Here is a 284,271-nt window from a genome sequence, read left to right on the forward strand (position 1 = left end):
CATACATTTTCCTTTTCCTTTGCTTTCTGTGCCCCACAAGTTTAAGAAAACCCTGTTAAAATATTAGCTAAATCACTAAGCTAACAAAACACAGACTTCAGTGATCACATGAGACAAAACATACAGAGATCACCAAATTACTTTCCCAAGTCACTGAATGGAAGCAACCCACACTAGCAGCAGCAGCAGCAAGCCTTGGGGGTGAGGAAAATCTGACAGAATATTAAAAATTTCTACTTTTCCATAGAAATTATTGAGCTTGCAAAGAAAGAAGAAAGTATGGTGCCACAGTCTGGCTGGGCACAAATGCCGCAGTCTGGCTGGGCACACAATCACGAGCCACCACACAGCTTGTAGATTCAAACAGCAACTCTTTATTCCCGAACTCACACCAGCCGTCTACAATCACGTTCTGGGGAAATCCACGTTCTCTGCCCAAATCCACGTTCTCTGCCCAAATCCACGTTCTCTGCCCAAATCCACGTTCTCTGCCCAAATTCACCTCCACTGGGCTTCTATCTCCAAAATATACTGTCTGAATCCCGTGAGAACTCAAGGGGAACTCAGGCAGCAGGATACACCCTATTCCCAGGAGGAATAATCTTAAACCTTAAACCTGGAACCTAAACTGGGAACGCCCTAAACACGATTATCTTAAAACCGGGAACACCCTAATCTGCCTTGGTCCTTGAGCAAGGTCACCTACATTCAATGTCGCTGCAACATGTCAGCAACATGGGGTACGCTGGCAAGGAAATTGTCATACCTACTTGGCTAATGGCTCCCAGCAGTATGGCCAGAAATTAATAAAGAAAGAAATTAATTGAAAACATTCCTGAAGAATCCTGGGCATCGAACTTAGCGGACAAAGGCTTTAAACCACTATTTGCAAAATGTTCAAAGAGCTGAATGAAATCATGGGCAAAGGACCCAAGAACCAGGAGGACCACATGTCGCCAGGTATAAAATGTCACTGGAGAGACAGGAGCAAACAGACATTTCAGAGTCAAAAAGTAAAATGAAAAGCTTCCTGGGAAATTGCCACAGCAGATCTGAGCAGAAAGAAGAAAAGACCAGGGCACAGGCATGCCAGTCTGAGGAGCTGAAGGAGAAGGGGAGGGATAAAGTGAACAGGTCCAGGAGACCCTGTCTCCACTGAGCTGAGGGTGCATAGTGGGAGTCCCCCAGGGAGAGGAGAAGAGCATGGGACAGAGTGTCCCAAATTGGAAGAAAGACATGAATCCACATGAACAAGGAGCTCAGCGGGCTCTCCTTAGGAAGAGTTCAGATAAACCCACAGCCACACGTCGCAGTCTGACCGCCAAAGGCCAAGGCTGCCTCAGCACCTTCCTTCCCCCCAGCGTCCATGAGTGCTCTCCACACACCTGTTAATGGCTTTGTAAACTATCAGAGCCATCCCAGTGGACATGAAGTGTACCTAATTTTTTTATCTGCCTTCCTTTAATGACTAATGATGTTGAGCACTTTTTATGTATTTATTAAGAAAATGTCATAAACAGATGATTGGGGCAAAGCACCTCATCCTCTGATGGGGCCACTGTGAAAACACCCAAGTGGATGTACGGGGAGTGGGGGGGGACGGTCCCGTTAGCCCCACACCTTCTCTGCACACACAGGAGCTGGGACCCTCTTCTCCTGCGGGCACAGTGGGTGGAGGAAGCTGAGTGGGAGCCCAAGAGGAAATCCCACGGGGGCTCCCGGGGGTGCTGAGCTCCCAGGGTTTACTGTCAAACCAGAGGGCGCTCCAGAAGCAGGTCTGCCTCTCCAGGAAGACAGGAGGAGGCCAGGATATCGCAAAGTCAGGATGGGGAACTGGAATCTGAGAAGCAGTTCGCACAATAAGGTGAAGAACATGCAGAAAGTTGATAGAGATTTCAACATTACCAGAATTAGAATCTTCATTTGAGGCAATTAAAAGGGGCGGGGGGGAAGCAGCCATAAATGGCACTACAGGAAATTGGCAGGAGGACAAGAAACAGGGAACGTCTCCTTGAATTAACTGAAGGTGACGAAAAGTGAAGGTTGGGCTCATCTATGGAGAGTGGGGGAGAGACGGAGGCCCGTGGGAAAGTGAGCGGGCAGCTGAGAGAGGCCACAGACCTGTGAGAGGCAGTGGGGGGCTCAGCTGGACTCCAGGCCTCCCTGCCTCCTTGAGCATGTGGCTTTGGGGTTGCTACCCTCCTGGTGACCCTCTGGTCTATGATGGTCACACAGAGGACACTCCTTCTGACCAGCTTTTAATTCCTCCTCAGCCATTTGCTGAGCATTCGGTATTCACAAATGATTTTGGCCGATGTTACCCAAAGGGCACCACCTCTGTGACTCTGCATTTGGAAATCTCACTCCCTGACTTCTCCCTGCCTGGCCCTAGTGCCCTCCCCCAATGCACAGCGAGCTGTCTTCCCCCCATCAAGCCTCCTCTCCCTCCCCAAGTTCTCCCTGTCCTTCCTGGGGCTGTAATCCAGCCTCAACCATTGCAGTCCACTCCCAGCTTCCCTAAACGTTTGGACATTTGCCTGGTGGCTCCTAAACATCCCACCCTTCATCAGCTGCATTTCTGTGCCCATGCAACAAAAGAGAAGAAAAGGCAGAACCTGCTGACCAGACTTGCTTTGAAGTCCTGGTGCAGAGCTGGGTGCCCACTGGCTGCCAGGCCGGCCCGTGGTACAGCTTCCTTCTCCGATCTTCAGTGGATCTGATAGTGACCGTGGCCTGAGTTGTCCTGATGGAGTGATTCACTGAAACCTTCAGTGGTAAAATAGTTGTAAACCCTTCCAAAGAGTACTGGTGTGAAAGTGAGTGGATAGTTGGGGTGTTGTAGGAGCCTACTGCCCACATGCCCCTGGGCAATGGAAATGGGGCTCCCCTCTGGTGGGGTGGGCTGGCTGAGAAATAAAACCTAGGAGAAACAGCATGGCAAAATAACCACAGAACACAGAAAGTGTTCCAAAGCCGGTGGGGGTGGGGCAGGACGGGCAAGCTGACCAGGCGGGTCCAGCTTCTAACACACAAAGGAGCCCTTCTTTGCTTTATTTATATTGGAGAACATCAAAGGCTTTCCATAGAAGGTTCTTCACCAAAATAGGATAAAGGTGGGGCAGGTAGGCTGCTCAGTTCCTAACTGGCTACACCCATCTCCCATGCTACTGTGCTGGACCTTCCTAACGCAGCACAGGGGAAGGTGACATGCATTAGGTGGTCTGTCTCCCTGGGGGAGCCACTGGAATTTCCCAGTGCCACACCTGTCAGATTGCTAAATCCAAGGGCCAATTCTAGACGCACTGCGTGCCCCTGTGGGTACCGAGGCTGGGGCACACCTGCCCTGAAGCCTCCTGCTGGACTCCTGTCTGCTTTTTTCACCTTCTGAGCAGATGCTTCTTCACCCCGTGTCCCTTCTTCCCAGTCACCCGGCCTCTGAAGAGCACCATGTGCCACCCACCCAACTTTTCCAGGTGTCTTCCACATGGCTGTGCGTCCCATCCCTGGGTGCCAACCTGCACCTCGAATCTCCCAAACTGATGTGCTAGCAGTGTCCACTCCAAGTCCACATTTCCCACCTCTTCCTCATGTCCATGGGTTGCCCAAGTTTATGTTTTGAGAAGATCCTTCTGTTAACATCATGGATTAAAAGAGGAATAAGAGCAGATTCAAAAAAGTCATTACAAAGCTAAGAGAATCCCATGAAACCAGGAGAAAGAACATGTGATTCCAGAGAAAGTGGTCGGAGTCATCATTAGTTTTTGAAAAGGTCATATTAGATCTCACTTCACTATAGAGCAAAATAAATCCTAAATACATTTGATAATAAAATAGAAAATAAAACCATCAGGAGCTGGGGTTATAGCTCAGTTGGTAGAGAGTTTGCCTTGCATGTGTGAGGCTCTGGTTTCGAGCCTCAGCAGGAAATAAAAACAAATAAATAAAGGGATATAGATATAGATATAGATAGATAGATATGACATTATAAAGAAAATGATCAAAACTCACATTTAGGAGTAGGCTGCATTCAAAAATACAATTTTATATTCATTTAAGAATTATTTTTTCCAGAGAATATTTAATAGCACAGAAAGATAATATTAAATTAATTGAAACTAAAAGATGCAAACTTGTATGTTGCACTTTTGTATTCAATATTTTAATTTGTTTCTAAAAAAATACACCAAAATGTATAAATATTTCTAGGTAAGTTGGGTTTTTAAATTTTTTTTTCTATTTCTCTGAAGTATTTTATATTTTTAATCCATGTTCACTTTACAACTGAAAATTCACATTATTTCCTAAGAGGGTAAATGACTTCTTATAGTATAAGGAATGATTACGCCAGGTAAGTATAAATTTTATTGATGAGCGTATCCTCGCATTATCTAGCCAGGCTAATGTACAGGTGATTGCTTCTGTTTTAAAGGAGACTAAGATAAGTTGAGGCCAACTCCTGTGATGGACACTTAGCGGAGATTCATCAGGATTCAGATGAATGGAGAGCCCTGGATCAGGTGTCTGTTAGCTTTAGGATTTGGGGTACAGTGGCAGAGTCCCCAACAACAATTCTGTGGTCAAGGGTCGTGAACTAAGGAATGCTGTGGGGAAGTGGAAGTTCCCCACCTTTGAGAAACTCGGGTCTCAATCCAATCCCAGTCTGCACTCGGAACACAGGCTGCTACTCATCATGGTGTGGATTCATCCGTAGTAAAGACAGAATAAGATTGTTGCTTAGAATAAGATCATAAGGAAAATTCTACCAATAAGGAGATTGAATGTGGCTTTTCAAGGGCTTAGGTGGAGAGAATACTAACAGGTTTATTTTAGGTTACTCATATCTGAAAGAATAATTCCTCCTTGGAGCTGGGTCTGGGGCTCAGTGGTAGAGTGCTTGCCTAGCATGTTGGGGCACCGGGTTCGATCCTTAGCACCATGTATAAATAAGCAAAATAAAGGTCCATTAACAACTAAAAAAATGTTTAAAAAAGAGAATAATTCCTCCTTAAAGTGAACTCTTCAGAGCCCACTGCCTTTCCCAAGTCCTGGGCAATAGGGAGCACGTGGACAGGTAAGGCAATCAGGAGGCTTTGGGATGGCCAGATAATAGCAGGCCAATTGTATGTTCTTCCTGATGGGACCAGCAACAGACAGCCATCGAAAACCAATAACAGGCCCCTTCCCCACCTGCAGAACCTCTGCTGAGTAGCTTAGAGATTCCTAGCCCACTGTGTCTGATGTCACCTCTTTCCTCCTGAGGAGAACACTGGCTCTGGGTCACTCTCCCAGGTCTAGCCTATTGCCCTGCCACAGATTATGTTCTGATGGATGTTAATGCCTGTTTACAGATCTGATCACCATGGCAACAGGGCCTTGGAAGTGAAAGGACGTGATGCCTTTACATCCCAGTCCTCAGTAGTCCAGCATTCCTCCCTTCCACACTTGTCCCATGATGCACCCTGACGACTAACCACCCAGGCTGCTCAGCACCTGTTGACCAGGTCAGTCGGACAAGTTAAAAAGCTTTCCAAGGCCAGGAATTCTGATTTTTCAAAGCACAACTGCAACAGGAACTCTAGAAATAGAATTTAGGTAACTTGAAACTGCCAAGTACAGCATATTACCTAAAGTATGGTGTGGCCACTATCACTTAAATGTGCTCCAGGTGGATGTATGTGTGTGTGTACATACATATGTATTTATATATTTTACTTTTATATATACTCACATATGTGTATCTATTTAGATAGATAGATAGATAGATAGATAGATACATACTTTATCATGGACTTCAGGATAACTTTAGATCAAGATCTTTGATCAAGAAAAGACCGGGCAATATGCACACATAATAGAATTCTCTAAAATTATTTATTTAAAAACAGCTACAACAAAAAGAAATCTGTGGTTGGTTTGTTTATTTAATGGAAACTCAAATTCCAGGAGCATGAAAAACTTTAAGCCAAAACAAAAATCAATAAATTTAAAAAATGAAAGCAAACAAAAATTTTGGAAGTACAGACTTGGCTTCCCGAGGTGCTGCCCTGACCTAACTCACATCCTGTGACTCACTCCCCAATTACTGTGTCGGTCTTTCTGGTCCAAATTGCTGGGAGGAAGGGAAATGCCGAACAGACTTCCGAAGCAATTAAAGAAGAGAGTGTACAGAATCTTGTAAAAGACGTGCTTTAAGAAAGATGTGGTGTTCCTCATCTCTCTGTTCCTGTTTCACATCTGTGATCCCTTCTTGGAAAGAAGGTACATTTTTTTCTCTAGTGGAAAAAAAGATCTAAGCTACAATAACCGACCACGTGGAGGACGCCTGGTTGTCTTCCTGAGGCACTGAAGGCCGCAGTGGTCCCTGTGGAGATTGCTCGGCATTAACCCCTCTGGAGCCAGAGAGAACAGCTGGCTGCTCTCCTGGGCAGGAGACTCAGCCAGTGCACCCAGCATCCTTTCCTGAGGCCCCTCCCAGCTGGCCTCCAGGGAAGGCAGTCTGGAGACTGTGGAATGCAGCACAGCACCCACATCCATGAAAATACTTTTTGTAAAATAAGATAGGAAATTCTGAGGTGAAAGTTCAGATAAATTTTTCTCACTCATCTCCAATTTTAAATAGCCTCCTTATAATCCCTCAATTGATAGATTCCAGATATTATCACATGGGTTTTCCTCCAGATTTTCTTTCGTTGTATCATAGGTATGCCTTGTTTTAAAAGATCCTGAGAGGACCTCAGAAAATGCCGGAAACACTGACAGCAAGGAACATCCTTTTTTAGATAAAATATTTTCACATAGCTCTTTAAATAGAAATTATGAGTTTGCTCAACTTTTTTTTTATTAGTTGCTCATGACAATACGATGATCTTGACATATCATACATTTGATTCAAATGGGGTATGAATTCTCATTTTTCCACATGTACAGATTGCAGGATCACATTGGTTATACAGCCACGTATATACATTCAGCAAATTTTGGAAGTTCAAGAGTTCCCTTAGATGCTGCTGTTTAACAAGGTACCTCCTGCCCGGCTCATGGCAAACCTTAATTCTTTAAACTAGATCTCCTCCGTGCCTGTAGCTGGTGCTTGGACATCTTAAAGTGACATTTTCAACATAACACATTTGGTATTTTTTTCAAAGCAGCTCTTCTATTACTAGAAAACTTAACTATCCTCTTCTAAACAGCATTTCAAATATTCAGTTCTTTCTGGCCGATTTCCTTACACAGCACCCCACAGATCCAGGGAAGAGACAGACATGATCAGGGACCAGCGGCTCCTGTGCTCAAGTCCTGCAGGGTCAGGTGGACTAGAGACAGAGCCTGTTTGGTCATGACCATGGCTGGCCGTGATCAAGGATCTGATCTCCTTTTTTACTTCTTAGCAGGTATAAGTGCAACAAATCATAAATCAGGTTGAGTTTACTAAAAAGCCCTGAAGACACATACTTGCACTCTTTTGGACAGTGTGGTTTCCTTGCAGACCCGGGAATTCCAAACTGTTGGTAAGGCTTTCCATGAGCGATTTTTAAGGAGGAACCACACAGGATTCTGCGGGATCTGTGTGGCTCTGCAGATGGCTTCTGCCTTTGGATTTGGAGCCAGGCGGCCCCAGCCCTGCAGGCCACCCCCGTCAACAGAAGCGTCTGGGGCCTGGCCATGTGCATCTCCCAGCACCTGTCCCCGTCCAGCAGAGCTGAGCAGCTACCAGGAAGGCCGGCCGTGGGGGGGCCTGGCACACAGCAGACTTGCCTCCCGAAGGTGCAGAAGGTGGTCCCAGAAGACCAAAGCCCTGAGAGCCTCCCCCCCAGTACAGGGTGCTCAGCGTCCCGGCCCTGCCCGCCCACCTGCCTGCAGGAGCACAGCTCTGTCTCCCCTCTCTGGCGGGTTTCTTTCCCCTGTTACCACCCTAAATCACCGCGTGGCACAGCTTGTTCAGGGCCCCGGGCTTGTAGGTAGGTACTTTATAAATTAGAAGACTGTTGTCTGTCCAGAGAAGCGTGTCCAAAAAGATACTCCAGGGAGATCAGACTGTTTATTAACTGTCGGCTCCTATGATGTTCATCGCTCCATGACTCCAGACCTAAAAAATATGCATTTTTAATAGACCATTTCCTACTAATGATCATGTCCATCTTAGAGGAAACACTCTGTACTTTAAAATGATATATGGTGAATCTTATGAATCCCTCAAAGAAACCGTGGTCCCTGTCCTCTGGATCATAATAGAGTTTGGGCATCAGCAGAATGATAGCTGACACTGTGGACTAACATGATGCACCAGGCTCTCTCCCAGGGGCCTTATTTCTACTCGTTGATTTAATCGGCCCTTATCAGAAGGTGGAGAGCGCTGTACAGTTGAGGTCTGCAGTTTAGGAAAGGGAAGGACAGAAAGCTTCTTGCCCAAGTTCACATGGCTAGTTCTAAGTGGCAAAGCCCTGAATGAAATCCGTATCCACAGCTCGATCATATTAACAACCTCTTAACATATCAGTTTCTTAGGAGTACAACCATTCCAATTTAGATTTCACTAAAATATTGGATTGTGTGTTGCAACAGGGGAAAGACCATGGTGTTTGTAATAATAACTATAACGAAATAACACATATCTTGTGTTAGACACTTTATAACTGTTTGTACATGGTAACTAATTGATTCTCCTCAATAACCGTATGAGGTAGGTTCTATTGAAGAACAGGTAGGTTCTTCTCTGTGCCTTTTGTCCAATGAAGACATGAGGCTCAGAGAAATTAAGTAACTTGCACAAAGCTTCACAGCTGATAAGTGATGGGTGTGGAACTTGAGTCAGACAACCTGGTTGTTTTGACCACTTTATTTTCAGTGTTTCTTGAAAACAAAAAGGGTCTACTTCCTCAGTTTAAGTTAGGGTTTTTTTGTTTCAGATCCTGTGCTTTAATTCCATTAGCATTTTTGTTAATCTAATGCATGTCTTTATTTGTACATCCGTTAAGCAATCAATAAATATCTAAGTGAATGACATCTGTGATGTGAGATTGTCATTTATGTCAAGGAATGTCACTGGAGAGCTAGTGGGTCTTTTGTTCAATGAGCCATTTCCTGTCAGCAGCGCCCCTCCTCACTGCATCTGGGTTTTGTACCCCCCTGGGAAGGAAGGGTCCTGGAAGCCCTCTGCTCTTGGGAGTCTGACTCAAGCACACATTCAGAACACAAGCAGCGCCCCCTGCAGGAGCAAGATGGGCAGGAAGGACGCCCTCCTCCCTGGGCTGTTTGCTTTCTTGATAAATACCTCTTCACTTCCTTTTGAGAGATGACTTTAAAAACAGAAATTTGGAAATGTCACAAGATTCATTAGATAAGCTCTCTTCCTAACAAATCACTTTAGACTCCAGGCAGCAGGAAAGCTTTAGTGAGACCAGCTTTCAAGACTGGAGACTTCAAGATGGTTTAGATAAGGCCTGAGCGAGCAGCCAAATGTCATGAACCGGAATTCCAAAGCCCTGAGTAATGATAATATTATTTAGCTCTGAGATGATTCCTTGCAGGCAGTAACCATGAATCACTGCGATCCTGCTGTGTGAGACGCAAATTTCAAGATTATCAGTTTATAGAGGCGAATGCTGAAGTCAGAGGCAAAGGGCACTTTCAGGGTCACAGCTGGGTTGGCCCACGCCAGAGTTTTGCATGTAGTTTTTCTGACTCTGTCCCTATCATATTCCACAAGACATCACCTTATTTTTGTGCCAAGTTTTTTTTTAATGTAACCATCTGAATACACAAAGTCAGTCAAATGCTGCTTTGCAAATTCTCAGGCTGTTTATAGAAGACAGTGTGGACAGGAGTTAGAAGACAGGCGGATTCCTTAAACATGAACTGTTTACCCTCGGGGCTGGAGTCCCTTAGGGAAGAACAGAGAGGGGAGAGCTCAGGGGGAAAGCCCTGGGGTGCTGCCACCTGCCCAGGAGAAGGGATCCAGCAAGGAGAGGGCAAGAGAGTGGCTGGAGGAGGAGGGCACCTTAGCAATTGCCTTTGGGCCCCTGGGTAAGACGAATGGAGCTTGACCGTGTGATTAGTCAATGTGGTGGCCTCAAGAAGGTCACTGTGCAGGCATGTGCTTAGTCCAGTGACCCTAAAAAGAGGTGTTCTTTTAAAAAAATAAGCATTTACTTAGCTTATGGGTTTACAGGTCCACACAGTAGGTAGGGTGGGGCTGGCAGTCCCCTGGCTGCCTGGCTTGCTCGTCTGCGGACTCCCAGCTGGGCAGCAGGGTGGGCAGCTACGTGCAAACAGAGGTCCAGGCAGCTGTGAGGACACAGCCTGGAGTCCCCATCTCAGCCTTCATCCTAGCTGCTGTCCCTCCTCCCCTCTGCAGTCACAGTTACTTTTGCAAAGCACCAATCTGATCATTTTCTCTGACTTAAGAATTCCAGTGCCTTTCTGTCTCTTTGAGGGTATTTTGTGAAGCCTTAACCCATCCTCTGACCTTGGGCTCTACAGCACTCAGCCACATCCCTGCCTGCAGCGTTTCAGAGGGAGCTGGACATTGCTGTTGCTTGTGCAGTGAGCAAGGGTCTCCCTTGATTGGCTCTACGCTCCGTGAGGACAAGAACTCAGCACTACTTTGCTTCACAGTTGTGTCCCCAGCACTGAGGCCCCAGCACACAGCAGGTGCTCCTAAAACATCTGTTTAGGTGAGAAAATGCAACCCCAGCTGTGATTCTTATTTTATCTGAGAACTATACATTTTTTTTTTTTTAGGCTCTTGGGGGAAACGGCTCTTTGTAGGACTACTAAGTGTGTTCTGTTACTGGCTATCATGCTGTATATTATAATGTTTCTGGCACAAGTAAAAGTATCACAGAGGACGACAGAAGCGCTCAGTCCTTCCTTCCTTCCAGGTACAAGGTAAACTGTTGGAAAGCTCGAGGAGAGGCATGAGGACACTCAGTGTCTACCTGACCACAGATGATGTGCTCGACAGGCTGACCTCCACAGACAGCTGCAGCGACCAGGAAGCGAGGGCAGGGGTGCCTCTGGGAAGCCTCCCGGGGAGCAGCTCTCGCCAACAAACACACCTTCCATTTAGGAGAAGGGAAATGTGAAGCGTGTCGGCAGCACACCTGTTAACACATTGCATCAGGCTAATGTAGCCCTTTCTTCATGAAGCCTCCCGAATGCTCACAGTGTCCTATTAGGAGGGTGACAGCAAAACCAAGTAATAAGAACATGCAGATGGCTGTCTAGAGCTGCTTCTCTGCTTCTGTCATTGTGACAAAATTCCTGAGATAACCGACTTAGAAGGAGAAAAGGTTTATTTTAGCTCCTGGTTGTTTGGCCCCTGCTGCTTTGGGCTGGTGGCAGCATAGTATGAAAGGGCAGGAGCACTCAGTGGAGGAAGCCTGCTCACCTCATGGTGGCCAGGAAGCCGAGAGAGAGGACGAGGAGGGGCCAGGGCCCCAACATTCCCGTCCAGGGCACGCTCCCCCCACCCCACAGTGGCCTCACCTCCTACCGCAAGCCCCACCTCTGCCACATTTCATCACTTCCCAGTAGCACCCTGGACTGGGGAATGAGCCTCTTCACCATGTGGGCCTTTGAGGAACATTCCAGATACAAACTGTAGCAGGCAATGAGTACACGTGAGGCCTGTTCCCTAGCAGACGAACACGTACGATGTGCATGTGCTCCCACCCCTCTGCTTAGGAGGGCAGAGCACCCAACTGCAGAATGCGGAAGAAGCAGAGTCAAAACACCAAATGGTCTTTCAGAGTTAAACAGACGCTTAAAATACCAAGTTTGTTTAGTCTTCTCAGTTAATCCATCATCCATCTAATTCGAATTCACTGTTTCTGTTAATAAACATCATGTCCAGTGGGGGCTGGGGCCAAGAGAAAAGGCCTTCAGGTACAGGAGGACAGACGTCTTCAGAGAATGTTCCAAGAGAAACCCCACACTCCAGGCTCTGCAGACGGAGGTATTTTGCAGTGAATATGCTACAAAAGAATTTGTTAAAGTAATCGCCTTTACTAGTCGGTGGTTTCCACAGCAGCTGCACAGCAACTCACGTGCATAATGGGGCTCTAATGAAGGGGACAGCCAACTGTGCCAGAGGATACTCTATCCCAATCTTCTCCGCATGTGGGTGAAGCCAGCTATTGTCTACAACTATGTTCTGTGAACTCTCTAATATGCATGTCACATTATTCTGTCCTGTCCCCAGACTGGCCACTATTACCTCCGTTATATGCGTCTGGGGTGGGTGAGAGTTGAAGTAACTTGACCAGGCTCACACCATAAGTTCAAGTTTGGATTCCACATCTGTGCAACTCATCCACATTTAATTCCTCCAGTACTTCATGCTGATAAAAAAAAAAAAAAAGCTCCTCTGCAAAGTTGTTTCTGATCATTTTAGTCTAAATTCCACATTTTTCAGGCTATAATGGAAGCAGATCTTATTTTACAAAGCAGGATCCAAGCCCTACAGGACTGGAGGTCTCCTTAGGCCTCTCATCATCCTGAGGGGTCGCCCAGGCAACAGCCTGTGGAAGCTGAGTCCCCACACCTGGCTGTGTCTGTCCCTGAACAGAGGCTCCAGCCAACTGAGGCCCAGGAGCCAGAGCGCCTCGGGGCTCTGTGTCCTGCCTGGGGCCCACCTCAGTCCAGGAGAGGCCGTTTTTTTTTTGGAATTGCTCTGCTAAGACAGGGCACTTTCTGGCAAGGTTTCCCAGGTCGCCCTTGCCTAGGTCACATGGGACCTGGAGGCATGCTGGCTGCAGGGGAGTAAAGGCCCCCACCTGCATATTTGCACCCTCACGGGCAGGGAGTGCTGTGTGGAAGCCACCCATGCCAGCAGGCATGCCAGCAGGGATGCCAGGCCAGAGGGAGTGAGCCCCGAGGGAAGGGGGCGGGGCAGAGCCCTGGGCAGCCAAGTGTGAGGAGTGCGGGCATCCAAGGCCACTGTGAACAAACCCACCATATTTAAGGAAGCCAAACTGTGGATCCTGATATTCCATAGAGTTCTATTATGTTCTCAATGTTTTATAATGAGAAACAACAAAATTTACTTCAGACCTCACTTTATGTACCTGCATTGCTTCCAAGGGACCATTAACGTTAAAATTAAATTGATTAAGGATTTGGTGGAAACATTTTATATGGAATCATGCTAAATGGAAAAAATCCTAATACAGAAAATTAGAGTGTAAGGGTAAAAGAAATTGAAGTTAAAGCGTAAAAGTTAAAGGGTAAAAGACCGGGTGTTGTAAAGTTTCTAAGCTGCAAGGTCTGAGTTAAAATGTAAAAGATTAGGTATTGTTAGGTTTCTATGCTACCTGCAAAACTTGAAATTTCTGTAGCTATTAGGACAATACTGGAATTGCCCAGTAAATATTCCCACTGACTCCCTGGTTGTCTAATAACCTGGGACTCTGTGTAACTTGTCACGTAGTCATTTAGGCCCTAAAACCAATCAGTTTGAATGTGTACCCCGTTTAGAAATGACCTATCACTCCAGCCTGACCTGTTCCCGCCAATGAATGAACTAATCATGTTTAGGAGTTGTTGTTCAATTTTCCCGCGCCTATTGATGATTTGTTCTGATGTATACAAAGCCCTCCGCCCTCCCCAAAAAGTGTACTTAAGCAGTGCTCAGCCCCTGCTTGGGGCTCTGGGCTGCTTTCCCTTCTTGAGTGGGCACGGAGCCCCAGCATGCTGGTTCAATAAATCCCCTTCTGCCAATTGCATGAGTGGTCACTTGGTGGTCTCTTTCTTCGACGCTTCGCCTGACCCTTACAAGAGGATGCTCTGAGACAAAGACACCCTGAGGATAATGAATCTGGTGTTTTTCCTGTTGTTGATGCCTTTAAGTTTGTTAAAAAATAAATACAGTGTGATACAAAATATAAAATTTGATTTGCAATTTTATCATATTTTTAGAAATTACCAGAACTGCTTGTTTTGATTAAGTGCTCATGATTGATTTGTTTGGAAGCTTTATCACTATGTCTTCAGTTGGTTAGAAAACAGTAGGAGAAACGAGGATTTAGGAAGATGAAATCCAAGACTGTGAACCATGAGTTAGTGGCTTCTTCAAAATGCACATCTATTTTAACTGCCAGATGAGCAAGTCTTGGTTTTCTTGAGTTGGGCAGTAAAGCTGTTCTGGAGAGGAAACCATTCCTTCTGGTGAATCATTCCTTTAATGTGCTCTCACCGCCTTGGCCCATCATCTTGGAAAAAATCAGGACCTCAGCCTTGGTGGAACTGGCTCCCGGTCCCAGCCCTCGTGGTAGTCTCTGGCCTGTGTTCATTTTTCTGAGCTCTGAGAGTACGCCATTGAAGGTTTACAGGTAACTGAACTCAGGCTTGTGGCACCAGAGGTCCTGCGTCACGAAGCAAACATGCAAACAGAACGTGACGTGGAGGTCAGGGCCTTCAGATGCTTGTGACAGGCACTCCCCACCCGTCTCCAAAGCTCTGACCAAACAGACGGACGGACGCTGGGCTTTTCCACATCAGCTGTCTTTGAGTGATTTTCAGAACTCTGAGCTATGGCTAAACGTCTATGGAAAGAAATTAAGCAGAGAAAACTTGGACAGACTTTCAAGAAAAGTTTCCTAATTGTGAAAAGTTTTAAAATGTGCAATGTATGTCCTCTTGGGGGAGGACAGATGCCAGGCTTGGGGGCTTTAAAAATAGGGCCGGGCCAACTCTGAGAAAGGAGGGATGGGGGCGAGGAAGCCAGCGGCGTGACAGTGGCCTTCCCCTGCTCACAGGGAGCCCTGTGTGTCTCCCTGTTGGTGGGAAGGCAGGTTCTAGGGCAGAGACTCAACTATGGAGAAGGCCGGGCTTCAGCGAGGTCACCCGCGGAGTCAGGCGGGCACAGAGGCCAGCGCTGACCGGGTGTGGGCCTCACTTTTGAACTCCACCGTGGAGACACCTGGCGGCCCCAGTGCATTTCCCAGCAGCCCTTACTGAGCTTCGCCTCCATCTCACTCAGTTTGAGTTTCTGCTTCTCATGACATAAAACATGTTCCTGAGCTCCTGCCGGCTGCCCGGCCTCCTGCTGCTCGGCCTCCTGCTGCTCGGTGTGCACATCTGAAGCCTGACTTGCTGGGCAGAGACACCCAGAGCAGCTCTCCAGCTGGAGGCAGGTGACAGAGGACAGTGGGCAGATGGGAACTGCCACCACCAAGCAGTCAGCAGAGGCGGCTTTCCTGGGTACAAATGGCCTCCTTTGCCGAGGAGGATTCCTTGCTCTCACCAGGTGCTTAGTGAGGGGAGGCGTGAGGGTTCCCCAGGGGCCTTCTGGGAGGTGGTGGAACCTGTAGAGGGTGGGACCAGGTGGGAGGAGCTTAGGTCACTAGCTGTGTGCCCTTGAAGGGGATTCTAGGACCCCAGCTCCTTCCTGGCTCTGTTTTTGCTTTCTGGTCACCGTGAGTTGATCAGGCCTCCTCTGCCATGTGCTCTTGCCATGAGGAGCTGCGCTGCCATGGACCCAAAGCCAAAGGATCAAGTGACTGTGAACTGAAACCAGGAGCCAAAAGAAACCTTTTTCTTGATAAGTTTATTTTCTCAGATGTTTGTCACAGAGACGGAAAGCTAACACAGCCTGCATGAATACATGCACCTAGGTTAGGAAATTAAAGGTCACGTTAAAGCACAGGTGTCCAGTATTCTGTTGGTAATTTCCAAACGTACCGGTTCCTTCCGTGGGCAGCACCAGCTGCATCAAAGCCCAAGTATATGTTCAAGTCCAGTTAATTTCCTGAGGTGCTGCAACAGCACCAGCCCACAGGATGAGGACAAAATGCTCTGAGTGATTGGTCCCTTCGGAGAGGAAGGGGTCTGTTTCTCAGGGTCAGCTGTTTCGAGAGGCTGAGTCACATGCATATATAGACATAAGCTTGGTGACAGGATGTAATCACGTGGTGGCCGTGGCTCTGTGGGGTCTTCCTCAGCTTGGCTCCGATTCCGATTTTAACGTGCCCACAGATGAAGGTAGGCTTCTCCGAGGTGAGACTGACACCTGCTCTAGGGACACTGAGGTAGGTTTGTCACAGTCCCTGTACAACTCAGCTCGACACTCCTCTAAACTCTCTGGCCTCTTTTCTGCAGTAGAAGCATTGCCCAGTGGGAAGACAGACGAGGTGACTCTTGCATGCTGTCCTGCGGACTCCTGGACATGTGGGCTCTTGTCTGTGACACAGTTTGTTGAGTCTTCTTCTTTCATGCCGTATCTTATTTTGTGAGCTGCTTCCCAGATCGTGGAACAAAAGCTCTGGGGGACCTGACAACGGGGCTGGGCAGTGAAATGTGGAGTTTGCTTCTCAATCCTCAAGTGCTCCTCTTCCTCTCAACCATCAGATGCGCTTCAGTTGAGGAAAGCCAACTTGGGTACTTCCACGTTCCTATCTTCACTGAATCCCATTCCAGATTGCTCTTCTCACCTTCAAATGTTGCTTCTTTGGTTTCCTGGTAGCTTCACTCTTTCTTGACTTGCTGAAGATTCCTTTTATGGGATCTCCTAATCTGTTTGCTTTAAAATGTACGGCTCCCTACGGGCCATGCTTCTTCCTGGTCACATCATACAAAAAAATTGGAAGTTGCTCATTAAATACATTTTAGGAACCCAAAATTATGGGTTAAGTTACGCTATTATAGCCAGATACAGTTTGCACACCTGTGATCCCAGCAGCTGAGGAGGCTGAGGCAGGAGGATCATGAATTCAAAGCCAGCCTCAGCAAAGGTAAGGCGCTAAGCAACTCAGTAAGACCCTGTCTCTAAATTAAAAAAGGGGATGTGGCTCAGTGGTTGAATGCCCCTGAATTCAATCCCTGATCCCCCACCCCCCAAAAAAAGATAATGTCATGTCTTCAAAGTGCAAGGCCCTCCTAATTGCAGAATATTTGCCATGTGGCTGGTAAGAAAGCAATTCTACTTCCACCTTGGCAGTGGCCACAGAGCATCAAAGCCATTCCCTTGCTACAGAATGAAAGCCCCTGTCACACTTTCAGACCAGAACACACCACAGTGACTCCAGTTCCTTCTTCAGTTTTAAATGTCACTCCATCTTGCAATGAAAATTCATAAAATCTTCTTCCAAAAATACCCACCCAGGATCAAGTCATTCGGTTCATTTCCACCAGTGGAATTCTGCTAGCTTCCTGCAGCATTGGCATTTGCTCTGCAGAAGATAGAGGGTGTTGTTTAATCAAGAAGCCTCCATGGCAGAGCGTGTCACCATACACACACTGAGCGCAGTAATCGCTTGACTTCAGCCTGCTTATAAGGGATCAATAGACCTGCCCAGTGGAGACCCAAGAAACAATTCTCTCTCATTCCTTATTTTCTAGTTAAAAGTTACACTGTGAACACAAAGGATTTCTCTGAGATCAATACAAGATCCAAAGGGAAATTGTTGACATTGGAAACACTTTTTTTTCTTTTTTAACCACACCATACACCATTTTACACAATCTTTTCATTATTCAACTTGCAACATATCAAAAATATTACATTTCCGTTTAATTCCAAACCAACCATTTTGCTCTTCAGGGACACCAGACATGTGAAAGGTTTAGCTGGGTTTTATTTATGCAATCATTTATTTGGTTAAAAAAAAATGAGAAGGAACTTCTGAGTTCTCCTTTCACAGCTGTGATTAGAGAAAACCAAAACTCTGAAGCAATGAAATTTATAGAACTGTAAATCACATTCCATTTTCAGAGCCTGAAAACCTTGGAGATGAAGGAGCTTGATAGAGATGATCATTCTGGTTCACGTGGGTGCACCTTGGTCTACTTACACTCTCATGGAGCTGCTGTGGGGCCCTGTGGGTCCTCGGGTGACTGCATGCACACATATCACTTTGGGAGAGCAAAGGCTAAAGACAGGAAGTTACTGATGTGAGACCCGGAGGGGGCCAAAAAATACAGTCTCATTGCTTTAGAAATCTTTGGCTTCTGAAAAACAAACCAAAAAAAAAAAAAAAAAAGTAAAAAGCAGCCCCTGAATGGCTCTGTGCTCCAGTGGGATTTTGTTTTAGAACTGCTTATGTTACTAAGATTTATGGGAGTTGCTTCCCATGAAAAAACAGCATCTCCTTCAGCTCTCAGTGTGGACTTAATGGAAATAGCGTGCGTTATGGAATAAGCCCTCTCTGAAGCTCTGCCTAAGGCAGTTTCAAAGCAGTGTCCACACAGTGTCTGGAAAATTACTAGCAGACAAAAGTCCAAAAAGGAGCAAATCTGGTTTCTCACTCTTCTTTCAGAAACTTCCTATGCAACCTTCTCACTGGGATTTTAATTCCAGCCGAGCTGGAGAATAGCACAACGTGAGTTTTAGAAAGCTGTCCTTCGTGTTATTTATAACCCACATGTCTGTTCAGTTATGTGTTCAACAGCTGCCTTCCACCTGACCATTTAAGGAACTGCGAAAAAGCCAATCTTTTTACAGATAAAGAAGCACGTACCTGCAGTCATACCCAAGGCAAGACCCAAGGGGCTGGCGCTCTCCCACAGTGCATGGCCCTGACCAGTTGGCATGAGCTTAGTCGCGTTCCCAGCACATCCGAGGAGGGACATCAAGCCTCCAGGTCCCTCAGGGTGGCATGGCCTACATCACGCCACACCTCATATAACCCAGAGTGCTCCCTGAGCTTTGGTTCATTATCCTTAGGGACAAAATACTTGCTGAGGATTATTATTAATCCAAACTAACTTCTGTTAATCTAGTCTCATCTATTGAACAAGGTTTCTAGAATTTTGGACTTGTCACCATCTCCCTAACAAATGCCCCAGGGCTGCCAGCCACCTCTGCCTTTCCAGGACTAGAAGTGCCCCAGCTTGCTCACCTGGCCATCACACAGGCTAGGCATGCGGTGGGAGGCACAGACATACTAACTTTTCATCCTAGAATAAATACCAATAACTAGTTCAACTAGGTATATATTTACTTTATATATTCTAGTGATCTGTATTTTGTTATTTATGTAACAGCATAGGACATGTTTAAGATTAAATAAATCCTCACAGTTATTTAATACAAAACTTACATAATCAAAACTTAGAGATATATTTGCCTCTCCTTTTCTTTAACTTTATGAGACATGATCACTATGCCATGTAGAGGGCAATTCCACATAAACTTGCTATGTCAATATTCTGTGTGACGAATTATTGGTCTCCAGTTTATTTACAAAACCAGAAGTTTGTTTTGGATATTACTTTTTGGATTTCATCTTACTCTCTATTTTACAAAACAAAAGAAGTAGGGCTTTTTTTTTTGCCTCAGAAGCCCTCTCTCTTCATCTTCTGACTCTCTGTTCCAGCACAAGATGACCTTCATTTATTTTGTTTTATCGAGTAGATTCAAGAACACTTTTTCTCAACTAAAAGTAATGACCACCACCAAGTGCTTTCTCTGTGTTAGTGCCTGTGATGTGCTAGGAATCCAGATGACCGCCCAGGGAAGCAGAGAGTTCCCTGACCGAGATGAGGGAAATACGTTGTTCCCAACTTAGAACTCCTTTTTAGGTTTAAATTATTGAGGGAAATGGAAAGGAAGACGTAGTTAAATGGTAACATAGCTTAGTATCCCAAACTCACTTTACCACGATCATTTCATCTATTAACATACTTGGGGGAAATAGTTGCCTAATCGTCTACTTTCAGAGCATGAGCCATAGGAAAAGGGTACATATTTAGGTGAAAAATTCACTTTAATTGAAAGTTCTGCTGAAAGTGCGCGTGAGGTTTAAAATGATCGTTTCTCTACGGGTTGTGTGCTGGTGTTCCACACCCACGTGGAAACTATGAACACGTCACTTGATTGGGAAAAGGTGTCTTTGCAGATGTAATTAAGTTAAGGATCGTGACACGAAGAAATCATCCTGGATCATCCAGGTAGGCCCCAACCCAAGGACAAGTGTTCTTAGAAGAGAAAAGCAGGAGCGCACCGAGGCCAGGGGAGAGGGAAAGCACAGCCAAGCTGAAACAGAGGAGGCGGGAAGAGCTGTGGCCACCCCGGGGCAGCGCTGCCCACGCCAGGAGCCGCGGAGTCAGAAGAGGTTCTCCCCGGGCCCCGGGGGAGCTGTGCACCTGGGAGCTGTGCACCTGGCGGACCTTGACCTGGACTTCTGCGGCCAGACCTGTGAGAGTGAAGGTCCTGTTGTTAGCTGCCCACTTGAATGGCTGGCGGAGCCACAGAGCGCGTCACCAGGGGGACCTCAGAGTCCCTGAGGCAAGCGGCTCCTGGGCACAGCGGCCTGGTGGTGGGCAGACAGGCGCGGGTGTGAGCGCAGGAAGGCTGCCCCCGTGCCCCTGCCCCTGCGCGAGGGGACACATCAGCCAGACTGAAGTCAGGTCGTTCACTGTAGCATCGTGTCCACAGCAAGACCCGAGCGAGAAAGTGCAGGTTTGCCTTCTCTCATGCTCTAGAGAGCAAAAGAAAAAAGCGACCTCGGGATGACAAAAGGGAGACCCCTGGGACAGAGCCAGGGCGTGGGGGAGGGAGGAGGGCAGGGGAAGGGGAGAGGCGGGTTGAAAGGATCCATCCCGTGGGTGCCTGCAGGAATGTGCATGCCTCATCCTTAAGCCCCGACACCAACTTTAATTCTGTCTCTATCAGGCTCGTTGTGCATTTTTACTGAAAAATAAACATAATTACACCAAAGCTTATCATGTGAACTCTCCAGAATTACATTTTCCTTCATTGATTACCTATGTAGCCACCTTGTATAAATACACTTGAAAATATTAATTTAAAAAAGATGTCTTGGCCATGCACCAGGGGACCTGCTCTCTGTGGAAATCAAGACTCCCTGCCCTATGCCTGTTGCTTCCTTTGCCCCACCTGCTAGGTCACATCCTAGGCACTGATCTGCATCTCCTAGCCCCTACAGAGAAGTTTCTCCAGGAACACTGGGTGACTGTGCATATTCTGAAATTTAAATAAATTCTGTGTCCTGCAGTTCCTCTTGTTGTCCCGGTGAGATGGAGACCCGATCCGTTCTCACAGGTGATTTCCTTTTTGGTTGTCTGTTGTTGAGGCGATTTTGTCCAAGTGGTTGCCAGGAATAAGACAATGGATTGACACCTACTAGAGAGATTTGGGGACATAGAAGAGTGGGACATATACAATAAGCAACAGTTTTCCTCTCTTTTATCTTTTCCCTCATGTGCCAGATTCACAATCGTCTTCCCATCCTCAAGATTCAAACCAGTGGAGCATTTCTCAATCTAGAGAAGCCACATAGCCATTTCTCATTTGTCTCCCCACTGACTATAGCAGTGTCATTGATTTAGTCAGCTTTGTGTTGCTGTCCCCAAAAAACTCAGCAAGAAAAACTTAAAGGAAGATGATTTGGAGTACACAGAGAGGGAGCCCTACCCACCAGGGACAAAATACAAACCCCAAAGCCATTCTCCAGTGACCTACCTCCTCTAGGCACGCACTACCTGCCTCTGGTTACTACCCCATTAACTCATATCGGTGGATTGATCCACCGATTAGGTTAAAGTTTTTGTATTCAAATCATTTCATCTCTAAACTTTCTTGCACCTGTCTCACATGTGAGCTTTCTGGAGACACCTCATATCTAAACCATAACATTTTGACCCTGCCCCACAAAAGCTCATACCATCTCACAATGCAAAATACATTTACTCTATTTTTAAGATTCTACATAGTCTTAACAACAAAGGTCCAGTCAAGTCCAAAATCTCCTCAAAGAATCAAGACAAGCTCTTAAATATCTCCCCTGTAAAGATACAAAGCCAGTTACATATATTGAATATATAAAGGCACAAATTTTTAAACACTTCCATTACAAAAGGGAGAAATAGGGGCTCCAAGGAAGTGTTTTGACCAAAGCAAGACTGAAATACAGCAGGGCAAACAGGTCCTGTAGCTCCACATCCAGCATCTGGGGCACATGAAATCATGATGTGCTCTCCAAGGGCTTGTGTAGTTGGGTGCCTGTGGCCTTGCTGTTTGCAGCCCACATGGCCTCTCTCTGGGCTTGTCTCTGCTCAATCCCTGCAGCTTTCCAAGGCAGATATTCCATGGTACCAACATCTCTTAATCTCAAGGGTCTTCATAATAGCTTCAACTTCCTTCTCACATCTTCATGCATCACCCTCTCAGGGACTGCCTGCAGGGATTCTGACCTACTGTACTTTGCCTGGTCTCTCAGGCCTTCCTGTGAAATCTTGGTATGAGTCTTATGAACCCATAACTTTAGCATCTTACATTTAGCATCTTATCTTATACTAGAACCACATGGTTGATGCCAAGGTCTACCACCATATTGAGCAGTAGCCAAGGTCCAGGGACCCTGGCTACTGCAGCCTCTAAATGCCTGAGTGACTGAGTACAGTGAAAAACTTCCTAGGACCCCTGTGCAAGAAGAGTACCTGTTAAGGGACATAGTCTTATCAATTCCCAAGATGCCCTCACAGTATCTTTCCTACTGTTGCTGAGTTAAGTACCTAGCATCTCTACAGTGGCTGTAATCTCTTTAACAATTATACTTCCCTTAGCACCAGTTTTACTTACATTTTTCTGACCAAATTGCAAGTTTTTCAAATCTCTGCTTTGTTTTCTGCTCCTGATTTTCATACTAAATTTGGCTAAAAGCTGCCAACGATATGCATGCCACCTCCTGAATGCTGTGGTGCCTTAAAATTTCTTGCACCAGATTAATTAGTTCATCACCTTTAAATTCAGTCTCACAGAAAGTCTCAGGATACTGGCAAAATACACACAGCTTCTTAGCCAGAACATAACACAAATGGCTTCTTGTTCAATTTCCAATACAGTCCTTCTCTGAAACCTCATGATCCCAGTATTTACTGTCTGCAGTCCTATTGTCATTCTGGTCTTCTGAGATTCCACCAGAATCACTCATTAAGCTCTGCACTTGAATCTCTAAACTTTTCAAAATTGTGCCCCCTGCAAACCAGCTCCAAAGGTTTCTGGACCACATGGTCAGGTTAATCACAGCAACAACTTCATTCCTGGTAACAATTTTGTTCTAGCTAACTTTGCATTGCCATGACCAAAAGACTCAACAAGACCAACTTGAAGGAGAAAAAGTTCATTTTGACTCATGGTTCCAGAGGTCTTAGTTCATAACTGACTCCACTGATCTGGGCCTGAAGTGAGACAGGACGCCATGGCATCAGGGCATGGCAGAGGAAAGCAGCTCAGAACATAGCAACCAGGAAGCAGAGAGGGACCTGCACTCACCAGAGACAAACTGTAAACCCCAAAGGTGCCCCTAGTGAGCGACTTTCTCTAGGCACTTACCACCTGCCTTATCTTACATACAGCCCAGTTAATCCATATCAGTGGATTAATCCACTGATTCAGTTAAAGCTCTCCTAATCTAATCATTTCAGTTGAGCACTCTTGCATTAGCTCCCACCTGAGCTTTTGGGGGCAGGGGCACTTCATTATCTAAACTATAACAACCACTATCTGTATAAATTCTGCTTTTGTTTAGGAGATTTTTAAAAAAGAACATGCGTGAAAGTTTTAATACATGGTAGTTTCTAAAACCTTCTGATAAACCTGAATAACTCCGTATAACACAGTCCCTGGTTCCTGATCAGGCAAATAGAGCCAAAGAAGGTTTTGAGCACCAAGGAAACAAGAGAAAGGGGGGCGGAGCTGCTGGGCAGGAGGCCCCCCTGATGGGGAAGATGAATTGGCAAGAATTCTAACACGTTATGATGGCCACTCACTCAAGAGACCTGAGGGAGACTAACTTTATACACACTCTCAGCTGCACATGACAGTCCTAAATATGTGGAAGTTTCATTAATAAGTTCTCTGGATGGATTCACTTTATATGGAAAAGTTCAGAAAAGAAGGAATCTCAACTTCTCCAGCCAGGATTCCTCAAAGTGAATAAAAAGTCATAAATAAATGTGAATGCAGGTGGAACATTAGAGCCCTGTACTCAGGCTAGCAAGGGTTACAACAAAGCATGCACTTTTCTTTCTGGGTATGACGTGGAGTCACTAAGCACATATCAAGAATGGTAGTGCTCAGGGCACGGCCTTGAATCCTGTGATTTATTCCTTTTATAGATCTATTTTTTCAGGAGTTTTCCTGTGTGCAATCAGCATACTTGCCACTTTTCAAATATATTAAGACAGTGTCCTTGTCTGATTTCAGCAGTCTGTCCCACACAATTTGTAGTAATTATTATTTTCCATTATAAAGCTATTGATTACTTTTCCACATCAGCCTCTAACTGAACTAGACACTGAAAATGGATTCTCACTGAGTCTTACATGGCAACTTTATGGTTATTTTGCTACAAAGCATTGGTGATGTTGACCTTATTTATTGCTCAACCACCTTAATGTAAATTCAATCCAGTCAGTTTCATAAAAATCAGGGCACAGACAGGCCCCTTGATCCACTCCCTACCATGAGAAATGGACACGAGTTTTCAATTCCAACTCAGCATTTAACATCTGCGTGTTAGGGCCTTTCCAAGAACCTGACAGAAATGTCATCAATGAAACTGAGAAGAAAATATTTTTGACAGACTTTTTCCTTTGGCTTTCCTGGTATTCCCCTTGCCAAATTCAAAAGCAGGGGGAAATGCTCTCCTGCATTTTCCAGATATTTACTTTTAATTTTTAAAACTGAGGAAATCTGGGATCAGTGAATTGCAAAAGGAGCTACAGTAATAATCAGAACTAAGGAATGACATATAGCCTTGGCCACCACTATTGCCCAGGGTCCTGAGTGGCTCTGAAGTAACAGGAGAAGCAACGTGAAGGGTCTTTAACAATGTCTACAGTATGTATGCCTTACTGCTTGACCCGTATATGTTTTTCAGAGTGAAAATTTAAGTAACAAAGATATATTTTTTAAAATTCAGGATATAGCATTGGAAGACTGCTCTTCATCTTCAGGACTTAGAGCCCTTTATAAAAAGGAAACCCGGATTTCCTGTTATGTAACATGGGTGGCCCTTAGGGTGAAAGATGCTTATTAGTATAACAACATGACCATGAGCTTTACTACCCCAGGAAGCCTGCCATCAAGCTTTTGCATTTCAGAGGTGGAATGTATTGAATCCAAGTCTTAACTCTATTGTGATCTGAAGGAGAAGGTGACATCCAATTCCTCAAGTGCAATACAAGATGACAGTTACATTCCCCAGCCACAGCCCCTCTTCCATTTTTGTGGGCTCCTTACAATCCATTCCTTATATGGTACCCAAGACCAGGCTTGAAAATAGACACATCAAATAATCTCACTCTTCTTTTTCACAGTAAATATTTTATTTTGTAATTCTGTTTATTTTTGTGATTATTTACTCTAAAAATTTCAACCACATCCCAAATTAAACTATTATATAAGAAATATCCTGTTGCAGTTTTCAACTCACAATCTTTTTATTTATTTATTTTTAATTAGATTTTTTATTTGTTTTAATTAGTTATACATGACAGTACAATGCATTTATGTATATATCATACATAGATGGGATATAATTACTCATTTTTATGAGTGTACATGTTGCAGAATCATACTGGTCATGCAGTCACATATATACATATAATAATGTCTGTTTCAATCTACTATCTTTCCTATCCCACCTCCCCTCCCCTCTCCTCCCATCACTTACCTCTATTTAATCTAAGGTAATGTTATTCTTCCCTAGTGCCCCCTGCCTTATTGTGAATTAGCATCCACATATTATAGAAAACATTCCGTCTTTGGTTTTGTGGGATTGGCTTATTTCATTAGCATGATATTCTCCAATTTCATCTATTTACTGGCAAATACCATAATTTCTCTCTTCTTTAAAGCTGAGCAGTATTCCATTGAGCATATATACCACATTTTCTTTATCCATTCATCTATTGAGGGACACCTAGGTTGGTTCCATAGTTTAGCTATTGTGAATTGAGCTGCTATAAACATTGATGTGGCTGCATTATTATAGTATGCTGATTTTAAGTGTTTTGTGTATAAATTGAGGAGTGGAATAGCTGGGTCAAATGGTGGTTCCATTTCAAGTTTTCTGAGGAATCTCCATACTTCTTTCCATAGTGGTTACACCAATTTGCAGTCCCACCACCAATGTATGAGTGTGCCTTTTTCCCTCACATCCTCACCAACATTTATTGTTGCCTGCATTCTTTTTTTGTAGAAGTAGTTGAACACAGTACCTTTATTTTGTTTATTTTTATGTGGTGCTGAGGACTGAACCCAAGGCCTCACACATGCTAGATGAGGGCTTTGCTGCTGAACCACAACCCCAGCCCCGTGGCCTGCATTCTTGGTGATTACCATTCTGACTGGCGCGAGGTAAAATCTTAAGAGTAGTTTTGATTTGCATTTCTCTAATTGCTACAGATGTTGAACACTTTTTCATATATTTTTTTGATTGATTGTACTTCTTTTTCTGTGAAGTATCTGTTCAATTCCTTGGCCCATTTATTGATTGAGTTATTTGGTTTTTTTTTTTTTTTTGATGTCAAGTTTTTAGAGTTCTTTATATATCCTAGAGATTACTGCTTTATCAGAGGTGATGTAGTAAAGATTTTCTCCCAATCTGTAGGTTCTCTCCTCATGTTATTAATTGTTTCCTTTGCTGAGAAGAAGCTTGTAATTTGAATCCATGCTGTTTATTGATTCTTGATTTTACTTCTTGCACTTTAGGAGTCTTGTTAAGGAAGTCAGACTCTCAGCCAACATGGTGAAGACTTGGGCCTATTTTTTCTATTACGCAGGGTCTCTGTTCTAGTGCCTAAGTCTTTGATCCACTTGAGTTGATTTTTGTGCAGGGTGAGAGATAGAGGGGACTCCCAACTCCAGAGGGGAGACCCTCTCAGCTAAGTATCTGGAGGCCCTCCCTCCACACCCAGGGTAGAGGGACCCCCTCAGGGGGGACACCACTCTAGCCTGGGTGTCGGGGGAGCTCGGATCCATTGCACCCAGGGTAGAGGAGAGTCGCCCCTCCAGAGTGACCCCTGGGACAGGGCGCCTTATGAGAAACAGAGTCCTGCCCCTCGCCTGGGCCCCTTGCTCTCTCCCTGGGCCCTGGGTCCTGCACTCAGATCCCTGACACCTGGCGCTGGCCCTGGGCCTCGAGCCCGCCTGTCCCCTGTGGGATCCCCTGCCTTCCCTCCCCAGGCCTCCCACTGTCCTGAGCCCCGTGCCCCAGCCCTGGCCCTGGGCTCTCCACTCCCTGGCCTGGCTCTGAGCTGGAGCCTCCCCGGTGCCCCTTCTCGCTCCCTGGTCCCTGGGCCTTCACTGCTGGCCCCTCACTTGGGCCGCTTCCCTGATCCCCTTGGCTTCCCTGCACAGCAGCACCCTGGTGCCACCCGCCCCCCCCACCCCGGCCCGCCACGCCCTGCTCTCCCCTAGCATGGGCCCTCCTCTAGGTCCCAAACCTGGGCTCCTTGCTGGGCTCCGGGCCCCCACCCCACCAACGCCCGTCCTCGGGCCCTTCACGCTGTGCCCTCCTTTGGCCCTCCTGTCCTTCCTGTCCCTGCGGGGCCCCTTTTCCTGATCCCCCTTCCCCAGGACGCTGACCCGGCCCGGGGACTGGACCTGGGCCTCATGGCCCTGCGCACTCCCTTTGGGAGAAGCTATCCCTGCCCCTTGCCTGGGCATTTAGGCCTCCCTCAGCCCTGGCCCTGCTCCCCAACCCTGACATCCTGCACTGGACCTGGGCCTTGAGCCCCCCTCCCCTGGGCCAGGAGCTCACCCCCTCCCCTCCCTCCCCTCCCCAGCCCTGTCTGTTTTTCAGGGTCTCTTCTTTTGGAAAAAGCATGTAGAGTCACACTGGTTGTGTAATTGTATATGCACCTAGGGTAATAATGTCTGATTCATTCTACCACCCTTCCTACTTCCATACCCCTCTCCTTCCTTCACACTCCTCTGTCTAACCCCAAGTTCATCTGTTCTTCCCTAGCCCCCACCCCCTTATTGTGAATTAGCATCCACATATCAGAGAAAACATTTGGCCTTTGGTTTTTTGGAACTGGCTTATTTCCCTTAGCATGATAGTCTACAGAGCCATCCATTTACTGGAAAATGCCATGATTTCATTCTTCTTGAAGGCTGAGTAATATTCTAGTAATTAGAGAAATTCAAATCAAACTACTCTAATATTTCATCTCACTCCAGTCAGAATGGCAGTTATCAAGAATTCAGACAACAATAAGTGTTGGCAAGGATGTGGGGAAAAAGGTACACTCATAAGTTGCTGGTAGGACTGCAAATTGGTGCAACTGAATCTGAAAAGCAGTATGGAGATTCCTTGGAAAATGTGGAATGGAACCACCATTTGACCCAGCTATCCCTCTCCTCAGTCTATACTCAAAGGACTTAAAAACAGCATACTACAGGGACATAGCCACATCAATGTTTATAGCAGCACAATTCACAATAGCTAAACTATGGAACCAACCTAGATGCCCTCAGTAGATAAATGGATAAAGAAAATGTGGTATATAAACATAATGGAATATTATTCAGCAATAAAAGAGAATAAAATCATGGCATTTGCAGGTAAATGGATGGAGTTGTAGAATTATCATGCTAAATGAAGTAAGTCAATCCCAAAAAATCAAAGGCCAAATGTTTTCTCTGATAAGTGAATACTGATCCATAATGGGGGCATCATGGGAGGAATGGATGTGCCACAGTCCAGCTGCAGCAAAATAACCGGGGGGTGACGAGCAACTTGTGTAGATTGATACAGCAGGACTGGGAGCCCTGTATTGTAGGACAGGAGGGGTATATATACCTTAAACACAGCTTATCTTAATTAACATAAACTCGATACAGCAGTCAACCAATAAGGAATCTCCACACTTAATGGCTCGCTGGCGTTACTTCACAAACCACTCCCCCTGGCAAAATGCCAGGCGCCATCCTGACTTGTTTACAGATCCTAACATGGATGAACTTTGGATAGGGCAAAAAGGAGTGAGAGGAAGGGAGGGGTCATGGGAGTAGGAAAGATGGTGGAATGAGATGGACATCATTACCCAGGTACATGTATGATGACATGAATAGTGTGACTCTACTTTGTGCACAACCAGAGACATGAAAATTTGTGCTCCATTTGTGTACAACAATATATAAGAATCAAAATGCATTCTGCTCTCATGTATAACTAATTAGAACAAATAAATAAATTAATTTAAAAAAACTACACTCTGAAATGAACATGGGAAGCCAACAATATAGATAAGCAAACTATGAGTTCTTCCTCTGATTACTGTTGAATTAGGATTTCTACAATGGTGCCCAGTGCCAAATAGGTTTTTTGTTTTGTTTTTTTAAACTGGAGATTGAAATCAGGGGCACTGTGCTCCTGAGCCATATCCCCTGACCTATTTTTTTTCTTAAGTTGCTGAGGGCCTTGCTAATTTGTTGAGGCTAACCTCGATCTTGCCATCCTCCTGCCTCAGCCTCCTGAGTCCCTGGAATTACAGGTGTGTGCCACCACTCCTGGCTTAGTTTTCCTAACACATTTTTGTTTAGCTGGGACTCTGGTAAGCCACAGCTGTGGTACTCTTGACCAGATCCTTTTCTATATAACAAACAGCTAAGAACACCTACTATGTTGCAGTCACTGTTGTAGTCACTGAGATCATGAAGTGAACACAACGGCAAATTTGTCCTCATGGAGTGTGTTTTCATTTTAGATGGAGCCATCCTCTGTCCTTTTTTATCCATGTCTCTCTTTCATAGTTGTAGTCCCTTCAGTGGGTAAAATGTAGCCAGTTGCATGGGATGAGGTAGCAATGAGAGTGTTATGGCAAAACCAGCCCAGTTCTCTGACTGTGGAATGGCACCAGAGATACAAGATGAGAGCCTGGGGTGAGACCCCGGGGGATCGTACATGTCAACTTTTTTTGTATGTGTGTGTGGCTGGGCAGGGATTTAACCCAGGGGTGCTTAAGAGCCACATTCCAACCCTTTCCTTTTTCTGTAGCTGTAGATGGACAGCATCCCTTCACCTTATCTGTCTATTTTCATGTGGTGCTAAGGATCAAACCCAGCGCCTCACACATGCTAGACGAGCGCTCTGCCACTGAGCCCCAGCCCCAGCCCTCTCTTCATGTTGTGCTTTGAGACAGGGTCTTGCTAAGTTGCTTACTGCCTCACTTTAGTTCCTGAGGCTGGTTTTGAAATTGTGATTCTCCTGCCTCAGCCTCCTGAATTGCAAGGATCACAGGCGTGCACCACCATACCTGGCTACCGTTAGGTGATTCTGAGGATGAGAAGGTTTAAAGGAATGTGTGAGCTGCCCATATATCTGTGTTAAGACTTACTGATTGAAGGCCTGGGGTTGTAGCTCAGTGGTAGAGCACTTGCTTGGCACGTGTGAGGCACTGGGTTTGATCCTCAGCACCACATAAAAATAAATAAATAAAATAAAGGTATCATGTCCATCATAACTAAAAAAATAAATAGCACCTTAAGATTGAGATCATAGTTTGGAAATAAGGGAAGCAACTTGACTTTTTCCTTCCCCCAGAGGAGTCACAAGTCTGGGTGTAGCAGGAGATGCCTGAGTGGGAACCAGTGTGTTCCAGAACTATCTGTGAGTATGAAAAGTCAGGAAAGAAGAGACCGCACATTTGACCGCAGTCTAAGTCACTAAAATGCCTCCCTAAACCCACTGGGAAAAAAAGTTAGGATTCACTACTTTAGTACCAAATAGCTTCACTGCTTTAAACAGAGAATTTTTGAAACCAATTTTCTGTTTATCTCTGATAACTCTCCACTGAGAGGAAATGACAGAAATCTTGAAATTTAGGTTTTTATTACTGGCTTCTTCAAAAGTCATGAAATTTTAAACAAATCTCTTTGTTTTCTACAAAAGTGGGTGCATCCCGCTTTGCGTTGGCTCTAACTCATGATCGGAGGGATTGTTAGCATTTCGTAACGCCACCATGACTACGTGACCAGGAGCAGAGTGAAGAAAGCGCGGTTGACATGCTTTGCTGGCCTTTGTTGCTCCTAGAACTACCTCTTCTGGTCTGTGCTCCCCCTAGTTATTTGTGGTTGTTATTTTCTGTGGATTGTAGGGGAGAGGATGCACTAGTGTGGGAGAGGGAACAAATGTGATCATGGGTGGAGACAGCCTGATGCAGTGTCTTCTCTGAATGTCTCATCAGCCAGGCTGGGCTCTGGGTTGGTTTTCCCAGGGCCTGGGGAGCCTTTATGCGAAGTCAACAGGAAGAAATGGATCTAAAACCTTGTACTGGAGGTTGGATTGGCGCTTCCTGGCCTGTAGAGAGAAGCAGCAGCCTCAGACAAAGACTATGGCAGATGACTAGGAAACCCGTAGCATTCCGTCCTCTGTAATCAGTGAGCAAAATCATAGATACGGGTTGGATACTAACTGTCCCCCAAAAGCCCATTTTTTGAAGGCTTGGTCTCCAGCTGGTGGCCCCGTTGGGAGGTGGGGCCTACGTGGAGAAAGTCGGTCACTGGGGCCTTCCCTTGGGGGGTGACTGTGGCTCCCTGCAGTGCCCTCACTTTAAACCACTCCTATTGGGCCACTTCTAATGTGAAGGTTGGCAGCCCCTCTGGAAACCCATGTCCCGTTGTTAGGCACACTCTTGACTGTGTTGGTGATGAAGTCAAAGCCCTGGGATTTCCATTTCTTTATATCCCAGTTACTCTCCCGAAGACAGTCTTCCTTAGGGAAGGGGACAAAGAAGTGGCAAGACACAGGCAGGAAGCAGCCCAGCACCTGACCAAGGCCAGGAGAAGAGTGACTCCCAACACCCACATGGTCTTCGCCGCAGGCCAGGGCAGGCAGATGACACACAGCCAGGAATTCTCCCAGATCTTAAACTATTGTTTGTTTGTTGTTTTGATTTCTTACTTTTCTGGAAGGAAGTATGAGATTTCTGAAAGTCTCAGAGTCCACACTGCCCGCCCTCGGGGGCCCCAGAGCACTTGCCTTTGGGAATCCTGCCACCTGCTGGATTTGTGAAATATGACATGCCGCGTTTCAAAATTTTCATTTGTGGGATCCAGGGAGTGAAAATACCTCAACTGTTGTTTCAGAGACTTTTTTTTTCCCCCTTGGGGGGTGGGGGTGGGCTGTGGTTGTGGGATCAGGGGTGTGAGATGATTTCCCCGAGATTCTTGTATTTTTCTAGTATAAATCTTTCAGTGGATTTTAAAAGCACACCTGTCAAAGCCTAAAAAAAAAACAAAAATGTGTTAACGACCCAAAGTAATATAAAATAAATAAAAGTAATAATAAAATAAATCAGCAATAATGGTAAACATTACATTCAGTGCTTCCTATGTGCCAGGACCGTGCAGAGGACCTGTGAACATTGCGTTTTGCCACACTCCCCACCACCTTATTGCTGGAGACAGGCAGATGTGAATGGTGGGAACTCGAGAAAAGGGAACAATTCTATAAAATGGGCCCACTGTGGTACCTCCGTGTGTTTCCATTCTTGAAAATCAATTTACTTTCAGCCCTTCTTGGCTTAAGTGGTTTAATGTTATATTCCATTCATTTATTTAGAGATGGAGGTCCCACTGTGTCGCTCAGGCTGGCCCTGAACTCCTGGGCTCAAGCAATTCTCCTGCTTCAGCCTCCCAAGAAGCTAGGTCTATGGGCCCTCACCACTGCACAAGAATGCTTTCAAATGTCCCAAAGAACTTTATTGATGCAGAAAGCTGAGACACATTAAGTAGTAGGAATGAAAAAATTCTTTTAATCTTGAACATTTTGACCATAGGATTGTAGTCTTTTGAGATTAGGTGATGCTTTGTCAATCTATCAAGGTATTGTAAATGATGTTCTTAATTGCTCTGTTGGCCTCCATTTAGAAAATTGTTTCAGACTTTTTACAGAATGATCAAGTTCTCCCAAGTCACATCGTGAATATTTTCTGTGGAAAATGTGCTTTGAGCAAAGTGTGGTTGAATACAGGAAAACCCCCGGACAATGCTTCCTTCCAAGAGTGCATGGGGCTCAATGTTCCTAGCAGCTCAATTCACAATAGCCGAAGCATGGAACCAACCTAGACGCCCTTCCACAGAAGGATGAGTTGGCTTCGTACAGGGTGAGACATAGGGATTTAATTTCATTTTGCTACATATGGATTTCCATTTTTCCCAGCATTGTTTGTTGAAGAGACTATCTTTTCTCCACAAATGTTTCTGGTGACTGTGTCTAGTATGAAATAACTGTGCTCATGTAGGTTTGTTCTGTGTCTCCTATTCTGTACCATTGACCTACATGTCTGTTATGGTGCCATGCTGTCTTTGTTACTATGGCTCTGTAGTACAGTTGAAGGTCTGATATTGTGATGCCTCCTGCTTCACTCTTCTTGCTAAGGATTGCTTTGGCTATGATGGGTTCCTTACTTTTCCAAATGAATTTCATGATTGCTTTTTCTACTTCTATGAAGAATATTATTGGTATTTTAATAGGAATTGCATTAAATCTGTGTAACACTTTTGTAGTATGGCCATTTTGACTATACTAATTCTGTTATCCAAGAATGGGAGATCTTTTCATCTTCTGAGGTTTTCTTCAATTTCTTTCTTTAGTGTTCTGTAGTTTTCATTGTAGAATTCTTTCACCTCTTTTGTTAGATTGATTCCCAAGTATTTTATTTTATTTTTGTGAGGCTATTGCGAATGGGGTAGTCTTCCTAATTTCTCATTTAATGGATTCATCACTGATGTATAGAAACACAATTGATTTATGGTGTTAATTTTTGTCACAGTCTGGCTGGGTACAAATCACGAGCCACTGAAGCAGCAACAAACTTTATTTCTGAACTCCACCAGCACACTCCACACATGCTCCTGGGAATTCCCCAGAATGCCACCCGGCTCCTCCAGGAACCACCAACCTGAAATCCCTCTTCCGGCACTTCCCCAACCAATGGGAACTCTCTGGGAATCCCCGGGAGAACTCCAAAGTAGCAGGAGGAGGCGGACAGCAGGGGTCTAATATACACAGCTTAACATAACCATTATCATCTCAATGGCTTGCTGGCGGCACCTCTCAACCACTCCTTCTGGCAAAAATGCCATGCGTCATTCGGACTGGGCTATGGCTCTCAGCAAATTTTATATCCTCTTACTTTGCTGAATTAGTTTATGAGTCCTACAAATTTTCTGTGGAATTTTTGGGGTCCTCTAAATATAGAATCATGTCATTGTCAATCAGGGATCGTGAGTTCTTCTTTTCCTTTTCTTATCCCTTTGATTTCTTTCCTCTGATTGCTCTGGCTAGTTTCCAGGACTGTGTTGAATAGAAGTGGTGGAAAGGGCATTCTTGTCTTGTTCCAGTTTCTATTTTTAAATATTTTTTAAAGGTTGTGGTTGGACAGAATACCTTTATTTTATCTATTTATTTTTATGTGGTGCTGAGGATTGAACCCAGCGCCTCACACACATGCTAGGCTAGTGCTCCGACACTGAGCCACAACCCCAGACCCTTGTTCTGGTTTTTAGAGGAAATGTTTTCAATTTTTCTCCGTTTAGAATGATGTAGGTCTTGAGTTGTTGAAGTATGTTCCAATTATCTCTAGTTTTTCTAGTGTTTTGAACATGAAGGGTGCTGTATTTTGTCAAATGCTTTTTCTGTATCTATTGAGATGATCATGATTCTTGCCTTTAAGTCTGTTGATGGGATGAATTACATTTATTGATTTATGTATGTTGAACCAACCTTGAATCCCTGGGATGAACCCCTCTTGATTGTGATGCACTATCTTTTTAATGTTTTTGTATGCAATTTTCCAGAATTTTTGTATCTATGTTCATTAGTGATATTGGACAGACGTTCTCTTTCCTTGATGTATCTTTGTCTGGTTTTGGTATAGGGTGATACTAGCCTCATAAAATGAGTTTGGAGGGGCTCCCTCTTTTTCTATTTCATGGAATAATTTGAGGAATATTGGTGTTGATTCTCTTTTGAAAGTCAGCTGAGAATCCATCTGACCCTGGGATTTTCTTGGTTGGTAGGCTTTTTTCTAATATTTATTTTTTAATTTTAGGTGGACACAATATCTTTATTTTATTTTTATGTGGTGTTGAGGATCGAACCAAGCATCCTGCACATGCCAGGCAAGTGCACTACCACTTGAGCCACATCCCCAGTCCAAGTTGGTAGGCTGTTGATGGCATATTTTATTTCATTGCTTGAAGTTGATCTGTTTAAATTGGGCATGTCCTCCTGATTCAATTTGAGAAGGTCATATGTCTCTAGAAATTTATTGATGTCTTCAAAATTTTCTATTTATTTATTTATTTTCTATTTCTATTAGACCCTGCACCTACTAGAAGAAAAAGTAGGCCCAAATCTTCACCATGTTGGCTTAGGAACTGAATTCCTTAACAAGACTTCTAAAGTGTTAAGAAGTAAAATAAAATTAAGAATTAATAAATGTGATGGATTCAAACTAAAAAGCTTCTTCTCAGCAACAGAAACAATCAATAACATGAAGAGAGAGCCTACAGAATAGGAGAAAATCTTTACAACATACACCTCAGATAGAACATTAATCACCAGGATATATGAAGAACCCAAAAAACTTAGCATCAAAAAACACACAAATAACCCAATCAACAAATGGGCTAAGGAAAAGAACCAGACACTTCACAGAAGAAGAAATACAATCTATCATATCAGATATATGAAAAAGTGTTCAACATCTCTAGCAGTTAGAGAAATGCAAATCAAAACTGATTTCATCTCACTCCAGTTAGAATGGCAATTATTATAAATATAAGCAATAATAAATGATGGCGAGGATGTAGGGGGAAAGGTACACTCATACATTGCTGGTGGGGATGCAAATTGGTGCAACCATAATGCAAAGCAGTATGGAGATTTCTCAGAAAACTTGAAATGGAACCACCACTTGACCCAGCTATCCTACTCCTCAGTATATATCCAAAGTACTTAAAATCAGCATGCTACAGTGATACAGCCACATCAATGTTTATAACAGCTCAATTCACAATAGCCAAACTAAGGAACCAAACTAGATGCCCTTTAACAGATGGATAGATAGAGAAAATGTGGTGTATATACACAATAGAATATTACTCAGCCTTCAAGAAGAATGAAATTATGGCATTTTCCAGTAAATGGATGGCTCTGTAGACTATCATGCTAAGGGAAATAAGCCAGTTCCAAAAAAACCAAAGGCCAATGTTTTCTCTGATATGTGGATGCTAATTCACAATAAGGGGGTGGGGGCTAAGGAAGAACAGATGTACTTGGGGTTAGACAGAGGAGAGTGAAGGGAGGAGAGGGGGTATGGAAGTAGGAAGGGTGGTAGAATTAATCAGACAGTGTTACCCTAGGTGCATATACAATTAACAACCAGTGTGACTCTACATCGTGTACAACCAGAAGAGGGAGAGGTTGTACTCCATTAATGTGTGATGTGTCAAAATGTGTTCTACTGTCATGTATAACTGATTAGAACAAATAAAATAAAAACAGATGGATGAATAAAGGGAATGTGGTACATATACACAATGTAATATTACTCAGCCACAAAGAAGAATGGAATTATGGCATTTGCCAGTAAATGGATGGCTCTGCAGACTATCATGCTAAGTGAAATAAGTAAATTCCAAAAGCCAAAGGCCAAATGTTGTCCTTTGGGGGAAAGAGAGGAGGAATGGGAGTGGGAAAGACAGTAGAATGAATTGGACATGACTTTTCCTACGTTCACATATGAACACACGACCAGTGTAACTCCACATCATGTACAATCACAGAATGGAAAGTTAAACTCCACATATGTTTAATATGTCAAAATGCATTCTACTGACATGTATAACTAAAAAGAACAAGTAAAAAATAAAGAGGTCAAAAATTTAAAAAAAACAAAAGTGCACGTGGCCACACATGGCTGACTGACTTCTAATGCAAGTTCCTCTAGGCAGAGACCACGTCTACTCTGTCCTTTTGTATCTGCAGTAGTTGGCAAGTGTGTGGCACACAGTAGGTTATCAATATTTTTTGAAGAATAAACAAGATGCCATGAATATCCAGATGCCGTGGCACACACCTGTAATCCCAATGGCTCAGGAGGCTGAGGCAGGAGGATTGTGAGTTCAAAGCCAGCCTCAGCAACTTAGTGAGGCCCTAAGTAACTCAGCGAGACCCTGTCTCTAAATAAATATTAAGAAAGGGCTGGGGATGTGGTTCAATCGTTAAGCACCCTGGGTTTAATTCCTGGTACCAAAAAAAAAAAAAAAGAATTTAACGAATTAATAAATTAGTGAAGTGGTTATATTGGCCATTTCCCATGTTTGCCAACTTTAATGAAGAACGATTTTTCTTCACCAAATGGTGATTCCAAACATGAATTTATAGAATAAAAATTCCCTTGATTTCAAAGGATGGAGGTTACTCTAACAGCCCTTATTCAGAAGCCTGACTTAGGAATTGCAATTCAACTTATTCACACATTTTTCAACCTTGTTGGAACACAGAGTGTTATAGGGTGACAAGGGGCACTGTTTGATCTGAAGATTGTGTTGAGTCACCTGAGTTATGCTGCAGGGAGATTAATAGTACCTGAACGTTAAACACAGCACACTTAAAAGTTAGTGTAGGAATTGTGATAGGCTGGTATCAAGGAATAATCAGAGGATGACATTTCATTTTATGGGATTCTTTCAGCAACAAATTGTAAAATGTCAACACTTTCTTTTTTTGGTATTGGAAAACACCAGATGTCAGATTAATAAAGATTTTATTCATTTACCAAGAAAAATCTTAGATTTGAGTCACAAATAATAGATAATACATTTGTTTTGTACAACTCAGTCCTCTTTAATAACAAAGAAATGGGCAACATAATTCCAGAATTCAAATTCCACTGTAAGTAGCTGAATCATGTATATTCCTGATATATTTGTTGGAGACATTTTCATTTCACATAGGCTTAATTATGGCAGTGCACAGCGCCAGATCAATTGAGCACTCACATCTGGCCTCAAGATCTAGATAATGTCAGAAAAACACGGTAATCAGAGACCCAATACTTCTTATTTAGTACATTATATGACTATAGAATTTAATTCAAATATGAGTGAATGATCTCTACCCTTTATTAACTTGTTCGTGTAGTTTTCCAAATGCTCTCAATTTTTTTCACCCTTGGTTATTTATTTTATTTGGTTTAGCCTGACATGGTTTTATGGGATCTTGATAACTGGGTATCATAGGTAAAAATAATCCAGGTGGTCTTGGACACATTTTGTAGTCACCTGTGCTCTAAATGGACAGGTGAATGGACAGGAGGGGTCCTTCTCAGCATGAGCTGTCACATCCCTCTTTCCTCTTCTTAACAGCATTTTTTTTTCTAACAGAGGGATATGGTGACCCAACGGAGTAAGGACTTGTTGAAGTGAACCATCAAAACTAGCAGAGTTTGAGGGCTGGGGTTGTGGCTCAGTGGCAGAGCACTTGCCTCCACATGTGAGGCACAGGGTTCCATCCTCAGCACCACATAGAAATAAATAAATACAATAAAGATACTGTGTCCATGTATAACTAAAAATATATTTTTAAAAAACTATCAGAGTTTGTTTTTCAATAGCTCTTAGAATGCGCTTTTAATTTATCCATGTAAAAGGCTGTATAGATTAACTGAACATCATTTTCAAACAGAGAAAAAAGGAAATGACTCCATGTGACAAATTTACCTTCATTTTTTCTTACTGTGATTGATTAGACTTCATCAGTATTTCCTTTCAATGAAATTGGAAGCTCCAAGACTTCTACAGACAATAAATTCTATTGAAATAACATGTATCTTGGGATGCGCTTGGTCATTTTAAAAATTCTAAAATCTCCTTATATACCTGTTCTTTGTCAAAAGGATAAAGTAGGGCTGGAGATGCAACTCAGTGGTAGCGTGCTTCCTAGCATGTGCCAGGCCATAGTTCATCCTGAGTATGGAAAAAAATAAAATAAGGTAGATTTGATGGAAAGGTACAGTTTTTTAAAAGTCAGATTCTATGGGCCTGGGGATATAGCACAGTTGGTAGAATGCCTGCCTCAAATGCATAAGGCCCTGGGTTCAATTCCCAGCACCCCCAGCACCACCAAAAAAAAAAAAAAGAAGAAGAAGAAGAAGCAAAACTTGCTATGAATGTAAACATCATCAATTAAAACAAAAAGCAGGACTGGGCTGGAGCTGTGGCTCAGTGGTAGAGCACTTGCTTAGAATGTGTGAGGCACTGGGTTGGATTCTTATCACCACATATAAGATAAAATAAATAAAATAAAGTTTCACCAGCAACTAAAAAATACATTAAAAAATTTTTAAAGAGGAATTTGCTTAAAAAAAACCATATTCTACATAATTTTTTAAAGAACACAGTCAAGATCTACCAGATCACTCTTCCAGGCCATAGCAGACCTGGCCCTGTAGGAATCTGAAAGTTAACAATCCAATCAGTTGCCATTACTCACTCAATAAATACTCAGCAAATGTGCACAGAGTTTCGATATGTTGTGAGGTAGACAAATATGAGTCATAATTTTAAAAATAATTTTTTATAGTTATAGATGGACAGCATGCCTTTATTTTATTTATTTTTATGTGGTGCTGAGGATGGAACCCAGTGCCTCACACAGGCAAGTTCTCCGCCGCTGAGCCCCAGCCCCAGCCGGAGTAATAAATTTTTGACTGTCAAGAAACTTAATCTTTATAGTAGCTGAGGCCCAACATAAACAACCAAAATTACCCTAAAGGCAAAGTGACACAGGCAAAGCACAAAAGGGATGCTGTGGGAGATAGAGGGAGAAGTCAGATGACGGTTGGCAAGACACAGTCACAAAATAAGAGGAGGAGAATGGGAAGACAGCCCATTCACCCTTGGCACCGGGATTTCAGCACCACACTCACACCAAGGTCAGGGCTCAGAGCTGAGAGCTACGTTCTGTCTTCCACTTAAATCATCTGCCACCTCCATCCTCAGGCTCTTGAAGAGTTTTAGGGGTAAATGAATTAAGACAAGCCATACACTTGCTGATGTCAGGTATCGTGAGTTTATAAGGAAATACTTTTACCTGTGGTCATTAAATCAATGCATTTTATATCTCATCATTTCAGCCAGTATGCCTAATAGTATGCCCAGGGTACCCTGAGCAGCTGGTGGAGGACAAGCACACAGTTGTGAGGTATGGGAGACTAGCATAGGAGCCATACAGCCTGGCCACCAATTTGGGGGAAGCAGAAAAATAAACTTTTTCCTTCTAGGGAATCCATCTATTTTAAGCTGTTTAGGTGCCCAGGGGACCAAGAGAAAGAAGCAACAACAATGACAGACAGTAGCTATGCCTGTTGATAAGGCATGGATCTCATCCAGAGTACATGCAGGGGTCAGTGTTAGTAGCACACTCTTTGTTCTCTCCCCTGTTTACCCAAGTGTTTTAAATGAGATAAATCTTTTTCTGCTCAATTTCAGACACTGCTACAAAATTTCCTCTATCCTTGGAATGTAATTGTATGGTCAAAAGGAAGATGCAGCTGGGCACGGTGGGGCGATCCTGTAATCCCAGTGGCTCAGGAGGCTGAGGAAGGAGGATTGCAAGTTCAAAGCCAGCCTCAGCAAAAGTGAGGCACTAAGGAATTCAGTGAGACTCTGTTTCTAAATAAAATACAAAATAGGGCTGGGGATAGACCAAGTGCCCCTAAATTCAATCCCTCCCCCTCCCAAAAGGAAAATGCAAATGGAATTGATAATTACCAAAATCATTAAAGCTCAATGGGTCAAGATGACTGATGTTCTCTTACATAGAAGCAGCAGCCGGGATTAGCAAATCAGTATATCAGAAAATCAACTATGTTAAAAGAACAGAGAATCTCCTTTTGTCTCATTCCATGCTTGCATTATTGCTCATTCTACTTTCCTTAACAGGCTCAAGAACTCTTATCATTTTTCCAATGGTGTGTGCATTCTGTAGACCTTTATTTTATTTATTTATATGCGGTGCTGAGAAATGAACCCAGTGCCTCACACATGCCAGGTAAGTGTACTACCACTGAGCCACAGCCACAGCCCCTGAGATCATTTATTATATGTGTAATACTAAGTAGAATTTCAACTGCAGCAGTTTATTAAAGGCTAAGTTTTCTGTTCCAAAGTACAAAATTAAATTCAACAACATGCACAAAGCAGCAGCTAAGGTTTGTGAATTCAGGACCCCTCAGAGTTTTTCCCACTTCCCAAGCACAGACAATTCATTCTCCTTAGCAAGCAGGCTGATCTCTTCCCCAAGCTAGTAAGAAAGTGGGATATTTGTATTCATCTGTAGGTAACTCATTTGCAACAAAGGTAGGCCATCCATTTCTATTGCAGCTTAACTCGCCACTAAAATTGTCACAGACACACCATTCTTTACAAAGCGCTGCTTCCTTGGAAGGCTGTTAGACCATTAAACTGTTTCCTCCCTGAATTGCATTATAATTTCATCAATGAGTTCAATGATTATTTTTGAAATAACAGTTGGGGGTTTTAATTTTTAAATTTATTTTATTGATTTATTTTTTGCAATGCTGGGGATTGAACCTAGGGCCTTGAGCATGCTAGGCAAGCACTATACCACTGAGCTATATCCACATCCCTATTTTAAAATTTTTTGACTTTTAAAATGCTCTTGCATTCCTCAGAAAACTTGGAATGGAACCACCATTTGGCTGTGTTATCCCACTTCACAGTACATACCCAAAGGACTTAAAATCAGCATTATACAATGACACAGCCACATCAATGTTTATAGCAGCTCAATTTATAACAGCTAAGCTATGGAACCAACCTATCCTTCAACAGATGAATGGATAAAGGAAATGTGGTGTACATACACAATGGAATATTCTCAGAAGAATGAAATCATGGTAAATGGATGGCTCTGTAGACTATCATGCTAAGTAAAATAAGCCAATCCCCAAAAACTGAAAGTCAAATGTTCTCTCTGATGTGCAGATCTAACAGAATGGGGGCAGCCACGGAGTTCAGTGGATTAGACAAAGGAGAATGAAAGGAAGGGGGATAAGAATAGAAAAGACAGTAGAATGAATTGGGCATGACTTTCCTATGTGCATGTATGAACACTTGACCAGTGAGACTCCAAATCACGTACAACCACAGAATGGGATCCTGATTGGTATGAGTTTTACTCCATGTACGTATAATATGTCAAAATACACTCTACCATTGCTTGTATAATTTTTCCAAGGGCTTCTTGCATGGAGCCATCAATTGGCTTGGTATTGTGGCATTTTGTATCCTCCCCTTCTGCTTGTAGCAGATTATTTATGGTGTTTGTGTAAAAACCACTATGGTCGTTATTTAAATTAAACAAAAGGGGGAAATGTTAGAGTCTGTAAACAAGTCAAGATGGCGCCTGGCATTTTGGCAGAGGGAGTGGTTTGTGAAGTAATGCCAGGGAGCCATTAAGTGTGGAGATTCCTTATTGGTTGACTGCTGTATCTAGTTTATGTTAATTAAGATAAGCTGTGTGGAATGTATATATACCCCTCCTGTCCTAGAGGGGTATAGATACAGAGCAACCACCAATCAGTGTAAGAAAATTTTCTCCCAGGTGGATGGTGAAGATTTTCTTATGGCTGGAATAGCCATCCTGGAGTTTCTAGCCCCAGCCTTTATCAAACAGTTTCGCAGGAAAATATGTTGGACATACAACACTTGAGACAGTTCTGAGTCAACATTTCTATGATCCCCAGCTCACAAGCATCACCTGGATGATCTGCAAACAATATGAGGTTTGTGCTCACAACAATTCTTGTCAGGGGCTAGAGCTCCCACCAAGAATCCAAACTATAGGAGGAGCACCTTTTGAAGACTTGGAAGTAAACTTCACTGGACTACCAAGCTCATGGGGCTATAAATAACTTTTGGTTTTTGTGTGTTCCCACTCTGACTGGGTGGAAGCCTTTCCCACCTGCACTGAAAAGGCTAGAGAGATACTAGGATGCTTCTCTGTGAAATTATTCCCAGATTTGGTGTCCCAATAATTATTGGCTCAGACAATGGGCCAGCTTTTGGGCAGAAGTGATATAATTACTGACCAAGAGTTTAAATATCAGATGAAAGTTACCTACTGCCTATAGACTGCAGAGTTCTGGTAAAGTTCAAAGGATGAACAGGACTTTAAGGCTCAATAGGGTAAGCTGTGTCAGGAGACTCACTTACATTGTGATGAACTTCTCCCTATTACACTGTTGTGGATTAGATCCACTCCCACTAGGAGGACTGGATTCTTTTCTTTTGAGATAATATATGGGAGGTCCCCCTGTCAGATCAGGCGGGGCAGGCAGCGACCAAGGGAGGCAGATTTAAAAGGGCCACTGAACAGGCTTTATTGAGATATCACTCCCGGGCGGAACTCCATCAGACCCACAGAGGGGACAGGGGAACGGTCTGAGGAGAAACCACGTGGAAGCTCGATGGGACTGGACTTTTATGGGACTTATAGCAGGAAGGGAAGGGCTTGGGACAGGAAAAGGTGTTTCTAGGGTCCCTTGCCCCCTTGGAGTTGGTCAGGGGAGTTGGCTGAACTCCAGGATTGGCCAGGGGGTCCTGCTGATTGACAGGCATTAGTCAGGAGATCTGGCTGATTGACAGGCATTTCCACCAGCATCTGGTTGATGTTCTTTTCCAGCGCCAGCTGCTTTGTTCTAAGTTGCCACTAATTCTCCACCAAGTCGCTGCCACGGACCTAACACCCCCCTCTTATTAGGGGACTACAGGGAGACTTAAGAGAGATAGGAAAATTAACCCTGAGACGACAGCTTCAGGTCTTAGGGAAAACTTTACAGGTTCTCAACCAATGGGTTAGAGAAAGATTGCCAGTAAGTTTGACCCAGGTGCACACTCCTTCAAGCCTGGAGGTTGAGTCTGGGTCAAAGAATAAAATATTCAACCCCTGAACTTCTTTGGAAGGGCCCTTTCACTGTTATTTTATCCACCTCAACTGCAGTAAAGTTTGCAGAGATAGGTCCCTGGATTCACTACACCAGACTCACGCCTGCAGCTGCCGACTGGGAGTGCTCTCCAGATGCTGCTATGCCCTTGAAGCTGACCATCCTGAAGAAAAAGGAGCACCGGAGAAGCTTGAGGATCAGAAGGACAACAGCCCTGCTCCAGTCACTCCGGAAGCTGACTGGTCTATGCACGGCCCAAGCTTGAGGAGACTATGGCCCTGATTCAGCCACACAGGAGGGACTGGCTGATCGATACACAGTGAAGGATAAACCTCCCACGAAGAGTAATGGACTCTTTCAACCTCTAAGATAGTCCCTATACTGTAATGGATTGCCACCCCTTGCTTCTGGATATGTGCACAGTTCTCTGTTTGCAACTGCTTTGATAACACTAACTCTTACTGACTGGACTCTGGGTAACAAAATTTCACTTATAGTTTCTTTTTATCTTGCTTATATAAGTTTTCTAGGATTTGTTTGGTGTTATTAGTTTGGCTTTGTTAATTTATGCTGTTTAACCTATGCTAACCAAAACATTAGCCTATTATTTAGTTTGGTTTCCTTTGACAACCTTCAGGGATTCTGCCCTACTCCTATTCCAACCATGGAAATTATGTGAACCATGTGTCAAGACAATCCACTATAACTAAGAGGTGGTAAAACATATATTTACGACCTGTTCCCCAGAGGAATGCTATAGATGGATGACTGTTTGGAAAGGAAAAAGAGGTCCATTGGAAAGAAACTTGATTTAGGAAGTCACCAATCTTGGGGTGAAGGTACCTGGCCACCCCAGAGGATTATTACCACTTATGGTCTCGCTACCTGGGCACAAAATGGCAGTTGGAGCTACAGAACTCCTATTTACATGATAAACAGAATTATTCACTTACAAGCTGTACTAGAAATTATTATTAATCAGACTGCCACAGCCTTTGACTGCCTAGCCACAAAAGAGACCAGATGCTAGTGGCTAACTATCAAAACCGCTTGGCATTAGATGACCTATTGGCTGCGGAAAAAGAAATATGTGGAGAGTTCAACAGCTCAGATTGTTGCATCCAAATGGATGACAATAGACAAACAGTTAAGGATACAGCCAACAACACAAGAGAACTAGCACATGTGCTCGTACATACCTAGAAGGGCATTAAAGTGTGGGTTCCAAACATGCTTTGGGGAGATGGTTTTCAACTCTTGGTAGATTTAAAGCTTAACTGGTGTAATGGGTATTCTGCTGTGAACCTGTTCATTGCTCCCATGTTTGGCTCCACTGTGCATTAAAACTATTGGGTCCACTATAGAAGCTGCTGTTGAAAGGATAACAACAACTAAGGTTTTGGCATTATATATGGCCTTAAGCCAAGATAATGGTAATGATGCTCCTAAATTTAAAGTATTAAATTAAAGGGAGCATCATTAAAGGGGGGAATTGAAATGGCACCCCCTTTCTCCACAGAAAGGTCCTCTTCACAGTGGCTGATTTTAGGACTGTCAGCAAAAGAGTCCATTGTAGATAAACTTCCTATTTTCATGTCGCCCTGTTTACTTGGCCACTGGCTGAGAAGATACCAGCACTCCAGGTGCTGGACACCCCCTTACTGGTTTTCACAAACGTAATCAGTGTAGTACTTTGAAGAAATGTGCAAACAAGGCCTCTGGCCTTGAGCTGGGCTTCACAGAGATGTCTACATTTTTAAGATAAGTTACAAATGGGCCCATGGTAACAGCTGGCAGCGGAGGAAAGAAAGGGGAGAAGAAGCTCTCCCCCTCTCAGGTGTGGTCCTTGAAGGGTTAACTTGCCCAGAACAGTGAAAGAAAAAGCTGCTTTTATGTGAACTTCTGCAGACTGTGAACTTCTGAGCCCCTCCCCTTACATGCTGGGTATAAAACTCTGAAACACCCTGAACTCGGGGTTCAGGGGATTGATTGATTACAGCAAAGGCTGTACCCCCTGAACCTGGCTGCAGCCAAATAAAACTGTTTCCTGCTGTCTTAGGTGCCTTGCCTCTTTTGTCCCTACAACAGGTTAGAAAACATTTTTTTTTAATCCTCTTTTGGTGTCCTGCTGTATTTACACATTAGAGGCAGCACCTAGGCCAAACCAGAGTAGGGGCAGAAGCTGTAGAGGGGACAAGAGTGAAGGGGGTCACCACCACAGGGTTCATTGGCCCAGGGGCTGAAGCCTTGTGGGGACTGAGAGAAGGGGGTCGTCACCCGCTACTTCCCTAGTCCCAGGCTTTGCCTGTAGAGGGTCTTGGTGGCCTGTCCAGGGCTTTTGTGAGCTCTGCTGAGGAGCTGAGAACCAAGACCAGAGAGTGACTTACAAGGGGAAGGGCTGACCCAGGTGAGAGGTCTGGGGGCAGGCCCATAGAGCCACTAGGCAACAGCTGGGAGGGGCAGACAGAAGCCTAGAACCCAAGGACAAGAGGATCCACTCCCAATAAGAGTGCTCAGCAATGGAGGAAGATATGGTGATCATCTGGGCCCCCAGGCCAAGGTCCTGAAGCAGCTCAAATCCCCAGAGGGGAGAGCAAGACCGACGGGAGGGCCTGGGCCTGGGTACCAACTAAGGAAATATGGACTGATCACACAGTACCTGGGGTGAGCAGAAGGAGGGGGTGCAGGGGGATAAGTAGGTCTAAGGGATCTAAGGAATCCTTTTGGAAGAGGTCTTGAATGACAGGTGTAAGCCTAGGAGTTTTTGTTGGGAGAGCAGGTATCGTGAGTAGGCCAGAAAATGGAGGGGTCCATCCAGATTAGTGTACTGTGACAAAGCCTGGGTCAGGGGTCTCACAATGCTGACGGGTTTCATTCTTAACTTGGGTGACTTCCTGGAGCTTTTCATAATTGATAGCCTTATGGGCCGCCTTTCTAAGTCCTGCCATGAGGCAAGTAATGAGTTGGTTTCTACTAGTTACTCCTCCAGGTGAATCATAATCCCATTCGGGGTCCTGATCAGGGACCATTTCAGTGCCCATCGAATGGGCAGGGGAGGGCTGATGTACCTCATCAGCATGATTTCTATCTTGCTCCCAAACTCACCTGCTCTCCTCGGGCAGGAGGGTGTTAGGCAAGGTCATATGGGCATCATGGGAGGTTAAATCATATGATTGGGTCAGATATTGGAACTCTTTGATATATGTGGTGGGGCTTGAAGTATAGGACCCAGACCCCTCTTCTATCTGTGAAAGAGCTGACAAAGAGAAAGGCACATGAACCTGCTTACACCGTCTACCCCAGCACCGCGTGGAGAGGACCCAGAGATGCAGTACAGTTGGGCTCTTTTCAGCCCCTGCTGGCTTCCAATCCACTTGGGCTCTCTCTCTTGGCCCCTGTTGGCTCCTGGCACATTTGGGCTTTCTGGTCTCTGCCGGCTTCTAGTATACTGGGCTTTCCTGGCTCCGGCCAGCCTCCAGCACATCTAAGTCACAAGGTTGTGCAGGAACAATAACATGTAGCACGTGGGCCCCATGTACCACATCAGCTACTGGCACCTTTAAATCTCACTAGCACAAGAACAAATTGGCCAGGGTCTCTTGGACTCTGTCCACATTATTTCCCAAGTCCACCAACTCCAACTCTGATTTACTTGCTGGTGGAACATGGTGAACTTGGTCACTGGGCCGGCCCAGCTGGCAGCTGCCCGCTGGAACTATCAGCTTGCTGCTTCGTTTTCTCCATTCCCACTGGCTGGGCTTGCAGGTGCTAGCCTTCCTCCTCCTCCTGGGACTCCATCAGCACTATGGGGAGGCTGAGGGGTGTTTTCAAGGTGTGGAGCTCCTCATCCAGCAACCGTACATACTCCTGCTCTCAAGGCCTCTTCCTTATCTTGTAACCCCTCCATCTTGGCTGTCTCTGGTAAAGCTGCATCAGTGTTTGCTCCTAGAGCTGTAAGAACATTTATCCCATGGCCCCAGCAGCTGTGCACGTGGCTCCTCAGGCTGTTTCTCTGTCTCACTGGCACCACCACTGCCATGTTGGTCCTTGCCGGAGTCCAGCTGGCTGCAGCAAAATAACAGGGGGGGTGACGAACAACTTGTGTATGTTGATACAGCAGGAGTGGGAGCCCTTTATTGCAGGACAGGAGGGGTATTTATACATTCCACACAGCTTATCTAATTAGCATAAACTAGATACAGCAGTCAACCAATAAGGAATCTCCACACTTAATGGCTCGCTTTTGTTACTTCTCAAACCACTCCCTCTGGCATTTTGCCAGGCACCATCCAGACTTGTTTAGGAACTCTAACATTCCCCTGGCAAAATGCCAGGTGTTATTTTGACTTGTTTACAGACTCTAACAGGTCCTTGGCTATAGGCTGGCCCCTGGGCTCCGCTGCTCAGTTTACAGTGGGCTCTGGCGGGCCCATTTTCACTACGGGAAAATCAGAAGTGCTCTATGCTCACAAGGGACCCATTCACCATACCCCATCGCTACTCAGGAATTCATGCTAATAGGACCTCAGCAACTGAGTGCTACAAGCTGCTCATTGGCCACGGGTCCCTCCCGCCCACCAGGGTTAAGGCACCTCCCACTGGTGGAACATTCTGCCAGCTACGTTGATTGCCCTGTGGGGCCTCTAACCCAGGAAACAGATTTGGCAGGTGGAAGAAGATGTTGGAAATATAGGTCATCCTTTATTTAGAGGCAGCCATAGCCAGTGCCCAGCTTCAGCTTCCGCCTCTAGCCAGTTTAATCCCTCCTCACACCCTTTTTATACGCAGTCCAAACAAAGAAGGCACACAGCCAACAGGTTACAAGGGAGGGTGGGGGCGCATGCTCACAAGGTCATGTTTATGATCTTGAGTCTATAAAGACTGCTTCCTGGGTCAGCACCAGGGCACAGCTAACAACGTGACTGTCTGCAGCTTCATCACTAGCTGGTGAAGTGTCTGTGGTGACAGGGCAGGAAGGAGTGTGGTCCGAACTGACTATGAGATTAGATACTGATGTTTTAATTTTGTCTCTTTAAAGTTAACCGGAGATTCCTGTACCTAAAGTACAGGTATGGGAGTGACCTTTATAGAAATATTTTATATACTCCCCCCACACATACTTACTTGATTAGTTTGATAATGAAGATCAGTAATTCCCACCCATCCTCACTGACCTAAGCATAATAATGACATGGAAAAATCCTCATTGGTCCCGGACAAGGAAGATCTGATTCTGTTTGGCAAATGTCACTAAACCATTTATCACTGGTCACCATTTTTGGATTCCAGAATTTATCTCTGGGTCCTAACAAATTGTGGGTGTTTAGCTGCTAGAAGTTAAGGATATATTCCACAGTTCAGTAAAGTTCTGGGAAAGCTTACCACTTTGGAGTTTATTTACCATGAGAAATACACTTATACGTAGAAACTTAGTTTTCCATTATTATGCTAGTACTAACTGATCACACAGCCACAGGAAAAACTGAGAGCAGAGGCATCACACAAGAAAAAAAAGAAAGAAGGGACTGATTGTGTGTTTGTGCGCATGCATGCACACACACATGCATGTGCACACACTCAGAGGTGTGACTCAGTGCCTGCCTATTGTGTGAGAGGCTCTAGGTTCAATCCCCAGCACCAAGGGGGAAAAAAGTGAGTGGTGAACAAAACACCTGTGTACTGAGCACAGCCAGGGTGTTCCCAACACAGTGAGTGTTCAGTATATGCTGCTGAATTAAAAAATCATAAAGTGCAAAAGAAAAGCAATTATTTATACATAGATTGCTTGAGTGGTATTGGACTCACGGAGCTTGTGAGCTCAAAAAAAGTCGTGAGAAGCAGGATATGGTGGTCCACACACGGGTAGTCCCAGGTACTTGGGAGGTTGAGGCGGGAGGTTGAGGCAGGAGGATCACTTGAGTCTAGGAGTTATAGATCAGCTTGAGCAACACACAGAGATCCTCTACAAGGAGATTAAGGGAAAAAAGGTTCATGTGACACATCGGAGATGTGTGATTGTACCTTGGTCCCACCTCCTTTCAGCGGGGACCATGTGAACGTCTGTGATCAGCATGGCCACAGCCACTCTTCCCTCGACCCTTTCCTTCAGAGCACATGCTCACCTTCATAATCCTTAGCCCAGCTACCCAGATTACTCTGGCCAGTTGGTGAAAATGTCATGTATGATGAACCCTTAAATCCCCTGGGAAAGAATCAGAGAGCTGGGACACAGGAGGATGCCATCTTCAACCTGGGTCTGCTGATATTTTTCATCTTTATTGCCAAAATGTAGATAAAAATCTTCAAGAAATCCTTTAAAGGAAAAATAGAGAGCAACATTATCCATTAAACAAATATTAAGGAAACACTGTGTCCCAGACATGGTGCTAGGCTCATTTCACTATAACACTGAGTTGCATTTAAGGATGTGATTCTCTCTCTCTCTCTCTCTCTCTCTCTCTCTCTCTCTCTCTCTCTCTCTCTCTCTCTCTCTGTCTCTCTCTCTCAGAAATGGAAAAAATACTGGGAGAAAGTTGTATCATTTGATTTGGTCCTGCACCCCCGCCACCCCAGGTTACCAAGTAATAAGATCCTGGTAAGTGTCTCTTAATCCTTGGAGACTCATGTTAGTGCTCTCTAGAATAGGCAGGGATTTTTTTTTTTCTTTTAATGAAAATTTATCTGACCCTACTTAACAGAGTAAGGAAGACTTTATTGAGGACTACTGTGATAGGTCAATGTGTTAAGACTATCGCAGTATGGAAGGTTTTTGTTTTTGTTTTTGGCATGGAGTACAAGGATAGCCAAGGAGCAGGTTGGTGGTATTGGTGGATGGAAAATTACTACAGCACATCAAGGGTAGGGGGGATTCCTACTAGAATTACTAAGTAGGATTCCTGCTGAAGGCAGGCCAGGGTGATGAGACATCAGGGTGAGGAGTGTGAAGAATTTGATCAAATACTGAGAGTGATGAAAAAGCCAGGGTAGGGAGACTCTGTCTAAACTGGGGTATGGAAATTGAGGCTCAGTTGAGAAAAGTGTTCAGAGGGACAAGATTAAAGTTGATCAAGAAGAGTCTTTGTTAAACTCAGATGTATAGATAGCATTGAAACAGACCCCCTTTGAAATGAAGAGCAATGTTCTGATAACTGATTTCTGCACCCCCCACCTCTTCACGTTCAGAGGGCAAACATGGCCAAGGTGCTCCAAGGAAGTGAAAAGTGATGTTCTCTGGCTACATGGCCAAGCTGAATCTGTACGTGTGTGTCTCCTGTCTTTTGTTTCTATAAATTGTAACCAGTTTCTTTAGGGCCTGGAGAGAAACAATCCAGCTGCTTCTCCCCAGTTTGGTCAACAGGCATAAGATTCCTATTTCCCTGCTTCCTTAGTTCTTAGACATTGGGGCAGCTGACTCTTGCCAGGCAGGTTCCCTGGCTGACTGCCAGTCACAGCATCAACACCTAAAGTCAAAGCAGAATCCAGCTGGGCCCTGTGGTCTCTGACCCTAGTTACTCTGGAGGCTGAGACAGTGGGATCAGGAACTTCAAGGCCATCCTGGGCAACCTGGCAAGACCCTGGCTTAAAAGAAGAAAAAAAGGGTGGGTAGGTGTAGCTCAGAGATAGAGCATTTGCCCAGCAGTATAGGGCCTGGGTGGAATCCCAGTACACCTCCCCCCCCCACAACACACCCCAAAAAACAAAACCCCCGAATCTGGCTCACTTAATTGGTCTGTGGTTCTCTGAACTGTCCTGCTCTGCCCAAAGTCTGTGTAAGGAATTCTTGCCTGCCTTGGAGAAGGGAAGGCAATAACCAAAATTTGGAAGTGCAACATGCACTTCCTTTCCCAAAGGTTTTCAGCTGGTGTGCCCCCAGCCACCCCCACCCTCTGGTGGAACTCAGGACATCCCCCATGCTGGGCAAGCACCCTATCTCTGCATTATACCCCAGCCCTAGTTTTCACCTGTTAATTGTCAGGGTTGCCTGAATTGTCCTTGAATCTTAGGGTCTCGGCAGCCCCTCCACATTACTGAACCCCTTGTTGAGTCTCCTGTTGTTCTGCCATTAAGAAGCACCAGGCCCCACTTCATAATCTGCCACACCCATTGGTCCTCTTGACCTTTAGGCCTATTAACACGTAAAATTCTCTCCTACTTAATAGGCTTGAGATTTCCCCGCTGAGTACAGGGATTTCTGAAGACAGTGTAGGCAGCTCTGAGAGGGTGAATAAGCAAGAAACTAATCCAAACTCTTACCAAGGAAACCCTGGGCAGGAAGTTTCCAGAGCTATTTCTGCCTCTACCCTGCTGGCTTCCGCATCTGACTGTGCGGTCCCCCCCCCCTCCGTCCCCACCCAAAAAAAGTGCCTTTATATTCTCCAAAGAAGTAGCCTAAGGGATGAGATGGCTAAGCATCTTTTCTACCTGGTTTTTGGACACGTTATTATTGTTGATAAAGATATCTGCTTCCCTAAGCAACTTAGTGAGACCATGTCTCAAAATAAAAAAAAAAAAGATGGGGATGTGGCTCAGTGGTTAAGTGCCCCTGGGTTCAATTTCTCATACCAATAAATAAATAAGTAAAATAAGAATAAAAATTAAAAAGTAGCTGCCCTCAGGGCCAACTTTTTTTTTTCTGGTGGGGATTTAAGGGTTGAACCCAGAGACTCTCTGCCACTGAGCTAAATCCCAAGCCCTTTTTACTTTTATTTTAAGACAGTGTCTCCCTCAGGTGCCAAGGCTGGCTTCAAGCTTTGGTTTCTCCTTCCTCATTTTGCAGACTTGCTAGGATTAAAGGAGTGGACCTCTGTAACCAGCTGGACGTTCAGTGTGTGTGTGTGTGTGTGTGTGTGTGTGTGTGTGTGTTTGATACTGGGGATTGAACCCAGGGGAGCTTACCACTGAGCCACATCCTCAGCCAGTTTTTTGTTTTGTTTTGTTTATGTATTTAGAGACAGGGTCTCACTGAGTTGCTTAAGCCTTCACTAAATTGATGAGGTTGATTTTGAATTTGTGCTCCTCCCGCCTCAGGGCCTCCCAAGCTCTGCTGGGATTATACCTGTGTGCCACTCTGCCCAACCTGCCCTTTCTTTGTGAACTGCTTTCTGGTTCTTTTTTTTTTTTTTGACAGTACTAGGAATTGGACCATATGAGTGGTATGATTTTTCCCAACCTTTCACCTTCAGCCTGTGTATGTCTTCTCCTATCATATGAGTCTCCTGAAGGCAGCGTATGGTTGGATCTGTTTTTTTAATCCAAGTTACTAGCCTATGTCGCTTGATTGGTGAGTTTAAGCCGTTAACGTTTAGGGTTACTATTGACATATGGTTTGTACTTCCAGTCATGTTTATTTATTTATTTTAATTTGGCTTGTTTCTCCTCTTTGGTTATCCCCCCCCCCCTTTACTGGTTACCTCCCACTGTTAGTTTTGGGTGCTGTTTTTCATTTCCTCTTCTTGTAGTGTTTTGCTCAAAATGCTTTGCAGTGCTGGTTTTCTGGCTGCAAATTCTTTTAATTTTTATCATGAAATATTTTAATTTCATTGTCAAACCTGAAGCTTAATTTTGCTGGATACAGTATTCTTGGTTGGAATCCTCTGTAACCACTGGACAATTATTCTGTTGTGTGTGTGTGTGTGTGTGAGAGAGAGAGAGAGAGAGAGAGAGAGAGAGAGAGAGAGAGAGACTCTTTGATACTGGGGATTGAACCCAGGGGAGCTACAGCCATTGCAGTTTTTTTTTCTTGTACTGGGGATTGAACCCCAGGGGTGCTTAAACACTGAGCCACATCCCCAACCGTTTTAAAATATTATGTTTAGAGATCGAGACCGAGTCACAAGGAGTTGCTTAGTGACTTGCTAAGTTGCCAAGGCTGGCTTTGAACTTGAAATCCTCCTGCCTCACCTCCTGAGCCTCTGGGTTGCAGGTGTGCACCACATCACCTGGCTTAGCCACGGTGGCTTTTATTGCTTCTGTTGCTTATTTTGGCACAAGGTCTGAATTCCCAGGTTGCGCTCTAACTTTTGTTTCTCCTGCATTAATGCCTTAGTCGGCCTCTTAGCCACTTAGGGATTACTGAGGGGATCACACTCTGCCTGGCTCTTGTGCTTTTTAATTAAGACTTTCCTTTCAAGTGTTCTGATCATCAGTGGTGATCTTAAGTATAGTGAGTTGTGTTGGTGATTGGGGCAGGTGGTAATGTTCCCGCAGGACCGTCACGACTCTACATCATCTTTTGTCTGTTTGCTTTTGGTACTGGAGGCTGTCCTGTTGTTTGTGAACTGCTGTACGGCTTTTTTTTTTTTTTTTTTTTTTTTGCTTCAACTCGGAACTGGACCTATGGGAAATCTACCACTGAGCTTTATCCCTGGCCCTTTGTATTTCTTATGTAGACGCAGGGCAGTCTGGACCTTTTCATCCTCTGGCCTCACCTGCTGAACAGAGTTGTGTCATATTTGTTGTTGTTGTTTGTTTTCTTTCTTTCTTTTTTTCTGGGAGAAGGTCTTCCTGCGTTGTCCAGGCTAGCCTTAAAGTTTGGGACTCAAGTTGTCCTGTCTCAGCTTCCTGAGAGGCTGGTATCTTCTGTTTCCGGGTTTAGGCTTTTGTCTTTTAAATATTTTCCTTATGATTTTCATCCACATAGAGGTTTGACTCCAGTTGGGTGAAGTTTTTCATCATTTAAAAAAAGTTATCAGGAAAGTTTTGCAGTTTTATAACTGTAGAGCTTGCATGTGAGTTTATTCCTAGGGGTTATATATTTTTAACAATTGCTGTTATCTTTGCAGAGGGTACAGGGTGACTGCTGAGCATGCGTGGGGCCCTGGGTTTAATGTCTAGCATGCACACTCCCCCACCCCCACCCCTGCATCTATTTCTAATGAGTTTTTCCCCATTATGTGCTAATGGTTATTATTTATAAAGATATTTGTTTTCTAGCATTTTTATGACTTTCATAATTTAATGAATGATAATATACCTACTCTATTTTTACTGGTACTGGGGAATTGAATTCAGAGCTGCTCTCATGGGCCAACATCATTTTTTTTCCTGGTGGGGACTTAGGGTTGAACCCAGAGATTCTCTGCCACTGAGTTACATTCAACCTCTTTTTGCTTTTATTTTAAGACAGTATCTCCCTCAGTTGCCGAAGCTGGCTTCAAACTTTGGTTCCCCCTTCCTCAGTTTGCAGAGTTGCTATAATTGAAGGTGTGGACCTCTGTAACCAGCTGGACATTCATTCTAGTGGGTGTGTATGTTTGATACTAGGGATTGAATCCAGGGGAGTTTTAACACTGAGCTACAGCCATTGCAGGTTTTTTGTAGCTGTTATTATTATTATTATTATTATTATTATTATTATTATTATCATTATTATTATTATTACTTTAAACAGATCCACCCAACCTAACCATGGCATTTTCCTCTGTCCTTGAACTTTATTTCATGTAGGAAATGACTACCTGTGGGTTAAATTTGGTCTGTCACAGTTTTTCTAAGTAAGGTTTTATTGGAACACGATCATGATCACTTGTTCACCGATAGAGTATGGCTGCTTTCTTGGCACAGGAGGACAGCTGAGTAGTGGCCACAGACTGGATGACCCTCGAGGCTGAACTATTTACTGGTTGGCTCTTCAAGAAGGCACTTTCCAGTCCACATTTTCTGGTATCCTTTGCCTCCTCTAGGCCAGACTTGTACACGACAAGAACAACTTAGGGACTAAAAATTTATTTTGTGTCATACTTTCAGAGGTTCAGTCCACAGCGGGCTAACTCCATTGCTTTGGGCCCCAGATAAGGCAGAATATCAGGCGGAAGGGCGAGGTGGAGAAGTGTTGTTGTTGGCCAGGAAACAGAGAGGGGGAAGGGGAAGCGGCTACAGGGAACATGGACCATTGAGGATAGGTACCTTCAGTCATAGCTCACCTGCTTACGATTACCACCCAATTATTCTATTCAAAGTCAGATGAACTGATTTAGGTCACAGCTCTAAGTCTAGTCATTTCACCTCTGAATATTCCTGCATTAACAGTTTTTCAGGACAGTTTATTTCCAAATCATAACATGATCCTTTTCAATCTAGACTGTAGGGCCCTTGCTTCAGTAGTTTCCTTACCAGGCCAAATGCATGCCCTGAACAGGGTTTATGCTCTAGTCGGGGAGTGATGGACAAGAGGAAATAAATTAGTAGATGGTGGGGTAAGTTGCAAAGTGGTTGAGAAGAGGGTTGAGAGGACTCAGTGGGACAGTACAATGAGCACTGAGGTTGTTCCCAAGCCTGGCATCAATAGGTGGGCAGCAGGAGAGCCAGCCTGCCCGCCATCATGCTGTGCAGCCTGTCGGCCAGCGTCCCTGCTCCCGGCCCCACGGCCCCTCTGCCCGGGTCCTCCCAAGCCCTGGCACCGGATCCCAGCTCCTCCTCCACCGCGCAACCCCATGCTGGCTCCAGGACCCCTGGCCTGACCCGTGACACCGCCAGGGGATGGAGGGAAGTGGTCCGGAGGATGGCCACCTGTCTGGCGAGGCTGTGCTGCTGCGTGCAGGCCCCCAGGACTGGCTCCGGACGCTCCAACAGAGTGGCTCCCGCAGCTGGAGGGCCCGCGCCACCACCACCACCAGCACCCAGGGACCCCCCGGGACCTGCCCCCACCAGAGGTCAGGCCCTCAGAAGATTCTTCAAAAACAGAGTGGCTCCCTGGCCAGCGCCCAGCTGAGACGCCCACGGAGCCAAGTAGGTGGAGCGGTGCTGCCTTGGGTCTCACGTGTGCCTTGATGAGTGTCATCTCCAAAGGATGAATGGACACCCTCTGCCCTTGGGGGGTGCCACCAGGGTTAGGTCCACCTGGGCACCACAGGGTGGGCGACTCGGACTCCTAGCCCCTCTCATTGTCCACAGACAGGTGGCCCGGGTTCTACCTCACGAGGGCCAGCTGCTGGAGCGAGAAGTGCAACCTGCCCTGGCCGCCGCCTCCCGGACCCCTCAGGCAGGAGGACACCCGAAGACACCCGGACACCAGTGGGCCCCTGCGCCCCACCCGGATCCCACCTCAGGGACTTCTCCTTGGACACGTGCCCCGCCCTACTCTCCTCTGCTCTCTCTCCCACCCTCTGGGGCAGAGATGCTTCCCAATAAGCTCCTCATCCATTCGCGTGTCCCACGGATCTTGGAATAAATTGGGTGCTCCGTGGGGATCAGCTCTTGCGTTCCTTGGCCGCCTCCTGGCAACAGTGGGAGAGTGGGTGGTGGTGTCACAGTGGGGATGGTGTAAGGGAGCAGTGACAGGGAGCCCTCCGGAGGTCCCCAAGGGCAACACGTGACCCAGAGTGGTCCCAGGGGAGGAGGCTGGGTGGGGGGCAGAAAGGCAGACCTTGTGCCTGGCCTGACACTAATGGTGCCCGGTCACCACTTTCAGAAGGGAACCCTGGACAGAGGAGCCACAAGCCCAAGCCCATCCTGGGGGGACATCCAGAGTGGCACGAGGAGGTACCGTGTCGCAGGCCCCGGGGGCAGTCAGGGTAGAGCTGTGGGTGCCTCCCCCAGAGTGGCTTGGGGGCTGCCCTTGCTCCGTCCTCTGAATGTCCCTGCCAGGGGCTCGCTCTTGCCCTGGTGAAGCTTTAACCTCTCTAGATCTTCGGCTGCGCAGGACCATCCCTGTGAGCGTCCTGACCCGGGGACGGGCCCTTCAGCCTGCCACCCTGAGCTCCCCAGGGCTGCTGAGCAGGGAGCAGGACCACCTATGGGTGGGGGAACTGGGGCGCAGGTGTGGGCAGGGAAGGGTGTGTGGCCAGAGCCCCCAGCCCCCAGGAGTGGAGGGCTGGCTGGGAGGAGCCGTTTTCCGGGTCTAGTGTTTGGAGTGAACCTTTCAATTCCCATCCCTTCGACTCGGGGTGTGGGCTCTGTCCCCCTTTCTTTGTGATCTCCGCAGGGTTTCCATTTGACGTGGGTCAGAGATCCCAGTCTGAAGTGAATGGAGGGCAGCCTCACTTCCTTCCTGTACTAGATGCAGACCCCACCCCCTCCCCCTGGGTCTCTGATGTCACAGAGCCACCTGTGTGTTCCTGGTGGGTTTGGTACTGCAGACCCTCCACTGAGTGTTTTCTTCTGAATTGGTCCCTTCCCTGTGGACAAGAAAAGTGAGGCCACCTTTTGTACTTGCCAGGAACCGGCCTTTCCAGAAACCCCTGTGTCTTCACCCATCTCTGATTCCCTGCCTAAGGTCGTTCAGTCCACCACCAGGGACTCCTGTCCTGAAGGGCAGGTGCAGGGGAGACCGAGTCCTTTGCCTTTGGTTTCCAAGGGCCGAGGTTGGAGGAGTGTGTTTCTCCAAAAGTGCTGATGAAACTCCCCTCCCTTTGAGGGTGTGGTGTTGTGGTCCTTCAGGAGGGTGAGGCCCTGGGGCCCTGGCTTCCCAAGGGGATGTGCGCCTCAGGGCTGGACCTCCTCTGGCCAGCAACTAGGCCCTGGTTCTACCCTCTGCACCACACATGGTCGCGCTTGGTCTCAGGTGTGCTCATGCACACACACAGACACACACACACACACACACACACAGGAACACACAGAGACAGACACAGACACAGAGACATGTCACGGTTGGCAAGGTGGTGACTGCCTTTCTACTTGTGGGTTGGGGAGGCCGAGTAGGGGCATTGGCAATTCAAGACCTGCCTAGGCAAGTGTGTGAGATCCTTCATCAAAGACAGTAGAAAGGGCTGGGAAAGTGGCTCAGGAGTCAAGCGCTGGCCCCTGGGGGTTGGGCTGCCAGGTGGGGCGGCAGATGCGTGGGCAGCCACAGGTGGGGCCTTGTCCGTCCCTGTCCGTCCCCTCCAGCTTGGCTCTGGGCCCAAGGTGGGGCGTCAACACGCCCGCCATTCACTCCTGGCCCCTCTCGGCCTGTGAGCAGCAGCAGCAGCATCAGCCTGAGGAGCACAAGCCTTCAGGGCAGGTCTCCATAACTATGACCAAGGAGGAAAGAAGGGAAGAGAGCAGGAAAGGGATTGAAGGGGTGAGCCCAGTCCTCGGCCTTTCAGCCATGTGGTGTGGGACACGGCAACAAGGTCCCTCGCTGGAAGGATAGAGCGAGACCTCCCTAGACACCCGGCCTCCTGGTGCCTGACACGTGGACGCCTCAGGTCCCAGAGGGGGGAGCGGTCAGTCTAGGAGGTTCCAAAGGAGCCAGCCCAGGCTCTATGGACAGGGCAGCGGAAGGGCCCCGGGCATCAGGGACGCCTCCATCTCTCTGCACCCCAGGAAGGGCACCTGCTGGCCCTAGGGTTCTTGGCTGGCAGGATCGGCCTTCATCCCTGGAAGGCGACCCACCCTCTCTCTCTCCTGTGGGCTGCAGGCAGGGTTCTGGCGAGTGACCTGATAGGACCTTGTGGGGCGCCTGCCCTGGCCCCCACACCCCACCAAGGTCGGGTATGTGGCCCTGGAGCTCAGGGGTTGGAGCGTCTTGCACCAGCGTCCTGGCGTGAGGGGACTGCTACCACGCTCTGGACACCAGTCTGTCCGAGTTGGAGGAGACGGGCGCTGAATGGCTCCAGAGGACCTGGGGTGGGGTCTTCACGGGGCGAAAGCCACGACACAGTTGTGTACTGGCGAGGCACGGGCCCCGGGGCCTGGTCCAGCTCCTCCTTTCTCAGCAAGGAGAGGTCGGGGTCCCGAACACACGGGAGCACCGAGGTTCCACAGACCCTCCTTGTTCTGACCAGGAAGGTGGCCAAGGTCCCGGAGGCCCAAGTGGGAGATGCCACCGTGGGCCACCCCCAGGTGTGAGTGGGCCACTCCTGGCTGTGACCTCACAGGGGCCAGCATTGTGAGGCCCTTGAGCCAGCGGGGATATAAGGCCGGGACGAGGCTGGCACCTTGTCCACAAGCACAGGAAGCTCTAGGCAGTGACCTGTGGGACTCCCATAGTTAGCGCGTTTGGTGGTTGGTGGTTTGGTGGTTCTGGTTGCGGTCTCGGGTTGGTTCTTTGATTTGGGGCTTTCTGTTGGGCTTTGTTGTGTTAGTTTTGCTTGTGTTCTTTGCTTTGTTTGTTGTGTTTGTTTTTAGCTAGCGGGCTTAGTGGGCGTGGGGCGGAGGATGTCTAGAGAGAGCAGTGAGCGTAGTGTGGTGCGGAGGGTGTGTCGGGACCTCGCGGCCAGCTCCTCCTTGGAGGAAGCCCTCACGGGCCGCTATGAGCCCCTGGGGGTCGTCGGGCAGGGCAGCTTTGCCAAGGTCTTCCTGGCCCGACACATCCTGACGGGGACGAAGGTGGCCGTGAAAGTCCTGCGAAAGGGGACGGGGGCCACCTTGTCCTGGGTCTTGTCGGAGCTGGACATCATGAAGGGCTTGGAGCACCCGCACGTGGTGCAGCTGCTGGAGATCGTGGAGACCCCCGGCACTGCCTACGTGGTGATGGAGGACATGGCTGGGGGCCAGCTGGGCCAGCACATCCCGGAGGTCGTGGGCCTGTGGGAGGACGAGGCCCGCATGCTGTTCGGGCAGGTGGCCAGCGCCGTGGGCTACTGCCACGCGCAGGGCATCGCGCACCGGGACGTGAAGGCGGACAACGTGCTGCTGGATGCCGCGGGCCGCGCCAAGCTGTGCGACTTCGGCCTGGCCTGCAGGTTCAGGGCCGGAGAGAAGCTGGGCCTGCTCTGCGGCACCGTGGCCTACTGGGCCCCGGAGCTGCACCGGCGAGAGCCCTACGACGGCCCCGCGGTGGACGTCTGGAGCCTGGGTGTCCTCCTGATCCTCATGCTCACGGGCAGCGTCCCGTTCACCGGGGCCAGCTATGAGCAGGCCAAGGAGCAGGTGCTGCAGGCCAGGTACCACCTCCCGTTCCACCTGTCCGACGAGGCGCAGAGCCTGGTGTCCTGGATGCTGACCCTGGAGCCCGCGCACAGGCCCACGCTCCAGCAGATCCTGGGGCACCCGTGGCTGAGCCAGGATGGGGAACGCTGCCCGAGTCCTCCCGCCGAGCTGCTCCCCAAGCGCCCGGACACCTCCATCCTGCTGGCCATGCTGGACCTGGGCTACGGGCTGCAGGAGACCTGGGTGTCGGTGGCGACGCGCCAGTTCAACCAGGCCATGGCCACCTACCTCCTGCTGGGCCACCAGAAAACCCGGGGGGCGGGCTGCCAGGTGCGGCTGCAGATGCCTGGGCGGCCACAGGTGGGGCCTTGCCCGTCCCTGTCCATCCCCTCCAGCTTGACTCTGGGCCCAAGGTGGGGCGTCAGCAGGCCGGCCATGCGCTCCTGGCCCCTCTCGGCCTGTGAGCAGCAGCAGCAGCAGCAGCAGCAGCAGCAGCAGCAGCCTGAGGAGCTCAAGCCTTCAGGGCAGGTGGGCAGCAGGAGAGCCAGCCTGCCCGCCATCATGCTGTGCAGCCTGTCGGCCAGCGTCCCTGCTCCCGGCCCCACGGCCCCTCTGCCGGGGTCCTCCCAGGCCCTGGCACCGGATCCCAGCTCCTCCTCCACCGCGCAACCCCATGCTGGCTCCAGGACCCCTGGCCTGACCCGTGACACAGCCAGGGGATGGAGGGAAGTGGTCCGGAGGATGGCCACCTGTCTGGCGAGGCTGTGCTGCTGCGTGCAGGCCCCCAGGACTGGCTCCGGACGCTCCAACAGAGTGGCTCCCGCAGCTGGAGGGCCCGCGCCACCACCAGCACCAGCACCCAGGGACCCCCCGGGACCTGCCCCCACCAGAGGTCAGGCCCTCAGAAGATTCTTCAAAAACAGAGTGGCTCCCTGGCCAGCGCCCAGCTGAGACGCCCACGGAGCCAAGTAGGTGGAGCGGTGCTGCCTTGGGTCTCACGTGTGCCTTGATGAGTGTCATCTCCAAAGGATGAATGGACACCCTCTGCCCTTGGGGGGTGCCACCAGGGTTAGGTCCACCTGGGCACCACAGGGTGGGCGACTCGGACTCCTAGCCCCTCTCATTGTCCACAGACAGGTGGCCCGGGTTCTACCTCACGAGGGCCAGCTGCTGGAGCGAGAAGTGCAACCTGCCCTGGCCGCCGCCTCCCGGACCCCTCAGGCAGGAGGACACCCGAAGACACCCGGACACCAGTGGGCCCCTGCGCCCCACCCGGATCCCACCTCAGGGACTTCTCCTTGGACACGTGCCCCGCCCTGCTCTCCTCTGCTCTCTCTCCCACCCTCTGGGGCAGAGATGCTTCCCAATAAGCTCCTCATCCATTCGCGTGTCCCACGGATCTTGGAATAAATTGGGTGCTCCGTGGGGATCAGCTGTTGCGTTCCTTGGCCGCCTCCTGGCAACAGTGGGAGAGTGGGTGGTGGTGTCACAGTGGGGATGGTGTAAGGGAGCAGTGACAGGGAGCCCTCCGGAGGTCCCCAAGGGCAACACGTGACCCAGAGTGGTCCCAGGGGAGGAGGCTGGGTGGGGGGCAGAAAGGCAGACCTTGTGCCTGGCCTGACACTAATGGTGCCCGGTCACCACTTTCAGAAGGGAACCCTGGACAGAGGAGCCACAAGCCCAAGCCCATCCTGGGGGGACATCCAGAGTGGCACGAGGAGGTACCGTGTTGCAGGCCCCGGGGGCAGTCAGGGTAGAGCTGTGGGTGCCTCCCCCAGAGTGGCTTGGGGGCTGCCCTTGCTCCGTCCTCTGAATGTCCCTGCCAGGGGCTCGCTCTTGCCCTGGTGAAGCTTTAACCTCTCTAGATCTTCGGCTGCGCAGGACCGTCCCTGTGAGCATCCTGACCCGGGGACGGGCCCTTCAGCCTGCCACCCTGAGCTCCCCAGGGCTGCTGAGCAGGGAGCAGGACCACCTATGGGTGGGGGAGCTGGGGCGCAGGTGTGGGCAGGGGAGGGTGTGTGGCCAGAGCCCCCAGCCCCCAGGAGTGCAGGGCTGGCTGGGAGGAGCCGTTTTCCGGGTCTAGTGTTTGGAGTGAACCTTTCAATTCCCATCCCTTCGACTCGGGGTGTGGGCTCTGTCCCCCTTTCTTTGTGATCTCCGCAGGGTTTCCATTTGACGTGGGTCAGAGATCCCAGTCTGAAGTGAATGGAGGGCAGCCTCACTTCCATCCTGTACTAGATGCGAACCCCACCCCCTCCCCTGGGTCTCTAATGTCACAGAGCCACCCGTGTGTTCCTGGTGGGTTTGGTACCACAGACCCTCCACTGAGTCGTCTGAATTGGTCTCTTCCCCATGGACAAGAAAAGTGAGGCCAGCTTTTGTACTTGCCAGGAACTGGCCTTTCCAGAGACCCCTTGATAGACCCAACCTGATCTTTTCTTAAAATTGGGCATCTCGCCACAAACCCCTGAAAAGATAATTTCGGCTTTACTATAAATTACTGCAAATTCTGAACCTACTTGGAATGCCTGCCCATGCCCTGAACTCACCCATGTCCGGTTTTCCCTGACCAGATAACAACCCTTTCCTAAACCTTAGTAACGCCTCATAAATTCTGGCCTTCCCTGGCTGGATAATGACCCTTTCTGAGTCTCTAAGATCTCCATAAATACTGATGCCAGGGCCAGCAAAAATGTAAACTTGTGTTATGCTCCTCAGAGTGTTGTTATCTGTGACCCCCCTTTGTGTAACTTTTTGGGCTATAAACTGGGCCGCAAAGAAGCCTCGCCGCTGTCCTTGGCTCCCACGATTTTGATGGACAAGGTTGCCCAGCCGGTCGTAATAATAAGCTTGCTTTAATTTGATTTTAATTGGAGTCAGTGGTCTTTTCTTGTGTCCTGGTCTAACACCCTGTGTCTTCACCCATCTCTGAGTCCCTGCCTAAGGTCGTTCAGTCCACCACCAGGGACTCCTCTCGTGAAGGGCAGGTGCAGGGGAGACCGAGTCCCTTGGTTTCCCAGGGCCGTGGTTTCAGGAGTGTGTTTCTCCAAAAGTGCTGCTGAAACTCCCCTCCCTTTGAGGGTATGGCGTTTCGAGCCTTCAGGAGGGTGAGTGCTGCAGTCCGGCTGCAGCAAAATAACCGGGAGGTGACAAGCAACTTGTGTACATTGATACAGCAGGAGTGGGAGCCGTTTATTGTAGGACAGGAGGGGTATATATACATAACTAATTCCACACAGCTTATCTTAATTAACAAACTAGATATAGCAGTCAACCAATAAGGAATCATCATCTTAATGATTACACACAGCTTAACATAATTGACATAATCTAGACACAGCAGTCAGTCATTAAGGAATCTCTATCATCTTAATGGCTCGCTGGTGTTGCTTCTCAAACCACTCCCTCTGGCAAGATGCCAGGTGCCATCTTGAGTTGTTTATGGACCCTATCAGGTGAGGCCCTGGGGCCCTGGCTCCCCGAGGGGATGTGTGCCTCAGGGCTGGACCTCGTCTTCATCTAGGGGTGGGCCTTCAGCTACCCTGAATTCCAAGGGGTGCAGAGCACAGAGCCACACATCCTGAGTGTCCTGGGGACAGGAGGCATCAGGGATGATGTATGGCCTGAGACACAGCGTGGAGGGGTGGGGGAGGGCAGGAGCTGCTCTCCAGGCCTGTTCCAGGTCCCCAGGTCCCAGGGTGCCTTCTTAGGCCCTGCATATGTGGACTGAGAACCCATCGGGCAGCTGGCACCTGGTTCTGATGAGCCTGAGGAGTGTCTAATGGCTAAGCAATGGCAGGCCTTGCCTGGGGTGGGGAGCAGCTGCCCTTCTCCTCCTCCTTGGTCCAAGCTCAGTTCAGATCTGAGGAGCAGGGGACCTCTGGAGGACCCAGCTGGGAACCAGGGGATCGACTTGAGTTGCAGAGATGGTTAAAGGTGCCCAGTGGGCTCTGGGATGGACAGTGACACCATCCCCAGGAGGAGGAAGTCCCCAGAGCCATCCCTGAGACAGGAGACCTACTGCAGACTAGACTGTGAGCAGCAGAGGCAGGGAGGGGGGGGAGTGGAGAGGGAGGGCCAGGGAGAGAGGCAGGAGCAGGGGGGAGGAGGGGGGAGGGGGAGGGCTGAGAAGGGCAGGAGACAGGGGAGTGAAGGGCAGGAGAGGAAGGAAGGAGAGGGAAGAGGGATGGGTAGAGGGGAGGGGCAGAGTGCAGGGTCCTCCTGGAGAGCAGGGGGGACAAAGGAAGGAGGGCAGAGGGCGGGTGGCCAGGGAGGAGGAGGAAAGGCTGGGTGCAGGGGGTGGAGGAGGGTGGGGCAGGTAGGAGGGGTGGCCCAGAGCAGGGGCTGGAATTCAGCCCCTGCAGGAGAGCCAGAGGGAGCAGCTGGCTCAGGAGCAGGCAGAGCGTGGGGAGCACTGCCCTGTGGACAGCCCTGGCTCCTTGAGCAGGAGATGCTGGGCGGAGAGGCTGGGAGAGGGTCCTGGGGAGCCCCTGGTCCTGGGAAGCCTGCTAGGCCTCAGCAGAGGGCTCCATGGTTTTCAGCACCTGGACTCCTTCCCGCAGGTGCCCTGATGCAGCCTGAGATTTGTGGCAGACGTGTTCCCCTTCCCTGGGCATTCAAGTTGCTTTCTACTGGGGCCCTTGTAAGCAGGGGTGCAAGGAACCCCTGGTCCAGCCTGTCTGTGGGCATCTCCGATTATCTTGTTTTACCTCCCCAGAGGCACAACTACTGGGTGAAAGCCATGTACACTTTTCATGGCCTTAATATCCATGACAAAAGGGTGCTCCAGAGAAGTGGTGCTGTGTACCTTCCTCCATCAGGGTGTGGAGAAGTGCTGGTCTCACTGCAGCTCCACCTCCTGGACTTTAGTACATGGTCCGAGTCCTCACCAGGTGGACACGCACGAGGTGCTTTTGAATTCCCACACCAGAGGCAATGTCCCAGGGGCTTGACTGGTGGGGAACAGAAGAGTTCCTCTCCTTTTCCTGGGTTTCCATGTGGCCCACAGACCTGTTTCCCCACAACGTCACCTTGGTGATGGCACAGGCATGGAGTGCATGGCCCTCTACTGTGTGGACCCGTGCGCACAGCTCTGTTCTGGAGGTTATGTCGTAGTAGATTTTTAAGGAGCTGTAAAATGTGCATAGCCCTCCATCCCGACCCTTCCTGCATCCTTTGTGAATCTTGTTCTGAATCTTGTACTTGTCCTTCCAGGTCCGACCTGTCTTGTCCTCCTGCCTGAGCGCCTTGGTGGTGTTCAGTGTTTGGGATGAATTTCCACTAGCCATTTGCTTGCAAATTGAATGAAAGACACCTTCTGGCCTGTGAATTTCAGCTCAAGACAGAGTGATGAAGTACCCACTGTGAGTTTTCCGATGGGCGAATCCCATGCAGCATGGCCTCTGGTGGCGAGGGCTAGGGGTGGAGCTGTGCGCACCCTCTGGTCTCCGGCAGCATGGTCATCTTCTCCCTGGGCGCTGGGTGGATCAGCCTTCCCTCAGTGTGACTGTGACCCTACATATGTAGGGAGTAGAGGTCTCTTTGGGCTCGTGGTTCCAGAGGTTTCAGTCCTCGGTGGTTGGCCCCAGGGCTGGGACCTTTGGTGGTCCAGTTTTTGTGGCAGGCAGGAGCACGTTGGAGTGAGCTGCTCACCTCATGGTATCTGTGGAACAAGGAGAGAGTCGGAAGGGACAGGGTATGCCTGCCCTGGGGAGCCTGCCTTCCTCCATCTCTCCTGCTAGCGTCAGGCCCTGTCTCCCAAGTGTTCCCCTCCCAGTGGCACAAGACTGAGGACACCTTAACCACATGGGCCTTTGGGAACATTTCAGATCTGAAGGACAGCATGCACCAGCACGTGACTCGTACCTGGGCAGGTGGCCGTCCAAGGCCAAGAACCCTCCCACCCCAGGATGTCCCAGCTGAACTTTCCCCATAGGGGGGCTCCCTCTGTTTCCAGGTCCTTGTGGCAAGGAATAGTGCTGGGAGCCATTAGCCAAGTAGGTATGACAATTTCCTTGCCAGCGTACCCCATGTTGCTGACATGTTGCAGCGACATTGAATGTAGGTGACCTTGCTCAAGGACCAAGGCAGATTAGGGTGTTCCCGGTTTTAAGATAATCGTGTTTAGGGCGTTCCCAGTTTAGGTTCCAGGTTTAAGGTTTAAGATTATTTCCTCCTGGGAATAGGGCGTATCCTGCTGCCTGAGTTCCCCTTGAGTTCTCACGGGATTCAGACAGTATATTTTGGAGATAGAAGCCCAGTGGAGGGGGATTTGGGAGAGAACGTGGATTTGGGCAGAAAACGTGGATTTCCCCAGAACGTGTTTGTAGACGGCTGGTGTGAGTTCGGGAATAAAGAGTTGCTGTTTGAATCTACAAGCTGTGTGGTGGCTCGTGATTGTGTGCCCAGCCAGACTGCGGCATTTGTGCCCAGCCAGACTGTGGCAGAATAGGTCCCTGCTCATGTGCCTTTCCCTTTCAAACCCTCCAGGAGCAGCGTGTGAAACTGCTCCGTGGTGCTTGGACCAGGATGTGGGGATGGCAGAGCAGGGAACCTTCTGCCTTGGACTGGAGGGGATCATGACCGCCCACCCAGGTGCCTTCTATGATGGGGCTGGGCTCCCACGTGCCCCAACTGACCAGCCATGTGGTGTGCTTTCCCACTGCCTCTCTGTGCCCTGGAAGGGTGACATTTACCAGTGCTGTTTAGTCCCTGGGTCCCCGTACCTTCTCATTGGGTTTGGCTAGTCAGGGGCTCTGGCTGATTTCTGCGGGCAGCAGCAGGGTGGGCGAAGAGCTGCCTCATTGGCCCTGAGGCCTGGCCATGCTCCTGCTGTGTAGGAACTGGACTTCTTCCTTGCATTTTCCCTCCCTCCTGCTGGCTGGCTGGCAGTGCCGCCAGGTTGACATGCCAGCGCCAGAGGGTTGTCTTGAGGGCTTAGTGGCATCAATGCTCCAAAAATGTGGAAAACTGTTTATGACGCTTTGCCCCATGCCGTATGCGAGGGCTCAGTCCTAGCTGGCGTTCCTGTCCCACAGGTGAACTCTCCCTGCTGCTCTCCTGCATTCCGTCCTGGGTCTCATCCTCACCTGCCATTGCAGGTTCGCTTGATTTAGGACCTGTGTTTTGTAAACTGGGCCTCTGCAAGCATTGTTTTGTGTCAAAGCCTGTCAGTCTGCTTCTCTCACTGTCCTTCTCCGTGACATCTGGTGTGTGTGTGTGTAATTTTATCTGGGCATTTTTCCTTCCAGGAAAATCCAGGCTAGCACTTTTAATCCAAACCAGTGCATGCAGAGACGGCCAAGTGCCTGCAGGAGGCGCTGTCCCCCAGGTCCCGTTCCTCCCTCCCACATGGACAGCCAGGCTCCTCACATCCCTTTCTTGCCACGCCACAGCCTCCTCCTGCCAGGAGGGACAGAAACATAGCCTGATCCCCGGTCCTTTGGCCTCCTGTGCAGAACATCAGGATGCAGAGAGATGTAGGGAGAGTTCCACCTGGAGTCTGTCTGCTCTGTGAACCTCGGAAGTGGGCAGTAGGATGAATCTGACTGGTGTCGCCTGACTTTGACTTAACTAATGTAATGGAGCCCAAAATACAAAAATACACGGGTACCGAGGCAGCGAGCATCTGAGCCCTTAGGGAGGAGAGAGACGGACAGTGGAACCTATATATGGCAGCATGAGCTGCCTGGTGTTTTGGGGCCTGCAGGGTTCAGCCCATTAGGCTTCTGAGGAATCTGTCCTCTGGCCAGGGTGCTCCTTGGGAGTCTGCACAGCTCCCTGCCCAGCATGTGGGCTGTGAGGACAGTGGCTGGGCCTGAAGAGTTTTCGTGTTCACTCATGGATTTCCTCCAGATAGAGCCCCGGAGTCACGACTGAGGCTTCTTCCATGTGCATCAGCTTAGCCCATCTCTGTAGAGATTTCACGATGTGATAAGCAGTGAGCTCAGACCTCTGCACTTCTGACCACTTTGTCACTCTGTATTAAGTTCGTAGGCTCACACTCGAGGTTCTTAGGTGAAACACCTCTCCTGGGTGAGGGAATTTGCCCTTCAAGTTCCCTCTCACCTCTCAGATTTGTCCTCAAACACCAGAGTTCTCTTCACAGGTGGCTTTGGGCAGGCCTGGGCTCTGGCTGGCGTGGTCTTGGAGGTGGGCAGGCAAGCAGTGCTTCCCCGTGTCAGGCCTGGCCCGGCCTGGTGCTCTGCAGGCCTGGTAGGGGCCCGCTGAGCCTGCGGCACCTCCTCACACCACCCTTGCTTTCCACAGCCCACTCCCCTCAAGCCGCGGGCCCCGCGTCTGCCTTGGACCAGAGTAGGCTGCAGGCCTGGGGCAGATACAGTGCCAACCTGATCTGAAGGCTCTGAGCTCCATTGCCACCAGGTGGGAGTGCTGGACTGCAGAGAGCCTCTGCAGCAGACCCTGGGGTGACTGAAGGGGCGCTTGTGACCTCAGGAGTGAGAAGCTCCTCAGAGCCAAGCGCAGTGTCCCTGAGGATGTGCCTCAGTGGTTTCCTGATGCCAGAGGGTGCCATAGCTCCCCAGGTGGCCTCTCTGGGATGCTAGTGAGCACGGCCCTTTGTCTTTGTCCCTTGCTCTTGGGACCCCTGGGTTCCACCCACAGGGGGCCAGAGCACTAGGGGAGGGCAGGGCAGCATGGCCAGCACTCTGCACAGGCTGCCAGCAGGCCTTCCGGGGAGGAGCACTCATGTGAAGCTCGACAGGCAGAGAGGTCTGGGCCGACAGCAGTCCAGGCAGGGGAAGCAGGAAGGACAAAGGCCGTGGTGGGGGTCTTCCCAACACGCTCAGCGAGTAGTGAAATGTTTGGTAGCAGATGAGGTCAGAGTGACCATATCATGCAGGGTCATGGAGGTCAAGGTGAAATGTTCACCTTTCCTCTGAATGAGGAGAGGAGTGATGTGGCATGACCCAGGCTTTGCCAGAATATCTGTGGCCCCGCGTTGAGGGCAGCCTGCAGGGCAGGGTGGAAGCAGACACCAGTGGTGGGGTCCCTGCGCAGTTAGGCCCGAGGTAACTAGGGCACACCACCACAATGGCAGTGGCTGGGCAGAAGCCCAGGGCTCCCAGGGCTCCGTGCACAGTGTGGTGACGTCGGAGGGGCTGCTTCAGACCAGAGCACGGGCGCACCTGGGCCCATCTACAGAAGCCCCCAGGGCCAGTGCGAGGGGAGGGAGGGCCAGCGCTGGCTCCACCTTCGTGGCCTGAGCCACTGGGAACCTGGAGTGGCTGCAGGGTGAGCTGGCGCTGGGGGCTGCAGGCAGGTACCACGGGGAGAGGGCTCCAGAGCCGGGCCAGCGGGTTGCTGAGCAGGTGGAGAGGAGGCCTGGGGCGCCCCTCTGAGGAACCCAGGGGCCACGACCCACCCTGCTGCCTCCTGGGGCCACGTGAGGGAACCGGTTTTTAAGGAGAGCTGCAGGGCTAGGGTGTGGCTAGGGTGCGGGGCACTGTTAGGTGTCCCTGGGTCCCTGGGCTCTGTGCCCAGCACTGGGGCCCAATGTGGACTCCTGGAGGCTCTGGGCCTGAGGTGTGGGGCTGGAGGGGGGCCCCCTGCACTGGCGGAGTCTGAGCCACGTGGCCAGCCCCTGAGGGCAGGCATCCTCTCTGTGGCCCCCTTGGACTCGGGCAACAGGCGCATGCCACTTCCAGGGCACGTCTGCAGCTCCGGGGACGGACCCCCGTGTGGAGACTTTGAAGCCTCTTTCAGTGCAGCTCTTTCTGATTTCTTCAAGCACCCACCTTGTCCACTGTCCTGCACCCGGGCCTGGAAAGCCACAACAAGCAGGACCTGTTTCCTGAAGCCCCCCTCGCGCTGCGCTCCCTGCGGGAACCCGGGAGCACTGGCTGGAAGGGCGGCCTTCCAAAGCCTCACAGAAGAGGCAGCGACCCCAAAGGACCTTCTGAGAACACTTTCCTGTTTTCTTAAATAATTCTTGAGAGGGAGGCAGAAGCAGGAATTTTAAAACATAGGCATTTTCAGAAGAGAAAAGGATTGAAATATTAGGCGTTTCAAGTAGTAACATGCAAATCACTTTAAAAATGTCACAGAAAGCTATCCTTTTCATGCTAAATATGAAGTATTTGGGGAGACACAGCCAGGCTCCTTCCACAAACTTCCTTCTGAGTCACAGCACCCAGAAGAAACGTCACGTGACTTCTTTCTCTTCAGCCAAATGAGAAAAGAGTTTAAATAAATGAGTATTAAGAGCAGTTTAGTTATTGAAATGTTCCTTTTCCCATAGGAAAAAATAACTGCAACAGGATTAATGCTCTTTGAAAACTAAATGCTGGTCCCAAGAAGGCTGCTTGGGCTGCTGTACCAGGAACACATGTCTTCTTAAGGTCAAGGGAAACCATTTTTTGTTGTTGTTTTTTACTTTTGACTGCTTTTTATTTAAGAGTCAGCAACATGCTTAAAATATCGCCTACTTCTAGAGCATTTTGGTTAGATGGGTATTTATAAAGGTCCATTATGATCACTGTCTTCAAACTCATCACACCTCGAGGGGAACAGCCCACTCTGATCCGGATTCCGAGTGTCCCTTCTCCAGCCCCAGGCACAGGGAAACCTGAGCTGAGGCCGCAAACCCTTCTCCTTTCCCTAAGAAAGAAAATTTAAAGTCAGACAGCAAAAGCCAAGCAGGGGAACTTTATTATGAGTGATACGGCAAGGAAGTGAGGGGACAGTAAGGCAGAGTGAGGCTCAAGCAGGGATGGCGGGGAGAGAGAGAGAAGGAGGGAGGAAGGGGGGATGGAGGGGGAGGGAAGGAGGGAGAGAGAGGGAGGGATGGAGAGAGAAAGGGAGGGAGAGGAGGGATGGGGAGATGGAGAGAGAGAGGGAGAGAGAAAAGAAGAGAGGGAGGGAGAAATAAGGGGAGAGGGAGGAGGAGGGAGAGAGAAAGGGAGAAAGGGAGGGGATGGAGGGGGAGAGAGGGAGGGAGGGAGAGAGAAAGGGAGAGAGAGGGAGGGAGAAAGAAAGGGAGAAGGAGGGAAGGGGAGAGAGGGAGGGGAGGGAGAGAGAGGGAGGGAGGGAGAGGAAGAGACAGAGAGGGAGGGAGGGAGGGGAGGGAGGGAGAGGGAGGGAGGGAGCACTGACTCCCAGCAGCACCACGGGGGAGACAAGGTGGTCCCCAGATCTATTACCCTGTTACTGGTTGCTGTTTACCAGGAGAACTGGGCTCCTCCTTCAGCAGCCTTCACCAGTCAGGGGTTCGACTCCTCCTTGCCTCGTGGTGGGGTTTTGGTCCTCTCCGGAACTGTCCTGGTGGCCATCCTATCTAAGGGGGCTTCATCCACAAGTCGGTCCCATGATGGGCACTGGGGTCAGCAGCTGGCCAGAAGTCATCTTAGAGCACTGGTGCTACTCAAGGAATCTCCCTTCCCAGGGAGTAGAGACACCCAAGTCTGTCATTCCTAGCTTCACACCGGCCTTAGTGGACGGTCCCTCTCAAGAGCTGGTCCCATTCATCCTTTTCTTTTGACAGATTTTCCATCAGCTCCTTTGTTTATTTCCTACAAATTAACTGCCACCCATTCCTTTCTCATCTACTTCGGAAGCAGTTTACAGAAGACCCGACAGTGGTTTAAAGAACACATGTGACCTTGCCTGCATGGGCTGCTCATTGTCAACTGTTACCTCACTCTGGGGCCTGGCTGCCTACCCCCACTCCACTTGCAAAGCAATGACACTCCTTGCAACTGCCCCTGGATGACCCTGAGAAGACAGGTGGTGGTATACCACTCGAGTGTCCCCACTGTCTCCAGGGAGGTCCCCCTGGTGCCCTTTCTCCCTGGCTGTCTTGCTCTGAGCAGCTCTGCCTGGCCTGGGCTCCTTCCCTCCTTGTGAAACTGGCTCTTGAGCCACTGTTCGAAGCTCTCCCAAGCCTGAGCTGATGGGTGCGGACACGCTCAGTGAGTGAGAGCCACCAACGTAACCCCAGCAGGCTAGTGGGACACCTGGGCACACCGGAGCCCATGGTCCCCAAACTCAAGATCAGCATTGGGAAAAACCAAGTGGAGTGAGATGAAATCAGACGGAAAACCCTGGGCACCACCTGGAAGAAGTGTGAATGGATCTGGGGAAGCTTTTCCCGGGGCCAGGGAAGCACATCTCTCACCAGAGTCTGGGCCAGAAGCTCTGAATCCTCTCCCCCAAGAGCTGAAACTCCTTTTCAGAGTGGGTCCTGGGAAGGTCACCGCTCTGTCCCTGTTGCTCTTCCTACCCCTGGGTCCTTGCACCCATGACCAAGGCTCTCAGACAGAGCTGCTCCGTGGCTGGAGCCCAGCTGTCCCCCGGCTCTGGGTGGCTTCTGCACCAAGGTTGAGCCCTGGCCTTGAGCCAAATGTCTTTGCTTAATGGAGGGTACTGGTGCCTGGAGTCCCTGAGGGCTCCCACCTGCCTCTGGGAGAACTGAGGGCCGTGGGCAGCTGCCTGAGGGGCATTGCTGCCCTGTGTGGGGGCTGTATCAGCATTTCTCTCATGCAGGCTGAGCTGGTAGCAGGAGAAAATGTGCACCCCACAGTGACAGCCCAGCAGGGCTTGAGGGCTGACAGACACAGAGCCCTCACCACTGTGGGCAGCAATGGCCACCACCACTGCTGCAGTTGTCTCTGTGGAGTACCAACAGCCATTCCCCTGACCCCACCCAGATTAACAACCACAGTGTGCTCAGGCACATGGCATGCTCCTGGGATCAGAGCCACCCATCCAGAAGTCCCAAGGTAGATCAAGGACAGAGCCAAGACAGTGGTGACTCCCAGCAGGCTGTGTGTGTGTGTGTGTGTGTGTGTGTGTGTGTGTGTGTGTAAGAGAGAGAGAGACCTTAGTGAAACGTGCAGTCAAGGTCTGTTGAGGGTCTGAAAGCCTCATCCTACAAGTGTGGCACCAGCTGTCACTCCAGATCCCTCACCCTGTGCCCCACAGGACCCTGCTCAGAGCACCCTCCCTTCTGGCAAACTCCTACGCATTCCCAGGCACCCAGAGTGAGTGTCCCATCCATTGTAACGAATGCCGTATGTTCAGGTGGCAGGGTGTGTGTGTGTGTGTGTGTGTGTGTGTATCTCCAATAACTTTTAAAATTTTTTATTTGTTCCTTTTAGATATACATGAGAGTACAGTGCATATTGGCATCTCATACACATAGAACATGACTCCTCTACTTAGGATCCCATTCCTGAGGTTTCCCCGGAGTGGAGTTTCACTGGTCGCGTGTTCATAATGAACAGGGGACAGTGCTGTGGATTCGTCCCATGTCTGTCTGTATTTTCTGTTACTCTTCTCACATCTGACTGTCATCGTCTTGGGCTATGTCCTTGGCAAGGTCAGGAGCTGTGTCTTGCTCACTTTTCCCTTCTGGCCCTCAGTACCATCCTTGCTGCAAAGCGTTTCTGCCACGAATGGCTAAAGGCGTGTCACCAGTGTGCAAGGCACCCCTGGACGGCCATCCTGCTGAATGGTCCTGATGAAGTGAGTGACCAGAGAGAAGCCTCTCACTGCTCAGGAGTTCAGCTTCCTCGCCACACGTGGAGGAAACGAGCCACCGTGAGCTAGAGGATGTGAAGTCCCTCATTTGACCCCTGGAGCTGGCCACAGAAGAGTTTTGCAGAGGATTCCCAGGGGGAAACTTGTGCATGAGTCATCACTGGTTGATGACTGTGTAAAGTTCAGCTGTGACTTGCCTGAAAGTCTTTTTTAAAGAAATCATATCCTTCAACTCCCAGAGCTGTGTCCAGGTGGCTTTCTGAGGACAGGAGGGACACTGAGAACCACTTGACTTGGCGAGTGCTGCTGGGGTTGCCTCCCTAGTGGTGCTGGCTCACACCCTCCTACATGCCATGGGGAGTGTGGGTCCTGTGGCTCTCCAGTCCCCGTGGGAAGCACCGAGGGCAGAGGATTCAGCTCTTTCTGCAAAACCTTTGGCAAGTCCTCACCCTGCCTCAGCCTCATTTCTCTCATCTCTTAAAGAGTGAGGAGAGCAATGATGACCTCCCTGTCTCCAGGGTTTGGAATGAGATGGGTCATACAAATGACCTATACGTGCTCCCAGGTCGGGACTCGCTGTCCATGGGTGCCAGCGCCCCCTTGGGACATCAAACCCCGTCTCTCCGCATGGTGCAGGTCGGCTTGCTTCCGCGCGGCCAGCGGCTCTCATGTGGAAGGCCTCCAGGAGTATTAGTGGGGTGTTGCAACAGTGGCCAACTGTGAACATGTGGGGTTGTCCGTGTGCCTACGTGTCCCGCGTGCCCTAACTCAGCAACCCCCTGGAGACTCTCTTACTCGCTCGGCCTGGGCTGGGGGTAAAGGGCCGAGTGAAGTGCAGGCACTGCCGGAGGGCGGCCCCTGGGATCCAGAAGCTCAGGTGTCTGCCACCCGAGTGCCCCTGAGCCCCGGCCTGAGTCCCCAGGCCCTGTTGTTCCGCTCACTGGTGAACACATAGCGGGTAGCTATTTTGCACTTGGCGTGGACACTCTGGAAACCAAGAGGACACACTTCTGGCCCCTCCGGTGTTCACAGTATAGACAGACAGGTAAGCAAACGGCTTCCAGGGCTGTGAGGGAACAGTGGGGTCCGTGTTCGCCAGGCTAGAGCCCCGACGAGCTGGGTTCTCAGGTGACTCCTCTGAGAGAAGAGCTGCTCCAGGAACCAGCAGGCGAGGCCTGCCCCAGAAGCAAGCTCGCGGGTCAGATGCGGGAGCTGCTGCCGACCTGGTGTGGGCCGCTTAGAGGTCATTCAGGTGGTCCTTCGCCTTCCTGCCCAGTATCTGCTTTGTCTGATTCAGGAAAGAATACAATACTGTGAGACTCAGAAACCAGGCGGTGCCCATGTGTGTTCGCGTTGTCAATAAGTGAGAAATCCTAAAGCAGATATCACCTGATGTCATGGTGTGCATGTGAGGTGTCCCCCAGAAACTCCTGTGTGAGACAATTCGAGAGGGTTCAGAGGAAATGACTTAACCAATCAGTGAACTAAACCCTGATGGGATGAACTGAGTGGTAACAGGAGGCAGGTGGAGAGTGGCTGGAGGTGGTGGCATTGGGGTGTGGCTGGAGGAGGTGGGCATTAGGGGCGAGGCTGGAGGAGGTGGCATTGGGGTGTGGCTGGAGGAGGTGGGCATTGGGGAGTGGCTTTGGGTATATATTTGTATCCGGCAAGTAGAGTCTCTCTCTGGTCTCTGATTTCCATGTGAGCTGCTCCCTCTGCCACACTCCACTGCCATGATGTCCTGCCTTACTTCAAGCCCCAAGGAATGGAGCGGCTGTCTATGGATTGAGACCTCTAAAACCATGAGCCCCCAAATAAACTTTTCCTCCTCTACCGTTGTTCTTGTCAGGTCTTTTAGTGACAGCAGCGGAAAAGCTGCCTAAGACACCTAACCAATAGGAGCAAGGAGCACTGCGCCTTGACCCTTGTGTTCTGTGATGAGCACGCTCTCAGCGTTGGACTCAGGGTAGAGAGCAAGGTCTGTTCTGAGCAGGAAGAAGTTGGAAGGACACACTCTCACCTATGTCCTCTCTCCGAGACGTGACGCCACTTGCTCTGCCGCATGACTGAGTGGCTGTCAGAGACGTGCAGGGCCCCTCCCCGCAGGCTACCCACCAAGCACATCCTGTGCCCTCTTCTCTTTCTGCTCATGGGCTGGAAAAGAACTGTGGTCTTGGAGAAGTTTCGGGAACGCCCATCTGTAATGCATGTGGCTTTCAACCAACGCCCCACTTAGCGATGGAAAATCCGCGTCCACTCAGTGCTGTGTGGTTCCAGCTGGGGAGAAGGGAGCCCCTGGAATCTGCTGTTGCATTGTGCCATTCAGGCCTCCCCCAGCGGCAGTGCATTTAGGGGCACACAGATCTCCAGGAGCTGGTTAAAGCGTGTAGGCAGGGTTTTTAGCATTTACAAAAGCGTTGCCGAAGCCTGAGAGAGCGCCTTACAAGACTGGTACAGCTTCTTCCCTGAGACACGTGCTGTGTTCTGAGACGAGAGATTCCCCAGGGACGTGTGGGGTGTGTGATGGTGGGGACCTGAGGGCTGTGCTGGGCTGGTCACGTAGAGCCCATGCTTCTGGAAGGGTCTGTTGGTGCTCAGAGGCCTTAGAATGGGATGTCCAGACCAGGGCTGTGCCTGACCCACACAATTGGTATTAAGAGTAATTTGGGGGCTGGGTTATCAGAAACTCTTGGGGAGGGTGGGAGCAGCCAGAGGGGGAGGAGGCGGGCAAGGGAGAAGGAAGAGAAGGTGAGTGGGACTCCACCTCCCTGCTTTGGAGAGTCCATACTGACCCTCAGAGCCCTCTCTGGATGCCTCTGATTGATGCCACAGCCCTGGAAGGGCGGGCCATGCTGGTCATGTGGGTGGTGCTGCTCCGGCTTGCTGGAGCTCCCCAGATGCGCCTGCTGTGCCTGCCTGCCACTGCCCTGGGAGCAGGTCTCTCCCAGCTCCTCCCTGTCCTAGGCTGAGGTGCTGCTGTTCCTCCTTGCTCACCTGCTCCTCTCGCCTTAGGGCCCACTCACAGCCCAGGGGGCGCCTCTGCAGGCCAGCTCCAGCCATCCAGTTCACACGCGGAACCTCGAGGCTCTGCTCACGCACTCCACGGAGGGGAAACTGGACCCAAATGCAAGTCTGAACACACTCCAGGGAAACATTTCACAGGCAGCAAATCCAAGAGTGACCTAGAGAATCGCGCCGGCTGGCGTCCATTGCCTCCTTCAGTACACGCTGCGCAGGTTAGCTTTGCGGAATCCGAAGGTCCCCAAGGCAGACAGCCGTCTAAGTGTCTTTGTTTCTTGTGGAGAGGAAGGTTGGTTGTTCCTGGTTTGTTGATGAAATGCTCACCATGACACGTGATCTGCTCTGGTCCTTAGTTTTGATGGGTGGTATTTTACCTCCAAAGGTGTCCTTCGTTAGATGAGACAGACTTATTTCCAAAGTTGAAGCTCCTTAGAGAACCAAGTAGCAGGTGGGGTTATATTCGGCACACTTACCATCTACTGGGAAGCGAGGAGGGAGAGATTTCCAAATGATAGTATTGGTGTGAGGGTGAGGTGTGGATGTGAGGTGTCCCCCAAAAGCTCACGTGTGAGGCAGGAAGGTTCAGAGGAGACATGACCGGGTTGTGAGAGTCTAACCCAATCAGTGAATTGATTCCCTGGGATGAACTGAGTGGTGACTGAAGGGGGTGTGGCTGGAGGGGGTGGGAGCTGGGGCGTGGCTCTGGGTGTACATTTGTGTCTGGCAAGTGAGTCTCTGTTTCCTGATCACCATGATGTGGGCTGCTTCCCTCGTCCCATTCTCCTGCCATGATGCTCAGCCTCACCTCGAGCCTGAGGAATGGAGCCAGCCTTCTACAGACTAAGACTATGAGCCCCCACATAAACTCTTCTTCCTCTGTAATTGTGTCGATCGGGTCATTTAGTCAAAGCAGCCAAACAGCTGACTCAGCCTGGAACCCACAAGACCTCATTTTTAAAAAACAAACTTTAAAGAATAGTTTTTCATTTAAGGAAATCTGCATTGATGTCCGGAGTTCCACATACCCTGCACCCCAAGTGGCCCGTCGTCGAGGCCGTGCGGTGGTGTGGCACCTGTGACAAGTCAGCAGGCTCACACTGCCCGTTATTGACCCAGAGCCTTTCATTGGTCAGAGCTCCTTGGGTTTCATCTAATGTCCTTCTGCTGCTCAGGAGTCCATCCAGGACGCACATCAAGCTTGGTTGTCCTGTCCACGTGGTTTCCTCTCAGCTGGATAGCTTTTAGACCTTCCTTGTTTTTGATGAGCAGAGCAATTCTGAGGATGATTAGTCAGGTGTTTGGAGAAGACCTCCCACTGGGACCTGATTTCTTCCTCCTGATTGGACTGTGCTCGTGGGTTTCACGGAGGAGGCCCACAGAGGTCCAGCAGTTCTCGTGGGATGGCGTCAGACCTGCAGTCCAGGTGAGTTCCTGTTCATGTGGGCCTTGCTCACCTGCCCGAGGAAGTGTTGCCGGGCTTCCTTCCCTCGAGTGCCTGGGTCCCTGCCCTCTGTGCTCCTCAGAGGAAGTTGTCATGTGCAGCCCCACCTGTGTGGTGGGGATCATGTGCCAGCAGTATGATCTCTGGATCTCTTTGTGTTCATTTTGTGAATACATAGAGTCTATGTCTAGTTTGAGGGTGTGGGGTTTTTTGTTTCTGTTTTTTGGTACTAGGGATTGAACCAGGAGCCCGTAACCCCTGAGCCACATCGCCAGCCCTTTTTCATATTTTATTTAGAGATAGGGTCTCACTGAGTTGCTGAGGCTGACTTTGAACTTACAATCTGCCTGCCTCAGCTTCCAGAGGGCTGGCATTTCCACGTCTGGTTTTTCCTGTTATAAATTCCAACTGCCCCGGCCCCATTTGTTCACAAGACCCGTTCTTCTCCATCCAGCTCCTTTTCGCTCTGTCAAACCAGCTGACTCTATTTGTGCTGTCATATTCGTTTGACTTTGAAGGCGTACTTTGAAGTGATTCCTAAGAAAATTACTTGACTTTCATCTTATTTCCCCTGGTGTATGATTTAATTTTAGCGAAATATTTTTCTCTACATGAGAATTCAAAACAAAAAAGCTTCCATCTCCATTTCTTCTTCCAAAGTTTAGATGTCTTGAACCTCAGAAGCCTCCACTTGAGCAGTAAGGTCTGTCCCTCAGAAAACTGAGGAGTGGGAGGATGGCAGGGGTCGATAGCTGGGGAGTGGCAGGGAGGCGTGGGACTCCAGCCAGGCCCCGGCCTGTGTAGGCAGAGCTTCTGACTTTTCAGATCTCTCCTCAGTCACTCTCATTCACAGGTACACAGACTTCTCAGGTGACAGTAAAAGTGGTGTCATCCACAAGCTGACCAGGAAAGGAACCCAGGGGAAGTCACTCCTAGGAGTCAGGCTGTTTGGAGCCTGCTGCTAATGAGGTACACTCCTGGCTTCTTACCTCCCTGGAGACAAGTAGCTTATTTTTGATCTGTAGCCAAAGTGCAGCTATAAAACCTTTTACAAGCTTGGAGACTTTGTTTCAGGTCACAAAATGAGCCGGGTGAGGCGTTAGGTGTTCAATCCATTGCTGTTACTGGGAGAAGAGCTCCCTGGGTATCTGAGGACACTGAGCCCAGATGATCACTTGCATACCAGAAAAGGAAGAGCACACCTAAGCCCACATTGACATTATGTCAGGTGGCATTATGTTTGTTCAAAGGTAAAGGGAGAGATGAAGTGTCAGGTCTCGCCAGCACCTGCACTGAGGAGATGAGCTGGGTTCAGAAGAGCTGGCTGCAACATTAAGATAAGAAAACAACGAAGAAATCACGCAACACACGGACTTGAGTTTCTCAGGTTGAGAGTAGGACGGCTCTGTGACCTTAAGGGTCAGCTTCCAGGCTGGACAGTGCTGGAAAGAGAGCGTGCACCTGGAATCTCTTTATTTTATAGGGGGGACACACAAAGGAGCTTCGATGGAATGTTCTTCACCAAATAAGGCAGGGGATAGGGTTCCAAAGGGGGGTTGTCCAATCCCATTGGGTCACGCCCAAGTCCAGGGCTAGAGCAAACTTCTTTGCTGAGTGAAGGTGGAGGCCACTCGCCTGGCACAGCGCGAGGTGAGTGATGCCAGACCAACATCCCCTTACTCAAGGCTGAGGGAGGATGCTCAGCCTGTGGGCAGGGCGGCCTCCCACTTCAACGGGTCACTCAGTGAATGGAGGGAGGGGTCACCGGTGTTCTGTATATCCTGATGCATGACAGTTGTCACACGGACGAGTGACTCTTCCCCCCTTTAGGCCTGTGCTAAATGGCCTGGTCACGTCTCCCATGCATCACCCAGAGCAACAAACATGACCTTGCACAGGAGGGCCGGGCAGAGGGCTTTTCTGTGTTCAGATCCCTTCTCACGCTCATCTCGCCAGTTCTTTAAAATCATATTTGATTCCTTGAAAAATGTCCTTGTTGAAGTCACAATGATTAATTATGAAAGCCATCACTCTACTGTGTGCCTAATACTGTCCTAAGCATTGTAATACTCACTATTCTCTTGCAGTTCTCACAATGACCCTCTGGAGGAGGTGACAGTATTATCTTAATTTTGTAATCACTAAACGAAAAAGCAGAAGACCCATACAGCCCCGTGCCTCATGTTAAAACCTGTTCTGATTTGCACTACAGCATCCCAGTCAAAGCTCTGACGGCAGCTGGCTGTCCCGAGATTGAGTCGACTCCTAAATCACAGTAAGGTAAGGATTGTAGCCAGTGTTTGCTTTATCTGTATAGAAGAAGCTCGGAGAAAGCAAACCCAATGGTAGGTTTTCTTGGTGTTACAGACTGTTGGGAACAGGAGCAGGGGTAAGCACAGGGTGGCTCCTGCCTGGAGTCCTCTGTGGGTGTACCTTCAACATCTACCTGGTGAGAAGACAGAGCTGGTCTGCGGGTGTCAACTGTGTATCAGACAGAGGGGACTCTGTCCAGGGGATGTTGCTGGGAGAGCAGAAACCCAACGTGTAGCAGCTGAGAACCCACAGATGGGATTCCCCCCGTGATGGCCTGTCCAGGCAAGTTTACAAAGTAACTAGGTGGTGATCATACTGAGCACTGTTTTTGGTCAGTTCCACAGGCATTTATTTATTTACTTATCTATTCATCTATCTATCTATTTATTTATTTTTCAGTTGTAGATGGACACAATACCTTTATTTATTTATTTATTTTTATGTGGTGCCAGGGATCAAACTCAGTGCCTCACGTATGCTTGGTAAATGCTCTACCACTGAGCCACAACCGCAGTCCCTTTATTTTCTTTTTTTAAGTCTCCTAAAATTACACATATTTCTTCTGAGTCTTTCATAATCTCAAATGTTGGGCAGCACAGATTGAAAAATAAATTCTATGCATTTAAGCTGCATTGACGATTCATATCTTGTGGTCTAGGCCAGGAAAAAACAGAAAACATTTTAGTGACCGAAATAGCTCTGTCGGGCTTTACATGTCCCTTTAACCCAGACTTTACCTACATGAAAACATTTTAGTAAAAATGTGGATGTGTAAGCGATGTGATTCTGCAATTTGTATTTGGGGTAAAAATGGGAGTTCATAACCCACTTGAATCAAATGTATGAAAGATGATATGTCAATAAAAATAAATAAATAAAAAGAGAGAATGGCTGAACTCTCTGGAACACAGTGCAGAAAAAAGAACTCTGATTGGTTAATTTTGATAATTCTCTTTTATTTTTATTTTTATTGATGCATTACAATTACACGTAACAGTTTGCTTTGTTGTTATATAATCAATCCTACATGCACACAACATAGCAGTATTATTTGCTTAATTTCATTTCTCAGTACAAATAACAGAACATTTATGATTCTTTGATATAAAATAGAAGGTGATTATTTTTTTAAAAAGGCCTTTTGTATTCACATAGTCTTATCAGTTACTGTATGGCAAGATACTTAAAGGAGTTGTTGAATGTGAAATTTGATCTCCAAAAAGTGTAAAAAGAAAGAAAAAGTCTGTGTTTTCTGTGTTAGAAAGCAAGAATATATACTTAACAAAACACCATAAAACGGTTAAAAAAATTAAGCAACAATCTGGGAGAACATACTTGTAACTTGTATAGCTAAGAATTACTGTTCTGAATATATGTTTAGAATTTCTACAAAACACCAAGAAAGCATAAAACCCCTCCCTCCCATTATTGTATGTAAAATAAAAATATTAGTGTTAAACTTGGAAAAGAAAAAAGAAAACATTTTAGTGACCAAAATAGCTCTGTCGGGCTTTACATGTCCCTTTAACCCAGACTACCTACATGTGTCTCTCGCAGGTGGATAGGCCGTGTACATAGATGCAGCCCTGTGATCAAAAACGAGGGCTCTGGGGTCAGCCTTGCTCAGTTCATGACAGCTCTACCACTCACCTGGCCACAGACACTTATCTGACCTCAGGAACCTCCCTTGCCCGTTTGTGAAGAGTGGACATTAGTAGTACTTGTTTTGGTGGGCACAGCAGTGGATGCCTGTAATCCCAGCAGCTCGGGAGGCTGGGACAGGAGGATCGCAAGTTCAAAGCCAGCCTCAGCAACTTGGCAAGGCCCTAAGCAATTTAGCGAGACCCTGTCTCAGTGATTAAGTGCCCCTGGGTTCAATCCCTGGTACCAAAAACCTCGAGCATCGCCCTAGCGCAGCCCGGTGGCCTCTCCCTGCCCTCTGCCCTTGCCCTACACTTAGACCTTTCAGTCTAACCAAGCGGGGCTTGGCTGCGACTTCAGTCTCACAAAGTCACAGCTGGCAGGAAAGCAGCGACGGATTCCAGGCAGAGGTCTTGAAGGACCCACGTATGCTGATAAAGGGCTATAAGTTGAAGAGAGGGTCTTCTAAGAAACAACACTTAACACAAAACAAACCAAACAGTTTGGGAAATGGACTTCCAAGCTCGGGCTTTGGCTATCGTCAAGGTCGCACCGTCCTTCAGCAACTTCGCGAGGCGCCAGGCAACTTAGTGAGGCCTGTCTCAAAATAAATAAAAAGGGCTGGGGATGTGGCTCAGCGTTGAGGCGCCCCTGGGTTCAATCCCCAGCACAAAACCCAAAAAACCAAACCCACAAAACAACGCCGGACTGAGTCTCCGAAAGCACGCCCAGCCCTGGAGTCCAGCGGCGGAATGGAGCGGCCAGGGAAGGTGGCTTCAGGCCCGGTCCCGACAGCTCCCTGGGCCTGCCCGCTGAGCCAGGACCGCGCGCCCCGCGCCGCGTCCAGGTCCCCACGCGACTGCCCCGCCCAGGCCCCGGGACGCGCGCGTCGCCGCGCCCCACGCAGGCGCGCTGAGCCCCGGGCGGAGGGCGTGGCGGAGGGCGTGGCGGGGCCGGCGGGGCATTTCCGCTGCTGGGCGCTGGCCGAGAGCCTGCCGCGCCTTCCCGCTGCGCACTCCGCTCGGCCGCTGCCCCGCTGCCCGCGCTGCTCCGCTCCCCGCAGGTCCGGCCAGGGTCCCGTCCGGTGAGTGGCGGGTGGCCGGAGGCTCCCCCGGGGCAGCGGGCGGGCGGGCGGGCCACCCGGCGGCGCCCCGCTGACCGCGCTCTGTCTCTTCGCAGGCGGCGTCGCCTCCCCCACCTCCGGCGCCATGGCACAGGTAAGGGTCGCCCCCGACCCTGCGGCCGCGGGGCTTCCAGACTGGCTGCGGGCGGGGAATGAGGAGGGGGTCTCGCCGGGAGCCCCCGGCCCCTCTCTGCGCCCCCTGCGCCCCGCGGGGACCCGGCCGGCCGCGGCGGTGACGTGGCGGGCTTCGCGGGGCCTTCCCCACGCCGCGTCGCTGACCCTGGAGCGGGGGAGCCGGCTGGCGTCACGGGAGGCGGAGGCCTGCTCTCCCTGACTCCGTGACTTTTCCCCAAAGTTCCCGGCGTCCGGGGCTGTGGGTGGGGGTCCCGGTGTGGTGTCCCGGGCCGTGGGTGGGGGACCCTGGTGTCCGGAACTGTGGGTGGGGGAGGTGGGTGGGTTCCAGTGTCCAGGGCTATGGGTGGGGGAGTGGGTGGGGGGCCCGGGTGTCCGGAACTGTGGGTGGGGGAGGTGGGTGGGTTCCAGTGTCCAGGGCTATGGGTGCGGAGTGGGTGGGGGGCCCGGGTGTCCGGAACTGTGGGTGGGGAAGGCGGGTGGGTCCCGGTGTCTGGGGCTGTGGGTGGGGAAGGTGGGTGGTGGGGTGGGGAGCCTGACTTTTAAGGGCAGAGCTTGGCTGGAGCTCTTTTCCAGCTGCTGCGCCCCAGAGTTTACTAAAGCGGACGTTCGTTTAGGAAACTTCTTTTACTAAAAGGAACCGATTTTTTAAACAGCTGTTTTTTTAAGTAATGATCTGGTGGAACGAGTTTTGCACTGGATTTGCTTTGGGACTTTTCAGAAGTTGATTTCCTGATGCGGGCTTCTTCTTCTTTTTTCAATTATTAATATTTATCAAAACTCTAGAAACGAGGAAATAGTGTGATTTATATAGTAATCTTTAAAGATTGATCATGTTATAAATCTTTTGTGAATAAGATATCAATTCTTAAAAACTCCACCCCGAAACTATTTCGCACATCTTGCCAATCTAACTGGCTTGCCAGAGCCATGGTAATTTTTTTAAACAAGTGTTTTAAATGCCCAAACAATGCTCTCTCTCATTTGTAGTTCACTTTTTATCAGACTGACTTATCAAAATTGAATAAGGTTTCATGGGCCTTTCCAAGAGAAAATGGGAGGATTAGACCAATTAGTAACTTATTAAGTTTATTCAGTGCCCCTATTGTGGCTTCCTCTTTTGCACTTAACTGTTATTAGAACCAGTTCTCATATTACTTCCAAGTGAAAAGTTTGCTTTTGGTTCTTCCCCACAGAAAGGATACTTTTATGTGAAGTTAGCTCTTCCCTGAGGAGGATCCTTCCCTATCTTGACTGGGGGGGGGGGGGGGTGCATCAGAGAATAATTCCCTTTATCCCTGCTCACTAGGCTGGTCCTCAGATCTCTTGTAAATTTCCTAGTGATGTCTGAAGCTTTCAGTCAGTTCCTTTTCATGCATAGGCTGTAACCAAGATGGAACAAATGAACACATGTTCCAAACGTGGACAGTAATAATTTCAAAGAATGATAATAATCAATGTGCAAATATGCAAAGCCAGAGAGAAGGTGGCTTCCATTATAAAATTACACATGTGTGATTCCTATCACAGTACAATGCCAGGCCTGTTTATTAGACCAAACCAATTATTGGCCATAGAAGTTACAAGACATGTTAAAAAAAGAAGATGCAATCTTGAATTTTGCTGTTACTTTGTTAAGAATTACCCTTAGAAACCATGGAAGTAAAAGATTTTTTAAATTGGTTAAAATTACTGTATTTCACTGCATAACACATTTGTATTTCGTCATCCTAATCTTACACCAAAGGCAGCTTAGTAACGCGTGATTTTTAAGTAACATTGGCATAATTAAAAAGAAAGCTTCACATAGTGGTTGCATCCCACTTTTTAAAAATAACTTTTAAAACATATCTTTGTTTTTATTTATTTATTATCTTTATTTATTTTTATGTGGTGCTGAGGATCGAACCCAGCATCTCACATGTGGAGGCAAGCGCTCTACTACAACCCTAGGCCTACATCTCACTTTTTACAAAAACATTTGGCATAACACCTGTGACAGATGTGTGGTGAAACATGGTAAGATGGAGATCTGCTCCTCCTGGTTACCGTGGATGACGTACAGAAGGCCACATTGAGTGATTGCCTTTTTACCGTCTAAAATCTGCTCTGTGCCCCAGTGTGATTGCAGGTCAGCTGGAGCCTCAGGATGAGGTTTCAGTCCATTTCTATGGAAATGCCTTTGGGTAACCTGTTGGGGTGGGAACCAGAGGCTTCTACTCCTGGGACTTCTAGAGTAATGCGATCTGAAACCTGAGTCCTAGAGGTGCATGTTTCCACAGTTGAAAATGTATTATTTAAATATTAATGTTTCTTATTTATTAAAGAGTTAAAATGTAGTTTTCTACCATACAGATTCTTCATGTTTATGAGTTATATCTTTTACTGCTAATAATTTTTTTCTTATGTGGGTCCACCCTGCCTAGAAAAGTATGCGAAAAAATCCAGAAATCAGGAGTATGTGCAGACCATAGGTAAGACTGTCTTGCTAAGAATTTAACCAGAAAAGATTGATTGACCTCTGATAGACATCTTGAAATCTATTAATGGAGCAGGTGCATTGCCAAGTCCTCCGTGTGCATTATTTAACGCCCATGATGCATCTTGGAAATGAGTATTACTGTTTCATTTCACAGAAGAAGGGATTGAGGTTGCTCAGCTGCTTTGGTGGTGTGGGACAAAGGAGGGAAGGCACAGGGAGGGCCAGCAACAGCGAATACTGTGCTCAGTGAGGGTCAAGGAGTTTGGCCTGGAACCACAGGAGTGTGAGCCTTGGGAATGAGGCCTCTCGACAGGAGCCGGACCAGGTGTGTGAGCTGCTGTGTAGGTAGGGGAGGTGTGAGAGAGTTGTGCCTGGGGTGTGCCACAGTCAGGTTTGTGTTTAGCCAGGATCGCCCTGGTGCTATTGTGGTGGTTGCATTTCGGGGGGCTGCAGAGGTGGGTAGTGAGATGGGTGTTGAGAGAGGGAAGAAGAGGGAACAGTATGCAGGAATCTGTTGTCAGGACTTGAACTAGGTGGTGGCTGGGACTTCAGATAGGAGGGTCCTTTGGGAGAAGTAGGTAAATTTGGTGCATGAGTAGGGTGGTGTTTGCTGAGAAAGGGTCAGGTGAGGGTCAAGGTGACTGGTTGACCTTGATCATATATACATACATATATTTATATATATATTTTTTTTTGAGAAAAGAATGCATGTTTGAGGTAAATAAGAGACTTTTAGAAATAGATGTGTTGAATTTGAGTTCCTTATGAAACATTTAGGTGGCACTGTAGTAAACAGGGTTTTTGCGACCTCTGAATCCTCCTTCATCTCTGTAGAGCCGTTTGCTTTTGCACGATTTATATCTTCCTACAACTAGAAGGATTTGAAGCTAGCTCACTGTAGGTGTGTCCCAGGACCAGTGGTGCTCTGCACGTTTGTGCTTCCTGCTGGGATGCAGAGGAGATGGAGTTGGTGTGCTCGCTGTTCTCTGGAGCGCTGGCGTGACTGCACTGTCAGCTATGGGGCTTTTTAAGTGCTGTTTGCAGGATGCCCAGCTGTGAGCTCCTGGGAGGCAGCAGCTTCCCTCACTCCAGCAGGCTCAGGGCCCCACCCTTGTTCCAGGGTGACCTTGAGGACACACAGTTTTCGTTCCCATTTCGCAGGTTTTGCCAAGGGAAGGCATTGTCACTGTCAGAGGGTTAAAGACACGCACAATGAAGATTTAAATCTTACTGATCTTCATTTGTTATCAACAAGCCCTTGTATACTAGTGTGTGAATAGCTTACTTTACAGTGATCCATTTTCCCCCGACCTTAAACTTTGAAAGAGGTCAAAAGCAGCTGGTCAGAGTGGCCGAGGCAGGAGCAGGCTTGCAGGAGCATGAGGGGCGAGGAAGTGGGGAGGAGGTCAGCTGGGTGTGCTGGGGACTGGCCTGCCTGCCCGTGGCCTCAGCTTCTCAGAGAGCAGGGCAGGGATGGGTGGGGCTGTGCTCTGGGCCTGCTGGTCTGCCTCCCGCAGGCCTCTGGGAACGTGTTGCCCACCTGTGGGGCCCACCATCACAGGAGGCGTTGGGGCCTCTGCGGTGTCTGCAGGTGGGACGCGAGCTGCTCTGGCCGGCAGGGGAGGCAGTCCTGTCTCCCACCACCTCAGCAGCCGCCTTGACCCCTGGAAGCCTGCGGCAGCCCCAGCGCTTGGTCCAGGATCTCTGGCTCCTCGTTGCAGCATGGGGGGTGCCGGTGGGTGGTCAGCAGCCACTGCCCAGGACTGGGAGACAGGCTTAAGGAGGGCCTCGAGGTCTTCTGTACGTTCAGGGGAGCTTTATTCAGAAAGTTCCAGACAGTGAGCACTTGAAATCGTTGTTTACGTGTGACTTCCCTGGGTCAGGAAAACAGTCCTTCCCTGCTCTTGGGTTGATTTTCTTCATTTTATTTTGGCATGCCTAGGCCTTGAGGATAAAAGGACGTTTTATTTTAGAGGGGGAGAAAGGATGGGTTTGAAGCTGAGATGAACCATGGATTGGGTTCTGGCCTCTGTAGTCCAGGAGCTTGTGGTCATCCTGGTGAGGCCGTGGTGGGATGAAGGGTGGAGGGTGAGCTGAGGCTGCAGCAGGGACAGAGCTCCTTGGAGATGGAGCTGCCCCGCTGCAGGGTGGGGCTCCAGCAGAGTCCTCCAGAGCCACGTTTACAGACGGTCTTGGGCCCCAGTGGTGGGCTGCAGACAGGATGTCCACACAAGGTCTGCCCAGTGACTCAGTCTGTGACTCACGTCTGGCTCCTTCCCACTGTGCGTGGCCTCGCTGGCTGGGGCAGTGACTCTGTGGTGTGGAAGGCACAAGTGTTTCACGATTTCTAGAAAGCTCTTAGAAAACGTGGCCGGTAGTTAGTTATTTCTTCATAGAAATGGCTGAGATTCTTGAGGACCTTCTTCTCGTTTCCTTTTTACCTCATTTCCTTCAGTCCCGAGGGTCAGATATATTTTATTTTTTCTTTGAGGCAAGTAACCTCTCCCTGTTCTAAACCCCCCTCTCTCAGATGGCAGTTTCTGTGTAATCTACAAACCACAAACCACCTCAAGTTTTCTTTTTTTTAAGTGTGATTTTAAAAGCTTCTTTCCTTTCTTTTTTTTTTTTTTTTTTTTTACAAACTATTGTTGCGAAATGAGGCTCCACTGAGATAGAGTGTCAGTTCACTCCCCAGTGTCCTGCAGCCAGGGCTCTGTGCCGCCCAGACTCCTGCGGAACCCAGTGGGCCCTTCCACCTTGCCCGTCCCTGGACACCCCCGTGGAGTTGGAGCCTGCCGCTTCCTTCCTCGGGGAACGCGGTTCCCTGGTGACTGCGCATCACCCTGGGCAGCTTCTCCTCCAGGCGGTGCAGCATTGTTGCTAGGGACCAGGAGCCACTGTCCCATGACTTGAGTCAAGTCCTGGCTCTGCCTCTTGCTCACTGGTGCTCAGCTGCATGGCCAGAATCTGCCCTTGGAGTTCCCCTGCCTCAGGCCCTGCGGGTCTCCTGTCCATTTCCTGGCCTCGGGCCCTGCAGGTCTCCTGTCCATTTCCTGGCCTCGGGCCCTGCAGGTCTCCTGTCCATGTCCCCTACCTTGGGCCCTGCAGGTCTCCTGTCCATTTCCTGGCCTTGGGCCCTGCAGGTCTCCTGTCCATGTCCCCGCCTCGGGCCCTGCGGGTCTCCTGTCCATTTCCCTGCTGCTGCATGTGGTTGGGTCTTTCTGCGTCTGTGTTCGGGTTAGCTGCCCTCCCGTCTCCATCTCGCCCAGGCCATTCCAGTGTCCCTGCTGCGGGAGGAGGCCCAGCATCTGCAGGGCTGGCCAGTCCTCCTGCCGGTGGCTTGCTGTGGCCACAGAGGAGCTTGTGTGTTGGGGCTTTTATGCCCCCTCCTCACCAGGCCCTTCCCTTGGTGGCCTCTCTGCACCTGGCTGCTTGCTGCGGTGTGTTGAAGTCACCCTCCTCTGAGCTGCAGGCCATCTCCTTCTCCCCTCCCGAGCTTCTGTGCATCCCGAAACACAGTCGTGCCAGTCTCTGCTTTTCTGATTCTGGCTGCAAACCTACAGGCAACGTTCCAGACGTTTTTGGGGATTTTTTTCCAGTTTATTCTCTTTGGTCCTTCTGGTCACTGTTTATGTGCTCACATTACCTGCTCCAGCCTCGGTGCGGACACACTCTGCCGCACTTCTCACGTCCACATCTGCCATTTTGTGCCTGGCTTGTGGCATCGGGACTTTCCTAGTGATCAGTGTAGTACTTAGCATGTGGAAAGTGTTAAAAACGGCTGTCGTTTTTAGTCTCAACGCCCTGCCTCCTGAGTGCCACATCCAGGAGTAGCTTCCTTTGAAAGCATGGGATGTTCAGTCCTTGACATAGGTGGTCAGAAGTCCGCCTAGATTGCCTTAGCGGGGTCCTCGCACAAAGGAAGGCAGAGGAGGCTGGGGACCGGCCTGACGGAGAAGGGGGTCTAGAGGAACTGTCCATGCCGTGGCCGAGGGTCGCCTTGGTCACTTCCTTGGACTCTTGAGTGCCACCTTTCCAGGAAATGTGTTTAGGGTCCCTGGATGGCCTTTGGGGCTGGGTGCTGTAAAAGTTCTTCCCCATGGAATGACACTCTCTGTTGTTATCTTTTTTAATTTTTAAAATTTTGTTCTAATGAGTTATACATGTCAGCAGAATGCATTTTGATTCACTGTACACAAATGGAGCACACCTCTTCGTTTCTCTGGTTGTGCATGTCCGTTGTCATCTTTTTTAAAAATTTTTTTTATATATTTATTTTTTAGTTTTAGGTGGACACAACATCTTTATTTTATTTTTATGTGGTGTTGAGGATCAGACTTTTGAGTTTAATTGGTATCACAGTGTTGTTGGCAGAAGGGAACTTTTCTTCCTGTGGGTAATTGAATTTTGGTGCATTCATAATAAAAAACATTGTGAAGCAGACTAGGTGTTCTCCACCCTCCCTCCTTGTAGCTGTTTTTCCCTGTTATAGATGGTCCCGTAACAGAGTTTTAAGGAAATTACAAAACGTGTGTTGGTAAAAAGTAAATGCCGGGAAACTCCTTGATCATCACATCAGCTCTGTGGCTCAGTGTTAGTAAAGCCTCCGGATTTAAAGGACCTAATGATCTTGTGACCTTTTTTGGAAATATTATGATTATTAGAAACACGACAAATTAATGTGTATCCGGAGGTCTGAAAAAGAACGTCTTCTAACAAGTGCTTCTGGCACGTGGATCACCACATGTCTTTTCTTGCTGAGTTCTCTTAAAGTCCCTGTGAGGTGCTCAGGAGCAGGGCTCAGGGTGACAACATGGAGCGAGCCTTGCTTAGGACTGAGTCGGGGGCAGGCCTGTGTGCCCCTGGTGATTGGGGGGAAGCAGCCCTGGGAAGGTGCCCTTAAAGCCAGGAGGGTGGGTGGGTGTTGTGCATGGGTGGAGCCCAGGGAGGAAGGAGCCAGCCTCACATGAGGCTCCTGGGGCCAGGGGAGCTCAGGCAGCGAAGTGGTCCTGCCACGTGCCTCAGTGGCCCGTTTCCCGCTTCAGATGGGGCGGGTCTTCCCAGGTGGTGAACCTGTGGAGAGGCTGAGCTTGGTGGGCAGCAGCGGCCGCTCTTGCCCTGCTGGTCAGCAGGACGTGGATGACAGCACTGTGCTTCTGTCTCAGGCTCTCAGAGGCACCGTGACCGACTTCCCTGGATTCGATGACCGGGCTGATGCAGAAACTCTTCGGAAGGCCATGAAAGGCCTGGGTAAATCCCACCTCCTTTTTATTCTGGAAAATGAAAAGATTTGAAATGTGTAGAAGAAAAGCTGAATCAACAGAATCGTGCTATGGGTCCCCAACTCCAGGACCGAGCAGCCGAGAATCCACCCCCCTGCAGAGGGCAAGGCCTGGGCTGTGCGCCTGCCCCTTCACACCCCACTTCTGTGCGGGGCCTTCCCCGGGGACCTTCCCTTGCTGCAGGCTCTCTTCTGGCCATTATCAGGAGCAGCGAGTGTAGGATATGGAACGTTTTACATATCGTCAGTGTTTCTATCTCAGGGGCTGCCTGCGTGGCTGATCCCTGGAGCTGGGGCCCCTTCTCACGAGGGTCCAGTGCTTCCATGTCCTCCCAGCCCCTTTCAGACCGTCCCCTGTTAGGCTTGGTGTGTTCTCTCCAGCCCGGGGGGCGGGGGGTCTGCTGCTTTTGGAAGCCTCGTGTTTTCCCGTCGCCGCGCTTTTGCAGTGTCCTAGAGCCTGCCCTGCTCCTGGCCCTGCCCTCTGGGGTTCCCTTGCTGCTCCAGACACAGCCTCGGGGTGCAGCCGTTCTGCCTCACAGCTGCCGGGTTGCGTGTGACTTGAAGCCAGCTCTCTCTGTCCGCTGTACACCCACACATTGTACCCTGTGAATGGCTGTTATTACAGTGACTATGTGTTGTCTAAAAATCTCCAGACAACTTTTTAAAAAGTCACGAGTATTTTTCTGTCTACTTCAAAATACATTGGGAGTGGGGAGTAATGAGTAGGATACGCAGCATTTTACATATCCTCAATATTTTGCTTAATAAATTATTCAGAAAAATGTACAAGACATTTTACACACTCACAGGCAGAGGGAGGAGAGGGAAGTGGCTGGGGAGCTGGTCCCAGGGAGGTTGAGGGAGCCCAGCCTGGCGTTAACCTTGAATCGCAGGCACCGACGAGGAGAGCATCCTGACTCTGCTGACATCTCGGAGCAACGCGCAGCGCCAGGAGATCGCCGAGGCCTTCAAAACTCTGTTTGGCAGGGTAAGGCCCCCTTCCTCCTAAGGTGGAGCCGGCGCAGTTCTGGGTTTGGAAGAGTCTGTGTGCAGCACCTTCCCTCGGTGTCTGTGGAGGCCGACCTGCAGGCCTCCGTTCCTTCATTCACAAGGACACAGAGCTAGCTTGCACTGCATCCTCCCGGGGACCTGAGCCAGGGCTGGGTCGCGCAGGAGCCGGGACACAGCAGTGTGGTGCCCGTCGACCCACTGCAGGTTCTGGAAGCAGAGGTTGGCTGAGCCTGCAGGGTCAAGGGCACAGTGTGCCAGTCTGCAAGGCAGTGGTGTGACGGTCTCCTGTGAAGGCCATCTGTCACTGACTGCTGTGTTCCTGCTCCCTCCTGCCTGCCTCCCGCAGCCCATGCTCCAGTGCTGGGGCTGTTAGTGCCACGGTGCGGCCTCTGCCTTCCCTCAGCGCATCCTGCTGGGCCACCCTACCACCCTTGTCTGGTGTGGGCCTCTAGTGCAGTGTGGGCCGCTTTCCTGGTGATCTTAGTAAGTGGACTTTTAACTAGTAGAGCCAAGCGCTCTTATTTGATTGACATTGTAAAGCAAAGGTTTTTAGATTTGGTGCAGAACGCACGATGCATACTTCAGTCTGTTATTCTGGAAATCCACATTTGTCGTTTCACTGTGAGACAAAAGAGAAAGTATCCTGCCCCTTCCCCCTTTTTCTGGTGCCAGGCAGGGACGCACGCCGTGCCTGGGGTGGACAGGTGGTCTGCCCTGCGCTGCCTCCCCACCTCGAGAAGTGTTCTGGGCACCGTGTCCAGGTCCCTGCTGCTGATGCTGCCGGGGGACATGCCCCCGCACTCGCCCTGCAGCAGGTCTCTCAGTCCTCAGGAGCATCAGTTCGCTGTAGCCTGCTGTGTATCATACTATCATCAGATACCGCGAGGAAAAGGGTGACAGGCTACATTCTGTCCTTTTAAAAAACACATTGATGATTTTTGGGGGGAATTTTTATAAAGATGTCTGTGTTTCTCAATACCATTTTTAAATTGAAATGAAGAAACTCATCTCCTAGAAGCAGATTGGTGCATAGGTGGCCTCCCTCCGGGGTTGAGGCCTGCTGTTCAGCGTGGGAGGCTGTGGGTTTGCTAGCTCACCGCCTTCTACCTGAAGGCAGCAGCCTACGGCATTCACTAGGCAGAGGCCCCAGGTCACCTTTAAGAAGAATCGCCTTAAAGCTCTGCCTGTCTGCTGTGCGTAGGATCTCCTGGATGACCTGAAATCAGAACTGACTGGAAAATTTGAGAAACTGATCGTGGCTCTGATGAAGCCTTCCCGGCTGTACGACGCCTACGAGCTGAAGCACGCTCTGAAGGTGAGAGGCTGCGGAACCGGCCCGTCCCACGCCTGTCTGTCTCTGACTGACTTCAGGGTGGGCTTCGTGTAAGAGGCAGCTCTGGGAGGTGCTGAGAAGACAAGTGGGGGCAGAATGACAAGGTGACCTTCGTCTGTTGGCATTCGTAAGCTCACCAGAACTGGCTTTTTCAAATTTAAATTTTTATATTTTACTTCTATGCCTGTCTTCTGATTTTGAGTTGTTTTAAAATGATGGTGGATGAAATATTTTAACTCTTTAAACAAAAAATTGCTTGATTAGGGAATAACAAAGTAGCTGGTGAACTGGCTGTGACTCAGGTGTGCAGAAACTGTGTGTGCATCCCTTGGCTGGGCTCTGGCCTGGGGCATGGCCTGGCCGCCTGGGGACTCTGTGGGCAGGAAGGAGTTCAGTTACAATTGATCTTGAGTGGGAGATTGAGCTTTAGCCGCAAGAAGGTAACTCGGCCCAGGACTTGTAACTTTTAGCATGGGAGGTGGAGATATATTCAGTCGGTAGCTGGTTTATTCTGATTCTCTTCATTTCTGTAGGGGTTTTTTTTGGTGTGAGCAGAGTCGTGGGTTATTGAGGAAGGGGCTTTCACACACCACCCCAGATGGTCAGCTGCAGCTGAAATTTTTCCAGAGGATGAGCTGAGGCTTTTTGGACTTGATTTTTGATAAAGAAACAAAAATAAAAAGAACATAATTCTGCCTTTTAAAAACTTAAGTTCAGTCAATCGTTGCATATATCTCTAATTTAGTGGCATAAATATGATTTTTAAAAGCAGAAAAAGGAAAATCAGGTAATACTATTTTTTAAAAATACAGAGAGCAACTTCCAATTTGTTTCCACGGATGCAGTTCCTAAACTGTGTTTAGGTCACTGTCACTCAGCTTCCTGTGGCCGTGACAGGCAGCTGAGAGGGTGGTTGGGCCCCTGGTTGTAGAGGCTCCAGTGCTTTTTTTTTTTTTTTTAATTTTTTATTGTGGGTTGTTCAAAACATTACAAATTTCTTGACATATCATATTCCACACTTTGATTCAAGTGGGTTATGAACTCCCACCTTCACCCCATACACAGATTGCAGAATCACATCAGTTACACATCCATTGATTTACAAATTGCCATACTAGTGTCTGTTGTGCTCCACTGCCTTTCCCATCCTCCACCCTCCCCCCTCCCCACCTCTCCCCTCCCCTCCCCTCCTCTCTCTCTACCTCCTCCACTGTATAACCCTGAGGGTCTCCTTCCATTACCATGCAATTTTCCTTCTCTCTCCCTTTCCCTCCCACCTCTCATCCCTGTTTAATGTTAATCTTCTTCTCATGCTCTTCGTCCCTACACTGTTCTTAGTTACTCTCCTTATATCAAAGAAGACATTTGGCATTTGTTTTTTAGGGATTGGCTAGCTTCACTTAGCATAATCTGCTCCAATGCCATCCATTTCCCTGTAAATTCTATGATTTTGTCATTTTTTAATGCAGAGTAATACTCCATTGTGTATAAATGCCACATTTTTTTTTATCCATTCGTCTATTGAAGGGCATCTAGGTTGGTTCCACAGTCTTGCTATTGTGAACTGTGCTGCTATGAACATCGATGTAGCAGTGTCCCTGTAGCATGCTCTTTTTAGGTCTTTAGGGAATAGACCAAGAAGGGGAATAGCTGGGTCAAATGGTGGCTCCATTCCCAGCTTTCCAAGAAATCTCCATACTGCTTTCCAAATTGGCTGCACCAATCTGCAGTCCCACCAGCAATGTACAAGTGTACCCTTTTCCCCACATCCTCGCCAGCACTTGTTGTTGTTTGACTTCCTAATGGCTGCCAATCTTACTGGAGTGAGATGGTATCTTAGGGTGGTTTTGATTTGCATTTCTCTGACAGCTAGAGATGTTGAGCATTTTTTCATGTACTTGTTGATTGACTGTATGTCCTCCTCTGAGAAGTGTCTGTTCAGGTCCTTGGCCCATTTGTTGATTGGGTTGTTTGTTTTCTTATTGTCTAATTTTTTGAGTTCTTTGTATACTCTGGATATTAGGGTTCTATCTGAAGTGTGAGGAGTAAAGATTTGTTCCCAGGGTGTAGGCTCCCTATTTACCTCTCTTATTGTTTCTTTTGCTGAGAAAAAACTTTTTAGTTTGAGTAAGTCCCATTTGTTGATTCTAGTTATTAACTTTTGTGCTATGGGTGTCCTATTGAGGAATTTGGAGCCCGACCCCACCGACTGTAGATCGTAGCCAACTTTTTCTTCTATCAGACGGCGCGTCTCTGATTTGATATCAAGCTCCTTGATCCATTTTGAATTCACTTTTGTGCATGGCGAGAGAAAGGGATTCAGTTTCATTTTGTTGCATATGGATTTCCAGTTTTCCCAGCACCATTTGTTGAAGATGCTATCCTTCCTCCATTGCATGCTTTTAGCCCCTTTATCAAATATAAGATAGTTGTAGTTTTGTGGATTGGTTTCTGTGTCCTCTATTCTGTACCATTGGTCCACCCGCCTGTTTTGGTATCAGTACCATGCTGTTTTTGTTACTATTGCTCTGTAGTATAGTTTGAAGTCTGGTATCGCTATACCGCCTGATTCACACTTCCTGCTTACCATTGCTTTTGCTATTCTGGGTCTTTTATTTTTCCATATGAATTTCATGATTGCTTTCTCTATTTCTACAAGAAATGCCGTTGGGATTTTGATTGGCATTGCATTAAACCTATAGAGAACTTTTGGTAATATCGCCATTTTGATGATGTTAGTTCTGCCTATCCATGAACAGGGTATATTTTTCCATCTTCTAAGATCTTCTTCTATTTCTGTCTTTAGGGTTCTGTAGTTTTCATTGTATAAGTCTTTCACCTCTTTTGTTAGGTTGATTCCCAAGTATTTTATTTTTTTTGAAGATATTTTGAATGGAGTGGTTGTCCTCATTTCCATTTCAGAGGATTTGTCGCTGATATACAGGACTGTGTTGAGGCAGCGTTTCCTGGTGGGAGCTCGTGGGCAGTGAAGCCGCTCACCCCGAGCAGAGAGGGCCGGGCAGAGAGGGGCGGGCAGAGAGGGGCTGGCACAGCCCGACCCCCAGATTCACAGGCAGCTTTAAATTTGCCCTTAGGAGACAGTCTTAGAAATGCAAACCACAATTCCTGTGCATAAAAATCCATGAGTCATTTCTTCTAAAGGGCACCTGAGCTTGGGTGGCCCAGCAAAGAGCATTGAGCTGGGGGTCTCTTGGGGAACTCTGCCCAGTCCCCCACCCAACTGAATTTGCTGGTGCTCCAGGAACAAACTCAGTTCTTCTCCTGAACCTGGGGATATCAGTTCAGAGCGCTCAGAATTTTGCCCTATGTACCTGCTATAGAGACTTCAGTGGTTGCTGAGAGGCCCAGACCTGTTGCTTCTTGGGCCTATCATGCCAAAGGCCCTTGATGGCAGAAGGCCTCTCCTGGCCCTCGCTGGCTGGCGGGCTCATGCCGGGCTTGAGCTGCCTCTGCACTCCACGCAGAGTGGCTGGTGAAGGAGGGTGGACAGGCAGGGCAGGGAGTTGGGAGTCGGGGGGCCAGCAGCCTGAGGTTGAGGGGTGGGGGCTAGCCTCTTGGTGGGCTCCGTTCATGGGGTTTGGCAAAGACCCCTAGGAAGCACCTAGCGGTGGAGCCCAGGTTCTTTCCTGGTGGGGTCTGGTGGCTTAGAAAGTCCCCACTGGAAGTGGCTCAGCTACCCCTGGGATTTCTCTGGGAATTCCACCCTGGGGATCCTGCAGGTGCTGCCCCCTCCCCGGCCCCAGGTTTTGGTTTTCATCTTAGCAGTTCGAAGGCCTCAAGGAGGGTGGCTGTGAGGTGGTCCCTAGTGATGCCCGGTGGTCCCTGGTGATGCCCGTTGCTCCCCGCCCCCCAACATCTAGCAGAAATTCCTTGATAGGTGGCTTGCGTGTGACACCTACATGTTAGGATGCTCTTTTTTCAGTAGTTTTCAATTGCCATAAAGTACACATGTAAAACGCACTATGGCTAGGACCATTTGAAGTGCACTGTTGGGTACTAAGAGGCACGTGGTGGGTCCTTTCACATCTCCCCAGCTTTTCATCTTGCAGCCGAAATCTGCTCATTCAGTAGCTCCCCATTTCCCTCTCCTTCCTGCTCCTGGAAATCGCCATCCACTGTCTTTCTGACAGCTCTGGGGACCTCACAGACATGGAGTAACACAGTATGTGGTTTTTGGGGACCATCTTATTTCCCTTAGCATCACATCTCAGCTTGATCCGTGTTGTAGCACCCGGCAGGCTTTCCCTATTCTGAAGGTCAGGTGATACGTCCTCACCTGCTCATCCAGTCTTTCCTCAGTGGACCCCGAGTTGCTTCCACCTTTGGCTGTTGCGAGGAGCTATGAATTTGGGTGTGCAAATAGCATCTGAAGACCTTGCTTCCAATTCTTCTGGGTGCGTATACCTAGAAGTGGCATTGCTGGATCCCATGGTAATTCTGTACTTTATTTTTGCAGCAAACTTTTAAAATGTGATTGACCCCCCCCAACACTTTTTTTGGGGGGAGAGGGGGTACTGGGGATTGAACTCGGGGGCACTCGACCACTGAGCCACATTCCCAGCCCTATTTTGTATTTTATTTAGAGACAGGGTCTCATTGAGTTGCTTAGCGCCTCGCTTTTGCTGAGACTAGTTTTGAACTTGCGATCCTCCTGCCTCAGCCTCCCGAGCCGCAGGGATGACAGGAGCATGCCAACAGGCACCCAGTCTGACCCCAACACCTCTGCAAGTAGTTAACCTCATCATTACTTGGGTCTGTGCAGGAATTCTTGCTTCCAGTTCACGTGTGAGTAAGCTAAGGCACAGAGAGGATAGGTGACTTCTCTGAAGGGAGGCAGCGAGTGGCAGAACTGAGACTGGCACTCGGGCTCCTGCCTCTTAGCTCGGTCCTCTCCACCTTTGTCAGCTCTGGTCTTCCTCTCATTCTCTTTCTCTGCCATCCTCTTGACAGCCCCAGGTTGTCTTGCCTCTTGGGACCTCAGTTTCTTCCTCTGTAGAATGGGCCTGTCCTGGGGCGCTCAGCCCCGGGCAGCTGTTGCATAGCGCTGTGCTCCCTGCGCACTTGCAGGGAGCGCTCTTTGGCTGAGCTAGCATCTGCTTCCCCATCTGGTCCCAACTTTTCCTTAATTACCCACTGAATTGGCTCTAACAAAACGCTGACAACTTGAATGAGACATTAGCAGATACATCAGTGCCCATGCCAGGGTCTCATGGGCTTTTCCAGGATGCGCCGAACCAGGGCCAAGCAAAAGCCCTTGTTCTGGGCTGGAGTCGTCGTCTTGGCTGAGTGGCAGGTGCCAGCCAAGGTACAGGGCTCCTGAAGCTCCTCTTAGGCTGGACGAAGGCTTGAGGCTGGGTCAAACCCTGGAAGCGAGAGTCCTCTCTGCAGCCTGCCGTGGGCCCGTCGCTCCCTCTTTCATTCCCGCTTACTGTCTCCGGGCTGCCTGGTTTTGTTTCTTCTCCACATTTCACACTGGTCCTGAAGCAGCTGGCCGTGTTCCACAGTGGGCGCAGTGTTGGGCATGGCCCGTCGTGCCTCCTGGGTGCCTTTTGGGGCTTGTTCTTTACATCTGCATAAAGGGGTCTTGCCAGACGCGAGAGGGTTCTCATTCTAAGTTCCTGCCGATATGAGGAGAAAGGCTAAGGCTTCCATTTTTGGGGGGGTGGGTGGCGGGATGGGGGTTCAGGGATTGAACTCAGGGGCACTCAACCACTGAGCCACATTCCCCAGCCCTATTTTGTATTTTATTTAGAGACAGGGTCTCACTGAGTTGCTTAGTCCTTCGCTGTTGCTGAGGCTGGCTTTGAACTTGAGATCCTCCTTCCTTAGCCTCCCAGGCCGCTGGGATTACAGGCGTGCGCCGTTGTGCTCAGCTCCACTTTTTCATTCTGAGTGGGGTAAGTAGAGTCAGGAGCCAACTCGGTGGAGGTGATGAGCACCGGCCCTGGAGCAGCCAGCCTGGATTGGAGTCTTGGCTCCACAACTTTCTCCCTGTGTGGCCCTGGAAAAGTTGCCGAACCTCTCTGTCTCCTCTTTTTTGATTGGAGATGGGACATGGTCAGAGGAACCCATAAGAGAATTAAATGAGGCAATACAGGTAAAGCACCAGGCACATAGTAGAACTTAACCGTGTGTCTTTTTAAGCTCAGGTGCGGCAGGTTAGTTACATCCAGCTTAGGGCCCGTGGCTGCCTTTGGCTCATGCACAGCCTTTCTTGCTTTGTTTAGTTTTTATCCCCATTTTCTCCACGAGCTGCGCTCCTTGTCTAGCTCCAAGCCATTCATTGTGATGTATGCAACGTGCATCTTTTTGTTTATATGTGTTCTTAGACGTGTGTACTGCTGTTTCATGAGATAAGTTAAATATTTGTATAAAGGATGTGCAGCTTTAGATCACATTCTCTTCTTTATTTTTGTCCCTCAGCTCCAAGTTTCTGAGCTCCACCCACGCGATTTGCAGGTACTGGGTGAAGCCACCAGTTCACCCCTCCACCTCTCACCACATTTCACTTCGTACCCCACCCCCAAGGTTCTCCAGGGGCCCAGTCCAAAATCCAGCATCTGAAGTGGGCCAGAATCTGAAAACTTCTGAGTGAGGACAGACTTGGATTTTGGAACATTTCAGATTTTGGAGTTCGGTATTAAGGAGGCTCAGCTAGTCAAGCCTGTGCCGATACTTCAAGATCTGGAAAAACTCCAAAGCCTCAGTCTTGTCTGATCCCAAGTGTTTTGGGTAAGGGATCCTCGGCCTGCACCCTACAGATGGAACCAGTCCCCTTCAGGTGGGTGTTTTGGCTGGGCCTAGCTGTCCCGAGGTCGGGACCAGAGAGCCAGTGCTTCTGTGGCGCTGGCCTCGGTGATGAGTGCCTAGAGGCTTTTGTACCTTTATTTAATTCCTCTCACCCCAGACGAAGCTGCAGGGAGCAGCTGGGTGCAGGTTCCTGCGTGGTTCCTGAGACCTTTTACCCCCTGTGTACCCAGGGTAGAATGTAGGATGGAAAGAAATAGAGAGTATTGGAAGGAAGCAGAAGAAATGGGTGCTCTCGGACTCTGAATGGAGCGAATCACTAACAGGACTTGGCCCGTTAATGAGTGGTCTGAGGGTCGGCCTTGAACTCCAGCTAAGGACCAGTTTTGCTTTTTACGTGTTTTGACTTGAAACCATATGAATACACACTGTTTAAAACCGTCCATGAAATGGGGTGTACCTGACCCAGAAGTACAGAATGAGATGGGAAAGGTGCATTCCCGTTGCTGCCCGTCCCCCAGAGCCCGGTTCTGGGAGGTAAGCCCTGCGACTGTGCATACACCAGGCTTCCAGTCGACAAGCACAAATGCGAGCCATTTGTATTGGATTACAGCTTAGCTTTTCTCACCTAATAGGATGTCACAAGGTCATTCCACGTGAGCCCCAATAAATCTGCTTCCGTGTTTTTTTTTTTTTTTTTGGTCTCAGTGCTCAATATTCCATGGTAAGGATCAACCATGGTTTATGGCTCCAGTCCCCTCTTGGTGGGTGTTCTGCTGTTGGAACCAGGGAGCCAGTGCTTCCCGTGGCGCTGGGATGAATCCCTGTGGCTTTTGTACTTCTTCCTTTGGCCTTTGTGATTCAGAGATGTTCTTGCTGGCTCTAGAATTCTGGGTTGATAGTTGCCCCTTCCCCATCTCAGCACTTGGAAGGCGGCTTCACTGCCTCCTCGTTTCTGATGAGCAGTTGGGTATAACTCTCGCCTTTGTTCCTCTCACGTAATGTTCTTTTAGTATTTTCTGTCTCACATTCAGCACTGGACTAGGATGTGCTCTGGGTAGTTTCAAAAAAGTTTCTTCTACTTCGAGTTCATTGCACTTTTGGGTTCTCTGGGTTTATAGTTTGTACCAAATTGGGAAACTCGGGACGTTATTTTTTCAGATCTTCTTCTCTGCGCCCTCATGGGTGTGAGTGTTGGGCCCTTTGCTTTGTCCCGAGCTCACAGGTGCCCTGTGATGTTCCCCACCTTCCCCTTCTGTTTTATTGTTGGTCCATTCCGCACCTGTACGTCCTGGGTCTTCGGCTCTTTCCTGCCTGGTTTGTTCTTAATGCTGCCCGGTGGCTGGCTTTACCCCAGGCCCCTGTGTTTTCGCCTCTGCAAGTTTGGTGCGGGGCTTTTTCATACGCTTGCGTCTCCGTGACACACCTGGTTCTGTCCGCCTTCTGGAGTGTGCGGGGTGTGTTTATGATAGCTATTTCACTGTACTCGAATCAGTTATTTATGTCATTTTTGAGTCTCTTTCTGTTAATTGATTTTTCCACTTCTTTCAGGCGTAATAATTTTTGATTGACAGACATTGTAAATTTTACTTTGTTTGGTGCTGGTTGTTTTGGTATTTCTTTAAATATTTTTGTGCAGTGTTTTGTTATTAGTGGAGTATTAATCGCCTGTGGCTGCTTTAACAGATCATCACGAGCTTAGTTGCGTAAAACAATGCAAACTCAGGATCTTATACAGTTGCGGGCCGCATAAGGATGGAGATAACTTCTGAGAAATTTGTCCTAAGCGATTTTTTTCATTGTGTGACATCATAGGGTGTACTCTCACCACATGAAATGGGGTAGCCTAGCACACACCTGGCTGTGTGCAGGATAGCCTGTTGGTCTTGGGCTGCTAATTGGATGCTGTAGGTGGTTATGACACCGTGGTAAGTATTTGATCTAAACGTAGAACAGGTGCATACAGGTGCAGACACGGAAAGGTACAGTGAAAGCTAAAAGTGGTGCCCACGTAGGAGGCCCCTCCACGAGTGGAGCTTGCAGGCTGGGAAGTTGCTCCGGGTGAGTCGGTGGCTGCATGGCGAGGCCGGGACGTGACATGTGTCACTGTACACTCTATAAACACCACACTCAGGCTACCCTGCATTTGCTTCTCATAAATCTTTCTCCAATAACAAATTAACCTTAGCTTAGTGTCACTTTCTTACTTTATAAACTTTTCATTTTTTAGAACTGCTTTTGACCTTGCCATAACACTTGGCTTAACACGTAAAGGCGTTAACATAGCCGTCCAAAGGTAGTCTTTCTTTATGTGCTCCCTCTGTAAGCTGTTTTCTGTTTTTTACATTTAAAATTTTTATTTTATTGTGTGAGCTTTTTTTGTTAAAGGTGAATACACAAACACACTCAGGCTGCGGACCTACACAGAGCCAGATCCTCAGTATCACTCGTCTCCCTCCTGCACATTTTGTCCCCCTGGAAGATCTTCAGAGTTAGTCACAACACATGGAGCTGTGGTTTCCTGTGACAATGCCTGTATCCTTTTGGAACCTCCTGAACGGCTTGCCTGAGGCTGTTTTACAGTTACCTGTTTTTTTGTTTGTTTGTTTTTAAGTTGACCGTGTGCACTCTAGAACAGTGATAAACTGTGATATGGTAGATTCATACACCGGTAACCGTCGCTACCGTCATTACCCATTACCGAGTGCCATGTGCTGTACCTACGTGGTTTCATGCGCTAGGCGTTTGTACAACTGGTGGCTCAGTAGGCCTGTCCACCCAGCGTCCCCCGGGAGTGAGTGGTATGTGACTTTAGATAGTTACGGTGGCTACGGTCACTAGGCAGGAGGAATTTTCCAGCTCCTTCATGACTTATGGGGCCACTGTCATACACACAGTAGGACAGAAACATCTGCCATTGACCAAAATGTCCTGGCGTGGTGCTTGATGGTGGTTCTGGAGGTCGGAAATCTGAAACAGGCCTCACCGGTCTAAAGTCCAGCTGCATCCGGGCTTCCAGCAGCCCAAGGGGAGAATGTGTCCCTTTCCAGCTTCTAGGAGCGACCCCCTTCCTGGGCCAGTCTCTCCGTTGCTTCCTTCAGAGTCGGGGACACTGTCCTTCCCAAGCAGTCGTCTCTTTGGTTCTCTGTTGTGCCTTCCTCTCCCATTTAGAGGGACCCTGCGTTGGGCCTGGCTGAGCAAACCAGGAGTTGTCCCCTTCCCGAGGCCGCCCGAGGAGGGGCTCGGGCTCCGTGTGCTCATCCTGACTCGTGGTTGTGGACATCAGGATCTGGGTGTCGTGGGGCACTGCTGTGATCACCGCAGTGGTCCAATGACTGGGAGACGGCGCCGTCTATCCAGGGCGTGCTCTGGGGCTCCCACCAAGCAGCCTTTAGGATTGAACAGGGGGGTGGGCACCACAGCTGGGGGCACGTCTGGCTCACTGTCCACTTTTGTGCTGTCCCTGGTGGCTTTCATTCCGCAGTGACTCGCAGAGCGTTTGCACTGTGACCCTTCTCAGGAGAAGTGTCCAGCCCCTGGTCTAGGGGTACCTGCCCCCCATTCAGAGTGCTCAGCCCAGGTGTGGTGGAGAACTCTGGCCGTGTTTGTGCCCCCAGTTGCAGTGCGGGCTCCCTGCTGGTCCCTGCTGCAGTCCCCACGCTGCTCTTGCACAGGGGCTGCGTGCGCTCAGCGAAGCGGCTGCACCTTCGCTCCAGACTCTGACCGCGTCCTGCCTTCCTCAGATCTTAACTCTGTCTCCCTAGGGCAGGGGGACCCCTGGGCTGGCCTGGCACCCCTCCCTGCCCTGCAGCCTCCAACTTCTCTAGGCGGCAGGCAGGGACAGTTGGAGGGCCCAATTGGAGGGCTTTGCTTCTTATAGGAGTTAGTGTCACCTGTTTCCTGGTGGCCAGCAGTCACCGTTTCCTGTGCTTCGTCCCTCGTTTCCGAGTTGTGGAAGGTGGTGGTGAATCTGGACCCTTGCACTTCAGTGTGATTTAAGGCCACAGGTGCTTCTTAGGTCAGTGTCATCTTGCACTTAGGAGGGCACTTCTGGAAGTCACACACTGGAAGAGGCAGCGTGTTGTCATCCACGGTGTGTTTTAACGATATCACCAAAGTGGCCCTTGGGAAAGCTGGGCCTTTGAGCTGTATACCTTTGAGAATCCCATTCTAACAGCAGGGGCTGTGGGGACACGTGATGAACAGGACGCTGCTTGGCGCTCTGTGGGAACATGCCAGGGTTTATGGGCTCTAAGAAGGGCTTCTGCTGGGGTGGGGGGGTGCCCACCTGTCACCCCAGCTCCCCCCGGAGGCTGAGGCAGCGGATCCTGTGTTCAAGCCCAGCCTGGGAAACTTAGTGAGGCCCCTAGCAGCTTAGCAAGACCCTGTCTCAAAATAACACTAACAAAAGGGAAAGGCTTCCGGCCGCTTCCCCTTGGCCTGGGCCTCCCGTGGTGGCCGTTTGGTCTTCCCGTCTACTCGCAGGCTCCATAGTCCTGTTGTCACAGGAGACATTGTAGGACTGTTGTTTCCTTAGCAATTGAGGGTGGCGAGGTGGGGGTGGGTGCCTTCCTTCAGACCACTCTTCTCTGTCCTGGTGTCTTCTGAGCATCTACAAATGCCAGAGAGTGTCCCAAGGGCTTCAGGCGTCCATCGTGAAATCATGTAATTTCCCACCACAACCGAGGCAGCTCAGGATGGAACAGAATCACACTGCTGATTCCCAGCAATGGAAGTTTCTCTTTTTTCTGCCTTTAAACCTAATCTGCCAGTTCATACAACAGACTCTCCATTTTAATCAGGACCCCTTAGTTTGCAAGTGATGGAAACTCACGTCAAGCTTGCTGAAGCCAACGGGGACGTACCCTGTGTACCTCCTCCAAGTCCAGGCCTGGGTTAGACGTGCAGATCAGGTCCGAGAAGCCCCCCTCCTCTCCGCTGTTTGTTTCCTGCCATGGCCAGACCAGCCCTGCCCCGGCCGTGGTGGGTGGACGAGGCTGCAGCAGTGCCAGGCACGTGGCTCCCCCGAGAGGGACGTCCTGCTGGAGAGAGGGCTTCCAACAAGAGTCCCAGGGGAGGCTGTCGCTGGCCCAGCACGGGTCACAGGCTCATTCACTGCTGGTCATGGCACCAGGAGGGTGTGTGGTTCCGACTGAGTGGGTCTGGGTGGTTGGATTCCCCCTTGGCGTTGGGGGTTTTGAAAGCTCTTCAGAGGGTGGGCTCCTGGCAGGGTGAGTAGCTCTGTGCTGGTCGAGGGGTGCCGTGTAGGCAGAGACAAAGCCCTGTGCTCTGCACCCCCTTGTCCTCTGCCAACGTGGGCCTCGGACTCCAGTGGCTCAGTGTGGTTGTCTTGCTGGGCAGCCTTGGCTTGACAGTGTCACTCCGCCCACCTGGGTCCTGGCCATCCACTGTTCTCTCTCTCGTCATCTTGGGCAGGAACTTTGTCCCCAGGATGGGGCTTCTTGGCAGCTCCTCTCTCTGGAGCAGACTCTGGCTCAGAGCTGCACGGTGTGAGCTCCGAGCGGATTGTGGGGGAATGTCAGGCTGCGACTTTCAGTGTGGAGCCAAGTCCCAAGCGCCAGGTAGGCTGAGCTGCTCCAGGCGGTTCAAGTTGGGAGAGCAGAGGGATTAGGGAGGGGTGGTGGCGGAGGTGTTGTGTGTTGACAGAGGAGCCGGTGACACTGTTCTGTGCCCCTTGTGAGGCTCTTGAATGGAGGCTGGGCCCTTACTCAGTGATTGGCAGCAGGTCGGGGCACCCCCACGCCCCCTCCTACGTCGTTAATAGAGCAGCACTTTTCAGAGGGTGGTCCAGGGCCCTCTGTGTTAGGGCCGCTAGGCAGCCTCTCCAGGGCTGGTCCCCTCCCAGGCGTGGCATTTGTGAACCCCTGGGAGGTGCGTGTGAGATCCTCGCACTGAACGAGCTCTGCAGGCAGTGCTGTCACACGTGAAGGGGAGAGCTGCTGGGAGATGACTGTCCCCGGGTAGCGGGGGTGTCTGGGAAAGGACTCTCCCTCCTTTGATGGGACCACGTGAGGGATTCTCTAGTTTCAAGCAGTTCTTTCGTTCCTGTTGCTGCCTTTCGGGATAATGGCAGAGTCACTGTTGGGGGACAGGCCTGAAGTGGGGGGGTCCCTTTCTGGAAAGGTGGGCATCGTTATTTTCATTTAGCACTTTCCACGTCTCAAGATGTAACAACATGACAAGAAAGGGTGACACACCGGGAGCGACCCTGCTTGCTAAGAAGCCCCAACCCCCGAAGCAGTGACACGTGGCACCAGCCATGTTAACTGGGAGGCTTCGGCAACCACAGGAGCCCTTTGGTCTGGGGAAGCTCGGGGACTGGTGTGACAGCACAGCTCACTTGCTCGTAAGTTAAGACCTTAACACTTTGTAGAGAAAATCATCATTTTTACCCACTACAAGATTTCAACACCCTTTTAAGCCGTTTGTGAGTGAAGTCTTACCCCGGAGCTGATGCTATTGAAGAGAGACAAGGGATTTTTTTTCTTCAAATTAAGGATGTAGGGGCCCGGGCGTCACACCGCCAGGCAGGAGCTCTGTGTTGGCCTGCCCTGCCCGTAGGCCTGTGTTCTGTGACAGTATCAGAAAGTGGACTAAGATCCCCTTCCACTCCCCTACCCCACCAGAAAAATAAAAGCTGAGGTCTCGTCCGTGTGTCTCCTGAGCATCCTCCCTGCTGACTGCTCATCTTTCAGCCTCTGCCTGGACCTTTCTGGGGAAGGACACTCAGTGCTCCTTTCTGCGCTCCTTTCTGGTCCAGGTCTGTAGGACTTCACTGCACTGTCACTTCCCGGGTTCAGCACCACTCGTCCACCTGGGCCAGCGCACATGGTAGGGCCAGTCACCGCTGGGCTGCAGTGGGAGTGAGGAGCCTGGGGTTTGAGAGGCCTTTGCTGTGTGGCCCAAGCATGGGAACTCTCCCTCTCTGAGCTTTGGCTGCCTCACTTGGGAAAGGAGTCGTTGGAGGTGATGGTCTTTTCACCAGTTACCATTGTGTGATGCTAAAGGGAGACCAGGGTATGGCCAGGCACCTGGCACCCACAGTCCAGGTTGTTCTGGGACAGACAGCTTGCTGGCTTCTGCTTGGAGGTCAGGGGCTGGACACTCTGTGCACCCTTGTCCCTCTGGGTCTGTGTGCAGCACTGGGGCTTTGGTGACAGGTGTGGACAGGTGTAGTGATGAGGAGGAGAAGCAGCCCTATGACCATGGCCCTTCCTCCCACAGTCCTTCACACCCTTCCTTTGCCAACATGGGCCCTGCCACATGGCTCCCTCAGGAAGGATGGAGAGATGAACAGGCCGTCCTACCCTCGGCAAAGTGGTGACGCAGGACACCCCATCGACATCCATAAGCCCGTCCGTGGGGTGGGCTTCAGGAAGCGGCCCCTCGGGCACTCGGATCTGTGATCTGCCTCGCAGGAGGTGGGGACTCCAGGTGTGCACACTGAGGCTCCACAGAGTTGCCAAAGAAATAAGGAACGTCCCGTGTTGTCCCAGAAGAGGAGTGGGGATTCACCAAGCCCTGTGCTTTGGTGACCCGTGTCCCCGTTACCACATTCGGAAATCCGCCGTGAGCGCGGATGAGAACTGCCTGCTGACGGCCAAGTGAAATCATAAAATGAAAAACAAAGAAGGGGGGGATCCTGTGACCTTGGATCATCGTGCCCCTCCTATCCCCCAGGAGCCTGCCATCGCGATGGGCTTCTCCCGAGATCGTCCAGGAGGCTTGCCCAGTGCTCACAGGGTGTTGTGTGCTCACTCCATCGTGTGGGGGAGGCCCCCTGGGGGGGGCTTGTTGGCCAAGGTGGAAAGCGATGCTGCCTGAGGCTCAGGGCTGGGCAGCGGCTTGGCAGCAGGAAGTGCTCCTTCCATCCAGCCTCTCCAGCCCCTGGTGCCGGGATGAAGGATGCCCCCATCCCACACCCTGCCCATGATACCCACCGCAGCCCAGCCTGGGTTGTGCCCTCTACCCGCATGCCGTCCCTGTCCCTGCCATACTAAGGGGCGCTCCTGGAGGCTCTGCGATCCCCGCGTCCACGCTTGTTCATGCTGTCCCTCCTGCCTGCTGAGCCTCCCGGCCAGCCAGGTCCTAATCCTAGGCTGGTGTTTGTTCACCTGGTTCCTGTTCTGCACTTGGTAATTACTGATCCTGCCGAGGCCACTTGCCATGAGCCAGCTGGGCTGGACCTGCTGCCCAAGCCCAGCTTCAGGAGCTTAGAAGTTCCTGGAAGCTGACTTATTACTGGCCTGCTAATGAGCAGTCTCTGCCCACCAGGTGTGTTCAGGGGGCTGCGCTGCTCCAAGGGTGTCCTCTTTCTTGGGTCAGGCTCCTCAGGGTTGTTTTTTCTCTCAATTTGTCCTGTTATGTGCTGGGGAGAAGTCACTGTCATGAAGTGGTCATCTGAGAGCACCTCCCTTCCTCCCTCCATGCCGCAGTGCAGCGACAGGGACACCCTGGCCCCAGAGCCCAGAAGCCCATCTCCTGTTAGGGGAGCTTTCTGGGTTGCTGGGGGTCAGACCCAGGGCCCCTCAGTGCTAGGCAGGCGCTCGGCTGGCCCACTCCCAGCGCAGACTGTCTGCTCTCCAAGCAGTGCTTCTCGCAGGACCTTTCTGTTTTATTTAAAACAACAAAACATGTTTGTTTTCCTTTAATAGAGTAGCAAGTGCTCTTTATGGAAAAAGTTGGAAAACACCAAACAGTATGAGGAAGACAGCAAGCCAGTTGCGGGTCCGTCCCATGCGCTGACACTGGACATTTCAACCCTTTGCCTTCTAGATGTTGGTTTTGACCAGCGGGCGTAGAGGCACCATCCAGTTCTCTCCTTGTCCGGAGACCCCTCGGTATCACAGGATTTGTGCTCCTCCTGCTGTTTCTGACTGTAGGTCCCCTGTGCGATGGCTGTATCCTCATTTGCCCAGCTGGTCCCTATCTGGGGAATTTTTTGCTGGTCCCCGTTTTTCTCCATCATAAATAATACTGTGAAGGACATGGTGTAAGTGAATCGGTTTTCATGTTTTGGATTGTTTCTCAGTCTTTTTAATCTAGAAGGAACTTCACCCATGACCCAGACCACTTCTTCTCTGACTTTAGCTGGTTCTGGAGTCCCCTGGGTGGACACTGCTGGGCCCGCTCTGGAGATGGTGTGTGAGCAGGTGTGGCAGGGCCCGAGAGTCTGCATTTCCAGTGCGGCTCCGGCTTGCTGTGGCCTGCACTGTGAGTGCAGGAGTCAGCCTCTCCCTTTCCTGGGAGGGAGGTTGAGGCTAGGGACAGAGGAGGGTGTGGGGTGGGGGGAGCGGGCATTGGCCAGGCCAGGCCAGTGAGTGGCTCCCATGCTGCTGCCCCATCACCAGGGGATCCTCCAGGAAAGAGTGTGGTCCACATAAGGGGATTTTCCCCTTGGAAATTTTATTAGGATCAGATTCCAGAAGCTCTGGCCCTACAGATCCAGGCACAGAGGTGATCTTCTGCCCAGATCCTGGGTTTTGGAAGGAAACTGCATGGGACTGTGGTGAACTGTCTTATGTGAGAGTGAGTGACAGCCTTTCTGGGATGTGAGGGGTTAAACAGGCGACTGCCAGCCTCCCCCGAGCCAAAGGGGGAACTCAGGAGTAAGTAGTGACTGCCTAATTAATTCAGTTAAACTACTTTATAAGCTCCGCTGGTGTCAGTAAATTGTTAAAGTCTATGAAAAAATCAGCAGAACGTGATGAGGGTTTGGGGACGCCTTGTCTTCCTCCCCCATCGTGGGATGTGTTCAAGCAGGGACCGAGGGGTGTCAGAGGCCGGTGCCACCCCTGGCCTGCTGTGTGCGCATAGACAGATCCCAGCCTCTCGGGTCTCAGTTTCCCCCTCCGTCTGGCTTGCGCTGGACCCTGGACCGGCTTTAGGAATACCCTGGTCAGGTCAGGATAACGATGGCTAAGCCAGCCCCTGACGAGGTGATGTCTCAGTCACCAAAGTCCGGGATCCCAGAGGCTCTCAAGACCTGGCAGACCTGGGTTGGGGGTTCTCCTCACATCTTCGGGAACAAACCGCATTCCACTGGGAAGAGCCAGGGTGAGGCCGGGGTGGTGCCTAGAGGTGCCCTGGGAACCCCAGTCCTGAGGAGCTGCCTGCTCAGGAGTTTGTGACCTGCACTTGACCTTTTCGGGAGAAGATTTGCTAAGGAAAATGCTAGTGTAAACAAGATCTTCAGGGGCAGAGGCTAAGGTGTGTGAGGAGTCAGACTATTTTTAAGTCTTTGGAAAGCTCCCCCTGGAATATAAACACTATACTAATTATAAAAACACCTTTTCTGTTCAAAACTGGTGTAAACAGGGTGGGGGGTGGGGCGGGGAGTTAAACAGAGGCGAAGCCGGAGTCTGGCCACAGCGGAGGGTTTTAGTTGCTCATTTGAAACATTCTGAGTTCCCACTTGTTGTGACGCCTGGCTGCAGTGGCAGCGGTGGACACATATTCTGAGACTCTGACCCTTTGGAGGGAGCAGCCCCCTTGTCTCTCCACTGCTGGCCCCTGCCCAGCGCCTGTGCCCCTGAAATCTGCACCCCTGACTCTTGAGAACCCCTCTCTGCTGTGTTTTCAGAACACAGCTAGGCGTCAGATGGCTCATCTCTTTGCATTTAACTGTAAAGGAAATTCTTAGCAAAGCTTTCAAAGAGAACCATTTGAACAGCCACAACCGTTATTTAACGAGCACCTTCTGTGTGTCAGGCTGTGTGCGAGGCGCTGGGACCCAGAGCTGAGCAAAACTACCTCCTGGCCTCCTGCCGCTGGGCACTGCTGGGGGCTCTTGAAGATGTTTCCTGGCACCAGCCAGGTGTCACCAGAGCTGCTGTCCTGAGCTGGACCCAGGTGGAGGTTTCCTCGACAGCAGAAGTGATCCTTGCCCTTGGTCCCTGCTCTTGTCAGACGTGGCGTGAAGGGCAGGGTGAGCTCTGGAAGGCTGGCCCTCGACTCCCTCGAAGCTCTAGGGCTGGTGACCGTGACGAGGAAGGGAGAGGTGGGGAGGGCAACAGGTGCCTGTCAGCAGAGGTGTGCGACCTTGTGGTGGTTCATACTGAGACAGGTGTGGGGAAAGAGAGGCCATCCCAGGCTCTAAGGAAGAGATGATAATTAGCTGAGGCTTTATATGCAAATGACATTTCAAAATGCTTAAAAATATCTTCTGTGGGAGGCTGAAAATAGCAGGTGGTCTATTTGGCAGGAGGCTTTGGGGAGTGGTGAGACATAGGGCTGCGAGTGGGGTGCAGGGGAGGGGGCACAGAGGTCGGGAGATGGTGGGCAGACACACACAGGCTAGGCGTCCTTGGGAGGACCCGGAAAAGCAAGTGGAGAGCTTTGCTAGCCAAGGAACTGAATGTGACCAGGCCTTAAGTCCCACGAGGACACGGTGTGTCTGTTGTGTTAGTCACTGTGACCTCAGTACCCAGGCACAGCAGGTGCTTCAGAAATATTGGTCGAGTGAAGGGACTTAGTATCTACTGCATTTATCTGTGGCACCCCTGTGAGGAGAGTTCCCTTGTGCTATCGAAGGCGGCTCCTCTCAGGGATCCTCAGAGGGGGGAGAGTGTGTGTTTTGGAGTGAATCACAGCTACACCAGAAAGCTTTATTTTTTAATTTTTTTTTTTTGCAACAGTGCTGTGAAATATTGATCAATTTGATTCCATTGTATGACCTAGGGACAATTTTATTAGCAGAAAATATGATCGTGCTGTATGACTGCAATAAAATATCACCACCACGAGCCCAGGCCCAGAAAATGAGCCAGGCTGACGATGTGGCTGGACTGGTCGAGTCCACGTCTTTTTAGTTTGCAGTTGGTTCCTTTGTGGTGCTCATGAGGAGCTCGTCACAGATAGGAGGTGACAGGTCCAGTGGAGAATTTATAGAAGAAAGGCCTAAAACTGAATTTAGTTTTGACTTCTAATTAGTGTCTCTTGCAATCAGCAAATGTCCACCGTGTCTGAGTCACAGTCTAGCCTGGAATCCGCCCCGTGGAAAGCGGGAGCCTGAGGGGTTTGAGCAGAGAGTCCTGGCTGAGGAAGGAGGATCGGTCTCTCACCAGATGGGCATGTAACTGTGGAGAGCGGGAATCATGCAGGTGGCAGAGGCCCCAGGGTGACCCCCACCAGGAACGGAGGACTGCTGATCCTTTGGTGGGAACCAGAGCATCTTGCCTGGCCGGCTGTGGTGCTGGGTGGCTGTGGTGCTGGGTGATGGGACACACAGTGCCTCCATGCAAGCCAGCCTCTCTGTCTGGTGTTCACCTGGAGAGGCACAGAGGCATTCCCGTTCTGCAGGACGCACTGGCTGTTGGGTTTCTAGGAAAATGGGAGGGTCTTCTTAGGGCCAGTTCAAAAAGTTTTAACTTTATGTACTGACTTTAGGACTTAATCCCCCCGAAGATACAACTCAGATGTCCTTGGGTGGCTGAGCTTGCTGCTTGATCAGGAGGAACAGGGCAGGGAGCAGGGAATGGGGTGGCCAGCGGGGAGGTTGGCCAATGGAGAGGTTGGCCCGGCTCAGTTTGGCCTTGTTTTTCTGTTATGCTGGGCACTGCAGCCTCAGGGCCTTTGCACCAAGGCTGCTCCTCTGCCCCAGCTATTTTACTGGCTCATTCTCTCCTCTGGCTTATCTCCCTTCTTCCTCCTTTCAGTAAGTCTTTTCTTAAGTGCTACTTAGACCCTCTGTATCCTTTTTTGGCTTCATTTTTCTTCATGGCACCATGTAGGGGGATTTTTAACCTTTTTAAAAAAGAAGACAGATACTTCTCTATCTTCCCCCTTCTCCTTGAATGTAAGTTTTGTGAGGGCAGGGTTTAAGTTTTTTTTTTTTTATTTTCAACTTTGCAGTTTGAAAGAATTTATAAAAACTTGTAAGAATAATACCCGTCCCCCCCCCGCCAAAAAAATACCAAGAGTTTCCATCCCCCCTCACTGGTGTTAACCTTATATAATGATGAGATAGTGCTCAAGTGACTGTGAACTTAATACCGGAAATTCCAGGTGCAGTATCCCTCCTCTGAAATGCTTGGGACCAGAAGTCTTTCAGATTTAGAAGCACATCAGGTAGTTTTTTGGATCTTGGAATATTGGTACAGAGTTTACTGTTTGAACATCCCAAATTTGAAAATCAGAAAGGCAAAATGCTCCAAAATCCAAAACTTGACTGTTTGTGGCTGAGTATTTTCTCAGGCACACGCGTATACTTTTAAAAGTTTTGGATTTGGGATCGTTTGGGAGTTCTAGTTTTTGTGGACTGGGGTGCTCAATCTGTAACCCAGTGCCACAGATTAACCTACAAACCTTACTCAGATCTCACCAGTGGTCCCAGAATGGCCACTCCCACGTTGCGTCGAGTGCTCTTGGCTCCTCAGTCTCCACCATTCTGGGACGTTGTTCCTTGACTTTTCTTTGAATTTTAAGTTCTTGACCCCTTTGTAGAGTTCCCGCAGGTTATTTTGTAGAGCGCCCCTCCTGGATTTGGCAGGTGGTGTTGGATGACCAGGTTGTGCCTTCTGGGGGAGCGGCCTGGCTGTGAGGCTGTCTGCCCCCTCCCCAGTGCCTCACGTTGGTGGTGTTAACTTTGAACACTTGGTTGAGGGGCTGCCTGCCAGGTTCCTCCTCTTTGAGAAGAGTTATTCTCTTACCCTTTGTATTAATAAGTATTTTGTGGGCAGATACTTTGAGACAGAGCCAGTATCTTGTTACTGTTTGTTCTCTAATTTTAGCATCTGTCCTGAGATGCCCCATCACTGGCCTGGACCCAGCCTGCTACCCCCAAGCCTCCCACGGTCAGGCACCACCTCATGGAGGCCCAGTCCTGGAGGTGGTGTGAGTGTGTAGTGACACACCCCGTCCTCAACACCAGTGTTCTCTGTTCCCCTTCACATCCACCAAGTACATCTCCCCTGCCCCACTGTAGATGGACCCTGCCTCCTCAGAGGTTATGGATGCTGGGATGGGGTGGACAATCAGGAGAAGAGAGACCAAGAAGAACTAGGAAGCTCCCTAAGAGTGAGGTGGGGAGACACGGAGGTGAAGTGGAGAAGGGTGGGACGGGGTGACTGGCTTGCAGTGGCACAGGGAGCGTGAGAGAGAATGAGCTGGGAGAGAGGCAGAGGGGCAGTGGGGGTCGGGGGTCAGAGGAGAGAGAGGAGGCACAGCAGAGAAGGGACCTTGAGCAGAAAGATGGGTTTGCCGCTGTGATGCCTGATGCAGGTCAGTTGGGCTGGGCTGAGGGTGCTCAGATGCAGTGAAACAGGGTTTCTGGGTGTGTCTGGGATGAGCAAGGGAATGAGGCCAGTGCAGGGGGTTGCCTTCACCAGTGAGGGTGGCCATCCTCCAACATGGGGTGTCTGAAATGAACAAAAGAGGTGTAAGAAGGGTGGGCTTGTTCTGTGCTTGGAAGGGGGCATTCATCTTCTCCTCTCCCCAAACATTGGGGCTTCTAGTTCTTGGGCTTTTGAAAATGGACTGCAATTAAGACCACTGACTCCTCCGTTCACAGGCCTTCAGGGTCCAGGTAGAAGGACCACTGGCTCTCCTGGGTTTCCTGCTTACAGAGGGTAGATCTTGGACCTTCTTAGTCTCCCGGATCATGTGAGTTACTCCCTCATAATAAATGTCTGGGGTTTTTGTCTCCATATCCTTTTGGTTCTGCTTATCTGAAAAATCCCAATAGAGACACTTTTTAAAATTTCAAGTTACTTTCCATTTTAAATTTATTTTTTCGGATTGAGATTGCTATCCCATGGTTTTACAGTTTTAAAACATTCAATATTCTTTGGGGGTAGGACACTTGGCTAGCATGCATGAGGCCCTGGGTTCAATCCCCAGCATCAAAAAAGCAAGCAAAAATTCTTTGATGCTTAGTAATTGTGTATGATTTCAGTGTGCCCTTGGTAAAGCTAGTAATGCTTCTTATATTAACAGTCAAAACCTAGTTTAACCAGTTACTCTAATGCTCAATGATTTTCTTTTCCCTGTGATCTGTTAAGTTGGTGGGCTATGAACTAGTCTCCAGGTGAGAGTATGTTCTCTTCAAATTTCCCAATCCTCCTCCTGCAGATGTTGAAGGATGAACTGGATTAGTGTGGAACCTTATTCCAGCAGAGATGTATGTTCGTGAAGCATAGAGTAACTTCCATAGGAAACCCTCTTTCATGCTGTGCAGTACCAACGACCAGGTCTTCTCACTTTATAAAATATGTGAAAGTATGGAAAACATATTTATAAATGTATAAAAATATATTTTAAAATATTTGATTATTGCGGTACTGGGAACTGAACCCAGGGCCTTGTGCATGCTACCACTGAACTACATCCCCAGTCCATTTTTACATTTTGTTTTCGGAAAAGGTCTCACTAAAGTTCTCAGGCTGGCCTTCAACTTGGGATTCTTCTACCCCGGCTTCCCAAGTAGCTGAAATTATGTATAGGTGTGCACCCCTGTGACTGGCTCGGTTTTGTATTTTTTGATAGTTTAATCTGATTTTATTGAAAAGAGAAATCAAATGATTGAGATCAATGTGATTCAAGTCATGAAAAAAGTCTCTCTTGCTTAGGAAAATGAAATATGATTGGGACCTTTAAGGCAGTGCTGATTACTCTTTGCAGGCATCTCCTACTCACCTAGAGAGTCACTACACAGCTGGGTAGGGAAGACTCAAAACTTTTTTCAAGTTTTTTTTTTTTTTTTAATTTGGAATTCAAAATAAGGTTTGTTTTTTTTCCTCCAATGTTTTCATGGTGAAAAGTTCCATCCCAACATTTTAAGTGCACAGCTGAGTGTTGTAAAATACATTCATAATATTGTGCAGCCATCACTACCTTCCTACATTATTGTGCAGCATGATTTGATAAAGAGATGGCCTTTCCCAGGGTTTATTCCTGGCATCTTTGTAAAGGTCACTTGGCTTTAGTTCTGGGCTCTCGTGGTTCTCTTGGCCGGCAGGTCTGTTTTCATGCCCCACCATACTGTTTTGATATCTGTTGTTCACTTTGTAAGAGACAGACAGCTCTCTGTATCTTTGGGTTCTCCACCTGGGGATCCAACCGGTCATTGAAAAATGGCATCTTTATGGAATCTCTACAGACATTTTCTTGTCCTTATTCCCTCAACAACGCAGTAGAACACTTATTCCAGTGGCATTTACATTGTTAGGTAAGAAGAAATCTGGATGATCCAAAGGCTACGGGAGGGTGTGCGTCAGCTCTGTGCAAACACGGGGCCACTTAACGCCAGGTGCCTGAGCGTCCATGGCTTGTGGTGTTCGTGGGAGGTCCTGCGACCATCCCCATGGATGCCAAGGGATGACTGTAATGGAAATCAGGAGGTGTAGTGCCTCCGACGTTGTTCTCCCTTCTCAAGATTGTTTTGCCTATTTGTGGTCTTTTGTGGACCCCTGAGGGGTTTTGGATTGTTTTTCTGTTTCTGTGAAAAATGCTATTGGAGTTTTGATAGGAAATGCTTTCACTATCTGGATTAGTTGGGGCAACATGGACATTGTGGTAAAATTAATTCTTCCAATCCATGAGTGTGAGATGTTTTTCTTCTTCAGTTGATTTCACCAGTGCCTCAGAGTTTCAGTGCCCAGAGGTTTCCCTTCCTTGGTTAGATTGTTTTTCCTATGGCTTTCTTAGCTCCCGGGGAGGGTCCTGCACTGGCAGGAGTGGCCCCAGACGTGGACTGCGAGGGCCAGAATTGCGTCACAGTGCTGCTTCAGCTGAGACCCAGGTCTGCAGCCTGCCCAGGGCATAGGCAGCCTGCATCCTGCTGGTTTCCTGGGCAGGCACGGCTGCCTCTGGACCACAGCTGAGCAGGTCTGGAGCTGGGACCCGGGGCTCCTTGGGGATCTGCAGTCTCACCAAGGTTGGCTGGCTTGCCTCTGCGGGCATGGATACCTGTGTCTCCCTGTTGGTCCCTGGGAGGAAGACAACTTGTGCTTACCTGTAACTGGGAGGGATTGGGATCAATTGTGGGGGTGGAGCTGTTTCAGGTCCTGCTGTGGGAGAGGGGTCTGCAGGCTGCTTCTGGGGGCACAGACAGGCATGCCTTCCAATGGGTTCCTGTTGGGGGGACTGCTCTCAGACTGTAGGGGGCAGTACTGGGGCCAAGTTACAGAGCTCTTCAGCATATGCCCTTGCAACTGAGCCTGGCAGCCCAGGCACTCGGCACGTAAGTGGGCATGACTCTGGGACCCTCGGCAGTAGTGCTGATGGTAGCACCAAGGCCTGGGGGTGGGGGTGCGGTGGCCAGGTGCACAGGGGCTCAGGCCAGTTCCAGGTCTGTAGGCAGCACCAGAGTTGACAGGCCGGCCACCTGGGTGTGGGCCTGCCCTCATCAACAGCACTCCTCACCGTGCATCCTGCAGCCTGTGATCTGGGCCCCTGAGTTCCCACAAGGGCACTTCTCTAGGTGGATGGCTGCCAATCCTAGTTGCTCTGCAGGGACGTGAGGAGGTCCCTGGTAGTGAGCCACCTTCTTCTTTTCTGGCACTGGGGATTTGACTCAGGTGTGCTCTACCACTGAGCTGCATCCCCAGCCCTTTTTAGTTTCTGTTTCGATACAGGGTTTATCTCAGTCACCTGGGCTGGCCTCGAACTGGGGATCCTCCTGCCTCAGCATCCTGAGTAGCTGGGATTAGGGGCGTGCAGCACTGTGCCTGCCTTGATGTTACCCTTCTACATGTTTTATTAGTGGAACAAACTATACTTAGCTTATACTAATGTATAAATGGCTAAACTAAGTGGGCTAAAGTCATATTTGTTTTTATATTTGCACATGTGTTTCTCTAATGGAGATGGAGTCAAAGTCTTCTTTACACTTTATTTTTTTATCTATTACTGGTTATTGGATAATGTGGACAAAATTTTTCTTTCAATCCACGTATACATCACAAAGAAACCATACTGGTATTAAGTTTGAAAGTGCTCACCTTAAAAGGGCCTGCAGGTTAAAGACTGTATGGGTTGGCTGGAGTTGCCGTCAACAGACCCCCCAGACTGGGCTGCTCCCACAGCAGCAAGCTATTTTCTCACAGTCCCGCAGGCTGCAGTCCAGGATGAAGGTGTGGCAAGCTTAGTTTCTTCAAGGCGTGTCTCCTGGGTTTACAGATGACCACCTTCTTACTCTGGCTCCCTAGCCTTTCTCACTGGTGCCCCTGGTGTGTCCTTATGTCCAGATTTCCTCATTTTGTAAGAGCAGCAGTCAGATTGGATTAAAACCCTCCCTAAAACCCTCATTCTATCTGAACCATCTCCTTGGAAGCCCTATGTCCACACAGTCGCAGTTTGAAGTACTGGGCTGGGACTTCAGCACTTAAGGTTTTGAGGCACATAGTTTGTGTCCAGCAAACACGTCACTAGTGTGGATATCTTGGCCTTTATCTTACTGCTTGATGTTCCCTAGTTTCCTGATCTGTGATCTGGTGTCTGACACTAATTCAGGAAATTTCTCAGTCGTCCGTGCCACCAGTGAGCATTATTTTTGGTGGTGTGGAGATTCAACCCGAGGTGCTGTATAACTGAGTTGCATCCGGCCCTTATTTTTTTAAAGAGAGAGGGGGGGGGAGGGAGGGAGAGAGAGAGAACTTTTTAGTATTTATTCTTTAGATTTCGGCAGACACAACATCTTTGTTTGTATGTGGTGCTGAGGATCGAACCTGGACCGCACGCATGCCACGCGAGCGCGCTACTGCTTGAGCCACATCCCCAGCCCACATCCTGGCCCTTTTAATTGACTTTTACTTTGAGACAGAATCTTGGTATGTCGCACAGACTGGCCTGGGTCCCCTCTGCGTAAGCCTCCCGAGTCCCTGGGTTCTCATTGTGCACCATTCATTGCACCTGGAAGTTACTGTGGGTCTTGTCTCTTTGCTTTTCATTTTCAGAAGTTTCTGTTCAGGGTTCCTCCAGCTCCCTGGTCCTTTCTTCAGTCACATCTGACCTACTAACTGTCCCATCAAGGCCTTCTTGGTTTCTCTAGAGTGACTTTGATGTCTACTACATCTTTTTGCTTTTTTTGAATATCCACGTGGCCACTTACTTCCCACCTGTTCTTCCCTGCTGTCTACTTGTTCTTGGGCACAGAAAGATTTAAATTATTAATATATCATCATGAAGGTTTCCTAATATACAGATCTTTTCCTTAGAGCTGCAATTGAATCTGCACAAACAGTTCTCCTGGCTTTAATGTAGGTGTTCAGATGAGGACTCTCCCTGAGACATTCTTCATTCAAAGCTCCCCACTCTTGAGCGGCAGTGCTATGGACAAGGGCAGCACTAACAAAACTGCCCATCTGCTTCTCTTGCAGTACTGGACATTGAACCCAGGGACACCTGCCATCAGCTACATCTCCAGCCCTTTTTACTTATGACACAGGGCCTCTTTAAATTGCCCAGGCTGGACTTGAACTTGAGATCTTCCTGTGCCCCCCTCCCTAGATGCTGGGACGACAGGTGTGTGTCACCATGTCCAGCTCTTCTAATGTTTTTAAATAGTGGGTTGTAATGTAGCTGTTACTATAATAATTCAGGAATCTAACAGGCAGATAGCTGAATTAATCCTTTCCAGAGAAAAATGAGACTCAAACAGCATCTCTAGATTGGTTTTGAAGAGATTCAGTTGATGACATATATTTAAATTTGTGTTGCTTATGTGTGTCTTTATGTATCAACCTCCTAAATCCTTTTGACTTAGAATATTTAAACACACCACACAGAAACAAATCACAGACTGATCATCATAAACAATAGGCATCCTGGAAACGTGTGAGTGTATAGCAAATTATTACAAATTTGCAGCACACTGATGAAATGCAAAAGAATTCTAGTGTTCAAACACGTGGAAAAGTTCTCCCCAGCCCCATGTTCTACATTTTTATCAGTGCATTAGAGATATACATGATTGAGGTTCATTTTGACATGATTATAGAACCATGAGACATGATTTGCTCCAATTCAGTCCTCAGGAATTCCCTCTTCCCTTCCCCCCTCCTTCCCCCTTTCCTAACTGAATGTTCTCCTGTTATAATTTTTCAACATCAGTGCATTCTGCATACACATGATGGTGAGATTCACTGAGGTCCGTCCGTACAGGAACAGGAAAGTTTGACCAGATTCCTTCCACTCTTCTTCCTTTGACCTGTCCCTCCTCCCTCCTCCTCAACCCTTTCTCTGCTCCACTGACCTCTCCCGTATTTTGTAGGATTAACCCACCCCTTTTATCCTTAATTCTCTTCTACCTCTGAGAGAAAATACTCATTCCCAGACGTGCTGAGTCTAGCTTGCTTCACTTAGCATGATCTCTTCAGTTCCACCCATTAACCAGGAAATGAAATAATGTCATTCTTGTTCATAGCTGAGTAATACTCATATATCTATCACATTTTTTATGTTGAAATAAAATTTTGTTAAGGATTATTACAAATAGTGTTTTAAAATGCACATGATTAGGGCTGGGGTTGTGGCTTAGTGGTCAAGTGCTTGTCTAGCATGCTTGAGGCACTGAGTTCAATCCCCAGCACCACATAAGAAAAATAAAATAAAATAAAGATATTGTATCAATCTACAACAAAAAATATATATTTAAAAATGTAAATGATTTATATTTTGATCAACCTAAGCTACTTGTTACTGAAAAATTTTGATTTTTACTTGTTCTTTTTACATATACAGTAGAATGCATTTTGGCATATTGTACATACAGGGAGTATAACTTATTCTAATTAGGATCCTATTCTTGTGATTGTACATATTGCAAAATAACCATGGTCATGTAGTCAACAAGACTGAGAATGTTATGTCCAATTAATTCTACTACCTTCCTATTCTCCTCCCTCTCCCTTCCGTCTAATCCAATGGATTTCTTTCTTTTCTCCCTGCTGCCATGTTGTGGCTTAGCATCCATAAATCAAAGAGAACATTTGGCTTTTGGTTTTCTGGGATTGGCTTATTTCATATTTTCCAGTTCCATCCATTTACTAGCAAATGCTATAATTTCATTCTTCTTTATACATTAGTAATATATCATTGTCTGTGTGTGTGTGTGTGTGTATCACATTTTCTTTATCCATTCATGTATTGAAGGACACATAGGTCAGATCCATAGCTTAGTACTGTGAATTGATTGGATACAAACTTTGATGTAGTTGGGTCACTGTACTATGCTGATTTTAGGGAGTGGGATAACTGGGTCAAATGGAGGTTCTATTCTAAGTTTTCTGAGGAATATCCTTACTGCTTTCCACAGTGCTTGAACTAATTTGCAGTCCCACCAGCAATGTATGAGAGTACCTTTCTCCCCACATCCTTGCCAACAGTTATTGCTACTTGTGTTCTTGATGGTGGCCATTCTGACTGGAATGAGAAGTGATCTCATTGTAGTTCTAACTTGCATTTCTGTGATGGCTAGAGATGTTGAACGTTTTTTCATATATTCTTGACCCTTCATATTTCCTTACCAGTGAAGGGCCGGTTCAGTTCCTGTGCCAATTTAGTGATTGGGTCATTTGTGGGTTCTATTTTGTTGTTGTTAAAAGTTCCTTAACTTCTTTGGACAACCTGGAGATTGATGCTCTATCTGAGGAGCAGGTGGTAAAGATCTCTCCCATTTTGTAGGCTTTCTCTTTAGGTTCTTGTTTCCTTTGCAATGAAGAAGACTTTTAGTTTGAGACCCTTCCGTTGATTGATTCTTGATTTTACTTCTTGAGTTTTTTGAGTCTTATTGAGGAACTCAGTTCCTAAGCTGAGGTGATGGAGAGGTGGACCTACTTTGTCTTCTAGTAAGCGCAGGGTCTCTGGTCTAATGCCTAGATCCTTGATGAACTTTGACCTGAGTCTTCTGCAGGGTGACAGACAGGGTTCAGTTTTGTTCTACTACATATGGATTTCCACTTTTCCCTGGGCCATTTGTTGAAGAGACTATCTTTTCCCCAATATATGTTGATGGCACCTTTGTCTTCTATGAGGTAATTGTGGGTTTCTCCTTGGGTCTTCTGTTCCATTGGTGGTCTTGTCTGTTTTGGTGCCAATAACGTGCCATTTTGGTTTCTGCAGATCTGTGATATAATTTAAGGTCTGATATTGTGAGGCCTTCTGCATTTTTCTTGCAAATGAATTGCTTTGTCTATTCTGGATGTCTTATTTGTCCAAACAAATTTCATGGTTACCTTTCATATTCCTATAGAAAACATCATTAGAATCCTGTAGGAATGGCATGAAATCTATAGAGAACTGTGGGTAATATGGCCACATGGTCAATATTAATTCTGCCTATTCAAAAACATGGGAGATGTTTCCATTTTCTATGATCTCCTGCAATAACTCTCTTTTGTGTTCTTCAGTTTTCATTATACAGATCAACTGACAATTTTGTTAAGATTGATTCCCGGGTATTTTATTTTATATTAATTTTGATGGCTATTGTTAAAGCTTAGATTTCAGGAAATCCCATAGAGCTAATTTGTCATTGATGTACAGGAAACCAACTTATTTATTGTGTTTATTTTATACCCTGAAACTTTGCTTAATTAGTTTATAATTCTATCTAAGTCCACATAGGAGCAAGGGGGTGGTGACTCTGACTCCTAGCCCCTCTCTGAGTCCACAGACAAGTGGCCCTGGGGTCTCCCTCACGAGGGCCAGCTGCTGGAGCGAGAAGTGCAACCTGCCCTGGCCGCTGCCTCCCGGACCCCTCAGGCAGGAGGACACCCGAAGACACCCGGACACCAGTGGGCCCCTAGGCCCCACCCGGATCCCACCTCAAGGACTTCTCCTTGGACATGTGCCCCGCCCTGCTCTCCTCTCAGTGAGTTCCACCTAGACATATCATTCCTTTTTTGTTGTTATGAAACATTCAAAAAACAAAGAATTTTGCAAAAAAACAACGGCAACCACCCAGTGTTATTGACCCCACTGGTAACGGGGCAGTAGGTCTCTTAGGAAGGGGTAAGAAGGAAGGATCGCGTCTGAAGGTGTGTGTCGTCCTGTCCCATGAGTGGTGGCGGGTCACCTAGCATCTGCAGTGCTCCTGCCTGTCCTTTGGAAGAATTCTAAACAATGTCGTCCCTCCGTTTTGTTTTTCTGTGGTGCTGGGGCCGCACACTTGCTAGGCAAGCACTCTGCTGAGCTGCACCCCAAGACCCCTTGTTTATTGAGACGGGGACCTGCCCAGTTGCCCAGCTGGCCTGGAACTTGCAGCCCTCCGGCCTCGGGCTCCTGTGGCTGGGCTGCAGATGTCACTGCCGGGCCTGGCCGGTACTTCTCTTCTGTCAGCCAGGTGTTAGTGGCTCCCAAATGTCACATTGGCAGACTCTCAGACCCTGTGTGGTCTCCGTGTGGCTTACGAGGTGTCCAGGTGCAGGAGCTGTGTGTCAGGAAGTCTGCACCTGGAGCCGAGGCCCGGGGGTGGGGAACGAGGGGCTGCTTGGGTTCCCGAGTCGCCTGGCGTCCCCCTGCCCCTCCTGTGGCAGTCTTGGTCCTCAGGGAAGCGGGCAGCGCCGTGGGCCCTCTCCAGGGCTTGCACAGTGGCCCGCTGGCCTGTGGCCTGACGTGCTGGTGCAGTGAGGAGAGCACCCCGTCTCTTGGGCAGCTGTGTTGGGGGTGTGAGTGCTGCCCTCTCTGCCTGGCTGCGGGGAGGAGCCGAGGGCGGTTTGCTGCCTGTTGACCCTCACCCACCCGCCTTGCCAGACGCAGGCCTGCTTCCTGTTCCTGCGTAAGCTCTGAGGACCCTCCTGGGTCCGCTGTCCCCAGGTAGAGCCCGTTCCTAATGTGGACGTTCGCGCCCCTGCCCCGGCTCTCCCGGCGCTCTCCCTGGGCCTCGGCCTGCTTCTCCTGCTGAGCCCTCAGCACGGGCACTTTGCAGGTAGCCCCAAGTCACCTCCAGGGGTCAGGTGGCCCGCACAGGAAGGCCCACTGCACCGCAGGCCTTCTGCCACTGCACTGCCCCTCACGCTGAAGCGCCCCCCTGCCCTTCAGGGGCCGCAGAGCTGCCCAGCTCACAGCACTCAGTGGGCCCTCAGCAGGGAAGTGAGCAGTGCGTGAGCCGTCCACGTAGCCAGGGGCCGTTCCTGCAGTGGGTGAGGACGGGCCCTGGCCCCACTCAAGAGCAGGGCAGCCCAGCTGGCCTTGTCGCTCTGCACAGCAGTCCAGTGTTCCCAGCCGGACCCCTCCTGAGCCACCTTCCAGCTGAGCTCAGAGTCGCACTCCCCTGGGGGGGCTTTGTTCAGGGCTGAGGCGCCTTCTTACTTTCCCAGTGTTAATTCCTTGTGGGTGGTGGGGGGGGCGGGCTGAGTCTCCTGTTCCCGCTCCAGGAGTGGGCGCTCTGGAAGGTTTCCAGTGGTGGCCTGAGAAGCAGGCCCAGGTCTTCTCAGATGGCTGCAGGAGACCCGCTGAGCCAGCCGTGGGTGGGCCTCCCGAGAACGGCTACGGCATGGGGCTCCCAGGGGAGCAGGGGTCTCCCTCGGCCAGCCTGGTAACTCAGTGGCAAAGAGAAAGCCCGGTGGCTGCCTGTTGAACAGCGTAGCCCAAGTCAGACAGGAGCAGATCCTGGATCCTCCAGGTCCTGGAACTCCTGCTTAGGATTTCGCAAACGTAAGTGGATGGACCGCAGTGAGATGATCAGAAATCTCCTCCCCCCAAAATTGGAAGTCACAGAAGGCATTCTGGGCAGACCTAGTCTTGCCCGGTGCTGTGCTTTGTCACCTCGACCTGACCTGTGAATCCTGGCGAGCCCCGGTGGCGCTCCAAACCCCGGAGGCCGAGTTGAGAGTTGGAGACGGGAGGAATGGACAGGGCCAGACGTGCGGCAAGCACGTGTGGTCTGCAGGAAGCTGCACGGTGTCTCAGGGCCTGGGGGTCGCAGAGGGCCTTCCTGACGGAGGCGGGAATGCTTGCAGGCGCTGTTTCAGGCCGGAGAGCTCAAGTGGGGCACCGACGAGGAGAAGTTCATTACCATCTTCGGAACACGGAGTGTGTCGCACTTGAGAAGGGGTGAGTAAAAGAGGCTGGGTGGCGGACACGCTGCCCTGTGGCCTTGCCCTGGCCTCTGAGGCACCCTGTGCCACCTGGGCAGGTCTGCTGACTCCCTTTACCGCTGCTGTGACTTACGGAACCAGGAGCTTAAGCCCCCGTCTCCGGAGGGTGGTGAGGGTCGGGCTCTGGGGCGTCCCTCAGTCACAGACCATGAGTGGCGGCTCACTCGGGTGTTTCCTCCAGGATGGTGGATCTGAGACCCCGCTTCTGGGTTGTCTCCGGGACTTATGCTCTCAGCTGAGAATGTGTTCAGGAGCAGGTGACGGAGCCCACATGGTGGCTTCAGTTCTGCAGGTGGATTCTGAGGCGGGCTTGGCAGGACCTGGGATCGTCCTGGTTTCCTACCCCGCTGTCCTCGGTGTCTTGGTTTCCTTCTCATGCCATCTGCCTCGTCGTCACGAGACAGTTGCTGTAGCTCTGAACTAACCATTTTCACAGCGAGAAGAAAAGAAAGGGGTAAACCAGTCATTTCCGTCACTTTTTGTAAGGAAGAGGAGGACATCTCAGAGTCCCCACAGCAGACTCCCCTTGAGGTCCCTCTGGTCCGGACTGGCAGGGGGCTGGGAGGTCAGTGGGCAGAGAGTGCCGTGAACTGTCGCTGCTGGCTTGGCACCTGAGCCCGAGCACAGGCTCCCTCAGAGACAAGGCGCTGGGTAGGAGAAGAGCCGCGCAGCGAGAACTCTGATTGCTGGAAGGATCCATGGTTGTGTGAGTCAAAACTCCTTTCGTTTTTCCTAGTGTTTGACAAGTACATGACCATATCGGGGTTCCAGATTGAGGAGACCATCGACCGGGAGACTTCTGGACACCTGGAGCAGCTGCTGCTTGCCGTTGGTAGGTGACCTCACAGTGTGTAATGTCCATGGCGAGAGCGGCTAACGGGTTCTGCTCGCTTGAGGCTGAATCTGAAGGTGTGGGGCATGGTTCATGGAAAGAGGAGCCTGGCACGGCACCGGGAGGGCAGAGTCTTGTCTCCCACTCATGTGACGCTGGCCTGCTCGCCGGTGCTCCGGGATCCAGAGGAAATTGTTAGGAGTTGTTTGAAGCCACATGGGGACCTCACTGTTCCCTGGGAACCTGGAGGGCTGGGGACACCATCTCAGAGGCTGGTACCTGTGGCATTTTAGAGTTCTCTCAGTACAGTGCTCACAGCCCCGAGGCAGAGACATCACCATCTGTTAGAAGAGAGACCCAGAATGTAATAGAGGATGTGGTTTTCATATTAAAAAAATTAGAGTTTTATTTCAACCACATGTTCAGTACAATCTGGAAAATTGAGGTGCAGACTTTGTACAGTTGGACACGTGCCCCGCCCTGCTCTCCTCTGCTCTCTCTCCCACCCTCTGGGGCAGAGATGCTTCCCAATAAGCTCCTCATCCATTCGCGTGTCCCACGGATCTTGGAATAAATTGGGTGCTCCGTGGGGATCGGCTGTTGCGTTCCTTGGCCGCCTCCTGGCAACAGTGGGAGAGTGGGTGGTGGTGTCACAGTGGGGATGGTGTAAGGGAGCAGTGACAGGGAGCCCTCCGGAGGTCCCCAAGGGCAACACGTGACCCAGAGTGGTCCCAGGGGAGGAGGCTGGGTGGGGGGCAGAAAGGCAGACCTTGTGCCTGGCCTGACACTGATGGTGCCCGGTTACCACTTTCAGAAGGGAACCCTGGACAGAGGAGCCACAAGCCCAAGCCCACCCTGGGGGCACACCCAGAGTGGCACGAGGAGGCACCGTGTCGCAGGCCCCGGGGGCAGTCAGGGTAGAGCTGTGGGTGCCTCCCCCAGAGTGGCTTGGAGGCTGCCGCTTGGTCCCTCCTCTGAATGTCCCTGCCAGGGCCTGGCTCTTGCCCTGGTGAAGCTTTAACCTCTCTAGGCCTTCGGCTGCGCGGGACCGTCCCTGTGAGCGTCCTGACCCGGGGACGGGCCCTTCAGCCTGCCACCCTGAGCTCCCCAGGGCTGCTGAGCAGGGAGCAGGACCACCTATGGGTGGGGGAGCTGGGGCGCAGGTGTGGGCAGGGGAGGGTGTGTGGCCAGAGCCCCCAGCCCCCAGGAGTGCAGGGCTGGCTGGGAGGAGCCGTTTTCCGGGTCTAGTGTTTGGAGTGAACCTTTCAATTCCCATCCCTTCGACTCGGGGTGTGGGCTCTGTCCCCCTTTCTTTGTGATCCCCGCGGGGTTTCCATTTGACGTGGGTCAGAGATCCCTGTCTTATGTGAATGGAGGGCAGCCTCACTTCCATCCTGTACTAGATGCGAACCCCACCCCCTCCCCCTGGGTCTCTGATGTCACAGAGCCACCCGTGTGTTCCTGGTGGGTTTGGTACCGCAGACCCTCCACTGAGTCTTCTGAATCGGTCCCTTCCCTGTGGACAAGAAAAGTGAGGCCAGCTTTTGTACTTGCCAGGAACAGACCTTTCCAGAGACCCCTGTGTCTTCACCCATCTCTGAGTCCCTGCCTAAGGTCGTTCAGTCCACCACCAGGGACTCCTCTCGTGAAGGGCAGGTGCAGGGGAGACCGAGTCCCTTGCCTTTGGTTTCCCAGGGCCGTGCTTTGAGGAGTGTGTTTCTCCAAAAGTGCTGATGAAACTCCCCTCCCTTTGAGGGTGTGGTGTTGTGGTCCTTCAGGAGGGTGAGGCCCTGGGGCCCTGGCTTCCCAAGGGGATGTGCGCCTCAGGGCTGGACCTCCTCTGGCCAGCAACTAGGCCCTGGTTCTACCCTCTGCACCACACATGGTCGCGTTTGGTCTCAGGTGTGCTCATGCACACACACACACACACACACACACACACACACACAGAAACACACAGAGACAGACACAGACATGTCACGGTGGGCAAGGTGGTGACTGCTTTTTTACTTGTGGGTTGGGGAGGCCTAGCAGGGGCATTGGCAGTTCAAGACCTGCCTAGGCAAGTGTGTGAGATCCTTCGTCAAAGACACTAGAAAGGGCTGGGAAAGTGGCTCAGGAGTTGAGCGCTGGCCTCACATGCGTGACCTTGGGGTCTCCATGACTATGACCAAGGAGGATAGAAGGGAGGAGAGCAGGGAAAGGGACTGAAGGAGCCCAGTCCTCGGCCTTTCAGCCATGTGGTGTGGGACACGGCAACAAGGTCCCTCGCCGGAAGGAGAGAGCGAGACCTCCCTAGGCACCCGGCCTCCTGGTGCCTGACACGTGGACGCCTCAGGTCCCAGAGGGGGGAGCGGTCAGTCTGTGAGGTTCCCAAACAGCCAGCTAAGGCTCTATGGACAGAGCAGTGGGAAGGGCCCCGGGCATCAGGGACGCCTCTGTCTCTCTGCACCCCAGGAAGGGCACCTGCTGGCCCTAGGGTTCTTGGCTGGCAGGTTCGGCCTTCATCCCTGGAAGATGACTCACACTCACTCCTGTGGGCTGCAGGCAGGGTTCTAACAAGTGACCTGATAGGACCCTGTGGGGCAATGATGAGGCAGGCGCCTGACCTGGCCCCCACACCCCACTGAGGTCGGGAACATGGCCCTGGGACTCAGGGTAGAGTCTCTCCCACCAGCATCATGACATGAGGGGACTGCTACCACACTCTGGACGCTGGTCAGTCCGAGTTGGAGGAGACGGGCACTGAATGGCTCGAGAGGACCTGGGCTGGGTTCTTCACTGGACGAAAGCCACCGCAGGGTTGTGTACTGGTGAGCTACCTGGGATTGTGTTTTTGTGGAGCATTCATACCTAGGTGGCCTTTCTGCCAGTCACCCTGAGCTTCAGGTCCTGTTGAGCAGTGAGCTGGACATTCTGTTTTAGGGAGTTTGGGCAGTGTAATATGTGTGGCCAGAGACACCAGCTGTTCCTGTTGGAGGGCTGGCTGGGAGGAGTCGTTATTAAGGCCATATTCCATCCTTTTAGTTCCCAGACTTTCCATATTATTCATGGAATGCTTGTTTTGATAAACCCAGTAGTTGGCTGTTTCTTGTTTGTTTTGGGACCCTGGAATTTCTTTAGACCTAAGCAATGGCAGGCCTTGCTTGTGTAGGCAAGAACATTCCCCTTCTCCTCCTCTTTGGTCCAAGCTCAGTTCAGATCTGAGGAGCAGGGGACCTCCGGAGGACCCAGCTGGGAACCAGAGGATCAACTTGAGTTGCAGAGATGGTTAAAGGTGCCCAGTGGGCTCTGGCTTGGACAGTGACACCATCCCCAGGAGGAGGAAGTCCCCAGAGCCATCCCTGAGACAGGAGACCTACTGCAGACTAGACTGTGAGCAGCAGAGGCAGGGAGGGGGGGGAGTGGAGAGGGAGGGCCAGGGAGAGAGGCAGGAGCAGGGGGGGGGAGGGGGGAGGGGGAGGGCTGAGAAGGGCAGGAGACAGGGGAGTGAAGGGCAGGAGAGGAAGGAAGGAGAGGGAAGAGGGATGGGTAGAGGGGAGGGGCAGAGTGCAGGGTCCTCCTGGAGAGCAGGGGGGACAAAGGAAGGAGGGCAGAGGGCGGGTGGCCAGGGAGGAGGAGGAAAGGCTGGGTGCAGGGGGTGGAGGAGGGTGGGGCAGGTAGGAGGGGTGGCCCAGAGCAGGGGCTGGAATGCAGCCCCTGCAAGAGAGCCAGAGGGAGCAGCTGGCTCAGGAGCAGGCAGAGCGTGGGGAGCACTATGTGCATCCTGTGCATGGTCCCTGTCTCCCTGTTTACCTTTGGCCTGTGCCTGTTCATCCAGAAGAGAAGCTGTGTGCACTCCTCCTCCTCGCAGACAGCTCTGGTGCTCCTCATCCCTCGGGCCTCCTGGGCATGCATTCATATGAACCTTTAGACTCGAACCCGACTTTGAATGTCGTACTGTCCATGGCTCCCGTCTGGGTGGGAAGTATCTTGTGTTCTCACCTCAGGATCTGTGCAGCACCCCACAGTTCCTTCTGTTGAGCTCCGTTGTCACCAAGACCTAAAACCCAGGGAGGTGGAGGACAGGGCCAGCAGAGGCAAGGTCACTGGATTCCAGAAGTGACTCAGGACACACCAGCTGTCATCACAGCACGAGTGGGTCTGGATCTGGCCAGGGACGGTGTGTCTGCAGCTGTGTGTCTCCACTCTGCATGGGGTGGCTCAAGTCCTGCACGCCACTCATCGCAGGTCCTCCTAAGGGAACCCGATCAGCTGGAACCTCTGACCTACAACTTTTAGATACCTAAGAAATTCAAAAGTTCTGCTTTTCTGAATTAATTCCCAGGAAAATATTCCTATACACTTACCTGGGGATTAAAACGTCTCAGTCTATAGAGTCAATTGTATTTTAAGTGGTCCATAAGGATAAAAACAAGAGAAGTAAAATAAATGTGTAGAAACTTCCTTAATTTCTTTTATTATCTTTTCCCTTAGGCGATGAGAACAGGAAAATAACATCGATGTGTTCATAAACCTTGGGAGAAGGAAGCACCAGGTCTGTGCTGGGGTCATGGTCTGGTTTCAGTGGAGCTTGGTTTTCCACCTGAACCAACCCCCATTAAGAAGCTGGATCATAGAGAGTGGCTCCCGGCCACTGGAATTCCTTGTCCCATGAAATGTCCACAGAGAGCCTGGACCTCTGCTCTTGGAGGACTCTGCCTGGCCTTGAAACCCCTGCCCTCCCCTCACGGGCCAGCCGCCCTGCAGGCCGGCCCAAGCAGGGGGGATCCTGGCAAGACGCAGCAGCGCCAGAGGGCACCTCCTCCCGGCTCCCCAGGGATGCAAGCGTCCTGCTCTGGACCCAGGGGCAAGACAGAGCGTCTGTGGTTCCTCACCTGCCCTTCTGCCCACTGCTGCCAGCATGTTCAGGGAGGCCCTGTCAGACCTGATGCCAGGGCTTCACACACACTGGTGGAGGGGTGCAGCCGGGGCGCCCTCTGTGACTGCCATGGGGAGCGAAGCCCACCCAGAACCCCCTCGTGCAACCTCGCAACAGGTCTGTCAGTGCTCAGCAGAGCTCTCCCAACCTTGGTGCTTGTGCTAGAGAGTTTGACTGAAAGCCATTTTAAATAAAGGCCATATGAATCTTAAAAGCACCCTTTACTTTAGAGGGTTCTATGAAGTTAAATTTTGGGGTGCCTGTGTCATGTGCTCATTACCTGCGAATCCAGATATGTCCTGAAGTGACAGTCTCAGTAATGACAACTGCCACTCCATTCACTAACTCTCCCTAAGACCGCGACACTGCTTAGAGCCCGGGGGACAGGAGGCTACGGGACCCTGAGGAGGATGCTGGAGCAGGAAATCCCACTGGCCGGCCACAGACCACCCTGTGTCCACCAGACTCACTGCTCGTCTCTCCAGTGAGGGGCTGTCCTGAAATGAATGAGGACGCATTGATTCAAGTGGATTTTAAAATGAGTAAAGCTAATGATGGACTTGACATTTTCCTTAAAGAAGGAAACACACACACACTACACACAACATGACACACACAGCACACATACACAGCACACATACCACACACAACACACATAACATGCACGTTACACACATACACAAGATGCACACGCTGTGTACACAAAGCACATATATGACACACAACACCCTCATGTACACATGCACACACATACACAGTGCACACAGGTGTGTACACACGACGCACACCCACATGCATGCACAGTACACACATACATGCACACAAAACACCCTCAAATACACATGCACAAACATAAACAGTGCACACAGGTGTGTACACATGACGCACACCCACATGCATGCACAGTACACACATACATGCACACACACAGGCCACACCCACGTATGCATGTGCACACACACATACATAGACACACACTGCACAGGACCGAGGTGCATATGATCTTTTCAATCTAAAACATTGTAGTGTCCAGGTCATCCTGAAATCGACACACTTCAACCTTTCTCACCTCTCAGTTAAGTGTACAAAATGGTGGTGCATCTGGGGAGAGAGTCAGAGGCCAGAGGCACTGTTATGTGCTTAATTCTTCTCTCGTTCCTTCTAGTACGTTCCTACACATTGAGAAAATGAGTGACTCTCAGACCAGGAACCGAATTTGAAACTTGGATGGTTTCAGATCATTTATTTTCAACACTATTGAAGGAAGACCTGACTGAACTGTTGGCTGGCAGATAATGAGAAGCAGTTTCCTGGTAAAAGACACACAGGAGAGCCCACACCAGGCATGTCAACACGCTCTTCTCACCCAACACTCTGTTGGAGTCTCGCAGGGCCCAGGATTCTCCAGGAAAAAGACTCTCCAGGACCCAGACTCTCCAGGTCTAGACTCTCCAGGACCCAGACTCTCCAGGTCTAGACTCTCCAGGCCCAGACTCTCCAGGCCCAGGATTCTCCAGGTATAGACTCTCCAGGACCCAGACTCTCCAGGCCCAGACTCGCCAGGACCCAGACTCTCCAGGACCCAGACTTCTAGGTCCCAGACTCTTCAAGGCCCAGACTCTCCAGGGCCAGACTCTCCAGGCCCAGACTCTCCAGGCCCCAGACTCTCCAGGACCCAGACCTTCCAGGACCCAGACTCTCCAGGGCAAAGACTCTCCAGGCCCCAGACTGTCTAGGTCCCAGACTCTTCAAGGCCCAGACTCTCCAAGCCCCTCGAACTTTCCCTCTGCGGCTCCGTGACTGTGAGCTGCCGTGAGAAACCAGGCACCGAAGGGGTTTGCAAAATGGGAAACGTTCCTGTTCTCACTAGTTTTGACATATTCTTCATTTTAAAATATGTTATTTATGGTTACATGTAATAGATCTATTACTTTTAAATAAAAAAGTTAATTTTAAGTTTTTTATTTCAGTTTCTAATGCAGTAAATATTTATAAATAAGGCCCACATAAACCAAAACTCTTTGGGATCTTTATAATTTTTACAAGTGTAAAGGGGTTTGAGCTAACAATATTAGACAATATTGATCTATATAAATAAGAAAATAATTGATGGCGAAAACTGTCTTAATATAGCAATAAGTAATATGCATCCACTGGTAATTCAGCTGTTGAAAATCTCCAGATCTGCCAGATCTGTATGAAGATACATATTTCCAATAATATTTTTCTTTAATAACTTATCAACCCCTGTGAAGTAGTCCTGCTATACTAATCAGCCGTGTTCTGCAAAAAAATCACTATAAAACAGTCCAGAGGAAAATATTAACATTTCAAGCCTTAGAGCCACAGGAAAAATTTTTAATTCAATTTCGATTTAATACAATTTTTTGGAGAGTAGTAAAATAGGCATATTAATGAAAGATAGTCAAGGAAAAACATTGTTTCCTTAGGAGAAAATCACGTAGAACAGCTGTGCAGGGGTGGCCAAGAGCCAGGAGCCCACGCCCACCCGTGGTTTGAGGAGTGGGGCCCACAGAGGCCAGATGCTGGGAGCTGGACGGAGCAGAGCACAGCGACTCTGCTTTGTTCCTGCCATCTACAAACTAGTAACTTCGCCTAAACGCATCCAGCAGATCTCAGTAGAGGTCAGGTGCTCCCGGGCCAGAGGTCAGCAGATTCCTCACCAGGACACGGCAAGCAGCAGGGGTCAGCTCCCTGCTGCACGTCCCAGGGAGCGGGGACTGGCCCAGAGGCAGGCCTGCAGGGGAGCAGCGGGGGGTGTGTGGGTCCAGCCACTTCAGAGCAAGCGGTGAGCACCCCACCTGGCCCCCGAGGACCATGGCTCCCAGATGCTGTGCCGTTAACAGGTTCCCGCGTGGAGCCCAAGCTGCAGCGAGGAGCCAGGGTCACAGCCAGGCCAGCTCCAGGCCCCCCAGCTGAAGGAACTTGGCTGTGTTACCCCGGGTGACTCTCTTCAGACGAGGCCTGTCAGAGAACGGTGGTCCAGACCCTCGTCCCCGTCGTCATGGAGAGTAAGATGTAGGCAAGTGGACGCGACAGCCTGGCCCTCGTGGTCCAGGGAGGGGCCCCTCAGCGGCCACCTACCCAGGAGTGGGCTGTCCCGCAGACCAGGGCTCTGTGCTGCGTTGAGCCTGTCCAGGGCAAGCTCCGGAGCCACTGTGCTGGACAGGCTTTTCAGCTGGACCCCACAGGACCAGACCAAAGACCAGAATGAAGTCGCTCCCACCCGGTCCCCCATCCGGCTGAGATCCAGCCACTAGGCGCCGTGACGTCAGGAGAGAAAGGGGATGGCCACATTTCCCAAACGCCAGTTCCGCTGGGAGACACTGCGAGTGCCCAGGGCCACCCGGCCTGGACAGCCTGCTTTCCCTGGCTCTGCCTCCTGCTCTGCGTGTGGGAAAGGACGCTGAGCGCTGTTCTGTGTCCTGCTTTCTTCAGCCCTCCCTGTCGTAAGGCCAAGTCGTCCGCCTGGTGCCCCCGACGCCAGCTCAGTTGTGGAAGGGAGTGCTGCCCAGGTGCGGAGTCACACACAGGCACACCCAGGAGCCAGCTAAGATCCTTAAATGAAAGCCTCAGGACCCTAGCCGCGCTCTCCCTGGAGAATGACTAAGGACCAGGCTGAGCCCACAAGCTCCTGGGAAGAAGGTCTGTGAGCCGGGCCTTCTGGATCACAGCGGGACACACCTCCGTACACAGTGTGGTGGCTTACAACACCTGAATGTTTAAAAGACAGCAGGCTTAAAAGAAAGGAAAAACAGGAAGACTGTGAATCTGATTTTAAACTTCATGTTCCTCATTCTTATATTTCTGCCACGGTTCCCTCATTCACCCCTTTTAGCATTTCACCCTGTCCTGCATTCACCAGGTTAGAGAGGCATTTAAAGAATGCAAGCTTTGGGGCTGGGGCTGGGGCTTAGTGGTAGGACACGTGCCTGGTATGTGTGAGGCACTGGGTTCGATTCTCAGCTCCACGTATTAAAAAAAATGAAGATCTATCAGCAACCAAGAAATATTAAAAAAAAAAAAAGAAAAAAGAATGCAGCTTTGACGCTCCCAGGAAGCTGGGTCAGTGTTAGCACTTTAGTGTCAGTAGATAATAACCAAACCTGTGACACGTCACCCCACAGGACCTCAGCAGCCACCAGGGGACCCGCTCCTTCCACACACAACACGGCTCACCACTGAGCTCAGGGGACGAACAAAGACTACAGACCCTTGGCAGCCAGAACGCAAGCACTCTGTGACCCAGTGAGCCACTGAGGAAGAATGCCTAAGCCCAGGTCTCCGGCCTGTCCCCCTGGTGGCCTTCCCTCGGCCACTGCTCCTTGACCCTATATATGCACGGGGTGTTCAGCAGAGCAGACCCTTCATCGAGTGCTTTTTTTTCTAAATTAGTTCCTCCCCGTGGACAAGAAAATCAATCCAGCTTTGTACTTGCCAGGAACTGCTGTGTCCGGACCTCTGTCTCGTCACTCATCTCTGAGTCCCTGGCAAAGGTCATTAGGTCCATCACAAGGGATCCATGAACCACCAGGGGTAAAGGGGACCGGCCACCTGTCTGGCGAGGCTGTGCTGCTGTGGGCAGGCCCCCAGGACTGGCTCCGGACGCTCCAACAGAGTGGCTCCTGCAGCTGGAGGGCCCGCGCCACCACCAGCACCAGCACCCAGGGACCCCCCGGGACCTGCCCCCACCAGAGGTCAGGCCCTCAGAAGATTCTTCAAAAACAGAGTGGCTCCCTGGCCAGCGCCCAGCTGAGACGCCCACGGAGCCAAGTAGGTGGAGCGGTGCTGCCTTTGGTCTCACGTGTGCCTTGATGAGTGTCATTTCCAAAGGATGAATGGACACCCTCTGCCCTTGGGGGGTGCCACCAGGGTTAGGTCCACCTGGGCACCACAGGGTGGGCGACTCGGACTCCTAGCCCCTCTCATTGTCCACAGACAGGTGGCCCGGGTTCTACCTCACGAGGGCCAGCTGCTGGAGCGAGAAGTGCAACCTGCCCTGGCCGCCGCCTCCCGGACCCCTCAGGCAGGAGGACACCCGAAGACACCCGGACACCAGTGGGCCCCTGCGCCCCACCCGGATCCCACCTCAGGGACTTCTCCTTGGACACGTGCCCCGCCCTGCTCTCCTCTGCTCTCTCTCCCACCCTCTGGGGCAGAGATGCTTCCCAATAAGCTCCTCATCCATTCGCGTGTCCCACGGATCTTGGAATAAATTGGGTGCTCCGTGGGGATCAGCTGTTGTGTTCCTTGGCCGCCTCCTGGCAACAGTGGGAGAGTGGGTGGTGGTGTCACAGTGGGGAAGGTGTAAGGGAGCAGTGACAGGGAGCCCTCCGGAGGTCCCCAAGGGCAACACGTGACCCAGAGTGGTCCCAGGGGAGGAGGCTGGGTGGGGGGCAGAAAGGCAGACCTTGTGCCTGGCCTGACACTAATGGTGCCCGGTCACCACTTTCAGAAGGGAACCCTGGACAGAGGAGCCACAAGCCCAAGCCCACCCTGGGGGCACACCCAGAGTGGCACGAGGAGGCACCGTGTCGCAGGCCCCAGGGGCAGTCAGGATAGAGCTGTGGGTGCCTCCCCCAGAGTGGCTTGGGGGCTGCCGCTTGGTCCCTCCTCTGAATGTCCCTGCCAGGGGCTGGCTCTTGCCCTGGTGAAGCTTTATCCTCTCTAGGCCTTCGGCTGCACGGGACCGTCCCTGTGAGCATCCTGACCCAGGGACGGGCCCTTCAGCCTGCCACCCTGAGCTCCCCAGGGCTGCTGAGCAGGGAGCAGGACCACCTATGGGTGGGGGAGCTGGGGCGCAGGTGTGGGCAGGGGACGGTGTGTGGTGTGTGAAATGACACATGTTCCTCTGCAATTACTGTATATTTCTGACAAATTTGATGAGTATAGATTGTGAATCTGCATAATTGAACCCTCAAAAATCTATTGTTTTGCCAGGTGTGGTGGTGCATTCTTTTGATCCCAGTAACTCAGGAGGCTGAGGAGAGAATCAAAAGTTCAAAGCCAGCCTCGGCAACTTAGCAAGGCCCTCAGCAACTTAATGAGACTCTCTCAAAATAAAAAATAGAAAGGGCTGGGGATGTGGCTCAATGATTAAGTACTCCTAGCTTTAATCTCCAGTACCAAAAAAAAAATGGGAAAAAAAACTATTATATTTACTGTATTTATAGAATTCATTTCCTTGTTAAGACCCCTCAAATAGGAAGTTATTGTATATTCAAAACTAATTTTACAGTATTAAATGCATAGTTTCAGAGATTTTATATATCCTCTATTTCACTACTGTGTATCCACGCAAGTTAATGTTGAGATATCTCGCTCAGGGTACCATGATCTGTAGCACTATGTAGAAAACAATGTACAACTTTCTAGTAGACAGATTAGCCACATTGTTTCATAAAAATGCTAACATCAAGGTTGTTTGGTGACTGAAAGGTAAAACTACAATCAACCTCAGTATAAGTGATTTTTCTTAAATAAGGAATTTTGTAAACACTTAAGAAATCACAGACCCTCCCTAATATTTATTCTGGGCTTCTGTTACTCATAGCAACAAAATTGATCCTGCTATGAAATGGTAAGTAAGCAGTCTGTTGTATATTGAAGAACCGCTCAACTCCAACCTACAAATACAGGCCCGGGCAGTTAAATATAGTCACCATTTGAACTTTCACATTTCCTAGCTTTTAAAGGCAAGAAGAGAGCCACAAGACGCATTTTCACAATGCTGTTCTTAACCTGATTGCATTGGGTCCATAAACACGTGAAGCTGTGTGGACAAAGGGCACAGCTGTCCTCCTGTCCTTAGCTGGCAGGGTTCCACCTCACTCTCTGAGAAGGAACTAAAATGTCTTAAAATCCCTGCAGGAGGCCCACTGGGATAAAATGCAGAGCCCCAGGGACATGTTGGGCACAGCTGACTGGAAAGGGCCCAGGATCGAGAGTGGGACGGATGACACCTTGGGCACGGCAACCCCAGCTTCTCCAGACCATGAGACCCGCCTGCATCCCACCAGGCACCATCAGAAAGCACCTCTCAGCCTGAGGACTGCCAGCCCACCCAGACCCAGGTGAACGGGACAGAACCCAAACTGCCGCTGAGAAGGCAAGGTGGCCAGCCACCAGGCTGACAGAAGACTAGACGTGCACTCGTGACCTTGGCAGGAACAGGTCCCCTGACGGGACCCCAAATGCACCTCAGAGTCAGCAACAGTCCTGGATCCTGCCCTTCCTTACAGGAGACTCACAAATCCTGAATTTTCAATTAAGCAACCGCTGTGGCTTTGTCCCTGCACAGAGTTTGTGATAAAACTTGTCAGCATTGCCAAACTGACGCTCACCGCATCAGCTTGGCAGAAGCCACCGCCTCAAGAAGAGTCAGCAACCCAGGGAGAGAGGCACATGGGGACTACAGAAACACCAAGGCCTCTGACAGCTCTTAGCCAAGGAAGAAACCAGAAAGCCCTGCGCTTCTAGGGGCAGGGTCAGCTCCAGGAAGTTCAGTTTCTGTTTACCAAGAAAAAGGTCAGAAGTCTCAGAATTCTAACCTGTCACAAATTCTGTAAGAATAAGACAACAAATTGGCAAATTATATCGTTATACACAATCATGTAACAACAAACCCCACTGCTGTGTGCAAAACTTAATGCACCAACTAAAAAAAAGCAAAAAAGAAAAAAACAGAACGAAACAACAGTTCAGTTTTCAGGCCTACTGTCCGTCAAGTCTGTCTCGTCTCAGAAGTAACTCATTTTAAAGATGCACTAAGAGAGAGCAGCTTGTTTGTATCACTTTTGACAACTTGGGGGCTTTTCATGACTATAGATGTACCAGGATTCCTGCCGTGTGGAGATGAACAGTGCCTCCAATGACATCTTACAGGGCCACTAAGATCACAGGTCACTGGGTCTTCTAACCTCTACGCCTTTGTTAGGGTTTGGATCTTTGATGTCCCCACAAAAACTCATGATTTGAAAGCACAGTACCCAACACAACAATGTTCAAAGGTGGCACAATTAGATTGTGGGGGCTGTAATCTCAGTGGATCAATCCATTTGATGGATTAATCCATTTGATGGATTAATAATTTGGACAACTGGTGGCAACTGTAAGCAAGTGGGGTGTGGCCTTGGACTATATCTGTCCCTGACCCCCGCCTCTCCCTCTCCCTCTCCTTCCCCACCCGCCCCCACCCCATGCTCCCTGGCTATGGTGAACGGAGGATCTGGCCTGCACCATGCTTCCCTCGGGTCCAGAGCTCTGGAGCTGGACAACCATGGACTGAGACTCTGAAACTGTGTCCAAAATAAACGTTTCCTCCTCGAAGTTGCTCTTGCCTGGTATTTTGGTCACAGCGATGGAAAGCTGACTCACACAATCTGTAAGACCACAGGGTAGTAAGGAATCTCAAGGCCATCCCTGTGCTGATTAGACAGACACAGAGAAGGCTGGAGCTCTAAGACCCCGCGACTAGCGCGTCCATGGCTGGTTACCACAGAAGCAGACGCCTCATTGCCTTTCTGTCCTCTTACCCTCGACTGTCTGAAAGCAGCCACACCACACTGCTGCAGATGCCATGGCCATCCGTCACATCCTGAGGCCAGGCAGGCGGGAGCTGTAAACCCCTCTTCCTGACTCTACTGCACCATCAATGTCACCCAAAATTATCCTGGTTCACTGTTCTGGAAACATTTAGAATGCTAGTTTGGTAGATTACCAAGCTGACAACAGTTTGGTAGGAAAAAAGCCCCATCAGCACAGGCCTCCCCGGCAGCCCCAAGCCTAACCCAATCTTAATTCCCACGTGCTGTGTTTCTGGGTTACTTCACTCACTTAGAACTTCAGGCTTTCCATCTGTGAAATAAAGAGGACACGAGTCCTCTATTTAATAGGGTAAGTGTGAAGATGAAATGATAGAATGCATGTAGGACTCCTAACAGATTTAGTAAATGCCAAGGCCAGTGGATGAGCAGCCGCATGCGCCCCAGGCGCCACCTGCAAAGCCAGGCATTACTCACAGAAGCCAGGAGCCTCCCGTCCTCCTTCATGGCCAGGTATCGGTTTGCACACAATCCCTTGATGGACACAACCCCTCGGTCTTCGGCTTGAAGCTGGAGCTTGACTGTAAATAAAGGGGAAATTACTCTTGTGGCACCAGAGAGAGAAGAGCCGTAGCACAACACAAACAGGACCATGGTGCCTGCCACCCACCAGCCCCCTGAAGGGCAGCGCCACTGGATCAGGGTGGGTGGGGGCCACTGTGCTAGAGCAGGAGCTTCAGAGCCCCACACATTGCTCACAGCTCCCTGCCCACTTGGTACCACCAGTGAGCAGAGGGGGACAGATTGGGGACTTGTTCTTTTACTACAGATCAGTTCCATCTGGCCTGTTAGCCCCTTCACATTTTGTAAGTGAACATATTTTCAGAGTGCATGGAAATGTCGGTGTACCATTTGTGCCAACGTCTGTGCTGCTGCCTTCGCTGATACCCTGTAAGAGTCATTTCTAAGCAATTCTTCACAAGTAGAGACTGTCCAGCTGCTCCCTGCAGGCTTCAGGCGCACCTCCTTGACATCTGTACATCTCATCTCCAGCCTCCCCTCAAAAAAATACTAGTGCATTTATCTTTCCTTATGGAAGGAGTGGATAAATACCTTTTTAAAGTAGAAAAATACGTGAATACTTCATTGGATTATGCAGTGTGATGAAAGATTTCCAGAGTAAAAGCCCCTAAGGAGGATGACCTGTTACACTATATTATTAATATTAAGAGGGTTGTGTGGAAAACCCAAATGTTATTTGATTACAATGATAATGCAAAATGAACCAATAATTATCTAATTGAAATTTAAACAATGTTAAACATTTCTAGTTTGATATTCAAAGGCAGCATTTGCCTGCCTATAACAAAATTCCCCAGAATGTATTATGGCTAATAGATTTTACACAAAAAACATATTTTCAGGTCAAATAAATTTAGGAAATTCCTGGTGAAGCCAGTTAAGTCTTTATTGCCAAACTTTCCAGAATTCTGCTTAGCATAACCTGCTTTGTAAATCATCATGAGGATCAAGTATAGAATGTTTATCAAATTTATTTATTAAAAAAAAACAAGTTTTATCTTAAGTCGTCCTATGACCTATGAAGGAATTATTGAGCAATAAAAAAGTCAAAATTTTAGAAATCAATAAAATATTATCTGGATAACATTAGGAATGTGAAATTAACTTTTCTTAGTGTTTGTAAGTAGCTAGAGGAACTGACCAGGACATCACAACTTTTGAAAGATGCTGAAATAATTATTAAATGTATTAGATGTATCACAATAATCATGTTAAATTATTTTCCTATAGAAAACAATATAGGACCTGGGCTGTGGCTCAGTGGTAGAGCCCTTGCCTAGCATGTGCTAGGCCCTGGGTTTGATCCTCAGCACCACATAAATAAATAAAGGCATTGTGTCCATCTACGAAAGAAAGGAAGGAAGGAAGGAAGGAAGGGATAGCCATATACAGACAAAATGAGACAAGATACCTGCCATTAGCTTTTCTCTGGTGATAAAAAATATTTTTTTAGTAAAGCGGGTAGGGCCAAGCATGGTGGCACACACCTATAATCCAAGCAACTTGGGAGACTGAGGCAGGAGGATCAAAAGTTCAAAGCCAGCCTCAGCAACTTAGCAAGGCCCTAAGCAACTTAGTGAGACCCTGTCTCAAAACAAAAAATAAAAAGGGCTGGGGATGTGACTCATGGTTAAGCACCTCTGGGTTCAATACCTATTACCCAAAAAATAAAAAAATAAAGTGAATAGGAAAAATAAGACTGGATTGTTTCAATAGGTATTGGAAGCATGGATTCATTATTCTATATATTTTTATGAATGTTTGAGAAATTACAACAAAAAAGAAATCAAGCCCTGTGATTCCGTTGGTGACTCAATGTCTGCTTCTCCTCTGCTCAGTCCTCCTGGACTCCAGAGAGCACAGCATCTTACTCAGGCAAAATTCTTCCACCAAATCTTTATTCCCCCCTAGGCTGGCCTCCAACTTGCATTCTCCTGCCTCAGCTTCTGAGTCCCTGGGATTACAGACCGGCATCAAGCACACCCAGCATTGTTCTGCTGAATCTTAAAAGATGGTACAAAGCCAGGCACAGTGGTGCACACCTGTAATCCCGAAACACAGGAGGCTGAGGCAGGAGGATACAAGTTGGAGGCCAGGCTGGGCAATTTGGCCGGACCCTATCTCAAGGTCGGGATGTGGCTCCAGGGAAGAGCACCTCTAGGTTAATCACCAGTCACAAAAATAAAGGAAAGAAGAGGAAAGGGAGGGAGAGAAGGAAGTAAGAAGGGAGGGAGGGACGAAGGAAGGAAGGAAGGTGGGAGGGAGAGGAGGGAGAAAGGGAGGGAGAGAAGGAAGGAAGGAAGGAGGAGGGGAGGGAGGAAGGGTGGGAGGGAGGGGAGGGAGGAAGGGGGAACGGAGGCAGGGAGAGAAGAAAGGAAGGGAGGGAGGGAGGGAAGGAAGGAGAAAGAACACAAAGTAAAAAGAACGTAAAAGCTAAATCATCTGAAGGACTCTGAGTAAGGGTTGCACCCAGGTCCACAGGACCGGGGCCTGCTGGATTGACCCCAGGAACTCCGAGCGCACTGGCTCACCTCCTGAACTCCTCCACTGCACAGTGCTCGCTGCGCAGGCTGCACACCTGACCACTGTGCTTTCTCTCTGTTCCTTGTGGGTGACCTGCCTGTGCTCCAGCCTGCCACGCCTACTTGTGAGCCACTGTGGGTCCCATGCATGACTAGGGCATTCGTGTGCCCACATCGGCCCTGGCCCCACGGCCCTCTGCGGGCTTCTCGGGCACTTCTCACTAGGAGCCTGGCCGTCACAAAGCAACACACTAACCACAGATGTCTGAAAGCGTTTTCTTTGGCATGATTTGGGGATGGGGAGGTAGGGATCAAACCCAGAGACGCTTACCACTGAGTCACATCTCCAGCCAGCCCTTTTTAATTCTTTATTTTTTTTATTTTGAGAAAGGGTCTCACTAAGTTGCTGAGGCGGGTGTTGAACTTGCAGTCCTCCTGCCTCAGCCTCCAGAGTTGCTGGGTTACAGGTGTGCACCATCACATCCAGCTGACATATAATTTTTAAAATATAAGATTTAAAGATAACCAGAGTCTCTAACAAGAAGTTGAATAAGTCACAAAACCATAGATTTTCTTTTAAAACATACTAAATTCCACATACAAATGACATCTTTCCATAAAACAGGTGCACAGCCACCTTCATCTCGGACAGGAGGGGAGCAGGAGAGACCAGCAGGACTTCAACAAACTGAGCAGCTGCTGAGGGGAGGGGTCCTAACCTGAGGAGCCCTGATCCAAGGGCAGATCCGTGCTCACCAGTCAGTCCTGGGCATGGAGCTGGCCCCAGGTGCAGGTGCCACACAGCAAAGGTGGCCCAGAACACGAGGTCCTGCAGGACCCCAGCTTGGCTGATGAAAGCAGCACGGAACAGGACAAGAGCAGAAAGACCCCCGAGAACCTGGGTCTTCACCAAGCACAGAGTCACAGAGCAGCAGGACAGAGACCTTCCAAGAGGCGGATGGAGTTCAGCAAGGTCAACTCCCCATCGGCCCCACCCACTGGCAGCTGGGCTACTGGCAAACTAGGATGCTTGGGAACTCCTGACCAGCCCAGAAAGGCAGGAGGGGAGGAACAGAAAGACAAATAGCAGGTGGGATCACTAAAAAACAGCCCCAAGACAGCGGATTTGAGCCCAGCCATGTGATTACACTGAGTATGACACTCCACATACCACTGACAAGCAAGAACTATCTGTAAGATTTTTTAAAAACGCAACTATGTCGTTTATAAGAAAAGCACTTCAAGTTCTAAGATACAGGAAAGCTGCATGTACCCACGTGAGGCAGAGATATGAAGTGTACCCCTGAGTACCAGAGAGCGAAGAGGGCCATGTTGACATCTGACCTCCAGGATAAACAGGGCGGCTCTGTGACAAGAGGTTCAGACGCACTAGGAGGAGCAGTCACCTTGAATGCACAGCACCTAGTACAGAACTCCAAACCACCTGCAGCAAAAACTGACCAAAGAGAAGAAATAAACCAGGAATAGAGAGAGGAAAAGCATGGTCCATCAACTGGACCCAGTGGCCTTTCTTTTGCATGCCTAAGACTTCACCTAAGACACCGTTCTCCTGTTAACGTCATACTGCTTTGCAAACTGGTAAACAGTGAACCCTTCCAACATGGAAAGCCACTCCATGCCCACCTGCCCCCTGGGCTTGACCGGTTCAAGTCTGTTGAGGTCTTCCCCTCAAGTCAACAGTTGCTAAATAATGCTGAGGACCCTTGCCCTCAGCTGTCGGTCTTTCTGGTTTAATCTGTAACATCCTACCTGAGATATGGTGTGCACACCGCACTACTTGCCCTCTGAAGCATGCATACGAGTCTATGGCTTTGAGTACATTCACAGACCTGTGCAACCATAAATCACAAAACATTTTCATCACCCACACCCTTTAGCAGTGACCCTCCATGTCCCCAACACCACCACAGCCAACCTTAGGTAACCACTAATCTACTTCCTGTCTTTGCAGATTTGCCTGTTCTGGGTATCCCATATAAGTGGAATTTTCAAAGCACAGTCTTGTGACTGACTTCTTTTACACAAAAGGCTTTCAAGGGTCCTGTGTGCTGTCCCACACACCTGTACTTCATTCCTTTATATTGCCAACTAACAGCCCATTGCATAGACAAACCACATGGGTTTCTCCATTCATCAGCTTATGGATATATGGACTTTGGGTCCACTTTTTGGTTACATAATGCTGCCGTGAACATTTGCGTAAGAGATTCTGGGTACAATGTTGTCACTTCTTCGGGTACATATGGAGGAGGAGAATCACGAGGATGTATGATGACTCATGTTGAATCCTTTGAGGAACCCAGTTTTCTAAGGCAATGGCACCACTGACATGCCCATCAGCAGCAAGGGGAGACAGCTGCTCCACCTGCTGGCCAGCACCTGTGACAATCGGCTTTTGTCTTTTAACGAACCATCCGGGTTGGGTACAACTGTGTCCTTGCGGTTTTGGTCTGCATTTCCCTCTGGTCTCGCGAGCTCCCGGGCCAAGGCCAGGTCTTCTTTGGGGAAATGTCTGCTGGGACCCTTGGCCCCTTTCTCCGTTGGGTCCTCTCTGTACTCCTGAGCAGGCTCGGATGGCAGCACTCTTCCCTAAGCGCTGTCCTTCACCCTAGAGGGCACTCCCCTTGACCCTCCTGCCTACAGTTTCCACCCACTCAGTCCATTTAAACTAGGATGAATGTTTAGGTCACAGCTCTCTCAGTCCAATCATCTCACCTCTGAAGATTCCTGCATTAACAGGAGCTTTGGGGACACCTCACATCAAACCATAACGGTGCCATGTCACATGTGAAGTTGACCTTCAGGAGAGCACAGTGTAGGCCTTGGAGACAGAGATCTCTAACACTCTGTAATTCTAAGATCACTTTAAAATAAAAAAAATTAAGTCAAGATAAAACACAGATCAACTATTGGAAATGATTCACGAATGTGCTTAAGAATATGTGAAAACTAACTGAACTGGGCGCTATGGTGCACACTGTAATCCCAGCAATTTGGGAGGCTGAGACAGGAGGGTTGTAACTTCAAAGCCAGCCTCAGCAACTGAGTAAATAAAACAGACAGGGAGGTGCCGCAGTCTGGCTGGGCACAAAATCACGAGCCACTCAAGCAGGAACAAAGTTTATTTTTTGAAACTGTCGCCAATGTCCGGTACCGCCCGGGAAGATTTTTTCCACCCACGCGGCCTCCTCTCGGACCGCCGAGCCAGCTCCTCCCCCGGAACTCCCTCCTACTGTACTTCCCCAACCAATGGGAACTCTCCAGGAGTCCCGTAGCCAGCCTAGGTGAACAGCAGGAGTCCAATATCCATATGAATGCAAATCTTAACATAATCATATCATCTCAATGGCTAGCTGGTGTCACCTTTCAACCAAAAATGCCATGCATCATATACTTGGCTCTTAGCAGGGAGGGGAATGTAGCTCAGGTTAAAGCACCCCTGGGTTTAATCTCCAAAACCAGAAAGAATAAAGAAATAAAAACACTGGATTTCTTTATAGCTACAACAAACTATTGGAAATGGTATTTTTAAATGATTATAGAAATGATATTGTATATGATAACAAAATGTATCTAGGACTTTTATGAAAAAAATTGTAACACTTTTTGAACTCACTTTAAAATAACTCACAGGGGATCTACACGTTTACAAATGGGAAGATTCATTACAGTGAAGATATCACATCTCTCCCCAAATGAAAGAATCAGTACTTTTAATGACAGCATGGATTTGGGGCTCAGAACCATATTCAAAATCCAGCTTCACCAGGTAGTAGCTGAGCTAAACGTCTCTCCTATAGGATGTAAAATAATTGCTATTACCCATGGCTACAATGCAGATTATGTCTGTATGTGTGCGAGTAGACATGTATCCATGTAAAAATCTTCTAGTAAGCGTTCAAATTCTCTGGCTTCTACTGTACTTGCTTTGCTTTGAGGTTTAGGGAATTATGTATGTATTAGGAAATCTCATATTTGATCAAGGATGTGAGATCATCTAAGAAAAAGCAAGATGTCCTCCAAAATGTGGCTGAGACATCTTCTCGAAATGTGATTACATCTTACTGTAGTGAGGCCAGTTCTTTGCCTATAGAATCAATTTATAATTTTGCTATTCTCAAGGGAAATACTGCACAAAAGACACAGACTGACACAGTTTCTCATTTATCAAGCTCCATCTGGGCTTGTTATTCATTCATTCATCCCACGTTGGCCTCAGGTGCCTCTTGTGTGCTGGGAGCTACTCAGGAGCTGGGAATCTGCAAGAGCAAGGGACCCACAGCCTCTCCCAGCAGGACCTTGCACTCCAGCGACAACTGGGCAGCAAATAATGCTATTTCTCATGTAAGTAATTCTCAGCTTACTGCAGTCAGGGAGCCAGAAAGCCGCTGTCTGAAACCACTCTGGGGGTGGCTGTGCTGGCCCAGAGAGAGCAAGGCCTCTCTGCCAGGCGTCTCTGCCAGGCGTCCCCACCGCAGAACACGGCGCAGGGCTTTCAGTTCCTTACGGATCCAAAATGACTTATTTTATGAAAAGCAGAGATAAGGCTATGTTTGCTGCCCAACAGGATCATGTTTCCAGGCCAAAATATAACTAATCCAGTGCTACCATGTGTATCTTAATCCCATGTGTTGGCTCGGACCCCAGTGCACAACGTCCAGAGGGGGGCCCTCGGGAGGTGACGGGCCATGGGGGCTGGCTCTAAGTCACTTACGGATCAGAGCTTAATGGGCTCTGGGGCGGCGGCCACTGCAGGAGGTGGGGCCTAGTTAGAGGAAGTGGGCCCTGGCTGGGCTTTCTCACCACACACACTGTCCACCAGGGTGTCAGCCCTGGCCCAAGGCACATGGCCAAGCAAGCGCCGTCGGACACCACAAGCCAAAATAAACCTGTGCTCCGCTGAGTTGATTGTCTAGCTGTGACCGGCTCACTGCCACAGGAAGCACACCAGGCTTACTGGTCACCCGTCACTGAGACTCCAGTGTGCGAATCCTGCCATCCAATACCGTGCTGAGAATCAGGCACTGAAAACCCACTGCAGGGACGAACCCAGGAACAAGAGAAATGCATCTGCTGAAAAGCTTTAAAGTCTCCCTATGTTTATGTGGAGTACACACAGGAATAATCAGATAAATAGCACAGCTGTGACCCAACCAACAGAATAGGCCCACACAGCCACTCTCGGGGAAAGACTGGCTCACTGTTTTATTCCACATGTCAACCCAGAACCACAGAGCCACACATGCTGTTCCCTTCCCAGCTCGACTGGCCAAGTTCAGACAGACATCAGAGGTGTGTCAGGCAGCTGCCCAGCACTGTGACAAAACACCTGAGAAAACAACTTAGAGTTAGGAGGAAATTGTTTTTATTTACAATGAAATGAGGTTTCAGTCCGTGGTCACTTGACCCCATGGTGTTGCATCTGTGATGGGGCCAGACATCATAGCAGAGTGTGTGTACCACAAAGCTCCTCATATCACAGTGGCCCAGAAGCAAAAAGAGACAGGAAGGGGTGGTATCCCAACATCCTCTTCAAGGACACACCCCCACTGACCTGCCTCCTCCTGCCAGGCCCACCGCCTGCAGTTCCCACCGCTGCCTGGGGCTAGGGAGCCAGCCTCCAGCACACGGGCTCCTGGAGACAGTAAGAGCCGAGACATCACAGGACTCCAGGCAGGTCACTACACTCTGTGCAACTTTCAGTTTGCAAACAAGGTTAAAACTGGGCATAACAAACGAGGGAGGAAGGGAGGGAAGGAGGGAAGGAGGTAGAGAGGGAGGGAGATCCATGGACTGAGGCAGGAGGGATGGCAGGTGGCAGGACCCAGCTACTGAGGAAGGGAAGGCAGGAGGAGTCCAAGCTGGAGGCCAGCCTAGGCAACCCAGCAGGACCCTGTCTAAGACATACATCAATAACTAAAATAAAAGGGTCTGTGGATGTAGCCCAGTGGTCAAGCACTCTTATGTTCAATCCACACACACCCCAGTACCACACAGACACACAAAAAGCCATTCTTCATTACTACCTGGTTAGGACATGGGTTTATGAGACCATTAAATCTCAGTTTATTATGGGACTTAAGAACATCCATACCAAGATATTTTAAATAGTTCAATTAAAAACAAGTACAAGGGCTGGGGCTGGGGCTCAGAGGTAGAGCACTCGCCCAGCATGCATGAGGCCCTGGGTTCGATCCTCAGCACCACATAAAATAAAAAAATATATGTGTCCACCTATAAATATTTTAAAAAGTGCAATATAATATCTCAAACAGCTAATCTCATCCCATAATTACTTTATTTCTAAGACATGCCACTTGATTTATGCAATAAAGATTCCAAGACATACAGCTGATTTACACCAGAACAGGGCTGCTGTGGCCCACCGGGGGTCATAAAACCCACAAATACCAATTCCCTCCAATATCTCCTCTGGCCCTTCTCACCTCACGCCCTAGAACGCAGGTCAGAGCAGACAATACAGCGCAAGCAGCTGTGGACTGAGATGGCCTGACCCTGCCAACAGCAGGCTGCCTGGGTGAAATGACAATGGCCTTCCCCTCTGCAGCAGCAGCGGAGGTTGAGCATTCCAGAGGCGCCAGGTGCCCTGCAAGGTCACAGCAGAACAGCACACAGGAATGAACGGGCCTTCAAGGCTTCAGAGAGAGAAAGGCGCTTACTGTCCCAACAGTGGCATCTGCTCAACTGCTCCACGGCTCCCAGGGGCCACAAACCGACTACCCCAGTGTCGGGAGAGCCAGAAACGCTCTTCACGGGGTCCTTCCTGGCCTGCTGTGTGGAGGTACCAGATGCAGGCTGGAAAATCCCATCAGCCTTGGCAGGGGCCCCTCTGGCTAGAACAGCTGCAGTACTGATGTCTGGGTGCCCTGGATTCCAGGACCCGCGAGAGTCCTGGTGCCAGCGACGCTGAGTACTCCTACGTGCACAGCTGGCCCCTGCCTCTCAGACTCACCAGCCCTGTCGGCTAAATGCTCTTTTGTCCCCCAGAAACTAATAGTTGGATAAATGTTTGCAAATGGCTTCTAAAGACAAGTTGTCCATGAAATTATCAATGGAGAACAGACTGGTGGTGGCCAGAGGAGGGCTGGGGGGGTGAGCGCAGCTATGCAAGGACCTGGGGACTCCCCGTGATGACGGGGCTGCTGTCTCCGTGTCCCCATCTTGGCTGCGGCTGCACTCCAGATGTGCCAGGAGTTGCGGTGAGGGAGTGGGTGCATGGTGAGTGGAGTCTGTATTACTCACAATGGCATCTGGGTGAATCGACAACTGGCCAGGTTTATCAATTTAATTTTTTAAAAATCAGCCAACCTGCTCAACTCTTTACTTCTAGTTTAATAATTATTCTTTTAAATCTGTGGATTAAGATCTACCAAAAAATGGAAATTTCCTCAACTTTATAAAGAATATCTATGAAAAAACCTATAGTTAACACACACACACACAAAAAAAAGATCTACAAACTGAGGGCTGCGGGTATGATGCGGTGCTGGAGCGCTTACCCAGCAGGCTTGAGGGCCTGACTTCCAGCCCTCGCCTTGCCAAAAAAAAAAAAAAAAAAAATCTACAAAACCATTTGAGACCCGCAAGATCTTCATGGTGACCCCAGAAGAGTGTCCGGTGGCTTCAGATTTCTCCACATTTCCTACGCGGTCTTAGCCGTGCTACTCATGAGCAGTGTCTGGGAGCAGAGCGGGCAGCAGCAGGTCAGGAGAGCTGCCCCCATTTGGGAAGGCCACGGCAGGTGGGCCTTGGAGGAAGGCAGCATCCCGACATGGAGCAAGCCCTGGAAGCCCTCTTCCCGTGGACACTGCCAGAGGCCGAGGAAACAGCCACTGACTCCCTGATACAACCCATCTTGAGCACGCCCCATCGACCCCTCTTGTTTGTCTCTGAGTAGATAAAGCCCAACATGCAAGGATCACTGTGAAAATACTTGTACTAAAAGTGACTCAAAAGGAGTCAAAGGAGTGAAAGCTTCCCTAGCACAAAGGGAGCACCTCTGGATACTGACGCCAGAGTGGGATGCATGCGAGGTGCCCCGAGCAGTGGCTGCAGGACTCTGTGGGCGCTCACCACGCTCGGCACTGCAAGAAGGAGTACTCGAGCCCCTAGGGTCCCAGGGCCAAGGGACAGAAGCCAGACTCAAAGGCCACACACTGTGCACTCCAAGACTAACCAAAAATACAAGCCGCCTCAGAAAGCACTTTTGCCACAGATTCAACATGCCCAAGAGAAAGAGCAGCCCCTGATCCAGCCTTGCCCTGCAGGACGCTGGCTCTCGTGGGCTGGGGAGGAATGGTGAGGCGAGAATGCTGTGCATGGTGCTGTGGGGCAGACCCCAGTAGCTGCACAGAACGCACCACCCGACGAGCCCCAGAGTGACAGCCAGGCTCTGGGCCACAGCCATGTGCTCTGCTAGGTTCAGTGACTAAGGAAGGAGCCACTGCAGTGGGGGTCTGGGTCCAGGAGAAGCCATGCATGTGTGGGGACACAGGATACAAGGGAAGTCTCCACATCTTTCTTTTAATTTTGCTGTGAACCTAAAACTGCTCTTTTAAAAAAAAATCTTTTAAAATGAATTGAAAAGTGGGGAGGTAATGTATATGAGTAAAGCAGCTTGTGGTTGAAATTAAGAGCCATGAGGAAGACAGGCGATGGTGTCAAACTATAGAACACACACCCCAAACTAATGGGGCATTCACTACTCGATGCCAACCAGGATCTGTAAACTTTATAACACACACACACACACACACATGCACACGTCTATGACTGGTGTTTAGCTTGTGGGTCGCCAGTCAGAAATCCCTGGGTCAAAGGTCATTAACCTGGCCAGAGTACCCTGAAATCATAAGCAATTCAGAAGATCAACCAAAAATACAAGCCGCCTCAAGCAAGCACTTTTGCCACAGATCCCACATGCCCAAGAGAAAGAGAACCTCCTGATCCCAGCCTTTTCCTGGCAAATCTTTCTTCCTTTTTGAAATGCTTTTGGAGACTTGAGAGAGCCTGCGGTCTTACTCAAAGCTCAGTAAGTGCCCTGTGCAGATCATGCAACCCGCTTGGCTGGCCGCGCACCTCCCTGGGGGTGAGTGCCAATTAGCTGGGCTGTTTGTGTTCCTGGCACTTCTTTCTGGATTGAAGGGCTCACATTCATCCACAGAATCCGCACACTCCAGGCAGCTCCAGAACAGAAAACAGAGCCGCATGTGTGTGCCCAGGAAGGGGGAGCTGGGCGGGCACGGGGCGGGGCAGGAGGCTGCGAGTGTGCCAGTTATTCCGCGGCCTGTCCCCCAGTCATTCTGTCTGACTGGTAAAATCATTAGGAAAACACCTTTCAAAGCAGGCTGAAGACAAGAGAGTTTTATTTGACCCTCATGAAAATAGCCCGGGCAGCACGTCTCTCCATCAGTGACGAGCCTTCCTGCCGCCTCCCTGTGGAAAACCACGCCGCCCGCCAAGAGCTCAGCCCTCCGCCAGGGCTTCTGAGGCCCTCGCAGGGAAAGTTCCTCCACACCCTCTGCATGACATATGCTGGCCCGACGGGAGGAAGCTGGAAACAGCGGCTTCCCAGCAAGAAACAGGCCCCATGGCTGCACCCAGAATCAAAAGAATGAGCAGGAGGGGAGCAGAGGCGGCCTCCCCCAGAGGTGGGGCTGCCGGGAAGGGGGAGCTAATGACCTGGCCACTCAGACCTCTCAGATGGGCACTGGCGGGGCAGGGCCATGCTCAGCAGGAGAGTGCTTGTCTACAGGAGCAAGGCCGGGTCCCATCCCCAGTAGGGGTGACAAACCCAGTATGACAAGGACTTACCAAGTGCGGGGCACACCAAATCCCGCCTGTGTCACAGGCCCCACGCACAGCAGGGCCTGTGACAGTGGCTGCTGCTAGCCAGCCTTCCCACTGGTAAGTGGGGGAACTAGTGTCCAAACAAACAAAGGCATTGACCCGAGACCACAGAAGTGGCCAGACACAGCTGAGACATGACCCGGGTCTTCTGGGAACCTGCACAGATGGGAGAGGACACTGTAAGAAAGAGTGCGCTGGGGACACACATGACGAAAGGAGGGCCCGAGGCTGGGGCCACAAAGAACAGCCCCTTCAGTATGATTCTGCATTTTCTCTAATTTCCAGAATGGCTGTTCAGACAGGTGTGGCGCCTGCCTATAATTCCAGTTTACTCAGGAGGCTAAGGCAGGAGGATTGCGAATTCAAGGCCAGCCTAGGCAGCTTAGTGAGACCCTGTCTCAAAATAAGAAATAAAGACACTGGGGATGTGGCTCAGGGATGCAGCAGCTGCCTCTCCTGCACGAGGTCCAGGTTTGATCTCCAGTACTGAGGTGGGACATGTGTGTCCAGTGCGTCCCGTAAGGGATCAGCTCCAGCCCTGTCTAGACGCCAGCTCCTGCGTGCCGTCCGACCTCGGTCCTTCAGTTCTGCGGCAGCCTACTTCCGAGAGCCACTCGTGGCTGACCGCCTAGCCTCCTCCAGTGCTTTTCCACTGCAGGGTGAGAGGGCTGCTGAACGCGCTCTGATCAACTCCAGTGGCAGCTCTGACACAAGGCACCCTTGGCTGGATCACACTCTACTCATTGGCCACGTCTGCTTCTGAGGACATTATCAGCCCTTCCCAAAACTGATTCTTTGACTCACTGGCAGAATTTGAATCAAGAATCTGTAGAGCTTGGCCCTGAGAAATCCTCTAGTCTCGAGTTTTCCGCTAACATCAAGGAAGCTGGAGTCCGATCAGCAGTCCTGACCCTTGTTCTGGCTGGGAGCGGAGCCTCGCTGCCTCTCTGCAGCACTTGGCTCCAGCCACCTCACCGGCCCTGCCTCAGCAGGTCGAAACTCGGCTGAACCTGTGCCCTGACCTCATCAGCAAGACAGAACACAACACGAGCTGGCAATGCTGAGGGGGCAGAGCCACAGGCTGTGGGGATGGAAATCGGGATGGGAAATAGTATGGAGGCTCCTCGAATCCACGGAAGTAGAACCCCACATGGTCAGCAATCACATTACTGGGTACGTGTCCCCAGGAAACCAGGTGAACACGTCAGAGAGATCCCCGCATTCCTACATCCACCACAGCACCATTCACAACAGCCAAGGTTTGGAGTCAACTTAGGTCGCTGATGGAGGGATGGAAAGAAAGTCCAGCCGGATGCGGAGGTGCACGCCTAGGGAGGCTGAGGCAGGAGTATTGCTAGTTCAAAGCCAACCTCAGCAGGCACTAAGCAACTCAGTGAGACCCTGTCTCTAAATAACATACAAAACAGGGCTGGGGATGTGGCTCAGTGTCGAGTGCCCTTGAGTTTAATCACCAGTACCAAAAAAAAAAAAAAAAAAAAAGAAAGTCTACTGTATACAGAGAAAGGAAATTAAAAAATAAAAAAGGAAAAAAATACTATCTCTGCAAAATGGATGAAACTGGAGGACATTGTGTCAGGGGAGTCAGTCAGGCACAGAAAGACAGTAGTGCATGTTCTCACACGTGAAAACTAAGAAGCTGGTCTCACAGAAGCAGGGAGCACAACAATGAGTCCCAGAGCCTGGGGAGTCGCTGGATGGAGCCCAGCAGGGTGGGAGGAAGAGCCCTCTTATTCTACAGCACAGGAGGTGACCACAACAATCAATCAATTCCAAAATATGAATGCTCCTAATACAGAGAAATGATCAGCATTTGAGGGGATAGATATACCAACCCAGATCTGACTGATCAGCATGCATTGTCTACTTGCACTGAAATGTCACGCTGTGCTCCGCAAATATGTGCCATTGTCTGTCAATTAAAAATTGTTCAATGTGTTTTAAAAAAGAACCATCAGGACTGGGGATGTAGCTGGGTGGAGAAGAGCGCTCACCCAACGCGCACTAGGCCCTTGATTCAATTCCCAGCACTACAAAAGTTAACAATTTTCAAGCAAAGAAAGTGTGTCCCAAAGAAAAGTGAAAGTTATGCTATGACCCAAGAATCGGCTGTGGACCAGGGGTGGGGGCTGGAGGAGGGCACCCAGGGCAAGAGGCTTCCCTTCCCAAAGGCAGCCCTCTTACACTGCCCTCTCACTCTTCATGATAAAAAGAGTCAAGGGCTACAAGGCTTTTCTTAGTGTCATAAACGGGTACACAGTAGTGAAGCAAAGGGCGTCTGGCCCAGGACTGACACTTCCATCCCAAAAGAGGAGCCTAAAACCACAGCTACCACCTGTGTTTCCTGCCCTGATCCATGAAGACCAGTCCTGCTGCTCCTCCACCCCTCCTCCTCAGACTTGGAGCAGGCAGGACCACGGTGGCCAGTCCCCGTGGTCTGAACGGAGCTGCTGTAGCGGCTGAAGCCACTGCCTGTTCTTGGTTTGCTTTGGGGTTTTCTCTCTCTTCTTTCCATCTTCTGCTTCCTACTTCCTTTCCCTGCCTGCTCCCCAACTTGATTTTTGTCTTCTGCTTCTTCCAAAAGGTGCCCCAGGCTACACAAGAGGAAAATAAAACGATCACCTCAATGGCGCGGGGCCAGGCGGGCGTTATTTTGGAGGAGTCTGGAGAGCACTTCCACCAAGTCCTTGTACTGGGGCTGACACCCAACCCAACGGGGGGGGGGGAGCGCTGCCCCGGCTAGACTGCTCTAAGACCCGAAACGCCCCACGACCCAGGAGTGTCCTGGGACCTCTTCTGCCTCCTGCCTCTGAGGTACTGGTGACTTGCACAGAAGGGAAGCTGCCTCAGGACCCAGCTCGTCTTCCACCTGGACAGCTGGGCCTCCGCCCCTGGAATCGGATCGACTACCCGTTCCAGCACCAACATCCCTCCCCTCCCTGCAGCACTCACCCCCAAGGCTGCTGATGCCACCGGCCACACAAGGCCAGAGAGAACCCCGCACAGGGGTGAGCCCTGGGAACAGGAAGCCCTGGGCTGGCCTTTCTCCCACCGCTCCTTCCCACTACCTGTGACACTCTGCCTCCCTCAGGCTGAGCATGGCGTCCTCTTACCCCTCCTTGTTGGCACCCCACCAGTTGGTCACCGTCACGCACCCAACCTCCAAGACCCCGCTTCCTCCAGCCCAGCAACCTGGCCTGCCACCTCCGTCGAGCGGCCACCCCTCCAGCCTCGCCGACTTGGCCGGTCCTGACCCTGTCACTCATCCACAGGTCCCGGGCTCACGTTCTCATCCGTCTACACTGCGGGTGCCACTCAGGTCTCCTGCTTTTCCCTGCAGGCCTTCCGATGCCACGATTCTGGGTCCACACACCGTCTGGCTTCCTGGTGCTGCTCAAGGTCCCCTGTAGATGTCTCTCAGGAAGTCACTATCAGCCGCAGGCTGATATCAGGATGTTTTTCCAAAGAGAAGATACAGAGCGTTTTAGCAGATTCCCAATCGTGGTCCTGTGCGCGCAGGAGGTTCAACAGTACTCCGGTCTCTACCCACCGTCCAGGGGCACCTTTCCAGGTTACAGCAACTACAGACTTCTCCAAGCATTGCTGAATGTACCCTGGGGGTAATGAAGGTGTTCAACCCTCTCTCCAACGTGAAATTCCCGGGGATGGGGTCCAGCAATGGCCTTATAGCAAACCCTCCTGGTGATTCCCTATGCACCCTAGAGCTGGACGACCACTGATCAAGGCCAATGTTATTACTATACGCACAAAAAGATCCTTTTCCCAGAAAGCAGAAGTGTAATTCTCATTTCATCCTCGAACCTAGGCAAGGGTAGATTAGCAGCACTCCAAGGAGAAGGACCTGCTCAGCGGTCAAGCGCTGATCAAGGTCCCAAAGATAACGACTTGGGGGTTACGCTAGGGCTGTGCACGTCTGTTCACTGTTGAATAAAAGGTCTGTCGCACTCTAGGAACAAAGTCCGGAATCTTTTTTCTCTCTTTTCGCTCGGGCTCTTTCAACGTTCATCAGGGGGGAAAGAAACCTGCGCGGGTGGGTACCGTGCCAGATGCCTCGCGTCTCACTGAGTCGGAATGTAACAGCAGGACGTGGGAAAGGTATTTTCCCAATGAAGAACACTTAATCCTGCCCTAGTCCCTCGGGTCTCGGACCCTGGGACCACCGCACGCACCCGAAAGGAGGCAGTCACTCGATGGGGACGCGGCCGGCTCCCCCAGCGCGGATCTGCTCTCCGCCTGCCTCCGGCATCACGACGCCACCAGGGACCCGCGAGGGGAGGGGCGCCCCCGGCTCGGCGCAGGGGGACCGTCCACTCGGGGAACCCGCAGCCCGGCAGCTCGGAAAGAAGCCACGCGTCCCAGGAGGCGGGAGAGGGAGGAGAGGGCGCGGGGCGCAGGCAGGGAGGGCGCCCGGGACGGGGACGGGGACGGGGACAGGGGCCGGGACGGGACGGTACTCACTGTGGGGGTCGCTCTTCTCCCGGACCCCGTCCACTCGGCCGTCGGGGTGGATGCGCAGGAAGAAGCCTCCGTTTTTGCAGTAGAGCCGCTTGGGGTCCTTGAAGTGGCCGGGCGGGAAGGCGCCGCCGCCGTCCTCGGGCAGTGCGGGCAGCGTGGTGATGCTGCCGGCTGCCATGGCCCCGCCGGGGTCCCTCCGGGCCGCCCGGGCCGCCGGAGCCGCCACGCCCCGGCCCCGGCCCCGGCCCCCGACCCGCTCGGCGCCCCGGCCGCGGCCCCCCAGCCTCCCGTCCGGCGGCGCGCGGCCGTGGGCCCCCAGCCTCGGGCCGCCGCCGCGAACGCCGCCCCGCAGCCGCCGTGGGCCCCAGTGCGCCGCGCGCCCGCCGCGCCCGCCCCCTGGCTCGGCTCGGGGCGGCTCCGGGCGCGCGCGGACACGCAGGCGCGCGACCTGCCCGGCCCCCGCCCGGCCCCCGCCCGGCGCAGAGGGGCCCCGGCCGCGACTCCGCACCGCCCAGCCCGCGGGCTGGACGCAGGACCTTCGTGCGCCCGGCCCCTCTGCGCTTGTTGCCCGCTGGGTTTCAAAGCAAAGCAGCCTCTTCCACCCAAGAGGGAGAAGGGTGGGCAGCGGGGAGCCGCCCCCAACACGCGGGATGAAATGCTGAACTAACGCGGGAGACAGAAAGGCCAGATAAGGGGGCCGCCGAGCTGCCCAGAGGAAAGGTGCCTTTCTGTTTTGTTTTGTTTTAATTAGTTATACTAATTAATGACCTTGGTACAGTGACCTTGACGTATCATACATTTGAATCATTTTTCTGAGTGTGCAGGTTGCAGAATCACATTGGCCATGCAGTCACGTATATGCACACAGTAATAATAATGTCAGTTTCATTCTACTGTCCTTCCTATCGCCCCATCCCCTCCCCTCTCCTCCCATCACTTCTCTTTACCAACCATTAGCTTCAGTTGAAGCGGTAACATGAGGATGGACCCTCGTCTCCATAGCAGAGCGTCAGTGTCTTAACCCGGGCTGCCATTTGCCCTGGCTAAAGTGTTAGGCATTTCTTGGAGACAGCATATTTCCTGAAGATCCCAAACTACAAAACTGAAGTTCGTTGCATGTGGTGGTTTTCAGTAGCATATAGCGGGTCCCACACACAAGTCACAAAATGCTCGTGCAGAACATTTACAGGTATGGAGTGCCCACCACGTGCAAAGCATTGGCAGTGGCTTTGGGCAGAGGCAAATCAGATGGAATCTTCCCCAGGCACACCCAAGGGGGTAAGACAGGGGCATCAGGAAGCCAGCAGGAAGCACCAAGGCGGCCATGCAAGACCCAGCACTGTGGCTGCCACACTGTGGGTACCCCAGTTTTCCCAGAGGTGGGGGATTTGGTGAAGCCTCTAGAAGAAGGTGCCAATATTTGTTCCTGTGGAGGAACAAGTGTCAGAGACTATGCACATCCACCCCTCTATAATGCACATGATGAGTTTGGGTTTTTAAAAAACTTTTTTTGTAGTTGTAGATGGAAAGAATGCCTTTATTTTATTTGTTTATTTTTATGTGGTGCTGAGGATGGAACCCATGCAAGCTAGGTAAGCGCTCTGCCACTGAGCTACAGTCCCAGCCCAATGAGTTGGATTTTAAGTAGATCTTTTTACAATGAAAACAATGTATTCACTCATGGATACAAACAAGTCTACTGAGGGTCTGCGTACTGCCCCTAAGTCCTCAGGACACAGCAGGGTGTAGATCAGAAAGATCCCTGATCCAAAGGCACTTGGGTCTCACGGTGGGACAGGGACTGAGAACCATTATAAAGAAAGAAAGAAGTTACAATTGTAGATAACGATAGTGATAGGGAATTGCTAGTTGTTTCCATAAATATAAATGATTCTCCCACCCCCAAATAATCACTATTAACATTTTAATATTTTCATTCTAATATGCATGTGGGAGTCTACAAAGTAAACGAGATCCTTTATATAGTTTTGCAACCTACTTCTTTCAATTAAGTGAATATTGCAACCACTTTCCAGTTATTATCCTAACATTATGCATGTTAGCTCATCATTAGTCATTTAGCTTATCTCACATTTTCTCATTTTAATCAAGGATATAATGAACACCCAGATTACATCCATGATTATTTCTTTAGAATAAATTTCTGGCACTAAAACTTGACTCAACTGATATTAAAATCTTAAAATCCTGAGACTTGAGAGCCTGAAGCAGGAGGATGGGAATTTCGAGGCCAGCCTGGGCAACTTAATGAGACCGTCTCAAAATAACAATACAGAACTGGGGCTGTGGCTTCGCGGTAGAGGGCTTGCCTGGCGTTCATGAAACCCTGCTTTTCATCCCCAGCACCGCAAACAAACAAACAAATAGAAAACAAGTCACAACACTTTTAGGCCTTGATACAGCTTTTTAAAGTACCCTCTCCAATGCTATAATAATTTAACCTCTCTCAGGCAGTTCTCGAGGTCTCTGGTTCACTTCATCCTTTACAGCAGAAAAATTTGATTTTTGTTTTAATATGAATTTCTTTCTTCTTTTTTTTTTTAATTATTTTTTAATATTTATTTTTTTTTTTTAGTTTTTGAAATTTCTTTCTTCTTAAAGATAAAATTCACATACCATCAATTCACCATTTTGAAAGGTAGCAGTCCGTGGTTTTCAGTCTGTGCCCTCACCTCCGTCTCCCTCCAGGACCCTGTCACCCCACCCAGCAATCCCACATCCGTTAGCAGTCACCCATTGCCCTTTCTCACCCTGGCAGCCTCTCCTCTGCTGTCTCTGGATTTGCCTGTCCTGGAGAGCTTGCCTCCTGGGAGTCCTACCTCTGTCTGGTGCCCGTCTGTCAGCTTCCGTCCCTTGGCATAACGTTCCAGAGTCACCCTTCCTGGCAGGTACCCTCACTGCACTTTTGTCTCTCAGTCCTAGTGTTCAGAGACGGCCCCAGCCCGCCGGCAACCCTCTGCCACAGGCTACAGCGCAGCCCTTGTTCTCCATTGGTTTTTATCGCCTAATATTTGACTAGACCAAATTCTGTTTATCCGTCAGTTGATGGGTACTTGGGTCGTTCCCACTTTTTTGGTTATTAAGAATAATACTGCTATGAGCTTCCCTCTTCTAACTTTCATGTCATCTGTTTTTGTTGTTGATGTTGTTTGCCTCTGTTTTCCACTTATGAAGACAGGTGCAGGCCTGTGATCCCAGTGACTTGAGAGGTGGAGGGCCAGCCTCAGCAACTTAGTGAGATCCTATCTCAAAATAAAAGATAAAGAGGACTTAAAAATAAAGGGGTGCAGCTCAGTGGTAGAGTGCCCCTGGGTTCAATCCCAGCACAACAATTTGCAGTCTTTTGAGGAGCCTCTACACTTATTTCCAGAGTAGCTGTACCAATTTACATCCCTGCCAACAAAAGAGCTCCTTTCCCCTATATCCTTGCCAGCATTTATTGTTTTTTATATTCTTTCTATTTCATTTTATTTATTTATTTTCGTGCCAGGGATTGAATTCAAGGATGCTTAACCACTGAGCCACATCCTCATCCCTTTTTATTTATTTTTTATTTTGAGACAGGGCCTCACTAAGTTACTCACAGCCTCGATAACTTGCTGAGGCTGGCTTAGAAGCTGTGATTCTCCTGCCTCAGCCTCCTGAGCTGCTGAGATTACAGGCGTGAGCCACATGCCCTGCTGTTATTTGTATTCTTGATGACTGCCATTCTGACTGGGTAAGAGGGAATCTCAGTATAGCTCTGATTTGTGATCTCATGTTTTGATTGTTCTCTGCTAGTGGATACAAATGCAGCTGTTGTTATGTTGTTATTATATTCTGCAACTTTGTTGAGTTTACTGTAAGTCCTAACAGGTTTTTTTGTTTGTTTGTTTGTTTGATTCTTTCTCTATATAAGATCAAGGTATATTCAAATAGAGGTTTCCTCTTCCCCCTGCTCTCTGGATGACTGATTTCATTTCTTGCCTAATTGTTCTCAGAGAGGTGACACTTCAGTGTTAAACAGCAATGGTGACAAGAAACTCTGTTTTATTCCCTGTCTTAGAAGGAAAGCTTTTGGTTTCTTTCCATTTTAAGGATGATTTTCACTGCAGGATTTTTCAGGTGCCCTTTGTAACAACTGAGGAAGTTCCTTTCTGTTTCAAGTTTGTGAGCTGGGTTTTTGTTGTTGTTGTTGTATTGGGATTGAATCCAGGGGCACTTTACCACTGAGCCACATCCTCAGCCAATTTTATATTTTCTAAAGATGTTGATGGACCTCTAATTTACTCATTCATTTTTATATGCAGTGCTGAGAATCGAACCTAGTGCCTCACACACGCTAGGCAAGCCCTCTACCACTGAGCCACAATCCCAGGTCCTTACCTTTTATTTAAAGACAAACTTAGGTTCTCCCTAAGTTGTTGAGTCTGTCCCCAAACTGGTACTCCTCCTGGCTCAGCCTCCTGAATCACTGGGATTATAGGCAAGCGTTACTGTGCCCAGGTGACTGTTTATTTTATTTTTTAAATCACAGGAGTATGGGGGGATCTTCTCAAATGCTTTTTGAAATTTATATTGAATGATCATATAGTTTTCTCCACTTAATTCTTTTAATATGGTGGTTGGACAGTAATTTTCCTGTGTCCAACCAATGTTGCATACCTGGGTCTTCTTCATGTGTTGCTGGATACTATTTGCTAGTATTTTATTGAAGCATTTTGAATCTATATTCATAGGCAATATTGGTCTGGCTTCTAGTTTTTTTTTTTTTTTCATGTTTTTGGTTTTGGTGTGAAGGCATTTCTAGCCTCAATGAATGAATTAGGAAATATTCCCTTCTTTTCCATTTTTTTTACAGTTGAATTTGTAAAGGAATTTTATTAATTCCTCTTTAATACTTCATAGAATTTGCCAGTAAAGCTATTTTTTCCTGGGCTCTTCTTTGGCACATTTTTTTTACACACACACACACACACACACACATAAATATATTTACCAGTGATACTAAGATTTAAAAAAAGAATTATTTTATTACCAATTTGTTGTAGCTAATTTGGGTACAGCTTGGATTTTAATCATTGCATTGATCTTTCAATCATTGTATGCATTCATTCCACTATGTTTTTATATCTAATCAGTTCATAATACTTTTTATCTGGGGGGAGGGTAAGTTTCTCCAAGTTACTTTTATCATTTTAAAACATAGTTCTTTTCAACAGTAAAATCATGACTTTAATAAAGTTAAAGGATGTTTATATCTCATATAGATAACCAAGGTTTTGTATGACTCTAATTGAGGGAATCCGTAGGTATTACAACAGACTTGAAAGGCAATTCAGAGACTTCATGTTTGTGAATATGAAAGGAGAAAGAATGCTGGAGTGAATTTACAGATAGGTACAAAGCTGGCTTGTCCCATAGGCAGGGCAGAGAGATAGATACTTGTCCTTCTACTAGATATAATTGTTATGGGACAGGTTGCTCTGAAAATATACCAAGTCCATTTTGTCCAAATTGGAGAGTCTTTATTTAGCCAGCCAGCCTGTGACTACTCCTTACAGGACTCATAACTGTCTCTGTAAGGAATAGCCCTGAGTCTGAGTGTTTTAGGATCATTAAAGGCAAAACCCACAAAAACCATACCCCAGTTGGCATAGCAGCAAGCAAGCAGGGGTACAGAAGCTGAACTGAGCCGTTAGCAAAACAATGCATTTGACAAAATACAGCATACCTCTGTGTTAGAAACACTAGAAAAACTAGGCAAAGTAGGAACATACCTTAGCCTTGTAAAAGCTATATATGTCAAACCCCAGGCCAGCATCATTCTAAATGGAGAAAAATTGAAAGCATTCCCTCTAAAAACTGGAACAAGACAGGGATGTCCTCTTTCACCACTTTATCCAACATCCTTGGAATTCTAGCCAGAACAATTAGACAAAAGAAAGAAATTAAAGGGACACAAATAGGTAAAGAAGAACTCAAACCATCACTATTTGCTGATGACATCATTCTCTATCTAGAAGATCCAAAAATTCCACCGGAAAACTTCTAAAACTAATAAATGAATTTAGCAAAGTAGCAGGATATAAAATCAACACCCGTGAATCAAATGCATTCCTATACTATCAGTGATGAATCCACTGAAAAAGAAATTAGGAAAACTACCCCATTCACAATAGCCTCAAAAACAAAAACCCTGGGAATCAATCTAACAAAAGAGGTGAAAGACCTCTACAGTAAAAACTACAGAACACTAAAGAAAGAAATTGAAGAAACCTCAGTAGATGGAAAGATATCTCATGCTCCTGGATAAGGCAGAATTAATATTGTCAAAGTGGCCATAAAACCAAAAGCATTATACAGATTTAATGAATTCCTGTGAAAACCCCAATGACATTCTTCATAGAAATAAAAAAAGCAATCATTAGATTTATTTGGAAAAATAAGAGACCCAGAATAGCTAAAGCAATCCTTAGCAAGAAGAGTGAAGCAGGAGGCATCACAATACCAGACCTTCAACTGTACTACAGAGCTACAGTAACGAAAACAGCATGGTATTGGCACCAAAATAGACTTGTAGACCCATGATACAGAACAGAGGACACAGTGTCAAACCCACATAAATACGGTTACGTCATACCAGACAAAGGTGCCAAAAACATTCACTGGAGAACAGATAGCCTATTCAACAAATAGTGCTGGCAAAACTGGAAATCCATATGTAGCAAAGTGAAATTAAACCTCTATCTCTCACCCTGCACAAAAATCAACTCAAAGTGGATCAAAGACTTAGGCACTAGAACAGAGACCCTGCACCTAAAAGAAGAAAAATTAGGCCCAAATCTTCACCATGTCGGCCTAGGATCTGACTTTTTTAACAAGACTCCTAAAAAGCAAGTAAAATCAAGAATCAATAAATGGGATGATTCAAATTAAAAAGCTTCTTCTCAGCAAAGGAAACAATCAATAACGTGAGGAGAGAGCCTACAGATTGGGAAAAAATCTTTACCACACACACCTCCAATAAAGCATTAATCTCTAGGATACATAAAGAACTTAAAAAACTCAACACCAAACAAACAAACAAATAAATAACCCAATCTATAAATGGGCTAAGGAACAGAACAGAAACTTCACAGAAGAAGAAATACAATTGATCAACAAATATATGAAAAAGGGTTCAACATCCCTAGCAATTAGAGAAATCAAATCAAAACTAAGATTTCATCTCACTCCTGTCAGAATGGCAATCATCAAGAACACAGACAACAATAAGTGTTGGCGAGGATGTGGGGACAAAGGCACACTCATTCATTGCTGGTGAGACTGCAAATTGGTGCAGCCAATATGTGTGGAGATTCCTCAGAAAACTGGGAATGGAACCACCATTTGATCCAGCTATCCCTCTCCTCGGTTTATACCCAAAGGACTTAAAATCAATGTTTATAGCAGCTCAATTTACAATAGCTAAACTATGGAACCAACCTAGGTTAGTCCCTCAATAGATGAATGGATAAAGAAAATGTGGTATATATACTCAATGGAATATTACTCAGTGCCGCAGTCTGGCTGGGCACAAATCACGAACCACTGAAGCAGGAACAAACTTTATTTCTGAACTCCACCAGCACACTCCACACACACTCCCTGGGAACTCTCCCGAACGCCACTCGGCTCCTCCAGGAACCAACAACCGGAAATCCCTCTTCCGGAAATCCCTCCTCCCGAACTTCCCCAACCAATGGGAACTCTCCAGGAATCCCCACGAGAATTCCAAAGTAGCGCAAGAACTCCAAAGTAGCAGGCCGAGGCGGACAGTAAAGGTCTAATATACAACCGAATCGATCCAGCATCATCTTAATGGCTTGCCTCTCAACCAATACTATTGGCAAAATGCCAGGGGCCATTCCGACTCGGCTGTGGCTCTCAGCAACTCAGCTTTAAAGAAGAGTAAAATTATGGCATTCACCAGTAAATGGATGGAGTTAGACAATATCATGCTAAGCTAAATAAGCCAATCCCACAAAACCAAAGGCCGAATGTTTTCTCTAATATGCAGATGCTAATTCACATTAAGGCTGTGGGCGGGGGACTAGAGAAGAATAGTATTACCTTTGATTAGGTAGAGGGAAGTGATGGGAGGGGATGTGGGGATAGGAAAGATAGTAGAATGAAACAGACATTATTACTGTATGTATATATGTGACTATATGACCACTATGATTCTGCAACATGTACACTCAGAAAAATGAGTAATTATATTCCATCTATGTATGATATATCAAAGTGCATAAATGCATTCCACTGTCATGTATAACTAATTAAAACAAATTAAAAATTATTTTAAAAAACCAATGCAATGGGTACACTGGAATTTCCCATGGGACTTTCCATAATGATAAGCGGAGGGGAAGTGGGTCAAAAATGACCCTGGTTGAGTACAAGTTAAAGAATGGTTACTAGCGTCTACACAATCAATCTCTTAGAGGTACATTGTATAAGAATTGCCATTTTGTGTTGCCAAACATGCTGTGCTAAGCAACTATTGATAGGTACAGAGGTGGGGCTTTCCCTGGGAGAAGCATTTGGTATATGATATGGAGTCTCGGGGTACAATGGAGTCTGTTTGGTCATTGCCATATAGCCTGGCCCATAACATAATTTACTTATACATTGTCAGTGATCCACGATTTGCAAGAGTTATAAGGTTTTCAAGGACACTGAAAAGCAGAGAAGCCATAAACTCAGATCTTTGACATAGTGCCTTGATTTACATTGAAAAAGTCCAATAATCTTTTTGATCCATTTAAAACTCTCATTTTCCTCTATAGATAAAAGGAAAGGATTTGCTATCCTCATGTTTATTTTTCAAATGCATTTTATTTTTTATTTTTATTTTTGTATGAGGGATTGAACTCAGAGGCACTTAACCACTGAGCCACATCCCTTGCCCTTTTTATTTTTTTTATTTTAAGACAGGGTCTAAGTTGCTTGGGGCCTTGGTAAGTTGCTTGGGGCCTCAATAAGTTGCTGAGGAAGGCTTTGAACTTGTGATCAGAACTGCTGGGATTACAGGCATGCACCAAATTTTAAATATTGTTTTATAGTTTTAAAAATTGTTCTAGAACTTAAATCAGTACTATTTTAAATTCCTAAATATGTTTGGAGGAATTTTGCATAGTTATTTTGTTATGTTTCCATTCAGAAATATTAGAGAGTTTTTCTTAAAGCTTTTCATAAACTATTGTACTTTTTCATCATTAAGATTCTGATTACTTCTTTTTTTGATGGTGCTGGGGATTGAACCCAGGGCCTTGTGCATGTAAGGCAAGCACTCTACCAACTGAGCTATACCACCAACCCCTCTGATTACTTCTTCTTCTTCTTCTTCTTCTCCTCCTCCTCCTTCTAAAATATTTTAGTTGTCAATGGACCTTTATTTATTGATATGTGGTGCTGAGAATCGAACCCAATGCTTCACACATGCCAGGCAAGTGCTCTGCACTGAGCCACAACCCCAGCCCTGATTACTTCTTGAGAATTCCAAACTAATTCATTTTGGTAATGTCAGAGAATTTTTTCTCCTTTTAAATATTGAAATAGTTATCACTGGAACCTAGTGACTTTTTCATAATAATGAGTTTTGTATCCATCATCTTATCAGATTTTATTAGTTCTAATTATTTTTACCTAAATATTGTCCTTATGGTCCGGTAATTATTTGAGAATGTAAGTAGCATGACTGCCCGTGGTTCTGCTGAAAGCTAACCCCTTGCACTTAAGGACGGAGTGAGGGGAGTGGACAGGAACTTGAGACAACCATTTCAATGATCTCTTCTTGAAATCAACACCATCTTGGAGATGTGGACCTTCTCAGAGCTATATCAAACTTTCCTGTGCTACCCCCTGGCCAGGTTTTAGAAGGAAGTAAGTAACAATAACATGGAATGAAGTTCCTTCCACAAGTCCTGGTTCATGTAAATATTTAACTCTTGTAGCTGCTGCCCAAACTTCTGGGTAGTTGCTGAGCCACGTTTCGGGTTAGATTTTATCCCCGCGCAAGTGGAACACTCTGGTTTCATGGCAGTTGTCTGAGTCCTCCGGAGGCACCAGGTGACACCGGGACACCTACTGAGAACATCTGGAAAGGGAGCAAAGCATCCCCATGGATTTTCAATGAAGATAAAAGTAGTCCATTTTGTAGAGATCAGCAAATTGATGGGGTTCAGGACCTGCTACCCCAAAATGCAGCACTCGCGGCAGAGGCGGGAAGGCCCCTCTCACCTTCCTCCATCCTTCGCCGGAGCAGGTCATTGATGCTCTTTGCAGAAATGCCTTCCTTCCACCTGGAGGAACAGAGTTCCCTCACCTCTGAAGACACAGGGACACAGGGATCTGACCTAACAGCACTTGCTAGTCCCCCTCCCCATTGACTCCCATTAGCTCAAACCTCCTTTGTCCGGTCACCCTGCCTGCCGCTCAACAGTGTGCTTCCTCACCAAACTGAGCAAAAAACTCCCAGGTTTCTCTCTTCATCTGGGTCGTTTGCCAAGGCTCCTGTGTCACAAAAAATTGAAATAAATTAGTATGTTTTTCTCTTGTTGAACTGTCTTTTGTTATGGGGGCTGCTCAGCTGTGAACCTAGCAATGGGTGAGGAAAAGGATTTTTTTTTTCTTCTGCAAAGTATATACCGGCCTGGAGAAGAAAGCATGCTTGGTTTTAAAGCTTCACAAGACTCACTCACACTCCTAGTGCAGGTCTTGAAATGCGCATGCACACTTGGTAGTGGAACTCAACATGTGCATCCTTCTATGATGAAACTCCCATTAAACCCATTTCCTTATGAAAATTCCAGTAAAATGCACACATTTTTGTCCTGTTGAACACAATCATACCAGCTCTTGAGGTCCAGGTTGCACCATCTGCTGTGAAATCACGGAGGCCACCCCCAGGGCAGGAGAAGTGAGGGCTGCTGTGGACTTCCTGTGTCCAGGCAGGGACTCCATCATCACCAGAAGAATCCTCTGTGCTTCATGTTAACTTTATGTCCTCGATTTAAATAAACAGATGGATACAAACTTGACACTCGACACTTCCCAGGACAGCCCAATGGGTGCTGATGCCATGTCTGGACACTGACTCGGGGGACAGCTGGTTCTCCATGATTCTCCCCACCTGGCGCCGCAGGGCAGGCAGCCCCTGGGTGAAGCAGGACTGACTCCCTCATGGCCGAGGAAGTCCCGCCTTGTCTCTAGTGCAAGTTCACTTCTCCTCCCCCAACATCACGACATTGTGATTTTCCAGCCAGTGACCTCAAGCCCGACCCCGCAGTCAGCCCCAGGGATAGAAAAGGTCATGGACATTTCAAGCTTGTAGTCATTAGCAGAGGACCAAATCCCAGCTCCTAATGGGAGGTCTTCTCAGAGCCGTGGAAGAGATGAGCAGGGAGCTTCCTAAGCTGAATGGGACTTGGCTAGATGTGGAAATTTCAAATGTTTTCATAATGTTCCTTCTGGTAGGAAAGAGCATTCCATTGATGTAAACTCTCCCAAATAGCCCACTGTCTGAAAAGCCATTGTTTTGATCAGTAGTTTTTACTGTGATGAAGTGACAGTGAAAATTCACTTCAGAAGCCCTCAGAATTCCGACAGGAAGGCTGAACAAACAGGAAGAACTGTTTTAAAACTAGCTTATACACGCGTACGGACATAAAGAGTGCTAATTTCCATTTCTTCTTATTCAGTTATTAGAGAACACCTGGCAATCTCTGTGCTTCACATGTCAGTTTTGAAAATATCATTTGAGATGAGTTGCCTATGAAACACCTAAGAGAAAAGAGTTTGAAAAACTAAAACTGAGCAACACAATCAGTTACGAGGCGAGATCCTAACCATAGGAGATCTGTGGCCATGTCTTCACAATAATCGATGAGTAAATTCACTTCTTATCTTTCAGGCAGGCAACACAAGATGTGTTCTAAAATTTGTGCTGTAGAATAAAAACTTACCAAAACATAAACCCTTCCTTGGCATCAATTCTCTTATAAACCCGTGGAGCAGCTCTTTACAAAAGGAATAGGACCCAAGTCTTGAAATATAGTTTTGCAAATCATTAAGAAAATGTTCTTCAGGGCAGGGATGTGGCTCAGGCCTTAGCGCGCTCGCCTGGCATGCACGGGGTGCTGGGTTCGATCCTCAGCACCACATAAAAAATAAAATAAAGATGTTGTGTCCACCGAAAACTAAATAAATATTAAAAAATTCTCTCTCTAAAAAAAAAAAAAGAAAATGTTCTTCATATCAAAGTCAGTCAAGTGTTCAACTTTTTAAATTTTTATTTGTATTTATTTTGTTGGTACCAGGGATTGAACTCAGGGGCATTTGACCACCGAGCCACATCCCCAGCCCTATTTTGTATTTTATTTAGAGACAGGGTCTCACTGAGTTGTTTAGTGCCTCGAGTTGGTGAGGCTGACTTTGAACTCAAGATGCTCCTGCCTCAGCCTCCTGAGCAGCTGGGATTACAGGCATGCACCACCGCACCCAGCCAATGTTCAATTTTTAATCACCTATGCTGCAGCATTTCTGCAGGGATTAAAATGTCATATTTCAAAGATATTGTGGTGTGTTGATCTAACAAGAGGATAGATAATTTAGGAGTTGGGTTGATTAATACACCCTGAGATCTGCTCTTTCAAATATCAGTTATATTGAATCCAATTATATATTTGTTTTTGTTTCTGTAACTTTGGGAATATTCATGAAGGCAAGCTCAAAGAAGAAAAGATTGCTGTACTATCTGCGGCCAAAATTATTGTGGGAACATTTGCTGGTATACCCTTCCCAGACAGAGGAACAGATGAGGGTAGAGAGACACAGTTTTTGTCTTGCTTTATTTTGTTTTTACATAATTGGGTCATGCCAAACACACTCTTTCATAACTTTATTTTCCATGTATTCATATATCCTGAACATTTCCATGCATCATTAATTGGTTTTCCATGACTTTATTATGACCCTATCTCATTGTGTGGATATACTGTAGTTTATTTAACCTGTTGTCTGTGGACTTTTAATTAATCCCCATTTCGTTACGGTCTGCTCTCTGCATGATTCTGATTACTCTCTCACAAGTAACTCCTGGCTGCTCCGCGTCCCTTGGTCTTCCCTCCACGGGTCTCACTGCACTTGATCATTGGTGCAGCGTCGGCAGCTGGCGGAAGGCAATAGCCCACCCTCCATACAGAAGACCCTCTGTAAGGCCTTCACTAGATGACGAAGGTCTCCTGACTTGGGCAGCTGGGTCAGGTGGGTCTCAACAAGTCTAAGCCTCACACAAAAGTGGCCTGAGGGCTTCCTTCCCCACACTCTCTTCCTGATGGGCACCCCGCAAGCTGCCTTCAGACAGCCAGAGGCCAACGCTGCCCGCTCCTCACTGGTTTCATCTGGACTTCAGCCTCACTGTGGAACTGGGATCTTTTCCTGAGTCTGTGAGACACTGCCGGACAGTGACTGCCATGTGACCTGAGATGTTAGAACACCAGTATTCAAAGCAGTCCTCCGGCTCCAGCTGGCCGGTGACAGGCATGACCAGAGGCCCAAGGCTCGAAGAGGTGCAGCTCGCCATCTGCAAGGGAAGAGGCTGTCCCTGTCCGGGTGGACCACAGGGGTCACCGTGGGCTAGCCTCTGGGGTCAGGCAGGAAACCCCAGTCCAGCACACTGACCTTGTTCTTTTCTGCTGAACTTACTCCACAGATAACTTTGTGTGTGTGTGTGTGTGTGTGTGTGTGTGTGTGTGCTGGAGATTGAATCCAGGGACTCCACCATTGAGCTACGTCCCTTTTCATTTTTTATTTTGCAGCAGATCTCACTAAATGGCTGAGGCTGGCCTCAAACTTGTGGCCTCCTCCTGCCTCAGCCTCCAGAGCCACTGGTATTCAGCTGTGCCCAGATATAATAGGTTTTGCTTTTTTGGTTTGGTTTTGTTTTTTGGTTACCAGGGATTGAATCCACCACTTAATCACTGAGCCACATACCCAACCCTTTTTATTTTTTGTTTTGAGACAGCATCCTGCTAAGCTGCTTAGGGTCTCATTAAGTTGCTGAGGCTGGCTTTGAACTCATGATTCTCCTGCCTCAGCCTCCAGCCTGTGGGATTCCGGCCTAGAACATGTATTCTTAAAGGAACAAGAACAAAATGCTGTTGTCTTGCTCAATCACTTCCCTCTCTTTCCCCTCTCACTGTGTTTGCTTCCCCTCGGGGTTTCTTGTGCATTCCCTGGTCATCTCCTGATCCCCTAGAATGAACCCACCGTGCCCTCCCGTTCACCTCACCACCGTGAAGTAGTGCCCATGACATCAGCGTTCAAACTGCAAAAGGCTACAAAGGAGTATGCTGCTTTGAGCAGAGTTAGTCATGCAATCTGTGTGGCCCTGTCATCACTTAAAGTCACCCAATAAAAAAAGAAAAGAAAAAAGATCGCATCACGGCTCAGAGCACAATGACCGATTCCTTGATTTTTCTGCACAGCGGCCGAGGAGCGTCCTGCCTCTGGGGTCACCCTCGTGCATTCACACCAACCGGCCAGAGGAGCAGAGCCTGGCACCAGGGTACCCATGTCTGTGGACACCCTCGTGTGAGGACAGAGTGCCCAGAGTGAACAGGAGCTGACACTGGCCCACGGCCGCCGGCCGCTCGCCATCTCCCTGTGCTCAGGTGAGGTGAGAAGGGTGACAGCACCCACCAGCTCCTCTCAGAGGGACCACCTGAGATGCCAATGGAGCCAGGGGAGGTGGCCGAGAAGGTGGCGCGGGCGGGGTCTCCCCGGGACGTGGCAGTGAGACCGTCCTGCCAAGCCTCCAGTGGACCTCGGCTCCCAGGAAGCTTGCGTGGCCTGGTCCTTGAACTCTTTGCACCAGGAAGGCCTTCTCCACCTCCTTTGTCTTAGGCTCCACACTTTCAGTCGACCCTTGCTTTGCTCATTCCCTGGGATCGAGGGGTCCATCAGAACAGAATCCCCATGAGGTTCACCATCAGGTACCAACCCTGCGGCGTCCACTCCGCCCACTCTCCTCCTCCCGGCCTGCCCTGGCTCAGGGGCTCCACTGCTGTGCAGGCCCCACCCCCTCCTGGCGGAGGCCTGGCTCCTGCACCTGCTTTCTGCAGCACCGCTGTCCCCACTCGCTGTCAGTCCATCATTCTGAAGATGTGTCTGAGCTTCCCGGCGGCACACAGACCCTTTCCCCACCCAGCACCCTTCCCGGGTCCACCCCGTCCTCTGCTTCCTCCACAGTGAAACTCCTGAGTGCTGTCTAATGGCTGCCTGTCATCCTTCCACCCATTTGTCCCTGTTTCTCAGGCCTCTGATTTCATTTGTTGCTTAAGCAACTTCAGGACAACAGAAGTCTGACTGCAGTGGCGACTCCACCCACACGCCTCCAGCCCGAGCACCATCGCCCTCGCTGTGTCTGTCCCTGGCCAAGGCCCTTTTGGGGACTGCTGCAATCAGAGTCTAAAAATACATTTATGTTGATATTTCTAAATACACTTAAAGGTTTATCTATATAAATGTTTCACATATAAAATGAATTTACTCTGTCCTTCCTCAACCTTATAGTTTCTTGTCTTGCTACATAAGTGATAGAATTAGTATTCTCAGAATTAAATTTCAGGAAGCTGCTATGTTTGCCAACCTGCTGCTCTGGGCGTTTAGGTGCTCCTTGGCCACGTTGAGGTGGCTCCTTCTGCCACGCTGTGGAGAAGCACTTCCCATACACAATTTACCAAATGGCCTCTGTGGGGACTCTCCACCCACTGCACAGAGTCTTTGAAGAGCTGGGTAACACCTGTGCGCCAGGCTGGAGCTGTTTCCAGTACTGAAGGACTGAGACCCACAGAGCAGCGCCCGCTGGTGCAGGAGTGGGGAGAAGAGCTGCCTCGGCCTCCGGTCCTCTTCAGCCTTGCCATCACCTGGCCCCGCCCTCAAGGCTCTCCGGATCTCCCTTCCCGGCCTCCACATTCTCTGGGAGCTCTCTGGCCGGGCTGCTCTGGCATGCAACCTGACTGGAGTGGTGTCCTGGGACCCCGCGGCCCCCAGTCCAGGAGCCGCACCCCTCCCCTGGAACACTGCATTCCCAGGGCCCTCATACCACCTCCCTGTCCCATTCCTTCCTTTACATAGACGGTGGGGACAGGGACGTTGGCCGCTGTGCCCATATAAGTCCCAGAGCGATATTCTGGTGGCCTGGCACCCAGGTGAGCGGTTCAGTGACACCCCCTCTCACACACACGTCCCAGATTTGGGTGTAGCATAAATTCCGTGTCTCCTGGCTGGTAGGACAAGTGCTGTTGCAGTTAGGAACCTGATCAGAGCAGGGCTCCCCAACGCTCCATTCCGTCAGAGGGCCGGCAGCTGGACACCTTTGCCACCCCTTACCCAGGCTCTGATTCTATGAATAGCACCTGCACCTCTGGACGCCCTGGGCCCTGCCTGCTCCCTGCCCCCGCAGGCTGCTCTGCAAGTCCAGGCCAGCTGCTGCCTGTGCTCTCTAGCCCTCCCTGTGACGCCCCTGGGGCTGCGAGGCTCTCAGCCGGAGTCACTGCTCTTCCCTGGTGGCCTCCTCCGGTGTGTCCTCCCTTCCAGGTCTAGCACTGCGCCCTGCCCTCCGGGCCAGGAAGGTGGCCGCTCTGCTGGACTTAGCCCAGGGCACGGGGGCTGCAGGCTGTTCTCCCACCCCCACCTCCCCCAGCCACCCTTCCTCAGATCATCCTGCTTCACATCTGTCACTTGCTGCCACTCTGACCCTTGTCGTCCGTGACTGGATTTGATTTTCAAATGTCTGCCTTTGGGTAGGAGCACTTTGCGTTCACAGTCAACATTCATGTGACTTTATTCCCTCCAATTTGTTCATTTCTAGATGTCGACTTCCCTGTCTGACTTTGGTGGTTGGGCGGACCCCTTTCTTTTCCTTTCTTTCCTCCTGGGCTCACACTGGGAATTCCCACCACTGGCCTCCACTCTGCAGCTGGGGACCTCCTTCAGCACAGTAGTGCGCTCACCGTTCTACGTGGAGGGTAAGTAACCAGGACTGTACCTGCTCGTCCCTGGCAGACCTTTGAGCTGTCCTAACAGCCGTCCCGTTCCTCCTCGTCTTATTAAGTCTGTATTTCTACTCACATGCCAGAACTGTGCACAGCCTTGACTTTTAAACATTTTTTTTTGAGTTGTAGATGGACACACACCTTTACTTCACTTATTTTTACGTGGTGCTGAGGATGGAGCCCAGTGCCCCGCCCATGCCAGGCAAGTGCTCTCCCGCCGAGCCACAGCCCCGCTCTACTCGCAGACTTCTGACCGGATCTCAAGCTCTACGCTCTCCTCTTCTCCCAGGGAAGTGAGAGATTCAGGACCTTAACCACGTCATCTTCCCTGCCACCCGGGTCTTGCGTTGGACAAGATGATGACAGCGTTGCAACCCTGGACATGGCCTGAGGATTGAGAAACGAGTCTCTCCTGTTTCGCAATCCCTAACAGAGTAATTCCCAGTTAGCCACCGTCATCTTCGACCTCACTGTGAATATTATCTGATTCATCGTCCAGTGTTTCTTTAACTCTCTTCTTCCTTATCATGAATTTAATTTTCACTTGGTTAGAGAATTTTCCCAGAAAGCTCTTTCCACTTTGCACACATGTGGGAATGGGGACGTTCCTTGAGATTGGGATGTGTCAACGCACTGGGAACGTAAGTGGCCCACTGAGGCTGCAGAGGAGCCGTCCTTTATCCATCTTGTGTTAGTCGGGACCTTCCCTTTGGTTCCCAACCTGGCAAGCTGTCTGTGCTTTGCCTTGGAGGCACACAACAGCTTCTATGTGACACTGAATGGCATTGGCGATGTCAGCACTCCTTCCACTTTTATTAGGTGACACTGCGCTGTAAGGAAAAGCTTTCTCTTCCTTCGTAGATTTGGTATTTTCACATTAGTAGGACTCACATGTTGGTTTGGTTTCCCGGGCAATGATGTGTCTGCCACGTTGCTGTGGGGCTGTTTCTGGGTGTGGGTGCTGGGGACGGGACCAGGCCTCAAGCATGGTCGGCAGCATCGCCACTGAGCCACTTCCCCTGTCCTTTTGCAAAGATTGTATTTTGAGAGAGGGCCTCACTCAGCCACCTGGCTGGCCTAGAGCCCAGCCTGCTCCTGCCTCGTCCACCGCGGTTCACTGATGGCCCTCTTACCCCAGGCTGGCCAGCCAGTCGGGTGCCATCATGTCCAAGATCTGTCATGCCAGATTCCTGTCATTCTTTGAACCCATTTTTACTTTCTGACAGACACAAACAAATGTCACTGACTGTTCTCGTAAATTCCCTTCCCTAGACCTGAAATCAGGTATTTCTTTAAAGTTGGTTGCAGCTGCTGCTGCTAGTGGTGGTGTGTGTGTGTTCACAGAGTGGAATTAGGAATGTTCTGGGCTAGGTATGTTCTATGTTAGAGCAACGACATGGCTCTCAGGCAGGTCTGGAAATCTCTACATACATGTATATGGACACATGCTCACACACTTATATTACTGAAAACACAAGTGATATACCCAGTTTTAATCTTACACACCACAACACCATAGTATCAATTACATTTTTCTCCTTTTTATATTTGTAACTCTTTTTTTCTTTTTTTGGTAGAACCCAGGGGTGCTCCACTACTGAGCTACATCCTGAGCACATTTCATTTTTAATATGGAGACAGGGTCTTGCTAAGTTGCTGAGGCTGGCCTTAAACTTTGATCCTCCTGCCTTAGCCTCCCACGTCACGGAGACTACAGACATGTGCCACGGAACTCTTTTCTAACAGTAAGCAATCTGGTTCCCTTTACTCAGTGTATTGGTTTATTAGATTCCCCTCCAATCTTCAGTCTCTCCTCCTCACCCTGCTCCTGAAGGGGCCTCTTCCTCACCTCATTCTGCCTCCAACATCCCCTGCTGGAGGACGGACCCTCATGAGTGCTTTCCTTATCTTGCCTGGGCTCCATGTGACATCCCCCACTGCCACCCGACTCCATGCAGATGCCCTTCCATCCCTCTTGGGCTCCGGCTCCTTATTCAGGGTCACCAACCCCATTCCCTAATATGAATGCTTATTTTTGTTCCACCCTCTTACTGGCTTGGGGATCAAATTATTCAGGCAATGTCTTTGTCCATTTGTGTTACTATAACCAACCTAAGGCTGGATAACTCATAAAGAAAAGAGGCTTACTTAGCTCACAGTTCTGGCACTGGCTTCTGGTGAAGGCCTTGTGGCGGATGGTGTCATGTGGCAAGATCACACGTGAGAGATAGAGGTCGCACAGGTGTGGGTGCTGGGGACGGGACCCCAGGAGGAGGCAAGAGAATAAACGAGAAAACCAAACTCACTCTTAACCACTTGGTCTTACAACTCAGTACTGTCTAAGCCCCTCTTGAGATGGCATTGTCCCTTCCAGGGCAGTGCCCTGTGCCTACTCTCCGCGAGGGTCCAGCACCTCTCAGCAGCATCACACGGGGACCAAGCCCCCAGCTCATGAGCCCTTGGGAGACAAACTGCACCCAAGTACAGCAAGTGGGAAGCAGAGCAGGAGGTCAGCGGCAGGGAAATGGCTCTGCCCGGCACGTCTGGGTTTAGATCTGCAGAGCCCGAGCCCCAACCTACGGGCTGCCCTGGACTCCAGGCCATTCCATGAGTGTGTCCTTCCTATTACCAGGGCAAGACACAGGTCACTGTAGGGAGGACACCAGGAGCACGGTCATGGTGCTGCTGCCCAGGTGCTGGCTTGGCGTGGCCCGGGGTCTGTGTTTGAGGTCCGAGCCTTGCCGACCCCATCGTGAAATGCTTGCTCATTTTTAGACAAGGGTTCCTATACTTTCAATTTGCTTCTATTTCTTTACAGGAAAGCAGACATACATTTGTAATTTCATATATATATTTTTATAATTTTATATATTTTAAATAAAGTCATATAATAAACATTTTTTACCTTCTCTTTCAGTTTAAAATAATTTGTGCATCAATATATTTTCAGCATTATTTGAATGGCTGCATAATAGTCCATGATATGGGTGTAACATTAACTATCTAACTAATTACTTCTTATTGCACAGACTGTTCTCTGACTTGGATAACAGGCTCAGTTTAAAATTCTTCCATCATTACTTACTGTCATTACTTACTGGGTGTATCACTTTGAAACAAATTCTCTTGAGTCTCAACGTCACGTATAAAGTAGGAGAAATGATAGATCCTCAGAGGGTTTTTTGGGTTTTGTGTTTTAAATGATGCTTGGGCCAGGCTAATTAGGCCTTCAGGCCACTCTGAAATCATAACAACTGTATTTTTTGAGGAGCTGGGAATGGTGCCCAGAGCCTAGTGGACGCTGGGCAAGCCCTCTGCCACTGAGCCACTGCAGCCCACTTGCAAGTACTTTCAAATCTTTATTACTTCTTTATCTTTGGTACTGGGGATGGAACCCAGGGCGCGTTCCCACTGAGCTGCATCCCAGCCCTTCTTATTTTTTATTTTGCTCAGTGCTGTTTCTTCTGCCTGTGACGATGACACAGATGACATCTCAAGCTGACACTGAGGCTGCAGTCTGGCCCCTAGCCTAGAGTGAGCCTGAAGGAGTGTTTCAGAGTGTGGTCTGAAGCTAGCCCCAGTCTCATCTGCCCACTGCCCTCTGCCTTTGCTCTCAGCTCAGCCTCCTGAACCCCTGGGGCCGCCTAACCCTTTCCTCACCTTTCTGTAACACAGTAGGATGGACGTGGGAGGCGCGTCACGGGGATCAGTAGTTAGGACTGGAATCCAAGCCTGTGACTACCCGGCTCCGACCCATAAGCAAGAGTGAACTGCAGCCAATGGAGCTCATGGCTGTGACTCTACTGTCACTCAGTGTCACAGTGGAAAGGCAGGCATGCTCGGGCTGTGTTAGTGGCACAGCTTGCTCAGAACCCCCATGAAAAGCTTGTGAAAAAAGTCTGTCAAATTCCTTTGATCCAAATATCTGGCCCTGAGAGTGACCGTGTGGCTGTTTGCTCTGGTGAGTTTCTGGAACACACCGGACAGCTGGACTTCTCACTTAGGTGGCTAAACCTGTCTTTGATCATTACTTCTATTTATTAAACCAGAATAAGATTCTCCCCTTCATGTGTCCTTCCTAGAATGAAGAAACATGCTTTCTCTTGACCTGTTTCTTGATACTGTTTTTATTTAGCTGTCAGATACTTTGAATTACTTTCTCCTGACTTTTGAATTCTCCTCTGGCGGTGGGTATTCGGAGTATCACACCTTCATGGCCACACAGGGTGAGCAACTGGATACCTTGTTGTGGTACTGGGGATGGAACCCAGGGGCACTCTGCCACTGACTACATCCCCAGCCCTTTTTAGTTTTTGAGACAGGGTCTCACTAAGCTGCTGGGGCTGGCCTGGGATCACAGGCGTGGCCACAGTGCCGGGTGAAGGTGTCTTCACTTCCTCTGGGCCCGACCGCCCTCCGTGTGGGGTGAAGGGAGCCGGGCATTTCCCGGGGCTCACTTTCCACATTTTTGCTCCACGTGCCTTCCCGGCACTTTCCTAGCACACACCCTCCTCTTCAGAGAACTCAGTCCCTCAGTGTCCCCAAGACGCCTCTCTGTCCACTCCCAGCCCAGCCGCCTCCCCCATCTGCGCAGAAGCAGCACTCCTCCAACCTCCGGTTCCGAGGCTCTGGGGAGGCCCGCCCTGGGGAGGATGAGTTACTCAAGCAGAACAGGGAAAGAAAGGAGCGATTATGCCTCAGCTTTTGTTTTGAGTAGTTTCGAAATCCACAGCTGAGAAGAGAGTAATAAAAAAAACAAACAAACAGGCCATCCAGAGAGAAAGGTATTTTTAGCTCCAGGAGTTTAAAGTGGTAACAGAACAGTCCCCGGGCAGAGGCTGAACATCAGCACGCTGTGGAGGGCAGAGGAGGGACCACCAGGCCTGGAGAAGCCCTGCCGGGGAAGGGGAGGAGGCCCTCCAGCTGCTCCACGGGCACATGCTGAACCCCAGAGCACTGAAGAGGCACCCGGGGGTGCTGGGGAGCCCTGTGGGTGGGTGGGAATGCAGCACCCTCCTTCCCCCACAAGAATCCGAGCTCCCCAGGCTGCCACAGCATTGGCCACATCCCTCAGATGGCTCCCAGCTAGGCCTCAGCAGATGGGGCCACCTGAGGACCAGGCAAGCCACACATCTGTGTCACATCAGTGTGGGCAGCTGCGGGTAAATGCAGACCACCAGTGGGGCAGAGTGGCAGAACACCACACCAGGATCAAGCACCAGGACTCTGGCCTGATGGCTGGGCACCTGGGAGGGCCTCCTGGGAGGCACGGCTGGCCCACCCTGTACCCCCTTGACCAGCACACCCAGCCTGAGCGGCTGCGATTGCAAGATTGCTGGCCAGCAACGGTGTGCAGGGCGAACTTTCACTGCACACAGCCCTACAACCCGTTTAGAGGTCGCCTCACTGTCCTGTTCTGTGGGACAACTGAGGTTTTGAGATGGAAGGTGGGGTCCGCAGAGGGGCAGGCCTCTGCAGCTCTTAGCACCGGGCCATGCCCAGCATGCTGCAGCATACCCCAGCAAGTCCCCACCAACTTCTTCTTTCTGGATTCTTGCTTCCTGAATTGCAAGAATGAAGTCCAGAGACAAGATGAGTAAGTGTAAGAGTAGGATTTGCTCGATGAGCACAGAAATGCAGGCCCCAAAGAGCAAAAAGACCTCCCCAGCGTTGCCACTGAAGGTGCAGAGTTCAGGTTTACACAGCACTTGGGTCAACACCATTGGCCCAAACTATGCTAATTAGGTTTTGGAAAAGTACGGTTGTCATTGGTCCAAACTAGTGCTAATTCGGGTGTGGAATAGCACTAACACTGTTGGCCTAAACTTATGCTCACTGGGGCTGGGCTGACGCTGTTGGTCCGTCCTGAATCCCAGTCAGTCAGGTTTGCTCCACTTCATCTCCCGCTTGGCTGAAGTCAGCGCAAGGCGCGTGCTAGGTGAGGTGTCAGGACTGTAGCCTGCATGGAGCACGCTTCTGCACCGAGCCCAGGCTGGGCAGCTGCAGGGTGACATGTTGACTCGCCCAGCTCACCTGGGGCGGGCTTGCACCCTCAGGCCAGCCTGGCATGGTGGGCTCTGAATGGCAGCCCAGCCGCCACCTGCTGCTCCACTGCTCCCCTGTCACTTCTCAGGGAACCAGTGTGCCAGCTGCACAGGAGCCATGTCCCCAAGCACCAGCATTACTGACGGGGAGCACAAAAGCCAGTTCCCCAGCTCTGGTGGGGCCAACCTGGTGGGGCCATCGCGCTGGCTGAGGCAGGTCCCAGGGGAGGCCTCCGCTAACTTCTTCATTTCTCAGTTTCTCTGTCAATCACTGGACAAGAACCCCTGCCTCAGGCTCCTGGCCAGGCAGCCTGCCCAGGACCGGCTCACACACCAGAGCTGGCACTGGAGGACCAGGGGCTGTGGAGAGTCTGAGGACTTCAGTGTACCCAGAGCCAACTGGAGTTTGGACATCACAAGGAAGATACAGCCTACGTGCGACAGAGAATGTTAAATGTTCCATTCGTCACCAGAGTTGGGGTCTGGGGGACACTAGACTCGCTGTCCCCAGACAGCCCTTCCTCCCCAGTGTCACCTTCAGAACCTTCTCATGCCCCAAAGCCCAGATCGACTGCTAAGTCTGCACAGCATCCATCTCACTGGCACGCCTTCTCCTGTCACTTCAAAACACAAAGCCCAGGAGAGCTACTGAAACCCAAGGCAAACCATGTCACCAACAAGTGACCCCAGCCTGTCTCTGACCTGTGAGCAAGGCGGGGAAATCCCCTGGGAGGCCGGAGGCCGAGCCCACGTCCCCGTCTCTGTCCCTGGTTGTTGCCCAGGCAAGCCAAGCCCTGCTCTGAGCAGGTCCTCCACGGCTTCGCCCAGGGAGGCAGTCCTGGCTCAGGGGCAGGGCGGTGGGCACAGGGCTCAGTGCGCAGGGTGGCTGGGAGCCTCCCTGCTTTGGTGGGTCGTTCTTTCATGGGCAGTGCTCGCGCATGTCTCCCGAAGCTCCTCAGGACCAGCCCAGCCCAATCAGCCCCCTAGGATGGGCCCCCTAGGACGGGCCCCCTAGGACGGGCCCCCTAGGACGGGCCTCCTAGGATGGGCTCAGAAGGCTGTGCAATGACGATGACTCCACAGCCTAGCGCCAGAAGGTCGCTGTGAAGCCCAGCCTCTGTCCTCCTGGGTCAGAGGCCTCCTGCCAGAGCCTTGGCTCAGCAACCCCCGAGGAACCCTCGGAATGCTGCTCTGCTTGGTTGGAGTGTGCCCAGGATTGCATTTCCTTGGTGGGACAGGGGACGCAGTCACTCTGGCAGGAACAGAGCCAGGAGGCCTGACGGGGGGGGGGGGGTGGCGAGGAACAGGCAGCTCCAGCTGCGTGTGTCACTAGTGTGGCATCCTAGGCTCTGGTCCCTGGGGGCTGGACATCAGTTGCCATTGCCTAGTAGGATGGACAGGAATTTTAGGAATTTTAGCAATGGTAGGGAATGAGTAATTGACCTTTCATGAAATCTCTCTAGATTCTGAAGAACTGACCAATATGGAAAAACTGGTGAGCAAGTTCAAGGACAGCTCTTCAGATAACTATTTCAAGCTCCTTGGTTTTCTAGGAGGCATGACACACTTACTTCCTGCATTTTTCAGAGAAAGTGCTAGACAAGTCTGGGCAGACTGAAATGCCCACCTTGCACTGACTGGCCTGCACTCTGTTTGGCAAGTGTGGGTTCTTGCTGGTTTACCTTTTAAGCATTGAACTCCATCAGTTATCCTTTGACTCCCTGGAGAGCCTCCTTCTACAACATCGTTTCTTGTAATGTGTGTGTGGTTCTGGGATTGAACCCAGGGGTGCTGTACCACTGAGCCACATCCCCAGCTTTGTGACAGGATCTCACTAAGTTTCTGAGGTTGCATCACACTTGTGATCCTTCAGCCTCCCAAATGCTAGAATTATACAGACTTCTTTTGTTTGGTTTAAAAATTTCTGAGGATTTGAGCATGAGATTATCAAGACTGTTAAAATGCAGAACAAGGATTGCTAACACCTTCCCGGGCTGCACCCAGTCATTACCGGCTGCTCACTAAAACCCTATGTGTAGGCATCTGCCACAAAGATGGCTCCCAGGGGAGCCCCGGCCCACTGACTGGAGTTGGGATAGCACTGAAGCCCCTCGGCCATGGACGTGGGAGCAGTTCTGTCCTTCAGGAGATAAAGAGCTCTTTGAACTAGGCAAGTGCAGGAGTTTACAGATTCTACTCACAGAAGTCTGCAAGGGGCGCGAGGAGCCTGCACCTGGGTGGGTCAGCTTTCTGTCACGGTGACAAGAGGCCTAGGATGAACAAAAGAGGAAAGTGTGTGGGCCAGTTTCAGGGGTTTCCATTCACGTCCCCAGGAAGGTGGGAACAGGTGCTGCAGCCAAGTAAGCAGCCAGCTGAGGGAGCAGGGTCCCAGCACCCTCAAGGCACCCCGCCACCTAACTTCCTTCCAGGACGCCTGCCTCCCAAAGCCTTGCCACCTCCCAGCATGGCCAGAGCTGCCCAGAGCTTTAGCATAAGGGCCTGCAGGGGACCTTAAGATCCAGACCACAGCATGCACCCTGCAGTGGGAACAGCGGGAGGTGTCACCACTTCTTCCCCTGCAGGAACAGATCTGCGCTGAAGGAGCTGGGCTCTGGGGAGGAAATCCCTGCCCAACTCCCACTCGCTGGTGTCCAAGTGCGTCCTGTTGCCATCTCAGCTGGAATCCATCCTCGGTGTAGTCCACCCAGATCAGCACCCAGGCACAGAGCAGGACAGGGGCAGAGAGAAGACTGAGGAGCCCGGGAGTCACCCAGCACAGAGGGTCAGACTTGCTATGTGATGGAGGACTGGCCGCAGGGGCTGTTCTTGCCGAGTCTTGTGGGCAAGGCTGTTAGTATCAGCTCCGGGTAGCGAGGCGGCCAGAGCCTCCTTTCCGGTTCCCTGTGCCCTTTCCCCTTCTCGGGGCTCTCTTCCTCGCCCAGAGCAGACGGGGGCTCCCAGGCTGTAAACACGTTTCTCCCTCTTCTCTCCCTCCACTCATCCTCCTGCAAGACTTGCCTACACCTGTGACCTTCTGTCACCAAGTTGATGTTCACAGGTCCTAAAGATTCTGCTTCTGAGACGTTGCTAGCCTCAAGTTCCCTGTCCATTTCCACTGTGTCCTCTTTGCTGGGTGATATGTGTACCTGCTGATCAGTCCCAGCAAGTAGTCCAGCCTGTAGTCACATTGCAAGTAGTTCTCAGAACTTGAGCGGCCACACACAGAGCCTCCACGGGGATCCCTCTCTGCGTGGCTGCCAGGTGTCATTCTGTCATTCTCAGCATCCTGCGAAGCCCACACTAAATGCTCCTAATGGAACTCTTCTGTTTTCTCCAAACAAAAAGACACTCCTTGAACTCCTTTACCATCAAGGGTCTCATTTGTGGTTTTTATTCTACTCTATTTTTACTACCATTTATTCTCCGTGCACTTAATTTGTTCTGCTACATTCCAAGTTTCCGAAAAAGCAGAGTCTTGGTTAACTTTATACCATCTTCTCTGCCTGTGACTAACTACTCACAGAGGCCATTCAAAGCACATCCGTTGAAGATAATGGAATCAGGAAACATCAGCTGGTAGGTTGGGCACAAAGAAGCTGTGTGTGTGTGTGTGTGTGTGCGCGCGCGCGTGCATGCATGTGTGCGCACGTGTCTCTAGCAGATGGATTCACACTCTCATAAACATATTTTATGCATATTTAAAGAACTGAATTAACTTCCACATCACAAATTAATTCAAGACGCAATTTGAAACTGGCCGAAGTATCACATGCCTGTAATCCCAGCAACACAAGAGCCAGGAGGATCACAAGTTTGAGGTCAGCCTCAGCAATTTAGCAAGGCCCTAAGCAGCTTAGTGAGACCCTGTCTCAAAATCAAAAAGGACTGGGGATGTGGCTCGTCGAGTGGTTAAGCACCCCTGGGTTCAATCCCTAGTACCAGAAAATAAAAATAGAAAACATTTTTAAAAAGATGCCATTTCACCAGTGATGCTAATTTAGCCTTGAATTGCTCCACTTTTTGGTCACTATGACAAAACTGATTTAATAACTTTTTTACTTTATTTCGTATCCCATTTACTTTTCTTCCAAGTTTTTAAGTGTTTTAATTTTATTGTTATTTTTATAATTCAATTTCTAACCTTTTAAAATAATTTCTAGAGCATATTTTCTGGCTTATTATATGTGGTTCTTAATAATAGAAGTAAAATAGAGACAAGTTGTGCTTTTAAGCAAAGTCAATGAAAAGCCTCAAATCGAGCACTGCCTCCTAGCTGATTCTCCTCGTCCATCCAGGAATGAGGGGTTTTGTATTGCACTCGAAATATTCATCTTTTCACAAAATCTTTCCATTTCTCCTTTGAGGCATATTTCCGGATAAACTGATCTTTTACCTGAGAATTAAAAAGATGAAGAAGGCACTGGTACTCTGGCAAAAACCTTAATATTAAAAATAGTAATGTAATGGCGGGGAGAGCAGCTGGGGAGGGAGCCAAATCTCCAGTCTGATAGGACACCTTTTGGGATGACCAGAAAACAATCCGAAGCATGCCGCCTACTGGGCACACTGCCTTTCAGCTCTCCCTGGCCCTTGCACAGACTGCTCCCAACCCCCAGGAGGGAGACGCCTCCAAGGCAGGCCTGGGTCCCTGGCCTGCAGTCCTCTTGCTACTTTGTTTACGAATGCTAAGAACACAACTGGGTTCTTTACCTGCAGTGACCTTTGTGACAATTGGTTTAAGTGAGGTGTGTACAAGATGGCTTCAGAGGGTGCACGTCCTCTTCTGTAATTTCACTTCCACTGCAATTTATATGTTTATTTTATGGTATTAGGGGAGGAACGCTGTGCCCAGCACAGTAGGCAAGCGCTCTGCCACTGAGCTGCACCCCAGCCCTCCCTGACAGGAGCGTGGGGAGCAGCTGGTCAGTCGTTGAAGATGAGGGAGAAAAACAACTTTTTTAGAAAGCGGAATCTTTCCACTGTGGGGTTTTGTTTTTGTTTGGTACAAGGGATTGAACTCAGGAGCACTAAACCGCTGAACCACACACCCCCAGCCCCTTTTTTAATTTTATTTAGAGTCAGGATCTGGAGCTGTTTAGAACCTCACTAAGTTGCTAAGGTAGCTTTGAACTCTTGATCCTCCTGCCTCAGCCTCCTGAGCTGCTGGGATTACAGGCGTGTGACACTGCATCTGGCTTTTTTTTTTTTTTTTTTTTGTCATTTTAAACACATGAGTCCAGAGTAAAAGTTGGTTGTGTAGAGTACTTTTGTTAGTTTTACTGAGAGCCAAAACAAAAAATATTTTAAGTATTTTCAGCCTAACTGAATAACATTATGATCTAACATAGCAGTTTTGTTATCAAGAAAATAATGATGGATTAAGAGAAGAATAAAAGCAAAAGGGAAGAAGTCTACTTATTCAAAGTAAAGGCTTTGGCAATGGCGTGGCCTTTACTTTGTGAGAGTTGGGGGGGGCCCTTTCATATGCAGTGTCTCTTATCTCCATAACAAGCCTCTGTGCTAGAAAGGGATTCAGACGGGATCCAGGAGAAATCATCTGTCTTTATAGTTATGAAGAAGAGATCAAGGCTGGCTGGGACAGGCTGTTGGGGTTCTGTTGATTTCTTTCCTGGCTGGAGAATAGACCCACTGTGAGCTGGAGCCCTGGGCCTAGGGGTCCAGGGGAAGGAAGCCTTTCCGCTTGGTTGAAGGGCATGTGCTCCCACAGTGGTCTCTGGAAATGCACTTGGAGCTGCTTTTAAATCCCGTGTTCCTTTAAGTTGTTGACTTACAACTTCATCAGAGTCAATGACCTTCTGAGTTTGAATGCTATTCTAGTTTTTTTTTTTACTTTAAATTTTACTTTTCTTTAAGGAACTTCTTGCTGCATTTGTCATAGATGTGGGGGAAAAGAAAATGTAGATTTTGGGACAGAGCTGTGGCTCAGTGGTAGAGCGCTTTCCTAGCATGTGTGAGGCGCTGGGTTTGAACTTCCACACCACCTAAAAATAAACAAATAAAATAAAGGTATTGTGTCCATCTACAACTAAAAAATTTTTGGAAAATGTAGATTTTTCCTTTTTCTCTTTTTCTTCATGACAAAATAAATACTAATCTTGTTTGAATTCTCTTTGAATCGGATCAAAACCATCACATGGTAATTCTTGGGGAAAACAGATTAATTTTGCACTTTGGAGAAACAGCCCAAAGCTTTGGGGTCTCAGGCCGAGTTACTCACGCCAGGGGGCCAGGAGCCGGCTGCACACTCGCAGCGCCTGCCCAGGGGAGAGGGTGGGAAACGGTCTGCTTATGAAGGTGATTTTCTTGTGTGTTTGATTTTTAAAATAATGGAAAACAGAGCCGAGACTGGAAGCTGAAGTTGCAAGACAGAGAAACGGGGCCGTGGCGCTGGACCGCTGCAGGGTGCCTCCTGGTACTCCTTGGTGCACACGGATGGCTGCCCGCCTTTTGTGGTTCCTGTGCATGCGAACCCTGGGGCCAACTCCTCCACCGCGGCTGCCCAGGGTTCACAGGCTCTGCACAGGCTCCCACCCCTTGGTTCACCAGGCTCCCACCCCTGGGTTCACCAGGCTCCCACCCCTGGGTTCACCAGGCTCCCCGGCTGCACATCTACCAACAGGCCCCCACGTATGTGGTGCATTGCTTGGTCTGTATCTCCTTGTGTCACACTTCAATGTACTTCTTAGTTGTTAGATGGCTAAATTAGCACCAGATTGAACAAATTAAAAGGGTGGCACATGAGATTAAATCATTGAGTAAAATGCTAAGGTGACTAGGCCACCGTGGGACTTAGTTTCTGTCCTGCAGCCTTTAGGAATTCCTCATCTCATGGCAACAGAGACACACTTGCAATAAAACCTCGCAGAGACCCACCATCCCCTGTGCTGGAGGACAAGTGGACGGTGTGTCCCAAGCTCCCCTGGGCTTCTGAGGCTTGAGCCCAGGAGCACCCTACCACTGGGCTGCGTCTCCAGCCCCTTGATTTGATTTTTAGCTTTTAAGACGGGGTCCTCCTGCCTGAACCTCCTGAGTGGCTGCACACATGTCCCCACAACTTCTGACAGTTGATGGCAGGAAAGGGAAGGAACCATCAGTAAAACTATCACCTTCCAGACCAAGCTGGGAGCCGTAGCACATGCACAAACACAGGAGCTGCTGTGACACCAGCATTTATGACAGCTACATCTTATGGTCTCACTGTACCCACAGAGAGAAGTGATCACGGTGCTGGGCCCCAGCCAAGTGTGTGCTCGGCAGGCTAGGCCTGGTCCAGTCCTCAGCACCAAACAACAGCAAAATCACACACCTGCATCAACCTGACTGGGACATGATGGCAGCGTGCATTGGTGTCCCCAGCATCTTCCTTATGAAGGTGACCTAGGCTCTTGACAGACCTGGCTTCTTGAGAGCAAAAGATGCTCTCAGGATGTTTAAATCTGAGTGTTCTTTGTAGTTTCAGATGCTGCATTTCCGCATTGCTGTCTTACCAAGTGACAGCTCCTTGACAGTACATGCCATTATCTTCAGCAGTCTTAAGACACCAGGACACAGTCAGCATCCTTGCAAAGCTTAAGTTTAACAAAGATTTAGTAAGTGCCCCTCGTTGTTAGGAGGCAAATATCTAGTGTGATTGTGCAGAGCAGATTCGTATGATTTTATGTTGTCTTGGCATCCATTTTGAATATAAGTTGGACTTTTTCTTTTTGTGGTGCTAGGGGTGGCACCCAGGGCCTTACACATGCTAGGCAAGTGATTTGCCACTGAGCTTCACCCTAGGCCCTTTTTAAAAAAATCTTTTGAGACAGTGTTGAGAGCCACAGCTGAGTCGGAATGGCCCCTGGCATTTTGCCAGAAGTCATGGTTGAGAGGGGAGCCATTAAGATGATGCTGGATTGATTCAATTGTATATAGACCCCTGCTGTCCGACTTGGGCGCCCGCTACTTTGGAGTTCCCTTTGAGTTCTTGCGGGTTCCATGAGCGCGCAGCCAGGTGGTGTTCCGGAAGAGTTGGGGGGTGGGGGAGTTCTGGTTGGTGTGTGGTGTTCCTGGAGGCCGCGTGGGTGGTTCGGGAGAGTTCCCAGGGAGTGTGCCTGGAGTGCTGTTGGAGTTCAGGCAATAAAGCTTCCTGTTTGAAGATACAAGTGCTGTGTGGCGGCTCGGTGATTTGTGCCCAGCCAGATTGCGGCAAGACAGGGTCTCACTAAGTTGCTGAGGCTGCCCTCGAACTTTCAATCCTCCTGCCTCGGCCTCTGGAGTCCTGGGATTACAGGTGTGCACAACTGCACCAGGTTATAAAGTGGTCTTTCTCCAACCAGAAGTAGGACCTAGTCACGCCGGGCACAATGTCTACTTTCTGCCTTCTCTCAGTTTCTCAAGGAAGTCCATCCAGGCATCTTCCTTATATAGCCGCCTCCCGGTGGCCACCCCCTCATGGGATAGCTATATGCAATGGACCTGACTTGTCCCGGGACCCCCACCCCACACGGGGCACTACGTGTCCATGGGGCGTGGGCATACTTCTCTAAACCTACCCTGGGTTTCCAAGCTCCCGGTCTCCCATGCCCCCCACCCAGAATTGAGTACACATGTCCCGGGGTACCCGCCTCCTCTGGCCCTGCAACCCTGCTTGTTATCTCGTGAGTTTTGTGTGCTGCCCTCTGTCTCATTGGCCCACACATTAAAATACATTTGACACACTCACCCCACTGAACATCGTGCCTACGACAGTGCACTGTAGAGCCCCAGCTGGTGACTGCGAGCTAGTGCTCTCTGCCTCTGCCCAGCACCAAGAGAATCATACAGCATATGGTAGTCCAGGAGAAAATTAAAACACAAAAAGGTCAATAAGGACCAAAATGCAAAATCTGAAGCACCATCTCTGTTGAAGGCACATGGCTTCTGCACTCTCATGAAGCCCACCCTGGTAAGGGAGGACCACGTTAGGTGTTGAGCAGAGCTAGTCAAGCTATCTCTAGACTTGCAGCACTAAGCAAAGTCAGCCGGGTGCCAGGGGCCAGGCAGAACCACCTCGCCACCTCAAAGACCCAGGAGCCAAGTGCTCTTGATGCCACTGGTGGTTGAGGGGTTGTTTGTTACCCAGCCGTATCTGGCTGCTGTAATTGTATGAAGTCAGTCTTCATCATCTGGACAAACAATGGATATTTCAAAGTGTTACCCTGTAGAATACGACAATGATAATTCTAGTTTGGAAAAGTTTCCAAGCCCAGTGATCCAGCACTCTGTTTAAAGTGAGTTAATGAAGCACTCTTCTGACCACGCAGACATATTTGGAGACTGCCTAAGAGAACTTTCATCACTGAACAATGTAAATTTAATGGGAGCAAGTATAATGCTTTTAGAGGCAAGGTTTAGCCAAGTATTACACTATTCACAGAACATTAATAATCTCATTTAGTTTTCATCAATTACGCAAGGTAGAAGGTAATAAAATGCAAATTCCTGTCAGAAGATGTTAACCTACTGATGGTTACTCAAGGGAGCTAATTTGCAGATTCTCTTTAAGTAACAAGGTCCTTGGTTGGGGTCCCTGCTCTGTGACTAACTACGGAGGCCTGGAGTCTAACTGGTGCACCTGAAGTCTGGAAAGCACGCGGGTCAGGTGGCTTGGCACAGAGAAGCAGGCCTGGGTGCCCCACTTCTCTTGTGAATTCTGTCTGGGACAGTCTTGTGGTTTCCTAGTTCTCTGCTCCTGTGGCCGTTGCTGTAAGAGTGATGGGAACAGAAGGGCTTTCACCCAGGCATTCTTACTGATTCTGACACGTGAGGCAGCCAGCCAGCTTCTGAAGACGAGCGGCCACGGGGAGCAGGGCCAACGCACCCCATGGCAGTCCTCCTGGCCACGGCCGTCCTGGGCCTCCTGAGAGCCAGGCAGAGAGCAGGGAGCTCCTGCCACACAGGTCGTGACACTCTGGGCAGGGCTGCTGCTTCCAGGGGCCACGTCCTGGTTATCACATAGTAATGGTCAGTGCACACTTGTCACTCCTGGTGGCAGGGTGGGAACAGGGAGGAGGCCTCAGGCGTTTTGCACAGATGGAGCTCACAGGCTGCCTTCAGAAGCCGGAAAGTGCCACTGCACATTAGCAGGCACCACGGCCTCTGCAGACCATGAAGGGGTTTGGGACGTGTTGTCCAGGGTCCTGATGGCCTTGTGTCCTGGAGAGGCCAGTGGCCACATGGGATAGGCTGAGGCTGCAGTCTGGCCTGACAGGGTGGCCCCTCCCTAAGGTGGTGAGCATTCGAGCTGGTGACAGCCAACAGTTCTGCTGCTCCCTGTCCTTCAAGGAGACTGACAGGGGGGTCTCTCCCCCTCGCTGCGCTACCCCTCGCTCCTCACAGCAGGGCACGGCGCTGGCCTCATCACAGGGTGATTGTTTCCTCCTGGTCCTTCCCAGTGCCCATGGTCACTAGCACCTTGGGTTGCTCCTTTTTGTAGTCTACATAAGCAACAAGCTGCCCACGCTAAAGGGCACCTGTCTCCACTGGCCAGACCGGCAGCCTTTGGGCTGGGCGTCACCTTGCCTGCTGAATGGACACAGGTGAGAAATCAAAAGAACTCGCCATAAAGAGTTCAACCAAGCAGCCAGGACTCTTGAGTTAGGGCAGGAAGAAGACTCATGCTCATTCCTGAAGTAAGAGTAAATCACACTTTCTGTCAATTTCCTTCAAACTGTAGAGAACACAATGTGGCAGTTATACCAGTTATTGTTTTTTTTCTGTAATTTTTTTAGTTGTATATGGACTCAATGCCTTTATTTGTTTTTACGTGGTGCTAGGATCGAACCCAGTGCCTCACACTTGTGAGGCAAGTGCTCAAGCACTGAGCTACAACTCCAGCCCCCAGTTATTGCTTCTAATTATTTAATTATTTCATTGCAAAAATAAATAGGAATATAATATACATTTATTAATCAAATAAGACAAATGATTTCTTTATTGATTTGTGTGAGCTCTCCCCATAGTAAAGATACTTTTTTTACATATTTGTTGAAAATATTTTATTTCTGATTTTTTTTTAACTTGGGGGCCTTCTGACACCCAGATTTCCACATTTTTACATGGCTAACCCTTGGATCTTCTCCCTCAGTAGCTCCTCAGTCTTCATCACCACTCTAGTCTTGACCTCCTTTTTATCACTGAGGTTTCTTTCCTCCTTCCCTTTCTCAGCTGTCCCCTGGGGATGGAGCCCAGGGCTGTGCACTTGCTGGGCAGTGCTGCCCCCATCCTGACAGGAGCAAGACCGCACTCTGCACTCCACAGTTTCACAATGGCTTCCTTGAGATACAGTCCACGTGCCCTGCACACCGCTCACTTCAGTGATTCTCACACATTCAGACAGCACACTCAGCCACCACCATGATCAGCCTAGGATGCTCCATCAGTCCACCGCCCACTTGACCCCAGACTCTCTAGTCCAAGGCAACCGCTGACCGTTCAGCCTCTATGGATATGCCTGTTTGGACGTTTTATATAGAAGGAGTCCTGTGTCCTTTGTGACTGGCTTCTTTCACTCAGCACATTATTTTCAAGGTTCATCCACATTGCAGCACGTATCAGTACTTTGTTTCTTTTTATTACCAGTAGTATTTTATGGTATTAGATATTCTATATTTTATGTACCCACTTGCCAATTGATGGGCACCTGGCTATCATAATGCTGCTGTAAATATCATGCCCAGGTTTCTGCGTGGACGTAGGTTTTCAACATCCAGGAGTGGGCTGCTGGGCTGCGTGGCAACCCTGCAGACTGCGCGGGAACGGCCAGGTTGTTTTCCAAGCAGGGCACATCCTCTCGCCCACCTGTGGGTGTGAGTCCTTCCTGATCCCTGGGCCGCCACTGACCTGTGCTTCCCTGGAGCTTTGCCTTCCCCGGGATGGCCTGGGAATAGAACCGCCCGGCGAGGAGCCGTGTGTTGAGCCTCACCTATGTGCATCCCATGCCCCTTCCTACGGGTATACCAGTTTCCCCAGCTGGGGACATCTGGATTGTTCCAGTTTTGCAAGATTCTAAATAAAGCTGCTGTAAACATTGGCATACAAATGTGTATGTGAACACAGGTTTCATCTCACTTGGGTAAAAATGTAGAAGAATCTCTGAGTCAGACTGTAAGTGTATGGTCAACTTTATCTTTTCCACAATGGCTATGCTCACTTGCACCCCACCAGTTTGCATGAGAGATCCAGTTCCTCAATATCCTTGTAATTTGCATTATCCACCCAACAACTTTAACTATTGTAATAGGCATGTAGTGGTATCTCACTACGGTTTTAACTTGCATTTTTCTTGTATTAGTCTACGGACAAATGATGCTGGATCTTTCTGCTGGCCAGCCAACTCGATGAATCTACTAAAGACTGATTGCACAACTCTCTGAATATACTAAAAAAAATTGAATTTTGGTTTGAGGCATTTTGGTAACACATCTTTTCAAAAACCTTTATCCATATTTTAGGGCATTGGTTGTTCTCTTAATTGTTGACTTTGAGGAGTTATTTGCATTTCTGTACACAAACATGACTTGTAAATATTCCTCCCAGTCTGTGACTTATTTTTCATTTTTATAACAGGGATTTTTCAGAACACAACTTTTTTTTTTTTTTTATCTTCCAATCTCATATTTATTTCACATGTCCATTCTTTTTTTTTTTTAAAGAGAGAGAGAGAGAGAGAGAGAGAGAGAGAGAGAGAGAGAGAATTTTAATATTTATTTTTTAGTTTTCGGCGAACACAACATCTTTGTTTGTATGCGGTGCTGAGGATCGAACCTGGGCCGCACGCATGCCAGGCGAGCGCGCTACCACTTGAGCCACATCCCCAGCCCCAGAACACAACTTTTAATTTTGAAGTCCAATTTATTAATTTTTTAAAAAAGAGTCATACTCTTGGTATCATATCTCAGAATTCTTTGTATAACCCAAGGGCAAGGGTTTCTCCTGTCCCCAAAGCTGTTGTGCTTCACATTTAGGCTGTGACATATCACATTTACACTCCTGCAGTCACTGACACTCCATGTTTGTCTAAGGCCCGAGGCTTGCTGTTGGGCCTGGGGAGAGCTACTTTCCATCAGACCCTACTGCCTCACAAGTTAGGTTTCTGTGATGTGATAGGGCCTACTGTGAAGCTATTTTCCTGCATCATTGGTCTGTTTGATGATGCCATGCTGGTAACACACTGTCTTCTTAATTACTATAACTTCATAAACTTAAAAATATGTACAGCATAAAGTAAACACTTATATACAGTATAAGGCTCCCGTTAGTGATAAATACATGGAATCAGCACATTAGCTATATGTCATCCAAGCTCCTAATCAACCTCGACAAGTTCAGCCATACCATCAATAAATATATCTCAATTAGAACAGCAATGCTTTGTAAGGACAACCTGTGTTGGCACAGAGGCAAACATACAGCAAACATTTGGAATTTTAGCTCATGTGTCAGTAAAAGTATAGATTATTTGGCAAAACTTGTTTCAAGTTATTAAAATATATAAGACAAAATTCATGATTTTTTTTTTCTTTCTGGTCACTTAACTGTCAACGAATTAAACAATCACCATCACCACCGGGAAAATAAATTAATACTATTTTAAATTTTGTTTCAATATTCCATACACATTTTATTAATAACAAAATTGGAATGAAGCAGAGAATAATATATTTTCTCTATATGACTCTGATTCTCTGAAGGGCATAAATATACCTCTGTACCAAGGCCCTCAAGAAAGCACATGGCATTTAGGGACTTCCTGTGAAAATGCTATTCTAAAATGTTTATAAAATCAACCATTTTTTTCATTCTTGACCCCATTTGTGAATGTGGTAGAATGCTTTAAAGGTAAAAAGTTGGATTTCAGAAGGAATAGGAAAAGGGCCAAGGACCAGATCATCAACAGGATGAAGAGAGGCTCTGAGGGATGCCACGGAACCCATGGGGACTGCTGTATTCAAAACCAGGACTCTGCCCACTCTGGTCAGCTACAGCAGGCTCTGCTCACGGTAAGAATAAGTTCGGGGCCCTCGTTTTTATTAAGGCCTTTTGAGCCACTGCAACGTAAAGAGAAACCTTGTAAAACTAGTCTCTATCTTACGCAGAAGTCATTTTATTCTCCCTCCATTAAAAATGCTTAGATTTGCAGAGGGCCTCAATGGAGGTGGGGCCCTCGCATGTGAATAAGATCAAGTCCCCATGAGCAGGTTAACTAGAGAAGATCTGTAGCTAGGGAAAATCTGCTTCTCTGCTTAGAGCCTTTCCTAGGCTTCCCAGTGCTTCCAGAATGAGTACAAACACCTGCATCTGGGGAGACGGTCCCTGCCAGTCTCCCTTTCTATTTACGCCCAGCACGGACAGACCTGCGCTGCGCTGACATGCCCAGGCCTTTGAACGCGTGCACCCTTTCTGTCCCACCCTCCTCCAGGGAGTGGGTGCTCCTCCTCAGGGATTCCTAGCAAGGTCTGTGTGTGGCACCCTGGCACCCATTTCCCCGTGTATTTATTCTCTCCCTTATCTTGTGATTCTAGTGGTTAGCACTGAATAGCAGCCCTCCCAAAAAGTTTACTGAATGAATAACGAACATCAGGATACTTCTAGAACAGTGTGAACTGAGAATCTGGAAATACCAACACAGTAAAAATGAGAATAATTCTTTAAAAAAATGCATTTACCTGAAACACTGCAAAACAGTATAATTTCTTAAAAGCCAGTTACTTTGATGGCACTCAGGGAAAGCTCTTGCCCTTGGTTTTCAGGAGTCAGTTCGTTTTTGTGGACTCATGAGTAAAGGTGACAGACAGTCTTTACTTCCACCTAAGAGAGGTAAAAGTTGGAGGGCTCAGTAAACCTCGGCCTCCGATAGATCATTCAAGCCCTCACTGCTTTCATGTCCCTTGATACTGGGTGTGGAATAAAAGATGCTTAAAGCAACTCCTGAAAAATCACTCTGGTAGAGCCAGGCATGGCGGTACACACCTGTAGTCCCAGCAACTTAGGGGGTTAAGACAGGAGGATCGTAAGTTCAAGGCCAGCCTCAATGAGGTGCTAACAACTTAGTAAGACCCTGTTCAAAATAAACAATGAAAAGCATTGATGATGTGGCTCAGTGGTAAAGTGTCCTGGGTTCAACTACCCAGTATCAAAACAAAAGAAGGAAGAAAGAGGGAGGAGGAGAAGGAGGAGGGGGAGGAGAGGGAGGAGGGGGAGGAGGAGGGGGAAGAGGGGGAGGAGGAGGGGGAGGACTGGGGCTGTAGGTCAGTGGTACGGAGCTTTCCTCTCATGTGTGAGGCACTGGGTTCAAGCCTCAGCACCACATAAAAATGAATAAGTAAAATAAAGGTATTGTATCCATCTACAACTAAAAATATTAAAGAAAAGAGAAGCTATGCTGTAGAAATGAGGTAACACTCTGGGACGCAGGGAGTCCACAGAACTTTCCTCAGAAGGCGGAACTTGACTAATGTGCTGTGAATCAAACAGGAGCCTAGAAATGACTTCAAGAAATAACTGAGGGGGAAAGGGCCCCAGGTAAGAGAGATCATGGTAGATTTTAAGTCAGAAAATGTGAAGTAAAATTTCTCTTTTATCTTTCCCAGCGATGGTTTGGATTAGCCATCACAGCTCTACACGTACTGGGATGATGTGTAAGAAGTCTTTGAGACTTGCAGTCAACACGGTAGCCTGGACCAATACTGGAGACCCAGACATGTTTAGAACAGAGGAGACAAAGTCAGATTGTGGAGGTGGAGAGGAATCCAAAAAGAAAACAAGCCTCACAGGACCACTAAGGAAAACTGCAGTGCGAGGACCAGACTATCTGCAGCTTCAGAAGAGAAGCAGTCCAGGCTACTGCCCCCTGCAGCGGGGGCAAGGATGTGTCTGCCTCGACCCAGGCATGTGAGAGGAGAGACTGGCCCAGGTCCAGGAGGGACAGCTGTATGCTGAGGATGTCTGAGACGACGGTCATAAGCTGATTAATGCTGGCAACTTAAATATGCATGTTAAAATCGAGTAATCACTCGAGAATACAAACTGAACGTATAACCTTCCTCTAGCTAGCGGATCAGTGACAAATAGTAGCGAAGAAAACAAAAAGGAAAGAAACAAGTAAGAAATAAGGTTGTGAATGCTTCAGTTCAAATACATTAGTAATTGCAATACAAATATATCGAACACACAAGTGTAGACTAGTAGTAATAGTCGTATATTTATTAACATACTACTCATAAAGTATTTAGCATTTCATGCCATGGAAATACTCATTGTTAGACACAGCACAGAATAGTGCTCATACTCGATCCTGGTTTAGTGTTTTCCAAAGACCTTTAAGAGGACTTGTTTGAAGTCTGTTCTGGAAGCACTTTAAGTCTGGCCCTTGGTTTTGCTTTACTATATCATGTTCACTGAGTTCTTTTTCTCCCAGCAGACTCAAGATGGCAGCCCCCAGCAGAACAAAGCACCCAGAGCTGGGCGCGGCCACGCCTCAATCCCAGAACTCAGAAGCTGAGCGAGAGGTCCTGAGTGGAAGGACAGCTGGGCAGCTGTCTCAGATCGAAAATAAAAACCGCTGTGCTGGGGATGTGGCTCAGTGTTAGAGCGCCCTGAGCTTAATCCCCAATGTCGTCAAAAAAAAAAAAGATAATAAGTAAGATGAGCGCCCAGGTCACGGAGCTTTCTGGGCTTGTTATGTCTCACCATCTATTTAGCATTAACAGGACTGAAGTTGGAAAAGGAGGAGGAGAATGATGGCTTCGGCTTCCAATTTACTTTGTCCTTTGTTCTGTCTCTTCAGAAGTTGAACTGAATTCCACTGTACACTGCAGATGCCGTGTTAAAAATGCAAAGCAAAACTGTGAATCCAACAAAATTTGTTTCCCCATCAGACAGTATCTGGGGTCATCCTATGTAAAACACATTTTGCTGTTGCTTCGAGAAGACAGTACTGTGAGGCCGACAGGTCTGTGGCAGCTGACTAGCGCAGCGGGTGCCCAGCGGTGCTGGGACAAGGAGAGCGGGCAGGGCCGTCAGCAGGAGGTGGTCCAGCGCCCTGTGCCCTCCCCTCCGACATCAGCTTGCTGGGGCTTCGGCACAAGGCTTCCCTTGAGAAGAGCATCTTCCCATGAATGAAGGCAGCTGGGAGAGGCTGAACGACCAGGTCTAGACCCTGTGCCACAGTGAAGCAGAGGTTCAGAAAGACCAGAGAGCAAGAGCACAGGAGGGCAGGGCCGCTCAGCCTCTTTCTCCAGCATTCTCTGCTGACAATCTGCCTCGGCTCCTTCTCCTACAGAGGAATCCAGCACCATGCTGGGTGTCAGGGCTCAAGACACCTGTGGACTATGGCCTCAGCTCTTGGGCCTTCGACTTCATGGAAACTAGCCAGGAGAAAGTTTTAAGGGGTGCTAAAGCCATCAACAATTTTTTTAAAATATTTTGTTTATTTAGTTGTACTAGGACACAATACCTTTATTTTATGTTATGTAGTGCTGAGGATTGAACCCAGGGCCTCACACATGCTAGGCAAGCGTGCTACCACTGAGCCACAACTCCAGCCACCCCCCCCACACCCCTACCTCACCCCCCTCCCACTGCCGCACCCCCGAAACAATTTTTGATGTGGCCAATAAACGAGGAAGGCATGAACAATATAACCCAAGGGAAGAAAACAGATACAGAACTCACAGTCAGAGTAGGTGAAATCTGGCCACCATTTATTTTTGACATAAATGGCCTTATGTTTACTTTAAATGTGTCCCCCTAAAATTTACATGGAAACTTAATCACTAATGGGATAGTATTAAGAGGTGGGCTGAGGAGACTGGGTCATGAGAGGAGAGCCCTCATGAATGGATCCCAAAAAATCTAGAGGAAACTAGCTAGGTCCTTTTTTGTCCTCTAGTCCTTCTGCAACACGAGGCTACAGCAACAGGGTTCCTAGCAGAATCTCAGAAGACCCTCCCCAGATGCTGAATCTGCTGCCTTGATCTTGGGCTTCCAGCCTCTAGAATGGTGAGAAATAAATTTCTATTGCTATGAATTTCTCATCTGTAAGTATTTTGTTATAGCAGCACAAATCAACTAAGATATACACCATTAAAAATATTACCTCTGGTCTGGGGATGTGGCTCAAGTGGTAGCACGCTCACTGGCATGCGTGCGGCCCGGGTTCGATCCTCAGCACCACATACAAACAAAAATGTTGTATCTGCCGAAAACTGAAAAAAAATATAAATAAATATTTTAAAAATTCTCTCTCTGTCTCTCAAAAAAAATAAAATAAAAAAATAAAAATATTACCTTTTCCTAGAGCTTTGGGAAGCAAATAGATAATCAATTTGCTAACATAACCTAGATTAACTTGATAAAGGTGCCAACCTTTTCTTTCATACCCGAACAGAGTTTGGTAGTGCCAAGGCCATTTTGTTGTCTCCAAGACCACCTTCGGGTTCAATGATCCACCAAAAGGTCTCATATGACTCAGTGAAAGTGCCATGTTCACACTGTGGCTTATTGCAGTAAGGAGACAGACCACATCAGCCCCAGGAGTGCAGGCTTCAGGGCACCTCACCCACACCTCCAGGTCCACTCCTCACTGGGTGGGCTCATGCCCTTATTCCCCAGCCCTCGCACTGCTAGGTGATGAAGGTGGTCCCCCGTCCCTGGAAAGACAAAGGCACTCTGACCAGAAAGCACATTCCAAGGGCTGCAAGCCCACCCCAGGAGCTGAGGCAAAGACCAGGCCTCTTTGCCTTTGCAAATGTGCAGATCATGAATGATATCACTGTCTTAGGTCTGTTCTCACAGCTAGAGCAGAAAGCCCAAGTGGGGCCATTTGCCCAGCTCCAGCTCTAGAGCTGGGAACTCTAAAGCAGGACAATGGCATCTGGGGAGGGCCTTGGCACTGCTGGCCCATAGCAGAGAGCCCGCCCCGGAGCTAAGAGACATCAGTGCTCTCACTGGGCCCGACCTCCCCGCACCCTCGCTTTAGGGTCTCAAGTGTCTAACCCATGAGCTTTGGGGCACATTTAAATAATAGGTGAGGACAGAATGTGCATTAAGAAACACAGAGTAACAGAATTTATTATAGGAATAGGTAACATTCTCCACGCATTATTCGTTCCCTTTATGAAGTGGGTGCCCCCCACTTGGACACCTCCAGGCATGATGTCTGAAGCCTGACACTAGAACAATTACTTCCAGATCTTTTCTATAGTTAGAGCATTGGTGATTCCCCCAAATGAACTCTGCTGTGTTCACTCATTAGCCAAACTGCTGCAAAGGAAGTGGAAAGCATACTAGAAACAGGAGGCCCAGGGCTCCTTGCTGTGTCACAAGCACCCTGTGCTTCTGTCATCTCAGCAGTAGAATGGGAGGTACAGTGAACCCAGCGGTCAACAGCTGTTACCAACCTGTGGCTAAAAAAGGAAATGGCATGAGGATGGGGGGATGGGTATTCTCTTGGAGTATTACCATTTTAGAAAACTCAGTATAAGGTGGAAGAAAGAAAATAATACCAATACTAAAACACAACAAATTAGAGAAATGCAAATCAAAACTACTCTAAGATTTCATCTCACTCCAGTCAGAATGGCAGTTATCAAGAACATAGACAACAATAAAGTGTTGGCGAGGATGTGGGGAAAAGAACACTCATACACTGCTGGTAGGACTGCAAATTGGTGCAGACAACATGGAAAGCAGTATGAAGATTCCTTGGAAAACTGGGAATGGAACCACAGTTTGACCCAGCTATCCCACTCCTCAGTTTATACCCAAAGGATTTAAAAACAGCATACTACAGGGACACAGCCACATCAATGTTTATAGCAGCACAATTCTCAATAGCTAAACTGTGGAACCAACCTAGATGCCCTTCAGTAGATGAATGGATAAAGAAACTGTGGTATATATACACAATGGAATATTACTGAGCATTAAAAGAGAGAAAAAAATTATGGTATTTGCAGGTAAATGGGTGGAGTTGAAGAATATCATGCTAAGTGAAGTAAGTCAATCCCAAAAAACCACATGTCAAATATTTTCTCTATAAGTGGATGCTGATCCATAATGGGGGGGGGAGCATAGGAAAAATGGAGGAACTTTGATTGGGCAAAGAGAAGGAAGGGGTGGTGAGGGGGCATGGGGGCAGGAAAGATGGTGGAATGAAATGGACGTCATTACCCTAGGTACATGAATGACTGCACATGTGGTGTGACGCTACATGGTGTACAACCAGAGAAATGAAAAGTTGTGCTGCAATTGTGTACAATGAATCAAAATGCATTCTGCTATCACATATACCTAACTGAAATAAATAAATTAATGTAAAACAACAAAAAAAAAAACAAAGAAAGGTACTTTGCACTGAGAAGGGTTTTTTCACATTTTTATGGGTGCATTATAGCTGTTAATAACGTGGGATATAATACAACACAACAATGTAACTTAGCCAATATTCACTCCCCAGCACCCCCCTTCTCTCCACCTTGCACACCTTGGGCCCTTTCTTCTACTGATCTCCCTTTTTCATGAGACCCACCCTCACCTTTCTTTTCCTTTTTCATCTTTAGCTTCCACATATGAGAGAAAACATACGACCCTTGACTTCTGAGTTTGGCTTATTTTCACTTAACATTATGTTCTCCATCTATTTTCCTGCAAACGACATAATTTCATTCTTCGTTACAGCCTAATAAAACTCCATTGTGGTATACACCACGTTTTCTTTATCCATTCATCTCTGGATGGACACCTAGGCTGGTTCCAGAGTTTGACAATTGCTGCTGTCAACACGGTGTGCACAGACCACTGTGGTATGATGACGTTGACTCTCTGGGGTCAGTACCAGGAGAGGGGAAGCTGGGCCAGGGGGTGGTTCCATGCCCCGTGTTTGAGGAACCTCCTGCTGATTTCCATAGTGGTGGTTGTAATTTACAGTCCCACCAACAGTGTAAAAGGGTTTTTTTTCCTCCACATTCTCTCCGTATTTATTATTTGTATTCTTGATGGCTGCCATTCTGACTGGGATGAGATGAAATCTCAGTGTAGTTTTTAATTTGCATTTCCCTAATGGCTAATGATGTTGAACATTTTTTTTTTCATATATTTGGCCATTTGTTTTTCTTCTTTTGAGAAGTGTCTGTATAATTCATTTGCCAAATTTATTGGAGTTTTTTTTTTGTGTAAAGTTTTTTGAGGTCTTTATACATTCTAGCTATTAATCTTCTGTCAGAAGTGAAGTTAGTAAAGATTTTCTCCCATTCTATAGGTTCTCTCTTCACAATCTTATTTCCTTTGCTGTGCAGAAGCTTTTTAATTTGATGTCATATCATTTAACAACTCTGGGCCTTATTTCCTGAGCTTTAGGTGTCCTAAAGAGAAGGTCGTTGCCTGGGCGTATATGCTGGAGTGTTGCCCTGTTTTCTTCTAGGAGTTGCATGGTTTCTGGCTTAAATCCACGGTCTTTGATTCATTTTGAGTTGATTTTTGTGCAGGCAAGAGATAAAGAATCTAGTTTCATTCTTCTACATATGAATAACAGTGTTCCCCGCACCATTTGTTAAAGAGGTTGTTCTTTCTCCAGTGCATGTTTTTGGCACCTTTATCAAGGATCAGATGACTGTAGATGTGTGGGTTTGTCTTTGTTTCTTCTATTCTGAACCACTGGACTGGTCTATGTGTACTTTTTTTTTGTTGTTGTTGTTGTTAGCAGGAATTGAACTCAGGGGCACTCGACTACTGAGCCACATCCCCAGCCCTATTTTGTGTTTTATTTAGAGACAGGGTCTCACTGAGTTGCTTAGTGCCTTGCCATTGCTGAGGCTGGCTCTGAACTGGTGATCCTCCTGTCTCTGTGCCAGTATCAATCAGTTCTTGTTAGGATAGCTCTGTGGTATAATTTGAAGTCAGGTTATTGTGATGCCCCCAGCAATGCTTTTTTGGCTTAGAATTGATTTGACTATTCTGGGTCTTTAATTTTTCCAAATAAATTTTAAGGCTGTTTTTTTCTAATTTTGTGAAGAATGTTATTGGTATTTTGATGGGGATTACATCAAATCTGTATATTGCTTTTGGTAGTATGGCCATTTTAACGACATTACTTCTGGCTATCCGTGAACATGGGAGATCTCATCTTCTGAGATCTTCTTCAATTTTTTTTTCTTTAGTGTTGTATAGTTTAATTGTAGAGGTCTTTCACCTTCTTAGTTAGATTTATTCCTAGGTATATATATATTTTTTTGAGGCTATTGTGAATGGAACTGTTTTCCTGATTTTTTCTCAGCAGATTCATTGTTGGTATATAAGCAAGCTATTGGTTTTACAGGAAAGTATGTTTATTTTGTAACCTGCTACTTTGCCAAATTTGTATATTAGCTCTAACAGAATTTTGGAGGAGTTTTGGGATCTTGAGGAAGTTCTTAAATTTGTGCTAATAATGTATTAAAGGATGCTTAAACAGTGGAATCTAAAAAAACTGAGTTATTTACCATAAAGCATATATATTTATTTTAGTTGTTGATGGTTCCTTATTTTATTTGCTTATTTATATGTGATGCTGGGAATCAAACGTAGTGCCTCATGTGTACAAGACAAGCGCTCTACCACTGAGCTACAACTCTAGCACCTACCATATAGTTTTTTTTAATATTTATTTTTTAGTTGTAGTTGGACACAATACCTTTATTTTATTTATTTATTTTTATGTGGTGCTGAGGATCGAACTCAGGGCCTCACGCGTGCTAGGTGAGCGCTGTACCGCTGAGCCACAACCCCAGCCCCTACCATAAAGTTTTAAAGAAAATAAATAAAAGCTAAAATGCCTCAGTATACCTACGAAAAATATATTAACAAGTTAAAATACTTAGAAAAAAAGATATAACTTAAATACAATGAAATGGTGGGGAAAGAAATGTGAGAATGGCCTTTACCAGTAGTTAACTTATAGATCCTATAAGCCGTTTCCTCATCTGTAAAATTAGGACATTAAAGGAGGAAACGAGTCTGGTGTGGTGGCATTCTTCTGTAATTCCAACAACAAATCCTGTCACAACTAAAAATACACGAATTGCCCAAGTTTCTATGGTAAGGCCATGGGAATTCAAAGCTCTTGACATCTTGATTTCCAGAATAAAAAGTAGAACAAATTAAAGGCAGACTGAATTAGATCCCAAATATCATCTGTCCATTACCACAAGATAATATCCAAGACAGAACTGATTTTACAGCAAGAGTTCAAAGACAATTCTACACCCTTCTTTGGTAATAAACACTCCAATATCACGACCTCTACTCTCAAAAATCATCTCCATGTTCTGGAAACTTGCTTTGGTTGCTGGTTAAAGCAGAGTCCCAGCCAGCTTTCCTTCACTCTCAGTGTAGACATCTTCTAATCTTCCCTTGATGTCTGAGTCTCCCCAAAGCATGAGTCATGAACACAGGGCTCAAAAAATGGTCACAAAGTGACCTCTGTACACTGCCAGGTACACCCTAGGTCAGGAGTAAGTGTAGCGCCAGCCCCCAGCCCTCCTGCACTCCCTCTTCCTCCCCAGAGAGAACCTCTACCCTGCATCCAACACTTTGGCTTAGCTATGCCTGTTTCCGAAATTACAAAGATGGAGTATTTAAGGCTATTTGTCTATATCGACATAAAATTCACCACTCTAAAATGTACACTCTAAATGTTTTTTAGTATATTCACTATGTTGTGTAATCAACACTAATTCCAGGATGTTTCTATTGCCAAAATAAACCCCACACCTGTCAGCAGTTAGTCCTAATTACTATTTCTCTTCTGTACCTGGCTTCTTTCACTCAGCCTTATGCTGGTGAGATCCCTTGCCACATTCAAGAGTCCATGTGTCTAAAAAAGACCTAAAGAGGTACGTACTGGTTTTTCTAGTTAATTTTGGTTCCATGTACAAAACTAGTAGTTTTGGACCCTGACTGCACACTAGCCTTAGCCAGGGAATTAAACAAAACCTGGTGTGTAGGCACCACCCCACAATCAGAAATTAAAACCTAAGGAGTGATGGGGGTATGTTGAGGCACTGGTAATTTTCTTATCTCTAAAACTATTCTCATTAAACCCTCTCTTTTGGTGCATTATAGTCATGTATAAAAGTGGGGTTCATTTTGGAATATTCATAAATGCATATATTCTGCTCCATTCAATCCCTGTTATTTCCTCTTTCCTGCCTTCCTCTCTTCCCTTGATCCCTTTCTTTCTTTGGTAACAGGGATTGAAGCCAGGGATTCTTAACCACTGAGCCACATCCCCAGTCCTCGTTTATATTTTATTCAGACACAGTCTCACTGAGTTGCTTAGGGCCTGGCTAAGTTGCTGAGGCTGGCTTTGAACTTGCAATCCTCCTGCCTCAGCCTCCTGAGCCGCTAGGATTACAGGTGTGTGCCACAGTGCCCAGCTTTGATCCCCTTCCTCTCTTAGTCTTTCTTCTATTTATTTTTAACTGGTGCATTATAGTTATATATAAAATTGGGATGCAAGGTGACATATTCATATGTGCACACAGCATGATTTGGTCAACTTCACTCCCGGCCTTTCCCTTCCCTCCTCTCCTGCTTGGTCCCTGGCTTCTGCTCTGGGGCACAGGTAGTTTTAAAAGCTCCTTAGGGGGTCTCTTTGTGTAGCTAGGGTTAAGAAACTTACCTGATCAGGCTTCAATTAAAAGATAGCTTCTGGCTCTGGGGATCTGCATTTTGACAACTGGCCCATGAGATTCTCAAAGTTTCAGAATCTAGAAACAAATGATTATTTGAAGGAAATAAATGATTGTATGAATAGAAGCCTATTACTTTTAGACAAGAAATACTAATGCTATTTAAAACGTTTAAACTATGTTAACAAGAACCCATTTTAGCCTCTGGTTCAGCTAAGTGGTGAGGGAGGGGCTGCTGCCTGCTCCAGTGCTATTCACCATTTACCCCAGGGGAAGCCTGCTGGGGAGCCTGCTCTGAGGTCAACACAGGAAACACATCTACTGTTTTGGGACATCAAACCAGTGCTTAATACTGTCAACAGACTGAGTGTCCCAATTCACTTGCATAGCAGACTGCGTACAGAGAATTTTCTTCACATCACCAGATAAACATACTGGGAAAATTTCTAATGTGACTGCCAAGAAAAATGGCAAAAGAAATGGGGGGAAAAAATCTCAGGAAAAAAAACTTAAAAAATGGGGCTGGGGATGTGGCTCAAGTGGTAGCGTGCTCGCCTAGTGTGCATGAGGCACTGGGTTCGATTCTCGACACCACATAAAAATAAACAAAGATATTAAAAAAAAAAAAAACCTTAAAATCACCTGAAAAAAGACTTTGTTACATATTGTGGTATATAATAGTACCAACTTTACATTTTGTAGAAGAACATTTTTTCTGGTCATTTGCTCCAGATGGAGGTGACTATGTACACTTGGGGGTGAGGCTAGTTCTTTTTATACTCATCCTCAACTTACAGGGCTTACATCCTGACGAGCCCATTGTAAATGGAAAGTGCATTAACACACCTAGCCTAGCCTAGCCCACCTTGAACACGCTTGAAACACAAGCATTTGCCTACAGTGGGGCAAAATAATCTAACAAAATATTTCACTTTATTGTTCTGGGTACTAGAGAATGAACCCAAGTGTACTTTACCACTGAGCCACATCCCACAGCCTTTTATTTTTTGAGATAGGATCTCATCAAGTTGCTGAGGCTGATCTTCACCTTATGATCTCCTGCCTCAGCCTGAGGAGCTGCAGGTGTGTGTCCTGCTCGAAGCCCATGTTCTGATGAAGTGTTGAACACCCTATGTGGCCCATCAAATACCTGCAGGCACACACGCTGGCAACACAGCATGTGGTGACAAAGTTCCCTATCTTGGCATTTTCAGCTTGCCGTTCCCTGCAGAGCATAGGGTCCACCCACATGACTGCTGGCTGCAGAAAGCCACCACACCCTGATGGTACCCTAGCAGCCCAGGAAAAGAGGGAATCCAAAATTTGAATAAGTCTCCACTGAAACAGCATTGATTTTGCACAAGGACAAGTGGAGCGGCAGCAAGGGGGCCTGTCCGCATCCTGGGCATTTTCAGCCCCAAGAATGCACCGCACTCCCCAGCAAGGCAGTGGCTCCGAGGCGCTCTTGGCAGCAGCACCCCAGTCTGAGCCCACAGGCTTCCCCTCCTCAGCTGGGCACTCTTGGAAAACCAGTTTCTATTACTTGGTATATTAGCCTCCGTGCATTGAGTGGTATTAGTTATTTGAACACACCAACATATTTTTAAAATACATGATGATTTTACACTTGCAGAAAAAGTGTGAAAATATCCCCCCAAATCCCACGTGCCTCAAGTCTTGGTCCATTTCCTGCAGCTGTAACAGAATACCACACACTAGTGATTCAAAGAAGAGAATTTACTTCTCACAGCTCTGGAGGCTGGGAAGTCCAGGATCAGGAGCGGCCTTGGAGGACGGGGCCTCACACAGCAGAAGAGTGGAAGGGAGGATCCTGCTTAGGGCCTTCAGGAGGCGGGAGCTATGGGGACCTGAATACCCCCACCAGCCCCATTCCAACACTGCTGCCCCGGAGATGAGTTCCAGCACTTGATTCTGGGGGGACACGATCACACCACGGCACCCCACGTCTATCTTCCCTTACTATTAACATCTTACATTACTATGGCACATTTATCACGATTAATGAGCCAGTATTGATATGTAAGTATTAGCTCAAGTCCATATTGAGTCCGAATCACTCTGATTTCTCTAGTGTTTCTTAACATCTTTTCTTTCTCTGCTCTGTGACCCATCCAGGACATGTTATATTCAGTTGTCCTGTCTCCTGTGAGCTCTGCTTGGCATGAACAATTTTTTTTTTCTTGGTACTGGGCATTGAACCCATGGATGCTTTACCACTGAGCCACATCCACAGCCCTTTTAAAATATTCTTTATTTTGAGACAGGGTTTCACTAAGCTGCTGAGGCTGGCTTTGAACTTGTGATCCTCCTGCTTCAGCCTCCCAGGTCGCTGGGATGACAGGTGTAGCCACCATGTCCAGCACTGTTTTGTTTTTATGATCTTGACAGTTTTGAGCAGTGTCAGATATTTTTCAGGAAGCCACACACTAATAAACTTTTAAAGATATCTGTTTTGTTCCTAGATTCCATTATTACATGGGGAAAAAAATCTGACAAAGCAATTCTGGAAGGAAAATAAATGTTGTGAAGATGGTTCAAACTATTAAAATCAAGTCACACCAACTTGAACAACCGGTCTTAGCCTTCGCAGAGATACAACACCAGATGCAACCACCATGATGAGCAGTGGCAACTGTCATTTCCGAACATTAGAACTTTACAATTAAACAGCAATTCCTTCACATTCCAATCTTTGTCACTGTTTAGAAACCTTTGTTTTTTAGTTGTAGACAGACACAATAATTTTTACTGATTGACTGACTGACTGATCGTGTGGTGCTGAGGATGGAACCCAGAACCCAGGGCCTCACACCAGCTAGGCAAGCCTCTGCCACGGAGCCCTGCCCCGCCCAGGGAGGGATTTAATAATAGGGCCACACTGTCAAGACAGATAGGGTCATTCAGGAAGTTATTTCACTCACCAATGGCTTCTGGGTGATAGTAACACCATCATAATGGTCTGAATCTATAATTGGCCAATTTTTGAAACTGTAATATTATAAAAATGGTATGACTTTTTGGTAATTAATTTTTACTTAAAAACTTAAGAATTATGGTGAAATGTGACAAAGTTCCCTAACTTGGCATTTTCAGCTTGCTGCGAGGTCTGTGCTGCGAGGTCTGGCCTCACACTGCCTCAGGAAGCACCCATCCGACTAGCTGCTCCCCTTCACGTGCCTTTCCCTACCACTCAGAACCTCCCAGGGCTGAAACTGGCAATGAGAATTCAGAGCGGGCAGGTGAGCAGGAGAGACTTCCCTCAACCTTGTATGTAAGGGGAGATGCCGGCCCAGAGAATCCCCTCCTGCAGAGCCAGCTTCTGTGGACTCACACACACAGCAACAAAAGGATCTGCCCAAGGGCCTTTGCCCTAAATCCCTGCTGGCAGACCTCTGCCAACCTCTCTCCTCCAGGACTGTAAACCTGTGGCTAAGCCCTGAGAGCCACGGCGGACGTCTGCCACCTGCAGGTCAAAGGAAAGCGGCATCTTTGGGTTTTCGGAGCGAGCTTTGGTGGAATGAAGGGTTTTAGAAGAGAAACTGGACACAGGGAGGAGACTTCTACCAGCGGGGTATTGCCTTAATTTCCAGCATTTTTAGGGCGATGAGTTTCTAACTACATTCTTTTCTTCATTAGTGTACAGCACTATGGTGTCAGAAAAAATTATGATAGAATGCTGAGCAGTAGGACCTCATGATCAGAAAGGCATGGAATGCTTCTAGCAATGAGAAGGAACATGGACCTCTTTCTGCTCACACTTGCTCATCACAGCAAGAGTTACCTGAATGATGACGTTGGGACAACTGAATAACCACTGGAAAAGTTTAGAGTCTTTAAATAGTCTACTAAAATAAATTCCAGATGGCTTAAAAATGTAATTAGAACAACATAAAAATGTAATTAGAAAATATAATTAGAACAAATAATTTCTAAAAAGAAAAAAAAATCACTGTTTTCTCCCTCATTAATGGTCAAAGAATGTTTAAGTAAAAGGAAATAGCATTCTCACCCACACTGGTCAAACAGAATCAAAATGATAACATCCAGGTTGACAAGGGTCGGTGAAGCGATATACATGTGTACGCACACACATTGTAGAGCCTTTTGGAGAACAATCTGACAAGAATATTTCAGAGTACCTTAAAGATATCCGTGATACCTGTTGGTCCATTTCTAAGAATTTTTCTAAAGGAAATAATGATGACTAACAGGAAAAATTCAGCTATAAATACACTTATGATGGCCTTGTTCATAATAACTTCCACACTGGGTCTGACCTCAATGTCTGACAGGTCACAGGCTAAGTAAATCACAGCAGTTTACTGTGCTGGAACAAGTGATGCTGGATGATTTTACAGGACTCTGGGGAAAGGATACTGGGGAAAGTACTTGAGAGACTAATGGACAGAAGTAGATTATACACAGCATGCGTGGCAATCCCATTTTTGGACTATAAACTCCATCTCCATATCTAGACACACAGAAGCCCCTTGGGAAACTGTACCCCAAATATTGACAATTATTACATGGGTATGTGGGAAGAAAACAAAGGGACCAAGAAATTTTTTTTAAATGGAGTACAGAGCAGATACACACACATACACACACACACACACACACACACACACACAGAGTTGTCGTTGTTGTAGAAGTAGTAGATGGACACAATACCTTTATTCTTATTTATGCATTTTTATGTGAGGCCTGCAAAGCCACGATCATGGAAACCATGGCACTTCCCCCCGGGACCGGGACTCCTGGAGCCCACCACAGCCTTCCTTCTCACTAAACTGCGCCTTCTAGAGGAGAACACGGTATGAACAGGTGAGCCACAAACTGCCCTCTGCTCGATGGCTTGGCCTTCCAGGGGGACCTAGGGTGACTGGCCCTGTCTCACTCTTTGCAGTTCGGCCATTTAAGCAATCGTTTAGAAAGAAAAATGGCACAAGACAGGTCTGTCTTGGGCCTTTGGCCGTCTGAGAACGGGGAGCTCCTTCACTGAGGCTGGGGGACTTACCGCCTCACTGCACCGCTCCCCCCAGTTCTTTTCCGTGTTCCCATTTCATGACCTGCTTGTCATCTGATACTTGATATCGTTTTGAGACTGTACTGCTTTTCAGAAACTCTGTTCCACATGACCTAACCCATTTAAACACACTCTTCACCTGCTCTAGCTTTTTGTTATTCTGGTGAGTTTCCGTTACCTGTGGGAATCTCTTTGGTTTGTGCTACTTCCTGAATGTTTTCATCCTCCCCAAACACCTGCTATTGGAAACTGAGTCCCCAGTGTGACCAGCTGGGAGGCGGAGCCTCTGGGAGTGCACAGGATGACACTGTGGCCCTACAGAGAGGGCTAGGGAGTGGCTCTCACCCTCCCGCCTCTCCAGCCTTCACGTCCCGAGGACACAGCGCTGGCACCTTGACCTGGACCCCTGGCCCCCAGAACCGTGTGGGTTACCAGGCAGCCTGTGGCACTGCCGCAGCAGCACAGAAGACACCGCAGTCGGTTTAGCATTTTTCTTATACTGTGGTCATTTGATGTCGAATGGCTTTGGCTTCTCATTGTTCCCCATGTTCAAGGCACCTGCAGGGAATCTTTGTGAATCTAATTAGAGGAGGGGACTCCTCTGAGGAGAGGGGTATGGGTCTGTGCCAATTCTGTTTTATGACTCTGGGGCTCGCTCCTATTCTTGAGGAGGAACTGCTTACCAGACTGTCCAGCTGCTTCCTAGAGGCCAGTGGACCTTGTCTTCAAGGTTACATTGTTTTGGGGGGTGGGGATGATAGTGGGGATTGAACTTAGGGATGCTCTACCAGGGACCTACACCCCAGTTCTCTTGGACTTTTTAATTTTGGGACAGGGCGTTGCTAAGTTGCTGAGGCTGACCTCAAACTTGCCATTCTCCTGCCTCAGCCTCCCGAGTTGCTGGGATTATGGCCGTGGGCCACCACACCCGGCTCACGCTCACACTAGTTCTCATTGCTCTTCTGCCCCTGTGTTACTCCACTTGGCTCCCACCAGCAAGGTGGCTGGGACTGCTGGCAACGGCGACACACCATGGGTGACACTACCCTGCACATTTGCTGGGGATGCGAAGGACACAAGGACGTGAGTGACCTTCAGCCAGCCCACGCCATGGCTGTGCTTACACTGAGCACCCTGAAGTATGTGGTAACAGCTCCCGCTGGACAAGGGTGCAGAAAGGGTTCTGCTATGACTGTGCCAAGCTCAGCACTCATGAAAGCCAACGCAAAGCTCTAGACACCACTTCTGCTTTGACTAGCCGAGTCCTCTGCCGCTGATCCCAGTGTCTTGTGTTCTCTGGCACTCCATGAAACAGGAGCTGGGTTATCTGCCGGCTACCCAGTAGGGTAAAATCTCAGCCCCTGCATAGCATGAGGGTCCTCAATTATTTTCTTCTTGGTAATACCTAGCATTTCAGGCACTATAACTTGATTATTAACAAATTTATTATTTGCATGGTATATTACAAAAGATCATTTTCCAAAGACTTATCCAATAACGCTATAAAAACAAAAGCCCCCCTACTTCCTGTGAGTTCATCTGTGGGGCATGTCCAAGTCCAGTGATAATTTCACTGTCTGTCTTAAGTACCAACAATACCAAATCCAGGGCTCGGCGCCATGCCTCCATCTTTGGTGTGACAATGTCATAAACTCTTGGAACCTGCTCCAGTTTATCTGAAAAATCTGCATTAAAAATTCCACTATTTAGTTTACTATATTCATTTAAAATGTAAGCCAACGGTGAGCCAGAGGCTGTAGCATTTTGTACATGATGCTCGATGAACGTGCGGGCTGCAAGCTCTGATGGGCAAGTGGCTGAGTTACACATGAGTGCCGAGAGGTATCTGTGCCACCCGCCTGCCAGGCATTTAAGCACAGCTGGCCTGTATGCTGGCAGGGAGGAGGCCAGCCAGCAGGAAGTGTTAGGAAGCCACCCCAGACTGGGGTGGTCGCCTTTGTTCAGAGACTGCTCAGCAAGAATTTGAAGATGACTCAGACACAAAAATTCAACTGCTCCACCTCCAAGGAAGACCTTTTCCTCTTCTAGAGCATAATGCAAACGATATGCACAGGTCCAGAACCTGTCTTCTTTGGCTTGCATCTGTGCAGGGACTGAGTGAGTGAGCACCGCTGTGATCAGATTAATTCCTTCTGTTTTTAACAAGATTGGCATTCCGCTGCTCCTGCCTACAACCTCCAAGGGAGTTCTCCAGAAGGTCACGGAGACGCCACTGCCCACACAGTCTGCATTCACTTGGGAAACGTAGGTCACTGGCACTGCTCCCACAGCCTCAGCGAAAGCCTGCATCACGCTGCTGCCCACAGATCCCACCACCAGCCGCTTACTGTGCCTGCACTTTTCAGTCAAGGATTCAGATACATTTCCCTGCACCAGGATGAGGTTCACGTTGAACTGGGTCAACACCTGTAATACATAATTCGTCCACAGTTCTTCTGAGCTGTCTCCTTGAAGTTCCATGCTATCTAGTACTGTTTTAGTATTGGTGGACTCATTAAATCCCAGGTGGTGGTAACTCTCTACAAGGTCACCCTCAATGAGAACTACCCGGAGAGGCTGATTCTCTAATCCCTTGATCAGGGTTACACTAGCTATTGGTACAACAGTGACATACCCTGAACAAACACAAGACAAATTTTCGGGCAAGCCTGGGAGACAGCAAGTGAAGACTCTAGAAACATCAAACATAAATGGCACTGTACAGTTGCCTTGTTGCACACATGCCTTCTGATACTGCAGTTGTACTGCTGCTTCTACCAACTTCACGGTGCCAAGATCTCCATGGCTCAAACCCACTGCCAACTCTACCAAATCACAACATCTGTAAGTTTTGGGAGTCGCTGCGCTGTACTGTTCTAGAAACCCATCTGGTTTGCTTATCCAGAGACTGTTATCGGTCCTGTTAAAATGCCTACTGTGGATCAGTACTGACTTTCTAGAGCAGGTGTCTGTGTGCAGACTGCTCTTCAGACCTTGTGATGCCTCTTTACCTGCTTCGACCTTTACTGGAAGGTTGAAGAATTCTGGCAGTTTAACAGGTCTCCCAGAAAGACTGTAAACGGTCAATAGTTGAGAGGCAGCATGTTTGAAATCATGCTCTTTGGGTATCCCACCAGCACCTGAAGGGGCTTGTAGGAAAGGACAGGAACCAACATGAGGTGTTTCAAGTCCAGAAATGGTCCTTGAGTTGTGCACATGGTCAAATACGTTGTGGACTGGGACTTGAAGGAAAGCTACCTCTTCCCTGCAAGAGTCCAAGCCTTCTGACATCACTGCAGCGATTATGGAAACAGGAACACCAAGATGGAGGCACTCTTCAGCAGCCCTGCTCCACGCACCGACGAGAAACAAGAGAGTGCTGGTGCCAGTCCTATAGGTGTTGTTTTGTGCTTGAACTGCCTCATGGAGAAGCTGCCCCACTGTGCTGGTCAAATCCAAACTTTCAAGGAGTCTTACTGTTGAGCTGATCAACACACTTTCATGACAGTCCCCACCTGTAACAAATTTGGATGATTTCACTGGGCCCAGGAACGTTCTTCCTGTTTCTGCAAATGAGGACAGTTGTTGAAGTCCCACATGTCGTCTTTTGTTTATTACCCTGCAGGCCATCACAAGTCATCATCTGCAAATAAAATAAAAACTTGGAAACTTATTCAGTGTGATTCATCATTATGAATGAATACAGAGAAGAAAAATAAGATATGGTCCCTGCCTTTGAAGTACACATGGTTTCCATTAAATGTGGTCAGTGCAATGTGCAGTAAAATACTAATGACAAAGGTACAAAGACATGGCGGTGGCCACACCATTCAAGACGCAACACACGCTGTGTGCAGAAGGCAGCAATCCCCAGAGCGAGCCCTGAAGGACTACCTGAGCGGGTCAGCTAGGTGGAGGAGGAAGGAGGTGGGAGGTGGCAGTAAAGTACACACGCAGACCAACCTGTGGTGCTGGGGTAAGATTGGTTATCGTGAGCCATGGTGCTGTGGGCGCATACCGAGTACAGGGGGACCTCAGGAGACCAGCCTCCTGCAGAGGACAGAACCTGGATCAAGATGGGCATAACATACTATGCCGAGAAGCCTAGCCTTGCTCCTGCAGTGGAGGCCACTGAAGAGAGCTCCCCAGCTCACTGTGGCTCAGCAGTAGAGGTTGATAATAAGCATGAACCCCTGGGTTTAATCCCCAGTATCCCAACAGAAAGAGAAACAACTAGACATAGTGTTTGAAAGTTTGTACTACTACTTATTTTACTTTCCCGAGTCAGGGTCTGGCTAAGTTGCCCAGGCTGGCCTTAAACTTGTGATCCTGCTTCAGTCTCCGAGTCCCTGGGATTACAGGTGTGTACCACTGGCCGTCTCCTGAAAGCTTGTATATGTGTGTCTAGATCTCTGGGCTTGAACTCAGCTCACTGCTTACTAGCTGGGTGGCCTTCAGCAACTTAAACATTTAACTACTCTGGCCCTCAGTGTGCATATCTGAAAATGGAGCTAATCACAGCATCCACTTTGTGGGGTCATTAAGACAGTACAATGCTCCAGAGGTCTAGAGTCCTGTTCAAGGAGCCTTGACGGGGATGTTCCGGACATGTTAGCACTGTGGTAACAGATTCAGAGGACTGACTGGCTGCATGTAGAGAGGAGGTGGAGAGGCCAATTAAGAATTTTCTGTAATTACCTTGGTGAGAAATGTGGAAGAGAGATGGAGGGAGGAAATGGATTTGATCAAGGATTACATTATAAAGGAAAATAAGTGCTATTTAAATGGAGGCTCAAGAGCAAGCTCAGGAGGCTGAGGCAGGAGGACTGCAAGTTCAAAGCTAGCCTCAGCAATTTAATTAGGTTCTAAGCAACATAGCAAGACCATCTCTATTTAAAATATTAAAAAGAGCTGGGGATGTGGCTCAGTGATTAGGTGTCCCTGGGTTTAATCCATAGCATGCATGCAAGCGCGCACACGCACACACACACACAAAAGCAAGCAACTAACTCCACATAATACTTTGGAATCTGCACCCAAAATTATAGGAAGTTACAAGGGAAGGACTTTAGTCCTATAAATAGAACTCCCTTCGGCTGTGGCTCTCAACACCCCCTAACTGAAAAGCCATCTATAAAACTGATGCCTTGGGAGGCATGATCCCTGGCGACTCAGCAGGGAAGCCGAGATCAGAGAAAATACAAACTTGCCCTTTGCTCTAAGAATCCATGATTTTTTTGAATAATACTTCTTAATCACAATCTTTTAAATCTCAAACACTGAAAAGCAAACAACTCAGACTTTTGCTTTTCCTCCCACGCTGTCTCTGCACCCCACCTGGCCCCCGCACTGCACCACCCCTGGAGAGTGCCCTGAGAGGGGCTCCAGGGCAGCAGGCGCTGAGCCCAGAAGCAGCTGGCGGCGTCCCAGGACTCGGAGGGAAGCTGGAACAGCTTGACAGACTCTCTGCGTTCAGTTTCAAGGCCTCTTTTGTGAATTTTCAATTCTATATAACAAAAATTTATGATATGGTCAGCAATATTCCTAGATAGCACCATAATACGTCAGAACAGCCCCAGGTTGAGGTTGATGGCTCCAACCTCAACCCTCCCGAGACTGTCATGTTCTCCGACCCACAGTGTGGTGAGGTTCTGCCGCACCACATCCGCCTTTTACCTCCTACTCCGTAACATCAACTCTCTACTTGCCTGTTTTGAATTCGACTTGTCAACTATTACAGTTGCTCCCTTGTACAAATATCCTTAAATTCAGCTCATCTGGATGAAGTCCAGCCCCAGCCACTCCGTGCTTGCCCCAGTGCAGATGAAACACACACACAACCACGCTCACTGGTGTCATTTGAGGTTCATGGCCCCAAACCTCAAGTGGCCTTAAAACCGCCTCACAATATATTTCCCTAGTCCATTTATCTTTTCTTCTTTTAATAATTATTACTTTCTCTTATCTATCTAAGAAAGGTTTTTTTCCTAACTCTCAGAAGAAAACTTATTTTTCTGTATTTCTTCTGAAAGCTTTATTGTTTTAAATTGATCTAAAATTCATTTAACATAAACTGAACCATTTTAAAGTGTACCACTGGCATTTACAGTGGCCTTCAGTACGTTTGCAATGCTGTATAACTATTAGTTTCATCATCCCTAAAGAAGCCCTAGGGCTATGAAGCAGTCTCTGCCCCATTCCCTCCCAGACCTGGCAGTCACCACCCTGCTTTCAGTCTTTCAGCACTATCATTCTTGATACCTTACATAAACGGCATCATAAAACACCGATTCTCACTTGGCCTGTTTCTGAGGCTCATCCACACTGTAGTATGGACCAGGGCTTCATTCCTCTTTCATGGCTGAGCGACCTGCCTTCGGACAATCGCACTTAGCATATCCTCTTTTCCATGGATGCACATTTGAGTTCCTTCCATCTGCTGGCCATTGTGAATTATGCTGCTATGGACTTCCATGTACAGTGTGGACCTGAACAACTGTTTCCAATTCTTTACCCTAGGAGGGAACCTGGAGGTACTTTCTTTAAGGAACCACCACAGTGTTTTCCACAGCAGAACACTCACACCAGCCACGCACAAGGTATTGGTTTCCTGGGCTGCCCTACCAGATATCACAGAGCACCAGAGGCTCAAAACTACACACCCATGCTCTTACGGTTCTGGAGATAGAATCCAAAATCCAGGCACTGGCAGGGCAGTGAGTCTCTCACCCCCCAGGGAAGATTCTTTCCTTGCCTCTTCCAGCTTCTAGTTACTCCTGGTAACTTAATCTCTGTTTCAAATGGCCTTTCTACAATCATGAACCAGTTGGTGGGCCTAGGGCCCAGCCTAATCCAGTATAACCTCAGCTTCAGTGATCTCCCTCATTTCAAAAAACACCACATTCTGAAATTCTGGAAGGACATGAAGTGTGTGTGTGTGTACTGTTCAATCAACAGGACACTCAACAATACTTTTTTTTTTTTTTTGTAAAATTAAAGACATCCCACTGATGTGGAGTGATCTCACTGTGCTTCTGACCTGCACTTTCCTAATGATGATGGGCATCTTTTCATGTGCTTGTTGGCATTTGTACTGAGGATTGAACACAGGGGCACTCTACCATGGAGCATTTCTCCCAGTTCTTTTTAGTCTTTACCTTGAGACAGGATCTCATTAAGTTGCCCACGCTGGCCTTGAACTTGCCATCCTCCAGCCTCAGCCTCCTGAGAGCAGTGGAATTTCCAGGAGCGCAGCACTGCATCCAGCTTCCACTTGTAAATCTTAATGGAGAAATGTTTTTTCAAGTATTTCACCCATTTAAGAAGCGCTGCTGATTTTCTTGTGTTGAGCTGTAAGTGCACGCTGGGTACTAGACCCTTATCAAACAACAGCAAGAGCCAATCAGGGTCCTGCACGCAGGGATCCAACTGTGGACACAAAAACCTGGGGAAAAAACCTGCACCTGCAGCTGACAAGTTCTTGTCACTTTCCTTCAAAATGCCTCATAACAACTGTTCATGTGGCATTTACATTTTATTAGGAAGTAATAAGTAATCCCAGAGGAGAGTTAAAGTATATGGGAAGATGTAAAAGTAACTGGCAAACCTGTGGACTTGGGTATTCACAGGGGAGTCCTGGAACCAGTCAACCAAGGACGTGAAAGACCACTGTATACAATTTGCAAACACACTCCCGTTTGCGGAAAACAAATGCAGTGATTTCTACATTGTTGAGGACATGCACAAGTTTTTAGTTTTGATGCAGTCCACTTTTTTTGTTTCTGTTGCTCATGTTCTTGGTGCCATATCATTCCACTGCCACATCCAAGATCATTCATATTTAACCAAACATCATCTTTAAATTATAAATTCATCCCTTAACAGTGTTGATCAATTTGGGGTTAACTTTTGTATATGGTATAAGCAGAGGTCCAATTTCATTTTTTGTGTGGTACTGGGGATTGAGCTCAGGGGCACTTGACCACTGAGCCACCTCCCCAGCCCTAGTCTGTATTTTATTTAGAGACAGGGTCTCACTGAGTTGCTCAGTGCCTTGCTTTTGCTGAAGGTGCCTTTGAATTCGTGATCCCCCTGCCTCTGCCTCTGCCTCCCAAGCTGCCAGGATTACAAGCGTGCACCACCAAGCCCAGCCCAACTTCATGTTTTGCATGTAGATATCCAACTGTTCAGCACCATTGGTTGAAGAGAGTCTTCTCTCAACTGAGTGGCCTTTGCATTTTTGTCAAATACCAACTGGCCATAGGTACATGGGTTTATTTTTGGTTTCTCAATCAATTCCACTGCCCCTGTGTTCACTTGGTGCCAGCACCATACTGTTGTGACAACACAGCTTTGCAGTACATTTTGATGTCAGGAACCCGGGCTGCAAACTTTTTCTTTACATTTATGTTTATAATTCATCTTAAACTGATTTTTGTAAATTACTGGAAACATTGGCTCCTTTTTCCTCATGAATATCCAGGTGCTTCAAAATAATCTGTTGAAAGGAATAGCTTAAAAAGACTGTTTTTGTTTGTTTTGCTTTTCATTTCTAACACATGTTGAGAGTTCACCGGGTGTGAGGCACTTACCAGGCCTATGTCACGTGGCCCTCACAGCAGCAGTGTGAGGTGGTACTGCCATGAGCCTCCTGGTGATGCGGAAAGGAGGCGTGATAATCAACACACACGACCTCGTGACTAGTAAGTAAAGGGCTATGGACTAGAACCCAGGTTTGTTCAAGCTACCAACTGCCTCATGATGCTGCCCTCGGGCTGCATTCTCTACCCACGGTCTCCATTCCTCAGGCCTCTGCCTTCTTCCAAGCCTGGTTAACACTCTTATCAGGCATAGGCCCATGTCTTTTTAAGATGTCTGCTTACGGTCTCCTTTCTGTACTGTCTGAACCACAAGGATATTAATGCACAAATGGAAAAATTCATGAGCTATTCCAAACTTAGTTGGTATGGAATTTATATGAAAAAAACCTTCCCAAAGAAGGCATACAATTAAAAAAACTAGTCTACATGCAAAATATCACATACAACTGCTATGAAAATAAATATTTACAAAAGACCTGTTTCAGCATCTTGAAGAACCTACTCCAACTTTGAGTAGTAATCTAAAAACAAAAACAAAAACAAATCAGTCTAAGGTTTCTAACTTTGGATGACCTTCTTAATTATTACTTTAAAGAAGCTGCAAGGGCCTACCATAAACACAAAAAAAGAGACTGAAAACAAGAATTCCTCACCTTCTAAGAGGCTGGGCCTACAAAGGCAAAGACAGTGAAGGTGATGGGGGACAGGACCTCTGGCACCTTCCTTCCTCCTCCCTGAGTGACAGACCAGCAGAGTCGCCTCTGTTTATCCAGGATTTTGAAATCAGAAGGCATTTTCTTTTCACAAGGTCATGTCTAGTTTTGTCCGAAGTACTCAGCTCAACACTAAGACGCGTTTCTCAGGAGCGGCCTGGGGACAATCAGCCTTTCATCATAAAAATCAACAGTTTCCTCATCTCCAGTCTATTCCCAACACAGAGTCTAATCCTATCAACCCACTGTTTAAAAGCCTCTCAGAAAGTCGTGGACCTTTGTCTGACATAGGACTCCCTTCACTGATGGTGGGAATCTTGCAAAGCCTCCCCAGCTCACTGATACGAGAGTCCCAGTGCTCACAAGCCCCAGGAACATGCACTTCTTCCCTTTCCCTTCTGACTCCACCTCACTCTGCTCTGGCCTCCATCCTGTTCCTGGAACATGCAAAGCCTGCTCTCCACCTTAGGGTTTCTATTCTAGTTGTTCTCCCTTTCTGGAATACTCCTTCTCCAAGAACTCTACTGTTTCACCACCTTTAAATATTTTCTCAAATTTCCTTTTCAGTACAGCCCACCCTGAGCACCCTATTAATAACACAAACTCTTCTCCCTCTACACCCTGGATACTCTTAGTAGCATACAGTTTACTTATCATTTATGAACCCTGTTAGAATATAATTTCCAGGAGTGCAATTTAGTCATGGAAGTATCTCAAGTACCTACAGCATTGTTGTATACTTTACTGCAGGCACTCAAAAATTATTTGGTAAATGATTTTCACATTTGTTATCCCAAATTTGAGTACACACCTGAAACAAGAGAAAACAGATATCACTGTTTAGTATTCCTCCAACATGAATATAACTTTCAACTACCTTTGGAGTTGACTGATTCCTATTTGGCACTGCCTTAGTTGGAACCCTTTAATTTCTTTTAAAGAGGCTTCAGAATCATTCTGAAAAACTAAAAATAGAATTGGGTAAATTGGGTATTCCACTGCCAATAACTATTTATCTTGGAAAATAAAGTCTTCTTAACATTGTGCTGTAAAGTCTACACTCAGACTTTTTAAGACCCATCTCCCACCCTTCCTTGAAAGCCACATGATTGTGCTATACCACGTACCTTACTTTGTACATACTACACTTTGATTTCAACAGCCTATCCTCTTTATACCTCCTTGAATGCTCTATGGCTCTATGACCCAAGGCAAATGCCACATTTTGGATACAGCTTTCTCCAGTGCTGGAGGAGGAGTCCCTCCTTTCTGTGCTCCCAAGCACAGCCCCTGTGTTTATGTCTTGTCTATCTCAACCACTAATCTGGGGACCCTTGGTTTTATTCATCTTTTACACTCTACATGCAATTCCTTTCAAACTCAGTAGCTGACAGGCTGACATGTAAAGCAATAAATCTGGTAGATACATAAGATATAATAAATCTGGTAGATATAAGAAATCTAGTTATCACTAGGAATGTCTATACTGCAACCGGATTAGTGGCAGCCCTTTTTCAAGACTGAGTACATTCTAATCAAGACCTAGAACTGCAATCTGAGCCCTACCATTTAAAAAAAAGAAAACAAAACATCTTAACTCCACGTTCCCAAACAGAAGCGTAAATCGCAGAGTGATGCAAAAACAGGCCACCCACTGTTCAACCTTCTCGTTACCGTCAGATCAGACCCGATGCAGCCGAGCCTGAAGCCGGGGTCAGGCTGAGGCCCGCTGGACCACGTTCCTTCCTGGTCTCAGAAGCCCCGCTAACGCAGTGCTCCAAGAAGCACTCGGCTCCAGCTGGGCGACCTGCGGTGGCTAAACCGCACCCTCGCCCCGGCCTCAGCTGGTTCTCCGCCGGGGCCGCAGAGGCCCTGCTGGGCGCGGGCCACCGTCGTCCTCTCACCGGCCCTCGCGGCCAGCGGCCTCGGAAGGCGCAGGTTCTCCCCGCGCCCGACCTGAAGAGCCCCACAGACCTGGGATTCACGCCGGCAGCCAAAGCCGGAAACGCCCCCGCCCCGTCCGCGCTCGGGAATTTCCGTTTCACGGCGGAGAAGGCGGGGCACGCCACGTTATTGGTGGAGAATCGGGAGGGGGGGGGCGTGAGGACTCCCTTTCCGACCATTGGATGGAGTGTCCGTCCATCAGTACGCAGCCCGGTGGGCGGGGTTCGCGGGGCGAAGGCGGCCCTAGCAACGCGGGTGGAGCGGGCGGGGCGGAGGGCGGGGCGACATGGTGAGTGTGGGTCCCGGGAAGGAGGGGAGCTTGGGCCTGTGAGGTGGAGCCTCTGCTTCCCTCGGGGCTCCGCAGGAGTCGCCGAGGCGTCCTTCCTGTGGCTCGCTCTGGGCGGCCCGCAATCCCTCCCTTCGGCCGCCGCGCCGCCGCCGCTGGAGGCGAGGGCGTGAGCTGCCCCGGGAGCCGTGAGGCCGAGGCTTCGGGCCCAGGGCTCCTGGGTTCAGAGCTGGAGGCTAGGGCCCCGGCGCTGCCGCCGGCCGAGGCTAGCCCGACGCCCCGCTTGCCGGCAGAAAACCGCACCTCGCCGGAAGAGGACGCCGCCCAGGCGGCGCGGACACTGCCAGTTGGCGCACCGTCGCCGTCCGGCCTCTGCAGTAGTATTTCGCCTGGGCCGCGTGGCCGTTCGCCCCTCCGCCGCTGTACACGGCAGCACGGGGAGGAGACGGGAGCGGCTCTGGTTCCGTGGGGCGGCCCCCCACCCCGTGCTAGGAAACGGGCCTACGTGAAGGTCACTCCTCCTGGGCGAGTGCCCCTCGGATACCCCGCGGGGGGACAGTCGTACCACCGCCACTGCCCGTTCCACCATCTCTCCTTTGCTCCTTCCCCTCTCAAAAGGCACTAATTTTAAGGAAAAAAAATCTAAGTGATAAAAAAGAACCAGGCTTTCCACCAAGTTCTTAATAACCCAAAGCACAAATTTAGTGAGGGGCAACTTTATAATAGCAGGAAGTAGGGTCCTTCAATAAGTTCATTTATCAGATTCAACTATGCGTCCATTATTCTAGGCATGTAGTTTGTCTTTCACCCACGTGTGTATTTATTGCAGGCGTCTGACCAACACACAAGTTCAGAGAAAAGAGCAGTGAAAACTGAATTGAATGAAATGCAAAAGCAAGAAATTAAAGAGGCCTTTGACTTATTTGATGCTGATGGCTCTGGGACCATAGATGTGAAAGAACTGAAGGTCCTGAAATAATTTCCAATTCCAACACATTTCAAATTCCATGTTTGTGGAATCAGACTTTAACGGTAGTCTTCGGGAAGCTTGAGAGTGTTAACAAACAATATCTTGTTAACATTTAAATCATGTTCTATACGTGAGCAAGCCAAGCCCAGGGTGTACAGTACACTCTAGCACAGCTGGGTTGAAACCTGGGACTGCTGACCTCATTTCTAGGTTAATGCTCAGTCCCTGTTAAAAAAGAGAAGCCTGAGCTGGAGTTGTGGCTCAGTGGTAGAGGGCTTGTCTAGCCTGTGAGAGGCACTGGGTTTGAGACTCAGCACAGCATACATTTATTAAATGAATAAAGGTCCATCAACATCTAAAAAAAATTTTAAAAAGAGAAGCTGTTGATTAATGAATATTTAATCAGAATGATATCTTGGCATATTAAAATTTTTTTCTTCCTATTCTAGATTGCATTGCGGGCCTTAGGATTTGAACCAAAGAAAGAAGAACTTAAACAAATGATAGCTGAAATGGACAAAGAAGGAATTGGCACCATTAGTTTTGAAAAATTTTTTGCCATTATAAGTGTAAAAATGGTATAGTCATGATATTGTTTTTTTCAGAGAAACACAAGCAGTAGCTTTCCAAATTTGAGGGAGGGCTGAAACAGGTTTCATAGAAGAATTTGGGTCTAGAAGTTTCAGATTGGGTGGGACACAGATAAACAGAAATTGCAAGATTAAAACATTCTCAGATTGGTAATGGAGACTGTTGTGGAGAATGGGGTTTGTCGGGAAATAATGAGGACATATGTCAGGATGGACAGAATGGAGCTAGAATTTAAAAACTTGCACTTGGCAAGCATGTTGAGGGCCTGTATTTGCAGGCCTTGTTCTGCAGAGCCTTGCAGGAGCTCTGCGGAGCCTATGTCTTTGGAATGGACCTGAGTGATGAGGGCCAGTATAGGGTGCATTTTCCTGCCTCACTGTGTTCTGAACCTCAGTTCCTTGAGGGCAAGTGTGAGGGCATTGGGTGGTTAACAGTGCAGCAGTCAGCTCAGCTCAGCTGCCCAGTACACTGGAGCGCTAGTGCTCAGAGGCCTGAGAAGATCTGTTTTTAGAATATTTATTTATTCTAGCAGTATAATCAAAGACAAGTGCCAGTTATTTCATATTTTTAAAGGGTGAGAAAGATGAAAAAGAAGAAATATTGAAGGCTTTCAAATTATTTGATGATGATGATACTGGGAGGATAACACTAAGTAATATCAGGAGAGCCGCCAAGGAGCTCGGGGAGAATTTAACAGATGATGAACTGCAGGTAAATCTTGCTTGTTTTTATAATTTATGTGTAATTACAACTTTTGTATAAAATGTTATATTCTAACTTTAGTTGTACATTAAAAGTAAAATTTGATTTCGAGCATGTAATTTAACATTCATTTCTGTCATTCATTTTAGTAGATTTTATATATCATTTTTTGTTTTGTTTTATAGGAAATGCTTGATGAAGCTGATTATGATGGGGATGGAGAAATAAATGAGGAAGAATTTTTGAAAATGATGAAGAAGACCGCTTTTTAATACTGTTCTTTTCTGTCCCATTTGTTATATGATTCAATAATGTAAGATCTGAATGGATTCATTTTCAATTTTTAGTTTGTCTACACAGATTGGTCTCTTGGTGTCTGTGTGAAAAGTTGTGTTTCTACCAATATTGTTATATTTGCCATACAAAGAAACAAAACATGAGAGCTTCCTTGAGCCAGGAATGTAAGAGCAGTGTTAATCCCAACTGCTTTTTTTAAGTGGGTTCCACAGACTTAGAATTTTATTGAAGTTTATTGCAGTTGGCCCCACATCCAAATGAATCTGGCAAACAAACCATTATTATTGTGTGACCTCCCAGCTCCAAAACCCTGAGCAAGAAACGTCTGTTCCCCTTTGGGCTGCTTGCTCGCCCTGGGCGGTAGCAAGGCCAGCAGCAGCAGCCCTGTCAGGGCGTCACACCGGCACAGGGCCCCAGGAGTATGTGAGAAGCCCATGCAGGTGTCCTGTGGACACTCGTTTCTCTGCATGCCTACAGGAATGTCTGAAGCCCAAGAAACCTGTCTTGGAGGTGTGCTGCAGTGCTCTGGTACCTGGGGCCCCAAGCTGTGCAGCGCCAGAGGCAGATTGAGAGCACAGAGCCTTCTTGCCAAGGCTGCCTGAGAATGTCTGCCTTCCTGTTTGTAGTGGCACTATCAATCATTATTCGGAAGCAGGTTGTCTTTAAATGCAAGCGAATATTCGATCACACCAATCGAGTGAGGAGCTTGAGATGCTCAGGTGCTGCCCCTCCATCACCATCCGTGAGCGGAGTCGCTGCCTCTGCCTCGTTCTTCCATCTGTGGAGCATGAGACCTCTGCCTCCCACACCAGCACCGTGCAACAGACCTGGAATCGAGCCAGGGCGTTGGGACAGGTCACTTCTGATGGGAATTGGGTCCCCAAGTCAGTGCCCTCTGTTCTGCTGGGCTCTCTCCAAAGCTATCTTCCCCACTGTTAACCTTGTTTTGTCACCTGGTCTAGTCACACTTGTCCTCAGTTACTTCCTGGAGCTTCCAGCGCCTCTCCTGGAGGAAAACCCATCTTCCTCATCTGCACGTGTTCTTGTTTCACACTGTTCCTCCCATCCAGTTTTCATCTCAGATCCTCCCCAGGACCTTTTCTGGGTCACACATAACAATGAAATGAGCGTTTCTTTTCCTTGTCCTGAGGTGTATGAACTCCGGTGACAGTGCAGCCGACCAGAGCTGAAAATCCTCTGCAGTGGAGCTGCTTGTCCATGCGGTGGGCAGTGGCTGCTGGAAGCTGCAGTGTGCACCCGGGAAACATTTCAGGAACCCTCTTGGGGTGAACGTTCTGGGTTTTGCATGATTTGATGCTGGAAGTTTTATTGGTGATACTTTGCTATACTCCTGCAGCCCTTAGAATTGGCTGGTTCAGTCTTAAATGCCTGCATGGTGTCTTTTTAGGATAAAGGATAACCATGTATTTCTAGTGGGGGAAAATTAAACAGTATTTTTCTGTAAGTGGGGGAGAGGGTCAGCTAAAATAGTGGGATGGCCAAAGCTTTTTGGTTCCGGTTTTCAAGCTAACAATGTATTTTCAGATGACTGGGTCACATTTACCTTTCTCTCTGGGAGCTTGCATACATTCTTGTCCTGAAGCATGAAAAGGAGTCCTCAAATGATTGAAAAGAAGAAGGTAAGGGGCTCTGAAGGCTACTAGTTCTTTTATCTTTTATTTGGTAACTTAAATTAACCAGCATTATTTTACTGTGACCAATAGTTTCTTTATGACACTTGTTTCAACATCCAAACTGCTGTTTTAAAACCCTGGCTTTCAACTCCTAGAGAGGCTGTGGTGTGCCCTGTTGTCTCTTCCAACAAGCACACTGTCTGCAAGGCACAGCACGCCCTCTGATGAGCTGTGTACTGGGAACGCAGTTTAGGAGCAGTTCAAGAATCGTGAACATATTTCATGAATATTAGTTCCAAGGCTAAGAGCTGCCAGCCTAATGTATAGGAGCAGAATCTCTGATGGACCAAGGGCTTATAGATTTGGTTCATTCTTTCATGTCACACATCTCTAGTTTGAATATGGCAGTTTTTTCCTGGTCGATGGCCAAGGTTGCAAGTGGCTTTGGACCTGTACCCTACTGCTGCGAGCTCTTCCCACCCACCATGGAAGAGCTAACTGCAGTTGCCTATAACCACCAAAGACAGGGTCTATTTGGGGCAATGTAGTTTTTTCCTAATGTGTTGTTTCTTGGGAGGACATGCCTGTTAAAATCAGCTTCTTCACTGTAATTTCTGAGAAAAGTTCACTCAGAACTCCCTGAATTGAGAGGAGAAGCCTGGAGGGAAGTTTGAGAAAACCTTCCTTGGAGAGGATTGGAAGAGCATGTACATCTCACTGGAGGAACCAAGAAACTAATTTCCTTATGTTAAGTGCACTTTATGTATTTCTAATAAGAGGACTTTCCAGAAAGTGAAATTTTAAAAGGTGAAATATAAATAAATTTCATAATTATATAAAAAAGTCTGTGGCACAGTGGCACATGCCTATCATCCCAGCTATTCAAGAGGCTGAGGCAAGTTCAAGGCTATCTGAGGCAATTTAGGAAAATCCTGCCTCAAAATTAAAACTAACAGGGGCTGGGGTTGGGTGGGGCTGGGGCTCAGTGGCAGAGTGCTGGCCTAGCATGTGTGAGGCACTGGGTTCAATTTTCAGCACTGTATATAAATGAATAAAACAAAGGTCCATCAACAACTAAAAAAAGGGGGGGTGTACTGGGATGTACTGGTAGAGTGCACCTGGGTTTAACCTCCAATATTAAGAATAAATAAATAACCCCGTCTGTTGTATTTTGTTATAGAGCCGCCTCTGGGCGGGGTCGCGAGCTTTGAGGGTCCCGCCCCCTCTCCTGGCCCTGGGGCCCCGCCCCTCGCAGGCCTCGCCCATAGAGGCCACGCCCCACGGTCCCCGCCCGTTACAGGCCCCGCCCCTCCGGACCGGCTGCGGCACACGCGCTGGGACAGTTGGTACCCAGGCCAACCGCCCCGGGCGGCGTCCACCTGGCGGGGAGCGCGGGCATCATGCACCTGCAGGCGTCTGGGCACAGATCGCCCCGACTAAGGAGCGGCCCCTTCCTGCCCGCGTCCAGGGGTCAGCCCGAGGACCCCGGCCCGCGGCCGATCCACTCTGGTGTCGCCTCATAGGATAGCAGGTAGCGAAGGCCCGGAGGTGGGCCAGGTGTGGGGGACGGAGAGGGCGCTGGGCGGGGGGCTTCCGGCGGCCAGGTGGGTCCTGCTGCCCCCGCCCATCGCGCCACCGCAGCGGCCAAGGGCGCCGAGCCGAGCCGCGGGCCATCCCGCAGGGCGAGGCCGCCCGGTCCGCAACCGAGCGTGGGTACCGACAGGTGAGCCATTTCCACTGCTGTTCCTTCCGCTGTGCGTCCCTCGGGCTCCAGTCTTTGATCAGCTTTGTCCCGAGAGACTGGACTTGGGAAGGGGGATTTGGGTTTCAGCTGAGGCCCTTTCGACAAGTTGACCCCTTCCAGAGCCACCCCATCCGCTAGGTGACCCCTGGTTTAAGGGGTGTGCCCTGGGAGTGTGCACCCAGTGCCAGGCAGGACTTGGGAGTTTGCTGGGAGGTGAGGGGAAGGACGTCCCACCGCACATCTGCAGTGGTGGTCAGGGTCTTGGAGGGACACCGGCTTCTGAAGGAGGACTTGTAGGGCAAGCTCAGGGGAGGGGCGCAGGGGCCCTCCTCTCACCCTCTGCTGCTGCCATGGCCAGGCAGAAAGGGTTGACCTGGCTGGTGGCGGTGGGGAGCCGGCTTCCTGCGGACAGCCAGCTCCAGGGCACAAGCAAGGGGGGCAAGTGCACCCCCAGCCATGCAACCCCCAGGGGATGCTAGTTTACCAGAGGACAGGCAGCCAGCCTGAGTGACTGACAGGTGAATGAGCTGGGGGCTGAGCCACTTCTGGCCTGGAGTCTACCTGGACCTCCAGGCTCACTCTCCTTACCTGTCCCCGAGGATCCACAAGGCAGGGCTGTTTCCACCATGGGGACAGGGTGGACAACCATAAACCCTCGTTTGCCCACATGGACTGGATCCCTTTGTCATTTTTTCCAACTTGGGAAGCTTTGTACACTAATGCAGTGGTTTCCCCTTAGCGGGTGGAAGCCAGCGAAGGGTCATTGCTTTCAGCAGGTAGGAGAGCACCGAGAACTGCCCAGAGCCAGGGGTGTTCCTGGGGAGACCTGGGAAGGGTCCTACTGCAGAGACCTGGCATGGCCCTTGGGGCAGATACTTCCCAGACCTGCAGTTCAAGGTCGCTGGCTTCTACCCACTAAGGGCAAATGGACCAGTCCAGGGCCTGTGCATGCTGTGCACACCCAGCTCCTCCTCTGACTAGAGGGAAGTCTCTCCAAGTTCAGGGGGAGCTAAGATGAAGCACATGAAATCCTAGCCTAGGAGTAAGGTGTGTGCAGTTCTGGGAAGAAGATCCTGGGTTCAACGCCTGCCTCAGCAATTTAGAGACACTGTCTGGAAAATATAAAAGGGGCTGGGGATGTAGCTCAGTGCTAATGCACCCCTGGGATTAGTTCATTTTCCTCTGCTCTGCCATAGATACTGGGATCTTTCTCGACTCTGAGTGTGAGGCCCTTGGGGGCTCCTGGAGATGATCCATGAGGATGTGCCTCCCCTGAGTGAGCAGCCTGGAGACTTTTGCTCTTGGACTCATCACCTTGGAGACTACACCAATTTGAAAATTAGAGTTTGAGATTTCCTACCCTTGGAGGAGCCCCCTGAGGTTTCTACTTCGGGATTGCTGCCCTAATGAGTCGTCATTCTCGAAGTCTCTACATGTGTCTACAACTTCCCAGGGCCTAACGCATGCCAAGCACAGTCTACCACTGAACTACAGCCCCAGCCCTTGGCTCTACCATTTTGAGACCAGCAGTTTGCCCTGTGACCTCGAGTCTCTAATGGATGTGAGGAAAGTGGCTAATTTTCAGTGAGTTCATTTTTGTATTACGCTTGTTACGGTGGAACAACTTCTATCTCCCTATAGACACAACCAAGTTAGAAGTCATCCTGTGTTCTTTTTATTCCTCTATTTCACTGTCAAAGTTTTGCTCTTTGATAGTTTGTAATTGCTTGTTGTTTCTTCATTTCATTTCTCATCCCTCATATTTCCTTGGATATTTATTAACATCTTTATTTGCAATGCTTTGAACCTTTAATTCACCTGAGCTGTTTCTCTCTTCTCCTGGATCCAGTGTTGAACCACGAATCCATTCACCTTCATACCCATTTCCTCTACTAAATGTTAAGGCCCGCTGCTTGGTCACATCTCATGCTTTCTTCACGTCTGTGCCTCCCAGTACTGATGACTGCATGTTCGCTGTGCTTACCCTGTGCTTGCCTAGTTATTCAGAGTGTGTTTAATCATACTCCAAATAATTCAGCCATCACTTTATGGCTTTGTCTTAATTTAACTCGGTTTATTGTTAATTTAGTTTATGTGCTGAGAACCTGCGGCCTATTTGGTAGAGCATTTTGAGGGCTAGCTGAGATTTTTTTGTGGCCAGAACAATAAGGTCATGTTTGAGGGAAGTCCTGCAGGTGTCCTGAATTGGGCCAACAGGCTTTGCTGTAGGAACTGTCTGTGGCATGATGTGGTGAAGCTATACAAGCGCTGTGTGTCTGAACACAGAACAAAATCTCTGAGGCTTAATTCATCAGGCTTATTATTTCCCCTCAAGAGCTGCACTTGGGAGTGGCTGACCCTCTAAGAGGGCTGACTGCCCCTTGTGACCCAGGCTGCAGGTGCTTCCGTCTCAGAACTGCTTCTTTGTGACCATGAAGCCAGAGCAAGAGAGGAAACATGGGCTGGTAGGTTGCCCTGTAAGTGCGGCATGGATTCTGCTCATGTCCTCTTTGTCAACATCAGTTACGCAAGGGGACTGGGAAGCCGGGGAAATCCCGATGATACACGCTGTTAAGCTGTACAGTGACTGGGAAGATGCCTCCTGACTCGGTGGAAGAGCAAGGTGCAGAGCAGGATGTAGCCTGCTGTGAGGTGTGGAGACAGCGCAGGACTGAGACCATACGGGTAGTGACTTAGTGAATGAAGAGGAAAGGAAAAGGAGATCAGAGTGGGGACTGAGAGTGTGTATTAACAACAGATTTTACTATTAAACAGACATTTTAAATGTTCATAGTAGAATCAGAGAAATGAAATGAAAATAACAAACTGAAAAACTGGACTAAGGACCTTGTATATTAAAACTACAATATTGGTGGCCGGGGTGTGGCTCCGCAGTAAAGCGCTTGCCTCCCACGTGTGAGGCAGTGGGTCAATCCTCAACACCACATAAAAAAGTCAATAAACAAAATAAAGATACTATGTCTATGTACAAATAAAAATTATTTTTTTAAAACCCTACAATATAAAAGGACAATTGTTCCAAGTATCTTACAACAATATGACATTAAAAATAATTTCAGATTCTTAGGATCCATCTCTAAATTCTCACTAGAATTTTTGAGGCGGCCCGGTTTGCTCTGATTGCAGGAGCTGGAAGATCCATAAGGAGAACAAGGGGCACCTGAAAGACAGGAGATGGACTTGAAACAAATTTATACCTGAATTAGAGGAATTGTGATGAGCCATATGAACAAGTTTTTGTTCTTCCTAATGTTGAGTAGTATGTGTCTTTGCTCTGAAATGATTGTGGAAAATAGAGTTCAGTGGTTTCTCTTAAAGTGGTGTTGATGCTGGGAACAGCAGAGGACATTCATTAAATAAAAGTATCAGTGCATGGATCTTGACCAGCCCAGGGCTTCTAAGAGAGAAAAGCTTCCTACATTGTCCCTTGCTTAAAAGAAGAGGCAATAATCAACCCATTAGATAAGTAGACATACAAGTATATGAATAACCAAGGGAACAGACCACCCCAAACAGCCCACTTTACAATGACTCCATGACACCACCGAGGAGGAAATGTCAGAGAAAGAGTTTAGCAGATTCATCGTTAAATCTTCAAGGAGTCAAAAGAAGGTAGGAAATTAACTTAAGATGGAAAATACAGGAAGGGAAAGATTTCAATAAGGACTGATTCTGAAAAAAGAACCAAACAGAAATTCTGGAAATGAAAGAATCAATAAATAAAACTAAGAGTTCAATGTAAAGCAACACCAATAGATGAGAACACTTTGAAGACAGATTTTCGGTACTTAACAACAAAGTATATAATCTTGAAATAATGTCAACAATAAAAAAAAATGTAAAGAGACTATGGCCAGAATATTCAAGAAATATGGGAAAACATTGAAACTAAATTTAACAATCATTGGGGTAAAGGGCTACAAAATACAAACTAAAAGGATGAACATCTCTTCAATGAAATAATATTAGAAAACTTTCCAAACCTTAGGGATAAGATGGAAATAAAAATATAGGAAGCATATAGAACCCCACATAGGCGTGATGAAAAAATGTCCGCTCCAAGAGACACATAATGAGATTGTCTAACCCAGAGAGTAAGGGCAGAATCTTAAAACCTGCAAGGGGAAGATGGCTGGCTACATTTAGAGGTAAAGCAGTTGGATTTCAACTGCTATTGCAGTGCAGATACTAAAAGTCAGGAGGGCTAAAACTCTCCAATCAAAAGACATAGCTTTGAAGATTGTATTATAAAACAAGACCCAACCATCTGTTATTAACAAGATATTCACAAAGACATCCACAGACCGAAGGGGAAAGGATGGGAAAAGACTTATTATGCAAATATAAAGCAAAAGCAAGGGAACTACTCTCATATCTAAGTGGACGTCAAGCCTAATTTAATCAGAAGAGAAAAAGAAGGTCACTTCATTCTTGTTAAGGGAATCATTCAACAATGACATATGATTATAAATATTTATGGTCCAAATTTATGCATCTACATAGATAAAACAAACTGTTCTCAATATAAACAATCAAACAGACCACAACATAGTAATACTGGGTGCTTTCAACACACCTCTGTCACCATTAGGTAGATCATTCAAACATAAACTAAGACTCTTCAGACCTAAAAAATACGATTAATCAAATGAACCTTACAGACATGTATAGAATATTTTATCCAATGACAGCTAAATTCACTATCTTCTTAGTGGCACATGAAACATTCTCTAAAATATTTCATATATTGAGGCACAAAACAAATCTTAGCAAATATAATCACAAAAACATTCCACTCTTATTTAACACAGTCATTGAAACTCTAGCCAGTGCCATGGGGCAAAAGAAGGAAATTAAAAACAGGCAAATAGGAAAAGAAGCCAAATTATCTGTTTGCTGATGACATGATCCTGTGTTGTGAAGACCCAAAAAGCTCCACCAGGAGACTTCTATACCTGATAAGTGCATTCACCAAAGTAGCAGCCTACTATATCCAAATACATGAATCAATTGCTTTCCTATACTCCAATAATAAATCTGTTGAAAAAGAATTGGGAAAACTATGCCCTTCACAATTCCCTGCCCCCACCAATAAAACACTTAGGAATAAATCTAAGCAAGGAGATGGAAGACCTCTACAGGGAAAAGTATAGAACACTGAAGAAAGATTGCTTTAGAAGATGGAAAGACCACCCATGTTCTTGTATAGGTAGTTAATAATAGTGTAATAATAATTGTCAAAATGGCCATACTAGCAAAAGCGTTATACAGATTCAATGCAATCCCCCTCAAAATACCAACGACATTCTTCTCAGAACTAGAAAAAAACAGTTCCAAAATTCTTTGGGAAGAATAAAGAGACCCAGAATCCTGAACAAGAAAGGCAGTGCTGGAGGCATCGTGATACCAGACCTCGTGTAGTGTCAGAGAGTATGGTCATAAATAAAACAGCATGGTGCTGCTGCACAGACAGACCTGAAGACCAGTGGAATGGAATAGAAGACACAGAGACACACCCACATGATCACAGTCATCTGGTCCTTGACAGTGGTGTCCAAACATACTTTGGAGAAGAGAAAGCTTTTTAAACAAAAAGTGCTAGGGAAACTGGATATCCCTATGTAGAAGAATGAAACTTCATCTACGTCTCTCACCCTGCACAGAAGTCAAAACATAACGTGGATCAAAGACCCAGGAATCAGACCAGAAACGTTACAAATGCTAGATGAGAATATAGGTTCAACACTCCAACTTCGACACAGGGATTGACTTCCTTAACAAGACTCCCAAAGTATAATAAATAAAACCAACAATAAGTGGAATGAATCAATTTAAAAACTCTGCACAGCAAAGGAAAAATTGAGAACTTCAAGAGAGAACCTACTGAGTGGAAGATCATTGTCACCTGCTCCTCAGATAGGGCGTTAATATCCAAAATATATAAAGAATGGAAAAAATAAGACACACACATGCACACACACACAAATACAGAAACAAGAATAAACAAAAGAACCTAATTAATAAATTGGCAAAAGAACTAAAAAGATAACTTCTCAAAAGAGGAGATTCAAATGGCAAATTAATATATAAAAACTATACAACATCTCTAGCAACCTGAAGTCTGCAGACTGAAAGTGCACTGAGATTCCATCACACTCCAAACACAATGCCAATCATCAAGAACAGAAATAATAATGAGTGCTGGCTAATATTTGGTGAAAAGTTACATTTATACATTGTTGGTAAAACTGCAGGTTACAACAAGAACTCTGGAAAGCCGTATGGAGGTTCCTCAAAAGATTAGGAATGGAATCACCATATAACCCAGGTATGACACACCTTGGTACTTATCTAAAATCAGTAAAATCAGCATACTACGGTGATATTGCCACCTCATATTTGTAGCAGCACAATTCACAGTAGCCAAGGTCAACCTAGGTGTCTATCAAGATATGAATGGTTAAAGAAAATTTATGCATGTGCACATGTACATGCGTGTGCGTGCACACACACACACACACACACACACACACACACACACTGGAGTATTACTTAGCCATGAAGAAGAATGACATTATTGCATTTTCTGGTTAAAAGATGAAAGTAAAGAGCATCATGCTAAGTTAAGATAGCAATGCTTGGTCTGTTTTTGACTCCATATAAGATTCACAGCACAGAACTGAGAAGTCACACTGGAAAGCCTTTGCCAGGTAGAGAGGACTGTGATGCTTGTTGGAACTGCAGGTCCCCAGGGAAGCCCTTCCATAAGTGTGGGCTGACGGAGGTGTGGCTTTGAATGTGTGAAGGAGGCATTTCTGCTCCGCTCATGGCCAGAGTCTGGGGCCCCGGTTCCATTTTCCAAAGGAACCAACCAACATCTTGGGGTGGGAAGCTGGAAGCTGGGTTTAGGGTGAGAGTTGTGGTGGTGTAGGGTGAGGGGGCTGTCCCTAGAGAAAGGGACTCTGGTTGCACAGACCCAGCCCATTTCCTATGAACATCCTCCTCCATCCACTGAGGCAACACAGACTTTCTCATTATTTCTGCCTTTCCCCCCAAACCCAAATGAGAAGATTCACTTTGTTGATTTGCAAGAAGATATTGTTATGGTTTGGATGCGAGGTGTCCCCCAAAAGCTCATGTGTGAGACAATGCAGGAAGGTTTAGAGGTGAAATGACTGGGTCAACACTGAATGGATCCCCTGATGGGATGAAGTGAGTGGTAATGGAAGGTGGCTACCGGTGGCTGGAGGAAGTGGGCGTTGGGGGTGCAGCTGAAGGAGGTGGGTGTTGCAGGTGTGGCTGCAGGTGGTGGGCATTGGGGGCGTGGCTGGAGGTGGTGGGTGTTGCAGGTGTGGCTGGAGGTGGTGGGCGTTGGGGGCGTGGCTGGAGGTTGTAGGCCTTGGGGGCGTGGCAGGAGAGATGGGCGTTGGGGGCGTGGCTGGAGGTTGTGGGCGTTGGGGGCGTGGCTGGAGGAGGTGGGCGTTGGGGGTGTGGCTGGAGGAGGTGGGCATTGGGGGTGTGGCTGGAGGCGGTGGGCATTGGGGGCGTGGCAGGAGAGATGGGCTTTGGAGGTGCAGCTGAAAGGTGGGTTTTGGAGGCGTGGCTGGAGGTGGTGGGTTTTGGGGGCGTGGCTGGAGGTGGTGGGTGTTGGGGGCGTGGCTGGAGGAGGTGGGCGTTGGGGGCGTGGCCTTGGGACTTATATTTTGCATCTGGCTAATAGAGTGTATCTCTGCTTCCTGATCATCATGTGAACCGCTTCCCTCACCACACTCCTCCAACATGACGTTCTGCTTCACCTGAGGAATAGAGCTGGCTGTCTATGGACTGAGATCTCCAAACCGTGAGCCTCTAAATAAACTTCTCCTCCTCTGCAGCTGTTCTAGTTAGGTATTTATTCACAGCAGTGAAAAAGCTAAGACAGATCTGAAAACTGCCCAATGTTTCAGGTGAAGCAGGGAATATTTGCCACGGTGTGTAAATAGAGCTGGACCAACAGGGTGGACTCTCAGGGTTCAGAGTCAGCGAGAGGGTGTGGGGCTTTCTCCTGGAGTCCTGTCCCCTGATGTCTGACAGACGGCTGCCCTAGCAGCCTTGGGAAGTGTGATAATTAGCTTTTCATCACTGCAACAAAATACCTGAGCAAAATGACTTAGAAGGAAGAAAGAGCCGAACATGGTGGTGCACACCTGTCATCCTAGCAGCTTGGGAGGCTGAGGCAGGAGGATCACAACTTTGAGGCCAGTCTTAGCAATTTAGGGAGGCTCTAATTAACTTAATTTCATTTATCTCAAAAAATAAAAAGAGGGCTGTAGATGTGACTTAGTGGTAAATTGCCCCTGGGTCCAATCCCTAGTACTCACCTGCCCCCATAAGAAAATAAATAAATGGAAGAAAGTTTTATTTTGGCTCACTTTTTCAGAAGTGAAAGTGTGTGGTTGCTTGGCCCTGTTGTCCTGGGCCCCTGTCAAGGCAGAACATCAGGACAACAGGTTTGTGGTGGGGCATCTGCTTACCTCGTGGTGACCTAAAAGCAGGTAACCTTCAAGGCCACGTCTCCAACTACCTATTTCCCCCAACTAGGCCCCGTCCCCCTAAGATCCTTTAAATTCCTAAGAGTCCCACAAGTAATGTACCCTCATAATGCATTTTGAGGTCAGGGACGTTATGGTCTAGTCACCTGCCCACGGCCCACCTCTTAACACGGCTGCATTGGGTTGCAAGCCTTCAAGCTTTTGGGGTGTTTGTGATGCAAAGCATGACCTCCTGTTCCCAGCCCCCATCACCTGGTGTCCATCGCACAGTGTGAGCCCCATTTGGTCCATCTCATGGCTCCCATAGTCAACAGGCTCCACGTGGCTCTAACAGCAAGTCCAAGTTTCCCCTCTGACCCCAGGTGGGCTCTTTGATGTGAGCCACTGGGGAAATCAGAAAATGAATCGGACACTCCCAGATACAGTGCAGGAGACCAGGAAAACAGTGAGGAGGAGCTGGGCCAAGAAAGGCCAGAACCCACCCTAGTGGGCGCCACTTCCCTGCTGGGTTCTGGTTCTGGGTCATGTTTGGTCTCCGAGACACAGTGGCATGATATGAGCCCCACAGGACCAAACCTTCAGCATCTGAGCTGTCGGGGCCCTTTAAGGTCCAAACCATCATGGGGGCATGTGGACATTGCTTGGGATGTGGGTTCAGTGCAGGCCTGGGGTCAGAGGGTCCTCAATTCAGAGCCATTCTCCTCCTCCTCCTCCCCTCTATGCCACAGTGGACGTGAACCTGAACTCTGCCAGCCGCAGGTCCATGCTCATTCAACGGTCTTTACTGAGCACCTACTGTGTGTGTCTTTGTGCCAACCACCAAGCACCCAGAAGCCAGTGAGATACAGTGAACCTCCCATGCCAAAAAGGGAGTGGCGGTTTCAGCCTCAAGGCCAGGGACTGGCTCACTGGGACACATGGGCAGCGTGTGCCGCGTGGTGGCCCTCAGTTAGCACCCACGTCCTGCTTTCCTGTCTCCGGCCACACCACAGTCTTGAGTCAACTGTGAGATGCCGAGGAGGGTCCGAGGAAGCCCATGTTGGCCTCAGCAGGAAATGCTAGTCCTGGCTTGCAGAGTGCCCCTCTGGGCTCTCCTGCGTGCTTTCTTCTCTACCCTCGAGTTCAGACGAGGTTCTGGGGCTTTGTGGTGTTCATGGCCGTCTTCTCCTTCTTCAGCTTCTTGATTTTCTGTGGTACATCCTGACGTTCCCTCAGGGCTACCTTCCAGTTCACGAGTGCTCTCTCCAGCTGTGTCGCGTCTGCTCTGTGACCAGGCATTCCAGGTCCCTGCCACTCTTGGGCGGCTCTGTGTGTGTTTCTCCTGATTCTGGAGGACAAGTCGCGCTTTCCTTACACAGGAAGTAGAAAGACCTCCCAGGACTCAGAGCCGTCAAACTCAAGACGAGCAAAACACCGTCTGGGAAGTGTCCAGAGCAGTCCTCTGGAGAGCCCTGAGAAGACGGGCCAAAGTTATTTTTGGGGCAGGGAGCCTGCTGAGGACTCAGTGGGGAAGGGGCTGAATGACCCGACACATTGGGTCAGCTATCTGGATGGCTGTCGGCTGCAACCCCACTTTAGTAGTCGCCTGGGAGGTGGGGAGCCCAGCACGTGTGAGTCTGGTCCAGGGCAGTGCTCTGGGGGTGAGGACCGTGCATCCAGGGAGGGAGGCAGGCACTCACAGGGGTCTCGACCTCCCTGAGCCTCAGTTTCCTTATCTGCAGAGTGGACACCAGAGCTGCCGGCGCCCAGTGTGACCTTGGTCAGACCCACACCTGGCTCTCCTTTGCTCCTGCTCCAGGACGGGGTCACACACCCAGGCCTGCCTGTCCCTCCATCCCTCTGAGCTCACTCATCATGCCCACGACCTGGGGCCTTGCAACTCCTCTGCCTGGCCCTGTTCCCCCAGATCCGGCCAGGGCTGGGTGGTCTCCCTCAGGGGGCTCCTGTAGCCTGTCCTCCGGGTCCTGGTCCTCCTGTGCTTCCAGGGAGTGTTTCATGGGCTTTCCTGACAGGACGTCCTGACAAGGGAGGGCACCGGAGCCATCTCTTGTGTGTTCCTAGAGGTCTCGTGGATGCTTGGCCTCATTCCTGCCATTTCCTCCTTTGCTATTTGTTGGTTTTCCCTTTCATTTGGGTTAGGCCACAGCTATTCCTTGGGGTTCCTTGGGGTTCCAATTAACATGACCAAGTGATGTGAGCCCAGAGCAGCGTCACGCCCATGGGGTCCTAGCATGCCCCCCTACAGCTCCAGGGCATCCCCTTCAGTCACCTGTGTCACAGAGCTGCAGAGCATGCATCCTGGGTTCAATAACCTGCGCTAAGCCCTGGAGGAGATTTTTTTCATACAGTATTCTCTTTAGTCACAGGGAAGACAAAAGCAGCACACTGTTGACAACTGTCATGAATTTGTGTTCACCAGAGCTCTTTCTGTCCTCCTCCAGCTCTGAGTTCCCATATAATGTCCTTTGGATGAATCAAAAGGATTCCCCTGATGCAGGGCACATCTAGTGACCAAGTCCTAGACCTGGGGCTTGAGGGCTTTCCCTCCAACAGTCCTGTTGGAAGTTCAGCCACGAGGCAGCACTGTGGAGAAGAGGGCCTTCAGGAGGGGGTTGGGCCATGAGGCTGTACATCACAAATGGGACTTGTCTGTTTAGAAAACAGTTCCTACGCATCCTGCACAAGGCCTACATTGTGTTGACAACAAATGTAATTAAGGCTTTTATTATTGCTATGAATTTGCGTGTGCAGAGACCTTAGTGTCTTTCCCCGTCTCTGAATGTCCAACGTCATTCAGTTCAGCATGAGAGACTCCTCTCATGAAGGCAGGTCCAGGGGTGTGGTCACTTCCTTTTTGTTTCCCTGTGCTGTGATTTGAAGAGGGTGTCCTTTCAAATGTGCCATTGAAACTTTCAATGCCAATGCATCAGTGTTGAGTGGAGGGCCTTCAGGAGGTGGTGAGAACAATGCTCTGCCTTCCTGGGTGAGATATGCACCTTACAGCGAGACCTTGTCTAGCAGGCAAGGAGGTCCAGGTTCCACCCTCGACACCAAACATGCATGCACGGTCACAGGCACAAACACACTGCTTAGCATGGAGATAACTATCTCTACTTCTTGTCGGTTGGGAGGCTGAGGCAGGGGGATTGCAAATTCAAGATTAGCATAGGCAAATTATCGAGACCCTTTTTCAGAAGAAAATAGAAAGATCTGGGAAAGTAGATCAGGAGTAGAGCTTTTGCTAACATGTATGACATTCTGTTTCCATAACTATTACCAGGGAAGAAAGAACAAAAGACAATGAAAAGGGTTTGAAGGAGTGACTTCAATCCTCTGCCCTTTCAGCATGGGGACCTGGAAACAAGGTACCATGCTAGTACCCCTAGGTAACTCAGAGGGGCTAAAGGGCACAGGCCTGCAGCAGAACTGTCAAAGGCAGAGTCCTGTGCCGCTGTTAGAGGATAAAGCATCACCACTGCAAGATTTAACTCCTTGAGAATTCGGTCAAACAACAGAACAAGCAGCAGCCCCTAAGCCGCTCTGGGGGAGGGCAGCCGCTCCACCCCTGCTGCCCTCGTGGCCTGCGACATGGGGCGTCTTTGTGCCATCTGGGTGTCTCCGCAGGATGAACTCGGGCTCATGGCTCCTCCTGTCCATGATTCCCTATGAAAGTGGCGACCGGGCACCATCAGTGTCAGGTCACGCACAAGGTCCGCCTTTCTGCCCTGGGCAGCTCAGGGTCTTGTCCCGTTGGAACAGTTTGGGTCACATGTTGCTGTTGGGGGACCTCAGTAGGTCTCTGAAGTCAGCAGTCCCTTACACATTTATGCTAGGACATTACTACCTGCTCTTCCAAGGCTGCAAGGAGGAGGCCAGAGAATGCAGTATCTGATCACTGATGGAGCACAAGTTCATCATGAGATTTTTGAGAAATGGAAACAGAATAAGAAGTTATTGAAAAGCATCTCTCCCCCTAGAGTCATTGGCGAAAGAGCACGGGAGAGCAGGGAAGCGGTTGGTGTCCTAGGAGAGCCCCTAATGTCTGCTCCAGGTGGGGCGCAGGGGCCCACTGATGTCCATGTGTCTTCAGGTGGCCTCCTGCCTGAGGAATCTGGGAGGCAGTGGCCAGAGCACGTTGCACTTCTTCCTCCAACAGCTGGCCCTGTGCCATCCATCTTGGGACACAGAGAAGGGAAGGAGCCAGGTGGACCTAACCCTCGCAGCACCCTGCAAATGTGGAAGTGCTAATTTGTCCTTTTAAAATGACACCAATCAAAGCACATGTGAAATCACAGGTGGCACTGCCCCCCTTGGCTCCACAGATGTCCTGGCTGTTGCCATCCACTGAGTGGAGTCACGTGTCCGTAAGTCGAGTGGTGGTGTGTGCCCTCCTCAAGTGGGAGCAAATCAGTTCTGGCATCCGGGACTTGTCCTGGGGGCCTGCACAGCAATACAGCCAGGGGACACAGGTGGTCATCCTCCTGGCCACTCCTCTCCAGCCCCTGTTGGTGTCACGGGTAGAGCCAGGGAACTGGTACCAGCGAAGCTTGCTCAGTGGAACAGGAGCTTGGTTCCAATGTCAGGGGCTGGGAGAACAGGCTCTCCAGCCTTCAGCACTGCCACTTGGCCAGCAGCTGGGCGGAGGGGCCACAGGCTGGGAATTGGCTGCTGGCAAGCAGGCTGCACAGGAAAATGGCAGACAGGTTGGGTCTCCCACTGGCCCTCTGCTGTGATGTCTGTGCTCCTTCTGTGGCTGCCCGTGTAGGACAAAAGGGGCCAGGAGCAAAGAGCAGGTTGCTGGCACCCCTCCTTGGGCCCAGAGTCCAGTTGGAGGGGTTGGAGGGCCACGGGTAAGGCCCTGCCGCCAGCTACCCAAGCTTCAGCTGGACCTTGCAGCCCACCCAAATGGGTTTTCTGGTGGCCCAGCAGGAGGTAGGTGGCCATGGCCTGGTTGAACTGGCGCGTCGCCACCGACACCCAGGTCTCCTGCAGCCCGTAGCCCAGGTCCAGCATGGCCAGCAGGATGGAGGTGTCCGGGCGCTTGGGGAGCAGCTCGGCGGGAGGACTCGGGCAGCGTTCCCCATCCTGGCTCAGCCACGGGTGCCCCAGGATCTGCTGGAGCGTGGGCCTGTGCGCGGGCTCCAGGGTCAGCATCCAGGACACCAGGCTCTGCGCCTCGTCGGACAGGTGGAACGGGAGGTGGTACCTGGCCTGCAGCACCTGCTCCTTGGCCTCCGCATAGCTGGCCCCGGTGAACGGGACGCTGCCCGTGAGCATGAGGATCAGGAGGACACCCAGGCTCCAGACGTCCACCGCGGGGCCGTCGTAGGGCTCTCGCCGGTGCAGCTCCGGGGCCCAGTAGGCCACGGTGCCGCAGAGCAGGCCCAGCTTCTCTCCGGCCCTGAACCTGCAGGCCAGGCCGAAGTCGCACAGCTTGGCGCGGCCCGCGGCATCCAGCAGCACGTTGTCCGCCTTCACGTCCCGGTGCGCGATGCCCTGCGCGTGGCAGTACCCCACGGCGCTGGCCACCTGCCCGAACAGCATGCGGGCCTCGTCCTCCCACAGGCCCACCACCTCCGGGATGTGCTGGCCCAGCTGGCCCCCAGCCATGTCCTCCATCACCGCGTAGGCAGTGCCGGGGGTCTCCACGTTCTCCAGCAGCTGCACCACGTGCGGGTGCTCCAAGCCCTTCATGATGTCCAGCTCCGACAAGACCCAGGACAAGGTGGCCCCCGCCCCCTTCCGCAGGACTTTCACGGCCACCTTCGTCCCCGTCAGGATGTGTCGGGCCAGGAAGACCTTGGCAAAGCTGCCCTGCCCGACGACCCCCAGGGGCTCATAGCGGCCCATGAGGGCTTCCTCCAAGGAGGAGCAGGCCGCGAGGTCCCGACACACCCTCCGCACCACACTACGCTCACTGCTCTCTATAGACATCATGAACCCCACGCCCACTAAGGCCGCTAGCTAAAAACAAACACAACAAAGCAAAGAACACAAGCAAAACTAATAACAAAGCCCAACAAAAGAGCCCCAAATCAAAGAACCAACCCGAATCTGCAACCAACCCACCAACCCACCAAACCACCAAACGCGCTAACTATGGGAGTCCCACAGGTCACTGCCTAGAGCTCCCTGTGCTTGAGGACAAGGTCCCAGCCTCGTCCTGGTCTTATATCCCCACTGGCTCAAGGGCCTCAGATTTGCTCTTGGTGAGATCACAGCAAGGAGTGGTCCACTCGTGCCCAGGTGGTGCCCACAGTGGTGTCTCCCCGTCAGGCCTCCAGGACTTTTGCCACATTCCGAATTCAGAGAAGTAGGCTCTGCAGAACGTGGTTGCTCAGTGCCATATGGACACTTGCAATTTAAGCCTATATGAGGCTCCAGCAGCTTTTGATTTGCGAGTACAAAAATGTATCGCCTTTGCCTTGGAGAGACCCCATCCTTGTCCTCCAAGCTCTTCAACGCCTGTCCTTCCAACCTGGATTGATCTGTGTCACAAGCATGGTAGCACTTCACTCACATCACGACACTGGACCAAAATGCTGTGCTGCCCGGGAGTCGTGGCCACATCCCAATGTCTGTGGGGTGAGAGGTAGGGTCGCCCTCATCGTTGCCCCACAAGGTCCTATGACGTACCTCAAAAGAACACAGCCTGGAGCCCAGAAGGCAGTGTATTTTCAAAGTGATGAAGGCTGAACCTGCCAGCCAAGTGCCCTATGGCCAGTGACTGTCCTTCCCAGAGCACTCGCGTGGCAGTGGCTGAGAGGCCCCACCACACCCTCCGCACCGCACTAGCTCACTGCTCTCTCTAGACATCCTCTGCCCCCACGCCCACTAAGGCCGCTAGCTGAAAACAAACACAACAAAGCAAAGAACACAAGCAAAACTAATAACAAAGCCCAACAAAAGAGCCCCAAATCAAAGAACCAACCCGAATCTGCAACCAACCCACCAACCCACCAAACCACCAAACGCGCTAACTATGGGAGTCCCACAGGTCACTGCCTAGAGCTCCCTGTGCTTGAGGACAAGGTCCCAGCCTCGTCCTGGTCTTATATCCCCACTGGCTCAAGGGCCTCAGATTTGCTCTTGGTGAGATCACAGCAAGGAGTGGTCCACTCGTGCCCAGGTGGTGCCCACAGTGGTGTCTCCCCGTCAGGCCTCCAGGACTTTTGCCACATTCCGAATTCAGAGAAGTAGGCTCTGCAGAACGTGGTTGCTCAGTGCCATATGGACACTTGCAATTTAAGCCTATATGAGGCTCCAGCAGCTTTTGATTTGCGAGTACAAAAATGTATCGCCTTTGCCTTGGAGAGACCCCATCCTTGTCCTCCAAGCTCTTCAACGCCTGTCCTTCCAACCTGGATTGATCTGTGTCACAAGCATGGTAGCACTTCACTCACATCACGACACTGGACCAAAATGCTCTGCTGCCCGGGAGTCGTGGCCACATCCCAATGTCTGTGGGGTGAGAGGTAGGGTCTCCCTCATCGTTGCCCCACAAGGTCCTATGACGTACCTCAAAAGAACACAGCCTGGAGCCCAGAAGGCAGTGTATTTTCAAAGTGATGAAGGCTGAACCTGCCAGCCAAGTGCCCTATGGCCAGTGACTGTCCTTCCCAGAGCACTCGCGTGGCAGTGGCTGAGAGGCCCCACCACACCCTCCGCACTGCACTAGCTCACTGCTCTCTCTAGACATCCTCTGCCCCCACGCCCACTAAGGCTGCTAGCTGAAAACAAACACAACAAAGCAAAGAACACAAGCAAAACTAATAACAAAGCCCAACAAAAGAGCCCCAAATCAAAGAACCAACCCAAATCTGCAACCAACCCACCAACCCACCAAACCACCAAACGCGCTAACTATGGGAGTCCCACAGGTCACTGCCTAGAGCTCCCTGTGCTTATGGACAAGTTCCCGGCCTCGGCCGGGCCTTATATCCCCGCTGGCTCAAGGGCCTCAGATTTGCTCTTGGTGAGATCACAGCAAGGAGTGGTCCACTCGTGCCCAGGTGGTGCCCACAGTGGTGTCTCCCCGTCAGGCCTCCAGGACTTTTGCCACATTCCGAATTCAGAGAAGTAGGCTCTGCAGAACGTGGTTGCTCAGTGCCATATGGACACTTGCAATTTAAGCCTATATGAGGCTCCAGCAGCTTTTGATTTGCGAGTACAAAAATGTATCGCCTTTGCCTTGGAGAGACCCCATCCTTGTCCTCCAAGCTCTTCAACGCCTGTCCTTCCAACCTGGATTGATCTGTGTCACAAGCATGGTAGCACTTCACTCACATCACGACACTGGACCAAAATGCTCTGCTGCCCGGGAGTCGTGGCCACATCCCAATGTCTGTGGGGTGAGAGGTAGGGTCGCCCTCATCGTTGCCCCACAAGGTCCTATGACGTACCTCAAAAGAACACAGCCTGGAGCCCAGAAGGCAGTGTATTTTCAAAGTGATGAAGGCTGAACCTGCCAGCCAAGTGCCCTATGGCCAGTGACTGTCCTTCCCAGAGCACTCGCGTGGCAGTGGCTGAGAGGCCCCACCACACCCTCCGCACCGCACTAGCTCACTGCTCTCTCTAGACATCGTCTGCCCCCACGCCCACTAAGGCCGCTAGCTGAAAACAAACACAACAAAGCAAAGAACACAAGCAAAACTAATAACAAAGCCCAACAAAAGAGCCCCAAATCAAAGAACCAACCCGAATCTGCAACCAACCCACCAACCCACCAAACCACCAAACGCGCTAACTATGGGAGTCCCACAGGTCACTGCCTAGAGCTCCCTGTGCTTATGGACAAGTTCCCGGCCTCGGCCGGGCCTTATATCCCCGCTGGCTCAAGGGCCTCAGATTTGCTCTTGGTGAGATCACAGCAAGGAGTGGTCCACTCGTGCCCAGGTGGTGCCCACAGTGGTGTCTCCCCGTCAGGCCTCCAGGACTTTTGCCACATTCCGAATTCAGAGAAGTAGGCTCTGCAGAACGTGGTTGCTCAGTGCCATATGGACACTTGCAATTTAAGCCTATATGAGGCTCCAGCAGCTTTTGATTTGCGAGTACAAAAATGTATCGCCTTTGCCTTGGAGAGACCCCATCCTTGTCCTCCAAGCTCTTCAACGCCTGTCCTTCCAACCTGGATTGATCTGTGTCACAAGCATGGTAGCACTTCACTCACATCACGACACTGGACCAAAATGCTCTGCTGCCCGGGAGTCGTGGCCACATCCCAATATCTGTGGGGTGAGAGGTAGGGTCGCCCTCATCGTTGCCCCACAAGGTCCTATGACGTACCTCAAAAGAACACAGCCTGGAGCCCAGAAGGCAGTGTATTTTCAAAGTGATGAAGGCTGAACCTGCCAGCCAAGTGCCCTATGGCCAGTGACTGTCCTTCCCAGAGCACTCGCGTGGCAGTGGCTGAGAGGCCCCACCACACCCTCCGCACCGCACTAGCTCACTGCTCTCTCTAGACATCGTCTGCCCCCACGCCCACTAAGGCCGCTAGCTGAAAACAAACACAACAAAGCAAAGAACACAAGCAAAACTAATAACAAAGCCCAACAAAAGAGCCCCAAATCAAAGAACCAACCCGAATCTGCAACCAACCCACCAACCCACCAAACCACCAAACGCGCTAACTATGGGAGTCCCACAGGTCACTGCCTAGAGCTCCCTGTGCTTGAGGACAAGGTCCCAGCCTCGTCCTGGTCTTATATCCCCACTGGCTCAAGGGCCTCAGATTTGCTCTTGGTGAGATCACAGCAAGGAGTGGTCCACTCGTGCCCAGGTGGTGCCCACAGTGGTGTCTCCCCGTCAGGCCTCCAGGACTTTTGCCACATTCCGAATTCAGAGAAGTAGGCTCTGCAGAACGTGGTTGCTCAGTGCCATATGGACACTTGCAATTTAAGCCTATATGAGGCTCCAGCAGCTTTTGATTTGCGAGTACAAAAATGTATCGCCTTTGCCTTGGAGAGACCCCATCCTTGTCCTCCAAGCTCTTCAACGCCTGTCCTTCCAACCTGGATTGATCTGTGTCACAAGCATGGTAGCACTTCACTCACATCACGACACTGGACCAAAATGCTCTGCTGCCCGGGAGTCGTGGCCACATCCCAATGTCTGTGGGGTGAGAGGTAGGGTCTCCCTCATCGTTGCCCCACAAGGTCCTATGACGTACCTCAAAAGAACACAGCCTGGAGCCCAGAAGGCAGTGTATTTTCAAAGTGATGAAGGCTGAACCTGCCAGCCAAGTGCCCTATGGCCAGTGACTGTCCTTCCCAGAGCACTCGCGTGGCAGTGGCTGAGAGGCCCCACCACACCCTCCGCACTGCACTAGCTCACTGCTCTCTCTAGACATCCTCTGCCCCCACGCCCACTAAGGCCGCTAGCTGAAAACAAACACAACAAAGCAAAGAACACAAGCAAAACTAATAACAAAGCCCAACAAAAGAGCCCCAAATCAAAGAACCAACCCAAATCTGCAACCAACCCACCAACCCACCAAACCACCAAACGCGCTAACTATGGGAGTCCCACAGGTCACTGCCTAGAGCTCCCTGTGCTTATGGACAAGTTCCCGGCCTCGGCCGGGCCTTATATCCCCGCTGGCTCAAGGGCCTCAGATTTGCTCTTGGTGAGATCACAGCAAGGAGTGGTCCACTCGTGCCCAGGTGGTGCCCACAGTGGTGTCTCCCCGTCAGGCCTCCAGGACTTTTGCCACATTCCGAATTCAGAGAAGTAGGCTCTGCAGAACGTGGTTGCTCAGTGCCATATGGACACTTGCAATTTAAGCCTATATGAGGCTCCAGCAGCTTTTGATTTGCGAGTACAAAAATGTATCGCCTTTGCCTTGGAGAGACCCCATCCTTGTCCTCCAAGCTCTTCAACGCCTGTCCTTCCAACCTGGATTGATCTGTGTCACAAGCATGGTAGCACTTCACTCACATCACGACACTGGACCAAAATGCTCTGCTGCCCGGGAGTCGTGGCCACATCCCAATGTCTGTGGGGTGAGAGGTAGGGTCTCCCTCATCGTTGCCCCACAAGGTCCTATGACGTACCTCAAAAGAACACAGCCTGGAGCCCAGAAGGCAGTGTATTTTCAAAGTGATGAAGGCTGAACCTGCCAGCCAAGTGCCCTATGGCCAGTGACTGTCCTTCCCAGAGCACTCGCGTGGCAGTGGCTGAGAGGCCCCACCACACCCTCCGCACCGCACTAGCTCACTGCTCTCTCTAGACATCTTCTGCCCCCACGCCCACTAAGGCCGCTAGCTGAAAACAAACACAACAAAGCAAAGAACACAAGCAAAACTAATAACAAAGCCCAACAAAAGAGCCCCAAATCAAAGAACCAACCCGAATCTGCAACCAACCCACCAACCCACCAAACCACCAAACGCGCTAACTATGGGAGTCCCACAGGTCACTGCCTAGAGCTCCCTGTGCTTATGGACAAGTTCCCGGCCTCGGCCGGGCCTTATATCCCCGCTGGCTCAAGGGCCTCAGATTTGCTCTTGGTGAGATCACAGCAAGGAGTGGTCCACTCGTGCCCAGGTGGTGCCCACAGTGGTGTCTCCCCGTCAGGCCTCCAGGACTTTTGCCACATTCCGAATTCAGAGAAGTAGGCTCTGCAGAACGTGGTTGCTCAGTGCCATATGGACACTTGCAATTTAAGCCTATATGAGGCTCCAGCAGCTTTTGATTTGCGAGTACAAAAATGTATCGCCTTTGCCTTGGAGAGACCCCATCCTTGTCCTCCAAGCTCTTCAACGCCTGTCCTTCCAACCTGGATTGATCTGTGTCACAAGCATGGTAGCACTTCACTCACATCACGACACTGGACCAAAATGCTCTGCTGCCCGGGAGTCGTGGCCACATCCCAATGTCTGTGGGGTGAGAGGTAGGGTCGCCCTCATCGTTGCCCCACAAGGTCCTATGACGTACCTCAAAAGAACACAGCCTGGAGCCCAGAAGGCAGTGTATTTTCAAAGTGATGAAGGCTGAACCTGCCAGCCAAGTGCCCTATGGCCAGTGACTGTCCTTCCCAGAGCACTCGCGTGGCAGTGGCTGAGAGGCCCCACCACACCCTCCGCACCGCACTAGCTCACTGCTCTCTCTAGACATCGTCTGCCCCCACGCCCACTAAGGCCGCTAGCTGAAAACAAACACAACAAAGCAAAGAACACAAGCAAAACTAATAACAAAGCCCAACAAAAGAGCCCCAAATCAAAGAACCAACCCGAATCTGCAACCAACCCACCAACCCACCAAACCACCAAACGCGCTAACTATGGGAGTCCCACAGGTCACTGCCTAGAGCTCCCTGTGCTTATGGACAAGTTCCCGGCCTCGGCCGGGCCTTATATCCCCGCTGGCTCAAGGGCCTCAGATTTGCTCTTGGTGAGATCACAGCAAGGAGTGGTCCACTCGTGCCCAGGTGGTGCCCACAGTGGTGTCTCCCCGTCAGGCCTCCAGGACTTTTGCCACATTCCGAATTCAGAGAAGTAGGCTCTGCAGAACGTGGTTGCTCAGTGCCATATGGACACTTGCAATTTAAGCCTATATGAGGCTCCAGCAGCTTTTGATTTGCGAGTACAAAAATGTATCGCCTTTGCCTTGGAGAGACCCCATCCTTGTCCTCCAAGCTCTTCAACGCCTGTCCTTCCAACCTGGATTGATCTGTGTCACAAGCATGGTAGCACTTCACTCACATCACGACACTGGACCAAAATGCTCTGCTGCCCGGGAGTCGTGGCCACATCCCAATGTCTGTGGGGTGAGAGGTAGGGTCGCCCTCATCGTTGCCCCACAAGGTCCTATGACGTACCTCAAAAGAACACAGCCTGGAGCCCAGAAGGTAGTGTATTTTCAAAGTGATGAAGGCTGAACCTGCCAGCCAAGTGCCCTATGGCCAGTGACTGTCCTTCCCAGAGCACTCGCGTGGCAGTGGCTGAGAGGCCCCACCACACCCTCCGCACCGCACTAGCTCACTGCTCTCTCTAGACATCGTCTGCCCCCACGCCCACTAAGGCCGCTAGCTGAAAACAAACACAACAAAGCAAAGAACACAAGCAAAACTAATAACAAAGCCCAACAAAAGAGCCCCAAATCAAAGAACCAACCCGAATCTGCAACCAAACCACCAACCCACCAAACCACCAAACGCGCTAACTATGGGAGTCCCACAGGTCACTGCCTAGTGCTCCCTGTGCTTATGGACAAGTTCCCGGCCTCGGCCGGGCCTTATATCCCCGCTGGCTCAAGGGCCTCAGATTTGCTCTTGGTGAGATCACAGCAAGGAGTGGTCCACTCGTGCCCAGGTGGTGCCCACAGTGGTGTCTCCCCGTCAGGCCTCCAGGACTTTTGCCACATTCCGAATTCAGAGAAGTAGGCTCTGCAGAACGTGGTTGCTCAGTGCCATATGGACACTTGCAATTTAAGCCTATATGAGGCTCCAGCAGCTTTTGATTTGCGAGTACAAAAATGTATCGCCTTTGCCTTGGAGAGACCCCATCCTTGTCCTCCAAGCTCTTCAACGCCTGTCCTTCCAACCTGGATTGATCTGTGTCACAAGCATGGTAGCACTTCACTCACATCACGACACTGGACCAAAATGCTCTGCTGCCCGGGAGTCGTGGCCACATCCCAATGTCTGTGGGGTGAGAGGTAGGGTCGCCCTCATCGTTGCCCCACAAGGTCCTATGACGTACCTCAAAAGAACACAGCCTGGAGCCCAGAAGGCAGTGTATTTTCAAAGTGATGAAGGCTGAACCTGCCAGCCAAGTGCCCTATGGCCAGTGACTGTCCTTCCCAGAGCACTCGCGTGGCAGTGGCTGAGAGGCCCCACCACACCCTCCGCACCGCACTAGCTCACTGCTCTCTCTAGACATCCTCTGCCCCCACGCCCACTAAGGCCGCTAGCTGAAAACAAACACAACAAAGCAAAGAACACAAGCAAAACTAATAACAAAGCCCAACAAAAGAGCCCCAAATCAAAGAACCAACCCGAATCTGCAACCAACCCACCAACCCACCAAACCACCAAACGCGCTAACTATGGGAGTCCCACAGGTCACTGCCTAGAGCTCCCTGTGCTTGAGGACAAGGTCCCAGCCTCGTCCTGGTCTTATATCCCCACTGGCTCAAGGGCCTCAGATTTGCTCTTGGTGAGATCACAGCAAGGAGTGGTCCACTCGTGCCCAGGTGGTGCCCACAGTGGTGTCTCCCCGTCAGGCCTCCAGGACTTTTGCCACATTCCGAATTCAGAGAAGTAGGCTCTGCAGAACGTGGTTGCTCAGTGCCATATGGACACTTGCAATTTAAGCCTATATGAGGCTCCAGCAGCTTTTGATTTGCGAGTACAAAAATGTATCGCCTTTGCCTTGGAGAGACCCCATCCTTGTCCTCCAAGCTCTTCAACGCCTGTCCTTCCAACCTGGATTGATCTGTGTCACAAGCATGGTAGCACTTCACTCACATCACGACACTGGACCAAAATGCTCTGCTGCCCGGGAGTCGTGGCCACATCCCAATGTCTGTGGGGTGAGAGGTAGGGTCTCCCTCATCGTTGCCCCACAAGGTCCTATGACGTACCTCAAAAGAACACAGCCTGGAGCCCAGAAGGCAGTGTATTTTCAAAGTGATGAAGGCTGAACCTGCCAGCCAAGTGCCCTATGGCCAGTGACTGTCCTTCCCAGAGCACTCGCGTGGCAGTGGCTGAGAGGCCCCACCACACCCTCCGCACTGCACTAGCTCACTGCTCTCTCTAGACATCCTCTGCCCCCACGCCCACTAAGGCCGCTAGCTGAAAACAAACACAACAAAGCAAAGAACACAAGCAAAACTAATAACAAAGCCCAACAAAAGAGCCCCAAATCAAAGAACCAACCCAAATCTGCAACCAACCCACCAACCCACCAAACCACCAAACGCGCTAACTATGGGAGTCCCACAGGTCACTGCCTAGAGCTCCCTGTGCTTATGGACAAGTTCCCGGCCTCGGCCGGGCCTTATATCCCCGCTGGCTCAAGGGCCTCAGATTTGCTCTTGGTGAGATCACAGCAAGGAGTGGTCCACTCGTGCCCAGGTGGTGCCCACAGTGGTGTCTCCCCGTCAGGCCTCCAGGACTTTTGCCACATTCCGCATTCAGAGAAGTAGGCTCTGCAGAACGTGGTTGCTCAGTGCCATATGGACACTTGCAATTTAAGCCTATATGAGGCTCCAGCAGCTTTTGATTTGCGAGTACAAAAATGTATCGCCTTTGCCTTGGAGAGACCCCATCCTTGTCCTCCAAGCTCTTCAACGCCTGTCCTTCCAACCTGGATTGATCTGTGTCACAAGCATGGTAGCACTTCACTCACATCACGACACTGGACCAAAATGCTGTGCTGCCCGGGAGTCGTGGCCACATCCCAATATCTGTGGGGTGAGAGGTAGGGTCGCCCTCATCGTTGCCCCACAAGGTCCTATGACGTACCTCAAAAGAACACAGCCTGGAGCCCAGAAGGTAGTGTATTTTCAAAGTGATGAAGGCTGAACCTGCCAGCCAAGTGCCCTATGGCCAGTGACTGTCCTTCCCAGAGCACTCGCGTGGCAGTGGCTGAGAGGCCCCACCACACCCTCCGCACCGCACTAGCTCACTGCTCTCTCTAGACATCGTCTGCCCCCACGCCCACTAAGGCCGCTAGCTGAAAACAAACACAACAAAGCAAAGAACACAAGCAAAACTAATAACAAAGCCCAACAAAAGAGCCCCAAATCAAAGAACCAACCCGAATCTGCAACCAACCCACCAACCCACCAAACCACCAAACGCGCTAACTATGGGAGTCCCACAGGTCACTGCCTAGAGCTCCCTGTGCTTATGGACAAGTTCCCGGCCTCGGCCGGGCCTTATATCCCCGCTGGCTCAAGGGCCTCAGATTTGCTCTTGGTGAGATCACAGCAAGGAGTGGTCCACTCGTGCCCAGGTGGTGCCCACAGTGGTGTCTCCCCGTCAGGCCTCCAGGACTTTTGCCACATTCCGAATTCAGAGAAGTAGGCTCTGCAGAACGTGGTTGCTCAGTGCCATATGGACACTTGCAATTTAAGCCTATATGAGGCTCCAGCAGCTTTTGATTTGCGAGTACAAAAATGTATCGCCTTTGCCTTGGAGAGACCCCATCCTTGTCCTCCAAGCTCTTCAACGCCTGTCCTTCCAACCTGGATTGATCTGTGTCACAAGCATGGTAGCACTTCACTCACATCACGACACTGGACCAAAATGCTGTGCTGCCCGGGAGTCGTGGCCACATCCCAATGTCTGTGGGGTCTGAGGTAGGGTCTCCCTCATCGTTGCCCCACAAGGTCCTATGACGTACCTCATAAGAACACAGCCTGGAGCCCAGAAGGCAGTGTATTTTCAAAGTGATGAAGGCTGAACCTGCCAGCCAAGTGCCCTATGGCCAGTGACTGTCCTTCCCAGAGCACTCGCGTGGCAGTGGCTGAGAGGCCCCACCACACCCTCCGCACCGCACTAGCTCACTGCTCTCTCTAGACATCGTCTGCCCCCACGCCCACTAAGGCCGCTAGCTGAAAACAAACACAACAAAGCAAAGAACACAAGCAAAACTAATAACAAAGCCCAACAAAAGAGCCCCAAATCAAAGAACCAACCCGAATCTGCAACCAACCCACCAACCCACCAAACCACCAAACGCGCTAACTATGGGAGTCCCACAGGTCACTGCCTAGAGCTCCCTGTGCTTATGGACAAGTTCCCGGCCTCGGCCGGGCCTTATATCCCCGCTGGCTCAAGGGCCTCAGATTTGCTCTTGGTGAGATCACAGCAAGGAGTGGTCCACTCGTGCCCAGGTGGTGCCCACAGTGGTGTCTCCCCGTCAGGCCTCCAGGACTTTTGCCACATTCCGAATTCAGAGAAGTAGGCTCTGCAGAACGTGGTTGCTCAGTGCCATATGGACACTTGCAATTTAAGCCTATATGAGGCTCCAGCAGCTTTTGATTTGCGAGTACAAAAATGTATCGCCTTTGCCTTGGAGAGACCCCATCCTTGTCCTCCAAGCTCTTCAACGCCTGTCCTTCCAACCTGGATTGATCTGTGTCACAAGCATGGTAGCACTTCACTCACATCACGACACTGGACCAAAATGCTGTGCTGCCCGGGAGTCGTGGCCACATCCCAATGTCTGTGGGGTCTGAGGTAGGGTCTCCCTCATCGTTGCCCCACAAGGTCCTATGACGTACCTCATAAGAACACAGCCTGGAGCCCAGAAGGCAGTGTATTTTCAAAGTGATGAAGGCTGAACCTGCCAGCCAAGTGCCCTATGGCCAGTGACTGTCCTTCCCAGAGCACTCGCGTGGCAGTGGCTGAGAGGCCCCACCACACCCTCCGCACCGCACTAGCTCACTGCTCTCTCTAGACATCGTCTGCCCCCACGCCCACTAAGGCCGCTAGCTGAAAACAAACACAACAAAGCAAAGAACACAAGCAAAACTAATAACAAAGCCCAACAAAAGAGCCCCAAATCAAAGAACCAACCCAAATCTGCAACCAACCCACCAACCCACCAAACCACCAAACGCGCTAACTATGGGAGTCCCAGAGGTCACGCCTAGAGCTTCCTGTGCTGGTGGACAAGCTCCGACCTCGGCCGGGCCTTATATCTCGGCTGGCTCAAGTGCCTCACATTTGCTATGGAGACATCCCAGACGCCTCGATCCCTTCATGCTTCTCCATCCAAAGGGCCTGGGCTGTATCATTTGGAACCCCAGAAACAGACTTCTCCCAACTCAGAGATCTGAGGAGGCCACTGTTGAGGCCCCAGGAGACGAGAGTCTAGATGTCTCGCTTTTGCCTTCAGCGGGGTGCAGTGTTGCTGTGTCCCCACTCTACACCATGAAAGGGCCGAACTCATCCCTTCATGTCCTGTCCATTCTCCCTTTTGTTCTTTCTGTGGTCAGAGTCACGGAGACAGGACGTCACACAGGTTTGGCAAGTGCTCTACTTTTGAGTTACTTTCCTAGCACTTTCTCTTTATTTTGGCAAAGGATCTCCCTAAGTTGCCTAGACTGGTCTTGAACTTGTAATCCTCTTCATCCTCCCACAAACAATTAGTGGAGGCAGATACGTCTATGCCCATGGAAATATGTGTGTTGGTGTGTGCACGCATGCGTGCCCTATTTACACATGTGTGGAGTGGGAAGTAGGACCTGGCCTGTGCCCTGCTAGACAAGGTCTGGCAGGACGATGCACGTCCCCTTCGGAAGGCACCCCTCCTGAAGGCCCTCCTGTCCACATTGCTGCTTTAGCATGGAAGCTTCAGTAGCACTTTTGGAGGGACAAATTCTTAAACAAGAGGCAAGGAACGAGGTCATCCTTGTGCCACGAGATGAGTCCCTCCTCATAATGAACTGAAGACCTTAGGCAGGGACTCAGAGATGGGTGAGCACACAGAAGTCTGGACATGCCCATTTCTGGCAATTCTAAAAGCAGGAATTACTTTTCTTGTCTACATGGAGGGACTAATTTTGAAAAAAAACTCAATGAAGAGAATGTGGTAGTGAACACTGCCATCAGGGCACAGGTGACATCAAAGACAGCACCGCTGCACCTGCTTGGCCCTGCGGCCTCTCAGCTGGGTGCTGGCCTGGGAGTCCCCTGGTGGTGAAGACTCTGGAGGCTTGGAGTCAGTAGGTCTGTCGGTTGAGGTGTGTCCTCCTCACATGGGAGCCACTCTGCTTTGGTCACCGTGCCTGTTTGGGGCCTGCGTGCAGCAACAGAGCCTTCTGAAACAGTCGGCCGTCTTCTTGACTAGGCCTCACCAGCCGCTGGGGAGCTCACGCATTCAGCCATGGGTCTCAGTCCCAGCAGGGTGTTGCTCAGAGGGATGGGGCCTGGGAGGAGTCACTCTCTGCCTCTTGTCCACTGCTGCTTGGCCAGCAGCTGGGCAGTGGGTCTGCATGGCTGTGATTGAGGGCGCTGGCCAGCAGGCTGCATAGGGAAATGGCAGGCAGGCTGGCTCTTCTGCTGCCCCCAGCCCCAGTGGCTTTGGGTCCTCATGTGGCTGCTTCTCTTGCCCCCTGAGGGGCCAGTGTGAAGGGCAGACCTGGTGGTGCTCCTCCTTGGGCCCTGAATAAAGGTATGAGGGATTGAGGGGTGCAGAAGGCCTCCGCCTCCAGCCACCCATGCTTCCTTGGACCTTGAGCCCACCCCTGCCCCTGGGGTTTTCTGGTAGCGCAGCATGAGGTAGGTTGACATGGCTTTGTCAAATTGTCTGGTTGATACTGACACCCAGTTCCCCTGTAGCCGTAACCCAGGTCCAGCATGGCCAGGATGATGGAAGTGCCCAGGATTGGGGGGAGTAGCTCAGCGGGGGACTCCGCGAGCATTCCCCACGCTGCTTCATGCACTGGTGCCTCAGGATCTGCTCTAGCGTGGGCCTATGTGAGGGCTCCACGGTCAGCATCTGCGAGATGAGGCTTCTCACCTAGGCTGACAGGTGGCTGGGTACTCCTGCCTTCCTGTAGCTTTTGACCTGTGCAAAGGTAATTCCAGTAACTGGGAGTCACCTATGAGCATGAGATATAAGAGGATACCCAGGCTCCAGATGTCCACTGTGGTGCCATAGTACACCCTACACGGATACAGCTCTGGGGCCCAGTAGGCAACAATGCTGCAGAACACGTCCAGCATCTGTCCAGCCATGAACCTTCAGGCTAGGCCAAAGTCACAGTGCTTGATGCTTCCTTCAGCTCCAGAAGGACAGTGTCTGCCTTTAAGTCCCAGTGCTTGATGCCCTGCACTTGGCAGTAGCCCATGGCACTGGCCACCTGCCTGAACACCCTGATGACCTCATTCTCCTGAAGTCCCACAGCCTCTGGGATGTGCCACTGCAGCTGACCCCCAGCCTCATGCTCCCTCTCCATGTGGGCTGAGCCAGGGGTGTTGATGATTTCCAAATCTTGGACCACGTGGGGTGCTCCATACTCTTCATGATGTCTACTCAGACATGGAAAAGGGCACGCCATCCTGCTCCACCTTCCTCGGGGCTTTCATGGCAACACTGTCCCTGTCAGTATGTGTTGGGCCATGGCCAAGCTGTGCTGCCCCATGACCCACAAGATCTCAAACCAGCCTATGAATGCATCTTCCAAGGAGGAGCTGGCCAAGAGGCTCTGCCACACCCTTCAACTCATGCCTTCAAGCCCCTTGTACTCTCGCCTTCTTTCTTTCTTCTGTTAATAGTTACGGAGACCAGGACGTCGCACATGTTAGGCAAGTGAGTGCTCTACTTCTGAGTTACTTTCCTAGCACTTTCTATTTTATTTTGGCAAAGGATCTTGCTAAGGTTGCCTAGGCAGGTCTTGAACTGGCAATCCCCCTGCCTCATCCTCCCAACCAATAAGAAGTGAAGGCAGATAGCACCATGCCCATTGTTATACGAGTGTCTCTGTGTGTGTGTGTGTGTGTGCACACTCGTGCACATGTTCACACAAGCATGGGGTGGAGAGTGGAGACTGTGCCTTGTTACCTGCTAGACAGTGACCGGCCCTGAGGAGCACATCTGGTCCAGGAAGGCAGAGCCTCAGGACCTTACCCACTCCTGGTGGCCCTCTTAATACTGCTGAATTGGCATTGACGTTTCAAAAACACTTTTGAAAGGACATACTCTTCAAACCACAGCACAGGGAAACAGAAGACAAAGGACTTGGTCACCCCTGTACCTGCCCTCCACAAGAGGAGTCCCTCATGATGAACTGAATGACCTGAGGCATGGACTCAGATAGGGGTGAAGACAGAAAGGTCTCTGCACATGCAAACTCATGACAATTGTAAAAGTTGGAGTTACTTTTGTTGTATGCCTGTAAGATATTAATTAAAAGAATCTGTAATACTGAACACACTGTGCATACACAGGTGGCTTTGTGACCTCAGCAATCATGGGGATGGGGCCAGGGCTGCAGAGGACCAGCTCTGGTATATTTTTGAAGTGAGGATTTATATCAGACTCATCTCTTTCACACGTTAAATGGAAACCCTGTGGGAATCACAAAAAAAGGGCCAGAGTGCACACCCCAAGGTAAAAGGATGGGAATTCAAAGGTTTTACTCCAAAACTTGCTAGGCACAACAGCTCCTCCCAGTCACCCCTCCACTCCTCCAGGCTGGGATCTCTGGCTATAAATTCTCCCATGGTGCCTCCTGCCCGACCACCTAGTGTGTCTGCCTCAGTGCTGGCACCACTTGGAAACTCAAGGTGGCTGAAAGGCCCATCCCTGGGTCAGGACTCTCACAGAGATGACCCGTGTCACTGTTCAAGAGAAAGCATCACCTTTGCAAGACTGAACCCCATGCATGGTACATTCAGATGATGGAGCAAGTAGCAGCCCCTAAGCCGCTCTGGGGGAGGCACCCACTGCTCCACCCCGACTGCCCTTGTGGCCTGTGACACAGGGCTTCTTTGTGCCATCGGGGTGTCTCCACAGGATGAACTCGAGCTTATGGCTCTTCCTGTCCATGGTTCCTTTCTGAAAGTGGCGACCAGGCACCATCAGTGTCAGGTCATGCACAAGGTCCGCCTTTCTGCCCTGGACAGCTCAGGGTCTTGTCCCATTGGAACACTCTGAGTCTCATGTTGCTGTTGGGGGACCTCAGTAGCGTCTGAATCAGTACTCCCTTATGAATTCCTACTACAACATTAGTAGTACCTGCTCTTCCAAGGCTGCAAGGAGGAGGCCAAAGTATGCAATACGATCATCGATGGAGCACAAATTCATTATAAGATCTGCGAGAAACGGAAATGGAACAAGAACTTATTTGAAAGCATCTTTACCTTTAGAAATGAGGAGAGAAGAGCAGGACAAGGGCAGGTGTCCCAGGAGAGTCCCTGAGGTCTGTTCTGGGTGGGGCAGAGGTGCCCCCAGGTGTCCAGGAGGCTTTGGGTGTCCCTCCTGGAATCTGGGAGGAGGAGGTGGCCACAACAGGTTGCACTTCTCCCCCCAGTAGCTTGTTCTCATGGGTGAGACCCTGTGTGATCTGAAGGAGGACACAGATAAGTGAGGGAGCCAGTCCCCCACCGCATGGTGCCCAGACGGACCTAAATCCCTTGGCACTTCACAAATGAGTTTGGTGCTGATTTGTCCTTGGAAATGATACCAGTCAAAGCACGTGTGAAATCAAAGGTGGCTCTGCCCTGCCTACTTGGCTTTGCTGGCATCTCAACCGTGTGCTATTGAGGGAGCCACTCTGGGAGGAGTCAGTGTAAGTGGTACGTGCCCTGCTTCCCTGGATCTACTCTGGCATCTGGGGCCTGCACACAGCAACATATCCATGTAGGACAGTCAGCTCTCTTTCTGGCCACTTCCCTCCAGCTCCTGGTGGCGTCACTGGTACAGGCAGGGGTCTTAGTCTTACAGGGGGCTGCTCAGTGGAGTGGGAGCTTCGTTCCAATGCCTGGGCCTGGGAGACTCACTCTGCCTTCTGCCCACTTCTGCTGGGCCTGCAGGTGGGCAGAGGGACCACAAGATTGGGATTGGGGTCACTAGCTGGCAGGCCGCACAGAGGGAATGGCAGGCAGGCTGGCTCTTCTGCCGCTCCTCTGCCCTGACTGCTTCTGCTGCTCATGTGGCCTCTGCTTGTGGGGTGAGAGGGACCAGAAGCAAAGGGTAGGCCTTCTGGCACTCTGCCTTGGGCCCCCAGTGAATCTGGGAGTGGTGGAGGGGGTAGGCAATGCCCCACATCTGGCCGCCCAGGCTTCAGCTAGACCTTGCAGCTCACTTTCTGGTTTTTCTGGTAGCACAGCTTCAGGTAGGTCACCATAGCCTCAGTGAATTTTCACACTGTCACATTTCCCCACAAAGTCCCATCACAGTGCTCATGAGAACCAAGTGCACCTTTGAGATGGGTGTCACCAACAGGAGCATCGCTCCTTACCTGCTTACTGCCCTCTAAGCTGGTGTGTATTTGGGGGTTTGAGGGGCTTATGTGTTTCTGTGGTCTGATTCCATAGAAGCCAGAGTGAGGCTTATGTGGTTCCTGAGTATCCTCCATCATTGAGGTTGTACAAGGGGATACCCTCTCACTCTCCAGTAGCACTCTGCCTGGTGACAGGAGACCACAAACCTCTCGAACAGAGGGGCTAACCAGTCTGTCCCACAATACTCCACCCCTAGGTTCTCTCATTAAAAATCTCAACATCGTACACCTCTAATCTGACCTCAAAAGCAATGCCTCATTAGGCTGAGTACCCAGATCTGGCCACAGTACCAATTAGAGAGTCTGCATTGATGGCCCAAGTTTGGAACCTTTGATTTAAAAAGCCGCCAAGATTGGGAAAATTTCCTCCAACAAAATGGCAAACAGTTCCCTACCTCCAAACTTTCTTTTACCTTTGTTCAAAGCCCTCATTATTCCAGTCCTTCTCTGTTCTACAACTTATTCTTGCTGACTCAAAACTCTCTTCCTCATTCAACGTCCCCCCAAATAGTGGGTGAACACCCTCCTTACAGACCTCAGGGTCCCTCTGCTCACTCATCCCATCCCCTCTTCGAGTCCCACACCCTCCTCTTTGCACCTCCTCTTGCACAGTGTAAAACCCTTCCAATGTAACACGTATTCCTTCTCTGGGAGATGGCTGAGGGACAGTCCAGGTTCACTTTCTCTTTTCTATGACAGATATATCCCAAATTGAGGACAGATTAGGACTATTTTCTGAAAATCCTACTACAAAGGCTATTACCAAATATACCACCCTAGACCTCAATACTCCCACTGGTACTCTCTTTCTCCATGTCCTTTTATCAGCGGATCTGCACCTGATATCTGTAAAAAACTTACACCATTAGAAAAGTGTCCCAAGACTCCTTTAGCAGCAACTTCTAGATGCTGCTTTCAAAGTCGTTAACAATTGGGAAAACGAGACCAAAAAGTGAGAAAAAAAGCATCTTAAAGCCAGTGGGAGGACGAGGCCCGCATGCTGTTCGGGCAGGTGGCCAGCGCCGTGGGCTACTGCCACGCGCAGGGCATCGCGCACCGGGACGTGAAGGCGGACAACGTGCTGCTGGATGCCACGGGCCGCGCCAAGCTGTGCGACTTCGGCCTGGCCTGCAGGTTCAGGGCCGGAGAGAAGCTGGGCCTGCTCTGCGGCACCGTGGCCTACTGGGCCCCGGAGCTGCACCGGCGAGAGCCCTACGACGGCCCCGCGGTGGACGTCTGGAGCCTGGGTGTCCTCCTGATCCTCATGCTCACGGGCAGCGTCCCGTTCACCGGGGCCAGCTATGCGGAGGCCAAGGAGCAGGTGCTGCAGGCCAGGTACCACCTCCCGTTCCACCTGTCCGACGAGGCGCAGAGCCTGGTGTCCTGGATGCTGACCCTGGAGCCCGCGCACAGGCCCACGCTCCAGCAGATCCTGGGGCACCCGTGGCTGAGCCAGGATGGGGAACGCTGCCCGAGTCCTCCCGCCGAGCTGCTCCCCAAGCGCCCGGACACCTCCATCCTGCTGGCCATGCTGGACCTGGGCTACGGGCTGCAGGAGACCTGGGTGTCGGTGGCGACGCGCCAGTTCAACCAGGCCATGGCCACCTACCTCCTGCTGGGCCACCAGAAAACCCAGGGGGCGGGCTGCCAGGTGCGGCTGCAGATGCCTGGGCGGCCACAGGTGGGCCCTTGCCCGTCCCTGTCCATCCCCTCCAGCTTGACTCTGGGCCCAAGGTGGGGCGTCAGCAGACCGGCCATGCGCTCCTGGGCCCTCTCGGCCTGTGAGCAGCAGCAGCAGCAGCAGGAGCAGCAGCAGCAGCCTGAGGAGCTCAAGCCTTCAGGGCAGGTGGGCAGCAGGAGAGCCAGCCTGCCCGCCATCATGCTGTGCAGCCTGTCGGCCAGCGTCCCTGCTCCCGGCCCCACGGCCCCTCTGCCGGGGTCCTCCCAGGCCCTGGCACCGGATCCAAGCTCCTCCTCCACCGCGCAACCCCCTGCTGGCTCCAGGACCCTGGCCTGACCCGTGACACGGCCAGGGGATGGAGGGGAGTGGTCCGGAGGATGGCCACCTGTCTGGCGAGGCTGTGCTGCTGCGTGCAGGCCCCCAGGACTGGCTCCAGGCGCTCCAACAGAGTGGCTCCCGCAGCTGGAGGGCCCGCGCCACCACCAGCACCACCACCCAGGGACCCCCCGGGACCTGCCCCCACCAGAGGTCAGGCCCTCAGAAGATTCTTCAAAAACAGAGTGGCTCCCTGGCCAGCACCCAGCTGAGACGCCCACGGAGCCAAGTAGGTGGAGCGGTGATGCCTTGGGTCTCACGCGTGCCTTGATGAGTGTCATCTCCAAAGGATGAATGGACATCCTCTGCCCTTGGGGGGTGCCACCAGGGTTGGGTCCACCTGGGCACCACAGGGTGGGCGACTCTGACTCCTAGCCCCTCTCATTGTCCACAGACAGGTGGCCCGGGTTCTACCTCACGAGGGCCAGCTGCTGGAGCGAGAAGTGCAACCTGCCCTGGCCGCCGCCTCCCGGACCCCTCAGGCAGGAGGACACCCGAAGACACCCGGACACCAGTGGGCCCCTGCGCCCCACCCGGATCCCACCTCAGGGACTTCTCCTTGGACACGTGCCCCGCCCTGCTCTCCTCTGCTCTCTCTCCCACCCTCTGGGGCAGAGATGCTTCCCAATAAGCTCTTCATCCATTCCCGCGTCCCACGGATCTTGGAATAAATTGGGTGCTCCGTGGGGATCAGCTGTTGCGTTCCTTGGCCGCCTCCTGGCAACAGTGGGAGAGTGGGTGGTGGTGTCACAGTGGGGAAGGTGTAAGGGAGCAGTGACAGGGAGCCCTCCGGAGGTCCCCAAGGGCAACACGTGACCCAGAGTGGTCCCAGGGGAGGAGGCTGGGTGGGGGGCAGAAAGGCAGACCTTGTGCCTGGCCTGACACTGATGGTGCCCGGTCACCACTTTGGGAAGGGACAGAGGAGCCACAAGGCCAAGCCCATCCTGGGGGTATACCCAGAGTGGCACGAGGAGGCACCGTGTCGCAGGCCCCGGGGGCAGTCAGGGTAGAGCTGTGGGTGCCTCCCCCAGAGTGGCTTGGGGGCTGCCGCTTGGTCCCTCCTCTGAATGTCCCTGCCAGAGGCTGGCTCTTGCCCTGGTGAAGCTTTAACCTCTCTAGGCCTTCGGCTGCACGGGACAGTCCCTGTGAGCGTCCTGACCCAGGGTCGGGCCCTTCAGCCTGCCACCCTGAGCTCCCCAGGGCTGCTGAGCAGGGAGCAGGACCACCTATGGGTGGGGGAGCTGGGGCGCAGGTGTGGGCAGGGGAGGGTGTGTGGCCAGAGCCCCCAGCCCCCAGGAGTGCAGGGCTGGCTGGGAGGAGCCGTTTTCCGGGTCTAGTGTTTGGAGTGAACCTTTCAATTCCCATCCCTTGGACACGGGTTGTGGGCTCTGCCCCCCTTTCTTTGTGATCCCCGCGGGGTTTCCATTTGACGTGGGTCAGAGATCCCAGTCTGATGTGAATGGAGGGCAGCCTCACTTCCATCCTGTACTAGATGCGGACCCCACCCCCTCCCCCTGGGTCTCTGATGTCACAGAGCCACCCGTGTGTTCCTGGTGGTTTGGTACCGCAGACACTCCACTGAGTCTTCTGAATCGGTCCCTTCCCCGTGGACAAGAAAAGTGAGGCCAGCTTTTGTACTTGCCAGGAACAGACCTTTCCAGAGACCCCTGTGTCTTCACCCATCTCTGAGTCCCTGCCTAAGGTCGTTCAGTCCACCACCAGGGACTCCTCTCCTGAAGGGCAGGTGCAGGGGAGAACGAGTCCCTTGCCTTTGGTTTCCCAGGGCCATGCTTTGAGGAGTTTGTTTCTCCAAAAGTGCTGCTGAAACTCCCCTCCCTTTGAGGGTGTGGTGTTGTGGTCCTTCAGGAGGGTGAGGCCCTGGGGCCCTGGCTCCCCAAGGGGATGTGGGCCTCAGGGCTGGACCTCCTCTGGCAGGCAACTAGGCCTTGGTTCTACCCTCTGCACCACACTTGGTCGCGTTTGGTCTCAGGTGTGCTCATGCACACAGACACACACATACACACAGACACACACATACACACACACACACACACAGAAACACACAGAGACAGACACAGAGACATGTCACGGTGGGCAAGGTGGTGACTGCCTTTCTACTTGTGGGTTGGGGAGGCCGAGCAGGGGCATTGCCAGTTCAAGACCTGCCTAGGCAAGTGTGTGAGATCCTTCCTCAAAGACAGTAGAAAGGGCTGGGAAAGTGGATCAGGAGTCGAGCGCTGGCCCCCGGGGTGTGGGCTGCCAGGTGGGGCCGCAGATGCGTGGGCAGCCACAGGTGGGGCCTTGTCGTCCCTGTCCGTCCCCTCCAGCTTGGCTCTGGGCCCAAGGTGGGGCGTCAACACGCCCGCCATTCACTCCTGGCCCCTCTCGTCCTGTGAGCAGCAGCAGCAGCAGCAGCCTGAGGAGCACAAGCCTTCAGGGAAGGTCTCCATAACTATGACCAAGGAGGAAAGAAGGGAAGAGAGCGGGAAAGGGATTGAAGGGGTGATCCCAGTCCTCGGCCTTTCAGCCATGTGGTGTGGTACACGGCAACAAGGTCCCTCGCCGGAAGGAGAGAGCGAGACCTCCCTAGACACCCGGCCTCCTGGTGCCTGAAACGTGGACGCCTCAGGTCCCAGAGGGGGGAGCGGTCAGTCTGGGAGGTTCCAAAGGAGCCAGCCCAGGCTCTATGGACAGGGCAGCGGAAGGGACCGGGGCATCAGGGACGCCTCCGTCTCTCTGCACCCCAGGAAGGGCACCTGCTGGCCCTAGGGTTCTTGGCTGGCATTATCGGCCTTCATCCCTGGAAGGCGACCCACCCTCTCTCTCTCCTGTGGGCTGCAGGCAGGGTTCTGGCGAGTGACCTGATAGGACCTTGTGGGGCAATGATGAGGCAGGCGCCTGACCTGGCCCCCACACCCCACAGAGGTCGGGAATGTGGCCCTGGATCTCAGGGGGCAGAGCGACCCGCACCAGCGTCCTGGCGTGAGGGGACTGCTACCACGCTCTGGACACCAGTCTGTCCGAGTTGGAGGAGACGGGCGCTGAATGGCTCCAGAGGACCTGGGGTGGGGTCTTCACGGGGCGAAAGCCACGACAGAGTTGTGTACTGGCGAGGCACGGGCCCCGGGGCCTGGTCCAGCTCCTCCTTTCTCAGCAAGGAGAGGTCGGGTTCCCAAACACACGGGAGCACCGAGGTTCCACAGACCCTCCTTGTTCTGACCAGGAAGGTGGCCAAGGTCCCGGAGGCCCGAGTGGGAGATGCCACCGTGGGCCACCCCCAGGTGTGAGTGGGCCACTCCTGGCTGTGACCTCACAGGGGCCAGCATTGTGAGGCCCTTGAGCCAGCGGGGATATAAGGCCGGGACGAGGCTGGCACCTTGTCCACAAGCACAGGAAGCTCTAGGCAGTGACCTGTGGGACTCCCATAGTTAGCGCGTTTGGTGGTTGGTGGTTTGGTGGTTCTGGTTGCGGTCTCGGGTTGGTTCTTTGATTTGGGGCTTTCTGTTGGGCTTTGTTGTGTTAGTTTTGCTTGTGTTCTTTGCTTTGTTTGTTGTGTTTGTTTTTAGCTAGCGGGCTTAGTGGGCGTGGGGCGGAGGATGTCTAGAGAGAGCAGTGAGCGTAGTGTGGTGCGGAGGGTGTGTCGGGACCTCGCGGCCTGCTCCTCCTTGGAGGAAGCCCTCACGGGCCGCTATGAGCCCCTGGGGGTCGTCGGGCAGGGCAGCTTTGCCAAGGTCTTCCTGGCCCGACACATCCTGACGGGGACGAAGGTGGCCGTGAAAGTCCTGCGGAAGGGGGCGGGGGCCACCTTGTCCTGGGTCTTGTCGGAGCTGGACATCATGAAGGGCTTGGAGCACCCGCACGTGGTGCAGCTGCTGGAGATCGTGGAGACCCCCGGCACTGCCTACGTGGTGATGGAGGACATGGCTCGGGGCCAGCTGGGCCAGCACATCCCGGAGGTCGTGGGCCTGTGGGAGGACGAGGCCTGCATGCTGTTCGGGCAGGTGGCCAGCGCCGTGGGCTACTGCCACGCGCAGGGCATCGCGCACCGGGACGTGAAGGCGGACAACGTGCTGCTGGATGCCGCGGGCCGCGCCAAGCTGTGCGACTTCGGCCTGGCCTGCAGGTTCAGGGCCGGAGAGAAGCTGGGCCTGCTCTGCGGCACCGTGGCCTACTGGGCCCCGGAGCTGCACCGGGGAGAGCCCTACGACGGCCCCGCGGTGGACGTCTGGAGCCTGGGTGTCCTCCTGATCCTCATGCTCACGGGCAGCGTCCCGTTCACCGGGGCCAGCTATGAGCAGGCCAAGGAGCAGGTGCTGCAGGCCAGGTACCACCTCCCGTTCCACCTGTCCGACGAGGCGCAGAGCCTGGTGTCCTGGATGCTGACCCTGGAGCCCGCGCACAGGCCCACGCTCCAGCAGATCCTGGGGCACCCGTGGCTGAGCCAGGATGGGGAACGCTGCCCGAGTCCTCCCGCCGAGCTGCTCCCCAGGCGCCCGGACACCTCCATCCTGCTGGCCATGCTGGACCTGGGCTACGGGCTGCAGGAGACCTGGGTGTCGGTGGCGACGCGCCAGTTCAACCAGGCCATGGCCACCTACCTCCTGCTGGGCCACCAGAAAACCCGGGGGGCGGGCTGCCAGGTGCGGCTGCAGATGCCTGGGCGGCCACAGGTGGGCCCTTGCCCGTCCCTGTGCATCCCCTCCAGCTTGACTCTGGGCCCAAGGTGGGGCGTCAGCAGACCGGCCATGCGCTCCTGGCCCCTCTCGGCCTGTGAGCAGCAGCAGCAGCAGCAGGAGCAGCAGCAGCAGCCTGAGGAGCTCAAGCCTTCAGGGCAGGTGGGCAGCAGGAGAGCCAGCCTGCCCGCCATCATGCTGTGCAGCCTGTCGGCCAGCGTCCCTGCTCCCGGCCCCACGGCCCCTCTGCCGGGGTCCTCCCAGGCCCTGGCACCGGATCCAAGCTCCTCCTCCACCGCGCAACCCCATGCTGGCTCCAGGACCCCTGGCCTGACCCGTGACACCGCCAGGGGATGGAGGGAAGTGGTCCGGAGGATGGCCACCTGTCTGGCGAGGCTGTGCTGCTGCGTGCAGGCCCCCAGGACTGGCTCCGGACGCTCCAACAGAGTGGCTCCCGCAGCTGGAGGGCCCGCGCCACCACCAGCACCACCACCCAGGGACCCCCCGGGACCTGCCCCCACCAGAGGTCAGGCCCTCAGAAGATTCTTCAAAAACAGAGTGGCTCCCTGGCCAGCGCCCAGCTGAGACGCCCACGGAGCCAAGTAGGTGGAGCGGTGCTGCCTTGGGTCTCACGCGTGCCTTGATGAGTGTCATCTCCAAAGGATGAATGGACACCCTCTGCCCTTGGGGGGTGCCACCAGGGTTAGGTCCACCTGGGCACCACAGGGTGGGCGACTCTGACTCCTAGCCCCTCTCATTGTCCACAGACAGGTGGCCCGGGTTCTACCTCACGAGGGCCAGCTGCTGGAGCGAGAAGTGCAACCTGCCCTGGCCGCCGCCTCCCGGACCCCTCAGGCAGGAGGACACCCGAAGACACCCGGACACCAGTGGGCCCCTGCGCCCCACCCGGATCCCACCTCAGGGACTTCTCCTTGGACACGTGCCCCGCCCTGCTCTCCTCTGCTCTCTCTCCCACCCTCTGGGGCAGAGATGCTTCCCAATAAGCTCTTCATCCATTCCCGCGTCCCACGGATCTTGGAATAAATTGGGTGCTCCGTGGGGATCAGCTGTTGCGTTCCTTGGCCGCCTCCTGGCAACAGTGGGAGAGTGGGTGGTGGTGTCACAGTGGGGAAGGTGTAAGGGAGCAGTGACAGGGAGCCCTCCGGAGGTCCCCAAGGGCAACACGTGACCTGACCCAGAGTGGTCCCAGGGGAGGAGGCTGGGTGGGGGGCAGAAAGGCAGACCTTGTGCCTGGCCTGACACTGATGGTGCCCGGTCACCACTTTGGGAAGGGACAGAGGAGCCACAAGGCCAAGCCCATCCTGGGGGTATACCCAGAGTGGCACGAGGAGGCACCGTGTCGCAGGCCCCGGGGGCAGTCAGGGTAGAGCTGTGGGTGCCTCCCCCAGAGTGGCTTGGGGGCTGCCGCTTGGTCCCTCCTCTGAATGTCCCTGCCAGAGGCTGGCTCTTGCCCTGGTGAAGCTTTATCCTCTCTAGTTCTTCGGCTGCACGGGACAGTCCCTGTGAGCATCCTGACCCAGGGACGGGCCCTTCAGCCTGCCACCCTGAGCTCCCCAGGGCTGCTGAGCAGGGAGCATGACCACCTATGGGTGGGGGAGCTGGGGCGCAGGTGTGGGCAGGGGAGGGTGTGTGGCCAGAGCCCCCAGCCCCCAGGAGTGCAGGGCTGGCTGGGAGGAGCCGTTTTCCGGGTCTAGTGTTTGGAGTGAAGCGTTTCAATCCTGTAGTAGATGTGGATGTTATGTGGTCCCCACCCCTTATCCCTGGGTGGCTGATGTCACAGAGTCACCTTGTATTTGAGGTGTGATGGGTACACAGATGGTTCATGAGTATTTCTTTATGAATTAGTCTCTTACATGTGGAGATGATAAGTCAATTATGTTTTATACTTTGCAGGGACAGTAACTGTTGGTCCTTTGAAGACAGGCCTTTGAATACTCCTCTGGGCTCTTAACCTTCTTCCCCTCTAGAACACGAATATCCTTTGAGATAGGAGAGGTGGAGATCCCATATACTCAGGAGGAGAAAACCAAAATTTTTGTTCTCAAGTAAGAAAAATATTCTTAAAAGTCATAAACCAGACCCAAGGAAAATACAACTTTTCTTTTAAAATGAAGACTGACATACTTGTGAGTTTAGTGGTGGGTATCTGCATCTTGGCCAAGAACCCCCACCCAGGACCAAAGGGCGCTCTGGGATCCCCACAGTTACTCCCTGGAAATCACTCTCACCACGTCCACTTGGTGCTGGATCCCTGTGTGTGAACGTCTTCTTCAGATAGTGTGTCATGGTCTCCTGGTTGAGGATTCACTTTGACCTTTTTTCTTTGGTCAGTGTTCTCTGGGCAATGAGAGAGGACCTCAGCTCTCCAGGAGGGCACTGCCTGGAGTGGCAGCAGCGTGAGGCTTCCCCACTAGAGGGCGCAGGCAGCTGCCCTGAGCCAGGTGACTGTCTTCAAGAAAGGCTGGGGCTGCAATTGGCCTGACCCACTGGGGGAAAATGAGAAGAAATGGGACTTTTCTGCAGCCTGGTTCCTTGATTAAGTTGCGACCAAAACCTTACGAGTAGTATTCAAAACGTGCCCATTGAATTATCATGCAAAAATAGATCATTTGAAAGTTTTTTAAAATAAGATTTTCCCACTTCTAATCCAATTTGGTGTTTTCCTATGATTATAAGAAGTCGGAGCTGAATTATTTCCTATAAAAGTGACTTAAGGGGGCTGGGGTTGTGGCTCAGCAGTAGAGTGCTTGCCTAGCACGTGCGAGGCCCTGGATTCAATCCTCAGCACCACATATAAATAATAAATAATAAAATAAAGGTATTGTGTCAACTATAACTAAAAAATATTAAAAATAAAAAGTGACTTAAGAGATTCACCCACGGGTTTAACAGTGGCTACTTCTGAGGCAGTGACTCGAGAGACGGTAAGCTGTTCACTGTTATTCAGCACACCTCTGTGTTATTAGAATTTATAAGAACACCCAGTTTTTAATTTAAGGAAAAAGAAGTTAAAGAATCAGTTACAAGCTGTGTGCATGTGCACACCCGTGACCCCAGCACTCAGGAGGCTGAGGCAGGAGGACTCAGGAACTTTATGAGACCCAGTCTCAAAATATAAAAAACAGGTGGGCAATGTGATTCATTGGTAGAGCACCCTGTGTTAAATCCTCCAAAAAAAAGGGAAAAAGTTTGTTTTAGCTTATGCAAATATGAACCCCAAAGTTACAAACTGTCGTTTCACATTTTGCAGAAGGTATGTGAAAGCCTCCTTTTAATGCTTGAGTTTTTTTCTTGATGTTGCATTTCTGAGGTTGATTTACAGTGATACATGTCTTGCAGTTCCTTCATTTCAACTGTGGAACAGAATTCTATGTGAATAATGTGAATAAAACACTTTTTTCTAGAAGTGGGGACTGAACCCACCAGGTGTATCCCAGCCCGTCTGTTGGTGTTTTGTGACTGTGTTGCACTGAGTTGCCCAGGCAGGCCTAGGACTTGCCTCCTCTGGCCCAGCTGGGGTGCCTACAGCTTTATGGACGCTGGATCCCCCTAGTCCTCCCCGACCCCGGGTATCATTTTATTGTTTCCTATCTTCAAGGTTCAAGAACCTCATCTTCCTTTTGCCCAGTTCCTCTTCATGCCAACCTCAGGGTCGAGGCCCCTGATGCACTTGCATGTAAATGAGACAGAGATGATGCCTTCTGTCCAGTCATGTGGACAGATGGGCTGTCCGAGGGGGCTGGACATGTTTGTACGCCAGACATGCGCTGTCCCCTGGAAAGTCTTATTTATCAGGTGACTTTTATTCAGGGGGCTCCCTGCAGCTCGCTCACACTGCCCTGGAGTGCCCAGCACAGCCAGCAGCCAAGCCTGTGCTGGTTTCCTTGGCAACCATCTGAGGGCCAAATCCTTGAATCACTGCAGGACCCACAGTGAATTCGGAGCTGGTGGGAGGAAAACCCCTCTTAGTCAGAAACTTTTCTCAAGGAGGACAAAATAGGTGGAAAAGTAACAAAGGACACCTTTAAGTTGCTTGTAGAGGACACATGCTGCCCCCAGCTGAGGGAGGAGTCTTGCCTCTCTGTCCTCCCGACCCGCCTCCTCGCTCCTTCCCCTGGTCTGTCCTCGCTGCTGTTTTTGGCTAAAACTGAGTCCTGTAAGTGGTTAGGCAGATTCTTCCCCAGGTTGATCTTCAATGAAGCCATTAACACAGATCCATCTTTCTTAAGCACTCAAACACTGAAAAGGAGTGTGTTTCTGGATATCAAACCCATAGTCCATTTTTTAAAATGTACACGATGACTTCTATGTATTCATGATGGCACTGAGATCCAACTGAGTGTGCTTGACACTGGGCTACATCCCCAGGTCTTTTTCTTTTGAGACAGGGACTTCCTAAGTTGCTTTAGGGTCTCACTAACTTGTGGTCATCCTGCCTCAGCCTCTGGAGTCACTGAGATTACCGGGATGTACCAACGCACTCAGGGACAGTTTCTTGGTAATACTATATCCCAAGTTCTCAAAGTGATGAATAAACGACTTCTAACTCTACTAGTAGTAGATTTCCAGAAGTGCTCCAATCCTGTTGGGCAGTGTTGGGGCCAGGACATCACCCACCTCTTCCGAGCTCAGGAGGATGGGCATCTCAGAGGAACACATGCCAGTGTCCAGGGCTCAGGGACATGACCTGGCCCTCCACCCACCCTCCTTCTTGCCCCTGACAGCTGGTAGCTCTCTGATTGGAGAACTTTTAGAGTGGCCAACAGTCGAGCTCAGATTCAGATGCATCCTGGATTCTGGAATTCAAAGAAAGGAGGGTTTTGATTTGTTTTCAGGGATTGATTCACCATGTGACTGGGATGGGCTGGGCCATTTCTGGTACCCAGGGCCAGGAGGAAACTCTGGGGCTTTTTCTTGTCCTGCCCTGCCCTGCCCTGCTCCTCCTGAGCCTTCTCACTTTCTGGGCAGAGGAGAACAGAGTCCAGCCAGCCTGTCACTCCACTGAGCCTCCCATCCGGACCTCCCCTAAGAGCAAGGACTGCCAACTGCATGACAAAGGGTGGGGGTGTCCATTGGCCCAGTGCATAGGAGGTCACCCCCGAGCCAGGGGACAAGATGAAGAGTATGGTAGTCCTGAAACGGTTTCCAAAGTGCATTCAGTAAGAGCTCAGAATTGACCCACAAGGTGGCTGCAGTCTGTGGCCCTGGCTCTGTCCCCTGGTATCTTGCGATGACCCCAGCAAGTACTTGAACTAGATATGAGATACACTATGTAGATTCAAGGTCATTTAACAATATCAGCTGAACTAAAGGAAGTCTGCAACATCTCTAAGTTTTTTTAAGATATTCTTAAACGTTTATAGTTAAAATTTATAAATTTATCAATAGTGTGCTTTGCTGGTTATAAAATTTGTTGGGAAACCAGTTAGATGATAATTTATATTATCTGTTTTAGGATGTGATGCAGGCTATAGAAAGAAATATTTAAGAGCAAATTTAAGAAGAAATTTCTTGTTGTAAATAGAGATTGCATGTCTATACCAGTTTGATTTTTGAAATATGAGCCAAAATTACTAAAGTAAGAGAATAACAGAGTAACAGTTTTAATATAAGAGATTTTGTTAAAATAATAATGTTACTGAAGAATATCAGACTGCTTTGAGAAAGGTCATGTTAGGAGTTTATATCAGAGTAAGTTTGTATCCTTGAGGGCTACAAATAGGAAAAGTGTAAACTTCTGAGCTCTGAATTGAGAAGAATAAATTGATATACTTTTATAAAATTTTAAAAGAAAAGGAATATAAATATAGTTTCTACTTCCTTTTGTAGTTTCTCCGGAATCGGCTTTTCTTCTAACAAAACATAGCCATTACTCCTCCCTGAAAGAAGCAGAGACTTCTGGAAGGCCAGTCATGGGGAAATGAAGTCTCGCCTTCAGGACCGGAAGGGGGCTGCAGGCCGGCGGGTCTTCCTCAGTTCCCAGTAGGAGCTGGGAAGGAGCAGCTCCCTGGGGCCCAGCCAAGGATGCCGGTCAGTGGGGGAGATGGCCCTGACTGACTGTCTGCCAGGCATTTGTCAACCCCCCTTTACTTACATGAAGCCTCTTCAGCATTCTGTCCTGGAGAACTGGGGGGGCGAGCCTACGGGGGGATGTCCTGCTGCCTTGGCAAGCAGCCAGGGCCTCCACCTATCAATACAGCCCCCGTGCCCACTTCAGGAAGGAGGGAGGGGTGCCCCAGAGAGGGAAGGCCGCAGTGGGCAGAGGAGCGCTCGGGCGTTACTGGTGTCATTCTGTTGACTCGCAGGGCTGGAAGGCTTTGGGCCATCTGCCTGGGAACACCATCCTGCCTGTTCTATGGGGAAAGGTGTTCTGGGTTCTGATAAGCAACTTGTGAATGAGGTTGCAACACTTCAAACAGATCCAGCTGCCTTTTTGGTCAACTTGCAGGCACGGGGTGGGGGTGGGGGTCCTGTGGTGAGACATGGGGGCTAGGCTTCCTCAGCAGTGGCTGGCTGGTCCTCCCAGGGTGCCCCAGAATGAAAGTGTAGAGGCCTCTTGTTCTTAGCCTCTGCCAGGAAATCTGTACTTGTGAGCAAACCATGCTAATCTGAATCTAAACCCTTGTTCAGCTAGCAAATGCAAGAGAAGAGGAAATCATTCTAGAAATGACCACATTTTAATCTGGTTTAAATTAGACCACAGTATGTGCTGTCCTGGCTTTCAGTGTGTCACAAGTCCCCTCCCCAGAACCCAGGCGCCCAGAGCAGGACTGATGGAGCCTCTCGGTGCCTGGGCAGTGACCACGCAGGCCGGTCCCTTGGGCAGCACCCTCCTGGCTCGCTCTTCCCGTGTGTGCCTTCGGAGGCCCAGGCAAGCGGGCAGCCACGTGGGGGAAGCTCATCTTGGCAACAGCAGAGGGGCGTGAGGGCACATTCGAGGCCCCGGGGTCATCATGGTGCACAGCCATTTCCCTTCATTCTGCTCCCCTGAGCAAGCTGCATGGCTGGACCCAAAGTCCAGGGGTGGAGAAATCCACTGCTCGGTCAGTGGGTGGCAAGAAAGGAAGGCCCTTGGCAAAGGGCATGGACTCAGGGAGGGCCGGCGAGGGGAAGCTTGATGGTGGGGATTGGACTGATGATGCGTCCACCACGGTGGTCATTGGCCTGACGAACTTGATGGACCTGGCTGTTGCGTGCTGCAGGGTCTGTGTGACTGTGCAGGGCTGGGAACAGGGAAAGAAGCAGGGCATGTCTTTTAAGATCCTAGACTCCGGATCAGAGAGGATTTGGGAAGCTTAATCCACTGGTCCTGCAGAGGTTGCTCCAGCCAACAGAAGCATGCGGGAACCTGCCGTCGGTCAGGTTGATGAGAAGTGGGTGCCCGGCAGGCAGGAGCACACAGGGAGGTGACTGCGGGGTTTGGTGCCCCTTCTGACAGTTTTGAGGAGCCCCAGTTATCTGGTGAAGTCTTAAGAAGGACCGTGACATGCGGGGGATAAGCCTGGCTGGCCACCTAACTGGGACACACAGAAGAGAGCAGGTGTGACTGGGCCTGCAACCGGGCAGCTCTGGGTGGAGGGAGACAGAGGCAGGTGTTGTGCTGTTGGCACCTCCCAGATGGGCTGGCTCCGTCCATCTTTCTTCCAGCACTGGCTCCCCAGCCCTGCCTTGGCTGCTGTGCGTGAGTCTTCAGCTCTTTGGTTGCTGAAATGAGCTCATGACAGTGGCGTCTGAGAGTCAGTCCCTCTCTGCATCCTGCTGGTTTGTCTTCTCCTTCCTCTACCTCAGGGTAGATCTGTCTGATGGACTGAGGAGGCTCCAGCTGCATCTTCTCTCTTCTGGCCGACCTGGCGTGGGACACTTCTGGTCAGTGTCCACACAGGCCGTGTGGAAGCTCAGTATATTTTGCCAACAAGGGGCTTCTTCAGGTGAAGCTCCCTTGGGCACTGGCCAGCTTGGCCATCGATTCTAAGTGACCTTCAGTGAGTGGCATTTAGCTCTCAGTGCACCTGCCTCTTCACCAGAACACACACATATGCACACGTGCAAACATGTGCACACCGGCACACACGTGTGCACGCACACACACATGCACACACACATACATGCACATTGCCAAGACGCAGCCCAGTCCTCATCCTTTAGCACATGGTTAGGCCCGCAGGCCTCCCCATGCTCTCTCTCCACTCCCCCATTCAGGACCATGGGCCTAGGCAAAGCGCCCTCCCTTGAAGCAGGTTCCTATTGTGGGGATATAAATGTCGGTCTCCTCTTGCAGGCACCCCAATCTTTCAAAGAAATCCTAAATCTGCCCTTTTCCTTTCCATCAGCTTTGGGGAAGGGAAGTTGAACCCCATGCTCCCCAGTGCTGCTCAGTGCTCCCCAGCGCTCCCAGTCGAGGGTTAGCCGCCATGGGGAAGGCCCAGGATTCATGAGAGGAGCAACAGTGTGGCTGAAACCTGGAAGACGCGTGTGGCTCTGGGTCCTCCTCGTGTGGCTCTGGGTCCTGGCAGCTGTCTGGTTGACAGTGTGGGCCTCCTTGCTGGTGTGGGGCTTATCCAGCTGTCCTTCAAGGATCTGTCCTGTTAGCTTTGGGGTTGGGCCTAACTTGGCTCAAAGCTGGGCTCTGCTACTTGCTACGGAGCCTGGCTTTCTTCACCGGTGAGTGCCACTGGGCCTGCTACTCAGAGTTATTTGATGATCAGATGAATGACACATTCCTGGCCTCCACCTTGGGGGCACTGTCTTCTTACCCGCTGCCTGGACCTGACTTGTGGCCACCTCGGTGCCTGTTCACTCACACAGGTTCAAGTGTGTATGTGGCTGTAAATGCCAGGCCTCTGACAGCTGCCCTGGAATCCACAGCTCTGTCCCTGGAGGGATATGCGGGGACTTGGGACGTGAGCAACCCTGCAACACTCCTCAAGTCCTTAGCTACCAAGGCTCCAGGTGGGGACTGCTTCCTGCAGCAGGGTGTAGGTGTAGCCTTACCAGAAACTCTCCAGAAGGCTCCCCGTCATTTCAGTCTCTGTTTCTATAGAAATGACTAGGATGAAAGAAAAGGAGGATTGAAACAAAGAAATGCGATTGTTTTTATGTCTTACCATCAAGAACACCCTTTGAGTTAAAATGAAATCATTCAAACGAGAATAAACAAATTTGAATAAAATCTTAGTTTTGATGTTGATTTCTAAGTGGAACTGGGTTTTACCTGATAAAATCTACAAAGACAAATCTTTGCCCTCAAAAATCATCAGCTGCACATAACCGGCTCATGCTGTGACAGTTTCCAATATGGGAGATTCTCTAAGTCCTTCACAGACCGAGAGCTTTCTAGGTGGCAGGAACTCCGTGTTCAGAGAGGGGAAGAGGCAGCTCAGTTATTCATTCAACAAGTTTGTAGAGTTACGTAAAGAGTCTCTGACCTTTTTTTCCATTGCTTTAGAGTCAAGAGGTTGAAGTCTAAAAGAGAAATGAAGTAAAAACAAAATCACACTCAGTTCTCTCCCTGCTGGTGCCCAGTTGGGCAGCGCAGCTGCAGCATCAGCCTTTGAATCCACAGCCGTGGGCAGGCTCCTGTGCGACCCCCAGGAGCCCAGCTCCCCACGCTGCGTGTGTGGCCCACAGTGGGTTTCTTACACACAGACCAGCAGCAGGGGCAGCGAAAAGCCTGGGATTCATTTAGTTGGTCCCCAAAGAGCCAGGAGAGCGCCCATTCGTGCCGTGGGTTAGGGGCTCCAGGACAGGCCCGCAGGACTCCTGGGTAGAAGCACTGAGGACATCCTGTCCTGGGCGGAGGACGGCCACAGAGCCTGCCTTTCCCTCCAGCCTGCCCCTGAGCTCAGCATGCTGCATTCCCAAAGCACATTCTACCGCCGTCCTTGAGAACTGCTGCAAGCCGAGAAGAAACTGTGTCACCAAGACACCAGGGACCGTTCCACATCCATGCCACTGACCCACTGTCCCCAACAACTTGGAAAGATGTGCCGTGTGTGCTCTGCAGGGAAAGTCTACAACAATTCGGGAAAGCTTGGTTTATTGCTTCCCTGAATTTCAGCATCTCAAAATCTCCATGGTACTTTCCTGATTAACCAAGGCACCAGTTATCTGTCAGATTAGCCACCTTACCAGTGTCTGCAGGTGGCTTTGGCAAACAAATCCGCGCAGGCTCTGCTTGCACTCACTGTGTGCTCGTGGGCTCATGGCGTGTGTGCACAGAGCACACATAGGCCCAGCAAGGTCCCGTGGGCTTTATTCACACACATAAATAGATGATGACCAAGGAACTGGACTAACAATAGCATGTTGGGACTCAAGGTAGCTCAGAAGTCACTAGCACAAAGCCTCATTTTATTAGTAGTGAAATTCAGTTCTTTGTATCAGAAAAAGTCGTGAAAGAATGTAAATGGGGGAAAAAAAGGAAAAAGGATCATGGGGTGTCCTGTGTAGCACACCCTTCCAGGTTCTTAAGACTTCAGCAAGTTGTAGAAAACCTATAATAATGCAAGTGATTCTTCTCCATAGAAAAACAAGCAAATATTTTCACATGGAATAAATGGGTTATGGCCTTGTGGTTACGCCCCAGCTTTCAATCTGCTTGAGAATTCATGTCAGCACTTTTGAAAGGTTTGTGTCATCTTACTGACTCCCTCCTTAATTAATAAACTCAATAAGACCTTGGCCACATGCTTTGAATGAGACTCATGGTTTTATCTTTCAAAAGCATCCTTCATCAACTCCCTGTGATATCCGACCAGAGTGCTGACCGAGGGTGTTGACTGCAGTTGCGCTGATAAGACCAGCCATTGAGCGTCCACCCTTCTGAGCCCCGACCGTCCGGCTGGGAGCCGAGAGCATTGCTAGGGGAGCCTGTGGTGTGTGCAGGGAGCTCCAAAGCCGGCACAGTGGACACGAGGGCAAAGGAGAACTCGTCTTTCTGACATGAAAGAGGCAATTTTGAGTTAAAGACAATTAGGAAGCAGAAAATGGGGGAAATCTCTCTATCCTCCACTTTTATGCCAAGAGTCTATCCATTCTTTCCAGGAAAGACTCCACTCAGAGAATCCACCAAATGAGGCTGCAAACAGACCTCACCCCACTTGTTCTTTGTTTCTCTTTGGTACTGGTACACCACTGAGCCACTTCCCCAGGACTTTTCTTTATTTTGAGACAGGGTCTGCCTACGTTGCTTAAGACCTTGCTAAGGTGCCGAGGCTGGCCTCCAACTTGCCATCCTCCTGCCTCAGCCCCCCTAGCTGCAGGGACTGCAGGTGGGCACCACTGTACCTGCTCAGTTGTTTCTTCATACATTCACTTCCCACAGTGTCTTGGCTTTGGAGCCTAAAGCTGTTTCCCTCCATCCTGTGGTTCCTCAACACAAGGGTTGCTCTGGGTTGAAGGTGCTGTGTGAGCCAGAGTTCCAGGTCACCGCTTTGGCTTGTCTGTCCCTGAGGTTCCCCTGTGTGGTGGGCATGTGTGTGTTAATTAACTTGCTGGCTTTTCTCTTGTGAATCTGCCTTGTCCCATGGATTTTTCCCAACCTTGAATTCATGAAGGTTTGGGAAGAATTACATTTCGTCGCCACAACAGCCACCCTCCTTGTAACGTATCAAGAAAAACGAAGACCCTGGGAGAGCAGAGGATTAAACCACCTCAAAAAGGCCATTTGCTGTGGATACCTCTGGAGTCTTCATATGCCAATGTCCCCTGGTCGTACTGGAGAGGAGATGTGCAGAATGTCCCAAAGACATGGGACCTCAGATCCGTTAAGATCATGTTTGATCAGGAGTGACAGGAAATTCTAAAATATCACTATCTTAATGTCTTAAACCAGATGAGAGTAAAATTCCAGAGAGAGATAGTGCCGGGCTACTTTGGCTCTTCAGGGTGTCAGGAACCCGGGGCTTCCACTGTTGAGACCACTCAGTCTGGGTGGCCCGTCCAGAAGGAAGAGGGATGCGTGACCTGCTCCCCCAAGGACACGTCACTGAAGTTGCAGAGTGAATTTTGCTTGTGTCCTGGTGATCAGAACTCAGTCTCACGTCCATGCCTCACTGAAGAAGAGTCTTGGCTGAGTTGTGCAGCCCACGGTGCCATTTCTATGAAAGGAGAGGACAGGACCACAGATCGTCCCTGGATGCTCTTTAATATTCATGGAGCACTTGACAAAATAAATGGGTAGAAATGATGCTGTCGATCCAGACGTGGCCATCAGGGAACAGAGTCCAGGGAAATCCACTGGAGAAGCTTGGGAAGAGGGTCTTGATCTACCAAGACGTTCCGGCAGGAATCTGAGGCATGAACGTGAGAATGGCGGTGCTGTCACTGGAACCTAGCCATGGCACTGATTCACACGGAAGCCTAAAAAGAGGAAAAAATTCCAAGAAAATCAAACATTTTGTTCACTATAAGAGTGACTACAAATCAGAAATAGAAATTTAGTTTTCCCCTCTGCAAGAAAGGGAAGAAGACTGCCCCACCCAGCCCCTTTCCAGAGTATTTAGGGAAAGTCGTACTTGTGAATTCTTCTCTGGCCACTTGAACTCCAGTGTAGACATCTTGAAAGCTAATTAGGCGTCCTGCCCGTTTCACATCCCGGGAGCGTTTCCTCGAGCGCCAGGGCACCTTCTCTCGGAATGAAATCATCTGGAATAATGCAGAATGATCTTGTTCAACTGGTGCTTGGGGTAGAATTCCTCTTCTCACCCAGTGGCTGAGCAGTGTCCCATGTGGTGTCGTAATTGATCAGAGCCACGTGGAGAGGCTCTGCAGCCTCTTCTCAGTCAGGAAGGGCTCCTTTCAGGACCGGCCTCCTGCTGAAGTGGTGGAAAGGGCTCCCCTCCTCGCCTGGCTTCCCATCAGACAGGAGAGCGGAAGTCACTGTGCTGAGCTGTGCAGGATCAGGGTCCCCCCAGGTCACGCTGGGGGTGAAATCAGATCCCGGCCCTGTCTACAAGGACAGGAGAAGGCAGTCAGCTGCTCCAGGGTTCTACTGTGCTTTACGTCAAAGGGGTTTGTTACGGAATCAGAATCGAAGAGTAAGACCGTGTGAAGACCCCAGGTGGAGAGGAGCTGTGGCCAGCCTGGGAGCCCAGCTACTCGGGAGGCCAGGGCAGGAGGACCACAGACTCGAGGCCAGCCTCAGCAATGTCGCAGCGCCCTGAGCAACTCTGCAAGACCCTGTCTCAGGCTGAAAATATTTTTAGAAAAGGATGGGGATGTGCCTCAGTGTACAGTGCGTGCCTAGCATGTAACAGGTCCTGGGTCTGATCCCTAGCACAGGAAAAACAAGAACCAAAACAGAATACACAAGCCCACCCATCGGAAGACCTGAGGGTGCGGAGGCAGCAGCACCCTTGGCCCTTTTGTGAGGGTGCTGCTGGGAAATGTTCTCTGTGAAGCGTCACCATCACTGAGCACTTGTCCCTATCCGGCCCCTGAAGCTGCCACGGTCACAAGCACATGCTTTTCTCTCGAAGGACACGTGATGTCAATCAAGTCCTTCAGTTCAGACTGCTCTTCTGCCTGTGTCCTCCAGTGCACGGTGGAAATCACGTCCTGAGCTTTCAGAAGCACCAGAGTCAGTTGATGACACCAGTGAGAGCCAGGAGGAAGGCGGGAAACAAACATGGCGGCTTTTCCTGGGACTGAACTCAGAGGCGCTTGACCACCGAGCCGCATGCCCAGCCCTTTTTATGTTTTTTTTTTTGAGACAGGGTCTTGCTGAGTTTCTAAGACCGACTTTGAACTTGTGATCCTCCCGTCTCAGCCTCCCAAACCGCTGAGATCTCAGGCATGTGCCACCACACCTGGCAGAAGAAAACTACATTTTTAATCCTGTTTCGACTTCTAAGTGAACAAAAGGGGAAGGAGCCGTGCCAAGGCTCCAGGTGTCCAGGGCCGGTGGCTGGCTCAGGCCATGTACTGGCCCTGCCCGCCCCACCACCCAGCTGTGCACACCGCTGTGACGTACTCAGAAATGAAGACTCTTTCTTGGCGACTATTTTCTCTTTTCTTCTCCCCAGTTGTAAATACCACGGAACTACTGCACTGCCCCCTGGAGAAGGCCTTCTGTAGGACGGACTGGCCGGGGGCAGTGGGTCCCAGGAGGACTGGCTGCTACTGGACTTCTCTGCTGCCTCAGTGCATCCCTTGGCCAGTGGCCACTTGGCCCCCGGCTGCTGGAGCCCATGCTGTAGAGGTGGGCGTGGCACAGAGGGTCTGGGCTCCGGAGGCGTCAGTGACCGTTTCTTCGGAACAACACCACCAATGGTGCCACCCTAAGAAGTGCCAGAGGAGGTGGGGCTGGGGGGCGTGCCTTGGGGGTACATATTCTGTGCTCATTTTTAGGTGCCAGTCTCCCTTTCTGCTTCCCGGTGCCATGTTTGAGTGCTCTCTCCCACCACACATTCTGCCATGATGTCCTGCCTCACCTCGGGCCCCAGGCCTTCTGTGGACCGAGACCCCTGGAATTAGAGCCCAAACAAACCTTTCCTCCTCCAAAACTGTTGTCATGCCTTTTTGTCACAGCTACAGAAAAGCCGACTAAAACACGTGTCGACCACCATCTGCTTTTACGTGAGGCACCTGTTACGAGGAGGCTCTTGTCTGTCTGTCTGTGTGAATTCAGTTATTCCTACTCAGTCTGTGAGGCTCTGCTTCTCCAAGTCGGTGCCTAACAGCACCTGCTCCGTCAGCCACGACATTCTGTGAGAACAAAAGGAGGGTTTCTGTTGTCACTCTAGAAGGCCACCTGGAGGTTGGCTTAGACAGATTGCACTCCAAGTCCAGGACTCATCTCCCTGAACAGGTAGGAGTGAAGGGAAATCCCCACTCTACCCTGAACATTTGCTGGAATAAATAAAGACAGATTAAATAGGAGAAGAGACAAATCCGTAAACGTGCGACAGGGGCAAAAATCAAAGCCCGAGGGAACATCCCAGGGTGCGATTATCCACTGACCCCAAATCATCCGGAGCTCCCGTATCCCTTCTTCCACGGGGGAGGAAGATGGCAATGTCAGGTACGTAGGTGACTTCAGGGGCTCAGAGACCTCGAGATCTCAGCAGGGGCCTGGGCAGTCTGTTTGGCCTGTAGATCCCACAGGACTTTGTAAACGGTTCTCTTTGGACAGAAACAGAGAACAATGATGGTTCGGGTGTGTTGGCCACCTGTGTCCCTCTGCAGTGTGAGGGAGCTCAGCCAGTTTACAGAGGAGACAGGGTGACGGCCACCTTGCCGGGACCTGACTGTCGCAGCCCCAGGAACTCTGCAGAAAGCCGTCCCTGCCCTGGGAAGGTCAGCAGGCCCTGACTCGGAGGCCCAGTGCGAAGGTTCTGTGAGCTGGAGGGCTGCATCTGACCAGGAGGGCCTTGAGGCCGGGCCCAGCTGCAGTTAGGTAGGAGGGGGTGCTGTCCCAGGGAGAGCGACTGAGAACTGCTGGGCAGTTTGGGGTGACTGACACACCGTCACAGGAATATGAGGGCACAAGGAAGGACACCTCATGGTCCAGGCTGCAGCGTTGACACTGCCCGGTGTCAGGGGCTCTGGCCCCGCTGTCTTGGTCAAGCAGGAGGCCCACAGGGAGACCCCAGCTGCTCTCAGTGGCTTCAGATGCCTCGCGTTGTGTTGTCTGCTTGGTCCAGGGCGCAGTCTTTCCCCGCTCTGTGGGACAGCAACCTCAGGCGCACTTGCAGCCACCTGGCTATGACTCAGGGTTCCCAGGACCCTTGAACACCACGCCCCCTCTCCCAGAGGCACCTACCGCCTGCCCAGTGTGGACCTGTTCCAACAGGAAGGTAAGGGGAGCAGGACACCAGGTTCCGTTCCCGTGCCCAGATGGGCGCAGGAGGGAGGCCGTGGTGGCAGAGCCCGACTTTGTGACGGAGACACAGTTTTCTAACCTGACTTTCACTGGGACGGTAGGATGGCTGCAGGCAGAGAGGGTCCCTCCACTGTGCCATCAGTGCTGCGAGACTGGCACCCGAGGGATGGGGGTACCAGGGGTGCTGAGAGGGCACTGTGTGCAGGGCACGGTTCTGAGTGTTGGGGACACGGCACGTCAATGGAGGAGGCAGATGCTCTAGCAATGGGCGTGCTGCGAGCATGTGCAGGAGCCCCCTTGGCGTGCTGGAGTGCGCCCTGCTGGGAGGTGCTAACGTCACCTGTCCCTTCTCCGGCTGAGGCTGATTTCAACTCCAGCTCAGCGTGGGGAAGGGGTGTGTATGCTGGACTTTCTGCCCCTGGTGTGACTTGTTGGTCACAGTGTTGCGGACAGCAATGGGTGCAGGGAAGACGGGCAGGTCCCTCAACCTGGTAACATGTGGCGACATCGGAGCAGGCATGAGGAAGCCCGAGAACATCAGGAGGCATGACCCGTCTTCTCAGGTGACCCTGGGTGATGGTGCAGGGACGATGCAGGCATGGGACCCGCGGCCCTGGGGAGAGAGCTTGGAGTCCTGGGCTCCAGCGTGTGGACCAGCCCTTCACCCTAGCCACCAGTGCAGGAAGCACAAAATCTAGCTGCTCCCCTAGAGACTGGGGAGCATTGGGGTGGGGTGGGCATTGCTGGCAACTCCATACCTCTCCCCAAATCTCCAGGAGCAGGAGAGGAAACGTGAAACCTGCTTCACTCCAAAAGAAATGGAGCAGACCGCTAGCAGGGACCGCCGAGCTCTTCCCAGGGCCAGCTTCGTGGGCATGCAGAGTGCCCTGGCCGCTCCCGTACTCCTGTCAACATCTCAAAACCCTTCACTTTTGAACAAGGGACCCTGTCTTTTAATTTTGCACCAAGTCCTGCAAATGATGTAACTCGTTCTCATTACAGTGTGCTGGGTTTACTCAGAGACTGAACTAAAGTTTAGACATTTTCCCACTTGCGAGGGTGGGATCATGAAGACACTGAGAGGGTTGACCGTTTCCTGCCCAGCCTGAGTGCCCAGGAGCCATCTCAGCCTGGCTCATGCCCCTGTGCTGGGGCCCCTGGTGACTCCGGGCTCTTGGGTCTCTGCACCTGCGCTTGCTCTTCGCCGCCACCCGCCCCACAGCAGGGCTGCGGCACATCATCTGCCTTTCCCTCCGGGACCTCCTTATGACACCTCAGGGTTTACACTCAACTGCCGCAGTTCGGCTGCAGCAAAATAACCGGGGGGTGACGAGCAACTTGTGTACATGGTTACAGCAGGAGTGGGAGCCGTTTATTGTAGGACAGGAGGGGTATATATACATTCCACACAGCTTATCTTAATTAACATAAACTAGATACAGCAGTCAACCAATCAGGAATCTCCACACTTAATGGCTCGCTGGCGTTACTTCACAAACCACTCTCTCTGGCAAAATGCCAGGTGCCATCTTGACTTGTTTACAGACCCTAACATTTCCCCCTTTTGTTTGATTTAAATAACGACCATAGTGGTTTTTACACAAACACCATAAATAATCTGCTACAAGCAGAAGGGGAGGATACAAAATGCCACAATACCAAGCCAATTGATGGCTCCATGCAAGAAGCCCTTGGAAAAATTATACCAGCAATGACACCGTTAGCAAAGATACCGAGTTATGATTTGTTGTAGATTACAGTTTGTTGTCTCAGTCCAGGTAAAACAGTGTCTCAATAGATTAACTCACAGTCCAGGTAAATCACAGTCCAGGTAAGTTCTGCAGGCAGCTAGCTTAAATCACAGTCCAGGTAAGTTCTGCAGGCAGCTAGCTTGATCCGAAGTCTTGTCCGGTTTTCAGCAACACTGGAAATTCTTCCACCTTCGTCTTCACTGGCACTGGGACGAAGGCAGGAACTCCGGATGGCCAAAGAAAATCCTGTAGCATTCCACTAAGAAAACAACCTTCTGAACAATTTAGTACATTATCTCAAGGTTTTTTACATTTGAAATAGGCCTTAATAGTGCTCATTACTCATTAGCTTCCAGGTGTGGGAGAACCATTGTAGTTACTGGCCTTGGAATCGA

At 49.7% G+C, this 284,271-nt stretch overlaps 8 protein-coding genes, 5 long non-coding RNA genes and 1 other non-coding gene across 25 annotated transcripts; 10 read left to right on the plus strand and 4 right to left on the minus strand.

Moving 5' to 3' along the window:
* The first annotated feature begins 56,243 nt into the window (after positions 1 to 56,243).
* LOC139706544 (uncharacterized) lies at positions 56,244 to 57,140 on the plus strand. The gene is made up of 2 exons (XR_011708163.1): positions 56,244 to 56,679; positions 56,845 to 57,140. It is a non-coding gene; the product is annotated as an uncharacterized lncRNA (long non-coding RNA).
* A 1,533-nt stretch (positions 57,141 to 58,673) lies between these two features.
* Positions 58,674 to 62,176, plus strand: LOC139706452 (sperm motility kinase 2B-like). The gene is made up of 2 exons (XM_071614720.1): positions 58,674 to 61,715; positions 61,881 to 62,176. Exon 1 carries the CDS (start codon positions 60,034 to 60,036, stop codon positions 61,696 to 61,698), a length of 1,665 nt encoding a protein of 554 aa, XP_071470821.1. The 5' UTR covers positions 58,674 to 60,033; the 3' UTR covers positions 61,699 to 61,715; positions 61,881 to 62,176.
* A 10,004-nt stretch (positions 62,177 to 72,180) lies between these two features.
* On the plus strand, positions 72,181 to 74,482 carry LOC139706545 (uncharacterized). The gene is made up of 2 exons (XR_011708164.1): positions 72,181 to 73,484; positions 73,863 to 74,482. It is a non-coding gene; the product is annotated as an uncharacterized lncRNA (long non-coding RNA).
* Positions 74,483 to 75,872: 1,390 nt separating this feature from the next.
* On the plus strand, positions 75,873 to 82,789 carry LOC139706453 (uncharacterized). Of its 8 annotated transcripts, none has more exons than XR_011708041.1 (5): positions 75,873 to 76,760; positions 77,257 to 77,480; positions 79,560 to 79,675; positions 80,794 to 80,986; positions 81,074 to 81,645. It is a non-coding gene; the product is annotated as an uncharacterized lncRNA (long non-coding RNA). The 8 variants fall into 8 exon arrangements; XR_011708042.1 differs by having other exon boundaries at positions 75,873 to 76,695; XR_011708043.1 differs by having other exon boundaries at positions 75,873 to 76,222.
* An 845-nt stretch (positions 82,790 to 83,634) lies between these two features.
* LOC139706454 (annexin A5-like) lies at positions 83,635 to 133,557 on the plus strand. Its single transcript, XM_071614725.1, has 10 exons — positions 83,635 to 83,744; positions 83,840 to 83,877; positions 91,563 to 91,647; positions 92,572 to 92,666; positions 93,891 to 94,004; positions 115,321 to 115,412; positions 123,366 to 123,621; positions 125,711 to 125,804; positions 126,585 to 126,680; positions 131,157 to 133,557. The coding sequence occupies exons 2-10, from the start codon at positions 83,869 to 83,871 to the stop codon at positions 131,192 to 131,194; spliced, it is 879 nt and encodes a 292-aa protein (XP_071470826.1). The 5' UTR covers positions 83,635 to 83,744; positions 83,840 to 83,868; the 3' UTR covers positions 131,195 to 133,557.
* Positions 133,558 to 133,686: 129 nt separating this feature from the next.
* On the minus strand, positions 133,687 to 157,908 carry LOC139706455 (fibroblast growth factor 2-like). 2 transcript variants are annotated; one of them, XM_071614727.1, is made up of 3 exons: positions 157,658 to 157,908; positions 140,643 to 140,746; positions 133,687 to 135,336 (listed from the first exon to the last, which is right to left on the minus strand). In XM_071614727.1, the coding sequence occupies exons 1-3, from the start codon at positions 157,830 to 157,832 to the stop codon at positions 135,328 to 135,330; spliced, it is 288 nt and encodes a 95-aa protein (XP_071470828.1). In that variant the 5' UTR covers positions 157,833 to 157,908; the 3' UTR covers positions 133,687 to 135,327. The 2 variants fall into 2 exon arrangements, with proteins under 2 accessions (XP_071470828.1, XP_071470827.1); XM_071614726.1 differs by having other exon boundaries at positions 133,687 to 135,359.
* LOC139706456 (uncharacterized) lies at positions 136,171 to 136,856 on the plus strand. Its single transcript, XR_011708047.1, has 2 exons — positions 136,171 to 136,395; positions 136,561 to 136,856. It is a non-coding gene; the product is annotated as an uncharacterized lncRNA (long non-coding RNA).
* A 9,034-nt stretch (positions 157,909 to 166,942) lies between the features above and the next one.
* On the minus strand, positions 166,943 to 167,015 carry Trnav-uac (transfer RNA valine (anticodon UAC)). The gene has a single exon. It is a non-coding gene; the product is annotated as a tRNA-Val (tRNA).
* A 44,969-nt stretch (positions 167,016 to 211,984) lies between these two features.
* On the minus strand, positions 211,985 to 221,883 carry Bbs12 (Bardet-Biedl syndrome 12). Of its 4 annotated transcripts, XM_071614723.1 has the most exons (4): positions 221,545 to 221,883; positions 219,811 to 220,681; positions 217,715 to 219,678; positions 211,985 to 214,200 (listed from the first exon to the last, which is right to left on the minus strand). In XM_071614723.1, exon 4 carries the CDS (start codon positions 214,185 to 214,187, stop codon positions 212,058 to 212,060), a length of 2,130 nt encoding a protein of 709 aa, XP_071470824.1. In that variant the 5' UTR covers positions 214,188 to 214,200; positions 217,715 to 219,678; positions 219,811 to 220,681; positions 221,545 to 221,883; the 3' UTR covers positions 211,985 to 212,057. The 4 variants fall into 4 exon arrangements, with proteins under 4 accessions (XP_071470824.1, XP_071470825.1, XP_071470823.1 ...); XM_071614724.1 differs by lacking the exon at positions 217,715 to 219,678; XM_071614722.1 differs by lacking the exons at positions 217,715 to 219,678; positions 219,811 to 220,681; positions 221,545 to 221,883 and adding an exon at positions 215,895 to 217,084.
* LOC139706381 (uncharacterized) lies at positions 221,561 to 227,099 on the plus strand. The gene is made up of 8 exons (XM_071614032.1): positions 221,561 to 221,583; positions 221,715 to 221,939; positions 222,125 to 222,611; positions 222,930 to 223,067; positions 223,520 to 223,648; positions 224,235 to 224,372; positions 224,549 to 224,676; positions 225,138 to 227,099. Exons 1-7 carry the CDS (start codon positions 221,561 to 221,563, stop codon positions 224,633 to 224,635), a joined length of 1,227 nt encoding a protein of 408 aa, XP_071470133.1. The 3' UTR covers positions 224,636 to 224,676; positions 225,138 to 227,099.
* Positions 227,100 to 241,141: 14,042 nt separating this feature from the next.
* On the minus strand, positions 241,142 to 242,524 carry LOC114082685 (sperm motility kinase 2B-like). Its single transcript, XM_027923795.2, has one exon. It carries the CDS (start codon positions 242,522 to 242,524, stop codon positions 241,142 to 241,144), a length of 1,383 nt encoding a protein of 460 aa, XP_027779596.2.
* Positions 242,525 to 260,549: 18,025 nt separating this feature from the next.
* LOC139706382 (sperm motility kinase Z-like) lies at positions 260,550 to 261,569 on the plus strand. The gene has a single exon (XM_071614033.1). The coding sequence runs from the start codon at positions 260,550 to 260,552 to the stop codon at positions 261,567 to 261,569; it is 1,020 nt and encodes a 339-aa protein (XP_071470134.1).
* Positions 261,570 to 261,611: 42 nt separating this feature from the next.
* On the plus strand, positions 261,612 to 262,296 carry LOC139706546 (uncharacterized). The gene is made up of 2 exons (XR_011708165.1): positions 261,612 to 261,837; positions 262,003 to 262,296. It is a non-coding gene; the product is annotated as an uncharacterized lncRNA (long non-coding RNA).
* A 2,908-nt stretch (positions 262,297 to 265,204) lies between these two features.
* On the plus strand, positions 265,205 to 267,342 carry LOC139706383 (sperm motility kinase 2B-like). The gene is made up of 2 exons (XM_071614034.1): positions 265,205 to 266,883; positions 267,049 to 267,342. Exon 1 carries the CDS (start codon positions 265,205 to 265,207, stop codon positions 266,864 to 266,866), a length of 1,662 nt encoding a protein of 553 aa, XP_071470135.1. The 3' UTR covers positions 266,867 to 266,883; positions 267,049 to 267,342.
* The last annotated feature ends 16,929 nt before the right edge of the window (positions 267,343 to 284,271 follow it).

This window comes from Marmota flaviventris, chromosome 7, assembly GCF_047511675.1.
Source record: "Marmota flaviventris isolate mMarFla1 chromosome 7, mMarFla1.hap1, whole genome shotgun sequence".
Taxonomy (NCBI): Eukaryota; Metazoa; Chordata; class Mammalia; order Rodentia; family Sciuridae; genus Marmota; species Marmota flaviventris.

Coding starts and splice junctions, on each gene's coding strand:
- LOC139706452 (XM_071614720.1), top strand. CDS start 60,034: ATGTCTAGAGAGAGCAGTGAGCGTAGTGTGGTGCGGAGGGTGTGTCGG.
- LOC139706454 (XM_071614725.1), top strand. Junction 91,648..92,571: donor GAAGGCCATGAAAGGCCTGG/GTAAATCCCACC, acceptor CTTGAATCGCAG/GCACCGACGAGGAGAGCATC. Junction 123,622..125,710: donor CCCGCCCTGCTCTCCTCTCA/GTGAGTTCCACC, acceptor GAATGCTTGCAG/GCGCTGTTTCAGGCCGGAGA.
- LOC139706455 (XM_071614726.1), bottom strand. CDS start 157,832: ATGGCAGCCGGCAGCATCACCACGCTGCCCGCACTGCCCGAGGACGGC. Junction 140,747..157,657: donor GGAGAAGAGCGACCCCCACA/GTGAGTACCGTC, acceptor CTTTATTTACAG/TCAAGCTCCAGCTTCAAGCC.
- Bbs12 (XM_071614724.1), bottom strand. CDS start 214,187: ATGGCCTGCAGGGTAATAAACAAAAGACGACATGTGGGACTTCAACAA.
- LOC139706381 (XM_071614032.1), top strand. CDS start 221,561: ATGCAGCCGAGCCTGAAGCCGGG. Junction 222,612..222,929: donor GGAAACGGGCCTACGTGAAG/GTCACTCCTCCT, acceptor TATTTATTGCAG/GCGTCTGACCAACACACAAG. Junction 223,649..224,234: donor CCATTATAAGTGTAAAAATG/GTATAGTCATGA, acceptor ATATTTTTAAAG/GGTGAGAAAGATGAAAAAGA.
- LOC114082685 (XM_027923795.2), bottom strand. CDS start 242,524: ATGTCTATAGAGAGCAGTGAGCGTAGTGTGGTGCGGAGGGTGTGTCGG.
- LOC139706382 (XM_071614033.1), top strand. CDS start 260,550: ATGCTGTTCGGGCAGGTGGCCAGCGCCGTGGGCTACTGCCACGCGCAG.
- LOC139706383 (XM_071614034.1), top strand. CDS start 265,205: ATGTCTAGAGAGAGCAGTGAGCGTAGTGTGGTGCGGAGGGTGTGTCGG.